The sequence below is a fragment of the Diprion similis genome, chromosome 4 (genome assembly GCF_021155765.1).
Source record: "Diprion similis isolate iyDipSimi1 chromosome 4, iyDipSimi1.1, whole genome shotgun sequence".
Taxonomy (NCBI): Eukaryota; Metazoa; Arthropoda; class Insecta; order Hymenoptera; family Diprionidae; genus Diprion; species Diprion similis.
Genome location: NC_060108.1, coordinates 6,844,653 through 7,065,428, shown reverse-complemented (window position 1 = coordinate 7,065,428; position 220,776 = coordinate 6,844,653). Strand labels below are relative to the sequence as shown.

Below are 220,776 nucleotides of genomic sequence, written 5' to 3'. Positions count from 1 at the left end.
GTCAGCGAATTAATCATAATCCTTCAAATTTACAATGTCAAGGTTTCATGGAATAATTTCATTCACAAATGATAATTCTTTGAGCACTTTGACTGGTGTTTCTTTTGCGATATTTGATTTTCTTTCAAATATCCTTCCTGACTGAAAAATCGTAAAAGTAAACAAAAAAACAAAGTTGTTGTTTACTTTAATGAAACCAAACGCAGGTCTCACATATACAGCACTATCTATATTGTTCCATACCCATAGCTTTGCTGCACAGTGCATTTTCATAAATGATTTGTATCAGTTAAATATCTTGTTCAAAAATTTGATTTACTGGCCGTCTAGACTCTAGAGCTACTGTTGAAGCAACTTTACCAGAAGCATTTAAACAAAATTAGTCTAACAATAAGACACGGGTTACAATTGATTGTTCTGAAGTTGACACTGAAGCACCATCGGAGGTGAAGGAAAGCGTCTTAATGTATTCTGATTATAAACATCATCATACAGTTAGATCGATGGTGGTGTGTTCTCTAAATGGATTCATCAGCTTTGTGTATAAATGTCTAAAGGTCGTGCGAATGATTGCTTCATAACAAACGACTGTGGTGTAGTGGATTTAATAGAACCTGGAGATGTTGTTTGAGCTGATAAAGGTTTGCCACAGATAAAAATTGATGAAATCAGGCAGAAAATCTTCGGTGTACCGCCTCAAAAATTCCTCGCGCATACGCTTTCATCGCAGAGATTGGAATTTTTCTACACATTTTCATAACTGTATGGAATTTTAATTAAAACGTGAACAAGTTTCATTTATTGTTGCTTTCATTAAAATCCTATGACTAGACACAGAATTCAATTTAATCTTCTTCTTTTGAGCATTGCACGGCGGTTTTGATTAGCAGGTTCATCCTGGGTCGATGTGTTGGGTAGTGTCGATAGCTGAAGAAAATATCTTCTTCCTTAGTCCTATCATGGCCATCAATTGAGGCTGATCCATCATTAGGAGAAGCAGTACTAGAGGTAGTGACGCACTGGATTCCACTTATCGTGTGGATAGTATTCAAACCGTCGATGGTATTAATATGCATGTCTCCATTATGGGATAAGAGTTTTCAAAATGAGTTTTCCATGACAGTTTTCTGAGGGTAGGATAAAGCTGACGTCTCGAATTTATCCGATTCTTTGTACGAAGCACAGATTTCCAAAGCTAAAAGGACTTGCAAAATTTGGAGAGGCGACAAGACATACGTTGGTCGACTTACGGCTATTATTACTTGTAACATAGCGATAATCTTTATGTTCCATCTATTCTAGTCTCTGTTTTTGTTCTTCATGATGATTGTGTTATAAAGAGCTTTTACAGTGTCAGAGACGCCATGTATTCTCGGCATTTGCCCAAAATTCGTCTGATGCAGGGTAATGCGCCATTTCATACACTCGCGATCTAATATGCTGATGCTCAGCAGCCGCCTACACGATTCTTGAACGCTCCTTTTCTCCATCCGCCACTCTTCTTCCATCAAGATTTTATGCCCGATATCACGGAAGAGATAACGGCCCCTTGTTTCGTTTTGGTGTGATAATGATGTCGTCTCTCTATTTTTTTTCCAGCTTACTCATCATTGTTTTTGCGTCGGAGTATTAGCTTCATAGCCTGCTAATGTTTCTTTCGCCTAAAACTCGAATTCCTGTCAACATTCATCTATGTACAATGAAATGTGAATGATTACAGCGACGACACGACGCCCTCGTCTTCAGGTCGGCCCTTCTTACGCTACGAAGGAAACCGTGCAAAAAATGTTTTCGTACACGAGGCATGGTGTTTAGCTGTAAATTGAGAATTGATGCAATTATTTATAGAATCACGTGTGCAATTAATCGACAGTGTACAATAAATATATGTCACGTAATAAGTCTACTCGAGATAATCATGAAGAATCAATACATTCGACAAAATATATTGTCGCACACTACCAGAATAATGAGTAATCATACACCATGCCAGCAGCTGTAACCACATCAGTATTCTTTGATGCGTGAAACCACTTTTTCACTGAATGAGTCCTGCCTTTCCCTTACAATCTTGATAATCTTGACACTAATAATAAGACTTTGGATGAGCCAAATGGAATCCCGTGCGCATAAAATCTTTTCTTCTTTGTTTTAATAGAAATTTCTCGAAAGCATCCTGCGCGCAAAATAGACACGAATTTTTCCAACGAAAGTTTAGTACAAGTACATTTTACCCTTGAACCGATTCCACTTGATTTCACTGTACCAAAAATTAAAATCTTCCATTACGTCCAAGATAACATCATAACATTTTTTCATTTCTAACGTCAATTATTTTTGTAAGATAGACTGAAAATCCCTTTCAATCTACAAAAGTAAATAATGTTTTGATGAATTAATGAATGATTCCTAGCAGCCACGAAGGGTTCTCCCTCCACCTCTTCAGCAGATATGGGAGTCCTTTCTTCCCGCAGGCAAACAGGAAATTTATACCTAGCAATGATTATGATTTACTAAATGTAGTTGAATGAATATAAAAGAGTACGGGAGACGCGAGTGCTGTCAACAATGAAATGTGATTGAATGTAAAGAATCATGAAAAATTTTCAAAACACCTTTACCATATTGTGCTTCCACCCAAGTATTGATTTACATTTTCTAAAGTAAGTCAAAAGTGGAATTTGGTAAATATAATCGATATTTTCTGCGCTTGTTGAAAACTGGTCCACTTTACGTGGCTATTACTCCAAAAGTAAAGGTCCTACCCGGATTGTGTATCAAAGCTTATTTGTAGAGCATTTTGTCACCTTTAATTCAGCATTTGACTATTTTACCCGATAATGTTCAGGAAAGGAAATATCGTTGTAAAACTAATTTTTTGTACCTGTTCGTTGTCACAAATTCAGCGCAGGTCTAGGAGGAGGGGGGGGGAGGCTCGAAATCTTGCTAATTATACCAAAATGAAGCATTTAAAGCAACAAAACCTCCACCAACATTTTTTTGTAACACCTACATGGAAAGTGTCATTTTCGAGGGTCGTGTAGCGTGCGTGAAGTGCTTTATTCCTGAATAATAGTGTTGGCGCATGCGCGCATTCGATATGCTCTATTTCCCGGTGCGGAAGATTCGTAGCGCATGCGCACATTCGATATGCTCTATTTCCCGGTGCAGCGTATTCTTGTCACCGACAACACGGTCGACAGCAACGCCATTTGGCTTGAGCGGCGTATGTACGGTCTCGACTATTGCCTAACTTCAGGTTAGGACCCCGCCGCGCGCGCGGCACTCTATACAATTCGACGTTGGTTTGCCTCTCAAATAACACTTTCCTATGCATGTATTACAAAAAATAGCATGTGCAGCACGTGCGTGAAGGCGATATCTGAAGAGTGTGATTGCAGCACTCACCTCGGCGCATATGGAATTCGCGCGAGTCCGAGTGTGGTTTGCGGCACGCGCCGTTGGCTCGTGCAGCAAACTTCACACTCTTCAGATATCGCCTGCTTCACGCACTAGCTACACAATATACTATTTCGAACTTTTGGTCTATTTTATCGCCCTGACGCCTAGCCTAATAATACTTAGCTCAGTTCAAGTTGTCTAGTCGAGTTTTTAGTCATGTCGCAGTTTGCCGATGCTTCGAGTCAGGTTGATTATTGAGATTGCTGCCTGTTCGGTCGCGTGGTCGGCATGCCGATGAGAATTTATTATAGTTTCGAATTCGTAGCGATCGTCGATTACTAACGATTGAGTTTAGATTTTAGAATGTAGTTGAGAATTGAGAATTTAAGAATTTTTAGTTGAGTCTAGTTTTAGTTAGCGAGCTGAAAAGCTCGATAAATTATGTTTGAGTTTAGTTTAGTAAGCGAGTTAAAAAGCTCGATAGATTACGAAATAGTGTGGTTACTTCTGTTATTCATTTGTGAGTCGCGAAAAGCGAATTTTGGGGTTATTTTGTCTCTTTTTTTGTATCGCTTTCGGTATTTGGCGGCTTTGGCGATGGGGGGTCGAGCCTTGTACGGGAGAATAAAGAGATAGTACGAACTTCTAAACTTAACTTTATTGACATCTAAGTTCAACCGGAGACGATCGGCTCGGTACGGGGAGATCTGACTGACTGTTTCTTTTCCGAAATATTCCGACTGTATATCATAGTAGGAGTGGGAATTTTTGGTCCGAGGGTAGGAGACGGAAGTGTGTAAAAATTCATGGTTTGCGCTTTTCTGATTGGTGGGAAATGTAACGAATTTTGGGATTGGAGGACAAATGAAACGGTAAAGTAATGAGAGTGGGAAAGGATCAGGTAATCATTAACTATAGGCGAACCAATCGCGGCCGCGCTGTCCAGGCTGGTTACCATCCAAATCTGTTGACCAACTGAATATCATAAAGCATAGGAAAAACCCACGTTGGGGAAATCCTCGTGTCTGAATTTGCTATTGTAAGAAGGCATTTATAGGTTGATTAGAAGGTCCCGAGTGAAGGTATTGTCTTGCCAGATGTGTGCCGGCTTCAGCTGCCGGACAGCGCGGTGCGGACTGACCTGGCTAGAGTCATAAATTAGCTCGGCGTGTCCGTACTTGGAACGTTATTACTTTACTTATTTTAATATAAATGTAACACTATGACTAATTAATGCTATCGCGAAAATGGACTAAAACAGAGGAGAGTGGGAGACGCAGTCCCCACATCACCCCCCTGCCAGTGCAGAACATCACGGGAATCTGGCCTGGAAATGGTCTGGAAACCGTACCCGCCGACCTGCTCTAGTTTGCCGTGGAACTACGAGCGCGGGTGGTGGATTCGCTGCCGCTGGTCCCTCCGGGGCATGGATTGGTGGTGCGTTTGGCACCGCTGGTACTCAGGCGGTTCGTGAGGCGCTGGTACTGCTGGAAACGCCACTACCACCTGGTCGTTATCTTCTGGTTCGTACCCTGGATCGCGGATGTCGCTGGCCAATGCGTACGCTGGTTTCAGCCGGTCTATCGTGATATTCCTATCTTTGCCCTTAACGTTGGCGGTGAAGAATTTCTCCAACCGACGGACCACCGGATACGGCCCGCTGTACGGCTGCTGCAAAGGCCTCTTTGGACCATCGTAGCGGACAAAAACCTGCTCTGCTGTCGCGAGGTCCTTGAAAACGAAAATTTTCTTCACACTGTGCCGGGCAACTGAGGCTGGTCTTAGCTCTTGGAACCGCTGCCTCAGGTCTTAAATGAATTCTGCTGCACTAACGTCGTCGTCCTCCGGAGTGCGAGACGTCAGGAACTCTCCTGGCAGCCGCAGCGATTGCCCATACAGCATCTCCGCCGCGGTAGCGCTTAGGTCTTCCTTCCATCCTGCGCGGATACCCAACTTGACCGCGGGTAGCGCCTCGGTCCACCAGCTCTGGTGACATCTAATAGCTGCTTTGAGTTGCGGGTGAAAACGCTCGACCATGCCGTTGGCTGCTGGGTGATATGCCGTTGTGCGCATGTGGGTCGTGCCAGTCAGACTATTGAGATGCCTGAACAAGCTCGACTCGAATTGCCTGCCCTGGTCCGTGGTAACTCGCAATGGCACGCCGTACCGGGAGATCCAGGTGTTGAAAAATGCTCTCGCGACCGTGGCTGCTTCTTGATCCGGAAGTGGCACAACTTCCGGCCATCGGGAGAATCTGTCTACCATCGTTAGACAATAGCGGTGACCCTCGCAATACGGCATAATCACCAGGTCAATATGCACGTGGTCGAACCTTGCAGAAGGCGGTGCAAAAGATCCAACTGGAGCTGAAACGTGCCGCGATACCTTAGATCGCTGACACTCGATGCAGCTGCGAGCCCACTCCCGGCAGTCTGACTTAATGGATGGCCAGACATAACGCTGCGTTGCCAGTTTACAGGTGGCGTTCGCGCCAGGATGAGACAGTTGATGCACTGAGTTGAATGCTGCCTTCCTGAACGGCTTGGTGACAAACGGAAGCGGTGTTCCCGTCGACAGGTCGCATGTTACGAACAGGGTCGTACCTGGGATAGGAACCTTCTCCAACCTCAGCGACGATGACTCTCCGTTGACCTGTCCCAATTCCTCGTCTGCTTCCTGCGATGCTATCAGCTTCTCTTAATCGATGCCGGTTTCGATTTCTTCGATACGTGACAATGCGTCTGCTACCACATTGTCTGCACCTGCAACGTGCCGAATATCCGTGGTAAACTGACCGATAAAATCGAAGTATCTGAACTGCCGCGGGGAACACTGGGTGTTTCGTAGTTTGAACGCGTACGTAATCGGTTTGTGGTCTGTGAAAACGATGAACTGCCTAGCCTCCACCATGTGACGGAAATGTTTCACCGCCAAGTATATCGCCAGCAGCTCCCTATCGAAAGCGCCGTATTTCTTTTCGGCACTTCCAAGCTTCTTCGAGAAGAAATTAAGGGGTTGCCAGGTACCGTCGACCCATTGCTGGAGCGCGGCACCAACTGCACAATCAGACGCGTCTGTGAAAATGGCTAATGGCGCATCGCTCTTCGGATGTGCGAGCAATGCCGCCTGGGCAAGGTCCTCTTTGCACTTCTGGAACGCTTCCTCTGCTGCTGGAGTCCACTGCACCGGTGCGTTGCCTTTAATCTTTCCCTGTAGAAGATCATTCAACGGTGCTTGTGTTTCCGCCGCTCTGGGTATTAATCTTCTATAGAAATTCAACATACCCAGAAACCGACGCAGGCTCTTGACGTCTGCGGGCCTGGTGAACGCCCGGATGACCTCCACCTTGTCTGGAAGCGGTTTGGTTCCGGCCTCTGAGATGTGGTAGCCCAAGAACTCCACCTCCGGTTGTCCGAACACGCACTTGGCCGGGTTGATGACGACGCCGTACTCGGACAGGCGCTGGAAAAGGATTCTGAGGTGCTTCAAGCGCTCTTCCGGAGAGGATGAAAATACCAGGATGTCGTCGATGTGGGCGAAACAGAAGTCCAGACCGCGTAAAACCTCGTCGATGAATCGTGAGCTGCATTTCGAAGTCCGAACGTCATGACCGGGAATTCGGACAGCCCGAACGGTGTTGTGATCGCAGTCTTCGGGATGTCTTCTTCCGCAACCGGGATCTGCATGTAAGCCCGGGCAGCGTCGACCTTGGAGTAGAATCTCATCCCGTGAAGATTCTGCGCGCAGTCCTGAATGTGACGCACCGCGTACCGATCGTCGTACGACCGCGCGTTGAGGTCCCTGTAGTCGCCGCATGCTCTCCACCCGTCCCCGTTTTTGGGCACCATGTGGAGCGGCGCGGCCCATGCACTCTTCGATGGTCGTGCCAATCCAAGACGTACTAACGCCTCGAACTCCTTCTTCGCTGCCTTCAACTTCTCTGGCGACAATCGTCGTGGTCGTCGCGCCGCCAGCGGTCCTGGCGTTTTTAAAATGTGATGCACAGTAGAATGTTTCACCTGGACCGGGGCTCCTTCTGGGCGCGTGATCGTTGGGAACTCCTTTAACAGCTCGTGATAGGGTGATGAACCTGAGATGGTTTTAATACTTGGCCCTCCCCACTCGGTCACCTCTCCCTTGAGGGTGAGCGAAGTACGGGAGTCTAGGAGCCGTCCATGTTCGAGATCAGGTAACAATCCGAAATGCGCCAGAAAATCTGCTCCGATGATTGGCCTTGCGACGTCGGCTACAACGAAACGCCACGTGAAATCCCGACGTACTCCCAGATTGAGGCTGAGTGACGTCATGCCGTACGTTGCTATGGGTGTTCCGTTGGCTGCGGACAAGGTGTAGTCCGATTTCTTGTGTAACCCATGTGATAGGCGCCGAGGAAACACGCAGAGGTCTGCCCCGGTGTCTACCAAGAAACGGGTACCTGAGGTCCGGTCCCAGACGTACAGACGGCTTGACGGTGTCGGGCTGGGGTCACTTGCCGCCATTAACGACTGCCCGCTGCGTTTCCCGACGTCCAATTGCAGGGCTGGGTACACTTCTCTGCCTTATCGCTGAACATCCAGTGATACCAGCATATACCCGGGGTGCGTGGCCCTCTCGACCGCGATCGCGACCTGGATTGCTCCCGCGATCGCCCCCGGTACGGTGTACGCATCCTGCCTCGATCCGAGTCCGCGACCTCGCTGATCTGTCCCACCATGGCGCTGATTTGGGCCTTCAACGCCGACATCTCCAACTGCAGCCGTTGCAACTGAATCGCCAGCTGCATTTCTAGGGCTGCTGCCGCTGCTGCGGATGCTTCGGCGACCGCCAGCCGTGGTGGTAGCAGTCTGTACACAGCGTCGGCGAACTCCACTATGTCGGTCACTCCCTTATCCTTCTGTGTCGCCATCGTCGCTTGAAGCTTCTCGGGCAACCCGCGAAGCCACAACGTCTTCAGTAACTGCTCCGGAACCGTGTTACCCGCCAGCGATTGCAACCGGCGTAAATATTGCGATGGTTTCTCGTCACCCATCTTCACGTTCATGAGCAGCTCGCGGGTCTCCTCCTCTTGGCTCGTGCTTAGCCGTTTGATTAGCTGGGTCGTCAGATTGACGTACGCCTCGTCGCTCAGAGGCTGCATAATTACATCGCGTATCTTTTTCGTGACATGTGCCGGCAACGCCGACAGCACCTCGAGGTATTGTTGCTGCCTGTCGGTGATTCTCGCCTTCGCAAAATACGACTCGATCACCGCGAACCACATTTCTGAGTCGGACGCGTTAAATTCCGGGAGACGGAGTGCTCGTGCGACTGCAACCGGGACCGCTCCGCTCGCGAGTAGGTTGTCGTTGGTTGCCATTATGATTTCGCGTAATCTACAGAAGGTAAGGAAAACGCCAAAAAAACGAAAAAAGAACGCGTGTTTAAAGTATTGTGCCGATAAACTGAAACGATCGGATCACGTCGGGGTCACCACTTTGGCGGCTTTGGCGATGGGGGGTCGGGCATTGTACGGGAGAATAAAGAGATAGTACGAACTTCTAAACTTAACTTTATTGAGATCTAAGTTTAACCGGGGACGATCGGCTCGGTACGGGGAGATCTGACGGACTGTTTCTTGTCCAAAATATTCCGGCTGTATATCATAGTAGGAGTCGGAATTTTTGATTCGAGGGTAGGAGACGGAAGTGTGTAAAAATTCATGGTTTGCGCTTTTCTGATTGGTGGGAAATGTTACGAATTTTGGGATTGGAGGACAAATGAAACGGTAAAGTAATGAGAGTTGGAAAGGATCAGGTAATCATTAACTATAGGCGAACCAATCGCGGCCGCGCTGTCCAGGCTGGTTACCATCCACATCTGTTGACCAACTGAATATCATAAAGCATAGGAAAAACCCGCGTTGGGGAAATCCTCGTGTCTGAATTTGCTATTGTAAAAAGGCATTTATTGGTTGATTAGAAGGTCCCGAGTGAAGGTATTGTCTTGCCAGATGTGTGCCGGCTTCAGCTGCCGGACAGCGCGGTACGGACTGACCTGGCTAGAGTCATAAAATAGCTCGGCATGTCCGTACTTGGAACGTTATTACTTTACTTATTTTAATATAAATGTAACACTATGACTGATTAATGGTATCGCGAAAATGGACTAAAACAAAGGAGAGTGGGAGATGCAGTCCCCACAGGTTTATAAAATATATGGTTTTTGTTTTGTCTTATAGAATTCTGTTTCAGCTTTGATCGGGTGGTGCCAATTTGCTATGCTCAAAGTGAGTTCTAGGTCACTTCTACGAGGCCAAGGGCTATAAAAATTCGACGTAACAGCCTGTAATACATTATTATTGTATTCATGGCAAACAATAACATTCCAGCAACAGACCATTATACATACATACATTTGAAACTACGTTTTGCAGTCGTATTTCAATACGTTTTACATATCTCCACGACTTGTTAGTACATATATATGAATATTGAAATTATGATATACTACACTGAAGAATCAAAATACACACTTTTGAATCGCCTGTTATGTAGACACACTCGATCGAGTGTTTTATCAACACTCATGTTGCAGTATCATTTATTGCATGCGGTTCTACGTAGGTAAGTTTAAAAGTTTTTGACTCCTCGAGTTGCCGATATGGATATGATTTGTGTTCATCAGCTACTGTTAACACGTCTATCCAGTAATGCACATACAAGTATATTGTTTCTTCTATGTGATAACATATTTGAACGTGTATAGAATATTTGTATGACATAGATTTTCATAAATGTATTGTTACGATCAACTTCAAGCTCGAGAAAATGTTTGCCGCAAGAGAACTAGCACTGCAGGCGAATTAACCGCTATGCACTTGGAACAAGTGAGCTAGAGGAAAACATCAAACGCGCAGCTGTGTCGGTAACGTCGATAGCCAGTCGGTGACGTCACTGGTCACAATCTTGCCTACTGATAGCAGAGACATAGATGTTACTCAAACGTTTCACATCTTGGCGTAAATTTACATATGTAATTCGTTTGTTCTAGGATATTGCACATTTCTAAAAGTGGTCTTCTATAGTAAGATGGCTCTTCATCTAAGATAGCAGTTTGCTCGTAATTCAAAGAGTGGTCTAATTCGACCATACCTTTGATGAACGGTATTTCTCTCTGCAATATCAAGTATATTGCGTTTATGTTTGATAATACGCTTATGCAGTTGCCTACATGTTTTACCTATATATATACCTTGTTGCAATTGTTACATGGAATTTTGAAAATTACATTGGAATGTTTTTCCATAGATATTCCATTTTTGCCCGAATCAAGTAAGAACCCGAGATCATGACAATTTTTCCCTATAAAATGTATATTGCAGTTTTCGATAATCCTGTTTAAGGGCTTAAGTAAGCTTACAGAATGGTGACCTAATTTTTTTGAAAGTTTCTGGATAAAAAACAAAAATTCTAAATTTGGATCAACAACAGATAGTCATTAGGTCATTTAAACAAATGAAACTAAATTTAACCTAGGTAACACAACTTTTATTTTCGGTTATTCCAACAGCGAACATGGTTTATAGGAATAACAATAATAAATATTTATAAAATATAAAAATGTCGAGAGAGAACTAACTGATCAATTTTCGGCCGCAGGGTCCACTTTGTTGCGTCTTCGCTACTTCGTGGATTAAAATTATTATGAAATGTAGCACTTATACGCTGCGAGTTGTTTATCGTACCTGAGGTGAAACCATCATTTTTCGTCTGGGTCTCGTCTGATTGTAAATAATCGTTGTTACTGTCTTCAGAATTACTGGCCGCCGAATTTTCAAGTGAGATTTGAATAATCTTTATACTTGCTTGAGCAACCCTTCAAATTATAGCATGATTTGGATAAATGCAAAAAAAGTGAAGTATATTTACTGTGGAATTTTTCAGATTCATCATCATAATTTAGTATGAATATATTTTATGCTATTAATTTTTAACATTGTTCGAGCGAAAGAAATCATAAATGGAATTTGTATTATATCTACTAACCTTGATGTGCCGTTGTTGCGAATTTGGAACAATCCTTCTTTTACTGAATTAACACTTTAAAGGTCGGATTCTTGCGAGGTTGACGATTTTTTCCTACATAGAGGGATCACCGATCATATTATATACACGCATGAATTATATGATAATCATAAGATTGGAATCAAAGAAGTATTTAACCCTTTCACGCACACATTTTTTCTTATAGGTATATGTGATTCATTTGAAATTTTGCATACGTGAGCCTTTGGGGTTGCTGATACGAATCTCAACTCAATATTCGAAAATTTAAAATGGCGCATCCAACATGGTGGACAATCAAAATTAACAAAAAACTTTTTGTTAAAGTTGGCATTCGGATTTTCATGGTGGATTAGCAGAAAATGCTTTTTTTCGTGGAAAAGCACTGATTTCAACCATTTGTTCACACGTCATATTTTGGTAATAAATAAATACCTGAATCTTGTATTTTTATATTTTTTAATAAATAAAAAGCTGCAAAATAAAGATGGGACGCTGCGCGTTGCAGCGTAAATTAAAGGGTTTAACAATTTCCAGAAAGCTAACCCATCGCTTTTCGCGAAATCGTACTAAGTACCAATCGAACACAGTAGTAAATGGCATTCACAAAGGCACCACACTTTTACCTTACCATATGAACCCCAAAGAATAGGAAATGCCGGCATACAAGGTTTCTACTAGATATATTCGCGCGATGGAATATCTTCAAAGTCTTGATTCAAATATGGAACGATGGCAGCACAGAGATTGAGTCGTTGCTGCTTCCCAAAATACGAACGCGTATTTTAACGTCGCTGCCGTGCTCCACCGCAGACTAGAGTTTTCTGAGCCGTGGCTGCTGTGCCTAGGCTGAGGGTTCTCACGCCGCGGTGCCCACCAATCTCAAAATTCCCAGATCAATGTTTCAGACAAAGCATCCGATTCAGCATTACTGTATTCGATTCCGTGTTTTTGATAAATTTGTTTAACCTCGTTAATTGATTGAATCAATAATAATTACGAAATAACAGTTTCAATTAGAGGAAGTGTACGAATGGTGTATGATCACACCTTAAAAATATGAGTTAGCAAATCTTAGAACGAGAATGAATTTAACTAAATTATGCACAATACCTTGGTTACGCTCCTATTTATAAGAATCAATTTTTTATACTATTTATCTCACAATTAGCTAAAAGAGAATTTTAACGTGTCCTTTTACTAATTCGGAAAATGAAATTCTGAAGGGTTTTACGAGAGGCGCTTTACCATAACGATAAGACTATCGTAAAGTGATTGAACCACGCTCTTTGCTATGAATAAAATTTACATCAGTCTGTCGGGCGCTCTGCCTCGAGTTTACTGTCGAACACCTTCGAGGACCCTCTATTTATACCCAAACTCCATCGGCGCCTTCACGATCCGAATGACAAAAAGGATTAGTCATCCTCTGTCCGTACGCGACCGTCAACGTATAGTCAAGACATCCGAAGGGTTCTGGTGAGAGATGTAAGTGGTAAACATGACCCGTAAATTTCTTGTATTTTTACCGTCACAAACTGTTAAAGTGACTGCAAGTGAAATGACCACATTGGTCACATAAAAAAAGTTTCATAAAATATACAATTAATCTAAGAAGAATATTCTATGAAAAAATTCTAAGAAAAACCAAGAAGAAATCTAAGAGTTGTCTTTTGAGTCATATGTTTTGCAATGAAACTATAATAAATTTATCAGTATATTCGTAATCGACTTCGAATATCATATTGCTTTCTAGCGAAAAAAAAACGAGAATTATGATAAGGGAAGGTGAAAAAATTGATGCGCTACTTTTATCTAGTTGTAATTTTGTAAATGACCGGTCATATTTTTTTGTGATCTTCAATTTGCCAAAAAAAAAAACCAAACAAAATTGTGACCATAATTTCAGCACACATAATTACATGAAAAAAATGACCGCAATTTACGATGTTACGGTACAATTACGGTATTTTTTGGTAATTTTACTGAAAATCGTGATACCAGTATTTTTACAATTCTAGTTCTGGCAGATTTGTCACCGGAAAATAATCTCGTTGTGTTTGGTCGAATGCCTACCCCACCAGTCAGACAATGATTTTGATCGGTGCGGTGTCGTATGCTGGCTTGTAAACGCCTAGATCAACGTTGTGAGCAATAACTGTGAGTGTCAGTTTATTCTGCTATTAGTATCTCTCCTGAACGTAATAAAGTGAGGACGGATTTTGTAACAATTATGAATTCTGATAACAATGTTTTGCAATCTGCGGGTAATAACAATCAAAAACATGAAGCCTATCCAATCGGTGAATAAATCCGAGTAGATAATATGCGACAGTTCTAACTCAAGATGCCTACTACCGACACTTACCACAGTCGGTAACTTACCCGTAAGTGCAACGAATCCCTGCCTTACCGACAGTCGGTGCTAGTTCTGAGAGCTAAGCTTTACTGGTGGAAGTGCGTTACCATAGGTGGCGCGACTTGTATCACTGATCGATTTTACCAACAGAAAGTCGATAATAAGATTTTGTACTTTTGGATGAGCGGGCAAAATATTTTTTTGCTATTGGATGAGGGGTGGGCATTTGACCGACGAAAGTGTCGACACGGGTGGCATCCTCTTTATTAATTAGTGACTGTTTTATCGATCAGGCATATTTTGTTCCCAATGTCCACCGCAAGATGGCGTTACTTCCAGCTTCACCGACAGTTGGTGTTACCCGCGCCAGAGTTACTATAAGTTTTCACAGGTGGTATCCCCCTTATCAATTAACCACTGTCTTACCAGTCAAGACTGTTATGTTCTCAATGTCCACCCCAAGATGGACCTACCTCTGGCCTGACTGACAGTTAGTGTCACCTTCGAGGGGTAAGAAATTGCCCGTATTGTCGATCGATCTTACCGACAGCGAGTTTGATAATTAAATCTTTTGCTGTTAAGTGGCGGATATTTTACCGAAAGAAGTGTTACCACAGGTGATGTCCCCTTTATCGATCAATCGTTGTTTAATCGATCGACTCTACTTCATTTCCAATGTTTGCCGCAAGATGGCCACTATTACGGAGTTGTGGGGGAAATATAATGTTTGAAAATAACGGTTGGATGCTTTTACCCATCGTGACTATTTTTGTCAATCTTCCACACGAAACTCCTATCGAGTCTTCGTTGGTGGAAAATCATGGAGGCGGGAACTGGTATTGTCAATACATCAGTTGACGTGAAACGTTGGGATTTGTGAAGAGGGAAGAGTTCCGGGAAATGAGAGCTTTATGGTTGCACCGAAAATGCGTGATATGATAAATGAATACGTCTGAAATGTTGGGTCACCAAGTTCGTAAAAAAATTTTTCCCACGAAATGCATGTCAAGTCTTGTTAGATGGAAAATTATGGTGGGAACGGATGGTATATAAAACGCTAGCTTATTTCAATAGTCACTCTGTTCTCATCGTCTTTTTGTCGTGAACTGTTCACACTTCGGAAAAAAGTAACTCTAACCGGAAACGCAATGCATCTGGGAAAAATTAACAACGTCAGCCGCCTGAATAATCTGCCAACCAAGAAAATTTCAAAACTCTGTATACAAGAGCAAACCGAAGTATAAAAAAAAAATCATACAGCATCAATTATAATTTCAGTTTTCAAAGTACTTTCAAAGTAAACAGCAGATTGAAGTCTTCGAGTTTTCGAATGAATACTTTTACCAGTCACTTTGACAAACAGTTTTCCTAGATGAGAGATTTTTTCGAATGTGAGAGAGAAATTTTAGACTGCTACTCAAATTTATACAAAACGAGACATAACACCATGCCCATGCCCTTGTGCAAAGATACAGAGAAAATTTTCTCAAGAAGCTTTTCTCAGCGGGCTTTTCTACCAATCATCACAAAACGAAGATATGTCTGCTAACGGTCGCAGAACCAGGTTTCCCTACCAGAACCGGTTCACCTTTTCCGTGAAGTGCCATAAATAAACATGGACCCGCACTACCCGTTTTTCATTAGCCAATTTTTCCCATCGAATGTGGACACCACGTTACATTTTTCACTGATTAGGAAAGGTGTATGCAGACTCAGCCAGGTTTGCTGTAAATTTTTCATTCTCTGTTAGAAGATGGTGCAGAGTGTAGGATACCCTACCACTCTCAAATTGTCACGATCTATACGTATGTAAGAGCAACGCAGCCATTGCAGACGCATCAATATCACATAATACGTTAAAGAGTTTTAAAATTCCAAACATATCATCATCATCATCAGCGTCGAAGTCATGGCCACTGCAGCATGCTTGAACCTCGTCACGCAGATGGAGATCGCGCACAATATACTGAACGTGCTGCCTCCCGAATAGGAGAATCACGATATCTTCAATCATTGGATCAGCATTGGAATGGGAAATATCCAACTTTTGCGACATTTTTCCCAGCGAAGTTAAAAGCTTCAATACATCCAACGCGACGATTCTGCCCTCGAGTGATATAGATAGATGATTGGTTCGCGGACGCAAAGAGCAAACTACTCGTAAAGATTGAAGATTTCGAACGCGATTCCGTTTAGAGTATGATTGAGATTCTCAATATTGCTTTACCCGGGGACATTCAGCGCAAGAAGGTCAACGTCAAAAACGAGGATGAAAGATGTCATCTGTGGGCCGTCATCGCAGCTCCACCCGGTCGATAACAACGCCAGCCAGACGCATAGTTATCGCCGGTATATTCCAGATTTGAAATGTACAGTATGACGCGGATTCTTATTGCCTTCGACCACTCGGAGACGTGGCCGAGAACTTACCGTTTTCATAAAGCAGTTGGCACCCGCGATGATCTGAAACAAACTCAACTTTCGAAAAACATCGACAAATTGTGTTGAGCGCCTAGTGTGGTTAACACCCCTCGAAATCTATATCTTCGCTAACCTCGGTTAAGATACTCGGTAGCTCAGTACCGCGGAGGGGGGAGGGGTAATTTTTGGAGAGAGAGAGATATAGAATGGATAACGACACGCGAATTAACAAATAAGATGAAACAATATATTTTGCGTAATGGCAATAACAAGCTCAACCGAAATCTCAAAACGAAACTACATCTTAAATTCTACACCTAATTTCGAGAATCTTCCGGATTTCTAAATTCGAAATGTCAACCAGATTCCACATTCTCGTGGTGACACCATTTCGCAATTTATTCCTGCTGCTTCGAAACTCCAAAAACGAAAAACCTTATCTTTGCAACTATCGTAATGAACCGCCAGAAACAGAGTGATTCGAAAATCGAACGACCTGCCACAACACCAACCTTGGTACGCTACGCGCTACGTGACGTCATACATACAAGAATACGCAAAAATTGATTCGTCATCGATTTCGTAGATTGCGCAACTTGACGCGCATCTGCTGGAGCAGCACGGCGCAGTGCTTAACGCTAGATCGCAATTTCGTTCTCCGCGCAGCTCTATGATGGTCTTTTTGGTGTGTGGTGTGGTGTTTCCTCGTTGCTAGTCGATCCTTCGCAAAGCTTGGTAGTCAGCTGTTGGCGGGGAAGTGGGGAGAGGCTGCGGCATGCCGGCCACCAGCGGAAATCGCATCCGCCTTGGATTCCCGCGATGCAGGGATCTTCGTTGGCTTCCCCTCCGCAGCCTCGACATCCTTCTTTCAAAATTCGTCGCTATTCTGCCAGTCCTCTATTTCCTCGAAATCGTCACCGACTCCCTGCTTGATGCCATCGAAAGTCGAAAAATAAAATAAACAAAAAGCCTGTAATATCAAAGTCCCTATTCGCTACAGTGTCCTCTCTCGGAATGCGTGACTTTAGTTCTGGCGCACTTTTTTAAATTTTCTCGATACTCGATACCGCAAATTCTCTACTTTCATCCCCATCCAGGATTCAGGGAGCTTCTTGTAACGGGCATTCAAAATGCCACGTTACAACAGGTAACAAATTTCCCGCTACTCTGCGTAATGTGGAAAAGTTCGAGAAATTAAATAATTTGTGCATCAATGTATATGAAATAGAATCTAAAGACTTAGCGTGTTTAAATTTCCAAAACAAAGGCACTGGTAAATGAATTCCAAAAGCACACCCCGCACCGTAAAACACATGAATTTCAAAAGCATATACCACGCAGTGTGGCATACTACATACATTGCATGTACGATGAGACGTCGTCGGAGTTCCATAGGAAACACAGTGCCGATTGCTTAAATTAGTTCATGCAACAGAAATTTATCGGCTAAAGTAGAGTCACGAATCAAAAATATAATTTCAACGGAGTTTCTAACCCAAGTGCAAAGCCATCGTCATATGCACAGGTAGATATAGTGGTCCTACGCACAATAGATGTAATTTGAATTTCAGAGAATCGCATATAATGCCGATAGTTTTCCACAATTTCTCCGGTTACGTTTCACATTTTCTGACTGAATTCCTAGCTTCAATTTTTCCCGGCGCAGTTAAACTGCTGCCCATAAATGAGAAAAATTATACATCCTTCACGAAGCAGGTCGATGGAACGATCATGCACTTGAAATTTATCGAATCGAATGGGTTGAAATTTCGATGGTACCTAGCTCTTTTGTAGCGGAATCGAGGAAGATTACTCATATTTCGAAAATCATCAAAATAAAATGTGCACTTATTGCCCCTGCAGGGCGGGAAATTTGGAAATAACTACACGTATCAAACGACCACTCATTTTGTGACGATTTTCGGGATATGAGCAACCCTCCTCAATTCCACTACAAAAGCTCTATACACCGTCAAAATTCCAAACCAATCCGTTCGGTTGTTTATTTAATATAAGAAGAAAACGGATGAGTTCGCTAGGTCGGTAAAGGTAGGACTGCTACATCGCGTTAAGCATACAAAGGTGCATTTAAACTTTTAGATAACCCCGAAATGGTGTTTTTTATTCAAAGAAGCATTCGAGGTGATATGGCACTTGCTCTAATCGTCACGCTCGTGCCAATAATGGATTTATGGGTGAAGATTTTGATCCAAGTAACGTAGAATCATATCATATGTATTACGACGTAAACAATCTATACAGTGTGGCCATGAGCGCGCATTTACCGATCGGCTCGGTCAAGTAGGAGCATAATCCTTTCGATATAATAGTTCACCCGGACGATTCCCCGATCGGCTACACCCTGAAGGTGGATTTGGATTATCCTGTAGGGATCCATGAAGATCATAAAGATTTGCCTCTTTGTCCGGAGCATTTCAGACCTTCAGGTAGCAAAAGTACTAAACTTATCACCACCCTCTACCCCAAACAAAATATATATTACATTATAGAAATTTGAAACAGTGTTTGAGTTTAGGTGTGAGATTAATGAAATTGCATTGAGTTTTAAAATTTACACAATTTCCATGGCTCGAACCTTACATCAGTCTCAACACCGACATGCGCAAGCAGTCTAGAATTGAGTTTGAGAAAAACTTTTATAAACTCATGAATAATGCGGTGTTTGGCAAGACTATGAAGAATGTGCGAAATCACAAAGATATTAAATTGGTTACAAAATAGGAGGTAAGAGATGGTGAGAGAACATTTATCGCTCGGGCAAACGTTCATAGTTACACCGTGTTTGACACAAATATCTTTATTATAGAAATGAATCGTGTCAAAGTTCACTTCAATAAACCAATATACATTGATGCAGTGATTTTAGATTTCACCAAAATTATTCTGTACGATTTTCATTTTAATTACGTCGCAGAAAACTTTTCCAACAAAGAGGTCAAATTGATGTACACCGACACTGACAGCCTTATTTACCACTTCAACGTATCTAATATCTACGATATCATGAAACGTGATGTTAATACAATGTTTGACACTTCTGATTACCCTCCCAACACTGTGTACGGTAGTCCAGTTGGATCAGCTTGAAAAGTATTTGAAAATGGAAAACGGAGATATAAGCTACTTTTTGTGAAATCGCTTCTTCGTAACGTAGAGTTAAAGGAACGACCTATTCACAGTGTGAAAAAGTAGTGCAACATTTGTTAATAATTGAATTACAGAAAATCGAGGCGTTTTGCGATACATTTTCTTAAATATTTTCGTTTCAACGTGAGTTTCGAAAAAAACGATACGCATATTTTTCGTTCGGGGTAAAATTTCCTACAAAAAATTAAAAATTCACAAGTTCATAAATTCATGATTCTTCATCTCTATGTCAATAAGTATTTTTTTTTTTTTGCCATTGTTCTGCAAGGTGTTTATTTTATATTATTGACTCATCCGAATATTAGAGCGAAACAGCGTAAAAATCAAAACAAATGCCGTCCGACTTATTTGTAATAAAAATTGTAACGCGTAATCGCGTGTATTAGGACGTCCTAGAAGAGGAACGCCGTATCAAATAACCATCACGTGGAATAAGCCCGTGTTAAATCATGTAGGAAATGGTTCTCGACCTTCTTAATATAAAGTGATGTTTTTTCGGTGTCGTAGGTCAATCGAGGAATAGAGTCTCATTTTTACGTTTTGGCCCTTTGAGGGATGCCCTCCTCCACTACTATAATAGTTTATTTACGTAATACAAATCGGAATAATAACTAATATAGACACTAAAAGAAAGAAAAAGAAGGAAAGCAACCAACGTTTTATACTTGCATCACACATACGTGAAGTAACGAATGAAATAACCGAATCTTAATACAACCATTCACAAATCAGTCATGTTCGGCAGAATAAAACCAGGTCGTCAACCACAATGATGAAAGAGTCAGGGTAGGTTAACCTTTACTGTCACTATACATCCGACAACCGAAGAAGTACTTCAATTTACTTCGGAAGGTTCTTACCGGGGTGAAAAGCTTCCGGGCCGTAGAGAAAGAGAAGAAGCAAGGACAAACGGTATGGATACGAATTGAAAAGCACGGTAACCCAAATGTAGACCAAAACTAACAACTGAGAACACGGCGTCTGTTGAACAATATTATCATGGCGTCCATTGTCTAACTATGGCCAACTACCTTCATATTAGTTAGATCCTCTATCGTGACAAGGGTTATCTGTTGAGCTTATTCACAATCAAACTGAGGTATACATCACTCAGTTTATCAGTGTCAGATCTTAGATTGACTGAATTGCACATTTTCAGAATAAGCCTTTTCTATGATCCTTCTGACACACCTTCTCTATGATCAAAATCCATTTTGCGTTTTGTCAAGGCTGTTTGTTTGCCCTGGTTCGCACAAACGTTACGCTTGTGTTCATTAATCCTTGTTTTTCGAATTCCACTAGTTTGGCCAATGTAGCATTAACCACACGAAATTCTATACACTAGATTTGAATTGAAATTTGTGAAAATTGAAAAAAAATTGTGTCCGTCTTAAATAATAGCTGAGACAAGTAACATATTGTCGAACATTGCTGTGTAGAATAAGGTCGTGTGCATATGTCTTTGTACTAAGTGGTTCGAGGCGAATCGAAATCAATCGGACCATTCTCGTAATTACTTTCGAGAATTCGTCAGCAAAAAACCTGAAAAATATGTTTTTTACGTGCCATTTATTTCTCCAATCTTGAAGAATCTAAGACCAGTACGCGCAGCTAGGATCGTGCCTTAGCAGCGCTCACGTTTTCCTTATAACCGTACCCCACCTACATCTCTACAGCTCTGTTCCGGGATATTATTGATCAATGAGAATGCCTGCGCTGGCTAACCCGAAACTAGGTCAAACGTGTAACCTGGCACTTGTGTAGTTGTGACAGAGCACCAATACCGACTCACCTGTGTCACACGTGTGTTTGAAACCCAGGCAGGCTCAGCTTTCCGAAACTTGCGCACGGCAGGTCATGTATTGTGAGGCGCGCAATTAGGATCAGGGTTACCATATTCAGATGACCAATGGAAGGGAGATGAATCTACAGTTCAACATGTTACGTGTATGGAAAATGGTGATTTGTTGAATAAGTCGTTCGGAGTCCAAGTAAAATTAAAATGTAACGTAACGTGTTGTGCGCATTACCAAATTAGTCGGTATAATTGCGCCCAGTTCCAAATTCGATGTTTATTGCAATTCTGTGCTGAATCTAGTATTGATTGAATCAAAGTTGAGTCCATGCGGTCTAATGAAATAAAATTATAGGCATCCATCGGTACAAAATAAAATTGGCTTGCTGTCAAAATTTTGTTAGTTTCACGATATTTTGACGAATTTGTACCGTCAAGAAACTACAGTCTTAGATACTCGAAGGTTACAACTATGAGTGATGTTCGGATAAAAATTTTTTCAACGTATTTCAAAAGCTGGATGTGAAAACGATTGGAACATTGAAAAAAAATATCTACGCAGTCAGGTGTAACGGCTAATACCTTCGGCAATAATTTGTGTTGATGTTAAATTTTTCGTATCTATGTTAATATATCGTGTTTGAAAATTAACACAGTTTCAAAGCTATTTATGAATTTTCTATACCGTCAATGTCAATTTAGGTCTGTAATGTGTTGAACGGTATATTTAACAGAAATCGGCAAATTTTAACACAATCACTAATTTGTCAACAAATTTTCAGAGCCCAAATGATGGATACTTCTTTTTATCACGCCCAAACAACACAAAATGAGGATGCACTAGTGATTTAAACGGTTAACAGGTGTTGCAGCAATTTCTGCCGGAAGAAAAAAACATGACTGATAAAATGATCAGTCAGTCAAGAAATATAACAAATGGAGTTGTACTGTACAGCGAATATAAAGGATACAGAAGAGGATTCCTTTTGTACAGAATGCATGCATGTTATAAAGATGAAGTAAAGGATGGGGTAAGTATAACTATATCATAAGTGATTCCTTGAATTTGTGTTCCAAAAAACATTGAGAATGTTGAATGTAGACATCCTGCCTTTTTTCGACGTGTAAACAAATATATGACAGGACCCTGTGCCCTGGCACTGCATACCTATACCAGACCTGCTGAAATTAGAGGCGAGACGAGGCGAAGCAGCAGGAGCTTTCATTTTATTTGTTTTTAAAGTGAATATAGCTGCTATAGAAGATACCCGCGTATACTTGGGTTATAAAAAACCCCGTGATGATTCACAAAAAATATGACCTACACGTTGGCTAAATTAATAGAAATTGGTCTAATCGTTAGAGCTACGTAGAAGCTCTTTTGAATAAAGACAAACTGTTTTTTTTCGCGTCAGATCTTCAGACACGGCAAAACTATCTAATGGAAAAATAGAAAAATGTCAGCAACGATTTGAAATAATATTGAATCAACAGTAAAAACATCCAGTAAGATCTAGAATCTAGATAAAAATCATCGCAACTGACTTGATCAAAGAGGTCAACGACGATAAACGCATTTTCTGTAAAACGTTTTACAACTACGAAAAGTAGTTTGCGTGATTACAACGACAGCAATCGTTTATTTGCAATATGCGAACATACAGCGAAATAGCAGAGGTTGAACGAAATCAAGTCAAGAACCGTGATTCACTGATTCCGAAAAACCAGTTGTTTTTGAAATATTGGCAAGCTCACTAATACTCATAGTTGAAATAATTATCTTCCGAGACTAACTATACATTGACGCTTGATTCTCTAAGTACTTAGTAGTTCTGGTAGTAAGTAAGAGTCGTGGAGTCGGTTTTTCACCAGTGCTAATTATTTTTTAATCGAGAGTCCATACTCGTAATGACAGGTGGAGTAAGAGCACCAGTAGTTGAGCCTCGATTAATCGAATGCATTTATCGCATCATTTTTATAGTCATTCGCTGTTTTTTTCGTCTGGTTCAGCCCATGCTTTTACCCTATACTGTTTCCTCTCAAATTCATCGGCCTCTCGGTCTATTTTACATTTTCAATGTACCTATATAGTATTACGGATCGATATTGTTTCTACACTTGCTAATATTGGAAAATGTCCTCATGACGTCAGAGTCTGTTTGTCGGCGCCATTTTATCACCGCATAGAAAGGACAAATCGTAATTCTTGGGGTTTCGAATTACTCGCGTCCCATAAATTAATTAAACATAATCAATAATGTACCTGATCTACCGTCCACACGCGAAAAAACACGGTCAACGGTCGGCTGTCAGCCTGGTTGCATTAGTTTGATTTTTTTTCACCAGATGACGCATTGCAAAGTGATAATTCCAATATCTGTTAAATATCAGTGTAATCATTCACAGAACTTAGGTGGAACAGTGTAGGTTATTCGGTAACGGTCACCATGGGAACAGCTGAATGTATATAACTACACAGGCAGAGGCAACGAGGAGGGATGATCGACCGGGGGTTGGTTTCGCAACTGAGGTCTGTCCCTCAGTGCACAACCAGCAGCCCCTGCGGCCGAGTGCTTTCGAGTCCATTTCCCCTTCCGATGGCCTGCAGGTTCAGGTAAAGGTAAGTCAACAGTGCATTGTCCATCTTTTCTTCAACGATTGTCACGCACAGGCAATACTTCCTGGTCATACACATTCACCTCATTCAACGTCAGTCAGTCGATTATCCTTAGGTTATAATTTTCAAAACAGTTTTACGCTTCTGAATTCGTTTACATGGAAGTGAATTGTTTACTTAGTACTGATTATGTGATGGTCAAAAATTGTTTACAGAATATCTCAAGTACTGTTTACCAAGCACCAATGTTATTTCATTTCGAATACGTGCGTGAGGTAATATAATTGAAACGGATTATATCATGAAACCTGTCACTTTCAGTTACCATATTGAGGAGAAAACAAATGTAATAGTCATGGAAAATTTCCTGAGTAGGTTCAAGTTCATATGAATTGTTTCACCTTACCATGCTGTACGTCCGACTGTCAGAAACAATTCAATCTAATTACCACACAGTACATCAGTGAATAATATACGAGAAGGGTACTTGAAAGCGTCTATAAGTGTTGATGGGGAGTCACGAGGGTTCGATTGTTCTTCGAAAGGCAATGGATCATATACTTTGAAATCCGCGGCGGTTTGATAGCCATCTTATGGAGTTATTGAATGTATTGACGCTGTGAAAAGTCAATGCACTTTATATTTTATGCCCTAGGAATCGTTCAATATAATCATACAATCATCATTTGTGATTCAGCCATTAGCAAAGGCAAGTCACTAACCCCGCCAACCGCACTTATACCACATCTTACTTATGTGTAATGATAATAAACCGATGCTGACTCAAGTTGTTCACCCGGGATAAGAGATGAAGTGCGAGAGCAAGAAAATAGGAAAAGTGGATGAACATTTGGAAGAGGAGCTCACAGAATATTACCGGCAGTATAAAATCGGACGGAAATACGAGAAGATGTGAAACGACAAATGCTTGAAGAATTTCGAAAATAATCTTTTCGATGTACGGAATGTCACCCAAGGAATGCAATCTGCGAATCTTATCAGTACACAAAGTGTCTGGGCAAATAGAAAGCAATTGTTCTCTGCAGATTTTCGCGTGTCGTTCACGATACAGTTATTCAATTTTACGAAAATAGACGATAAAACGTGTAGTGTGTTACAAATTTTGACCATCTCATCGACATCGAAACCAGGCTGTAAGCGAGATTTTAAAACACCTCAACAAGTACTCCGCGAAAAGCATTGAATTCGACTTATTTGAAAATCAGTTTGTTGTAAGAAATTTGGGGATGACAGTCTCGAACTATCATCAAAACTGGACTTGAATACTTTGTAGAAATATCGGCATCATCTTGATCCACAGAGATAAACATCTCTGAGACACTACCTTAAACATTGTGCTTTTTAGATCGATAAATTCTCAACTTGAGTACTTGTCACACTGTGTGATTTTGGGATTTTTTTTTTTGGACACAATAAATTTCATTCACTGCAATTTTAAGAATATTCCATGCCATTGAAAAGCATGTTTAATACCTTCCTTATTTTGAAGATATATTCTATACGTTTAAGAAAAACTAGCACGAATAATTGGTTTAGTAGCTTGACAATGTAAGGAATCGTTTTCCCAGCCCAGAATACTAGAATGTACCTTGTCATAACTTCAATCCAATAATAGTATCTTGTCTGGCGATTGAGTTCCCATATCGTCGAGGTTTAATCATGAATTGGCTGAAGGAACAGGGCACGAAAGAATTGAATAAATAAAAACCTGTCACACGACACCGAGGGCAATACATATTAGATAAGCCGTTTGCGAAACTTCGGTGATTCACTTTTAGGTGCGTCAACACGCGGTGTAACGTACCGAGCACATTGCGCGTGATTACGATTTTATCGAACCTCCAATCTCCTCCTGTTTACTCTGGTGGACATGCCAGTGTCTGCAATCTAGTCACAGAGATATATATATTATAAAGAAGAAGAAAAAAGTTTACGGAATACAAACAGGGATTTGGCGTCCTCCGAGAAAAAAATTATTCACGTCAAAGTGAATTTATACGTAAGATTTGTGAAAGTAAATCAATTTTGTTCAAGAATGACTGAAAAATTTTGGGATAGTAAAAAAAAAAAAATTGTTTATAATGTAGAATAATAGAATAGAAGAAGTCAAATTCCCATTTCTGAGTGAAATACATTTTTTGCATTGCAGCGTCAACCATTCCATTAATTATAATAATCGGATAAGAATAAGTTTGTATTAACTCTAGAACACGTATACGGGGTCGTATTAGACCTCAGCTGACTTTCAAACTGCGCTCCTAATTTAGAAATTGACATCATCGCGTTAATACTTACTCTAGTACAGCAGCTACACTTCAATAAAATTAAATTTGTTCTTGATCATTCCTATCCTTATTAAAAACGGAAAGAATTATGTACTTTACCATTTCATGCATAAATTTTTCCTTCCATGCTTAAATGCACAAACAAAAACAATAAGAAGAAAAATTTTGAAAAACTTTTGTAAAATTTTTCTGGTGTGTATTAAGTTTCTGTAGTAATTGAGATTCGGATTTTCATGATAGATTAGCAGAAAATATTTTTTTTACGGTAAAATACGAAATTCAACCATTCGTTTACACGTGCTGTATTCGAAATAAATAAATTAATAAACTTTGTATTTTTTTTAGACCTGGGAATATTTCAGGGGCCATGTAGAACCAAAAAACTCAACAGTTGTTACAAAAAAATATACATGTGTTCTGAGGTTGAATAAATCATTTCTTCGGGTTCGTCATACTTGAAATATGACATGAAATTGTATACCTAGTTCTTCGAAAAAATTTGATCTTTGTAAAGTGTTGAAATTCCGGTGTAATATTTCGATGAAAATATGTTCCGGCCTCTTTTTTTCTTCTCCTCTTCTCCTCTTCACCGTCTTCTCGTTCGAGCTTGGCGTATTTTCGTGCTTACGTTAGTGAACTGGAATTTGCGTGACGGTCCGTTCGCGGTCCGACGTTAAGGGCTCGGACGCCAGGCGTCTGCGCCGGCGTCCCGACGTCGGCTATGTATAGCCGATATTCCGGGCAACGCTTCCTATAGTGCGAATTAAATTCATTGCAGGTTCGGTCATCGAGCAATGCAGTAGACACGGTCATGTACACTTCATAGTTTCCGACATTTTTTAATAATTTTTATTGAATTTTCTCTGCTCAAACGATAAGTTACGCAATTTCAATAAACACATCCGAGACAAAAAAATGATGCATCGAAAAAATAACTAAATTCTAAACCTTCGACTAAAAGAAGCTGCCGCAGCGGTTCGAATTATTTCTTATTTACCAGCATTCGGCATACATTTGCAGCTCGATAGATGATCGTATGTTAATATAATATCATAGATTGTTAGTGATTAAAAATATTAATTTGAGATTGATTTTCGTCGATCGATCAGTGTGTAGGAAAGAGATTAATTAGAGTGCTGGAAAGAAAAAGCTGCGTGAAGGCTTGGATCGTTGTTACGCGAAGTGCGAGTTGTAAGGTGTTTGAATAAGTAATACGTGAAACGAATTTAAATTCTGAAGTGTCAAATATTGTCCGCCCTTGTCGTCACGCTTTCTTTCTCCTTTCCATTCCTTGCACAGTGAACGATAAGAAATTCAAGGTCTTCTCTAACAAACATATCGGTGATCAAACACGACTTGAAATTCTTATCGTAACGAGATTAAAGAGAGAATACCCATTTTTAAAAATTATAAAATTTGATCGTGTTAACCCTGATCGATCGCACGCTATGACGGATGAAGTTCGGTCTTCGGAATGAAGGACAATAAGGTAATATCGCCAATAATACATAGATACTAACATATCGATTATAATCCTGTCACGTGGGCAATTAACATCTATACGTACGTGTAGAACTTGTGCGTATATTGCTTGAAAATTAGATCAATTGACGATGGTCGATAGATGATTCCCGAAAATTATATCTCGCCAAAGCCGTTTGGCTTAAAAATCAATTAGGTATTAGAAAACATCGTATAAGTATATAGCTGAACAACGCACTGAAATTCAACGCGGGTGATACGATATATGTATGTGCAAAAATAGTTTTGTAACGTATTGGGTAGGAAAAGGTGTGAGAATTTTATTTTTGTTTTGAAAAAATTCGCATCCATTTTAATTGGTTGAAAAAATCCATGTTTTTCTTACACAACTGTTTTGGAAGCGGGCTTTTTTTATAATTCAATTATTTAGATCGTTCAAAATATATCAAATTCATTATGAATTTTTAAGGCATCAACTTTTACCCAATAACATGCTCACCTAGAATCGTGCTCATAATTTTACCCAATATCATGCCATAATGTGAACAGCAATCAGTCATTATAATCAGGAAATTTCCGTGCGACTGGATTTCTTATTTTCCGCGGCACAGCGTGTCATGTGTCGTACACCTTTATTGCAGTGCGATTTTTGCGATATCGTTGTCATTTTTTTTGCATAATTTGACTTCTAAGATGTCAATGTTGATGTTTTAACAAAAAATATGATGATCCCGCGGATATAGTGAGTGCGATAAATAAAGAAAATGTTGAAAATTCCTGTTTTTGTAGAATAAATGTAATTAGGTATTTGTATTAAAAATTCCATTAGTATCGTCAATTAGAATGTCGAAAAATAATTGACACGTGTTTTTTCTTTTTTCGATTTAACGTTCCGTAACAAAGATATAGCAGTTTGAAATTGACGCGTGACGTCACAATGTTACTAAATATATATACACTACAATGTAATACATGTATAACATTATGACGTCACGCGAAATTCGACTCGCTATATCTTTGTTGATAAACATTGAATTGAAAAAAGAAAAAATACATGTCAATTATTTTTCGACATTCTATCTGACGATACTAATGGAATTTTGCATTCAAATACCTAATTGTGGGAAGGTTATGGTTATATATCCTTGGTTTTGGTTTTTGCATTCAGTGTTTCAAAATTCAAAATAGTGAGACCAATATGGCCATCAAAAATATAAAAATTGATCCAATTTGCTTGAAATTTGCAATACGGTACGGTGGTTTTCGGGGTCGTTGAAAACGAATCCGACGTCAGAATTTCAAACTTAAAAATAGCGTGCCAATATGGCGAACTGAAAATATAAGAATTGATCTTATGCGTTCATATTAGATGCGCCATTTTGAATTTTGAAAATTTCTCAGATCTGACCTCGTTTTTTTAAATCGACAACCTCGAGAACTCTTATATATCAAGATTCAAGGGATTTGACTGCAAGGGAAAATGTATGCTTCAAATAGCTGAGCTTTATCGGTCTCGAAAATTCGTTCTCATATCGAAAATTTCACATTTATACCTGTGGCACTCCATTGACCATTCGTTCCGTAAATGCGATCGGTCATTCCCGTGATCTGTTTCCGACAATAATTCATCATCTTGTTGCTAAAGTGTTCCTTTACAACAATAAATCATCTAAAACCAGCGCCGTTGTTATCTCTTAGCAATTCGTCAATGTTTCGCGTTATTGATGGTATTTTTACAGTTCAGCTGTGAAAACTGTATGTAATCGCATACCTTGTACGCAGATTATAAGTACGTCACGTTATTATTCGTTTCTCGCTGATTTATTTTTCCTTTTTTCAAACGTTGGATTGGACTTCTCCGTATGAATGCATGCCACTTCCCCCTCTTCTCCAACTCTTCACCATGATTCTTGATTCAATTATTCAAATATAAGAGCTAAGGATATACTGTAACAGTATCTTCCATGAAGCATATTGTAAGCGCAGTGTGTTCGCGTGCGAAACGCGATGCCTGAAGATTGGAAGACAATGGAATTAATCGAAATGTAGAAACAGTTGTAAAGTGTTGTTAAATTCTAAGAAATATACTGTGTCGATCGATCCACACTTTCCCATGAACAAGCAATGATACAATTTCGGTAAAAAGAAGGAATGAGAAACTGACGAAGAACAAAGGAAGTCAATATTATTATTCTGTTTACAGAATTTGTCATATTGAGTAACGTAATTATTCCGATATATATTTTTCCTAATTCAGCTGTGAATTCCTTGAATCTTTGGCATTTATATTTTTGTCTTGCGTCAAGATATTTTGAGGTATTCCGAGTTTTTTTCTGCACTTCCAGTCTTGTTTTTTCCTATCAAATTCTCGCGTCTCGTGAATATTAAAGACTTTCGATGCGACGTAAACGCTGAATTGGAATTGTATTTATTCAACCGAATCATTTCTTGTCACGTGACTCACTAAATATTGCATTCATACGTATGTGTAGTTAGTTTATGCTGTTGCTGTTTTTCTGTTAGCTTTCGTTTTTCGCTAATGAAATTTTAACTTAGGTTAAGTAAAACATCTTCCTTAACTCAGGAGGAATGTGAACAACTGTAAAATTTTTAACAAATATATACGTCAAGAAAACTGTAATAATTTTCAGAAATGCTGAATTTGATACAACTGGCAAACTGCTAAGTATTTTAGGCAGGTGCAGAGCTCTTTAGGAATGCAGATCTCTTTAGGAATGCTGAGGAATGCACAAAAAAAAAAAATTAACATCATTTTCGTACAGACTTTTGCAGATAAATTAACAAAAAAAATTTTCATAGGACCTATTCGTCAGACAGGTATATCAGTTTGTCTTTCTCTACTGTTTCCATTGAAGATGAATATTAGAGTCAGAATGACTATAAGCAATGTTATTGGAATCGTCTATTTCGACAATTTACAGCTAGATTTATAGAAAAGTCTCAAAATCGTGTGACCACGATTTAGTGCCGTGTAGTTTGATAATCTTGTAATTTGATTCCCAACTATTTATCCAATGTATGTACATTATGGTGGTCCCTTGAAAGCTCTTTTTTTAATTTTGACCAGCTCACCCCTGAAATCAGTTCTGAATAATTTCAAAATAATTTCCTATTTTATCAGATTTATATCTCAACTTTTTCTCTATTTAACCCTTTCAAGGGCACATTAAATCCATCCAACGGATTTCGATTAAATTTAGTATAGGGAGCTTTTTTGGGCAGCTGATTACAACTATGAACTGGAAATTTGAAAACCTAAATTGGCAGATCCAATATGGTGGACTAAAATCCAAAAAGTTGTTCGATTTCGATAAAATCGGTGCTCTGAGATTTTCGAGGCCACTGATTACGAATCTGGACTTGAAATGAAAAAATTCAAAATGGTCGATGCAATATGGCAACATCAAGCGACTTTTGGGATTTTGAATTTTCAAATCTTGAATTCAGATGCATAGTCAGCGACCCAAGAAACCCCCGTATACTAAATTCTATCGAAGTCCGTTCGGTAGATTTAATGTGCCCCTGAAGGGGTTAATGAAGAAATCCACCCTCTGCTGACACGGGTTAGAGTTGAGATAAAAATCTGAGGAAGCAAGAGAATCATTTTTGAATTATTTGGAGCCGACTTAGGGGGCGATCCGGTCGAAATTCCAAAATGATCTTTTTAAGGATCACCCTAATGTAGGTACATGCGTGCGAAAATACGTTTAGAATTGCCCTTATTTACGGTTTCTACGCAAACGCATAAATTACAGGTATGTCATTGCCCGAAAGCTTCGTCCGAGGCTGGAGGTTGAGCTCTGAGGAATTTTGCTTGTATAGAACATCGTCGTTGTATAAATTTCACCGAGTAACAAACCATAAACCATTACAGACGTACAGGAAGCGCCGTGGTTAATACAACGATGCAAACACTGCATTGATCAAGGAATGCTGCTTCAAGAATAAAGAAAAAAGTATCAATATTTTTAGCAGCAAATATGTGGGAATCATAATCTTCATTTGACTCTGGTAGTAGAGTGGGAGGAAACCTAAGGGAGAAACTGTACTCTCGATCTGACGCTCAGTTCCAATCCATCTTGTTGCTACAATAAATTTAATAAAAGTTTATTTACCTTTATACATACGTCGAAATTTATTTGATTATTTAGGCTAGTTTCCCAATAATTATCATTTTGCGAGTCTGATCTCTAAAATTACTTTTGTCTTCCGTAGAAAATTTTCTTTTCCTTATCATCCGATAGCAATTTTCGCTTTCTAGAAAATTTCCTCCTCTAACTGAAAATTTATTTTTGCCAACTATTTATTAGTTTCCGAGAATTATTAGACCCCTCTAGTGTATATAGGATATTCTCTACCAACTCGATCAACGCCTGATCCTCGCTATTACGAGTCGGACCCATATTTTTTTATATCATTAGACACTCAGCTTCTGAAATGCTGTCTCATTTATTATGAATATTTGTTATTCACTCTCCTTATATTTTATTCCGAAAACAGTTACTTACTTACACGACGATCTCAAGTCTTCGGAAAAATGCTTATTTTATACATTCTAAATTTATCTAATCTATTTTTAAATCTAAGTAATCTTAATTCGATTTCGAGAGATCTCATTGAGTAAACGTAATATTCATGGCTTGTGGTTTAATATGTATGAGGTGTGTGGCGAATCACATGGCGGTCACTGAAATTAAAAACTGTTCACGTTCTACATTTCCTTGTATCAGTTAACTTTGCTGTCATTGTTACTTGTTGTCATCCTGTTGGGTAGCTATTTCACTTCACCTGGGATGATTTTCATATCTTCCTATGACCTCATTGTTCGAGCTTCGTCGTTTGGTCGCCAAAAGTAATTTTGTCTTACATGTTATCTTATTATCATTTCTTTTATCGATTTTCATCACATTTGTTTAGCTATACGTAGGACCGTTTTCTTAATTTTTCAAATATCCACTCCAACAATCCATACACGAATTGTCATTGGTCTATGCTCAATGTTCATATAGTACCTGTTATGAGGTCGATCGATTGCGGGTACAAGATGCAGTTAGTTGGTGAATCTCCAATCTTTTGTTGCAATAGTGTAAATAAAATTCGAATTTACAACTTGCGGACGTAAAATGAAAAATTCAGTTTCTTGCGTTTCTATACCACGATGTACTGTAAAATTGCGTTAATAATATATTCTTAGGATATTTACGACACATAATAGAAGACATAGTTTCGTCCGTTTCATTTTGACGCGAGCAAAAACTGTGATGATTTTCATATCATTGTGCGAATAAATGTTTGTTTCAATGAATAAGTTTCATTCGCTGCTTTACCCGTCCACCCGATATTAAACATGACGTGAGCTATGTTCGATTTTGCTTCATGTTCATTTTTTTTCTCTAATGATTGTATGTTGTTGTATGATTTAAAGATGTATAGACATTCTCAACCACAAGTGAGTCTCGTCGACAATATTGAATACTTTGTAATGAAATAAAAATCTAAAAAAATCAACCACAATAAAGACGATAAGAAAATGAAATTTGAATAATAGTCATGCCCAAAAGATATCAATAAATTCTTTAAGCAAAACATTGTTTAACAAATTTTCAGGGAAAGTTTTTTTTGACATGTAAAATAAATTCGTCGATTGTTTTGAATACACATAAATTTTTAAATAATTTTCTGATATTTGTGAAATTTTCGTTTTTAAAAATTTGTTATTTAAAAAAATTGAGGAAAAATCGTGAATTTTGGATAAGTTTCCATAGACACGTTGTGCATTACAGTTAAAAATTTTCCAGGGTGCTGAACGAGCAGTTTCGTAAATATAATCTTTATAAATTTTCGAAAACGGAAATGTAAAAACTATGAGAAAATTCTTTAAAAATTTATGTGTATTCAGAAAAATCAGCGAATTCATTTCACATGACAACAAAAAACGTTCCTCGAAAATTCGTTGAACAATGTTTTGTTTAAAAAATTTATTGATAACTTTTGCACATTATTATTATTAAAATTTAATTTACGCATCATCTGCATTGTGGTTGATTTTTTTCAGATTTTTATTTTATCATAACGTATTCAATATTGTCGACGAGACTTAATTTTGGTTGAGAATGTATAGCCAGCCAATTATACATCCTTAATGTCAAATCAAATGATGTGACAATCTCCCAATTTGTTTACAAACTAATATTTGTTTATTCAACAGAACATTGGTAACAATTATTCCATTCAACTATACGTTCGTTATTTTGTAATTTTTCACATTTACGTTTAGTATTCATACATTTTTTTTCATATATATGTCAGTACTTTTATCATTGTCGGAGGGGGGGGGGGGGGGGGGGGGGGTTAATTAAAAACTGCGAATAAATCAATTCATCTTACTAATCAGGTGAATTTATTATACGTATTGATTAATTGAATAGAATCAGTTCTTTCTCTTTTTTTTGTCCGAACTGTTGTGTCTATCAAATTCATCGTATCTAACAGCGAGCGGTGTGAAAATCAGTTTTTCGGATTGAACAGAGACGATCAATTATCGTTCATCATGTAATAGATACACATACAGGTCATACGTCAATACTCATATGTACTATAGTGTACGATAAATCACGGCTAAATAATAGGTTAGTCACTCAGTATGTAGCAACACGAGCGCTTCCATTCCCATTGCATGCTTAAAACAATCGCTCCGATTACAAAATAGGTGTATGTGAGATATGATCTCTCGTAATGTAGTACCTATAGTCAGAGTCATAATTTTCATAACCCCCAATAATGGACATAATTTAAACGTATTCAGTCTCCCCTTGAAGAAATTTGGTTTAAATGATATTTAATTATAAACGATACATATTTAAGTAAGAATAAACACAAATTAAAATATTTTCTATAAAATTTGCATCAGTGGTGAATTAAAACCATGATAATCAGTAAAAGCTATATTCAACCGACAAATATTTCAATTGAAATTTATGGCGTTTACATTCCGCCGTGTCCGATAATATTGTAAATACTACTTGAGGGCAATGGGATGGGGTCTTCCGTACCGTACTAATCAAGGAGCCTGGATACCATAATGAGATAACTGTAGTATGTATTATTGTTTTCGTTTGGTGAATGAATCACGTGGCAGTGGGAAACTATGAGGATGACGGCACTGGCACGCAGCTCCGGACGTCTTGGGTTACAAGCTTACTTATCAAAAGTGCATGCTTACGCTTCGCAGGGCAGAGATACAGCGCTGCCGTGCGGAGAAAGTGCAAACCTCGGGATAAAAGAATCGCTACATGCCGCCCTATGACGGATGGGACGATGTGCAAGCTGTACGAGTCCAGGGCTAGTCGTATTTCGCGGGGGCGAGATTGAAATCCCGAATTTGAAAAGTTTCGAAAGCGCCCAATTCCGAATTTTTTGGTGACGAAACTTATTGTTAGAGATCAAACTTTTACGAGACAAGAAACTTTCGATGGCTCGGAAACCCGACGGCACAAAGTTTCGAAATGTAAGACTTCGAATTGGAGATAGAACAAAGTTCTGAGAAGTGAAGTTCCGCTACAGAAAAATTCCGAAAAATGGAGTTTCGATAAAATAAAATTCCGAAATTTAAAATTTATACTGAGATAGCGTAGTTTACTCAAACAGTGCGTGTAAAAAATCAGGCAACTGAGAATCAGGATGACCAAAATTCCGAACGTAAAAATAACGAAAATCCAAAACAAACAAATATCATAGTGGTGAAATTTCACCGAGCCAGAAATTCGCAGAACTGAAAATCTTCGATGAACCGGAGTTTAGATGTTTCAGATTTTCAAATTTTCACATTTTTACACTTTCGGAATTTTGACTTGCCGGAGTCATGTCATTTCGGCATTTTGCCTTTTCGGAACTTTGAGCGCCAGGTGTTGGACCATTCGAAATTTTGATGTTTGGACAAAGTTTGATTTCTTTACTTTAAGTTTCGTTAGCAAAAAATCTGGAATTTGGCGCTTTCAGAACTTTTCAAATTCGGAATTTTTACCCCACCCCGCACAAAGAACGTGGAGACGATATAAACGCGAAAGCACGTATAGGAAGGGAATGCACTTGAGTGAGAAATTGAGCATCGATGTCAGATGTCAATGCTGTTGTTATTGTTGTCACTGCCGAGTCCCATACGGTACATTGCGATGCTGGCCATCAATAATAATCTAAACATAATAGATGCATCGATTAAGCAAGGCCAAAAAAATAATCGAATATGACTCGATTGAAATGGTAAAAGTTAATCGATTATTCGATTACTTCGTATTTTTTTGAAACGGTGCATATAAAACGAAAATTTCGTTAATTCTAGTACGTAATCGTAATAACGGAAAAGTTTTTGATAATTTATAGTTTAATTCAAAAAGTTTTGCAATTTCAGGTGATAATATTCATTTATCTAGGCTTCCGCTTGTTATATCATATAGGTACTTAGAAAGTAAGACCGTGGCAATAATTGATACTCTAATCACATAGACTGATATTGTATTTCGCCGTGCAAGGGAATAAGAAACAAAAACCGATTGTGAAAAAAATAATCGAGTCGGTCGATTAATGGAATTTGCAAAATAATCGGTTATATTCGATTAATCGGGAAAAAATAATTGATTTAATCGAAAATCGATTATTTTTGGTAATTCTTAGTAAGTGCATGTTTCAGCAAACAATAATTTCGAGATAAATTAGAAATTCTGCAGTTACGAGATTTTGAATTTGGCAATAAAAATTCTCTTCCACGACAATAGGTCTTAGCGAATCAACTTCTTTTCTTCTAATATAAGCCTTGAGTCATGAAAATAACCCAGATTTAGCGGTTTTTTAAGAAAATATATTTGAGGACAGAAATATTGTTACATTTTGTCCGAAATTCTAAGTTTCATTTTAAGTCAAATGACTGGAAATGCGGGAGTTATTTCAATTTTTATTATACACAAATATTCCAGGTGATATTTACGATACGTGCGGAAATAATGAACTCCAGAAAATACTTACATATTTATTACCTCATTTACTTCTTGCATGCATTGTTTACTTACTTTTGTCCACACTACGCGATAGTTGCAACGGTACAATTACATAATATAATTACCGATTTCCGATTACATATGCGTTATATTTTAACTTGTGAAATATATTTTCTTATCCGCGGCGGGCACTTAATACAGCTGTAGATAACGATTAAGGTGCGAAAAAGACTGGCATTCGTAAGCCATAAAAAATTGTAATGACCATTCGTAAAAGTATGCGTGGTGTATATATCCGAAAGACTAGTTATAATTGTGTACTTTCCATAGGAAAATGATGCATCACATGTTATAGGTAACTACAGTTTAAGCGGCAAGTCCTCTGGTGCAGCGACACACTTCGTAGAGTACCAAATTCGAAATTTCAACTGTGCAGCATGAGTGAATAGTTAGACATCCATTTGTTATCAGAAGCGGAAAAGTTCTTTATTCGGATGCATATTCATGCTAACCAAGCTTCTCTCGAGAATTGGTGCACTCGTATCTCTTCCTCCAATCCAGAATCGGAGGCTGTTGCAGCCCTCAATGAACAGCTTCTTCTGTTTCATCGAAATATTTATAGCCTCTAGGCTGCATCTTCCACATGCTGTAGGTGCCACGGGCGTTACGTATGCAGTATTATTTATATTTTCGGCTCTATACTTGTGAACACGTAAATGTAGATCATCGAGAAGTACATAGATTGTTTTGGATTCCCGTAAATGGAGTCAGAAAAAGTGAAATAGTACTTATATTGTGTTACCAGTGTCGAAAGTGGGCGATTTCCGATAAGTATGAAGTTAGCAACGTCAGCCGCAAACTGCGAAGGCGAGTGCAGCGCTCACACGAATGCGAGTGCTAAGTTGGTGACACAAGCCAACGGTGAGTGATGAAATCGCACGAGACTAGTGTGAACGCAGCATAATCCAAGCCGAGGGCTGAATCATACAAATCAGATATCGCCCATCCGTACGTCTGACACACGATTTTTTTCCACTGTTTTGTAAAGGAAAGTTTAATTCAAAGAGTAACGAAGGTGCCACTGCAGCGCGTACAATTGCGATTGGGTAACTTACGTTCAATGACATAGTGTGTAAGATTCAGTTATTTGAAAGTGTACTCGCGCCAAAGGAAGCTTTAGTATGTTAGATTGAGCATTTCAGTTGTGCGCATGCGTTAACGTACCACACTGCTCGGAAATAGGCCCCTTTACGCACGCGCCTCAGGCTTCAGAAATCAAACTTTCCAAGCAGGTATTGGAATAATACTATCGCAATACTTGTTTAACTTGACGTTTCTCTATTTTCAGAAAAGTTGAGTTTTCACTGGATATCGACGTTTCGACATCTAGAGAACAACCTCCGACCATTTTCGGATAGACGTCAATATGTGTTCGTGCGTGCGCGCGCGCGTGCGTGTGTGTGAGTGTACACGCATGCATGCATGCATTCGCGTATGTATGTAGGTGATCAATGTTTTATCCGACGAATTGCCGAGAACGAGTCATCAGATTTCAATGATTTTGGTCTCAATCGACGCAGCTTTTTCAAACTTAAGATTGATTAGATTTTGGCTTTGATCGGTTCAGTACTATTCCAATTATTTGAACAGCAAAATTTCAAAAAATCAAATCAAAATAATGATATTTTGAGAATGGATGAAACGATTTGAAGAAAATTAGTACCAAGAAGTTTCTTGGGTAGCTAATCACGAATCTAAGGTCGGATTTGCGAAATTTAAATTTAGCGTATTCAATACGCTGAATAAAAAACTTAAAATCATTTGGGATTTTGATGAAAATTGGTACTCGTCGGTCTGTTGAGTGGCTGATCACGATTCTGAAGTCAGATTGCGAAATCCCAAATCATGAATCCAATATGGTGGAAAAAAAATCCAAAAATAAACGATTTTGGTAGAAATTGGTAGTCAGAGGTTTTTCGGTCACCGATAACGAATCCAAGGTCAGACTTCCAAAATTTGTAAAGGTGGATCCGCAATAGTAATTCAAAATAAAAAAAATTATATTTTCTTGTTATATGGTATCCCAGTGATTCAAAACCAGTAACCACGAATCTGAATTTGTGGGTCGAGATTCGAATTGGATTTTTTTTTTTTTTTTTTTACTCTATAAACTTGAAACCTGAAGTGTGAGACGCGAAGTTCGAATGCTGGCTGACGGCCAGTGTAAGGTCCCTTGTTTTTGTTTACTCTTGTTGGGAAGATTTACATGATTCGGGTTAACTACATCCTTGCATAGATACCAAATTTGTAATCCTAGAAAATAATACCATTAGTTAACTTCTTTTAACTACAGAGCGTGGTGTGGATAATATATCATCATACCCAGCTCTCAATGAATTTATCAAAATTCAAAAGTTTTCTGGTAACCTTGATCGTGTAATGAGAGATTACATCGTGTCTCGCCGAACACATTATACATATTTGCAACCAAACTAACAAAAATAATGACGGAAAATATAATTAACTGAACCTGACTTTCACGTACACAATATTAGCTATGTAAGAACCACGCATCGACAATTCCAAAAGGAAATGGATTTTACCCTTTAGACATGGGGGAAAATTTTTTCCCTAGCCACATACTTGGAACCTGAAAAAATCCTTGGTACCTGCGTTGCATTCACACATGACGGTGTGTACGGTGATGACGGAACTCATAGACGCATGTCCGTTCAGTTCAGTCGGTGGCCCAATTAGCTCATTATTCGATGTACAATTAATCATAGTGTAAGATACACTCACACACACACACAGGTGCAGTCTTGTATGATAATCAAAGTGATGCTTCATGAGTCCTCTGCCAAACCAGGGAAAAACCGGGATGTCGTGTTCAAATGCTGAACGAAGTGGAAAAAACCGAGAAAAAATCCGGAGCAAGTGTAGATTAGAGTTTCATTCGTTGGAATATATTCTATTAGTACTACAGAATCCCGTGACCACGAGGTACATATCTGACCTTAAAACGCTGCAGACAAGGTTGAGTCATAAACCGCATAACTCTACTGGTGGCTTGTAATCGATGTTACCTATATACACTGGATTTACCGATACACATTATGCCTCCCTACATCTATACGTATAGTACTGTAGGCGTGTGTGTGTTTCCTTCTGCTGTTTTCTGTGATGATGTGTCGTTTCCTTCCACTAACTACAGGGTACAAGTACACATGAACTTTTTTCGCTTCGTCTTGTCATACTAGTATTTCATCATGGAACTACGGAAACTTCCGCGGACCAGATGAAACAGTTTCTCTCTCAGTCAGTAACTGAGACTTTCTTTTTCCAGGTATTCAACGGTTTACAATGGTTTATCGGCAACTGCGCAATTTGAAGTTATGACGTGAATCTACGGGTTGACAAAAAGTCACGATTCCCAGTTGAATACAGATGATTCTTTCTGTGCTACCTGTGTAACAACTTGACTACTTTGTAGTTTTTGATCGGACCTAGCACAGAAAATAGAATTTGACACTCAATGCTGTAGTATAGGACTCTTAATTCTAGATAAACTATTGCAAAACATTACTACCTGAATCGATCTCGGTGATGAAGTAACTAAAGATTAGTAGAACTCTTAGAGTTTTTCCGTACGTTTGTCGGTAACACAGTTTTCTGGCAGCGCACTCTCGAGATGGAAAAGTGAACAAATTTTCCAAATGCTACCACTCTTCCTAGTCAATTTTCTTTTCAACATTTATTTTCGTTGCTGTGGTAACAGAATGTCATAGGTTCTCAAATCAGAAAGTGAAAAAGGAAATTTGTGTCACCCTGCTGTATGTGCGCAAATAGGGAATTCTTGACTCGCCTTCGGCTCATGCGGCACTTTAAACTCGACAAAAATCCCTATTTTATGCGCACTTACCACGAAAATAACTATTATGTGAGGTCAGATGACTGGGAACTGAGATATAACATCTGAAATATTTGATGTTGGTATATTCGGTTTCGGAGATTGAATTCGGAAGAATTTAGTACAACTTTGCTTTTTTCGTTTTATCGGTGTGAAGATAGTCGCCAAGTGAAACAGGTGAGCAAACTATCCAACTATCCGGTAAAATGTATGTATAAAGCAAGCAGACCGTCTCACTAAACGATTCTCATTTACGATCCTATTCATTATGGAGCGATGAGATTTAGTATTGCGACTATTTTTTTTCATCTTCCCGTGTTTGAAAATGATATGACAACAAATAATATTTCCAGTTCCATTCACAAAGCGATGAACGAATACGATTTTGAAGCGCAAGTATCCGTCTTTCATAAAACATATATAAGTTACTGAAAGAATGAAAAATTCAAATTATTGTAGACAATACAAGTTTTTTGATTACTTAAAAACTAAGTGCAATACTATCCGTTGAGATAAAATACTGAAAAGTATAGGTTTCTCACAAATTTTAGTGATGATTTCTTTAAATTTTCAAAATATGATTGAAAAAGTGCCGATATCTGTGGAGAGGCATTAAAACCGTTCATAACAATTTAAATTATTTACTTTTTCAGTGGATTATATTTTTATGTGTAAAAGTACACATTTGCTAATCGATCAAAGATAAAAGGAACCGGAGATATCAAATGTCCAGCTAGAGAGCGTGCTCACTTTTCCGCAACATTGAGTGTTTTGTAATCTTCTGAGGTAGTTTATTGTGTTACAAGTGCGGAAAGTAGGTATTTCCGACGGGTGTGAAGTTTACAGCGTGAGCTGCGAAGGCGAGTGCTATAATGACAGAAGTGGGATTCTACTACAGTGAACCAAGGAAAAATATTTAGAAAATTAAATATCCCTCCAAATTTTGCCAAGTAAAATCTCACTCCTGTTAGAGTGGCTTGGTTTTCACTTTGAAAGAGTGACATTTCACTTCACAAAATTTACGGAGAAGCATCCAGGGCCCTTGTTCGGAAAATAGCTAACACAAGTCCAACCTAGACATAAAACTATACATGAGACCATGTTTTTGTTTGCACACGTTATTTAAACGACCAGCGTATCATTTTTTCAACTGAATCGCTGTATTGGTCGATGAAGGATCTTAAACTTGCATTCCGAAACTGACGTTGAAAGAAGCTTGAATCATCGATATAGGGCATAAAAAAATTGACGATATTACGATATTGAGACAACTTATCAATACAACAGTCATTAAGTTTCGGTAAGAGTTATTGAAAGATAGAAAGAAAGAAAGATTTATAGTGGCAGTCATTACCGGGAAAATAGTGGCAAAATGTACTTAGAATTTCTCAACCTGTCATTCAATTAAATGTAAAATATCAACTTTGGAGTAGAACAATGCCACGATCTTGCAAGTATTCCTAAAAATCATCAGAATTTTTTTTCACATTGCAGGTTCTTAATAATACTGACTGAAACACATTCCTTCTATCTCGAGTATTGCCTTTGTATTTATAATATTCATGATTATCCACAAACATTTAATCAATAACAACAACGTTGATGTCCATTGGCAGTTGAATACTGTATAATTTATTATAATATCACTGGTCACGCTAGCCGAGTAGTTTATTAACCCATTAATGCATAAATTTTTCCTTACATGCGATTCACTTGAAATTATTTACATATTCAGAGCCTGTTCGGCGCGATGATTACGAATCTGAACTCGAAATTCTAAAATTCAAAATGGCGGACGTAAATCCAGAACGTTGTTTGATCTTGATAAAACTCTATGTTACATGATTTTTGGGGTCACGGATTACGAATCTGAATTCGAAATCCTAAAATGCAAAATGGCAGATCCGATATAGCGGACAAGCAGAAACAAAATGTTGAAGACATTCCGAAAACTTTCTGGTGTGTATTAAGTTCGTGTGAAAATGGACTTTGGGATTTTCTCTCATTACGTTTTAATACTTAAGACTGCTTCGGATTACTTCGCAAGTGTAAGTTTTCCATTGCAGGATACAACCGCACACGCACGTCTATAGATATGTGTGGTGTGCGCGTGCGCGTGTGCATTACGCATAGTTTATCCGGCCTGCAGCACGTACGTACTCGTTTGCGGTCACGTGATGTTAGTACACACAATTACGTAGCACGTGGTCGAATTGGAAGCGACTGAACTATATCAGTTTGCTTAGCCAGCTCCCGGCGACGCATTCGCAAACTAACCGAAGGGACGAGCGGACGATATTGCGATAGTTTCATCAAAGTTCCCTTCTATACTGCAATTGCTAAGAAAAAAACACTAGCTTGTTTATATTTTAAAAGTTAGCCTGCAATTGTCAGTCATAAGAAAAGTGCCAAATTTTCTTTGCGATATTTTTGTGCTCAAGTGATGCAGTGAGTGTGTTTAAGGAAACTGAAAAACGATAGTTGCAATTCGCTGATTTATTACCAGACATCGATTAATTGTGCGATACTTGTCGTTAGTGACATTTCACTGCCGATTGACATCTTGTCAAACGTTTCGTCCCGAAATCCTGCAGTCGATAAATGGTTGTAGAATTTTTCCCAAAAAAAATCATCATGATCGGTGAGTAGATAATTGTTCGACAACTTTATTGGATATAGATTGTGAAAACGAATTTTTCGGATTCATGAGAATTATAAAGTTACTGCGATGAACGTCAACAACCGAGTGATTCGTTTTCCCAGATTCATTTTCAATACTCTTCAACTTGTATTCAAATTGCTTTACTTCTATCTAGTGTTTAATTTGAACAAAATATTTGCATTTTATAATTTATTACTGCCACGTAGAAGAAGTATTTAATTATTCTTTTCGTATTTACGCGATGCTGCAACTGTGTCATAGACTGAAATTTCATAATCCACATAATAACTCCGTCGTTGTATAATAGTGGGCATTTCACGCATAATAGCTTCATGGTCTATAACGAAGGAGCGTAGTTATCATCGCAGGAAATAAGATCGCACCTAAGTACGTGCCGCAATTGTATAAGGCTATTCTCGATAAGCAGGAGTGTGAAGTGTTGTTGTACTAAGTGAACACAACCACGGCTTATGTTACACCCTGAAACCGCAAATTTCTGCCACACATGCAAACAAACATTTTCCATATGCACGGTACAGCAGCCTAGCCGGTCGTTTCGCAGAATTGACGACAGGCACATTTATTGTTAGCCTTACTTTCGAAATATGAACATCAAATGCCGCTTAAATTGACGAACCAGGATGTATGAAAAACAGCAATACATTTAGGTCTGCAAGTGTAAATTATCCAGCGATCTGTAGCTTCCGAACGGTTATTATATTATTATAATAAGAACGAATTATGAGCTGCGATAACTATTCTTACTCCGTTTTAAGTCTCTTGTACAAATAGATTTCTTCGAAATCAAATTAGCAGTTACTGAGTTCCAGTATCGGAATCGACAAAGCATCTCAGAGGTTTTTCTGTCATTAGATATTTCAGAAGCTTTAACCCCAACAGTCACGCATTTTTCAACTCAATATTTTGGCATCAATGTTGTTACTCGGCGGTTCTTAGGGTCGCTGATCACGAATCTAAGGTCAGAATTTGATAACTTTTAAATCCAAGATCGTGGACTCAATACGGTGGATGTAAAATCTGAAAAATGATAAAAATCTGATGATTCTACACAAAACTTGTTACTTGGGACTTTTGGGGTTATGTAAAGTAACAAAGATCATTCGAAGTTGTAGACAAACTGTGATAAGGCTAAGACATGGACATTTTTGAGGTGAGACGCTGGGCATCCCAACTTGACTGAAAGGGTCGATTTGTCAAATAGTTATTTCGAGAAATACTATGGGCATCAATGTCTTGGCCGCTATTTTGCCGATTTTCACTATATAAAACTTGAATACCCAATTTTTGGTTTTCGACCATTCTTCAAAAATAAATACCGTGTGCATTGCGATTGCAGTCGTGATAAGCTCAAAAGTATATCTTCGCTCTAGCATATAGCAGCATTTTTGATTAGTTATTTCAACAATGCTATTTCGTCGATTATTGTTATCTGGTGTATAATAGCGATGGTTAAAGGCGTTCAACCGGAAGTGAGCACTATCCGAGTTTGATGGGTTGAGAATTTACCATCTTCAAACTTTGAGGTGAAAAATATGTCCAGAATGTTACAACCCATGTTATTTCAGGACAATTTTGGCACACTTGAAAATTTTTTTTGTCACAATAGTTGAAAATGAATGTTTTTGTTACTGGCAGAAAATAATCTTACTCAAAACAATTACATGAACATTTTTTTTTATCCATTGAGAAAGATTTCATTTTTTATACACTGTAAATCTTCAGAACGAAAAATTATAACGAGAATTTAGAAATCGAAAATACTTCGCCCTTTTCTAACGAAATAATGTTTGTGAGAGTTGAAAGGAAATTCAAATATGTACGTATATTTCTTTTTGTTTTCTTCAGAGTGGAAAAGGTAACGAAGGTTCGTCCACAACTGATGTTACACTGATGTAACATTAAGGGATGATCCTAGTGTAACGGGTTTAAAAATAGCTGATTTTCACGATTTTTTTCCCATAGTTGAAATACATTAATCAATCTTGATTTTTCTATATCAAATCAAAGCAGTTATGAAGAACAGAAAATAAACTTTTAAGCACTTATTATTTTTTTCAATTTATTTATTTTACAAGATTAAAATGACTTCAAAAAAAGAAGTCCCCACGGTGAAAACGGTGGTGGCCGTAAATGGTGCCTGAAAAAAGATTTGTAATAGGATTATTAATCGGTATGAAAGCCGCTATCTTGCTATGGAAGTTTTTTTTAATCAAAATTGACAAGATGGCGACGGTTTGAAGAAAAAGTATCCTTGTAAAATGTAATAAAAATGAAAATAACCGTTTAAAAATTCATTTTTTGTTCTTTACGAGTCCTTTCATTTGCCATAAAAAAAAATCAGACTGGTTAGTGTAGTTTAACCATCGAAAAAAGCGGACAAATCAGCTATTCTTTGACCCGCTACACTAGGATGATCCCTTGAATATATGTCAATTTTTCACTTTAAGTCTGTGTCATTTATCAATATATTGTTCTATTCAATTTCAAAAAGCCCGCCCATGACACACGATGTTCGGCATCCTTATATTTCGTTTATATGCCAATGTATGAAATATATCCACATTTATTTTTATAATAAACAAAATTTTCCTCCAGACTTTTTATGTTAAAAAAGTGAAAATGGGAAATAAAAAAGGATTTGGTAACGTCACGTCGGAGGGAAGGGTAAAATGAAAAATGTGCAATTTATGGTGACATCATTTGTGGATGGGCTCCAATATATAAGACCACAAACAGGGAATAATTGACGAAGGAATTGTACCACTTTTCCAAGTGCAAGCGTTTAGTTTTTCAAATTCTGCATAGGATATTTTTTTGGCATGATTGCAGTAAGAATGAGTACGCATTACAACCGGCTTATGTTTGCATCATCGAGCTTCTACATGTTATCTGACATTTATCATTAATTGTAAGTGAGATGAGAGAAACTGGGATCCCCGATGCTAATTAAAGGCTGCATGTAGTAACATTCGGTTGTTTCTTGTTTCTTCTTGATGAATGTTTAGCGTAAAATAGAACACAAAGCCAGAAAGGTAGAAAAAATGGGGAGACTTGTTAAAAGCGTTAATAAGATACTCTTCCAACCCTGAAAGACGCTGTAACAAATGATGCCTATATCCGATCGCAATTCGAGAATGGTGGAAGAGAGAGAAAAGAATGCTTGAACGGTAAAGAGGAAATGAGTATTCCATTCGTTTGGCACCAATTAGCACAACGGTTTATAAATAATTCATACTTACAATTAGAACAATGCTCTGGCATGTGCTAAATAATACTTCAAGGTGACGAAGGTGTGCACATATTATTCTCAAAGATCCTTACCCATTTTTCTTGATAATAACGGATGTAGGTGATTGATTGTTATAAGAGAATGCTGAGGCGGGCAGATGACTGCGTCAAATTGAGTAAACTTATAAAGATCGAGTTCATCGAATTTGTAAAAAAGAACGTGTTAAAAGACAAAATAGGATAAATGAAAACTTGGATTCGTTTAGTAAAAATGAAAAGGAAAAATTCATTTATGGAAGCAAACGAGTCATGTAATTATTAAATGAAAATATCTACCCAATTTTGAAATTGAAAAGTTTATCTTAAACCATTCTACTCGATATCCATAAATTATAAATTTGTCTGGCAAATTCCTTTTCACATCGTTCTCTTGTGTTTACTTTTTTTTCCTCATACTCGGTGAAATTTTTCCAATGAATTTATTTCGAAATAAAATTAATCACACTAACTTACAGGTTCGAAGCGAAGCTTTGTATGAACTTAAAATTGCCGAATAAAATTGCAAGAGTTTCAAAGTTAATGCGTACGAATGTAAAATTATTTGGCAAACTACACAACGTTAAAATTTGTAGTAATTGTTTTTTATTTTTTTACTCATTTCATTGTATTGTAACAGTTCTTTGTTTTTGAAATTCCGACTCTTGATAACTCAAAGTAATAACCCCGAAGACCAGACCCGTTAAACGTATGAAATCAGTTCTTTCGTTGGACTAAATTCAACTTTTTTTTTTGTGTGAAATTTGAAGAAAAAATATTTATCGAAATGAAATATATCCTAGTTTTTATTGCCTACCTCATCGGAATTTCGAAGCGAAAATCTAGCTCATGTGTTGTAACATTGTTGCAGTAGCAGTATCAGCAATGCACTAGAGTAACCCGCATGTGATGTTAAATTAATCATTTAATCCTCATCTCAAGGTGCTTTATTGTGGTTCCCATGTATCCGCTTTTGTCTCACCCCCATTGTTGAGGAACTTGTCCCAATTTGTTGGCTGTCATCGTACAAATGCACGTTCAATATTTATAGAATTATAGCATAAATATATATATATATATATATATATATATATATATATATATATATATATATATATATATATATATATATATATATATATATATATATATATATATATATATATATATTAAAAACGTATTCATTATTACACGAACTCCAATCATACAATAACGTTTCATGCCTTGGTAAATCAAATCAACTTACGTGAGCACAATTACAATTGAGGTGAGGAGCTATAAAAAAGTCTATAATTAAAATGAAATTGTCAGTTTTCAAGTTTTACGTGAAATACGCAGAACAGTGTTTAAAATCTACTTTACGCACTTAAAATGTTTTGAATCCCGTATAAACCCCATTATTCAGCCAATATTTTTCTCGTTCTCGATCAGATATCTTTTTTCTCCCATTAATCGTCAACGCGATAAAAACCCGACTACGGAACGGATATTTGTATTACATTTTCGCATCGTTAAATCAATGCGATTTCTATACGAATCTGAGATTAACTTGGCGCGGCGTTGTATTATATGTATACATATATCTCTATAGAATGAACACGTATGTAGAAATTGGTAATTTTTTACGTCAAGGCTACACACATATTGCGATAAATAGACACAGTAATGCAGTCCGTTCGTTTTCATCGCCTCGAAATTTCGTCATCGACTCCACGCTCCTTGCGAACACAACACACAGCTTTTATACGGAGAGAAATATATATTTCTACGAATTTACTTAACGTTCTTTTTGGACAGGTCCCAGAAAATAATCACTTGACGCACAGGCATGAAAATAATTCCCTGCGTAACTCAGAATCGGTTTATTTAGTTAAGAATCTTCTTCTATTTACTTCTTCCATTACACATGTATCAACAAAAAACGGGCAGAGGAGGAATCGGCGAGGCGGAGAAAATATCCCGATGGTCACTATTTAGAAATTAACGCTCATCTATAGAGTGACAATGTGAAAAGACTCGCGTTACAAATGGCAAATACGCCTTGTAACCCTTTCGTGCATACATTTTTCCTTGCATGCGATTCGAGTAAAATTTTGCATCCACGGGCTTTTCGGGTCGCTGATTACGAATCTGAACTCGAAATGAAAAATTTCAACGAGAGTAAATTTTTTCCTAAAATTCTGTAAAATTTTTCGGTGTGTATCTCGTTTGTGTAAAAATTGGTATTCGGATTTGCATGGTAGATTAGCAGAACATACTTTTTTTCCTGGAAAAGGATGAATCGCGACCATTTGGTTACATGTGCTATTTTTGCAGTAAATAAATATGTAAATTTTATATTTTTTTAAACTTGAAAATATTTTAGGGACCGCGTGGTCCAAAAAAACTCAGTAGTTGTTACAAAGAAATTAGCTTGGCAAATAAGATGCTACAAAAAAATGTTGGGACGTGAATTGAAGAGTTAATATTGTCACTCTGGCGATGAACAGTTTTTAATAGTGGCCAGATTCTATCAGTACAGCTCATTTATAAAAAATAGTTAGAAATTCGAGTGAAGTATCGAAAGTGCAAGTAAAGTCCGCAATATATACCTTTCGTTCCTTCAAATCTAGAATATTACAAACAATAGAAGTCGTGAAAAAATAATAATGAACAAGGGTACAGAATTGATAAGTTGCGGGTTTTTTTTTTCTAGTGAGAAAAAGGGTGAACAGATTTTATACTTTTTTTCTAGTCCTCGACACGTAAGGAACAGAGTGATAGGTAGAATTGAATTGAATTGACTTGAAAGTCTACACAAAGTTGTGCGTGAGGTCGTACGCTTTTTGTGAAGTCAGGCTCTAATAGGCTCCAATAGTCTAATTGCCGTTCGGCGGGAGGTTGAGGTATTTCTCATTCAAATCGCATTCGCCTAGAGTGGCCTAGACCGCAGCAGAATTCATCAACGCCTACCTAGACTCCACATTACTCATAATTCTCAGGAACGTATGAGAAAACTTGATGAATGTCGATTATAGATAAGAAAGACAAAACTTACACATGTTGCTTTATCGCGACACATGACCTGCGATTAGTTTTGCACCTTTTATCCGCGGTACAGCCGCGAATAATAGGATATATTGAGGATCAAAGTAGCCCGATTCATTATTATAAGAGCATTCATGCGATTCTTTAATTTGTCTTGAATACTCTCAACTTGTTCACTTTCGGATGAAAATATTGACTCAAGATGCTTTTGTTTGAATAAGATTTTAAGAAGTTTTGGGCATGATTTAGAAATTTAGTTGTTTCTTCAAAGTTTACGGTTTTCTCGCAATGTGAGAATAATTTTACGAAATAAATAGCGGCAATCGATTTGTTAGAATATTCCATCTGTATTTCATAAACTTGACAATTATTCAATATGTAGTATATCTCGAGAAAATCGTAAAAAACGAAAGTCAAGATTGAGTCAACTCTTTGCGACACAGCCTCTCATACATGAGACACCTTTTTTGAATTGCTTATTCAAGATTGAAATTCAATTTTTGAGATATCGCTGTCATTTTTATCTTGCATAATTCGACGTACGCATTATAAGTTACATTTTATTGCATATTTCATTTTACTTCTAAGCTGGGATATAATTTTATATGATTTTAGTAAATTCTATTTTTGTAGATATGTAAATAATTTTATAGAATATCTCATTTTGCACTTCTAAGGTGTCACTATTGATGTTTTAAGAAAGAATATGATGATTCCAAGAATATAGTGAGTGCTATAAATATAAACAAAGTGTTGAAAATTCCTGTTTTTGTAGAATAAATGTAATTGTGGGAAGGTTATGGTTATATATGCATGGTTTTGGGGGTCGCTAAAACCGAACTAGATGTAAAGATTTCAAAATTCATAATAGCCGAACCAATATGGCGGACTGAAAATATGAAAATTCATCCTATTCGCTTGAAATTTGTTACTCAATCTTTTCAAAATTGAAAATGGCGGATCTAATATGGCAGACTGAAAATATAAAAGTAATCGGAATGGCTCGAAAATTAACACTCGGGGTTTTTTTCGGACACTAAATTCGACCTCGGTCGTAACCGGTTTTCGAGGTCACCATTTTCAATTTTGAAAATTTCTTAGATCTGACCTTTTTTTACATCAGCGAATTTGAGAACCTCTACACATCCAGTTTCAAGGAATTTGATTACAAGGAAAAATTTATGCGTTAAAGGGTTAACCCCTTTGGCACTGTGGTGAAAATGAGATTTTCGAACGTTTTTTCTGTCAGAAATCTTCTTTTTACAGAGTTATCCTTCAAAGTCAGTATTTCGGTTATTCAGATCACTGAATTTGAAATTGAAATCTTATTTTCAAATTGAAATTAACGGATGCAATATGGTCGATTCAAATTTGAATTTTGCTTTGTTTGAGTTAGTTTAAATGTTAGCACCTAAATGCGAGAAAATATGACATAAAACATGACGAAAATATTTTTTTTCACCTATAAAGTTTGGTAAAGTGAACTAAAGAAGTCATCTTTCACATTGGACACAAAAAAGTAGACATCTAGCGAGTCTTACAAATAGATTTAAATTCGACATGAAAAATATTATGAAAAAACGTTCCCTTCGTTTTCACTTTCAAAACAATTATCCATCTCGACTGGTGTATTATTCATGACTGCGATGTGATCAATGGAATGATTAATATTTTCAAATAAACAAGTACTCGTGCAATCGATCAATATATCATTCAATAAGTTGCTGTTTTGATCGATTGCTCAACCGATTATTGATACAGCTCGAACATCTAGCTTTTCTTGTTGTGAGTGAGAATTCTGCCCAACTTCTGGAAACATTCAACGGTAACTTTTCGCGTTGAATGCAAATTTTTCCTCAGTGAGCAGCCTTCGGTAAATCTGTAAATTGACATAAATTATATCCTGGGCAGATTTATATTATCGCGCGAACGTGCCGACTGTGGAGATGCTCGTTTCACAACTAACAATAAGGCACTGTTTGACGATTTGAATATTATCGGTGACATTTGAACGTATAACGTAACGTAATGTGTACATACATACCTATACCATATGTAATGAGTATACGGTATTCGCGGACTAGGCATACTGACTTTGACACTCAAGTATTTCTTCGTGAGGAGAGATAAGCAATCTATTTTCGTTATCGGAAGAGCCAGAAGGAACCGAGCTTGTGTTCTGAGGTCAAACATTGTCATGTTCACACCATTATTTTTCAAAAATCATGCATACAATTGGTGGTATGAAACTCAATCGTTGTCAGTCGTACAATGCCCCGTTTCATCCATTGTGCCTCATCCTCAATAAGCGAAGGCGATGCCGCGAGATATCTTCACGACAAAGTCAAATTCGGCCAAGTCTGAACGAGTATCTCTTTTGGTCAATTACGCGAGTTGGCCCCGCAATAACCTCACTTATTGAGTTCTGGAGCTCATCCGCAATTTAGCGTGACGTCAGAAGTACAGCGATCAATTAGAGCCACCTTACAACTTGCGCGGGAGATTTGAAAAGGAAATCGAAGCTCTGATCAAAGTGCGCGTGACAAATATAGAAATTGATTGGTGGAGCCTCGGATTAGTTGTATTTTCAATTGCTTCCAGGTTAGCTCCAGAATTAATCTTTTGCGACACAGTGTCTCATGGTATGAGACACATTTTCTGAATCGGTTATTCAAGATTTATGTTCAATTTTTTGAGATATCGCTGTAATATTTTGTTCCATTATTGAACTTTTAAGATGACAATGTTGATGTTTTAAGAGGGATTATGATGATTCCGCGAATGTATGAGCGCTATTAATAAGCAAAGTGTTGAAAATTCTTGTTTTTGTAGAGAAAATGTAATTGTGGGAAGGTTATGGGGACTGCAGAGTGGAACTTGGTAATCCTAGGTTTTGGAGTCGCTAAAAACGAATCCGATGGCAAAATTTCAAAATCAAAATAGCAGGTTCAATATGGCGGACTGAAAATATACAAATTAATCGATTCGCTTGAAATTTGTTACTCGGGGAATATCGGGGTCGCTGAAAACGAATCCGATGTTAGAATTCCAGAAACCAAGATGGCGGATCCAATATAGCGGACTGAATGTATAAAAATTTATCCTATTCACTCACATTAGATTCCCCATTTAAAATTTTCAAAATCCTCAGATCTAAACCCATTTTTGAAATCAACAACCTTGAAAATCCAGTTTCGAGAAATTTGACCGGATGGAAAAATGTATGTTTCGAATAGATGAAAGATAAAACTTTGGCTTCCGTCAAAATTTTCATGTAATTATAAATGGGTTCTTTTATTTAAGAATTCCGAAAGTAAATCAGAAAATAATTGACAGACGACACCGAGATTTATTGTTCCGCGTGACAGCTCAGACCCTATGAAAGGAAGCACAAGGATGTTTCTGAACAACTAAATTTAAGGGACTACCGAAGAACAGGTAGGATGCTCAATTTCAGGGTGACATGGAACATTTTGAAAAAACGTAAAAATTACATTTCTGTCCTTTGTTTATTCCTGAGTGTGCTGAATAAACGGCTTGTTTGAACACCGCGTGCCTGTCGACTATGTAAGAATAGAGTGGTTTACAATTAATTCTGTCTCTCGTTGTGAAACACGGCTATATAGGTGCAGCGTTGAACGAACCAGAAGCAACAGCAAGTATAAAGCGAAGCTACCGCGGGACTTCTGCAAAGCAACCGTTCGCCCGTTACGTAAATCCGATGAGTTTCGAGCCCGCTAACCAAAATCTCTTTACAATATCCGTAATCAGTTGATTGCACCACCATCGTAATCGTGTAAGCGGTGATGGTTCCATTCCTTGATCCAATAAAATTTTACGATCAACCGCGAGATAAGGCCGCGCTCCTTTGAGTCGAGCGTTAAGCGTTTTGTGTGTTCCCACTGCAAATGTAAACTCAGTACCTACTACGGTTTACGCTTTTGCACCCGATCCTCGTTCCCGCCGCTCTTTGTTTGATATTTTAGTCATACCTCGCTGCTTCAGTCTAATCTCGAAACGTTTGTTTTGTAATTCGCAAATTTATCTCCCCTCAATAATCTATGTGGATCAAGGGCTGAACTAGGATAAAGTGCGTTTCGTTTTTCCTTGCAAATATCTCAATTTTCGTTTTACCGTTGCACGCTGTCTTCTTTACAATGGACTCAATGATTTTGCCTCTTAATTTTTTCTCCCCGTCATTTTTCAGTTCGCTACTGCTGTGTTAACGGATACCTACTTAATCCTTTCATGCATACATTTTTTTTTACAAGCAATTCATTACGAATCTGCACTCGAAATTCAAAAATTCAAAATTACGGATCCAATATGGCGGACAAGTAAATCAACAAGAAGAAAAATATTGAAAAAATTCTGTAAATTTTTTTGGTGTACATTAAATTTGTGTCAAAATTGGCATTCGGATTTTCATGGTAGATGAGCAGAAAATGCTTTTTTTCGTGGGAAAGTACGAGTTTCGACCGTTGTTTACATGTCCTATTTTTTCAATAAAGAAATAAATAAATTTTATATTTTTTTAGACTTAGGAACATTTCAGAGAGCAGTTGCAACCAAAAAATTCGGCAATTGTTAACAAAAAAGTAGTTTGATAAATAAAAAGCTGAAAAAAGGTGGAACGCCGAGCGTCCCAGCGTGAATTAGAAGGTTTAAGTAAGTGCGGAGCTTCTCAGAATCGAATCCAAATTTATTGTTTTCATTTTCTAGAGATTTTTGAGTCAAGTGCACAACACGTTCGTTTACACTCAATCCTTCGGATTTTTCTGCGTAATCAATAATATTTAGCGTGAGTTCACCCAGTTGGTATAATATTTATAAAAAGAAAAATATACGCGTTCTATTGTTTGACAGATTTATCATCTCTAAACTCTTGATCTAAGCGTAATATCCTTTGATTCAATCGGATATAAATATTTCCGATCGTTTTGAATTTTTCAGCAGAAAACTTGCGAATACGATTACGACTTTGAATATCTCAAATCGTAGATCAGTTTCTTGAAACTACCGATAATTCTAATTATCGGATTATTTTTGTCTTATCTTTCTCGAATGGGACATAATTTTCAGTAAAAACATCGAAATCCTCAACGGGAAGAAAAACTCGGATGTTTTGACCAAACTATTGAAACACGTTTTACCATCAAAGAATAATTAATTTACGGATAACTCAAAAACCACGTGACCGGTGAAATGCAAAATTTAGCCAGTTCTAAGTTAAGACAAACCCCGTCGATTAAGATCAAAATCATGAAAATCTATTCATTCCCTCTTTAGATACCGTATCGTTGGGAAAAAATCGATCATGCACACACAAACTCAAAGTTCCATCAAAAAATGGTCGAAGATGATTATTTAGACCTTAAAACGTCTACGGGATCTAGTGAAAACTGAACTTTTCATTTTTGGATAGTTTGTAATAATTTCCTTCTTTTTATTCTTAAAGGAAAAAAGTGTTAATACGAATGCAGTGTTTTTGCGCTGTAAGGGTGCAGCCGTCTGAAACAAATACAGCTCCATAGTTCATAAGGCAAAGTTGTATACCTACATTATGATTGTAAGAGAACGAACTTTTACTCACGTCTATCCATCAGTTTCACATTAAAATCAATTTTCACGCCGACCGTTTCTTGCGTCTAATCCGCCTACAGCAGCAAACCTACACCGGCGGCGTTGCGTAATTATTCGGCACACTTATCCACAATCCACGTTAGTATCACACTCGCGCATTCTTTAAACGGCCCGCGATATGTCGCAGCACGTGCTTAGCGGGTCATGTAACAATTATTTTACCCACGGTACGCCAAAGTCTAGAGCGTTGAATGGAAATAGATAAGTCTACGTGCATACGGTATATATATATACTTATTCTATACGTATGTCATGCGGGAATTCCATCAAATAAAATACTTTGCAATATATAATATACAGAGAAAAGATCTGTTGAATTCACCAGATACGGCGATCAAATATAGCGGATAAAATGTTTTCGATACTAATCGTAAGTAATGTTATTTCATCCGTCAAAAAAGTAGCGACGGTCTTTGGTTAACAAATAAAACCAAATTTATTTTTTATTAATAAAACATTCCTGTTAACGTATTTGTTCGCCAAAATTGGTAAAATTGTGGGAAAACGATTTGTTGCGACTTTTCAACGACTCTCCTTACCCAATCCAAGAAATAATGATTTTGCGTTGAAGAACAGAACATTTATTGCAAGATTGCATTATATTCACCAATTTCTCATCATTATTGATAGTGTTGACAAACTTTAATTTAGAGATATTAGTTAAAGGTTCGAAGAGAAGGCAGAACAAAATGTCCATGTAGTGGTAAATTTACAAATTCCTTCGTGTAAATGTGAATGGGGCACGTAATAATAAAAAATACACAATACAAGTACTTATTATAGCACATCTGATACCTGAGTTCGATGCTTTTCGTAAGAAATTCTCAAAGTATTTCTTGCGTGAGGGACCCCGCGGAATCCTTATGGCAATTGGCTGAAGTTTTAGTATGTACATACTACAGGCTAGTACATACCCTTCTTCAAAAGTTGTTGCGGCCACAAGTATAAAAAATCAATAGTTTCCGAGATACAGGCCTCGGAAAGGGGGCGCGCGGGTTTTTTGGTATCTCTGGATTACGCGACTTTGACGAATTACGAAGCTTCAAGCAAGGTCGATTTTGCACGATAGGAAGATGCCATCAATGCATTGATTCCATCCACGAACTCGCTGGTTTACTGGAAGGAGCTATAAGGTCAGATTTCGCGTGAAGAACGAGACACTCCGACTTTTTCAATAACAATCGACTTGGCCTGCTTCTTACGCTTGCGCGGAGTCTCTGCGAATCGGCTATCTAGTTTTTTGGTGATTTATTTTACTTCAAGTCCCCATAAAGCTTTGTAATTCGTCAAAATCGATTAATCCGGAGATATCAGAAAATCCGCGTCACAAATTGAGTGTCAAAATTGTGTTCGTGAAAACTTTTGAACGACAGGGTATGTACTTAAACGTAATAAAATTTCAGCTAAATCGATCGATAACCATTTATAAGGATTTTGCAGGGTCCTTTGGCAAGAGTAAAAAACATTCACATGTTCTGTAATAAATTAGAGTGAAATTTGAACCTTGACTACAAGTTTTGTATGCGTAATCCGCTGCAATTTCCTGGCCTGCACCAAATTTATATTCCATGTAATACATTATAATTTGAACAGTTCAAATTACATCTGAATTCACTTTTCGCATGTACATTTTATAATTTATATGCGCGCTGCGCTGGTAATTGACGGAATTTATCATAGATACCGTTAATATATTGTAGCTGGACAGCGATATCAATTTTCTCAGGTAAAAAAAAAAAATTTATATTATAAAAATTGATTATCTTGAGTTAGCAGAACTATCATTTTTCGTAATGCATTAGGTATAGGAATATGCATAACGTATAGCTGGTCAATGAGTAACGTCTGAGTAACCCTTATTGTTATCGATATGCTCGATTTACCAAAAACAAACGAAATGTTTGAATTTTGTTGAATGTTCATTTGACGACAAGCCACAATAGACGTGCACGTACAAATTTTACTTACTTATTTTTTGTCATGTATCACTTCTACCTTGACTGATCGAGCAAACTCGCTATTTTTCTTCCTACATTAAATACAAACGAACGAAATAAGTACAAACAAACAAACCGAAAGGGTTCAAATTTCGACGGTGTATCGCTCTTTTTTCGAGGAATTTAGGAAAGTTACTCATGTTTCCAAAATCGTCAAAAAAATGTGTGAATTTTTCACACGTTTCACTATTCTCTTATTTCCAACATTTTAGGGGCCAAGGAGTGCATAGTTGAGATAACTTTCTGGAGTTGAATACCTCGATGAAGATCAGCCAAGTCCCTTCATTTCATTTGATATATGTATAGAGATATGTTTTTGATATTTGAATAGCGGGTCAGCAAGATATGCACATTTTTAAACAAAATCACGAGTTGAGACAAGTTGTCACATGGTACAATAATTTCGCGACAACTTGCGCCATTTCGATTTTTCCGTGGTTTTTTGAGTTTTTTGGCCGAAGTTTTTCGGGATTTTGGAGTCTGAGGCGAATTTTTCATGGTTTTCAGGGTTTTCGGAGTCTAGGTCGACTGTTTCGTGGTTTCCAGGAACAAACACAGTGAAAATAAGAATTATTACATAAAAAATATACATTGAAAACTCGAGTTTCTTACATCAAAACAAAAACGAGAAAACGAAGGTGCGACAAAAAAAAATTATTCATCATTTTTGACCCGTTTTCGTCATTTAAAACACTTGGGACAACTTAGCCTGTCGCAATCGGCAATTTTTTTTTCAATTCGAATCACCTTATTCAGGCTTGCTTCTGAACAATCACGTATTTTCTCTAGGTGCGCAAAAGATGCATTTACGGTGCCCCATATCTGAATTATATAAGATTTTAGTTGAAAAAATTCTAATAATCAGAGTAAAAATTAACTGTAGCTGTGATACATGGCTCATAGGTGCATATTACCGAAACAAAATAGTAATAAATCAATAACCAAAGAAGGTGTAACGAGTAAAAAAAAATTCTCCCCTGTAATAAATTTCGAATTTGTTGATAAAAATACAAATTTCGTTGGCTTTTGGCTATGTCAATTCAACACTGAGCTAATCGACAGAGTCTAACCCGAAATACCGTTCTATACCCATAAGTCAAGGTAGCTTTATGATAATAAATTCTTATACGTATGACCTTACCATTATTGAAATACATGATTTTCTAATAATTGGCCAATTTCGCACGTTGCCTACAGGAAAGTGAATCACCCTGAGGTATCTGTTTGTTGTTGCATGCGTATACTGCGACGGTGTGCACCACATCGTGTCTTAATTATTACGATATATTTCATTGACCCTAATTCTCGTTATGTTAACTAATCATACCTTGTATTATAACTTGAGGAAATTTTTCACTTCATACGTGAACTTCAACTGAGCATACATCCTGAACATCTATTAAGCGTTACGAAGTAAGGCCTTAGCAAATATACATCAAGTGTAGATACAGTTACTTATAATTGCTGAAATTAAATTCTGCTTCATATATTATTCTCACCTTTTTCGCGATCTTTCAAATATTACTACACCAGGCCCAGGCACAGAATATGCGGACAATACTTCTCAAATTTTTCTTCCAAATTTTTTTGATACCGTGATACTTGTATCATGTATATTTTTTCTTTAGTAAATACAGATTTTTTTTTTGTTTTATTCAACAAAGTATGGTGGAGGAAGAAGAAGGGGGAGATAAATCCAATTGAGAAACCAAAGAAATCATTTTCATTCAATTCAAATTCAAATCAAATTTTTATTGTTCAATCTATTCGGACTCTTCGGAGAAAAAACTACTCAACTGAGAAAACTTGAAATTCTTCCGTCTATTAAGAGCATGTAGCACTCCTACCTTTACCGACCGAGCAAACTCACCCTTTTTCTTCATATATAAATAAACAAACGAAAGAGACATTTTTTTGTGCATTTTGATCTCCTTATTGGTTTCGCAAGAACCACGTTACTTGCTTGACCAACTCAACTTCCACCGATAACTGCGGCTCTAAACGTGGCTCGGAGTTCGATTTCTGTATAGCTCACGCATCCAAGGAAACGTTTATGCAATCGTTTCGTATCGTAGCAGTGCATCTGTAGAAGAGTCTCAGACACGACTTGCTTTAAAAAATTTTGATTTGTGAGCCCTATATTTGTCAGCTATTTTAAAATACGCTTTTCAATCTGGTTTTTTTTTATGTCAAATCAAAGCACTTAAGAAAATACATTTTTAAACTTTGTTTCATCTTTTTTTTACATTTTTCGACGGTTGAAAATGTTTTTGAAAATCACGAGTGCTATGATTTGACATAAAAAAAAATCAGACTGATTAACATATTTTAAACGTTGAAAAGAAATCGCAAAAATGAGGTATTTTTCTACCAGTTACGCTGGGATGATCCCTTAATAAATCTCTCTGACTGTCCGTTCGACGGTCAGAATATAACTTACTATTAGCATTACAGGAAGTTTCTTACATATCGCACGCCACGATTGCTCATATTCGTACCTACACAGACGTCATTATGCGGCTGGCAACAATTATCACCTCCCGCGTTCGCCAAGTTGAACCAAGCCGCCATTGATTCCACTCGTTTAACAGTATTATTCGTTCGGCAGTTCGGCTATCGTAAATGTTCACTATTTTTAACTCAATTATATGCCTATTCTCCTTTGAGGAGGCGGCAAATTAGAAGAGGGACCTCGAGCTGGGTACTAGGTGGAAGACTCTTGTCAGCACAGAGGGGATCCCCCTATTTAATAATCGCTGCAGTCGCTGGAGCCTTCAATAGTCTTGAGTTGGCTCTGCCGGAGTCTCATTGTATCGCATTTTATTACATTATACTCGTCCTAAATCACACAAGCTTCCAGTGTATAATATTTGGCATGGGGACTTAAACGAGAAGGACCTCTTTCGGCACGATATAGTCCACCTTTGTTGCAACCATGGGAGTCTTACACCGCCTCTTCACTTTCAAGGGTACGATGCAAAGAATACCCAGTCGCCTAGCTACTCATCCATTATCCTTCGTTCCTATCCACCTATTGCCTGAATGATTTTAGGATCTGTGCCGACGTGAAAATCAAGTGAACAAATATCGAAGTATTCCATTTTCCGCTCGTGTTTAGTTTTCGAAAACATTTCCCGCCACGTCACGATTTTTTAGTGAATTTATATTTTTCTTCAGATTGGTGCTGTTGGTGTAAGATTTTGAAACATGCACATTTTTATTGGGAATTTTCAAACAGGATTTCCAGCTTTTAGATTTTTAATCTATTGATTTTTTTCTTTTCACATTTGTCGGTAAAACAGGAACGTCGTTGCAAATTATGTCAATTATGTGTATTTGGTATAAATATAATTTGATTTTCTGAACAAACACTGTGAAAACTAAGAATCTCAGTATTAGGCAGTTGGACAGTCTTCCACACAAATCAGAATAAACCATTGCAAACTTGCGAAAACTTCCAGCGCAATCAAGGTTTGCACCGTGACGAAAAATCGTAGAAAAGATATAAAAACGATCTCACAATTGATAATAACAGATTTGAAAAGAAAACGTCATAGATCAAACAATTACTTGGGCATTAAAACAGTACGGAACATTTTATCAAACATCAATCCACCAAACTGGGTGATACTGTCTCGAAAGTTATTATGGTAAAACTCATAAATCACACAAGTCGGTTTTAACGTAAAAGTTTATCGCTTTTTTACTTTTAATTTATCAAATCAAATCAAATCCATTATGGTATAATCTCAAATGGAAAGTGAGTACATAAGTTGTAACGACTGGTGCTTGAAATACGAAAACACGGTTAACCTCAAAACAAGCATCGCATTAAGTTATCTACGATTTGAAGTGAAATTATAAATTATAAACCATCTGCAGAAAAAATATCAAAAATGCCAAAAAATTTGAAAAATATAAGAACACCTCTATACGTAGTCAAAATTTCATCGCAGTTATTCTGTCGCATGACTTACAGGATATCTCAACACGCTCGTGACAAGAAAAAAAATGATGCAAAGATTTTGCAGTCATTATTGAAATCACTGACTTCATATACCAAAATTTCTGTTATAAACTTATTTTCAGGAGTAAAACAAAACACATATCATACACAGTTAAGAGATTTGTATAAAGTTCATTCATTTTATCAAAATCAACTCTATTGATTAGAGTTGATTTTAATCGAAGCTTGTGTATTTTTTATGGATTTTAACCAAAGCCTGTGGTAGTTGTCATGCTGTTCATTTCCAAATTATCCTCACGAATAAAATGTACGTAAAAGAATGAAATCTTGAAAACGCTACCAACTGACAATGAGTATGAGGAAAACGGAACAAGAATCTACCTTATCTAACCACATTACGAAATCTTAGCGGAATGTAAATATGCAGTAAACATTACTTTCCACAAAATGAAAGCACAAGCTATAGCATATTGTATATAATGGGTGTGAGGCGGACTTTTTCAAACCGAGTATAGAGATTGCAGTACAAGTCAAAGGCGAGTGCGTTTGCGAACCGAAGACAAGTGCTACAACCACACGAGGTCAAAAAGCCCGCTTAGCCCTTGGTGCACACCATATTTTTTTAACGCACGTATGGATTCTGTTTTCTGTCACAATTTCAAACACGTTGTAAGTGCATAGACATATTTTATCTCAATTATTAATGATTTTCTTGAAAATACTGAAAAACTGAAAACGCCGTCTGGTGTGGCCGGCGTTTTTTATTTTTTTATTTTTTTTTACTTTCCGGTCTGAAAACGATCACTATAGTCCCGCGTAATGAGTAAAAAAAAAACACGAAACTTGTGCCTGCGTTACAAAAAGAATTTATTTATTTTGTGCGTCATTTATTCCCTGGACATGACAAAGTGGCAGATAAAAGCTTATATACATATATCTGACCACATCCTTTTATGCTGCATAATAATTATATGTATTATGTATATGAAAGTCTGATTACTCAACTCAAATAACATCATACGTAACAATTCACGAACGAAACAAGCTCGTTGGCAGCCTTTACTTTTTAATTTTATTAACATTTCAGCTTCTAACTCGAGCTAAATCGCTTGCTGATTATAGTTTGCTAGCACATAATACGTATGTAATGTACATCAAATTATCACGAAGTGTTTATTTGTATTGCTGCGTTATGTTTCATCATACATTACGCTGTGAAAGAAAACAGTGGGAAAATCAACATTTTCATTTCAGTTAATAATGCGGCTCAATTTTCACAAACGCGTGACGTAATCAAAATTACGACTTGAGCAGCACTAGTAGGTGTAACACAGGGTGGGGCACGACGGCCCCCTTAAGCCGGTTATTACTTTTTGTGCCTTTTTACTATCAAATTAATTTATTTTTGTTCTACTTTGAACAAATTCACCGAAATTTTAACAAAACTCTAAAAAAAAATTTGTTTCTAGGGCACGACGATCCCTCTCTAAAAATGGAAAAAAACACACACAGACACACACACAGCTGAGATACTTCGGCTAGTTTCTGTTTTTTGTTTAACGTTGGGCGCCAATCGTGAAAAGCAATAGATATTTTAATCGGAAAGCGGAGAAGAATGTCGAGGGGTTGGAATTAGTTCCTCAGGCCTAATTCAAATTTCTTATTAATCAACATGGAAAGCAAGAAATACTTTCAGAGATACGACTGGGCTAGAGATAACAACCTTTGGTGTTTCTATATAATCTCCGTTTATTTAATCAAAGAAACGCAAATAAAATTACAGAATTAAAGGATATTTAATGTTATAGAATTCAAGGCTCTCATAAATTGAAACATGATATAATTAAATCCTCAATTTCCTTTTTTATTAAATATAATTCGATATTTATTATTTATCGGCCTGCGATTTATGAAATCTAAATCCTATTTCATTATAATCATTTTCTATTCATTTAGGAATCTAATCTATTTTGAAAATATCGATACATATACATTCGATTAAAGGGAAGTCTCGAAAGAGGCAGGCAGGAGGACCTATGTATACCCCGAACTGTTCGGAAATGAATACTTTTTACACAATAGGACAGACTTGAGAACTATCGTATTACAGGCGCTGCCTATCTACAAAAGGATATGAAAAAACAGTTCGAATAACCGAAGTACAAACAGATTTGCTGTTTGAATTTAAAGAAACAGTCGGAATAACCGAAGTACAAACTGATCTACTCTACCGAGTGATTTCAACAATATCACTTCGAGCTGCCGAGTATCGCTGCTTATTATTAAATATTTATCGATACTTTCATAATTTATTGTCATGCCCCATTTTGTAAGGGTATGTTCTGACTGAAGTGATTCTCTAGATCATGAAACGTCGAGATCTTGTGAAAAAGTTATTATTTTCGAGGTGATTTCAATAACTTATTTTTTTCTCTGAAAACAGAGAAACGGGAAGTTAAAAAGTAATTTGAATTTACTAAATTGTGTAGTGAATTTCTTGCAATTTTAAATTGAACGAACAGTGAATCCACTGCCCGTATACGAACTAAATATCCAATACAGCGTAGGAAGTTCCATACAGAAATTTTTAACAGTGTAGCTCGCAGCGGCCGCAAGCGTCTCTGCACAGCCGCATCCGTTTGAAACGTTGATAAAGACGTAATGAACGGATAAGCAGGAAATTTATCAGGGATTCCGTTCAATCGATTCTCAGTGATGCCTTCGTCCGTCAGTCGATCGATTCACTTTGCGACGTCTCGACGTTTTAGTTGGCTAACGAACTTCACCGAGTCAACATTAACACCAAGTGAAGTGGGGATTTGGTTCAACGCCACGCGTTGTTCCATGAAGTCAGCTTGGCTTGTTGGCTTAGGTTCTGAATTCATTCGCGATTGCGCACAACCGTTTTCAATCTTACTTCAACTCAGTTAATACGCGATGTAAAATTGACGTACCATTTCGCATAAATTATAGACAGTCTTTGCCACAGAGAAAAATCTTGCAATTTTTTTTTTTGATTCCTTCATCTCGTATATCGTATATGAATATATATATATATATATATATATATAACTACAGTGTGTACACATATAGTGACACGAAGCTATAAAATCGAAGATACATTCTCATCTTCATTATGACTTTCGCAATGATCGACGATGGTATGTGTATTTCTAAATTATCTTTGCTTTGATGACTAAACACTAACCTTTTATACAAGTATTTTGTCTAACTCGGACGAAAAAAAATTAATTGCAGAAAATGTCACGTACCTAAATTTATTTACAATCAGTTGGAGAATTTGATGAATTAACCTTTTGATTCACGCTGGGGCGCTCAGCATCCCACCTTTTTTTTGGAGCTTTTTATTTATTGAACTACTTTTTTCGTAACAACTGCCCAGTTTTTTGGTTTCACGTATTCCCTGATATACTGCTAAGCCTAAGAAAGATATATAATTTATTCATTCAGTTATTGCAAAAATAATACAAATAGTAAACAAATGAACGAAACTCGTACTTTTCAACGAAAAAAAACATTATTTGCTAATCTAACATGAAAATTCGAAAACCAATTTTTACACAAACTTAATACACTCCGGAAAAATTTTGCAAAATTATTTCAAAAATTTTTCTTGCTGTTTTTGTTTGTCCCCCATATTGGATCCGCCGTTTTGAATTTACGAATTTCGAGTTCAAAGACCAGTTTTATCAAAATCGTAACTTTTCAAATTTGCGTCCACCATATTGGGTTCGCCAATTTGAACTTTCGAATTTCGAGTTCAGATTCGTAATCAGCGACCCGAAAAGACCGTGCATGAAGAATTTCAAGTGAATCGTATGTAAGGAAAAATATACGTATGAAAGGATTAAGGACTTGAATCGATATAATTGCCAGCCCTTATTTCCAATACTCGCGTACAATGTAACTAATATGATGTGGATTAAAGAGGAAGTATTTTTTAAGGCTTCTACTAGATATTTATTAGTGAATAGAAGAGACAAAAATGAATAAATAAAAATTGCAGACTTTAGGAAATGCTTATATTTATTGTGCTTACAAATTATGTTTACATTTGAAAATTAGAAAATTTTCTTCATCAGCAACTTAATGATAGATTATATACTGAGTTTAATGAAATTTGAGTTTCGTTCTATACGGTAGAATAAAATCTGCGTATATGGATCATTCCATGCCAAATCACCGAAGCCTGTGATTCTTACCGTTAGGGATTTTACTTTTATTTTTTTGATCTGTATGATCGAACGCACCCTAAGAATTACGAGTTAAGATTAAAAAGAAACGAATCAACTTGCTAAATGGATTATTCATTTCACTTAAAGATATCTTCTGTTTGCAAAAAACTTACCACATATTTTACAATGAAATACTAACATTACAAGGTTTCATTTGAAGTGGGATTTCTATTTCCACAATGTTTTTTAGAGTTATTCAAGTGTTGGATCTTGATCAATTCAACATAAAGTTGTAAAATTCGATGTTTTTGGTTGATTTTCTCATGATATTCGAAAAAAAACAAATCAATTACAAGTGACCAATTTCACATTTGATTGATTTTTTAATTGAAAATTAACTATAAAACAACGGATTTCACAACTTTATGTTAAATTGATTGAGACTGAACGCTGTATCGCAGAATCGCTGTAAAATTATAGTAAAAATAGGAATCTCATTCCAAATTAACTCAAAATGTGGCAGAGTGAATACCGTCAATGAGTTGGCTTTACAATTAGATGGCCGCCGTATAAAAATATGAACATTACATTGCTCTTACTCCAATACCAGTTATTGCAACGATTGTATTCTGCAATTGCCATTTCTAAAGGAGACTGAGATTTTCGACTCAAATGCAGCGTATTTTTTTGATCGATCCAAACCACTCGCAGTAAATTGAAAAATAAATCGTATCCCACGTCATGAATGACACAAATTTCGAATATCAACCAGAATTTCGAAGTCGCAGATCCACAATATTCATCAATTGTTTACCCAATTTTTTGATAATCGTATAAATCCTGATCTGAGAGGAATTTTGTCCAATTGATTACGAGACAATTTTCATTTTTCTCCGGCGTCACCCAGAGCTGGTGAACATTCGATCATTGTCATCAATGGGAAACAAATCGCAGATTTTAAACGAAGCTCACATTTATTTACTCGGCATTAATCCTCCATGATCGATGCAGAGCTATCGGCGACAATGCCCCAAATGTATGTGGCGTGACGTCATCGACTCGGATAAGTTTGCGCACCTTGTAATCGCAAATTAATTTACCTGAGAAACTTGTGGAACACACAAGGTACATAATGCATGAGGAAAAACTATTGATTCATTGATAGCGATTTAATGATTGATAGCAACAATTTTTACAAGGTTACAATCATGCCTGTATGTAACGTTACACCTACCGCCAATTGCCAACGCAGCCGTAAAGCCTCGATGACAACTTCGGTTCAACTGTGCGAATGAGTTGACCGAAGTATCAGCCCACCAAGCTAAGCGACAATTGCCGCAATTCTGAAATCCATTCATATCTTTTATATAACGCGAGCATGTTTTACACGTTTTTTCGTGCGTGTTTTCCGTACCGATACCAAGTACTCGTTTTATGACGGTCAACTGAGCCTGCGAATGCACTTTCGCGGAGTACTGAAAAGACCACTTTTAAGTCCTAGGAGTCAAAAGTGGTCTTTTCTATACTGCGCGCATGCGCTGTCGCGAATAAATTTAACATTACGCGACCCTAACCTCAATTTCGTGCTTCGTGACAAAACGCCCAACATGCTCTTGTTATATAAAGAATCGTGTGCAACAGGAACGCAACGGTCTTTTCGCCTCGCGTATTTGCAATATTCATCCTCGGCTAATCTACGATATTCACACTCGGCCCGAAAATATCAAGGTTCCACCCTTGTTACACACTACACTACTTATCATCATATTTTTCGACCAATGGTATGTCGACCGAATGACAAAACTAATTTGGACGATGGAGGAAAGGAAAACTTTTGTTTCCCAAAGCACCATTACTATTCGGATTCTCTTTATTACAGGGGACAACGGACAATGTGCTCGAAGTAGGCCGGAACGACCGCGCGAAAAAATTCGGGAGGGCTTGCGGCAGCGAAGAACGAGTGGAAAGTCGCATCCCCTCTTGATTCAGCTCCCGAAGAATCTTGCCAACAAATCTGACAGCATGGCCGAAGTTCCGCTGATTTCTGATGTGGAAGTTATGGCTACAAATGATCAAGACAATATGGTGATGCTCGAGGTAAGAAACTGGAAAAATTCACATGGCAAACTCGTACTTACATCCATGGAGCATTTCGCGTCAATTCGACTACAGTCTAACCCTCACCCTCTTAGATTTGGACCACAATTTTTTATATTGTTGCTCCAACTCTACGCAGCATTCCAATTTTCTCCAGAGTTTTTCCTACCCTCCTCAACGCCCCCAGAGCACCTTAAATGATGACATTTTGACAATAATTGGAACACTTTTGAAAATTATACTTATAAAAAGTCTGAAAGAAGAGTTATTTAATCATTGATTTGTTGCTTCTTTGTTTATTGCCTCTTAAGGTCGGACCGCACAGAGACACTTGGCGTTACTGTGTAGAACGGCAACGACTCGCTGAACGATCAGAGTGGTTCCGGGCAATGCTTGTCGGCCCTTTAGCACCACCGCCAAGTACTCCACCTCCAACAGTGCGCCTGGAACACGTTGAAAAGCGAGCTTTCGATCACCTTCTCAGGTGAGACTTCGTAGCCTCATTTGCCAAAAACTATTTACTAGAAAGACAAATGGAAAAACAGATACTTCAATTACCCCAATTTCACTTTGTAGCCTAGCATCAAACACAAAATCCTTATTGACATAAGTTGCGAATAATACTGAAAAGAAGCTAACTTCGTTATTGATTTTGAAGGAAAGTCACACGCGTATACCGGAAATCGCATTTTCATAGACACTGCATTTTCAGTACCAGCAATGGCCAGACTTTTCATTGGATTGCTGGGCGTGATCGCCTATATATATATATATAGATTATCATCTCGATCACTGCACTGTCAGTGATATCATGTCATCAATAAATCGTAAACGATAAATAAACAGGTTATTTGCATCTTGGTTGCAGTGACAAGTCTTCGTCGACTAATTAAGACCTGAACATATAATGACGATACGGTCGTACGTAACATCTCATGAAATTATTTGTTCATCTCTAACCAAAAAAAGCTTTGAAAAATGAGAAGTTCAAAACAATTGAATTGTCATTCGATTTTCAAGACGCCATCTTAAGCTGTTATCTCACAGTTATGTCTAAAAGACGTTAAATAAAGAGATTAAAATGCAGAAGCGTTGATATATCGCTTTAAAATTACATATTCTAGACTTATTTGAAGTTTGAGTTTGTCAATTGACAAAAAACCAATTGAAAAGACAGAATATTATATTAAATCTGTTCTATCACGGGGTTAGTATGGAATTGAATACGGAACCACTTTTTACAACCCGAAATAAAGTGTGCCGCAAAATGAATGCGGACCAATAATATTTAATTGATTTTTCTTTTGGAAAACAGGCACCTCCACGATGAGCCAGTGAACTTCCAATCGGTGACGACAGCTCGTGCTACCCTTGATGTTGCCCACCAGTACCTCTGCCCTCAGTTAGCTCGACTGGCGGTTAAATATCTGGAAGCTAATCTCACCTCTTCCAACGTCCTCGAGGTTATCCAGGGTTTGAGCCTCTATGCCGGAAGCATGGCCTCGGCCATAAGCAAACCTGAAACTCCCTCGGCACCTCCAGCGCCCGGCGACGAGGCTGGAGAAATCGGTGAGTAAACTCCGTACTCAAACTATATCGAGGATAAAAGTAACGCGAAAAGCACCTTGCAAAGTACAGTATTTATTTGTTTACATAAACCTATCACTAGTAGTTCTCTGACTTTGGTTTTGACGGTTCAATTTTCAGGCATCTATTGTTATTCAACGCTTATAAAAAATCGAAATTTCCAAACTTTCTAGACCCTCAATAATTGATATAATATGGCCGAACGAAATTGCAATATTAACAGACAGATTAAATAAAAATTCATTCACCGAGTATTTTCTGGTTTGTGATTTCGAATGTTTTTTTGAAATTTTGGCAATTCGGAATGGCGGATCCGATCTGCTGGATCGCATCACAATAACAATGTAGTGTAATTCGAGTCTTGTAAGTAATTAATATGTACTTTGCCATAATTATTCCTTCAGAAAAACATCTTCTCAACGTAATAATACAAGAAAGAACAAAAATCACACATGTGATCAGCAAAATATACATCACTGGTGTTTCAAAGGGACATAGTTGTCATAACTTCTTTTTCTTCTTTTTTTCTAGCCATGGCCTGCAGTTCTCTCCTTAGTGCTTGCATGACGTTGATAGACTCGGACCCATTGACAATTTTTCGTCAGGAGCGTTTTGAAGAATTATCACGAGACGAAGTTGCGGACATAGCAGGACGTGACAGCTTGGAATTGAAACAGGAAGGGATGCTCTTCACTGCTTTAGACCGATGGGCAGCCTCGGAATGCCGAAGACGCGGCATCGAACCGACACCGTGCGGCAAAAGATCCATGCTAAATGACGAGATCTGGTTCAGCGTTAGATACACACTAATGACTGACAAGGAATTCATTGAGGGTCCGATGGCCAGCGGAATATTGACCAGCAAGGAATCTGCCTTTATTGTGTCGAAGATATTGGGCCACCACCATGATCGATTACAGCAACAAGTGAGTAACATCTTGACTTTATCCAGGGTGAAAATTCGATTTATTGGATAATGGAGAAAAAAATTATTAAGCAACGTGTAACGTCATGCTGAAAATATCCCCTAGCTGTTGGAGAAAGGACACAGTCTAATTTATTTCAACCTTCAGTAAAGGAAAAACGCAGCTCGAATCTATACAACGGATGGTTCGTTTATGCTCACGCATAGGTCACCGATCGAGTGATGATGAATGTCCTGAAATTTCATTCTGATCCGCGTTTTCTTTTTTGATTACAGCAGCAAGATGCCACCACAGGCCCGTTGTCGAGGCTATGCAATGTTCCAAGAGGGTCATCGACCTCTTCACACCGCAAATTACAAAAGCAGAAATATGGCAAGAGAGAGCGGGAAGAGAACAGAAAGAACCGCAAGAAAGAATGCGCAAGTCAGGGGCAGCGGGCATGCGCGAGCTTAGGCAATTGTCTCGTCCGAGTACTCGCCTGTGTCTTTGACTGAACCAGCTTCACCTCTACCAGGAGGAGGAGAATGAATTATGTATTCGAAATTGACGCCTTTCCTATGCACGCAAATTATTCTTAACCTCGTATACCTGTAACTGCCACGAAGACCTGGACACGGTATTCGTATTACGGTATACGTAGGTGAATGATGATTAATTTACTCATTGGCTCGAGGCGTTGCCGAGGTTCTTGATGTAAAAGAGACTCGAGCAAACGAGATCAGTGCTTGGGGGTCTGGCTGTAGTGCAGTATTATATGTACTGTGTGTCATAAAGAAGCAGCGTTCATTTGTACTTACGCATCTTCGAACGATAATGATCCGTGAAAAAAAAAATTATTCTGACGAGCAGTTGATGTAATTTATAAAAAAAAAATATTGGCTATATTTTTTCTACTTCATGAATAAACTAAAGTAGTAGACTTATTTTTCTTGATTAATTACATGAAAATCATACACAAGAGCACTCCATGAATAAACTATGAAGATTTTATTTTGTGCTCGACTTACGCAGTGAGATTCTTGTTTTTGAACTTGCCAGTCATTTTGCTCGCCAGGGATTAGAGTAACACGTATCATTGATGAAAGATATTCAGCTCTCGCGTTATTTGATGTCATGAACCGATTGTCATGGGATCGAACGACTCCGAAAGTGCGTAATACATAAATTGGTATTTATACAACTTTGTTATACATATATGTAATATATTTGTCAACAATTTTACGCGCATATGGAGATGTAATTATGTATATATTTATATTAATGTGGGTGTGTAAATATATTTAGTTTATTCTCTATATTAGAGATGTTGTTTTACGCAAAGTTATGTTCAAATTTTTATTATTGACAGTAGATTAATTGTCCGTAACTTAAAATATCATTATTCTCTAGTGTGTTCTGAGAAAAGATGTAAACATAGGAAAGAAATGTGAAATGAAAGATAATCGTGAAACCAAAATACTATATTGTGTTACATTGTGTTACAGGGAAGTGGGCGACTTCCGATTAGTGAAATTTAAAGACAATTTGATGGCACGAATTGAAGGCGAGTACTGCTATGACACGAATAAAATACATTCTTCGAGAAGGTTTGAATGCTTGGAGAATTTGTTAAGAACACGAGCATATACTGGAAAATATGCTCGACCCTTTTATGCTTTGAGCATTTACTGAGCATTTATGAGTATTCAAAACTCATTAACTCACGTTTTTAATCACTTCTCAACACTTTTTTTTCGGAGGAATTGGTTTGATTGCTAGATGCATTTTTTTTATAGTTTAATGTTGGTCTTAATAACAGCATGTTCGTAAATCGTAAAAACTACATTAATGCTTCATTTCTACCTTATTTTTCAAATTTGGCTGACAATTTCATAGATATTTCTTTGAATAAACCTTCATCATTATTTATAGAAATATGAATTTCATTCAAGTGATCCATGTATCTTGGAACCAATAATGAACGTTAGCGGCTTTGCATCCTAATAAGTGCTCTTCAAATGCTCTGTTTGAGGTTGAATTTTGAACATATTTTCGGTAGAATTTTCTTAGCTCAAGTTCTTCAGTATATAAGGACACTAGTCAGATATCGCCTTTTCAAGCATTTTTCCTAACACCTGCGAGGGGAAATTTGGTTTGAGAATGTCCATCACTGTACAACTAGTTTCCCTGCGTGTTTTGATTTTCATCTTTAATTTATATCTGATTTCCCTATGACTCTTGCAGAGTGATGATTTGTGGCAAACTACTTTTACCAAACGGTACTCAACAACTAAATTAAATTATGAGTTCCGCAAAACTGAATATTACACATATGCCCTGACTGTATTCGAAATTGAATTTCAATTTGGAAAATTACATATTATTACCATGGCTGGTCCGTGTGATGATAGATTCGAATAAAAAATTGCAAAAAAAATTTCGCAAGAAATCGAAAACAAAAATAAAAATGTTAAAGAAAGATATTGATGTATTGAATAGGAAGAGAAAAAAATGCCAGTGATAATTAGTTATAAATAAAATGTTATTATAATACACGTTGAAATATTAAAATTGTTTACGTCGACAAAAGATTTATGAGATTATATTATGATTATATGTATAACATCAGTCAGGCGCTGCGCGACAGCATGCAAGAGATAACAAAATGTAACGATAGTGATATTCCTAATCACTTACATTCTTATTATTTTTTAGAAAGGCCTACATAATTAAAGCTGTGTTCACTGACCATTTGAAGAAAAAAGATAAAGAATATAAGAAAAAATATTTCGTATTGTGATTATTATTATGAACAACATCATTATTATTATGTAACAATTACTAATATTATAGCAAGGTTTTAGAGTGTTGAAGCTGAATATAATATCGTTACCATTACTAATACCATTTAGTGTAGTTACATGTTACAAAAATTGTACTGAATTTTATGTTTATCTAAAAAACAAAAACAAACAAAACAATGGAAGAGAATTAAGCCACAAATTGAGAAGCAAGTAATAGAATTAACTTTTTTCTACGATTTTGAGTACGTAGACTTACTGTATGTAATAATACAAAATCTATTCCTGTGTTACTATTGATTGTTCTTTCAACACCCAGCACCATAGTTTACGGGAGTAGGCAGTGAGATTCTTAATTCGCAACTGAAAATTTTCATACTACAAGGCAGAGGAATCCGGGAATGAATGATCAATTTTTGAATGGACACACGGTGATTTCGCGGCCAAACTAAAGCCGAACAATAACTTGCTAAGACGTAAAAACACTCATGAGGTAAAGGAAAAAGACCGACAAGCTAGTAGATAATAGTGAATTTGTTGAACAGTTTCAGATAAAATCCAGATACATAAAAGTTGAATTAACGACCAGAAGTTAGAAAGTCAATTTCTAACTTAATCTATCGCAATTAGAATGATCAGTCGCCTGTCTAATTGTAAGAGAGCTCTCTTACATAATGTAGGGAACACACCTCGCATGTGTAGGGAACAGTCCTCGCGATGTCGGTACAATACAAAAGTGTGTTGTGAAGCCAGACCGCTCTCTCTCTCTCTCTCTCTCTTCTAGGTTAGGTCGCAGGCATGAAAACAGAAGTTTCCCGGATGGTAAAAGCCTGGCACGTCACAGAGCCCTAACGTCTCGGAAAGCGGCTCCGTACAGCTTGCACTGACAATGTGGTGTCACAACCGTCGCACCCAGAGCAATGATTCGTTCTTGACTCTTGAGACAACACTCTAGTGTCTCATCCACACAACAAATTACAGGCGTATAGCACAATAACCACGTACACACAACCGCCTCACCGGAAATCTCAATCAAGCAGTGATCAGGCCCTGACCTGTGGTTGCCCTGATGCCTGATCAGGCTCATACCAGGTGACAACCCTGTCAGACGCTAATAAAAAGAAAATCGATTTTTAAAATATTCTAATCGGTTATGCCCCCTTAATCTATACCTCAGACGATGTTGAAAAAGATAGTGTTTATGGAATGATTATTAAAAAACGAGTATTTTTGATGTAACAGATGAAATTTTTAAAAAATCACTAAAAATTGTGTAAATATGATGTTTTCCTTACAATATCATATCTTTGCGAAATTAATAGATAAAACATTTTCCTTAGCGGCATTTGGAAGGGAATCATACATACTCTTAGAGATGTATTGCGTTATTTGACTTCAATTAAAAAAACCTATTTATTTAGTTCGGTAACGTTGAGTGATTTTCAAATGATAATTCTTGGTTTAAGCTTTTGAGGTATACATTTTTCTAGACGACGAATTATCATGAGAATTAATATACACGGGTTTCGGGGTCGTTAAATTGAAATCTGCTATCCGAATATAAAAATTTAAAATGACGGATTCAATATGGCAGATGAAAATTCGAAGAACACCTCAGAATCCGCTAGAAATGCATACGCCAGGTATTTCGAGCTTGCTGATCACAAATTCGTCATCAGATTTCAAATTCGCAATTCATTAATGTAAAAATTATCGTAGTGATCGGTATTCTAGATAAAACAATAATTATATAGACTACTTTACTAGAAGTATACGGTGCTTCGGCAAATTCCAACGATTTCGAAAGTTTTACTGCCATGTTAGATTCGACTTTTGAATTTCGGAAATCTGATGGTAAAATCGTGATCAGCGACCTCGAAAACTGAAACAGAGAATTCTGAGTCTTTTCTCCGATTTTTGTCTACCGTATTGAATCGGTCATCTTGAATTTCAAAAGTCTGATCGTGAATTTGTGATCAGGAACCTCTCAAATCCCCGTATACCCATTTTCAAAAGAAGAAATCGTGAGCATAAGGAGGTGGTGAGTATACTTACCACTATGCCGCAAGGGGGTACAAAAATTAGTTTTAGGGTTCTGATAATATAAACACTCAATAACTACACTAAAACACTTGATTCGCACAAAGAATTTATTTAGATAAAATGTTAGACTAATGACGTTACAAGATCACTGGATGTCTATCCATAGAACGAATACACTAGCCTCTAGTTCAGTTAGTTTTCACATCTCATGATGGTCTGGTAGGGGATCTGTAGTGGGGTTAGTAGATTTTTTTCTCACGCCGACATTAATCCTCTTAACATTACTATTTATCAGGGACAAACCGATATGATTCGCCGCTGGGTATCACATACTCAGTGCCCCGCTTGAGGGTTAAGAATTACCAAAAATAATCGATTTTCGATTACATCGTTATTTTGTCCCTATATAGAGATTATTTTTCATCGCAATCGGTTTTTGAATTCTACTTCCATAAACAATGCATTACGATACTAATTTATGTGATTTAGCTATTAATTATTATCATTATCTTACTCACTATGTACCCATTCGATGTAATAAGAGGGAGATAAAAGAATATTTCTATCTGAAATTGAAGAATATTTTAAATGAAACTATAAATTATTGAAAAAAATTTCCGCCATTGAGACTACCTACTGAAATTTATGAAAATTTGGTTTCAGATGTAACGTTTCAAAAGAAAAAAATCGAAATAATCGATTAATTTTCACCGATTCAAACGAGACATCTTCGATTACTTTTCGAGTTTGACTCGTATAAAAAAGTCCTATTGAAACTATCTTTAACCCTAACGCACGAGGTTTACATTAGATTTCATCCAGAAATTTTAAGTCTTAGAAAGTGAATGAATAAGGCTATTAACAAAGGATACAATAAGTCTAACAAGTACGCTTTCTTTATGAATCTTTGGTAGTCCATAGGCTCTAGGAGTTACGCTATTGTACGTGGTTACAGATCTATTTGCTTCCTTGCTTATATATTTTTTATTCAGCCAGCCAGGTGAGTTTATTAACTTTTTGTTGTGAGGTGCTCGTTGAGTCATGTTTTACAATTTTATAGGGATTATTGTTGTGTGAAAGTTGATTACCGAAATGTGCAAAGGGAGTGTTAAGATTGAAATCCCAATGAAAAACAATAAACTTTACACAATACATTAGATTTTTATTTTTATACTTTAGAGTTAAAAAAGTATTTTCAGAAAAGGTCAAAACATGTTGCTCATGAATGCACTACAAGAACTTGTATATAAAATTGATATTATGTGAAAACAAAATTGATAATATTAATTCAAGATTCACTCACTTAGATAAACGTTGCTAAAAATAGTCGAAATTATAGACGGTTAGTGGTCAAAGTTGGTCGATTTAGCATGGTGTTTGCGATGTACACGTTGAGCATTTCAACGATGAGAAGAGCCCTCCCAGTGGTACCAATAACTTCGTGTAAAATTATTAAGATTTAAGACGTGTATATTCAATAAGACAACACTGATACAAATTAGTATTCATTGCGTTTCCTTGGCCACGAATTGGGTAAATCCTAAAATATCTGAAAGAGTAAAAAGGCTTCGATTAAAAATTAGCCATTCTCATCTGTAGTGCGCATACCAGCGTGCGAGACTACGGAACGGGAGGACTCTCACGAGAAATGTAAAGACGGGACGCGTTATTCAGGTGTCAAATCGTTAAACAAGGTTTTCTACAGTTTTAAAATGAATTACTCAGTCAGGCCCCAAAAAGCCCACCAAGTACCAGTCACTATAAATTTTTCACTTCATCTCTACATCATTATTTTTTACATTCATTTCGATTATTACGAACTTGAATAACACGTATAATCAATCTACCAAAACTTGAATAATGGGTTTGGTAATGAAGTTTGGTTTCAATACTGTTTGTACCTACATGAAGGAAGCAATTTTACCAGTTTTCAACTTCACTGTACTTGGTGCAACATTTTTGTAATTGAGGTGCTTCTAGAGGAATTTCACATCTTCTTGTAGATTCTCATAACTTTCATAACGTAAACAAGGTTTTCTAATAGGAACAATCGAATATTTTTCAACTTTCTCGGTAACCAGGAAAACGAAATACCAGGTGTCTAAAATACGAGTTTTGATAGTTCTTCGACATCACTATTGAAATACCATCAGTACGAATTATTGACTAAAAAGCACTTATTGTACAGAAAGGATCGTCACGGATCGCTATACTGCACTGGCGAGAATCATATTAAAATATTGACATTTCACTGCAGATCTCACGTTTTATATGTAAGTCTAATTATGACGGATGTCACCACGAAGGACAAAACTGAATACTAATTGTAAGGCATTCGGTGGTAATATTTATTCATGGTGCAATGACGGAAAGCGAAAATTGCAAGTTTTCAGTCCCGTAATCCAGTAGAATTCTTCAGACGTTCGAGGACAGCGAAATCTTAAGGCGTAAGGTGTTTGTTTTATTTCGTTTCGTGTAAAAATAGTCCTTGTTATCCTAGTTGTTACCATAAAAATAATCATGTCTCAATTTAACGGTGAAAGAAATTGAGCCGATTCACCCAAATAGCTAACAACTCCATCAAATTTTTCCACATTCCCACGAATAATGTATCTCAGTGAAACTTTATTGATTAGAGTATTTCATGACCCTGCAGTTTCCTGATTTTCTGAATTTCATCATTCACCATCATCTCAACGATGAACGATCATGATCCAAAACACGCTTTGTATAAGAAATGTATGGTTTCACTTTCTAGAATGAAAATTCCGACACTGAGGTATTATTTGAAATGTTTTTTACTTACGATCGATCTTGGCCTGCTTATTCTTGTGCTGCTCAAACGCCTTCATCAAATTCACTATCGTTTTCTCATTCTTGCAGTCCAAACTTCTTAACGAGGTACTTATCGAGCTATACCTAATTTTTCTGCATTTAGAAAAATATTTTCAGAGAAAATCGGACAAAGTTATAATTTTTTAATTACATTTGTATAGCAGGCATTCCACGATATCCCGAAACAGGTTGGAAGGTCATGTTACAGATCGACTGCAACATTTTTCACGTTAAAGCACTAGTCGAAAAATAAACCCCTAATTTTCGAACACTGTTTTCAACCAATCCCATTTGAAATACGATTGAACTTACTATGTCAGAAGTGCCTATTTTCTGAAATTTGGAAAAATTCAAAAAAATTTAGCAAAATATGATAAATTTTTGTGCTCTATTAGAAGAATGAGATTGTATAAGATCGGGTGTCATATTCAAAAATAATATACAAGTATATCGATATGTACGATAATTTCCGCCCCTCCGTACGATTACGGCTCATTTCAGGCAGATACGTAAAAAGCTGGCTTTCTGATTATATATTGTTGAAATAATTATCTAACCATTCGAGGTTATCCTATTTCGAACAAGAACAGTTAAAATTAGTCGTAGACAGATAATAGTGTGTAGTTATTTCGTGATGATTCGTAGTTTCTGTTTTCGTTTTGAGCTGCCGCATAGAAACGTCTAAGAAACGTAAACTCACCAAATTAAACGTTGAAATAAATAAATTAACCAGACCCGGCTAGAACCATTGCATTAGATAAGTATATTACCTTTCGGAAATATCGATTATGAAAATAATTGCTTTCATATGGTTTCTGCATCATTTTTAGCAAAATTGATGCTCTGTGATCATTTGCAGGTTTACAAATGCCACTGTTAAGAAAAACAGTATTAACTCTACAATATTGAATGTATAGTTGTTGGGTACATCGTGCAAGCGTCAATACGGACTTGCGTCAAATTAGAGATGAAAAGGAAAATTTGTGTGAAGAAGGTAACTAGGTGCATATCGTACAACCAATTGATGGTGTCAGGAAATGCGGGAAAAATAATTCAAGCCTGTTTGATACTTATAGAGGCTAGTGGCGCAATATTTGAAAGGAATCCAAATGGAATAGACGCGATGCATTTAAAATTCTCGTCGACTAGATTTCCCTCGTTCCTAAGTAGTGCCGTTAATTGATGAACTTGTCCACACACACAGGAACGTAATATAATGAATCCATTTTCTGTTAGTGTTTCAACTATTTATACAAAAATTTTTTTTTTTGTACCATGAGTTTTCAGTAAGGGATCCCGACGCGTAGAATGCATCTCTGAGAGGTAAGCAGCCTAGGTTACATCCTAGGTACTTACTGAATGTGAGATGTGACTGTATATGTCAGTTTTAAATATAAGCCTAACTGTTATAAAATCTCTCTTTCTGCTAGGGCTAACAAAAATTTCATATCATACTAGATTCTACTGAATTTTTTCGTATTTCAGAAACTGTATTTTTAAGATAAAGCAGAAACGCCAACCAACTAAAAGGATACCACTCGCTGTAGTAATTGATGCTATCGATTGCCCATTTCATCAGTAAGTCCAAGCCAGGTCTGTACGGAGAGCCGGAAACTAGTTCTTCCATAACATCAGCGCTTGTATTCACTTCACTTCTCGCCGCCTCCAAAAGTGTGAACTTATTTCGCAATTCCTGATGGTAAAAATGACAGAAGCTAATTCGTAGTCAGCATACAAGTAAAAATTGAAAAGCTTCTCAAAATATTGAATGTAAACTGATACTTACGAAGCTAAACACATAGACCGACTAGTACATTGATCTGCTGGGTCACCATATCTTCCTACTACTGATTTTATTAATTTTGAGATATATTGAAAAATTGATGTTGTAGTGAAAGAATTAGTCATGAAAGTTCATTGATTTTTTGTGTAAGATACAAACGTGTAAAAAAAGTATACGTTCCTATTTGTCAAAAAAATAACAATGTTGACCTCTTAGGAAGGAATCAAATTTATCGTAAAGCAAATAAATGCTCGACCGAGAAAAAGGTTTCGGTGTATAACGAGGTGTATAATTAACTAATTGTAAATATATTGAATCGAAGGTAAATAAGTTGAATTAACCGTCTGGCTTTTGAATCGATCGAAACTAGTTGAAATCAGTCAATTTCAATCAGCATGTTGCCTGAACATTATATTGATTGCTTACAACAATGTGAAATTCATTTCATTAAAAAATTCAATTTTGTTCTCTAATGCCGGCATATAGAAATATTGACAACAAACTTGGATGCCTCGATAAAACTCGTAATACTGTATATAATTCTGAGTATCAGTATGACTTGAAATAAATGAGTAAATCATCATCGATCTTCTAATTGATAATTTGGCGTAGTGGTTATAACTGTGCGGCTAGAGTAGGTAGGTAATGCAAGCATCCGCAGTTCGAATTACCCTTCAAAGTGCAACTTTTTTATAAAAAAAATTAGAAAGGCGTTTTCTTCGGCGTACAACTGGTTTGCTAATTTTTCTATTTTAAAGTTGCTTTACTCGAGTGTTAATATTCGTGATAGTAGTCCTGAATGTAATATAAAAGGATATTTGTATTTTATAAACCACCTCACATTCAGTAGATTCAGGTGGCCCAGTTTTCGAACGGAAAATAGTGCAAGCTACAGGTTGGATAAAATAAAACTATCTGAATCTAAAGTTTTAATTATTAAATCGAAATTAAAAAAAAAAACACACAATGTATTCCGAATCAGCAGACCAAAGTTTATACGTCTCATGTGAAAGTATATAACAACTAGCATATCTACAATGCAAACTTCATTCTGTTTTTAACCACTAATATTATATTTCGCAATATTGTGTCTCCCTTGACTAATTAGGTGTGCAAACGAAAAATTTCATCAGTATCGTCAAATAGAATGTCGAAAAATAATTTATACGTATTTCTTCTTTTTTCAATTCAATGTTTATTATCAAAGATATGGCAAGTCGAATTCCGCGTGAATCTGTATTTAAGCACATTGTGACGTCACTCGTCAATTTCAAACTGCTGTATCTTTGTTAGGGAACGTTGAATTGAAAAAAGAAAAAATACGTGTCAATTATTTTTCGACATTCTATCTGACGATACTAACGAAATTTTTAATTTGCACATCTAATTATTTGGTTACTCAAAATATTTTTTTGTAGATTCCTTTGTGCCTATCAAGTCAATTAAATACGAAGTTTAAGATACTCTCTCTTGTTTGACTCAAATGTAATACAGATTTATTGATACGTATCTGTGTAACTAAAATTTGACCGCCAGATTTAGTTGAGTTAATCGAAATTACTTTTCACGGCCCACGATCGCCATTTGCGTTTGATTCAATCAAAATTTTTTAGGTTCAACCAATTTTTTTTCTCGGTGTAGAAACGTGGTTAGGCCCTTGGTACGTTGAAACGCTATTTTTTATTTGAGTTTCCCATTAGATTGGTTTTAATTATCACTATTATTGTTTTAATTCCTTGCTCTCAGTACCTGATTAAGATTGTTCAACTGCGAGTAGATTTCGGATATTAACGCAATTTCATCTTCTATGCAGACATTGATCTTGAAAATGAGTTTCCCACGCAAGTTGCTATCGATACTGAAGATTTCTGCATTGACCAGGGAACAGCTGTAACAGAGTAATCACCACATGTGGGGATTCGATAAGCTGCCAACCGACACGGCGACGGTCTAATTTACCGACGAAGCTACATACCGAGAGCATCTCTTGAAACTTCAAAATCAACTGCGCATGGGCGAGATTTGTCAGCTGTTTATGCAGGCTAGCCACCTCGAGTTTCAATTGTCATACTCTGTTTTTGGCGGCAATGTAGAATCTCAAATAATTGATGAAGTGACTCGGAAAGGCTTGAGAAGTATTTGTTTCGAGTCTGGAATTGATTGATGAAAAAATTTTTCAAGGGACCGTTGGAAAATCCGAACGACTTGTTGAAAATTAGTTTCATTTAATTACAGATATATATGTTTAAATGATGGGTGCTTGGAAGAAACGGAGCAGGTGGGTGAGAACAGTTTATTTAATGAGTTTTTTTTTCTATCAACAAGAAATACAGTCAGCATCTCTCTATTCATCTCTGATATTCACCGATACCTTTTCCTTTTAATTAATTTCATCAGACGTGCAAAGATCATCGCTACTTTTGCTGGACATATTTTCTAAATAACTTTCTTGCTCTCTCGTAATTACAGGGGGTAATATTAAATTTTATGAGTATTGAAAATGAAAGATAGCGAATCGATCTTTCTTGAAACAGTAAATCTCTTTTTTCGCGAATTTAGTTCAATGAAACTTGCAAATGGTTTCTAGTCAATATATTCATTCCGATCAATGAATTGTTGTTATTACTGCTGAAAATATTCCTCTAATTACCACAGTTCATCCTAAAAATTTTCGTCGATGTGACGACATGATTTATTAAAATGCTTTCTGAATGACATGTTAGTGCTGTTTGAGATAAAAAAATATGACATCCGAAGCATGAAAAATAACTTGAAAATAAAATATTTAAATTAAAAAGATTAAAATTCGAGAAATAATGATGGCCAATAATACTACCTGGATTATAATAGTGCCCGGAGTGATTCCTTGATAGAACGAACTGGCAGCAATGATTAAATAATAAATTTATTGCTATCGGCTCGATCAAAGTGAAATGATCGAATATTCAGACGCGAGTTCAGACACCGTTAACTGTAAAGTGTTAAGCTCTTTAACTTTGTCTTAATTGATGTAAAGATGGTGACGATGGCGTGATGAAATTCACTCGGATACATGTTACAAGACTGAAGTTAACAGCCAGAATTAGCATCCAAACGTTCTAATGTTCATTAGAATAAGGTAGTGAAGTCCAAACATCTAAATTTTCTGAAATGTCTTGAACTCCCAATACTCTTCTAGAATTGTGAGGATAAAACTGAACTGCAGTTTTCTATTTCCAGAAAGTTGAACACATTTGGCCGCTAACTCCAGCTGCCAGCTTCAGCTTCATATACAAGTTGTCTGATGGAACGACCACTTTCGATGGTTGGAATGGTGGCAATGATCAAGAAACCAGGTTCCTTGTGGCCAATATGTTTTCACTATCGAAGTAAGGTATGATTTTCCTTCTATTCACCAAAATTGGATCCTTAAGCCTACTCAAAGAACGAATTCTATCATTGAATACATGCGGAAATGTCGTAATGCTCGAGGATCACAAATTTGAAAATTTACATACATGCTTTGATGCCTAAATACTACAGTCCCGCTCCAACCATGAATTGTCCCCTACATGAAAACATTAGAGGGTATTATCAGCAGAGAGAAGCTTCTGATGTTTGTTGATACAAGTAATTTCCAACAAATTTCATAAAAAATTACTTGTTAATGAAATACATCGCCACAGGATATCAACAGAGAGTATCGCATCAGGTAATTCTGCTGTAAATTTTTACTTTATGTACTCCAAAGCCTCATGTTTAAGATGAATAATTTTTATTTATTTCTAGTTACCAATTTTATTAATTTATTTATGTCCATCAGCACTGATTATTGGCTTGCGGCGCATTGTACTGTAACAAATGTACTCAGGAGCTACCTTCTATTGGGTTTCAACAATCCATTAGTTTTTAATTTTATGTAAATGAAGAATCCTTGTGCAATAGACTATTTTAATTACTTACCTGCCTCAATTTTTCTAGACTCCCACTCATCATGAAGTTCCACTTTTAATTTCAGATTTCTTCTTTCAATAAATAACTAACCCAATTTCGGTAACATTTGATTTTTGTTTTTACATTAAATCCTTTATTGCGTCGATTGAATATCTTCTGATATGGACCATGACATCGCTGAACGGTACTAGTTTTCTTATTCAGTTCACGCTAAATAAAAATAAATAACAGTATAACCTCAGTTCGCTATTTTACACGCAAGAGTTTCACAGCTCTTGTCACATTTAGTTTAAGCGTGCCCCTCGCTTCGCAGAAAATTGATTTTTAAGGTTCAAGAGATGCTCCCGATATTTGTACCGTGGTCCATATACTCACTCGGAAACCATCCTGAGTTGTTCTTCCTGATTTTTTAAATTGTTTAACGGCTGTTCGGCGCTTTTCATTAAAACGTTCCATTTTTCATTGGCTTTTGACAGGTGCAAAAAGTACCCAACTACGCATTTGTGTAGTTGTTTTTCCATGTTTTCTTTACAGGTTATGTATTCACTCACGCGCAACAAGCATTCAATACTTTGAAGAGGATACTGTGTTTACTAATAATTCAGAACTATTCAAGCAATCAGGTTCGAATCATTCACGAGTGGATTCGAAGTCGTATCCCACGGGCAAGCCTACATTTGAGTGGCAAAAAAGGCACTGAATTTCGAAATATGAGTGTGTTTTGTTTTATTACAGTTTACTAAATTTCAAACTGTTCCAAACTTGCGATATAACGGTTTTTTCTCAGCGTGATCGTTATGACAACATTACCAACCTCAACATGACACGATTTGGCCTTGCACACAATCAACAATGGCTTAGGCTTCTATCAGTGTTGCCAGATGTGCAGTGCATGAAAATCTCGTACCAACCCAAAAAAAAATTACCGTACAAGTGATACAAGCTTTACTTTATTGAAAAATATCATACAATGTCATCTTATTTTTGTAAAAAATTTAATAAATAATTGTGGACGGAGAAATTGAAGATTTTCAGCGTATTTTGAAGATAATTCTGTTACGCTGCTTTCTTACCAATTGACAGTAACGTGAACTTATAATCAGTAATCTTATTTTTTAAATTGTTTTTTATCGTAGACTTGATTCAAATTTTAGTTTATTCACGGCAAAAAAAAAAAAAGAAACAGAAATCCACATCTGGTTTAACCAATAAAACGAAGTTAATCGTCCTTATCGAACCCCAAAATCCATTGCAATGAAAATTCACGGTGTATCACACTCAATACTCAGCGAGCCAATGAATATCAACGACGCATAAAATTTAAAACAGTAAGCGTCAGTATACAAATCAAACTCAAAACGACCGGAATCGAGACTGATGAACGTCGGTCATAACTCATGAATATAATGTAATGTCTGTGCCTATTAGATAGGAACTTCTTTTATTTGCACTAGTTTCAATCACCCACTTGAACTTCTTGTTATTTGATATCTAACGTTCTTAAGGTGCCGCTGAAGTGACTTGAAAATATCAAATCGTGACGTCATAAATACGTGCAGCGCCTCTGAACGTTGAACGGTGAACTAAGGCCGCTGATTTCATTGGCTTGTTCTGTTAGATCCAACCAATGATGTCAGTTACAGATCGAAACATACTTCTTGTGGACCATAAACGGGCTGCTGTCACATGAAAAACGCGTATACGAATCGAGCCATGTTTACAAAAAAATAACTGATAGTATAAGTTTTCCCGGATAACGTGTGTCCTTTTGTACGTGTGAATCTCCCTGGCGAGGGTGAAAGAAATTGTGGCACAGTGCAATCAGTGAATATTCAACATGCGGTAGCTCCGATCGGCCATGTTTGTGTCGCGTGATTTTATTCACTTCATCATTCTTTATTATAAACATTATCAGCGATTTGCCTGAGCAGTGACTGAGATTCACACGTACACTATTATTCAAGCTACGATTTAAAATACTTCCGAGTAAGATTCATACTCTCGTTATCGCAGGATTCGTATAGGCGTTTTCACCCAATTTCCCCGCTTCTGACATCACGAAATATATATATGACATGCCAGGTCCGCGGGGCCTTAAACAGTAGATGTATATGTATTCATTTTTATTTTTGATTACGTACGTTAGAACTATAATTATATTTTTTTGTTCTTGAATAAGATATATTCGTTGTATCAATCTCTCATTTATATCCAGTTTTTTCTTAATATTTGGTTTAAAAACTAGGTTCATTAACACCGCTAATAATGAAAGAATAATTATCATCTTTAGTGGTTACACTAGTTGTTCTAGTTTTGCGAGAGTTGTGTAAGTATAGATTTGCTGTCATTCGACTCTCCGTTGCTTTTGTTGGTATGAAATTCTTACGGCAGTGCTCCTGCAGCCGAACCCTCACGTACTCGCTACTTAACAAAATCCCAGTTGTCGTTGTCGTAACCAAACGATTACATGTCTTTGTTTTGATCAGATTGACCTTGCTAAAGATTCGTTTGCATTGAGCATTTGAATACGAGATGGATACCGCCTCAAGCAAAAGTGATGGAAGACCCTTGAGATATGGCTCGCCCATTTAATCTTTGTACTTGCTAACCTGGAAAAATATTAGACAAATGGTCTAATGACAATCCACTCTAGAATTTACTATTACAGGATTATTTATTTTCCATATTTTTTATAGGTTATTCATTGCTATATAATTTATAACTTTTCCGTTTTTACCAAAATTCAAAATCATGAAATACTCACTTTGTCCCAAAAGATATCAGCTTCGGTCTTTACCGCTATGTTGTCTCGAAATTTTATGAGAGGCATCTGTCACCACTCGTCATCCAGCCTCTGGAGCTGTGCATCTCCGACAGGGCAGACTCTCGACATCTTCGTCGTTAAAGGAATTACATGCCTTTCTGTCAACGACAAAGCTGTTTCAGGAGTGAGAACAGTAATTGAAGTAAATACGGGATCATTAAAGTCATATGTTTTTTTTATTTGGATGCATCTGGTGCTAAGAAAATTTATGCATCTCGTTTCGATTGTTGTTGATGAGATCAGGATAACATCGAATTTCTTCGACTCCCATTTGTTTCATTACGCCGACATCCATGTAGAGACTTGCGATCGGGATGGATTCTTCGGTGGCAGCTGGGTTAACATCCTGCAATGGCATTTTGGCTAGATAACTTCTCTTCATGTAACAGCCTAGCAAATCTTTTTATGCCAATACCATGCTCACATGCATTTTCGTAACAACTCATTCCGATTGAAAATATTTATTCAGATTTGCGAATAGCGGCAATGCCCACTGAAGAAACAGACAATGTAATTTCATGAACAGATTATGCATCTGAATCTTTCATTGAGGTACTCGTAATTGAAGAAAAGTATGCTTGAGTTTTTCAATTAGTTCTTCCTTTTGTGTTTTGCCGATCACATTTTCAGTGACTGCAGCTTTGACCCTCTCGAGTTTTAGTAACTGTGCTATTTTTGAATCCGTAAAACATATCTTCAAGATATCACTCAAATGGTCCATGACTAAAAATGAAAGATTATGGGTGGTCAAAAAATTATACAATTCAATCTCAGCTTTCTGTACTTTATTGTCTACTGACGCGATGAATTTTATGATTGTTTTCTGTACCTCGGTACGGACATGAGCACAAAATCTGATATGGTTTGCAGTTTTCCTATGTCTTTGTATCACAGAAAGCTCGGATTTGATCTTAATATCACACAATTTGCATTTTACCTTAAAGTGACTTGAAATAGCTGGGTAAAGCCACAATCGGTTATCTTTCCCACTGATGCCGATACTTCTGCATAGATTGCTTTGTTTTGGTTAAAGTCTTCCGGCTCCAGGACTTTTTGCCATCCTCGTTACTGGATACATCCGATTCTGATGTTTTACTACCCATAGCTAAGAGCGTAAAAATGATGCCTGTAAAATAATAGAGCTTCTCAAGTTGGTTAAATTATTAATCTCGTCGGAATTTCGAAAAGGTATTGGCTACACCGACACGTTTAATATATCACCGTCTCTTTTATTCTTCTATGAAAGCAAAAGACACAGACGAGAGAGCGAATCGAATGGGCGTAACAGCGTCGATTTTATACTGACAGGAAATTATAAATTCCAATCCAAGTGCGGTTGCAGTAAGAAGTCAGAACTAAATACAAACATGCGGAACAGTAACTATGACTATAAAATCAGCACGGTTGGCAATCACAGACGGCAGTCATGACTGGTAGTGAAATTATTACCTTGTGTGTGTCTGGGTTCGGGTAGCAATATTTATCAACGCTGTAGCAAAAGAATAATAAAGGACAAACTTGTTCAAAAGAAAAAAAAAACACACAATCAAAATTCTATCACCCGTGTTGTCAAACCCAAACTTGCCAGTTCACTGCTCATCTACACGGGTTGTGACTTGTTTTTGTTTGATGTTTGAGCAGATACCTAAGATACGGACACGAGCCAGATCTCGATCATCTCGATTGCATACAAAGACAAACAGTGGACACGAGGCACGCACCCGAGTCCCGGGACTCGTCGGTGATGGTTATATAACCATCGACGTTACCGACGATCGACAACTCATCGGCGACAGTCACGAGGTCAGAAGAGAAAAAGATCAGCATTAAGAGAACGGTTATCCGCACGCCACATTTGTCTCTGTAGCGAGTTCTGTTACCTTCACCGTTAGCTAACGTCTTAGAGCATATAGTAGATGGAGGGAGCCTGTCCTATCCTGGCCCATAAGTGGCGATGTTACCAAGGATAGATATAGTAGCATGAGAACCTATCTCTCTCTTACAAAACGTGATTGGCCAGTTCAAATCAGCCACGTGACTACGTCAGAGCTGTACCAAGCAGTACGGTAAGGGTGTAGTGCCCGATGTGCCCATGTAGTGAGGCCTTAGAGCTAAGAATGAAGCAGGAAGCATTCCAAAGCGTGCACTATTAATGAAACATTAACAATCGCGTTAGTAACCAAATTTCAGAATGGTTCTGAAATGCATAGTTTGTAAAATTCTCAATTATCAATGATATTAAGTTTTGTATGAACACAAGTACTGGAAATATATTTATTCTGAGTGCTTAGTGTCAAGTTAAAGTAAAGTGAGGTACTAAGTTAAGTGTACAGTTTAAAAAGCTATTGTCAAAGTGTCATTATATGAATAAAACTATTATTCTTTTGTCACAGTTAGTGCATTAGGACATCAATGATTTCTTTAAACCCAAAAATTCAATCCAAATCCTAAATTCGGAAAGCAAGTTTTCTTTCGAAAGAAAATTATCCTTTTTTGTTACAATTGTGATCAATTCTTCAGTGTAAATATATTATGTATATTACATTGAAATGTACATAACATATTATATAAGATATACAATAATAATAAATTTCATAAAAAAAATTTAGGTAGGTGCCTATCACTAAACTAAATTTACCACGCTACGCTCCTGGTTTAGAAAAAGACAGGTTCTCAAGCTACTCATTCCCTCTCTGCCGTCACACTTTTCGGCCAGAAGGCTCCCTCCATCTACTATATGCTCTAAGGCTAACGTAAAAAAGAGTAGCACGTGCTTATAATTACCGTATGATTATCGTAATTTATTGTACGATAATCGTGAGTCATACGACCCTTAAAATTATCGGGGCGGGGTTGAAATTCCGAATTTGAAAAGTTCTGAAAGCGCCGAGTTTCGAATTTTTTAGTGGCGAAACTTAAAGTGAAGAAATCAAATTTTGACGAAACATCAGATCAAAGTATCGAATGGACGGAAACTCGACGCTCCAAATTCCGAAAGGGCGTAATTCCGAAAAGTCAAAGTTTCAAAAGTGCGAAAATGGGAAAATTTAAAAATCTGAAACATCGAAATTCCGAATGATCGAAGATTTTCACGTCTGTGAATTTCTGGTTCATTGAAATTTCGTCACTTTGATCTTGCTCTGCTTTGGAGTTTCGATATTTGTATGTTTGGAATCCTGGTAAATCAAATTTTCGTTTTTTTCTATTGTTTTTTTGCTTCCACTCGTCAAGTAAACTACGCTGTGTGAGTATATTTTAACTTTCGGAACTTTACTCTGTTGAAACTTAATTTTTCGGAATTTTGCTGTATCGGAACTTGAGTTCGGACTCTTGCATTTCGAAACTTTGAGCTGCCGGATTTCCGACCATTCGAAACTTTGTTGTTTGCGAAAAGTTTCGATTTCTTTACGCCAAGTTTCGCTATAAAATAGTTCGGAATTAAGCGCTTTCGAAACTCTTCAAATTCGGCATTTTAACCCCGCCTAGAATTATCGTAGCACATTTACGGTATTTACCGTACGTATGGCAAATTGGCAACACTGGCTTCTATAGGCATGTCGGCCCACTGAAATAGAGTTATACCCTGTACGGTGGCGCCGTCTATATTCAGCGCAGAAGAAAACTCGAAGGCTGCACCACTCGGTCAATGCTGCCGCGTCGCTCAGCTGTAACATAGTTACACTATACATCAGTAAGTGGAAAGAGGCGATACAAATCGGCCGCGAGTGCGCGCCGGACGCAAAATTTCACCATACATTGCATTCTGCGTAATTTTACCTGTCCGATTTGACAGTTGTAGTTCAGGTGCTTGAACCATAATTCGGACCTAAACGATGTTTAAAAATTGTTTTTAAGCCGAGGTGCTCGGACTCTTTACTTTCTTTTTATACTTCCGTTCGAATTTAGGACACATTGATTTAGTGCGAGTTTTTTCTCAATTTTACTTATTACCATCTCGATATATATTTCCTGTTTCTTAATATACACTTAGAATCGGACGAAACAGTGTTTGATAAACCCGTGTCGTTGGAGAGAAACGCACCAGGATGGAGACGACGGAGAGGATGAACGGGAAGGTTCATCAAACCTCGGATTCACCATCTGTGTCAGCCGACATTCTGAACCCCTTCGTACATCGCCTTGAACTTGACACAACCTACGACAAGCTCAAGGTTAGACCATTTATAGATGATAGATAAGAACTAGTGGAAACACAGAAATTTCCTCAAAGGAGAGAAGAAGGTGGAAAAGAAGAAAAGGAGAAACGGGAAAGGAAACAATTGCATGTCGAAGAACCGATTCGGGTTGCTGGTAACGGTCGTTATAGATGTGCAGCGTGCGCAAATTGCAGCCCGCGCGGTCGTTGTACCCAAAAACCGCCAAGAATGCATCTGAGCGTGCTACATACACGTGTGTATAGAATGTCTCATTCAATCGACTCAACCCATCTAATCACTCTGGAGGAAGTTGAAGTATTCGATTTATTAGCTATACACCCGAATTCAGTACAATTAATCGTTAATTATCCGAAATAAGAAATTTAGTTACGCATTATCTGTATGCGTACAGAAATTTTTGCTTCCTAGATTCGAGTTGTGAGAGCGCGGCCGACACAAGGAACGCAGAAACGACACGCGTGCTTTCTACTCTCCCTAATTCCTACGTGCAGATCATGCGGGTTCTCTTTTAAGTATTAGAAACTCTACCGCGGCACTAGGCACTGTGTCACGCCGAGCCCCAGTTTAATGATAAATCATGCAAATTTTGAAAGAACTTGATTTATCATCATTCGTATACTCTTCCTCGTTTGTTAACATGTTACAGGCGATTTTCGGGAAAGACTTTTACAACCGTTTTGAGTGTTGTCACTCCGTCATTAGGGTCGCAGGTTTCTCCGAAAAGACGTGTTGGCGGTCCAAACGGAATCTAAGAACACATTTACAAAGATTCCAGTGCCGGGAATACGTACTGCATGATTGCATGTGGAGTTGCAGGAATCTCTCTATAGGATGCCAATACCACTATTATCGAAGTCTCCGGGCACAATATTTCACACATCTATCGGTTGAAAAATTAACACCACTCGACGTTGATGTCAATGACTGACACCTTACTTACCTATATTACACCGATAGTTCTGTACTTGTGTAATACCCCACAGTCACATAAATTCAACACTGTACACCTCCAACATTGTAGGTATACGAGTTTTCACGACAGTATTGTCTGAGGCTTCAAAAAAGGAAATTGTTGATTAATTCTTATGATATAAAGTGATAGGGTAAGAACTACGACAATTTATTAACAAGCTTCCTTGCAAGCGAATCAAAATCGAAACTCAGTTGTAACGTGGTTCAAAAAGTTGATTTCAAATTTTGTAAAAATACTGCAAGTACTCGTTGCGGCTCTTACAACTTTTGAATATATTAATTTATATTTTCTAACTGACTCTGACAAATATAGTTTAAATTTCGTCAACTTTCAGTGATGGTAAAAAACACTTGTTCTGTAAATGGAATTCGGAATAAATATGTGATGCTTGCGAAAAAAAACCTCTTCAAAATTAGAAATAGAATGATGCCATCGATAATTCGGTTTTGCCAAAAATTTTGGGACACATCTTCAATTGACTACTCATTATCAGTTTTAAAACAAACAAAAAAAAATGTACAGAATTATTATAGCACATGTGTAGCCAACACATGTACTGTCAACTTAAAAGTCCGTAGCGTTGCTGTTTTACATGCCGTTCTCTTACAGTCATTATTCAACAGACCTGAACAAGAGTTAATCGCGAGACGAAAATGTGCACACGAAATCTTTTTTTTATAAAAATCTCCCAGGTCTCATAACACCTCACAACATCGCACCACATTCCACCATATTTCATTACATCTCCGTACATATCCTGATCACCTTCAAATATCTCACCGGATTAGTTTACATTTCGCCACATTTTCTGACATGTCTTTGACACCCCGATACATGTCACCATATTTCACCAAATTTAAGGAAAAGATTCTTCAGAATTAGTTTTAAAATTCGCCCGTAAAGCATATTCATATAGACGACGATATTTATGACGAGAAAAATTTAAAAAAAAATCAGTTTTTAAACATTTAGGAAATTTAAAAAAAATCATGCGCAACCCCTTGAAATTTCTTAATCAATCTGATTCTTGTGTGCATTTTTAAAACATGTTAAATTAACATATTTTTATGCGAGACCGAAAAAAAATATAGTTTCTTTTGAGCCATCCTAAGCTCCATTTTAGACAAAGCAGGATTTAGTTGATTTGTCGGTCAAAAAACTGTAGCGTGCAAATTAAACCATATGCAATAAACGATAAAACATTCATCGCCTGAAATTCTCGGTAAGACATAATTCCGTGTTTTGCACTTTAAAAAAATTTTATCCTTGAAACTCTTGAAAATACCATAAATCCCCTTGTCTATAATGCATCACACGGGAATATTAACGATCTCTGTGTGTACTGAATTAATGCTACTTCTGTAAATTTGAAATTATTCCTGTTAGTGGTGCGGCAATATAAACATTGAACCGATCTAGCGCTTCATAAGGGAGAAATATTATTGATATCATCGTCTTCATGATGTTATTGTCATTATCGTTTTCAAGTTACCATGGTTTTTATTTTTTTTTAATTTCTAGACGTAGGGAGACAATTACAAAAAATGATTAAATGGAATTACGTCTTGAGCTTTCTACTGCAAAAGCCGTTGCGACGGGGAAAATTTGCCCTAAAAACTAGACGGAGGGAAAGGAATTCTCGAACCAAAAAAAATCTATATGGCTAGCGTCCATTGACTTTAATTTAGTATCCCTTATTTTCTCCAAATACAATGACTCAAATTTAACAATTTCGATCTAGTTAGTTTGACAAAGCGATTCACTCAAGCGAATTCCTTGATTCAACAAAAGTCTTTCTTGTCGCGATCGAGTGAAGAATTGATTCAAGTCAACCTTTTGATGTGTTTCCAGAATTGAGTCAGCTAAATATCATTTCATTTCAAGTTTAGGTATATATTGTTCCTCCATGTCGCATGTTTCTTGTCAGAAACAATTTTTTTTCTGTTGATCTGACCGGAGCTTGTTTGGTGTAACTCGTCAAATCAGTTGCATTAACTTGCTTACGTGGTAAAAGAAACAGCGCATGCTTCGAACCATGTAGAGATTATATTCATTGTAAACCTCGGTATACTAGTTCTATAAACGGCCACTAGGCGGTGAACTTTCGCGCTACGGAAGTAGCTTCAGAGGTAGGTCTAAAACAGGGTGGCCAACTAAAAAGACGAATACGCGCGACGTAAGGTAAAGTCGTCAGGCTTGTTACGACCGAAGAAAGCACAACACCAAGTTTTGAATCATCGATATTGATATTGACCACAAATAAACAAAAAGTATTGATACATGTTCAATTTATACTTCCTACATATACGTCAATAGGTTTACGGGGTTTACCCATTACATATCGGGGAAATCCTACAAAATTTAAAATCAACAGCACTATAAAACATGTCATTCGAAAAATAAGTTTCGTGAGCTCGAATAACAAGAACGATCCGTTAATGCAAATGATTTTTGTAACAGCAAATGTCGTTACCCGTTTCAGACATTGAACTCTTGAACCAACAAAAAATGGATTAAATGAAACTTAATTGGTTTCGATAGAACAATTTCATATTTTCAAAATAAAACGATTGAGGTATCTTCAATGAAATTCTTAGTCATTTTAATCGTACATTCTCTTGATACAAAATTCACAATACTACAAGCAAACACTATGTTAGCTTGAATAAATTGGCAGTCAGCACTATCATTCGAAGGTTCGATTCAATTCTATATTAAGTTGTCACAAGTATTTTGCCCGACAAAAGTATTTTTTGTTGAATTAAATAAGTATTGTGTTCGCCGCATGAGACTATAGCATTTAGTTGAATCAAACGAATATCACTTGACTCAAATAATCCTTTCCCGCCGTGTATGCAGTAGAAATATGGTAGCTTGCGGACGAAATACGTAAATAACTAGATCTACTTATATTCATCTATTATAATTAATCAACAAAAATATAGGGACTAAAATGAAAAATCAGGACGAGTTCACTTGAAATCACAACAAAAACAACATTTTTAGTTGGCACAATAATGCAGGTATGGCAGGTCTGGCCGTATTTCAACTCTGACCCCAAATGCCATATTTCTTCTGTAGCTTTCGCAGAAAATTTTCTCACGAGTGACAGCTCGTAGGCGTAAGCATATGGTATCTTTTAATTGGTAAGTACTCGCTTGCTTTGCCCTCGTATGTACTTTTGCATGATTAGATATTTATGAACCTAGCCCCAATATGTCACGTAAACCGAGAGACATTTTTAGTTGTACTTACTCTACACTGCTGTAACCTTCCTCTCAATTTTCACAGTCATTAAATACTTTCGTATTTTAGCGTCACTGAAAAACATAGTTCCGGGTATAAAATAAAAATGAGTTTTGTACAGCTGCAACCCGGAAATTTAGTGTAAATGCGATATTGTTTTCATTCTTTTTGAATAATATTATGCATATTGTGTTCATGAGTATTGCGATAATTTCATGTTAGTCAAATATTTACTGGTTGTTAGGACCTCGTTGAACTGAAAACCTGTACCGAACTGATCAAACTGATTCAATGTTCTAAATTGAAAAATACTTCTTTTTTTTACATATGTAACTTTTGTACATATGTACATTAGGGTGGTCGTTGAATGGAAGATCATGTTGGATGATCATAAATCGGTTCCACATGTACACTGAGAGAGAAAAGTCGTTGAATCAAAAAAGGATTGTTTCGATCAACCGAATGCGACGTTCACGGGCGACGAAACGAATATTTGGTTATTAAAACAATTTATAAGTTGCACTAACTAACCGAAAAATACTTCTGTTGATTAAATTATTACTTCACACAAATATGAGGATGTACAGCTGACAAAATATCAAGTTCTTCCACCTATACCAGATAGTTGATATGAAAATCATTATGTCAATTTGAATATCCTACTTTTTGATCCAACAAATGTTTGATCGATGCGATATCATGATCTGTTGGTTTGAAAAAATCTCAGTCAACGGAACTGAATATTTAGTAAAAAAAATCACAGTCAAGTACAAGCAACTGGACATTCGGTTCATTGTAGTGTTTCAATCAATGGAGTGTTTTGATCAAAAATGAAATTGAAATTTTCAGCCCAACTACGGCAGTTGGTAGATTTTTCAGTAGGTAACTCAAATAACTTATAATTGTTCGCAGGTCGGATAAAACGCAACTTTACTGTCCGATTAGACGCCGCATGATTTTGTTGGGGATTCGAACCGGGGGGACTGCTCGCAAATACAAATCATCCTACCTAGTCGCACATCTGTATCCACTCCGCCAAACTATCGCATAGACTCCGGGTTAACTTTTGTTCACTTATTTTTAGATGACCAGATGTACTTGTCACAGTGATACGAGGCTATTGGCAAGTGACATGAAGAGATTTAGTACAAGAATGCAAGGACTTTATCAGTATTTTAACAATTTCAAAGCAGTGCAGAAGCTGATGAAATGGTTCAGTTAACGAATGAAATGTTCGCAATTAACAAAATATTTATTTGACATAAATGTTTCGTTTATGTCACTGAAAACTTGGATTTCATTACCTTCATGTTTTCTCAGCTGCTTTATATGTTGGACATTTCTGGTTTTTTTCGACCAACAAAATATTCAAAAGTAGCTAAATTTATTAGCCTATTCGTGACTGTAGAAGGATTCATTGGACTATTCGTATGGAAATAGCTTTGTTTTTGTTTCGACTGATACATACATTTGATTCAACAGAAGTATTTGTGGTTGGTCGAATTATATTCGCTGACTGGGATCAATGAAACAAATGGCATCTACAAGATGTGGATTTGTTTATGCTAAGAAACTTAATTTGTTTAACAATCCATCCTCCATATTCCTGCTCCTGCAGCAGGTACTACGCAGAAGATAAGAAATCGAGAATTTTTTTTTCAAGTATACAATAACATCTTGACTATAAAAGTTGGACAAATGCTCACTTTGCATCTGAGGCTTATGAAAATGTTCAACATCACGTACTGCAAAAGTAACGTAAGAAAAATGAATCCATCTTCGCAGGACAATGATTGCCTCAAGTAGGTGGATACAATTAGGGTAGAGTGAGATACCAGTTACTTCCCCTTTACACTTCGGTAATATATACAAACGTAAGTAGGCTTTTACGCGTGTAGCAGGTAACTCATACCTACTCATTTCTCTCATTTATCAATTGGAATTGGTGAATTCTTGGTCAGACTCACGGTGCCTCGCGTCGTGGTGAGAATTATTTACTGTTATAGTAGTGCGACAAGATATTCGTCTGTTAATCGTGTTTAGGAATTACCGGTTGGTGAGCATCCGACCACTCTTTCACTCGTCGTATCAATGCCCGGGGCATTCGATTCTAGTAGGCTTAATAAGTAGGTTAGTGAAAGAGAAGTGAAGGTAGGTAATTTCAATACGCAAACTTCAATTCTTTAAGGCGATGCTATCGTCAGTCTTTACCGACCAAGTCAAAAGGAACTTATTTTGACTGTTATCAAAGCCTGCACAGAACCGATGTAAAACTATCACTGCAGTCGGCGCAATTCTACGTGTAATCCTAAACAAAGATACCGAGAAGCTTTTTTGTTTTATAATTTATACATATTTATATAATTTATTCTTGTAATTTCGGAAATGGATTTCTTCGCATATTTGTTGCGAAAATAAAATTTTATCGGGTAATTGTACTTGGCATTATACGTAGAATTGTGCTGACTTTGGCATTCTTACATTAACAATGTGTGGGTTCTGATAATGGTTGTATTATTTTTTATTTAGGTAACTCAAAACCATATTATCAATAGAATCAAAAATTCAGTTAGTTCTAAGCTAAGAAAAACCAAAATCATCAAAATCCGTTACATCCACTTTCGACATACTTTTAACATGCCAATTCTCCATTTTCAAAAAACACAGGCGGCTTTAGGCTTGCTTTGAGCCAGCCCTCGAACTTTCCGTTTTGACACGGCAGGTTCCAAGTTCAGTGGATAAAAAAATCTTAATATCCAATTCGAATTTTGAGCTACAAATTCAGATTCATAACTAAAGATTTCAAAGCCCTCAGATACGGTATTACATTAAAATATGACGGTTGTTTTACTTTGTATCGCTATAATGGATCCACCATTACAAAATTTTGGAAGTCTGGCTTTGGATTCGTTATCGGTAACGGAGAAGACCTCCGTCTATTAATTTTCTTCAAAATCCGAAATTTAAACATTTTTTCTCACCATCTTGGACTCGCCATTTTGGATTTCCCAAATCTATTCTAAAACCCGTAATCAGTTACCCACCAAACCTTCCAGTACTAATTTTCATCAAAATCCAACTACTTTTATTTTTATTTCAACCTATTGAATAGGTACACCAAATATAAATTCTGCAAATCTGATTTTTGATTCGTGATTAGCGACCCAAAAACTTAACGGTACCAATTTTCATTCAAATCCATCTATCAATTCTCAAGATATCATGATTTTCATTTTATTTTTGGAATTATGTTTTTCATAGGATTCAAACAAATTCGAAAACGAGAAGTTCAGAGACTGGCTCATCGTCATGACCACTCGATCAAGGTTAGGTGGTCGAAACATTATATGAGATTGATTTTGAATTTAAGTTATTCTGGATCGACATTTTTTTGTTACCTGCATTTACATATTATCTCTGAAGGATTTAAAACAAATATTCTAATTGTATCAAACGTTTGAGTATCGGACATCATCGACTAAGTGTGAAAAGATTAGCATAAAGATTAATGCTATATGCAGGAATGTCGAGGAGATCGATGTTTCACTATGATGTGAAGACTTCAATACTGTTTACAATTGCGAATTGTATGTGTTTCTAAATTAGTCGCCATGTAATATTTTCTGCGCGAAAATGAAGAGACTGTGCAGGGGGTTGGTCAACGATATATTCTTCATGTAGAAATCAAGTTGACTATGTTAAGAATAAACAAATGTCTTCAGGTGACGAACTTTCGACTTGTCAATGATTGATTTACTCTTGCTTTCTTAGCACAACGCCGTAGACGTCGCGTAACAACTTTTAATATTAGATATCAGATGTTTCTTTTGTGTATAGAAAATATGTACTCGACCTTAAAATTTAATATGTTCGTACGATTTCACTTAGCGATGAGTCTTTTTATTCAAAAGATAATTCTACAAAATCCGCTGTGGCAATTTTTTTATCACATAAGTATTGATAAATATTTAATTTTATTTATTTTAACTATTGGGAGCAAAAAAATTCTGTTCCGTTAGATATGTGAAAAACAGTTCGTCAAACAAAATAAACCCTTGTGGAGTTAAATTGAATCAGTTTTAAAGCGGTATTAAATGAAGAATCGATATCAAGGCTCTGGTTCATAATTTTAGTCATTATTCCTGATTAATAAGGGATACACTGAAGCTTAAAAATGTACTCATTTGAAACCATTGGACGTTTGACTATTTTGCAATGAATTACTAGAAACCATGAGGTTTCAAGTGGACACATGCCCGCATGTGGATGAGGACTCTTAAAGAGACTAGGAAGGCTTTAATGGCTGAAAATCGGGTAAATATTCAAGTAGCGTTGATGATCTTTCCTATTTTCAAGATACTTGTCACGTTTCAGTCGATGAAAATCAGTGCTATGCGTGAAAAATATTAACGATCAAGGGAAATATCAAGCGGTGAACACGGCCACTCGTATCGCGAGTTGCATGTGAACCTTGAAAGTTCTCAAATAGCATTCCATTGGGCGAATTCACCTCTGTAGATTAAACCTAACTTTAGTTAGGAACCTAAGGAAATGTAAGAAATACAAAAATTCCGGTCAATAATCTGAGAAACAAAAATTCAACTAACCTGTTATGTTCTGGACCGAGGCTATGGCTTCGACCCGCATGTGTTTTGGTTGCGACTGCAGTGTGGTCAAGTTAGCTTCTCACTGCACCTGTCATAAAGCCTTATATCATTCTGGCTGCGTGAAAAGGAAGTCTCACTGCTGGAACTCTGCATTCAAGAAAGTAGTCTTGAAGTCGTGTGCCTCATCGCAGTCAACTTCTCAACCTGCAGAGGAGTCTTCAGGGCTCTCCATTCCATTCTTTTCGCAGTTGTTAGACGAGTTGCTGTTTCGTGCTGCTTCGTTGGTTCAGGTGGCTTCGATCCTGGTCCTAGAGCAACTCCTGCCGGCCCTACGACATTGGGTAAAGTGTACCGTCCGTTTAACGCCTCATTTGGCGACCTTAATGCCCGACTCAGTGATCTCACCTTACTCCGGGACCAGGTTCATGAGAATTCCAGAAGAATCGGTAAGCTGAAGCAGGAAAATCAGGCTCTTTGTGGGCAAGTCAAGGCCCTTCGCCATGCACAATTTTCGGAGCGGGTTGCCCTCGGAGAAGTTGCGATGGCCATTCATGAGGTCAAAGTTATCATTTCTGGAGCTCCGTTTCCCTCTGTGGAATCCACAGCTGCGTTTTTCCAGCAGATCGCTGCGGCTGTAGGTTGTCCTATCTTGGACTCGTCGACTTGGACGTTTGTCCGAGTTTTCTCCTTCTCAAGAGCTCTCCATTTGGTACCGTATTCCGCAAGCCATCACACTCAGGCTTCGCACTCGCCTCTAGATCCATGCATTTTCAGTGATGAGGATGCCTTCTGCGCCTTCAGCGAGTCTCTTACTCACCATTCATTGCAGGGCACGATCTTATCTCGGTGAACATTCGCCTTTCAGTGCCACCCTCTTCAAGTTAGACTTTTCGGGCCCGTACGTACACATGTGCATATTAATTCAGAGGCGGCTACTGTTTCAGCCGAGTCGATCACGTCGGTAACGCAGATTCAGTTCGTAACAGGCGGCCGACAGTGGCACTGTAGACTGAATCTGCTTTACCAACGTAATGGACTCGGCCGAAAAACTAGCCGCCTCTGAATTACTGTCCACATGCATTTTTCCTCGAATGAGTTCATCGTTGAACTGGAAAGCTTCGACTGGCACCCTTACTTCTCTTCCGCCACCGTTAATCAATTGCTCAACTGTGTCTGAAAGAACTTGGTTTCTTTAAACCAGCTTGCTCCGTGCGTGCCCTTCTCTCCCAGGCGCATGGGCTCATTCACACTAGGGACACTAAGGTGTCCCTTATTTAGGGTATTGACGAATTTTTGCCGCCCCACACCCCTAATTAACTTTGATAAGTAATTCGAAAACAATTGCCTCATTTTTTCAGATTTCTACCTCAACTCTGGGATAGTCCGCTTTCTGATCGAAGTTTCTTATGGAAATAACATGAGAAAAATTTGTTTCCTCAGTATATACTTTGTTGCAAGAGAAATAATATTTAAGAAAATTTGTAACTGCGAGATTTTAGTAAGCATTAATGCTACTATCTGCAAAATAATTTACATCACCATACCAGCAAATATAGACGAATTGCACTTCCTCTAAATAAAAAAATGGTAAGATCGTGAGGGTGCGCAATTCGTCGAAATTGCGTGGTAAGATTATGTCATTTTTTTCTCAGACAATGGCACTAATGTTGACTAAAACCTCATAGTTGAAAATTTTTTTTTTTAACATCATTACTCTTACAATGAAATATATTCGGAGAAAAACAATTTTTCCCATGTTATTTCCATAAGAAACTTTGACCACAAAGCGGACTATTTTAGAATTGAGGTGAAAATCTGAAAAAATCAGTCAATTGTTTCTAATTGTTTGAAATCGATTTGGAGGGTGGGGCGGCAAAAATTCGTTAACACCCTAAATAAGGGACACCCTAGAGGCACGCTGTATAGAGCCTACCGTAAGTTCAGAAGTCTTGCCTCACTTAAACGCTATCGAGGTGCTCGTGATTTTGCATGCAAACGCATGTCTGAGGTTCAGTTGGAATTTTATGCGGGCAGGCTGTCTGGGGCATCTCGATCTACTGGCTTCAGGTTCTAATAAACAGAAATTTTTCTCTCCAGACGAACGAAAATTTTACTTTGCCAGTGTAGCCTAACCGCCTAATCCAAACGGCTACTCAGGAAATAAAAGAATTCTTCAAAAGCATGCGTTGCCCTCCGGCCTATAGAGTGAATCTTGTTTCTACTTCAGCGATATCTCACTAGAAGTGCTCTGAAAGCGATCTCTCATTTCACATCGCAATCACAAGGTGTAAATGATCCATCACAGTGGGATGTCAAAAATCCTCATTCTCTGTTTTTTTCCATTCATTTTGACACTTTTCAATTCGTTTCTATCCTCAGCAGTTTATCCTTCCCAATGGAAGCAAGTGGGTGTCCTGCCACTCGCTAAGATCGAATCTCCTTCCTCTCTCAACTATTTCCGGCTAACCTCTAATCTCTGCATTCTTTTTGTGGTGTTTGAGCGCGATGTTTTGGATCAGATCATGGTTTTTTTCGATAGTCATTGCTTTCTTGACTCTCGTCAGTTGGGTTTCCGCCATGGAATTAATACACGGTCGTCGCTGCTGAGGCTCACCGAGGACATTGCAGAGGCATTGACATTGACAACGGTAAAGTTACTCTTCTCATTCCTTTTTATTTTCGGAAAGCTGTTAATTCCATCAGCTCTCATTCTATCCTGCTCAGGAAACTCTATAATATGGGCTATTCTCTGAGTACTTTGAAATGGATAGCCAGCTATTTGCAGGGCAATTTGCAAGCGGTATGTGTTGGCAATAGGAACTGTCCTCTTGGCAAATCCTCGATCAGAGTGTACAAGGCTCGGTACTGGGTTCCCTTTCATTTCTAGTTTTTATCAATGACTTGTAGAGTGTCAACAAATTTGTTTACAGACTCCTGTTTGCTGCCTGGCGGATGCTATCCACAACCTCAATAAAGCTGGCCCTCCCACTTCGCCGATTTACCACCCCTGCTCCGATTTATTTTCGATCATCGAAGAACTACCCTTAAAATTGATCGCAGCGAATTATTTTTTATGGAAAAATAGTAGTATATCAGGCGAGATATCAGGAGCCTTTAATTCACGAGTGATTTTCAGTGCAAATGCGTGAAAGAGTGCAAATTAAAAAAGAAAAAGTCATAAATGAAATTGAGCATAGTAGAGCAGTGGCGTGAACCAAATGTAACCTCATTCTGGTGGGCCGAAAAGCAAAAGAAATAAACATACATAACATATTATGTATGAGACATCAAATGTATGTATACTAGTCAAATTGAATCATCTATTCAATGACCCTTCTTTTAGTAATAATTTCACAATAAGTGAACAAGTATTCTCTATTCTAAATTCGAATTTCCTGGTACCAATTCCTTATTAGCCTCTTTAATACCGATTGCAATCCAAGCAAGGTAAATGGCGCTGACTGCAGGAAAACTTGTCCCTACCTTGAAGCACTATCTTTTAAGATGGACAACCGTATTTAACACTGGTGTTATAGATAATATAGAAAGGACGACTGAAGGTGATGAAAATTTCTGATAGAACTGACGATTTCGACGATGTATAAAATAATAGAATTGGTATATTTCGGCTCTCCGTGCATTGATCGTATTGATATAGGGCTTAATTGAAAGATGTAAAAATCTAAAAACGTATGAAACTTGACGAATGTCAAAAGGCTTCTATTCCCGGTATAAGATAGTGCGTTCGGGTTGTGCGTGTTCATTTTAATTTTTAATGAGCCTGGCACGATCGGCGATCATCGATCTTAATTTAAAATACCACAACTTTCATTGCCAGTTAATAGTACTAAGCATTCTAAAGAAAGAAAGTAATCTGCTGTGATGAAAATGTAAATGCAGAGTACTTTATGCCAAGACTATTTTCCAAACAATTCCTGCGCCTACATGTTTATTGCTAAGATTTCAATTTCTTTTTTTCGAATACTCAATCTCGTCTAGACTAAAATTCATTTTGGTATGACATTTGTAATTCATCATTTTTACTATACTTTAGTGAACTCTTCTCTAAAATCGTCTGAGATTTTTTTTATCACTTCTCCAGATTTTTCAACGATCCCACTAGACCAAGTGATCATAGCCATGGTGGAGATTCAGTTCTCTTATATCAAGTTTATCTCGCAAAATCTTGGAAATGGCTTAATTCACATGTGAACTCTCCTTTGCATTATACTTATTTCTTCTTAAAGCTCTGTGACGTCTGTGAAGGTTGTCTATTCATGAGCGGTAAGGAATAGACTGGATCGCCTTCGCTTTCACGTTCTAGGACAACCAGAGGTTGGGATGTAGGTTGAATAACTTAAAGTGTGTTTAGAACATCGACTATATGTTTATTGCGAGGTGGTTAATGGAAGAGTAAAATCGAAGTGGGTTATGCAGGAGGTAGGTAAGAAGTGATACATGTGAGGTTGTGGAGAGTTGGAATAAGAGTGAGTTTTGAGACAAGGCGTATAAGTGCAGAAAAGATGTGAGAATACGGAGGCAGAGAATAGCTATTTATGTGGCATGCCCGTAAACCGCCTGTTTTTTTGGCAAGGATAAAGATTTCAGGACGAGCTGAAGGTGAGCCGGAAGCGAGTACTGAAATTATCGGATCCAAAAAACGGTTTACGGGCATGCCACATACAACATTTTTTACGGTATGGGCATTGAAAAGCAAAACGAAGAGTGAGGTTATGTCGCGATCTGTTCGACGAAGCTACTTTATTCGGCAGTTTGGGATGCGCGCTTCGAACTGCGCATCAAAACTGCGGAATAAAGACTTTATTCTGCAACTTTGTTCGCTGCTGTATAAAGCGTCACTTTATGGAACGAAAACTGCCACAAAAAGTGGACTTTTCAATGCCCATACCGTAAAAATGGAATTAGCTGACTATGGGCGATAGCGAGCAGCGTGAGGCTGGATGTCGATAGGATGACAGAGCTATGGCGTTAATATATGTATATATATATATATATATATATATATAAAAAATGTAAGAGAGTTAACAAGTAGGGGCAATCCACGGGTGGCTTTATGATGGACGCAACAACCCGTTAAATTTTGTCCAAAACTTTTTTTTATATCGTTTCAATTTTTATTTTATATCATAGTTAACCATCCTGTATAGCTTTAGCAGTAGGCTTATTTTCTATAACTACATTTAGGTACTTGACTTGTCTTCCAAGTACACGGAGCATAACGATGGTGGTTATGTGAACCAACATTCTTTCCAAAAACGCTTCAAAATCCTGTACACAGTCCAATAAGTAGGTCACCTCCTCACTGACGGCGGCCAAATATTTTTCCCGACCCTGGCCATGTCCACTAGAATCGCATTTATTGCGAAGGCCAAAGCTCACGACAAGAAGCCAACGGCTTCTGCGGGAATCCGTACGACTTCTTCGTACTCGTTTCACGTAACTCCTGCCTCATTTATTCCCATGTGTTGAAAGCGAACGAAGATAGTGACTAATTCAACCTTTTGTAAAATTCGATATGCTGAGGGTGTATATAGTCCCGTAAAAAGTCATTTAAGTAATGATATTTCATGAAACAAGGGTTTCAGGATGTGCAACGTCTAAGGCTGGTGATTTCGATTGAGAGAATACCGATGCCTTTGATTTGGGTAAAACTCGACAATCTGCGAATCTGAACAAAGAAAGACTGCGAGTTTTAGCAACTTTATGAATTGGCGATGGTATTTTTTCATAAAAAATCCTCACACGTTGCTAAATATTGTTTTATCCAAATTCAGTTGGCCGCTTCCCGTGTTCTCACAGGCTGTGCGCTTGATGCATCCGCATCTAAACCTAGTAGATTAACCTTGAAACATCATTTTGGGTTACGATAAACTAGTCAGTTCCGCAAATGATCATCGCCTGAACGGTATGGAGTAGAGAATCATTAGTATGATGTTTAGTATCATGAAAGTTGATAAATTTCTTATCTACATACTCGTTTTACTCAATATCTGCTGTATAGATTTAAAAAAACAACTTTCAAAATTGGTCCATTAGATCCCAAGATACATGTAAAACGAAAATGTCGGTTGTGTGGTATTTAAGAATTACTTCTGTTTGCAAATTATAATCAGAAAGAAATACATTGTATTGCTCGGAAACTGTAAAATATTGCCTGTGTACTAATGGATACATTTAAAACAGTTGATTAATGCAGAGGTACGCGTACCGAGGAATTAAAATCAATTATAACCTGTACTTTGCATATGTTTATGTATAGTCCGTTCCTCTGCAACGGTATGCGTAGTGTGCAATATATAAAATAAGAAATAAAAGTTAACGGAGTTAATTAATCTGGCTTCAAATACATGTAATAGAAATATAGGTATAGTTTAACGCAATTACTAGTCGATCCGAAAGAAGTTTCACTCGCACCTGCACTGGGGATCAGTGACGATGGCGATACCTCGTAGTATTTTGTTTCTTTTTAGCATACATATACATATACGTGCTGTACATACCATGAATGTATGGAAAGATTTGGGTCGTGTATTGTGCCAGGACACTAGACAGGTATCCCTCTACCTAAGGGAATATCTTGAGCATATTGAAGAGGAACAGTACCCGCAAGTTTTCGAGGACAATGTGGCATGTCCGTTCGGAAAACTACAAGTTGTTTTCTAGATCTAGCAATATTGATTAGTCTTCATACCTTTCATCCTTTTTTTCTGACACGTGTTCGGTAGCTTGGTCATTCGAATAACCAAATCCTCCCGACTGAGTCAGAATTTTTATTTGGATTTTGAAACCCTATGCAGAGTTTCAAATTCATGAAGGTTACGAAATGCTTTGAATTTTCTTTCATGTATTTACAGTGTACATATTCTCATTTGGTGATTCTCCGATTTTCAATAGTGTGTATACCTATTTGTAAAGAAGTTTTGTTGAATCGTTACGATTTAAAAAACGAAATACATTCAAGGCATTTGACAAAAAACTTTTGTTCGGTGAATCAAAAAGCATTCCCAAAATTGGAAGAATTAATCGAACAATTGCAGTTGGGATACTTGGGTAATATCTGAAATGGTTTCATTTCAAACCCATATATTTGATCGTCAGTATAAACTATATTTGTTTGTTTATCTTTGGAACATGAAGGTGTTTTAAATTATCGCAACCATAATTCATTATCCGCGACGAAATAATAATAATATTGCTTCATCTATCAATCGACGGACGCAACTATAGGATTTGATCACATCGGGCTTTCAATGACATTTGATTGCCACGTCCCTGAATTATTTCTCACGTCATCGGGGCCTTTTTGTAATGATGATTGCATCACTTTCTCATTTCTTCATCGTCACTTGGAACGCTTTTTTTTGTGAAACAGCGTTTCAAATTTGGAATAGAAAATCTATACCTAGATATCTATCACCGTGGACAACACATTCGTTGTTATAGCTTAACAACTAAAGTATCAACTCCGTGTTTCGTTTACGTCAAAGGTGTATTATAATAAGAACACAGAATCGAAATAGTCAAGAGATGAAAATATCAGCTCAAGTGTTATGTGTTGACATTAATCTTTTGAGATCGAGGCCAACCTTACCAGTAAACCGCATCACTCACTACACTCCGATCTTTTTTTGAAGTATTCCACTCCTTTCCACTACTATAATGGGAGAAAACTGAAGGATTTGTAAATCAAATTGAAATCTCTACATCAATTAAATTTTGTTTGTAATAAAAAAAAAATACGTCAATTGTTTATATTCAAGGTAATCAAATTCTATATTGCTAAATTCAGTTGGTGTAGTTTGGTTATACAGATTAGTCATTCGCCGGTTATCATTACTAATGTAATAGAATTATAAATTTGAGTGAAAGAAATTTGGACGTCGGTGTGCATGATTGTACTTTTTTTGATATGCTTTGTTTCACATATTCTTAATAATTTAAAATTTTTCAACTTCAAATGTGTCCCTAAAGACGGTTGGCCGACTTAAGTACTTTTACGAATGCTTACACTTGAACTCATTGAATTGCTGGTAGTTTTTCATAGAGGAATTTCGGTATTGACAATACTATTCAATAATTGTCAACATTGGAATTAAATTATGGAATGTGATACAGACGTTGGTTTATGATTATAGATTGATCAGATCCGTTGTATGCATAAAAAACGATGCCAGAATCTAGTGAAGTACGTAGGATTTCTCAGAAATATTAATTTTTAGAAAAATTATGTCATTATAAAACTTTTTAACGTAGGTGTCAGAAGGACGTAGAAAAATTTAGAAGGAAATTGGCGTCTCGCGTTTGGTGGGTTCACTTGTTGGTGCTGGATACTGCTTCGAGTATAATCCTGCCTTGACATAATTACGGTACAGGAAACTCTAAGGCTGCGCATTATGCTTCCAGTACAGCTTCGTCGTTATTCTTCTTACGTCCGTCGAGAATAAAAAGGATGGTAATTCTTCTAGGTTGCCATTGCAACAAGCACTCACCCGTACGTGTACACTGTACATGTATATCTTCTTTTGCACAAGCAATTAGAGCCCAGAGTGCTGCTCGAGGATTTGTTATAAGAAAAATAAAAGATAAACATATATTGCAGGAAGGGGAGAAAGGACGATGGTCGAGTCAAACCGTGGATGAGAGAGCGACAAATGCAAGATATGCAATTTCGAACTCAACGTATATGTATATTTTGAGATTATGGATTGTAAATGTGTATACGATATGCCTCCACGTTTTTCACATTATTGGAGCAATACCGACACCACCTAGCTCAGAAAATTCAGTCCAACCTTGAATTTTGTATTGTCTGCTCAAAATGTTTACGTAAATCGAATATCAATAACCTCATCAGGGATGTAACCATAAAAATGATGTAACGGTGGTTTGCATGTTCAACTGAAATTAATTGATTGTGAGTTGGGTTTAGTTGATACAATATTCCCCTGACATACGTACAATTAAAAAACCATTCCCCCATAATGGCACAGTTATTCATAACTTTGAAGAGATTCTATTGTCGAATCATTGCTACATTGAAAAAATTGTCTCTAATCTTTCGACTAATTTTAATGAATTAGAGCTCATTGTGTTCGTAAATGAATTCTCTATTGTCCATCCAAATTAGCCATTAAAATTGGGTCTATAAACTAATTTTTTTTTAGTGTGTCGATCGGTTCTTTGCATGAAAGTTTAATTGTAAAATATTTGTACTTTTACTAACTTTTTAAAAGTCACCGACTTATCGAATTTTGAAATTATACTTATTCGAATGTAACTGGGCATAGCGGACTACTCACCGTAAGCACCTGGCTGAATCGAGAGTGAAGTCACGATCAGCGGGGTAACACAAGTTTTCACTTTCTTATTTAAGAACTCTGATATCATTCTATCACCACAGCAAGAAAAACAAATGTCGCCAAGAAAATCGACCAGTAGGAGTGGTAGCACTGATATAATAATAATAAACAATGTAAATTTCTTTGCTTTTCTATCTCGAGAGTGCGCTGCAGCAAAATTGTGTTACCAACAAAGAGAAGTCGAGAAAAATTTAAAAGTTCTATTAAGCTTTGGTTATTTCATTGCCCAACTCGATTCAGGTGGTTTGCAATCCGATGTTGAATAAGAGTTCTATCCTAAGGCATTGAGTGTCACCTCGCTGCAGCGCTGGTCACGACGTTGTACGAGTTGCACCAATATAGCCTTAATACATATGCGTTAGAGCAGAATCAAAAGCGAATTTACGAAGTTTTCGTTAAAATGAGAAAAATGGGAAATTTGGGTAGGAGGAAAAGTTCTGCATTTTGAATGTTTGTCTGCAACAGATTTTGAACTTGATTCAACACATCCTTTTTCTAGTTCCTTTCCACGCAATATCGCATTTATTTCATGTACCTTGGATTCCCAATTAATTTGATTTACTAGTGATCCATTATCTGTTTTGCAGTGACCTACTTCGTGTAGTTTGGACGCTATGATTCTTCCGTACCTCAAATCGTACCACAATGGGCAATTACTTTGCTGTTTTGCAATTACTTAAGCTTCATCGCACAAGTTTTTCGTTATTTCATTGGTACAAAAAGTTAGAAACCCGTCTACCGATTGACATTGCGATCCATGTACATAAAATTTGAGAGCTAATCTGTGCAATGATAAGTTACTGATTTTTTCACCAATTAATTGCAAGGATAATCGTGAAATCTAGCCATTAATTTGTTACGCCTTGGCTACATCGAGTACTTTTTGCAAGAATATTTCGATTTGTAGAAGACGACTTGATACTGGTTTTGTGTCTTAATGTCCTAGAGTCTTTGCTTCGATATATTTAATAGCAGTTACTACACCCGATAACCGTGATTTTTTCCAATAACATTCCACTTCTGTAGGAGCGAGGTCTTCGCTTCGTCGATGTAACCACATGAGAAATGCAAGGGAATACTTACATCCATCTGTGTAACAGAAATTAATGATATAATAAGAATTGAATATAGTAAAATTTGATATCGCGGGCAGAACTATAAATACTTTGAGATCTAATTAATATTTTTGATTCAAAAAATCATATGTTCAACATAAGTTATAAACAAAATTTCAAAAAATTCGTATTACACTTTGGTTTATTATACATTTGAAAAGCAACCAAGAAAATTTTAGGTTGCTTCGATGAGAGGTTCGTTGTGAGAAGATTCTACTATCAATGCTTAAAAAAAGAATACTTGAACGGTCAATAATTAAAAATTTTCTAAAATTTATTGGATTTTAGAGTCAACGTTTTGTTTCAGCATAAGAAAGTTGATAACAATTTTTTACGGACACCCAATTGAGAGGGTACCACGACATTATCAGTGCAGTGTTTAGATGTGCCATGATGTACATGGCACTGAAATTGAAGTGACGTAAAATAGTTGGAAAAAGAAATTAACCCAATTGTTTTGAAACTGAACGACAGTCTTTATTATTGTTCAATCCTCGAATCGGATCTAATTTTACCGCCTTATGATGGACTTTATGCCGAGAATAAATGGGTAATCTAAAATAAATCTCAACTCGTTCGTGCTCAATAAATTCTATATGTCACGAAACGGCAAAATAATAATACAGCCTGGTCAAGGAAAAATATTCTCAATGTAACGGCCTGCATAACTTCGAGATGGAAGCGTTAATGCAGATGAATAGAGTGACTATAATAGTAAAAAGACAAAACTGATGCTGTATCTTCACGGTAGCCTAAATAAGTACATAGGGTTTCGTAAATGGGCCCGGTCGAAGACACTCTGTCATCACCCGCGCCAGCACATGCAAAATTATTACCTAACAATAAGCCAAACGTAGCAGACAAATGCTGCCAACGAAATTTGTGCATGTATTGGCGCTGGCCGTGACCGCGTGGCTTAGAACGAGTTCTTTTACGAGATCACCTCTGTAGGTGTTTCCCCTCACCAGGCAACCACCGAAGCATAGAGAGTCAGTGATCGGTGTACGATTATACTGAGATCCGTACTGCCGTTTATTCTCCTCAACTCCTAACCCTTTTTTCTCATCGCACGTAGTTCTAGTGAATTTCCATGTCGAAAGATACCTCCGTAAATCTCAAACTCACAGATGATATTCTGATAACTTTTTCGCCTTCTTTCACACCATTCTAGTCACTAAAAGTTTTTATAGCGTGAAGATTAAACTCACAAAATAAACTATCCGAAATTTGATGTTTAAAACGAGGCGGTATCGGTTCTACACGAATCATTTCTGCAAGTGAAAAGATCTCCAGATTCGATCCTGCATGCGGTGGTTTTACATCACATGTATTCTTCAACCGAGAGTTCTACAAGTTCGTTTAAACAGGTTCGTTTTTGCATGCAGTGGTTCTACATCAGTAGGGTTAGTTCATTTCTACAAGTTCTTCTCTGTACGAAGCATCTCTACATGTCCGTTTATCCACATTTGTTTTTACATGCTGCGATCCGAGATCAGCAGGTTGGGTTCGTTTTTACAGGCTTATTTTCACAAAATAAAGATCGTGGCCTCTCACAAAATCACGACGAACGTACATGTACCTCTGTTGAATATCTTATGTGGGTAAATCTCGTTCTACAGAAATGAATCCGTACAGGAACAAATCTAACTTGCCTATATCGGACCGTCACGTATTGAAACGGGCCCAACCTGCTCATGTAAGACCACCGCTTCCAGAAACGATACTGGATATACAAACGTATAGAACCGCCTCATCTATAAATGAACTTGTAGAAACGAACCTAACCTGCTCATGCAGTAGTGAACTTGTAAAAACGATGCGAACCTGCTCATGTAGAACCGCTCCGTACAGGAACAAACCGGTAAAACAACCGCATGTAGCATCGAACTTGTGGACACAACTCGCGTGAAACCGATTCTCCCTCTTTGTAGCCACTGTCTAGTCCTTGTGGGTTACAATACGAGAAAATACGAATTTATTGGTAAATAAAACAGTAAGAAGAAGAAACCTTCCAGTCCCCCAGCATCTTGATGAGAGTGCAAGTTCAATGTTAACGGCATAGGGATAGCTAGAAGAATAATGGGTTCCATGAAGGCTGGTCCAAAGATCGGTTGATAGACATCCTCCTACGTCCTTGGCGCCCAAGGGCTATTTTTTTTTTATTCAACTTATTTCTATTTCTTTTTATTGATTCAGGATTGATATCCCATTAATTCTAAACTTCATTTTAAGTTAATATCACATTCATACTATTTCCCGTATACACAAATCCACAGTTAGATAATAAGTAAAATAGCGTACGTATATTCTAGAAGTGATCACACGCGTGTCTTTCATAACCAGCACACGCTAGCAGGCTAAGGGCCTTGGATTCCTACAGATAGAATATATTTCATTTTCGAGTAAGGTTTAACGGGTTATTTCAGACCTGTATCGGTACAGAATATACCTACTCTTCCAACTTATTGATAGCGAATGTCAGTCAGACTAAACAGACTGATGCCGCTTTCTATAGATTTCAGGCTAATGATCAGAGTATATTTACACCCTTCTTCAATTTCTATTATTTTTATCCGCTTACGGACTAAACCTATTCAAAGTCAAACAAAAGCGTATGATAACCTTTTATGATATACTCGAACGTTTTTCTTTTATTTTATTTCATGATATATCATCATGTGCACAGTTTAAGCAATAAAACCTTCAATCAAAATCAGAAAGCTGAGTACATAGTAATAATCGAAAAGTTGAGTAAATTTTAATAATCAGAAAATCAACGTGTTCATAATTAAAAATCAAAATTTTCGAGTGAATAATACAAACCAAAAAAAGAAACTGAACAGAGTAAAGCGGAGGTTCAAAAGTGACAATCTTGCTTGTCCTTTCTTTTGCATTTGAATTTTTGTAACGGAATCATATTCTAACTTTAGTTGCCGTACTTTATCACTGCAATCAATCAAACATCTCAATGAACATTCAACTTTTGTGCTTGGTAAATAAACAGGATTTGTGTTAACCTTTATAATTGCGAGTCGGACATTTTAACCCTCCTATCAACGATCATCCCTTGATAGACATTATCATAATTCGCGCCGCATCTTCATCCATATAACATACATGTCTAATATATGTAAGACATTGACCTATGTGTATAGATTATGAGGAACATGTACGAGCAGATCAGTTTCCATTACAACACAATGAAAAATATTAAATGTTAACTAATAACCCAGTTTGTTACAATCCGCTTGCCGTATAAACGCACGCATCTAAAATCGTTATATTCCAAGGTAAACAAGAAAGGTTATGAGAAATAAACAAGAGATGAAGTTCACTCCAGTCTGAAAGTCATCATTGCCTGTCTGAAGGTTACATTGAAGGTCACGATCGCCTGGCCATTGGCCGATCAGCTATTGCATAATATGAACTGTCCATGAGCAGATAATTAGCATAAATTTTCGATTATGTAGATTAGCAATATTAATAGCAATTTTGTGTAATTGTTTTTTAGCCTGAAGAGGTTGAGCTGCAGCCTTACCAAAACGTCGTTACCATTAAATAATTTTTTCTACAAAATGACCTGCGTCGACGAATTCTTTATTGTTACCTATAACACGATGGTCACGAATTCAACATATAAATTTTCGATTGACGTGTATCGGGGTTTCTGTAATGCTCGGAACTTACATGCTGCCACAATCGAGACAGGACGGGCTTCCTTGGCCCACTGCCATTTACACGACACCCATCGTACTACCAACCTAATTTATTGAAAAATTAACTAGAATTAGCTCCAGGCTTTCGGTGATTTAAATCCTGTCCCTGTTGAACATCACCACTTGTCAATTGTGATACTAAGAAACCTGACCGCCTCGAGATTGCTGAAGAACCGATTTCGTTTTTTACGCAGTTCGATAGTTCTGATTCATCTTGGAAATATTTTGAATTTAATTCTGAAAGTCAGTGATCTAGAAATTGGTAAAGCTAAAGCGTGATTTAAGGGCGGGGGTACAGCTTGGACGGTCTAAAATCATACGTATTTTTAGGAGTTTTTTTTTCTTTTTAAATTGAAACACTCAGAACAATTTGAGTTTGAGGTCTTTACTATTTATAATTTCAAAAACACTTTATAATCTTTTTATTGATATTTATAACAAAATGGCGGCATGGCGCAACTTCATACTTTGAACCACCGGGGTCACATTACATTAGGGCGCGCACTATTCAAGTTAGCTTTCATAGTCACAGAACTTAGAATTAATTTAATTCTCGAATTGGAAGTCACAGAAACCTCTCCTCTTTTAAACTTACTTATTTTTCTACGAGTTGCTTTAATTTCAAATTTTTCACCAAACGGCATTGCCTGACAACTCTATAGCCCAAGGAACTAAGGATTTATCATTAAAATAAACCCATCTTCATCGATTTTAGTACATAGCTTCATTTCCCTGTCAAAAACCGAACCCGACAATTCCTCACGCCTTCACTTTCATCTCGATCACATGTGGCAAAATGGTAAGAAGAAAATTATTTTTGCAACAGCTGCTTGGAAAGTTCAGTTTTGGATGCTTGCGCAGCGTAAGTATTGCGCCCTATTCCCAAAATGAGTAAAAAAACAACGTCAGTAAATGCGTACAACTGAAATTCTTGACTTTCCACACTAGGGTTTTCTGGAGCGCATGTACACTTTTGAATAACTCAATTATAAGTATTGTGTCGTTCAGCGTAACTGACTTAATCCCAATTGTACGGGCTGTGAGTGGCACCTCCAGTGATTCTCAAATTGAATTTTCTTTCCCAAGTATATTGCAAGAAATAGCGTGTGTTACACGTGTGAATGCGTGACATCTGACTCGTATGATTACAGGCCCACAGCCTGATTCCGTGATTTAGTGATAGAGGAATAACGGCACGGTACATCAGAATCTGTATTAGCGTAGCAACGGCTTTACCACTCGCGTCATAAAGGACTAACCAAAACGCACATATGCGTTTTGTGACAACGAAATAAGCGATTCTGCGTTGATTAGACAGATTGGCATAGGTAGGGACTTGACGAAAAAAAGGATACTAACCATGCTTCCTTTCCTCACAAGAAACATCAGTTTGGTACCCCCCTCTGATTCCGTTGAGACTCATGTAAGTTGTAGAACATTGAAAACTACGAGACATGAATTTTTTTCATCTGCAGAAAAATGATCTAGAGGGGTGAAAACGACCCCCAAAGATAGGCACACAACGATGGGTTTAATGGATTTGAACGAAACTAACGCTGAAGTTTTCCTGTTCATCAGATAAACATTTCAGTGTTGGTTTCATTGAAATACATGAAGCGCTTCAAGAAGTCACCCCGTTGAGTATCCATCTTTGGGTGTCGTTTCAACCCTTTTAAACTATTTTTCCGCGGATAAAAAAAGTTCCTGTCTCTTAGTTTTCAATGTTCTACAGCATACATGCGCCTCAACGAAATCAGAGTGGGACACCAAACTGATGTTCCTCGTCGGTACGGAGTTCCTGTTTTTCCAAACAAAAAAAAAAATATTTTTCATAATTTATCCGGGCAAAGATATGCATCGGTACGGTGTTTCAAGAGCAAGGTGCTCATAAAAACCCGTGAACCTTACAATATATATGGCTGATTCCGCCAATTATGAGTACACTGCCAGGTCCAAAAAAATTTGATTTGGCTGCAATTTCGGTATGTCAGTATATGTACTAAGATATGAAAATCCTTTAAATTTTAGACTTCTAGGCCTAACCGTTTACGAGAAACACGTTGTTGAATTTTTTACTTTTTTCGATCGTACGTTTTATTCCGAATTTTTAGCACCTCTTGTCGTAAGAAAAAAAATATAAACCACTTTGTTTTTTGTGTAAAAAGTCTGATCTTTCCAAATTTTGATTCCATTTTTAGACAAACCGTCAGCAACAGCCAAAATACTTTGTTTCCAAGGTTCCGCAAACAAAAATTTGTTTTTTATAATTCCATAAAAAAGCTGCGAATTTTTCCGTAAGAACCCAAAATTTTCAGAGTGAGGTGACTACGGAATGGAAGTGTTACCCTAATATTTGGAAAAATTTTATTTGTTTCATTACTAATTACAACAAATTGTTATGATTCGGGTTGGTTGTCCCGAATTCTAACTACAATTTATTTCAGGGGTTCGTTAAATGAATTAAGTGTTGAAACTCCGTCGTCAGAACAAGTATAAAAATATAATTTATTGAATATAATAGAGGTGCAAAATGAAATACGATACTGATTAACAAAAGGTCTAACGATGCTTCTTCAAATAGGTCTGATGTTCTGACTGGCGTTGCGTCTGTGTCATGCCTATTTAATACATTAAGTATGTCACCAATAAGCTGAATTGGTGCATTCCTAAGTATTGCTGGTCTTTGCCATCATTGCGACACCTCTAGGAATTCGCATTACAACAAAATTAATTATTGATTCTCATAGATTTTTACTCATCATATCGAAAGTAAACATTTAGTTTGTGGTTTTCACGCGAATTCTAAGCTGCTCTGCATGTAAATATTTTCATTGAATTGCAACGTAAATTCTCAGTTCGAATTCCGAACGACGCTCGTTTTTTCTTCAATTACAATAAACCGCTATTGTTTTTTACTTTTTCGTAAGTTTTAAATTACGCGAAAAAATCTCAGCTTTTTAATGGAATTATCAAAGTATTATTTTTGTTTGCGGAATCTTGAAAATACGGTGTTCAAAAATTTGAAGTAAAACATGCAATTGAAAAAAATTCATCAACGTGTTTCTCGCAAACAGTAGGGCCTGGAGGTCTACGATTTGAAGAATTTCCATATCTCACAGTCAGTACACATGATGACAAAAATGACCTAACATTGTTGGTTAGGCAGTTAATTGCAATTGAAATTTTTTTTTTTCATTTTGGTTTTTGCATCCGTTATCGATCATTTATCAACGTACCTTATCAAAATTCATCCATCTTGTGGAGGAAACCCTCTCCAAGAGATACGTGCAAGTTTTATTGATCTACGTTATATAGTTAAGCAACAAGCAGCGGTCTACGAAAATCCGGTGTTTTCAAATTCACATCTCCGAGGAAGGCTCACAGAGTCGAAAAAAATCAAGGAGCTTCGTTTCGTTTTGTCATGTACATACATTCTGGATAAAAAAAATCCATTTTCGTTGAAAAAAGAATAACACCGTTTTTCGACTAATTAAAATTTTTGGCGAAAAATGTAAAATCATTTGAATCGGCTAACGAGTAGCTATGTTTCATGGTTGTTTCCAGACCTGTATATAAGACCGTGGGCAAGATTTGTTTTGTAGGGACTCGAGTATGGGGTATTACGCTCTAACTTGCGCCTCGAAAAATCTTGCAATGTCGAAATCGACGAAAAAATGTTTCAGGCAGGCGTACTCAAAATTTGGGGATGATTGAGCAATTCTGACTCCGGATTTGGATTCAGTATGTCCAAAAACGCATAAGTATGGTGGTCTAGTCTACCCAACGTAACACTTTTTGTGTGCTTGTGATATAAGTGCAAACATGCAAATACCTGGCCATTATCAAACCGTGTAAAAAAAGTACATATTTTTTCTTTTGTTACAGACAGCATTCTTGACGGTAGCAGTTTTACCCTTTCGACTAGTAGCCATTGCGGCACTCGTTATAGTGGCCTGGCTTCTCGCTTGCTTGGGACTCCATGGGCTTACCGAGGATGATCTACGTCGAGCACCATTAACCGGATGGCGGCGGTGAGAATAATTGTGACAACATATCCCCTTATAAATATATAATAAAAAATATCCCCTTCATACTCAGGCATATAACATATACCATGAAAATATTTATTATACCTCGACAGGCCTTCAAAGAAATTATACGTGCATGACCGTACACTCACTATGACTATCCATTACCTTCATGCAGATGTAGTAACACGTGTTGCTTGTTCACGGAGGCCAACTTCTACGAAGATTGCATTGTGCATCTGCGAATTGCCGATTCAATATCAACCCTAGAATCAAGGGAAGGCCTTCAATTATACTGTTTGCCAATGTTCTGAGATTGCAATAGACGTATAGTTCGGTAAAAAGAAATGGTTAGAACTGAAAAATAAAGCTTTCCAAGGATGAAATCAAAATCCGCTGATTATGAGTTGAATTTCATCGATCCAGAAATTTTTTCCGAGATCATCCGAGTAAGTGAATCGTATTTTACACTTTTTTCACCAACCCAGTGATGAAATCGTTTCAAACTTTGAGAGACGATGAAGTTTGGAACTCTTCTTGCTCGGTCATTATAGAACGTTTGGAAAATGATAGGAAACACTATGAATTTACTCCCAGACAGTTTTTACTTTCATTGAATTTTTGGCATTCTATTGTATTGCCGAACCTGGTAGATGTTTACATATTTCATGGATTTTCCGGTGGGGACCTAAATTACGAAGGACCAGATACCCGAAATATGATCTTCTAAAAAAACGAAACTTCGAAATCTGGAAACCCTAAAAAAACAGGAAATGAAATCGGCTGATTCTCAATTCGCAAATCATACACAAGATTATCATCAATTTTCAATAACGTTAACACGTTTTTCTTCAAATAAACATAACTTTTTCAACGGCACCCTATAATTATTTCGCACTACGTGTGCGTGATTAACCGACGAGTCAAGAAAAACGTAAACTGCGATGTTTGGAAAATTTACAGAATCTTGCTATTTGAATATCCGAATATCTTTATCACAGAAAAAATACTTTCGATCTTGCATATCTTTTCGATAAAATCGATGACCTGACAATTTTTTTTGATATCCTGGATCGTCACAAGACATTTTGCCAACATAAGCTTTCAAGGGTGGATCTCCAAATGAGATCGTATGTTGAGAATTTCATTTGTACATTTTTCTTCTCTTTATGAAGTCGACAATGTGGTCTGTAATTTTGTAGACATGAGAATATAGCCTTCAAATTTTATATGCTGAACTTAAAATTTCTGTCCTGTCGTAATTGATTTCGTAACCGAGCTATCCGAGGACCAGGCGTTCTGCAATCACGATATGATACCAATTTGCAATCAAGTTTTGTCGCGATTTGGGTCACGCTTATCTCTGGAGAAAATCAGAGACTTGACGTTTCCATGAACTATTTGTAAGAATACAAAATAGAATTTTGTCTTTGATGTACCTAATCGCAAGTGTATAAATTTTAAAATAGCACAGTAATTTTTTACAAATGTAATTATAATTTTTCAACAAATCACTCTTTTATGGTATTCAAGTATTTTGATCGAATGCAAAAACGTGCGCTGATGACTTTTACTGGTCAATGCTCGTAACGATGTTTATTAATCGAATGACGTTGATGACATGCATCTTCGTAGAAGTCCGGCAATAAAAACGAAAGTGGTTCTACTTCATCTATGCTTATACGAGTGTTTGATACGTGATCAACGCGTGATTTTCTCGTTCTTTCGAATCTCGTCTTAAGGCATTAACAACGGCATTTCTTCATCTATGGACTTGGGAAATTTCCAAACTATGCTTTCCTCTATGTAAATATTTATTTATTTGTTGCTTGCATTTACAGCCGCTTTCCTATTGAATTTCGCTCTTCTGCCTGTATATTAATGTATATATGTATAAGTAGACGTAGGAGATAAGGTTTTCTAATATCGATAGATCGACGGACAACAAAAATACCCATCTTAAATTATACTATTGTAAGAAATAAAATTAAAGCATTGCTATTTCACTTCTCGTGCACAAATTAATTGATATCAATTATGTTTCATTTGATTTTATATTTCATATAAGAGTAAAAATTTTATACAATTCGGATAGTTATTCATGTGATACGTAAGCTGTGATTTTCAAACCCGTTTCGTGAGGAGTAAAATCTTTTTTTTTCCGAATCGAATCGTAATAGCTATCTGGAGTTGGCTCTTAATATTTGAAAAAAAAATTTCATAAACTCCCTAAACCAGAAAAGGCCCTAAACCCTAATTTTCAGTCTCCCTAAGTGACAATATGGCTTTAAAAAGTAGACTTTCGTGATTCGAATCACATTACTCTGTTATGGCTATTCATTACTGTCAGCGTTTCGTCAATTATCAAATAATTTTCATACACTTCGTATGGAACTTCATACAAAATTCGCTGTCAAGATTCTTTCTAAATTGAACGTAACATTTTATTAAAAGAAATTCTTTATTATACCCGTGCAAAGAATTTCACCTGTTAAAATGAATCCAAAAACTAATTTGAACGTCACACGTGAATTAGAAATGTCTGCAAGAATTAAGGGCATTCGAATATTACGCATGACGTACATGATACAAAAGTAGACCGTCAGTGCAGCTCGAATAATATAACGTTATTTTCGAACATGCTAATGATCAGGATATTGCACAAGACTTCTTATCACAACTAATAAGTGTCAGTTTGTGCCAGCCGCATCCTCACTTTATTCCATACAAAGAAATACAGAGTTGGATAATAACAAAGCGGATACGTGAGAGTCACGAGTAGGTACAATTCTATTCGAGCAAGGCCTTTTTATTATTTTTTTTTTTTTTCAATATATATCGCGCAGACCTAATCGCTTCGAGTTCCAAATTAGCTACATACGTAACTGTATAATTGGTGTACTTACACATCGGTGGACATTTTCTCAAAAGTTAAAAGAACCAATTTTCGTAACACGCTTTTTCCACTAAGTGCCGCATATCCTATAATTCCGCATGGAGTCTATATGATAAACAATCGTAATTTCCAATATTGTAATTGTATGTATTCGATATTTGCAGGCGTAAGAATTGTCTGAACAACCACTCGGTATCTCGTGAGAGATACACTTACGATACATTCATTTTATCGGGCATTCAGGTAACGACAATCAATTATGCAGTGAACTTCAAGGTCATGTTGTACTCCTAATTTTACCGAACGAGCAAACTCACCCTTTTTCCTCTTATATGAAATAAATAAAAGAGCGGAAAGGATTTAAATACCAACGGTGCATCGCTTATTTGTAGCAGAATCCAGGGTAGTTACTCATATGAAATCCGCCTGAAAATTGGCGGAAAATGTGTGGTTTTTTGACACGTGATACCTACATTTTCCGCATGGCATGGGCCAAAAAGTGCACAGCTGAGATACTTTGCGCATCTCCGCAAAGAATTAGGAGTAAGACGAGCCATCGTGAGACTGTTTTCATGTTACATTGAGATCTAGGAATTACAATAATTTCGTAAATAAATGATACTCTCAGGATCAGCTGGGTGCACGACCAACCAACAAACGCTTGTCTATTTGATATAGGAAGAAAAAGGATGGGTTTACTCGGTCGGTAAAGATAGGAATACTAGATGACCTTAATCACGGCTATGTGGAAACGGATATAATGCAGATATGGCTAATTCGCGTGGCGGCCGAATCGAACATGTCCTCGCAGACATGTCGTAGCAATACTTGCGAAACAATCGTAGAGATTTAGCTGCCGCGATATTTGCAGTAATATACAAATATTTACATCAGTGATATACAAAGTCGCTTGGTACCGTACTGAACGAACTAGGACAGCACAGGTTATCAATTATTAAGCCTGAAATCGATACATTTTATACTTTAACCTTGCACAGTATCACACAATCAGGCTCACGCAAGGCTTCTCAACGGCGATGTTCTTGCCCACGCACTTTAATGAACAAAATACTTCTCCCAAGGACTATTTTTGTTTAGAAGAACCGAATGGCTAGTTTTAGTAGAATTATTTAATAGATAGTCGAGGAATCCCTATCCTCCTTCCCCCCGCACACTCAGCTGTGGTAAAAGATTCTAGATTATTTATGTGGGATGTTTTGGGAAGATATACCCATCCGCAGCGTGGAAATCGATGGCCCCTAATAAAATTGACTTAACTTTGGAGAGACTGATTATAAAAGACTTAACTCTGGCGCGACGATTAAAATTCAAGATACTCTACGGATTCTGTACATAAAACAGTTAACTCCTGTATATAAATGTAAAAGTTAATTGTTTTATCATCGGAGTTCGTAGAGTTTAATTCGTTGAGTCGAATTCTAAACTATAATTATATTATCAGTTCAGCAGGGATAAACTATATGCATTATTAATTTAAAAAAACTTGCAACTGCAACAAATACTATTGCGATCTCTCTGCACAGTTGTTAATTATTAGGATTCTTAGCAGTATATTGATTTAGTACAATTTCACTTAATTGACCTAAGTTATACGGCTTTCAAACCTTTAGTTCGTAATTTCTATGTTCCGATACCTTTTTTTTTTAACTAGAATAGATTTCGACACATTCGTACAATCATTTCACTCTCAGATAAATTGAATGCCCCGTAAAAATACGAAAAACAAATACAAATATATTTTTATCCCAACGACGACTTATTTTTCAGGCTTCTTTGCTATTTCAATAATACCGATACCGATTTAAAGATGATAAATCTAGAAGTGATTAGAACAAGTCAAATTAAGTGTCAATCTGATTAAGGTAACCCATCAAAGATTGTATAGTGCGAGAGTGGTCAATCATACACTGAAATACAAAGTATTTGTACTATAATATACATTATTCTATTATAATATACATACGTACACTTAGAATAGAGTAATGCATATTAAAATACAGAATTTTTTTATTTCGTATCATGTAGATGTATATTTATACGTATAATGGAGGCTAGAACACACTGGTATAAAAAATAGAGACCTACGCGTGACGGTGTGCTGGGTGTTGAGGGCGTCGTTCGTCTGCGGAGGGTTTCATCATCTGAAGGTCAAAGGTCACAGAGCTCCTGCCAAGGACGCACCCGTCCTAGCACTCGCTCCTCACTCAAGCTTCTTCGACGCTTTGACTGTCGTCCATCTAGGAGGTCCCAGCGTCGTCGCCAAAGCAGAAACTAGCCGCCTTCCATTTTTCGGAAGTACGTTTCACCTTCATTTCTCACCTCAATTTCCTGTGTGTTATATTTATGTACCTATACAGGGTAAGTTGCTTCTAGTATCGAGAATGTGAGGGGTTTAGTAGACGAAAAAGCATATGAAGTTGATTATCAATCGCATATCCGGTACCTCTTGCCACACTTTCATCCCGTTGATTGGCTGGAGAGATGTGCCTTCGCGTCTACCAAGTCCCTCCCTTTGTTGATACTTTAAGCGAATCACCCTGCATTTATGTGTATGTATATTATGGTGGTCGTTAAATGGAAGATCAGCCCTCAGCCCTTATTTTTCCTGTAGATGGTATCTTCTACAAGAGTCGTGATGTGGGTATTTTAATTTAGTATATTACTTGATACTTTTGGTAATCTTCGTGGAATTTCGAATCGTCATTATTTTCGGTTTTATAGGAAGATGATGTCTGGGGATTGCATCGTAGCTGCTCAAGAATTAAGTATAAAAAAGACCAGCAGGGAAAATCTGAACAAAAGAGAGATTAGTTTTTTTAAATATTTAAACCGATCTCCGACCACCCAACATTGAAATTCCAAAAAAAACGACCACCCCAATATATACATATAGTACACATAGAATAGGTATAATTTATCCTGACTGGGTATATGGGACAGTCTCAAAAATGTAGTCACTGATCCGAACGGTGCATTTTCAATTATATATCTCTACCCAAACGTAACCCGCAGACACATTTTTTGAAATTTTTTTTTCTGAACTCGATTCTTGTTTTTTTTTTTTTAATTTTCTAAATTGAAACGGTGATTTTCTCTTGATTTTTGGCAGTAGTTTTTATTCCAATATTTTTATGCTAGGTAGCGATAATTGTGAGCAATTCATAAGAAGGGATTTTATTTACCTTACATTCATTGTCTGTATAATCGTGTTACTTGTGTGATATTTACAAATTCCCAGTTAATAGTATTTCATAACATAATGGGTCAGAAAATTCAGTTTTGAAGTGAAAAAAACAATTAGGTTGAGTATGAGTTTTCAAATTTTTAATAACTGTTATGATGTATTTTAAACGAACTGTTTGATACCAAATTCATCGGTGTTGAAATAGTATATTATGCAACAAGGGCGTAAAGCGCTACGCCCGAGTTCCATACCATATTTTTTGTAACGAGTGCGTAAAGTACGTAACCACTCATTTACTCGAGGATCGTAAAGTTAGGAAACATTCTGCAAAAATTGAAGAAAAGATAGGGGAGAAGAAATAAGAAGAAAATTTATTTTCAAAATTGCATACGATTAGTACGTAGGCAGGGGTCGGTGGAATTTTCGCCGAGGAAGCGGGTCCAGGGCTGCAAGCCCTGGTAGGGGTGTAGGGGGCGAAGCCCCCACTGGGGGGTTGGGGGGGGGGGGGGGGGGGGATATTCCATGTTTGAAAATAAAATCAAAATGAAATTGAAAAAAAAACTCGAAAATACAATAAAAAATGTTTAAGTTTGATTTTAAATTTATTTAACAGTTCGCTAAAATAATACAAAAATACTTAAAGCCGTCAGAAAAACTAAATAAATCATATTTTGATTCATATCTGCATATAATTTTAATGCAATCTTCGAATTTAGTCAAAAAATAACGGTGGAACGGGACAGGAAGGAGCGGGGAGCAAGGGTAGCGCGACGCGTAGATCAAAACCGTGCGTAAAGTTTTCACTCCAGATACGTCTTTTTACTTTACGTACGCGCACCACATTTGCAAAAGCGCGTTTCTGAAAGTGAACTTTACGCACGGTTTTCAGCACTTTACGCACAGAATTACAAAAAATATATTATTACGGGCTATTAATAACTACTATGTAGGCTCAATGAAATTCATCAACACCAGTCGATTGAACAGAACAGAATTACGTTATTCTCTTTGAAATAGCTGAAAATCATCATATTAGCTGCAAAGCAGAATTTTTAATTGTTATAAAAAAAAATACGTCCAAAGGATGTAACGAGGCATCGGAAAACATCGAGTATATTTTAGAGCTAAAACAGTGATATAAAAATTGAATTTAGCCAATTCTTGACATTACGCAGTCGAACTCCTATTATTACAAGAGAACCGCCCCTTTTCAAAGACTGCCAGCTTACAGGCTGTCGAGGGCGTTATAGAGAGGTGATTGTCATGAATGTGACCGAACTTTACTGACGATGAGAATACTGAGAACTCATATCAAGAAAGAGGGGAGCAACTGACAAATTTTTCAGAATTCCACTTTGGTCGCAACATAATGTGATATATCGAATTGAGGTACCACAAAATGAAAACTTCTACTGTGTTTGGGTTTGTTATAAAGGAAGGGCTTCGAGCCAGTAGAACTATGTGAAATGACAAGGCTTGTTGTTCGATATCTTATTACAGTAGTGGTGTTCATGAACATGGTATGGTCAGTTAAGCCATTATTAAGACAGATGTCATAGGTGCGCTTTCAAGCGCGTCGTTAATACTGGGGTAGGAAAATAAGTTTGCAGAGCCGGAAATTATTATTATAAATTATTAATATAATTAATTAATCAAGACTCTTTGGCTGCATTTGAGCTGTAACCTAGAAATATTGTGATTAATTCGACAAGTCATGAGTTATGATTTGGAAATATAACATTTTGCCATCGATTCGACGATAATATCAAAATTGGCATGCCTAATTTAGAAACCGCTTTAATACATTCATTAACGAATTTTACTTGGGGGTATACTAAGGATTATTGGAGTACCAGTAGCAGTTAGTAAACTTGATAATGAATCTTGGATGTTTGATTCTCATTCTAAAAATAATTTTGTGATGCTGTGTTATGAGGGAGAAGTTTGAGTTGCATTCGTTGACTTATACAACTATTTCAGGGGTAACCTGGCACAATGGGCGCACTTTTCAAATTTTCATTTTTAATTTTTTTTACTTTCGACCATTAACGGTTTTAAGTCTATGTATTCTATCTACCTATCTGTTCGCCTACCTATTTATATATTTATCTCTTGCCTGTTGTGCTATGTGAATAAATGGGCTAGTCGCAGCGGGTCCTAGGGGTGGGGGGGGGGGCGCCCCCCCACCCCTTTCCCGCACAACAACAGTATTATTTTAGCTAAGATAATTTGTAGCTCAATGTATTTTAACTTCATGTACCTGCGCGTTCCTTTTATATCTTTTTTATATATATACTTTTACTCCGTTGACGCAAGTGCAAGAATTGTCTTTATATTTAAGCTTAGCGAAAAGAAATGCCAATATTCTATAAACGAAAATATGATAATCTATTCAAGAATTAGACACCGCCAGAGGCGAAGACTGTACATCTACCCCCGGGCAAACCTGTAAGCCCGGGGGAACATGTATTGAAAATAAACGCCTTTATCTGTTCTTATCAGCCTAATATCTGATACGCTCCCCATTGGGGAGCCAGAATATTAAACTGATTTTTGAAAGGTGGCGGAATGTCTGGGGCTTGCTCCGGCTCTGCCGCGGGTCGGCCTTACATTGCAGGGCCGTAAGGAACGGCCCACTTAATTCAATTAAACATAATAACCTTTCCTTAAGATAAACTCATAAGAAATTCGAATGTGAACTATCAGATTAGCGAGAAAAACAAGATGAATTGTAATAATAACACAGGTAGACAAAAAAATGGTCTGGACCAGAGACTAGATCTATGAAATCTCATTTATTTGGACGTGCTGAATCCGAATCTAAGGTTGGAAATGCTCGAACACCCTCAATTTTTTTTTTTTTTTTTGTATTTCAAAGTTACCCTTATAAACGAAAAATTCACTATAAAGGGAATCCGCATTCGGATATCGAGTGAAAGTTACTGCAAGATCCAATCTATATATCGTGACGAGCATTTCTGGCGGGTCCAGAAAAAATATTTCACGGCTTGGATCGGACCTAGATTCGAACCCGGGCCCTTTCGCTTTCCGGTGACGCTCTGACCACTAATTGTAAGTTACCCAGGCCGATGCCGAAACACTTTCCAGACCGTTACCCGATAAACTCGAAAAATGCCACGTTATACAATCTATTTTGATGCGCTGCCGCCGGATCCGAAGTAAGAATTGCTCCATCGTCCCTGTTTTTGAATTGTCAAAAAACACCTTTAAATACCAAAAATTGCACTGTAAGCAGGATCAGCATGAGGTATAAGTGTGGAAACATCAACTTGAAGTTTCGAAATCATATGAATTGGTATATCGTAATGGGTTAAGCGCTTCCAGCTAGCTTAACCCGGAAGGGCAAAAATCTCAATTATTCTACCATTTAACTCAGCATTACAGCGAAAGTATTAGAGGTAGAGAAAAAATGTATAGAAGTTTTTGTATAGTAAATTTAATAAACTACCCTTTTTGTCCTAACTATTTCTCCTATATCAGTAATAGTTCCCAAGATACAAGTAAAAAAGTGTATCTTTTTTCTAAGACGGCGGTTCGGGCGCAACGGGTATCTATTAGGAAATTTAGTATGTTCATCCGGAAGCCTTAATAAGCTTGTATACCAGAATTCAGATTATTACCGGTTAATGTTTCTATTTTGTCTAATTTGACTGGACTAGACGTCAAATAGCCAATAGATGAAGCCATCGGGAGAATAACGATGGTCCGTCGGTGATCAAGAACGTCGTCGTCGTCGTCGTACCGAGTGCCTTGTTTTCTCATGCCGAAGCGTGGATTACAGAGTTTACAAAGAAGGAATTAGTAACTCGCAGTTTATCGTGTAATATGTATCGAGTTCACTTGAAGTACCCTGCCAGGAACGCGTTTTCCTAGAGATTCAGTCAGTTGTTTGCCCTTGTGGCGGACCATTCGCTTTGAAATTATATGCTCTTGTCTGAGAAACTTATAGATTGAATTGCAATAAAAATGCGACAAATGAGAAACTTGCCCCCGTGCTGACGAGAAAACTTTCCTAGCCATTAATCGCATGCATATTTTGCATGATGTATTTGTGCAAATTTACATGTATTCGCTATTTTCATCAAATCTAATGTGCTCGCGTATCCGCGCATCAATTATTCATATTGTAGCAATGGGGCAATCGCAAGTTGCACCTGAACAGATAAACGGGTTCGTGAATATAAAATTAGTGATCAAGTAGACACGAAATAACGATACTGGAAAAATGCATTTACCAGTAACACGTGTTTCTTGATCCAAGTCAGAAACAAGATTTTTTTTACAACAATCTAAGTTGACGCAGCAACCTTATTCTTTTCATAGTATTTGATGGTTTGTGTGTCTTTTATCTAGACCGACAACTATATCAGAGAAAAGAGAACACAATGCGTGATTTCACCCTTAATAAGAATATTATAACAAGTAACAAGTCCCATTAACTCACGACATCTTGCGACAAAGGCGAATTCAATAAAAGGAACATATTCAGTGATAGAAATGTTTTCAGATGTTTCAATGTTTTCTTTCTTAGACATTGCAACGAGTCATACAACATCGAAGTTATAAGTGGTAAACCGCACTTGCAGAATCAAATTGTTTACGTGACACCATTGAGCATAATCGGTTATTGCGTTTACTTTTTTTTGAATATGAACGCTTCACTTTGCGGTACAGTTATAACACTGGAATCATGAAATAGGAAGTTTCACGGCGAAACAATAACGGTCCCCTTCATTCATATTACGTCGTAAATATAAGCTGCATTCAATGCGTTCTAGAATCTCTTGTATACTTCTCTTGAATGTTTTAGGTCAATAACGATCTCGGCGAAAGAAGGTCGCTGCAAAACTCTCAAATGTTCTGCGGAAATCTCTTCGAAACTCTGAAAATTGCTCTGCACGCTGGAAACTCTGCTTTATCCATTGTATGGAAAATCGGTTCAAAGAAGAAGCAAGAAGTTTTAAGCTTGAAATTTCTGCACGTTTCCAAAAATATCGTGAAATTTCATGTTCTGCAGGGAAAATTCAAAGGTTTTCTTTGAAAATCGGTACAATCTCTTCGAAGTTTCGAAAAAAATTTCTGCAAAGTTGCGAAACTTTTTGGGATTCTCAGACGAATTAAACATACGTGTACATCTTTCACAAAAATATAAATACTTTTCGAAAACTTCTACACATACTAAGTTTGAAATCTTACACGGCCTGCGAGAAAGGATATCATGGTCAAGGCTCGTTAACAAACAATTTATTCGTAAAACTAAATTCGGAAGATGGACTTGATTTTTGAAAATCAACATTATAGAGAATTAGTCAATTTCATTCAGTTAAATTGTTTATATTCTTCTTTAATTGGAATATGAAAAATTGAAAAATTTTCATTTAAGAAATGCTTTCTGAAAACTCTGTTGAAAGAAATTCCGTTGCCGCACCCGCAAGTGGACATATTTCAGAACATCTCCGCGGGTCGTTTCCAACTGAGAATCACATGCTTCTTCAAAGAAACGTAGAGTATTACCTGGAAAATTCTGTCACAAGCGATTTCTCTGCACTATTCGAAAACCACGTAATTCCCAAAATTTTCACCAGCGGGTGTGTTCATCTTTTTCCAGTTTGTTCCAGATTTTTACAAAATTTTACAGGTTTTTCGGTTTTTCTCTCAAAATTCAGAAATCCTTCAAATTCCCTAGTTTTATAGTTTTAAGTGTATTATATTGCGTGATATTGTTGTGTAAGGTATACATCTGTATTCCATAAGTATTCGAATTGCAAAGAAATTCCGCAGTATGTCAGAGAAATTTTTGCCAAGCTTCTCAGAGAGATACTTCTGCCAAGGGTACTAAACATATTTGTGAAGAAAAACTTGGCATTTTTCCGCAGAACACGAAATTTTACAATATTTTCAGAAGAATGCAGAAAATTCAACCTGAAAACTTCTTGCGCTGAACAGATCTTCAGAGAAAAATTAGAATTTTTCTCTGAAAAGTGTTCCAAACAACAAATAAAAGTAGAGTTTTCGGCAAAGTTTCTCAGAGGTTCGTAGATTTTTTTACCAGGGAGATCAAGAAAAATTCATTTTATATTGATTCAAGGGTAAAATTTTTTGTTCCGTTTGTTTGTTTTCTGTACATCATGAAACAGCAACGTATTTTGAAATATCTAAAAGTGCATTATTCGAAATATTACAACCGGTAGGTGAGAACAAAAAAAAACCGTTGATTGACTTTCGTATTAGCGGTACTTTATGTTTCACCAGGAAGTCACTCTGTGACATTGAATACTGTGGAAATTATCAGTGCGCTGAAAGGAAAATGAAATACTTTCTTCTGTAACATTTCAGAGACTGTGTAATGTAATTGGTGAATGGAAATTACACGCTGGCATACGCTGTCACTAACAAATCAGCCTTGAAGATTTGAATGGTGTAAGCGACTATCGGGTGTACTATGCTTCGGGGGAAACATACCTGTACGTAGGTATATTTGGTATGGATGGACACTTTCTTCTCATACCGAACACACTGTGAAATTAACTTTAATTGGGTGTATGGTTTCAATTTACGACAACTTGTCTGTCTTTCACTTGTTACACTGTGTGAATTACACATATCTATGTCACATAAATATTATATGTAGGTATATCATGGTCCATATCTCGTCAACGCAATATAAAATCTTTTCGACATAAATATGTACGTATATCATGGTTCATGTCCTGTCAGTGCAACAGAGAATCTTCCTTCACCTCTCCGATTTTGTTCCAATTTCGTTTAGGAGCAGAGAAAGCACTGTTTTGCCAAAAAAACAGCTTACAACTGATTTGCAGATTATACAAGACTTTCAGCATCCTGATGAAAATTTGCTTATGTTTAATCTCCTTTATGTTTAGCAACTATATTTCTGGCATATCATAGCACCCTGATTAACTCACAACAGCATCAAAGTCGACGTCTGGTGGTAAGCGAAGCTTCCTGATAGCGTAGTTTTTGCTTCCTTTGTTTAAATTTTGCAATTTTCCGAAAACATCTGCAGAGAACTTCCTGAAGTTGACGAAAAATCGGTCCTTGACTGGCTACACTGTGAAATCTTTTTATAGTTTCGCGATTGACTATTTATTACAATAAATTACAAAACTTACTGATTGTGAGCATCAGTTCGTCTCAACTCTGAACTATTCGCTACGTGCAAGAGCATGGATGGGGTAGGAAGAACGATATAGGCGCCCATGGTGTCATCTTTACGAACCTTAACTCGGAATTTTGTGAATCGTATCCTGCTGATACCATAAGTCTGTAACGTTAATGCAGTGTCTTGAGGTTAGAATATCAAAAGAATGGGCGCATTTAAACATTTAGATTGTACAACTATAATGTACTTGCATATGAGAAGTATTACATGGTCAAGTTGATATATTTTTTTTTTTTCTTACAGAATTCACATAGTAGCATTAATTAATACAGTAATTTATTTTATCAACTCATCGACACATGCGTTTGTTGCGCTCGGGCACGCGCTGGGGACGACGCGGGGACGTTTGCCGCTTAGTTGTTTGTAAACAGGAGACGAAGCTTCTCTTTTAGATAGATGTATCAAATCGGAACGCTGCTTTCGAAAAGCAATAGATCCGAAGTTCGTTTCCTTATTTTTATATATGTTAATTACAAGTATTATCCCGTCTTTCAGCCCTATTACAATGAAATATGAAGCAAATAACTACGCGCTCTTACACTAGAACTCGGCGGGGAAAGTTCGTAAAATGGCCACGACGGCACCACTATGTGACTTGCATATAGCGAATAATCATACTTTGTTTCACTTTGGTTCGTCGTATTGAAACAAATTGAACGAAGTAAAAACCACCGTACATGATTTTCTAAATACTGAATTCTTCAGGCTAATGAAAAAATTTTATTTTGTAAATGATCCAGTTTTAGGCTGCCCTCTGACAAACAGTTTAAAAGAAGACAAAAAGACAGTTTCCAAACTGCATTCGTATAGTTTTCGTTCGGCAAAATTTGCTCACAAGAGAAATTCATTTGAAACCCAACTTTTGATATGAAGAGTTATTGGTTCCTCTATAATCAAATTTTGTCAGGATCACGTAACTCGTCGAACACTTCGATACTGATTTCTCGTATGCGATGAAAAGTACTTTCTCGAAAGTTCGACGAGATTAAAATATACTTGTGAAGAACACTTGAAACACGCAAGCCATTTTTAAGTTTGATGCTTTGAGTAACAGCATTCTCAGTTACTTTCACTTAAGTATTTTTCAGAAACCCATCGTATCATTTGCACAAGTACGGAAAGTGAGCAAATTTCTATAAGCCTGAAGTTTATAGCGTGAGCCGCAAAGGCGAGTATGAAGTATAGGTCAAGGCTAGCGCTATAATCACAACAATTACATTACTGACAATTATATATATCCATTCGCTTAACTGTTACTTTTTTCAACACCTGTGAAGATGTGCTTAGGGCGCCAGTTGACAGCGCGTAAAATTGAGGGTAGGCAACTTACGCTCAATAACACAGTGCAAAAAATTGAGTCATTCCAGACTGCACATGCATTGTCATATTTATCACATAAAATCTAATGTTTCAATTGTACGCATGCGCCAACATTGTTTTACCGCGCTGTTCGATACTGCTGGGGCACTTGTCACACGCTTCACAGGTTTCGAAAATCAAACTTTTCAAGGAGGTATTGCCAAGTATACTATTCCGCTTTCCATAACCGTTGATTTTGTTTCCCTTTGAATCTCAAGTCAATTTATACGGAAAATTGAAAGTTAACATTTTTTTTTTGCACCTCCAAAACTCGGGGCAAAATCGTAGACGTGAAGGTAAAATTTGGTGAACTCAAATTTATCGAGTCAACCAAAAATAAATTATATTTACACCGATGTGCGGTGTATTAATGTGTGTATTGCACATTGACTGCAATTTTTAACCACAAATAAATGTAAAATAAAACAACCAATAACAGGAAATCATCAGTAATAAAACTGACCGTTATAAATTTTCAAACCACATATCCAAATACATCCAAATTCAGATGCAAAAAATCACTTGTACGGTCCCTTTTTTCTGCACATCGATTTTGGAATCGGAGTGAAATCGTTGTTCGTGGATGTCGGGAGAGTATATATCGAAAATTAAACATGTTAAAGATTTCCGAAAAAGTTCTAAAAGTCTAACGGGACTTATGTCTATACCTTCGACTGTTGAATTTGAGGTCATTCGCACAGAAAAATGGTTAGCAGAAAGATGAATTTCATTCATATCTGTTTGACCTTATAGTTTGGGGTCATTTGTGGAAATTATTCTCTAATCCCAACAATCATCCTGAATTAATTCCGAAGAACGTTACAGCTGTTCAGGTATTCTCTCTACAGTGCATGGACTTGAAAACTTAGATGGATCATTAATTGTCAGTGGAAACAGCTGAAGCTGACAGACAGAGACAGTAATATTTTCTTCTCTCTTACTCCGGCAGCATAGCGTGGACGCGGACGTAATCGGCGCAGCCAGAATGATTGCATCGCTACATTTCTGAACTCACGGGCGCGTCCACACCTAACTATTCGAACATGAGGCAGAGATAGTATGTACGATGTAAAAAGAAGGCATAAACACTTTAAGAGTCAATCATAATAGCAGGCATTTTTTTAGTCAACGGCAGCGTTGACTGGTGGCTAAAATAAGAACTTCCTCCGTCAGGAGCGTACATATGTGAACAGTTATGTATGATGCGTATAGGACCCTGAACTTGTCCTCAAAGTTTCATGCAAACGGTCGTGTCGATAAACAAAATTCCGAACAAAAAATTAAAAATGACTGAAGAAGCACCCATTTTTCTCAAACTGAAGAAATTCAAAAAAATGTTGTGGAATATCAGCAAATTAGATCATGACTCTACAAATCTCCTAATATTGTTCACAAGTGTTGTTGCGATTCATGAGAACACTATTACAAAATATATTATTTGGAGGGTGATGACGGGGAGTTATCGCGGCATGCTAGTTATGTCTTCAGTGCTGGATATGACAGGTTCCGTAGTGGCAGCCTCCTGCTGACGTTATAGGCCGTGTCCTGGTAACTGTTTCGATCGCCTCCTGGTGACCGCATTACTTCGGGTAACCGAATCATGGAAAGGAAAAGGTGTTTGAGACATTGGAACAGATGTTGACAAACAGGAATGAGGAAATATTCTAGGAATTTCAAATTTTGCCCATATCGTGTGCTAGGATTTGTGGTCACTATAGTTCATTATGAAAAATGGGGTGGGGCTGGTGGTCCTTAACTTGCGTTATAAACGCAATGTTACAATATATTATTTCGAATTTTAAATGCCATGTAAGTTTCAACTTCTGTCATGGGGTCAGCAAATCCGCTGTTTTGTTTATGTTACTCTCCCTTACGCGTTTTGTGCTACAATCACTCCCCTCCAATTTTGGGCTTTGTGTTATTGATAAGGAAACAAAAATTCCGCTGGTGGAGGAGAGAGGAAGATGCGGAGAAGGCCAGGGGAGGGCAGACTGTCGGAAGAAGGGTTTAGGGGTAGGATTTTAGCGGTTTTTCCCAGAATCCTATGGGTTTCTCCCGGAGTTCGAGTGGTTTCCGAAGAATTTTATGGGCATGATTATCATGTGTAAATTAACCATATCAGATTAGAATATATATACCATATGAATATAATGCAGTGCAGTCTGAATACAGGATCCAGCTTGTGTCAGTTTCTAATGGAGTTTCAAGCAGGGCATGGTCCCCAGGATCCGCGTACCACCTTTCGTCCATCTCGTGACACCGTAAAAAGTAAACGACTGATTGTCTTTTGTTGTTTTGTATAAATAAAAGCGTACAGTACAGTTATGCATTCCTTCGTATTTCGCTAATTCGCGAAGATAGATTTGGGCACGTGGCATTGGTGGCCTGCAGTGATGGCTATGTCGTAGATACATTCATCTCTTGGAGACGGCGTGGGTGTCAGGCCCTGAGTCGAAACGCCCGTAGTACCTTTCGGAATTGTTCTGGTTGCGGTATTTTGACGTCTTTGCTGCGCAGACTTAACTAATACAGTACTACCTCGTTATAAGAGAGTGTCAGGGCGGTTAGGAGAATAGAATCCCAATAAATTCGTCACCCGAGCGTTCTCCCACTACTGTATGGAAAGCTCGTGAGTCGCACGTGTGTGAGTGTGTCAATGATCATCACCACGCCTCATTGTAAGAAAACCAGATTTATGTCAACGAATCCGGCATCTATACACGCATGGTTTAATGCAATCGCTTATTATTCGCTTATAACGAGGTGTCGCCGTGTCGGCGACTGAGTCCGGAAACTTCGGGTATACAAGTAGGGGAAATTCTCTCATAACGTGGCAGTACCGTATTTATTTTACTTTGCGACATTTTACTTTGTAGGTAGACTTGACTGCAGCATCCTTTTAGTGCTTGTTATAGTCTTATTGTGCAGAAAAGTTGAAAACTCAGCTGGTACTCTAGGTTCCATCGTGGACAGAAATAATGTTTCCGTATTTCCGAAGCAATTTAGCCATTGCTATACTTCTTTTCCAGACGAAGCTGAAGTTGGTGATATGAAACAAAGAGAACTCAATGAAAGATTGCTGATGAGAATCAACAAATTCGTGTTGCAATATTTGAAATGCATTGATGGAATAATCAAACTTGCTGCAAAGGAAGAAGATGTAGCACAAAGTTTCTTCAAAGATTGGAAAAAATTATTCTCTATCAACAGTAGCGTTGCGCATAACATTGTCAGCAACGATAAGTCTGTTAATATCCAAGGAATCGGCGGGAGTGCAGAAGAGAACCTGGAATTCACCAATCGTCATTCATACACCAAACCTATCACAACGACCTCGTAGCATCGATTGATGCTATTATTAAACTAGCGCAATCAGTTTTTCGTGGCAATAAAATTACTTCCGAGCATTATGTAGAGAGAGTAATTATTTTCAAGAGTCAATAGACTCTTCATTTTCAAAAACCATATTATCTCTCGCACGAGGCATCAAAAAAATTGAATGCGAAATGTAAATTGTGATACTTGTCAGATCATGTCCTTGCTACTGAACGTAGCTGCACCAAAAATGCAGTATGTTCATGTGGTTGAAAAAGTGAAGTGAAATTTCATTTAAGCAGCGGGCAATTTATAATCCGACGATATGATCTGGAGATTATCTCAAATGTGAAGTACACATTGACGAACATATTACATATCGGCCCGCACATTGTAATTGACTTGTCCGTATTTAGGAACGAAGGAAAGGGAAATCGAGATACAACTGTTATTCTCACATTGGATGCAATCGCACAAAGTATCAAGCTTGGCAACAAGCGGTATATCCTGGATGGGATTACAGAATGCTTGCCATCGAGCGAACATTACGTAAGTTTTGCATGCGAAACATACATTGGTATCGGTTTGATGATACAACCAAAACAAGCCCGAAAAACAGTTCTTTTCACAATACTTTTCATTACCATGAAAAGGGAAGAGTCTGTCGGTCTGTCCGACAAACTTCCGCGATGATCTCGAAAACGGCGAAATGAAAAATCTCAAATTGACGGTACTTGACAACCAAACGAAAAGGTGTTCAAAGAAAAATTAAAACAAAAAAAGTTACGAATAAGAAAATATTTAGAAAAACGTATTTAAAGAAATAAATAAATGTAGAAAAACATAATCGTTTGTTTAGAATAAATATCAGAAAGTAAATATTACAGAATTGTTGGTGAAACGTTGAAAATCGATTCATTTCCGGTAGAACCCGAAGTTCAATTTGTGGATCCTACGTCAATAATCCAACATCTGTCGTTACCTCTCTAAACAAAGCCATTTCCGAGATACGGTTTACAAGATATACACTATTCTTTGGTGTATCTTGCAAATGCCTGCCGAAGCTCACTAAAATCGTTTGAAATACACGAACCTTAGGAAATTAAATCAGGTCGAAGCGGAGCTGAGAGAAAAATAGTTCGAGTAGTGCGGCGAAATGGAGCAGTAATTAACAAAAACTTGAAGTCTAAGAAATCGGACAAACAAAATACCACTGAAGCTAAGGAAGCACATTTTATTGTCTCAAGAAATGAAATAACAATAAGGATTGGTGATAATTTTGATTAATTCATGAATACATGAAATACAGAAAGCATAAGAAACATGAAAAAATGCAGGGAGTACAAGAAACATTCAAAAAATTAAAAATCTACTCAAAAAGCTTGACAAAGAAATTAAAATTCTCCCCAACACGTCTCTGCCGTGATTTTGGTTGACAGATAGATTATGGTGCAGAGTATTGTTCGAAAAATTGTATCTTGTTTCAGAGGATCGACAACACGCTATAATAGCGATCAACAATTGTTCAAATGGGTTATATCGTTAAAATCACATGGAAGTGACCAGAACTCTACTGAAAACTAGTCGAAGCATTCGATCAAAAAATTTTAAATGCTACCATATCATGGACACGCTGTAAGATGTGATATTTTACAATAAAGGTTGAGAAGGCACAATTTATAGGAAGATATTGGATTTATTACAGCAAAGACATCTCAGAAATGGGGTCATCGAAGGGAAGCGGGATTATGTATAAGATTTCTAATTTTGTGATTTATGTATAAAGATACTGGTCATATACATATAATTTACAAAGAACCAATTTACGGTGTGGAATGGTTCTGTGAATGAAACCAGATATCATAATTTCAGAATTGCAAAAGCACAGAAAATTGTTGGATCACAGGAATATTGCATAAACGCAGAAAATCGTATAAACATAAACACAGTAAATTTTTTAAATGAAAAAGGTCGCACAAAAAATTGTACACGACAACACGAAACGACAAGAAACGACTTCCAAAGAAATAGGCGATATAACTCCGGTTGACAGCCTTGTTAAGCACTAAATATGTTGAAATATGATATGAATAAAAAAAAAGTGGCGTATAGCCTATTATGGAATTATTGTACAATGGCGAATTGATATTTTTTTAAATTCCGATTCACGTAAAATAGTGGTTTACTTAAATCGTGCTGAAACTTTTACTAAAATATACGAGGAACTATAGAACTTGTCGAGAATTATTAGATACCACGGGGAAAACTATTAATTGTCAAATTCGATGTGCTGTCGGAAGTGGGCAGATTAATTTTTTCAAATTCAATTTCTCGATCCTCATTGCCTGAACAATTGTTACTATCTATGAGGAATCGTACAGCCATACCGAATGCTGCCGGAACCCAATTCAAAAATTTATTTTGATTTCTTGACTGTTATATTCCAAGTTCACAACTTCGGAGCATCTGTAAACCACATAACTGCGGATTACGATTGGCGGAAATTCGACGGTTATAACAATCGAAACATTCACGCAGAGCCTAAATTTATCCAGATGAAAGATGGTTCCGCTACCTGGCGTAAGGCGACGTGCGACGTGGTAGTTCTTCGTGATTTACTTAGGATGATGCTTAAGATTGGAAAATAATCTCCAGAGATGATCGTTATAGAAATAGGTGAAATAAATGCAAGTAAATGTTATTTCTCTGTCACCCGTTTCTTCGTGAAAGTTACCTCATTACATTCATTTCATACAGTGGAAATTCACTGATTTAGGCTTCGTACGCTTTTTGGAATCCCGAATTCTCTGACTTTTTCAGGAATTCCAGCCTAAGAATAAGATTTTTCCAGTATCCTTTCAAGAAATATGAAGCTGATTGATGAAATTTTTTTTACACATTAGTACCAATGCCTTAAATATTAGCTAATAACAATCTTACTATGTCACTATCAATTTACAAACAATAGCCGGCGATTTTCCGTAAGAAAAAAACGAAACAAGGCTTGGTGTTAAGTAATATATATAGAATGTATGAAGTGGTCCGACGAAATTAAATTTTGAGTACAATATTCTTTTCTTAAGATCGATAGTACTTTGTATAAGAACGAGTTCATTTCTTCGGCAGATTCAAAATTCCAGTCTTATTTCTGAAATTCCCTGACTTTTCCCTCGCTTTTCCCTGCTGTAAGAAATTTCCTGAGTTTTCCTGGTTTCCCAGGTTTTCCCTGTGCATACTAACCCTGCAGAACCAAACATGGTCAGGACCAATCGCATGTGAAATTGGCATGAAAAATGTTTTCTTACTAATTGCCTTCGGTTTGACAGCATTTTTGGTGGTGTGGCAAAAATAATGAATAATTTTTTACGGTGAATTCTAAAGAACCTCTGATATGTATTTTATTCTGATCAGGAAGATTGAAAAAATTTTAACACCTGATAGATTTTTCATCAAAAAACCTGCGAGCGAACCCTAGTTTTATTACTGATGATTGGAAAAAGTTGTTTTCCTTGACCTAACGTGAACCATTGATCTTGAAAGGAATTTATAATCATAGATAAAAATGTAAAAGAAACTGACGGAGGTGAATTTCCTTGCAACCAGCAGCAAGATTATCCCTTGGCTCTGCTTCCTCGGTCGGCTGACCTACCAGGCTGGAGGGATGCGGATTATCGTACGCGGGAAACAAGCCACCAGGGGGGAGGCACCAATCCTAGTCGTAGCTCCTCACTCCACCTTCATTGACGGAGGGATTGTGTACGTCACCGGTTTCCCGTCCATTATCGTCCGCAGAGAGTCCGGACTAAATCCCTTCATCGGAAGTACGTCCTTCATTCCTTCCTATAACTTACTCGGCTTCTAGCAAGGAACACCCTACAAAATGTCATACTTTGATTTGACTGAAATCCGGAGAAAAATGCAATCTCCCTACCACAAAGTAACATACTAAACCGTAGTAAACACCTTCGAGACCATTAATTGTGATGAATTTTGTCTTGCATTCCTTAAGTAAATTCTATTTAAAAATGCAATTTAAAAATTGCTTGGACTGGTACGACAAATCAAAAGTAATATAAATATGAATACACAGTACAAAATAAATTCGACTTTTTTAGGGAATTATGAACCTACGTAATTAAACAAATTGTAAAATCATTGCCACTCAACTTGACTTAAAAACTCTACAGAGTGAGGAAAAAGTATGGAAACCCCTACAAATATCGCAGGGTTCGGTGAAAAAAAAAAAATTACCACAGTTAAATCTCAGGTAATTTTTAACAAGGGATTCAATGGTGACCTTTGATTTGAGCTGAAACCTCATCTTTAAGGTCATTTTCAGATTGACTTCGATTTTTTAAACGGGAACCTCCCATTTTTGAGGCCAAAATCGAAAAGAGCGGACAATTTTACGTTTGAATATGTGTTAAGGTCTAGGGTCAACTTGACCTCAACGGGTCAAATAAAGGTAAAATGCTTGATGAACAATTACTTAATACGAAGTGGACAAATGAACAGTGTTGTAAAGTATCTAGGTACGTCTTTCAGTACCTTTCAGTACCTGCACCTAGATACTTTCCTTAGCAAGTACCTAGTACCTAGGTACATTTAAGGACTACCTGTATCTATCTATGGGTGGAATGTAAGGTACTTTATTTATGTCAGAATTTCGGCGTGTGCAAGAAGTGTGAATTTCCGATGCGCCTGCAATAGTTTATGTTAAACGCCATTTGTGGGGAGTCAGTGTGAATATTTTCACGAGTTTGCCGGCATAACTCGCATGGCACCTAGTCGCGTATCTCTCATCGTTTTGTTTCGGGTCATTCAGACGAGCGATTTCCTGAGTTTTCCGTGTTATTAACGTCGTGACTTAAATCTTTTTGAATCATACGAGCACTAATTCCAATAACCTATGAAACTTGGGTAAATAAAAAGTAAATCTGAATATCGAAAATCCGGACGACCCTGCATCGGTAGGTCGACTATTTAATCCTAGAACGCCAGAAAAATTAAACCTCGATGAACGTGATTTCGCAATGAGCAATTCTCTTGGTAATCAAAAAACGAGAAAATTCATCTACTTACGAGTCTCATTATTATTGCTCTGGGAATGATTTTAAGAACAAGAAACGCGTGAGGTAAATATTTACCCCAGTTTGTAGTATGGAGGTCAAGAAATAAGTTTTGTCGTTCTAAGGTTAAGAGAGTTTTTTAAAGTTTGTGAAGTAACTGACACGAAAATTGAGACCTACAAGCACTTGAAGGTATGTATGTATGCAAATAATTATATCCTTTGAAGATTTGACGAGACTTAAAATATTCGGTGAGCAATTTCAACTAGTTGAGAATAACTGACAGCTGAGGCACTAAAGCCAATGACAATTATGCTGGCAATGAAAACTATGATTCAACATTTGGATATTATTAATGGCAACACGATAAGTATAGATTACCACGAACTTCAGCATTTCACGATGCATCGTAATTATAATATATTTCGACAATTTCGAAGTCTGTCGGTTTTCAGAATTCTTCTCATTTATTCTAAGATTTTTATATCTTGAACGGACTCGTCCATCAATTCTGAACAACGAAGAAACATAAGCAGAGCAATTCACAGTGAGACTTCTGGCCCGGAAGAGAAAAAAAACAAATTATTAGAAGAAAATCTATGGAGTAAAAGCTTCGGGGGCAGCAGTATGCAAAAATTTAAGAACGAACAGGTGGGTAAACTTATCGAGTAATTATTGTAGTACAAACTCCGAAAGCCTTGCATGATAAACCTGTATACACATTTACGATTAAAGTTTAAGTAATCGTTTTGTCATTTGTGAATTACATCGATGTCTTGCTATATAGGTGGATACGTTAATTTCTACAGAAATTCATTATTCACAAAGTGCCGTCCATATCCTCAGTTGAAGATAAGGACTTCGTTAACCCTTAGCGGCACACATTTTTCCTTACGTACTATAGACTTGAAGTTTCGTACTCGAAAGTTTTTGGGGTCGCTGATTACGAATCTGCACTCAAAATTTAAAAATTCAAGATGGCGGTTTCAATATGGCGGACCAAACGTGCAAAAACTCGTTTGACGAAAGCGAAAGTTGGTACTCGGGGGTTTTCAGGGTCGCTGATTACGAATCCGCACTCAAAAGTTAGAAATTCAAAATTGCGGATCCAATATGGCGGACCAAAACGCAAAAAGTCGTTTGACCTTCGCAAATCATAAAACCCGAGCTATTTTCCATACTTTCAAATCAATTGCAATCGTTTTGCGGTCATAAAATCCGTCATTTGAAGTGCACAGCCGCCATATGGTGTCCACCATTTCGAATTTTGCAAATCTGACAACGGATTCGTAATCAGCGACCCTAAAAACCCCCGCCTACCAAAAATCGTAAGAATACTCTTGAAACTATCTTCAATAATACATTTTTTCTAAAAAAAGTGCTATTTTTCAGAGTTTGTTGATTTATATGAACAAATTAACGAAACATAAAAACAATTTGAACATAAACTTTGATCCTCTAACATATCAAGATCATAAAATTACAAAAAAACCCGGTTAACCCGAATAAAACTACTCTAAAATTGTAAAAACGTGTTTTAAAACAGGTGGCATTCAGGAATGCCACTGTGCCGCTAAGGGTTAATTTGATATAAGGTGTGTGTGTCATGAGACCTATGTCAAGGCCTACTCTCCGAAAAGATTTATAAGAAAATGGAAAATGGCAAGAACAATCTGAAGACTACATTGGAGCAGCAACCATATCCTTGCACTACAGCTGATATTGGGAGAAGTGATAACAAATCATACATGGGTATGACTTGTCGCCAGATCGACTTAACATTTCAAAGACATTCATTCGTTCTGTTATGCGTTAGAATGAACTATTCATATACCCATCTTGAAATTGCTAAAGTAATTACTCAGATTCAAAAAGAATATAATCTCTAATATCTATAATCTAGAGTCGTTGGCACAGTGACTGATAATGTTTCTAATTTCGGTAAAGTATTCCGATTGTTTCAAAGGAACGGACCGTTTCTACAGAGTTCATTCCTACAGAGTTCGTTCCGACAGAGTTCGTTTCTACAGAATTCGTTTGTACAGATATCATTTCTACAGAGTTCTTTTCTACACATATCGTTTCTACAGAATTCAGATTTGCAAGTCCTTTCGTTTCTACAAGTGGCGGTCAAATAATTTAAATTAAATTAAATTAGATTGAACTAAATTAAATCGAAATGTACGAAATTTACAATTAAATGTGTGAGAAACGAACATCTACGACCGAATTCTGTAGAATCGAACTTCAAAATCTTAATTCTGTAGAAACGAACTGCATGTCGCAATTCTGTAGAAAAGTTTTCTGTAGAAACGAGCTTTTCTCCTTTATTCTGTTGAATCGAACTTTCTAGATAATATCTTATGTAGAAACAAACTCTGTAGAAACGGTGTTGACTCACATATTCGTCTGAAGAATCCAGAGAGATCCAGAGTCTAGGACGATATCCCGTTGTAAAACAAATATTCGTTAAATACAATAGTTTTCTGCCAACTTCCGCCCCCATGGAGCGTGCATTCAGTGCTGGAGGACAAATATTAACTCCACGGAGAAATAAGTTATCTGATGATATTTTCGAACGCCTCCTTTTACTTCAATATAATAAACTTGATAAGTAATAACTTGCATGAGGAAGATAAATAAGTGTATAACTTGATAATTGATAAACGAAGAAAATAAAACTGATATTACTGCCTATAAGCGTGTAAATCACTAACTTGGTTTTTGCATACTTTTCCCACCCTTATTCATATCACTCTTAGGTTCAAGGTAAATAAGGTACCCAAGTACTTATATATTCCGAATGAATGATAATCGAGATGTTTCAGTTAAAACTCGTGGTTTTCGATTTTCTTTTTTTTTTTTTGCCGCCCTCGCTTGAAAGTTCGATTTTCGAAGCCCTTGGGGCATGTGTAATGTGATAATTTTCTGAACAGCGCGTTATAGTAACCTTTAAGATAACTTTCCGCATTGCCAGTAATGTCACTAACTAGAAACGTCACTTTGGTGTCCTCCTCCGATTTAGTTGCAACTGACGTATGCTGAGAACATTGAAAGCTGAAAGATATGTCTTTTTTTAACCCCAGAAAAACGGTTCGAAGGGTTGAAACGACCACCAGAAGTAAAGCATGTCAAGGGGTGATTTGACAGATTCAGCCATAAACAGTGGACCGATTTCAATGAATCAAAAATGGAAATGTTTCTCATATAAATCAGAACCACTCCTCAACTTTTCTTTTTTGCACCTTTGATTCAAAAGTTGTGAATCGAAGTGAATAAAACCAGTGCCATTTTAAAGGGGACACAAAATGAAAGCTTGCGTGTATGGCAGTTTCACAAAAACGCAATTTTGAGGAAGTAAACTAACTCTTACACGAATTTCCTCATCATAGTTGTCTCCCGCGTTTTTAAAATGTATTTGCTGATTCAAAATGTAGTTGTCAGTTCGTAGTTCACGTTTCATCACGTTGCAAAATTATTAGGCATGTCTGTGAGGGTGAATCACCCTCTTTATTTTTCTTCTCACTCACAGCATCAAACATGGCAGCATTTGCCAATCCATTTTGACATGACTGGTGCTCTCATATTGAAAATACGAATGTTGTAAACTGTAACGGCCGAAATGCAGCGCGCATCATGATATCTGTACACTTCCGGAATTCCCTTCAAATTATTCACTAGCCATACGACAACTGGAACGATACCGGCGAATTCTTTCCAGTCGTCTCTCTGTTCTTTTAATTAAAACAACTCTCTAGTCAAAACTAGCCTCTGACCTAGCCATCTGCAGTCCTGAAACATTGGATATTCACTGCATTAAGACTCGTACAAACCGTTTAAACAAGCAGATGTTATACGCTGACAATATTAAATCAGATTCACCCTAGACGGGGCAACCTATTTTTTTCACCTTCTACGGGGTAACTGGGGCACCGGAGTACCCCAAGCGTTTCCAAATGATGCAAGCCTTTCTAGTTGCAATAAGATAAATTTGTTATGCATCATTTTCTTCGTTTTTAAATCAGGAACGCCATGGTTTATATTGAAAGCCCTTTTCTTTAAGATAAAGTCGAAAAAACTTGTTTAAAGCAAAAAAAGGTGGTGAAGAACCAAAAATGACTTTTTCAATCAAAATAGTCTCATTCTTTTTCTAATTGACCGATTTTCAAAATTTCAACGGGATTTGAGAGGGAATACATTGAGTCTTTAGGTGATATAGTGTATTGATTAATTTTTTCTAAAAACAATGATTATTTGTCTATCCGAAAACTGTGAACAATAAAAAGCCGTAAGTGGACAAAGTCATTGAAAAACTACATATTGCACCTTTTTTTCAACTTCAAATGGATTTTTTCTTAACAAATATGTAAATTTTACTTGACGGACGAATCAATTACGTACACGGATATTACTCAATATAAGATGTTTACTTACTTTTCAGTCATTGTTTACTCAAAAAATGCTGAAAAAATGTAAACATTGCCATACCTGACCTTATATGTGATTAATAATGAAAATAATTAATTATACTAGTGAAAGTAAAATTGACTTACCGCTACAAAATATATGCGTAAAGAGGAAACTGGGGTACCGGAGGACCCCACGCGCGACTACGGCCTTCACTGACTCACAGACAACAAAGAATTGACACCATCGCCGATCTCACCCGATTCTGAGAACGTTGAAGTGAATTATAGATAACTTCCCGAACCGGAACTGTCGTCTGCTGGGTTATGAGTAGAGTTCCAAGTTGGTTTGGGGTACCCGGCGACCACGGTTACTCCGTATAGGGTTAAAATAAGGCAGCGTGAGAAAGCCAGGAATACAAAAGGAGCTTCGACAATAGTTATAGCAAAAACAGCGTAAACAAGTCAGGAAAAATGATAGCTATAGCACACACTGAGCTAAATTCGGCATGCCGACAAAGAAGGGGAAGCCGACAAAATCGTATTTCAATAGGCGGACACGGCAGCAACACTCTCATTCCGCACTCTCCTTTGGAAGCGCTAATCTGCCGAGTCAAACAATAAACTGACGAGCAACATCCACGAATTACCCGCCTCTTATTTTCATGAAACTTTATAGGAATATCAAGTACGCTAAAACAAGAGATACGTATTTTTTATAGGGGTTGAAATTAATTTCAAGGGGGTGAACTACCCCCCTGAAAGCTATTTTAGATAATTCCTAATATATAGCGTAATAGGATCTAATTTACAGATTGCAGGGAAACTTGATTTCTAGGGGTTTCTGAGGTTGCTCTTTTCAAATCTAAAGGCCAAATTTAAAAGTTCAAAATGGCGGATCCAAGGTGGCCGACGTCAATAACGAAAAATCGTACCAAGCTAATTCAACATTTGATGCTCTGTAACCTTTTATAGAGTCCCCAAATAAAAAACCATAAAGATAAAAGTTGTCATTTGCCTGAAATATATTAGAAAAATATTCTCTACATTTTCCAAAAATATTTATCTATTCAATAAAGCTACAACATTTTTATTTCTCTTAATACAATCTTATATACATACTACGGTATTATTTTATACATTTTCTTACGATTCATAAAGAATTTAACATTGATGAATGCTGGTCCTTTGTGGATTCGTAACATATTTGTGATCGAGGTGATTAGTGTTGATCAAAATAACTAAAAATTAAAAATTTCAGATATATCAGAGAAACTTGTAATATTTCATTAACTCGGAACGACGTATGCCGTTTGCTCTTCGCTTTGTCGACGGGAAAACTTAATGAACACGGCGTCTAATTCAACGGCTTTGGCTTACGATAATTTTTACCTTAGCATAGCAGGTACTGTAGTCTTTGACGGCCCTTTTCAAGACGTTCTTTTGTATAAGTGGAGGCTAGTTAGGACCGCGTTTCGTGCGAATATATCGACGCCTCTTACGAAAAGTAGCAAGTTTCAGGTTTCTCACGGAAAATAGCACGATTCGACATTCACCGCGAAAACTAAGATCTTTTAATGCAAATTAGTAAGAGTGTAGTATTCCTGAGTAGAAAAATCCAAAAAGACTGATTTAGTCATCTCCGATAAGATACAATAGTTTTCACTTTCTTGTAGAAATATTACGCATAGTTTAGGTAAGGACTGCTTGATATAAATAAAGTAAGACCAATCGATATTTGTATTGATAAAAAATCGAAGAAATTTAAAACATCTGTAAAGAACCTGTACAAAAAGCATTCATTCTGCTAAGATCTGCATCGACAATACAGTTAAGAGGATATTTATAAGTTTATATTAACGCGAAAAACGCACTTCTGCATCCGCAAATTGACTTCCATTTCGACTACCGCACACCATATAAAACTTCAAGAAATCCTTATTGCACTAATCGAAACATAGCAGTTTTCGCGGGAATAACCGAAACGTGCAAGTTTTCGTGGTGAACGCCGAACATGATAGTTTCCGTAAAAACCCGAAGCGTGCTAGTCTATGTAAGAAAGTGGATAGATTCTTGACCTTAGATGCGAATGTGATGAGGGATCTTGGATATGTAGGTCATCATTAAACATCAAATTTCTGTCGACGTTTCGACCCGAGTTTTGCGTCATCTTCAGGACGAAAATAATTTTTATTGCCTGGTAAGCGAGGATATAAACTGTTAGATGTTTTTGACAACGGTGGAACAATATTGTCTTAAATCTAGGAGTGCTACTAACCTAGTAACTAATCCAACGAAGGAACAGCGATTGCAAGGAAGAATTCTTAGCGTTGGAGACTGCTTTGATGCTACGAACATAATTCAACCATTATGAATAATATTTGAAATTTTTACGCCACAAGAATGAAGAAAAAATAAAGAAAAGTAAATTGTGGGAGACTGCTTCAATGCTCACGCACATAAATTTCAACTCGTTGATTGAATTTCACATTTTACAATACACAAAGTAGAGGCCCCTGGACGATCACAAATATGTATACCTTCAAAAGAAACGAGGAAACCAAATTTTAAATTTACAAAGAACCTTGATGGAGGTAAATTAAACCAGTGAGCACGTGTTAACGAAACCTATTTCACAATAGCACGTACTAACCTATTTACAGTAGAAAATCCATGAATAGCCAAAGTGATAAACCAATTAAGGCAACCGGAAGCTTTGGGCCTTTTTCTTGCCACTTCTTCATCTCCCACTTCTCCATCCGTATTTTCCAAAATTTAACTTGAAATTATCGGAGAGCGATTTAATGGACGACCTGTTGCTTCGAGCTCATGGTCGAAAAGAAGGAAGTAACTGGAGAAAGTCAAGAGAAAGAGCCGAAACCCGCAATTAAATTTAGAACTAATTTGAACGTTGTCGGTAACTTATCCTCGGGGGTTCCTGGCGGTAATAAGTTTTACATATGTATCACTGAGTTTCTCGACATCTTGTCTGAGATTGATTGAATCAGTATGACTAACAATGTTACACATTTCTAAAATAATTCTTTTGTAATACCGTGGTTCCTCATGTAAAATAGTTACATTATCATAATCAAATTGGTGGTCAAATTGTACCATGTGTTTAGCTAAAGCTGTGTGGTGGTCATCTGAATCTCTGATGTTAAGTTTATGTTCATTCAATCTAACTGCTAGATGTCTACTCGTCTGTCCGATGCATGCCTTATTACACAATAAATTTAAATTCTTTATTACAAAATAAAGAACAAGTTCTGGACACCATTAGTTTAGGACCAAAACATGGAGTGCCGTTCAGCAAAAAACGTATTCCTACTGCAAATCTCATAGCGGATTTTGAATTCAATTTACATGTGCTCCCGCATGAAATACAAAACCAGGCCAGAGTTGATTTTGCTAACAAAATTTGTAACTTCAAACATAACCATCAAGCGAATTCACATTTCTCATGTAAACTCATCAAGATCACTAAAGAATTCAAATCCTCAAATCCTAATTTAATGTTTTCAAAAGCCGACAAAGGCAATACTACAGTATGCATTTCTAGAGATGATTACTTGCAAAAAATGAGAACGCAATTAGAAGATATCAATACGTACAAAGTAATTAAACACGAGCTGACTCATACACTACAACAGAAAGTGAACATTTTGGCAAATTTGTGGGTAAAGAAACAATACATTGCTGACATTTCGAAACGTAACATTTACACGAACAATAGTGTCTCGGCACGAGCCTACGGGCTACCTAAAATTCACAAATCCGGCGTTCCAATGAGGGTTACTGTTTCTTTTATAAATTCGCCCACCTACAAGCTAGCCAAGTTATGAAATGCCTGGATCAAATAATCAGAAGTACTGCCAAGTCTAATGTCAAAGACAGCTTCTCGTTAGTCAAGAATATTAGAGGCTTCATTTTACCCCCTGATTACATGTTAATATCTTTAGACGTAATTTCACTTTTCACCAATGTACCGTTGGACTTTGTGATGGAAGCTATCAAGAAGCGGTGGGATAAACTGTCATCCCACATCCCTGTACCACAAGAACAATTTAATTCGGCGTTACAGATCTGTCTTGACGCTTCCATCTTCAAGTTCAACGATTTGGTTTATTCATAAGTTTTTGGATTACCGATGGGTTCTCCTTTCTCTCCGGTGTTATCAGATTTCGTCATGGACGATCTAGAGTCATTTTGCATTAACAAACTTCCATTTAGCGTTCCGTTTTACTTCAGATACGTTGACGATATACTAACAGCAGTCTCCAAGAACTCTGTGGATCTACTTTTAGGTATTTTAATAATTTTCACCCTAGACTTCAATTCACTGTCGAGACTGAGCATAACAACAGAATCAATTTCTTAGACGTAACAATCATTAACAACGAGTCGATTATAGAAACGGATTGGTTCCAAAAACCAACCTGGTCACAAAGATATTTGAATTATACTTCACACCATCCAAAATCGTGCAAGCTAGGTACGGTCATCAATCTAGTGGACAGAGGAATCAAGCTGGCTAATGATTTTTACCACGCTAAAAATTTGGGTATCAATAAAGAGGTTTTGATAAAGAATAGCTATCCCATAAAACTTTTGGAAAAAACAATAGACTCACGTTTTCGTTCCATATGTGAGGACAGTAACAACAATGATGATTCTCATACTGATGATAACAACAATGGGATAAGTTTCGTTTCGATTCCATATGTGGCTGGCCTTTTTGAATCTTTGAACCGAACCTTTAAGAAATACAACATCGAATTTGTAGAAAAGAACGCCACCGACCTACACTCAATTTTTGATCAAGAAAAAGATGTGTTAAACAAGATCAAACACTCAAATTTAGTTTACAAAATTCCTTGTAAAAACTGTAATAAACCATACATCGGACAGACGAGTAGACATCTAGAAGTTAGATTGAATGAACATAAACTTAACATCAGTGATTCAGATGACCACCACACAGCTTTAGCTGAACACATGGTACAATTTGACCACCAATTTGATTATGATAATGTAACTATTTTACATGAGGAACCACGGTATTACAAAAGAATTATTTTAGAAATGTGTAACATTGTTAGTCATACTGATTCAATCAATCTCAGACAAGATGTCGAGAAACTCAGTGATACATATGTAAAACTTATTACCGCCAGGAACCCCCGAGGATAAGTTACCGACAACGTTCAAATTAGTTCTAAATTTAATTGCGGGTTTCGGCTCTTTCTCTTGACTTTCTCCAGTTACTTCCTTCTTTTCGACCATGAGCTCGAAGCAACAGGTCGTCCATTAAATCGCTCTCCGATAATTTCAAGTTAAATTTTGGAAAATACGGATGGAGAAGTGGGAGATGAAGAAGTGGCAAGAAAAAGGCCCAAAGCTTCCGGTTGCCTTAATTGGTTTATCACTTTGGCTATTCATGGATTTTCTACTGTAAATAGGTTAGTACGTGCTATTGTGAAATAGGTTTCGTTAACACGTGCTCACTGGTTTAATTTACCTCCATCAAGGTTCTTTGTAAATTTAAAATTTGGTTTCCTCGTTTCTTTTGAAGGTATACATATTTGTGATCGTCCAGGGGCCTCTACTTTGTGTATTGTAAAATGTGAAATTCAATCAACGAGTTGAAATTTATGTGCGTGAGCATTGAAGCAGTCTCCCACAATTTACTTTTCTTTATTTTTTCTTCATTCTTGTGGCGTAAAAATTTCAAATATTATTCATAATGGTTGAATTATGTTCGTAGCATCAAAGCAGTCTCCAACGCTAAGAATTCTTCCTTGCAATCGCTGTTCCTTCGTTGGATTAGTTACTAGGTTAGTAGCACTCCTAGATTTAAGACAATATTGTTCCACCGTTGTCAAAAACATCTAACAGTTTATATCCTCGCTTACCAGGCAATAAAAATTATTTTCGTCCTGAAGATGACGCAAAACTCGGGTCGAAACGTCGACAGAAATTTGATGTTTAATGATGACCTACATATCCAAGATCCCTCATCTATGTAAGAAATATGAAACATGCTAGTTTTTGTAAGAGGCTTCGATGTATAATAACACAGTGTAATGGTAGCGATCTCCCTCCACTCGCGCCTGGCCTGGCCCAATAGTTCCAATCCCACAAATCTCCCATGGATAGAGGAGCTTATTTAAGAATGCATGGCATATCTTCCGATCAAATATCTTAACAACTGAAGTACATATATTCAAGAATCTGTATGCCAAATTTCAAGTTGAAATATTTCTTACTTCTGTTGTTATTAGCCAGAATGCGTTATGCTCCTTATCTCTGAAACTACTGATCCGATCCTAATATTTCTTTTCAATGCGTTCAACTAATTCTATCCCGCTTGTGCTTGCAGAGTTTTTTTCACCCACTTTTGCTCTAAGTGCGTTACTTCTTACTCTGGTCTTTTAATTAATTTTCAAAGAGCTACACAGTCTTTTTGAGAATTATACAAAATTCAGGCGTATAAATACTGATTAGTATGCAAAAGACTTAAATCATGCCCAGCCACGCTCAATTTCGATTCAATTATCCACACAGCGACTACAATATGATTCTAGGATGTATTCTGTTATTTTTTGTTGAAATCAGTGAGGGTTCAACAAAAAAAAAAAATATTGTGGATCATTATTGTGCGTCTAAAGTGAATTTGTGACATTTGTTCAATCGAATCAGTAATGAGTCCTGATGGCATCATAACAACGCTTTCACTTTGCTTTCAGAAGAAGCATTACTGCTTAATGAATACCTGCAGGTATATTTGTCGTACGGAATTGTCATTGGGAGAATAAATGGCTGAAAAGAGTGGGAATCTCTTATACGTTACATTCGAAATTCCACTAACTGTCAAGACGTCTTCTGGCTCTAAAGACGAAGCTTGCTGCATTTTTGACGTATCGCTGTGTATATCGAGTTATGTAATCCCCTCGAAGTTGTAGATATCTTTAACTCATGATTTCCTAGATCTGATATCTCTGATCGTATTTTTTGCAAAGTTGTCGGTGAGCAAAAATGTGAATGATATTCATGGTTATGATAAGAACGCTACTGTTTTGATAAAAATTTGATTTATTTCATGTTTCAATGTTTTCCGCAAAAAATTTGATCCAGGAAGTCGGATCGAGGAGAGAACAAAGTTTTACAGATAAATATCTGCTAAGTCAGCCAGACATCTGTACACCTAGGCTGTATATGTCTACAATTTGAAGGGCATTCATAACTAAACGTACACGCCGAACTGCCAAAACATGGAAAATCCATTCTTTGGTGCTTATGGAAATTTGACTGATAGTTGTCGATGGAATTCATTCTATATTTTACATCAAGTTTTTTACTACTAAATTACATCTGTACTAGACACCAAACGACATTATTAAATATTGTAGTAATGCAATAATAAGTATTGTACTAATGTCATCTGAAGGCCCGAGTGAAAAATTAATAACGTCACTTATTACCACTAACAAGGAAGGTATTCTAGGTAGATCTCTCCGATTCGACTTCTTTTGTAAAATTTTATAGTAAACTTATAAATAAACGACACGTAAATTTATTTATGCTGATTTGATGACAGGTCTGCAACTGTTATCGGTTGTTTCCGATCAGCCCGACATTGCTATTGGCTCCCTATGCAGGCCTGCTCAGATTGTTTTAGTAAACGAATCCACTCACATGTACAAAACTCCCGATGCCATGCAATCCCAATTGCATTTTGCGACTTATTTTGCTATAGTTGTTATTTTCATATTTTTTTACGTATCTCTACATATAGAGATATAGAGTCTACTGTGTCTGGTTTATAATGTACAAATAATTGATATCAATTCTTTTTTTTTTCAAATAAATTTATTGTCTTGTACATTTATCATTTTAAATTTATTTCGAAGTTGACCAGGGAGCGAAAAATCGTTCACTTTGTGATGTTTTTGCTGTGGAATGATAAATTTTTTATCTTTTTCTTTACATTTCCTTGTATAATTTTCATTTACCATACGTAGACGGACCACTCTACGTCGTCCGTCTCCAGCAGCAGCTCCTCCTCTGCTGCTTTTGCTGCTGCGCACAGCAGATCATCTAATCCGTTATCTTGTTTTATTGTGAAAAAGGCGTTAAATTATTTGCTTAGGGATTCATACGTGTTTGACTGTATTTTCAAATGTCGATTCTTTTTTTTCTTTTTTTTTACGAATGAATGTATATAAGTAATTATTTTTCCATTTTTTATGGTTACATATAGAATTCACTGGTAATGATTCTCAAAACGAGTCCGGCTGTTTGGTTTACCGAGTTGAATTTGGATTTGCTATTATATTATATAAATATGCTTTACCTGGTATTTTCTCGCACGACCGCTGCGAGACCGCATCGCTGTTCTGTTTCGATAATGTTCATTAATTTTATTTTATTGCTTACTTTGTTATTTATTCATTGATATTTCCAATGGTATACTTACTTTGTTCGGCATGTTTGCTGTATATTTAATTTATCTGTTTACAAAACAAAATATCACCAAACTTGGCTGTTCAAGACATCAAAGTGTCCACTGTCTCCGTCGCCGGTGAAGAATAGCGAGAATTGTCTTTCATATTGGGATCCGATTTGGTGTGGATGAATTTGTTCTCCGCGATACACAATTAAACATATCTTAAAAATTCCGCAGCAGCAGCTAATTCTGCTTCTCCCCCGTAAATTCAATTTTTATTCATGCGTGATTTGTAATCTCCAGGTGACCTGATCACGGCACCGTTTGACTGATTACAATTTTTTTTGTTTTTTCTTTTTAGTTGAGAAAATTATATTTCTCATTTCTCGTTATGAGAAAACTGTTACAATTGAATTGGTTAAAAAATATCATATTCTTGTGGGTGAAACTGCCAAATCACCCCTTGACATGCCTTACTTTGGAGAATTGTTTCACCCCCTCAAGTGTTTAATAGCTGATAAAAAAAAATGTGTTTCGCTTAGTTTTCATTTTACTATCACCTATTACAAAAGGAATCAAATCAGACAAATCGACCTGGGGGAATGTGAGAATGCCTTGTGATATTGCAAAAGTTATACGTTATACACACGTAGGTGATTAACGAACAACTGAATGAATAGTATTTTTTTTGTTTTTCATTCTTATCTTTAATAGCCATAATTCAATATACCTTCTGAGCAATTAATTCTGTAACTACGTGATTCAACTAGTTCATAAAAACAGATAAAATAGCTATTAACCTTGTAGCTCTTGACTAATAATGGGAAAGTTACACGCCTTTCTCTCACGGACTGTTCAATGCATTACGTACGCATACACCTTGTTCGAAATGTTACTAATTTTAGCTTATAATTTTCAAAATTTTCAAGACTATTTACCGAAAAATTTTTCAGATTAATATAAGCATGTGGATTAACGACGAACTATGACAATCAACCAACAATCCTCATTTCTAATAATAGAAAAATATTCGTAAAGTTGTGAGAAAGTTTTATTTTGCGTTTTTCCGATAATTCCTTCACTATTAGTTACAATACCTCATAAATGATCAATCATGATATTGAGTATACTACTACCTGACGCAGTATAGTCATTTCGCAACAATTTTCCTAAGATTTCTGGTATTTGGCGTTCAAATGTCCTTAATTGTTGTTTCGTTAGTTTTTTTGTGGTATACTAGCAAAACAACATACGTTGTTACAAGTGGCATACATAAGCACCCGAAGTTATAAGATGTGCATTGTAGGTGAGCCCAGAGTAATTACTGGTACTCCAATAAAATGATAAGAGTTGAGCTCGGTATAAAGGTTAACCCTCTCATGTACACATTTTTGCTTACATGCAATTAACTAAAAATTTTTCATACATGGGCAGCATTTTAAGGTTGCTGATTACGATTCTGAACCCTAAATTTGAAAATTCAAAATGGAGGATGTAAGATGGTGGACAAACAAAAATAACGATAAGAAAAATTTTGAAATTCTGTAAAAAATTTTGGTGTGTGTTAGGCTTGTAGAAAAATTGGCATTCGGATTTTCATGGTAGATAAGCAGGAAATGCTTTTTTCGTAAAAAATTACGAATTTCGACCATTTGTTTACATGTTCTATTTTTGAAATAAATAAATAAGTAAATTTTACATTTATTGTAGACTTAGAAATATTTCAGAGACCATTTGATAATATTTCAGAACCAAGAAACTCGGCAGTTGTCACCAAAAAAGTAGTTCAATAAATAAAAAGTTGCAAAAGAAAGGTGGGACACTGAGCGTCCCAGCGTGAATTCAAGGGTTAGGACCTATCATTCAAACGTATACAGTACATATACTTAATGTAGTATATATACTGTATATAGTATATTGTATGCAGTATGTATGTATATAGTATATCATGTAACCTTGCTATTATGTAAGAGAATTTACCGAAAAAACTGTGTTACAGTATGCGTGTATAGGCGTGCGTTGTTTCTGTGGTTTGTCTACAGATGTCGGTGTGTGTTCAAATTGCCAAGTATTGTTGTATTTAACAGATCTGGATACGGCAAATACATTATACAATAAATATACTGCATTACTACGGGACAAAAATAGATAAACAGTGATTTACTGTACGATTTTTTGGACTATAGTCCATTTGCGTAGAAAATCATAACTAATACTTCAATACTCAATACTAGAGGTCATCAATTACACCCAGCCCGTCTACGTCTGGAGAGAAGATCCAAATTCACGACAGAATACCATTAAGGAGATTATCGAACGCGCTACCTCCAAGGAAGATTGGCCTCAGGTAATTAAAATGTGAATTATTATAAGCTAAATCGAAAAATTGTATTCTATTATTATAGCGCTGACGCTGTGAACATTCAGTAAAATATATGTATAATTACGCAAAAAGAGCGAAATTGTCAATGGGTAAATATCTATTTTTGCTTAGCAATCGATTCCATTTGAAATGAAAAAAATCCATTCTTTCACTATTTACACCCTCAACGTTTGGGTAATTATATTTTTCTTGACATTGTGTGAGATTTTCTAAATTCTGCCCGTTTAAACCATTTCAAGGCTTCAACGATGTTAGTGTAATAAAAACTTTTGGTATATCGCTTGAGGTTCCGCGTAACCTTTTAAAACTACGCAGTTTTACCTTGACAAATTTTGCCAAGGCTTATAAAATCTTATTAAATTATTTCAAACACTATCATAAAACTGGTGAGCAACCTTTTTAAAATTCTATGAATTTTTTCGAACTGTCCTGAAAAAACCTCTTCGATTAACATGTGCGATTGTAATTATACGGATAGTAGTTTTTTAAATAAAAGTGACAGGAATTTTAGCCAGAATCACTTATTAGTATGTTCAAATTGCATCGGTGAATGTCCTTTTCTGAATTCATTTTGACTCTAAAAAAAGTGCTATCCATATAATTACTGTTGCGCAGGTAAAGCAAACAGGTTTTTCTTCCATGCGTGTACACGTAGGGGCAGTGATTCTGAGGCCAGTAGACTTTGGACAAGTTGGTCACGTTGGCAATGCAGATTCAGCCCGTAGTGGCCGGCCGACGGTGGCACTACCATAGACATATAAGAATGTCTATGGGCACTGCAGGCTGAATACGTATTGCCAACGTAACTGACTAGTCAAAAAAATTAGCCATCTCAGAATCACTGCCTCTGTATGTTATAACGACAGAATTTTGTTCTTTTGGAAGCGACCCGTGTCAAAAAACCACACATTTATAACGATCTTCTGAATATAAGTAACTTTCCTCAATTCCGCTACAAAAGAGCTCTGCACCATCGATATTTCAATCCATTCCGTTCGTTTGTTCATTTAATGTAGGAAGAAATCGGATGAGTTCGCTCGGTCGGTAAAGGTAGGATTGCTACATCGCGTTAAGAAAAGCAAATATAGACAATTATATTACAAAGTATAGACACAGTATATTACAAACTAGAGAGACTATAGACAAATTAGTTAACAGCGGTATAAGAGAAGAGAAATGGTTAGAAAAATGTTATTCGGTACCCCGCAATATTCCAAACTTGTCAGATCCCGGTCGATTTTCGGCATGCTGCTATCACTTGATTCGCTCGTCATCCTAGCGATACGCTAATTGGGCCAGTAGGTCACACGAGACGGGTCAACAGGTAAGACGGGCGGTCGTCCATCTTCGCTCGTCTTCTCCTCATTCGTAATCATATATTGAATTATCGGTCAGTTGAGCGATATGCAGAGGGCTGCGGTCAGCTACTTCGCGCTACGTATGAGAGGGTAAGGTGTAACCCTCACGATATTGCGGTATCGATGTTCGAAAAGATCTTGCATATAAAGCAATGATAACTGAGGATAATGATCTTACTCACGATGCTGCTGTATTAATAGCAAAACAGTACAAATCCTGTTCTGACTCCTCGCTACGTAGTCCAGTTGATTTAGATTAAGTTCTATTCTGGAATAACTTATGTTGACCGATTTTTTTCAGGTAGATTAGACCCCCACAAACATGCCCTAAAAAGTTCCGACCAAGTTTGGTTCAGGTTTAGCCGCGAAAGATGTTTGAACAATACAAAATTCACCTTTCGAGTATCAAAGCCATACAAAAAACACAATTTTCATGGTTGTTTTAATTTTGTGGCTAAACAAGTAATGATAATACTGATTGCGCAAGAGCTTATTTTTTAGAGAATGATGAGACGAATAACATTTGTATTTACAGTTTACATGTATAACTCATAGGAAAATAGTTTATCTACGAAAGGTGAATTTCGTATTGTTTAAACATTTTTCGTGGCCAAACCCAGTTCTAACTTTGTCGGAACTTTTTAAGGTATTTTTGTAGGAGTCTAATCTGCCTACAAAAAATCGGCTAACATGAGTTATTTCGGAATAGAAGTCACTCGATTTTATGTCCACTTCGACTGAACGAATGCTAGTACTCTCCATGCAGACTATTTCTCCGGCGCGACAGCTTGGTACTGGCTGAAGACAACCATTGTACCAAGACATCCTGGTGGTGATGGTCCTCGTCTCGATACACCATCCTGGTGGCGACAGTTCCCTTTTTGGTTCCCCATGCAATCGGCAATGGTCCTCATTTTGGTTCTCCATGCCGAGTTCACCAGTTAAACATGGTCCACCTTTTTACTACCTTTTCACAAACACGCTTCTATTCGATAGTTGACGAAAAGTAGGCGGTATGGTTGATTCAGCTCCAGGCGGATAAGTGTCGTCGGCGGGTCGCGTATCTGTCGGCGACTTATCCAAGCGGCTGTAGCGGTATTTCGATGGTTCGGCTTCTGGCCGATAAGTCTGGTCATTGGAGGTCTGGCGTTGGCACTTTGCGCTGGGCAACAAGCATGACCTTGTTCGGAACTCTTGCAGGCATCCACCTGGAGTCAGGTTGGCAATATTCTGTCCTCTGGCTGACGGTATGTTGCTGTTGACTCGGTTCGCAATCTCTGCGCTGCGATATCCAGTCCCCTCGAGAGATGTTTTTGAAGATAGCTCGGGTAGTGCGATACAAAATTATAAAATAGACAGGTATTAGCTTAATGAATTAACCTCACTTAGCATTAGCTAGTCGTTTCTTCAGAGTATTGGCCTCGGACGTGCTTTGGTCGTGTCTATCGCTATTCTGTGGAGTAAGGGAGCATTGTATTTGAACCCATGCGAGAGAGTATAAAATACCACGTCACAGTGTACATCAAGCTATTTAAGAAGATATCGTACATCTATTCTAATTTCTATGGCAACGCCTACTGAGAATATGATTTGAAAGCAATAATAAAAGTAATTCCAAAAATTATCCAAAATTTTTAAATATCAGATATTTTGTGTGGCATGATTTAATTTAAACGATTTTTTCGGACACTTTACAGGTGATGATATTTCCGGAAGGAACGTGCACAAACCGATCTTGCCTCATCACCTTCAAATCAGGAGCCTTTTACCCGGGCGTACCGATTCAACCGGTCTGCATCCGGTACCCAAATAAATTAGACACTGTTACATGGACGTGGGAAGGACCTGGAGCGTAAGTTATACTTATCACATCGTCTGTCCGTTGTCCATATTGATCAGAGAAATCTAACGAATTCACAGTCGCAGGAGCACGACCGATCTGTCTCACTACCCAGCCAACTCACTGCTCTCTTACATCAGCTTGCCTCAATCATTACCCTTCTTGTTTATCAACTCTCGACCTTTAACGCCGTGACTGAGTATGTTTGGTGTTCATCACATAATACCCAATTCCGCGTATAACCCAGCTCAAAATGTGTCAACTCTGAAATGACTTGAACCCGTTGCTTCAGCAATTACAGAATACAGCGTAACCCCAAAGAAATACATCTTTATTCCAACATACTTATGTCGTACCGAGAGTTCTTGAAAGGATCTACTTGTAGCGCAAGCGATTTAACTTGCTTAAGTTTTATTAGCTGACATTCGTTCTCACAGCCTGAAGCAAACCTTCGCTGACAAGAGCAAATTCTCCAGAATTTATTGGTTCACAAGTGACAGTCAGTTATAACCTCTTACCTATTAAGAATCGCATGCTGGTAATGTTTTTACGAAGTAAAAACTACCCTTACAAACTAGAAAAGTTGCAATTGCCGAGTAGGTCCTTTTAAAAAGAACTCTCGGTGTCATGGAAGATGGATGTGACTGGCGATAGAATATGACTGATGATGCTGAAAAAAGGTTTATTCGTTAAATTAAAATAGATCGTTGTGAGAGATCTACTTAAAAATTTATTTGTTTGACCCAGTGTTCAACTTTGGCTAAAAAATTATTGTTTTTATATTGCAAATCTTACTCTCAAAAAGCATACAGTTCAATGGCAATTAACATTTTCCGGGTTCTAAAATTATTTGAAAGATCTCTAGTGAAAAAAAGAATAGAGTTCTAAAATATCGTGACAATCAGATTGTGGTCCGTACGAAAATTCAAAGGGATTGAAATGTTTACACTAAATTGCTCGACATAAAACTGTAGGTTCTCCTTCGATTTGATTATGTTTCTACAGTGATTGTTAACTTTTATGAATTGATAAGCCTCTTGTAAACAGGTTCCAGAATCGGTACTAAAATGTTTTCAACACAGGTAAATGTTTACTTTGGTCGGAAAGTGATTAATTATATTTCTGGGTCGTTTCAGATTGAAGCTACTGTGGCTGACACTAACGCAACTAAACAGTAGTTGTGAAATCGAATTCCTTCCAGTTTACAAGCCAAGTGCGGCTGAGAAATCTGACCCGAAACTATACGCGAACAACGTCAGGCGTTTAATGGCCAGGTAACTAACTATTTCGTTACAGTAGTGAAGCTCCTTGCCAAAGTCGCTAAGAAGACGCTAAAACAGAAAAAAAGTGATGAAAAGTTATTATTATTGATGTCAATTTTCTTCCCTTAGGGCGTTACAAATCCCAGTTTCAGACTACACGTACGACGATTGTCGGATTATCAGCAAGGCACATCAATTGAACTTAAAGCACGTGTCCACCATTATTGAGGCACACAAGCTTCGTTATAAACTTGGGTGAGTTGAAATGATCTATATAACATGTTCTATACGAAATTTAAAAATCTCAGAGCATGAATGATTTTTTCTGTTTCTGCTTATAGTCAATTTGAATTAACAGCCAAATTTTTAGTTTAATTTCCTATTCAACTCGGCGATTTTGTTTTTCATGCGTAGTCGAAGATCTATGTGAACCTGGCAACACGACATGTTCAAAAATAAATTTTCAAAATTTCGATCTATTCTCAACCGTTCATAGTTGTTTGTAGTAAAGAAATTTGCGTTTGTAGTAAAAAACTAAAAAAGATGCAGCGTTTCCAAAAATGGGGCTCACCCCACTTTAAATTTTTCGAAAATCGTAAAAAGCCGTAGGTGCAGAAATGTTTGTAGTTGACCGTAGTGAAACAATTTTTGTTTGTACTAACTGGGAAAAAAGTCAAAGTGATTTTTAAATTTTCGAAAAATCAAAATTGGCAATTTTTGAGGTACATCGGGTATTAACATTCCTATGAACGCAGAATCGTTTGTAGTTGATTGTACTGAGAGAATTTTCGTTTGTAGTAGTCCGAGAAAAAAGTTACAGCCCTTTTTCAATTTTCCAATAAAATAAAATTTGATAAGTTGACAAACTTGTGAATACCCTGTGCGTTTCGAAGGAAAAAGTTTCGCCTTCTCATTGTAGTAGGCTGCCGCCACTCTTGCGTGTTCTGAGCGAGTCTTCGGCCCGCTTCGTCCACCCTCGAAGCGCGCGCAGCCCACTACAAATTCAACGCGTGTACCTGTCTCATAATATGAGCCCGAGCGGAAAATAAACAAACGTTGGACGACACGTGGTATCTCCGCAGCGTCTACATGCATTTTAGCTGCCTGATCGTTGGCTTAAGATATATTATATTACTTGTTTTCGATTACTTGAGACTTATGTAATCAAAATTTTTTATTTGTTTTCCTCCACGCTAATTTTTAGCATCGTCATAAGTCACTCTCTTGTGACTATTCATACTATTACACTCGATATTCGTGTTTTTGGTTATTCTATCGGTAGTCTTCACTGCTTAAAAAACCAGAAACAAAAAAAAAAGAATCAAACGCGCACATCTTAATTGGTCGATGCCTAATGATAACAATCCTTTACCGACCTTACGCGAAAAAGTACATCTGCTCACGAGTACCAGCTTCTGCGCGTGAGTGATTCCCATTTTTTAAGTCAATGGGAGATGTGGTCAGAGTTGAGTCGGAAACAAAGTCCCATATATAGTTATATAGGAATAAAAGTCAATTATTCCCTTGGGTTATTATGAGCAGTAAACCCATCCGCCAGAATACTCGTCGACTTTATTATCTTGTCACGTAATGTACTTCTATGATGTTTTTCTATTCCACATGATATCAGCTGATATTGAGAAAAAAAAATTATTTTGCTTTACATAAGATATTATTTGATCATACACTATCATTACATTTCTTTGATTTTTTCTGTCTCCATTACCGAGGGCAGATTAATACTGCTCATAACTTGAAAAATGATTATTCCCAACCTATTTATGGCTTTGTTAATTATTCTTCTTTTTTCTTTCCTTTTCATCGTGCAGAGAATCGAAAGATACAAACGTACTTTCATTAATTGATTATTGTATCTTTAATACCTATGATTGTGACGGGAGAAATGAGAAGAACGTGTAAAACTGACATGAGTTTAGTATCACGAATGTTACTACTTGAATATGAGTAGAACATCATTTAGATTTCTCATTGTGCTCGACATTCCATTGACCAAATTCGATATCAGCTACGCATGAGCCCGTCTTACGTTCCGTGTCCCGTTTACGTTAAGTCTAGAATGGGTTTAATCGGTAAACGTACAAATCGTGACGTACGAAAGTTTCTAAAAATGTATAAGAAACGTGAAGAAACGTTACGTTCTAGGAAGAACATCGTAAAAATATTTGATTTGCAGCGTGATTTTTGGCTAAAGCTGAAATCACCAACTTTGTGATGTCCAGGTTCACGAACTTCTTGTTAAGCTTGCTTTAAAGTGGAATTATGTTATGGATCGTTCCAACTATCACTATGTGCGATTGAAATAATTATTTATACACAACACTTTAATTTAAATACACATTTATTAACAATATGATGTTCTTATAATCGATTTGGAGATTTGGTTTCACAATGATGTTGCTAACTTATTTAGTCACACTGAGTTTGGAGGTTCTGGATAAAAGCGTTCAGTGATTTGGAATGATCTGTTCTTGATTTCGAAGAGTTCTGAATTGTCTGAAGTTTGAACTGGTTCTGTATTCTTTGACGTTCAATTTAGTTCTATGCTTTTTGATGTCTAAAGGATGATTCTTGGCTACATCAGTTTGGTTTGAAGTGGGAGTCTTGGAAAGACATCTGATTGGTTTTCAGATGCCTCAGCACAAGACGGTTGGTCTTGGAAAGGCCAATCGGTGCAGTGCAGACAAGATACTTAGTTGCAAGAAAGATTTTTGAGTTCTGAAAATGACACTTTGTGAATTCTGCTTACCCTTTCCTTTTTCACGTTCCTTACGTTTGGTCAGTGAAGTTTATGAACCTGAATTCTGTGAATTTTGATTGTAGGCTTGATTGTAGATTTTGATTGAAGTTAAGTATGCAAAGTTAAAATTATACGGGCGACTCGCAGTAATCCGACAAATGTCTTGCAAGGCGGTGTCGGATTATCAAATTTGTCGGACGATAGAGTGGTGCCACTGACCCCTTGTAGTCTGGAACTTTTTAAAAAGGAGTACCTTGCATTCCGACGAATTATGAAAATGGTGAGATAAAATCGATACTGCACATACATAATTGGCATGTCGGATTACACAGGGTGCCAAATTACCGAGGATCTACTGTATACTGCATAGCACTATACGAGTGTAAGCTAGGTTGCGAAATAACGGATGGTATGTTGTACACAGATTGTTGGTACAAGACCGTCATATACAAAGACGGTAACTAAATCTAAATCGATATGAGTCTTGAATCTATCGTATGAGCATGTAATTATTGAAAAAAAATAATTGAAAAAAAATCGAATAAAAAAACAGGAGTTCACCACGTCCTCGCCATTGGTTCTGCGTCGCGTAGAGAGCGCACACACCAAGCAAGAATAAATAAGTAGAGGAAATTACTATGTGCGTTCATGATTTGTTGAATGAGTAAGGGCGACAACAGTACTACATATTATTTGGAACGAGTTATTTTGTGGGAGTTCACGGGACGTGTAACCGGTAAAGACGTTTGTCATGATTGTTAATATTTCGATTGAAGAAAGAATGAGAAAATGCTCCGTTTTGCGAAACACTGTATTTTTTTAGGTTTTTCACTACGAACAAAAATTCTTTACTACCAACAACTACAAACGATTTAGAATAGAAAGAATTTTGAAGGTTGATTTTTTAACATGTTGGGTGCCAGGTTCACACAGCTGAGTCGAAGAATTGTAATAAATTTTTGTTGAAAGTTTCTTTTCAATACTGTAATAATTCTTATCTCATTGAATCTAGTCTACGGGGTTATTGATTCGTTGCTGAACACCAGCGATATACCAATGTAGAAATGGATAGAGATTCGTGATGTTTAGATCGTAAGCTTGTCTCAGGATTGGCTGGCATAGCTGTTACGTAGTTTGAGCCAAAGCCACACTTTGATCGTTAGGTTTCCGAGCCACGTGGTCATTATCGTAGCATTGTCGCAGCAACAATGATCACACGGTAAGGGAACTCTACAGTCGACGTGTAGCTCTGACTTGAATCATGTGAGAGCCGCACCACCCAATCCTTGGACGTGCTTACGATCTAAACTACCGTGAATCTCTATCCATTTCTACATTATCACATCATTGGTCTTCAGCAACGGTTGAATGGCAATGTTGAAGATATGACACTATACGTATGTAAAATCGACATGCCCTAGTGTTCGAAATCTGTGCACATGTATGAAAATGAGAAATCTCTTTGGCATCCGAATTCAGTCGACATCTAAAGCTCTGGCAAGTCATGTAGTTTTCATTTTTGAAGTGAAAAAACGTTAAATTCTTCATACCAGTATGTGACTTCATCTTCAGTATGTGACTATCACACATTTATCAATGCAAGTCCATTGAATGACGCATACATTCACATATACACGAGTATATACAGATGTGCAGTAGTTTAGATACAATGAAAATTAATGTTCGTATTTATAACCCGTCAGATTATTGCAAGGAAATACAGAAGAGACGTTGGTGAAAAGTAAAACTGAATGCCTGGACGAAATCGTCGACCTTCACAAATTTGCTAAGATCCTAAGACTGGATGAAAAGGACCCAGCGACTCGACAACTGTTTCACATACACGATTGGGTCAGTACAGAAAATTAATATACAAAGCAGTAACCAATCTATCCACAAAGCTGTAACTTGTTAGCCATTTAAAAATATAATCATACCTATTTGTTTATTTCTACAAATTTCAGGATCACTGCGAGAAGGTCAACCTAGAGGAATACGTATTCACAGTCTTAGTTATAGCGAAGGCGGATACTGTTGAGGAAATGATAAAACTAGCTTTCGAAGTAAGAGAGATGGTGAACACGCTTGCCCTGTACCTTACATCATTTAGCTGCCGAAAATTATTATCCATGACATGTACATTCGGATCAGACCAAAGTTACGAGGGTTCCGTCGTTGATAGTCACCACGTATAGCGTCAAATTTGCGAATTTCTAACTAGAACCATTTCGAAAATAATCAATTCCATTCGGTGAACAATACGACAAATCGACGGGTCAACAAACCGATATTTCTCCAAAACTTTGTTTTTTTGTTTATAGAAACTACGAAACATAAAGACCTATTGAAACTAGACAAAGTCATTCTATTTCGCAATACCGATACTTTTCTTTTCACTAAAGTGGTTGAAAATAAAATATGTATTCACAGAAAGAAACTGAAATTAATTATACGTTAACGAATCCTTCTTCAGATTTGTAACCCAAGTGAGACCACTTCCGTTGACGCTAATACGTTGAGGAGAATTCTGAAGCTCTGTTTGCACCTAACGCCAGAAGAGTCTGATAAAATATTCCGAGATGCTCTGACGATAGACACAATGAGAGTGAAGTTGGGTAAGTCACTTTTGGTTAATTATTAATCTCCTTTTCAGTTCACCAATCCATTTGGTACGATCAAACATTTTTATCGCATATTTTGGTAGATTACGATCTCATTTGAACGTAAACTTTTTCATATACTTCTACGGAGGGTTTGTTGTTGAGGGAAAGGTTTGTGTTAATTCAAATCTTGCATGCACTGTCGATTTCATTCGTGCGCTGCTTAGTTGGGTGTGCTTTTTAAGACTGCCTGTGGGTTCGCTGATATATTATTCGCGAACCGATTGGTGGCTGATTGAAAGATCCCGATATTCACGTTTTCGGCCGACTTTATTTTGTGAAAGAGATATATCAATTTCAAGAGTGATAATGTAACGAATCGTCAAGCCATGTACAGTAATATTCATTAATACCTTGGGCTTCCAGCTAACTTGTTTTCGGTCCGAAACAAAATGCGAGCTCCATTCTATACGAATTATGCGATAATGATTGGCCATGCAGCCGACGTAGGAGATTGGGAGTCATTGTGACGTAACTCGTGAGTCGAACTCGCATTTTGTTTCGAACCGAACACAAATTAGCCGGATGCCCAAGGCATTAATAAACATTACTGTACAATTTATCTATTCGGTTTAGCCCACTGGTTTTGCCATAAGTGAAATGAAGCATCATGGGTCATTTCACATTATCAACATCATGCCGAAAACATTAAGGGTCTATTGGCTATACAGTCTTAACCAAAAGTGAGTCTCGTCGACAATATTGAATACTTTATGATAAGATAAGAAACTGAAAAATTCAATCAAAATAAAGACGATAAAAAAATTGAATTTGAATAATTATAATGCCCAAAAATTGATAGTAAATTGTTTAAACAAAACATTATTTAATAAATTCTCAGGCAATATTTTTTTGTCACGTGAAATGAATTCGTTGATTTTTTCTGAACACACTGTGACGGCCGCACTACTCACCTTATGGGAAAAGTAAAGGGAATATCAGCGCTTGCAAACGTCCGTAACGTGCAACACAATAAACTCCCAAGCAAATAACGGAACGAATATGAAGTCAAATAAACTCATATAATATTTAAAAAAAAAAGTTATAATAGGAAGTAGTGATGTTGTTGGGCGCTAGGCTGTAATGGCCAAGGGATGATATTTACGAATCAAGACAACTTTAAATGCTCAGCTATCAATTTGGGCAGAAGGGAACGTGAGAGCAATGAGTGAAGCAAGGCAGGTTAATAAAACACGAGAATTTAGTAGGTAAGATAGATTTATTGGAGGCGGGTAAACCAGGTGTCCAATACGCTACCTTTCACATGCAATTACTAATATGAGTAATTTTTCTGAATTTCGCTACGAAAAAGTGATGCACCGTCGAAATTCGAACTGTTTCCGTTATTTTGTTTATTTAACGCAAGAAGAAAGAGGGTGAGTTAACTCAGTCAGTAAATGTAGGAGTGCTACGTGCTCTTAATCACGAACTACGCAGTAAACGCACATATGCGCACGTAGAATATTATTATTGCATTAAAATATATTTCATAAATCTCACACGTTTTTTTTTTACGTAGAGTACAGTTTGGCCTGCTTTTTCTTTAGCCGACTAATCTTTATCGTGTCACAACTTTTGATTTTGGTTAATTGGTGCATTTGCATAACTGTGTAGTAATGTAGGCGGTATGCGGCAACTTCCTCCTTATGCAAGTCACGCGAAAACGAAAACTTACAATTTATTAGAGTGACATCTCCGTGGCTCCAACATTCGGGCAAACAACAACGATCGACCTTTTTTTTCGTTCAAGTGAATGGCAGAGATCAGAAGATTTCAATCCGGTTTTACCCGTCAAATTTTCGTAAATACGACTCCATTATTGTTTAAATCAGCCTTGTAGGAGCGTGAGGCCCCTGGCGGAATGCCGCTGTACTAGAACGATAAGATTACAGAGCTCTACACAGGGAATATAGGGCAGTTGGATCACCTCTTGTTCTTACACCGCGATGGATTTGCAATGCGGAATTGCGGGTGTCCGCAATTTGATGCGTTGAGGATAGATTTCACCAGGAGTAGCGGAATCAGTTTGGATCTGATAGGATTCCCCGGCGTCTTGATCCAGTTTGGGCTCGTCTCATCAGCTGGTTGACATAGTCACGGTGATTGACAGTAAATGTTAAAATATTCCGGAGCTGATGTAGCAGAGACCCAGGTACTCCAGCTTAGGCGCTGACTCTTCTGTCCGGAGTGATGACGGAAAGGTATTTCAGTGTACTCATGCCCACAGTTGAATATGGCAGGTTAGGTATTGACAGTGTTCTCCTGGCATGGCAGTATCGGGCCATGTATTGACGACTGCATTGCCTCGGGTCGCTCGTTCAAAGGAAGGTATGGGATGTTTGGGACATAGGGACAGATATTTACAAACAAAGGGATGAGGAAATATTTTAGGTAATTATAATTTCGTCCTCATCGTGTGCCAGAACTTCTCGTTGCTACCGTTTATTACGATAAATTAGAGTGAAGGTGACAGTCCATAGCTTGCGATGTAAGCGCAATGTTACAACATATCAATTTTTAAAGAAACTTCTCATATTTTTTAAACTTCCGTTTTAGAAAATTTGTAAAGGATGTATTTACGAAACTATTTGTTTATTGCCTCGAAAAATTTTTAATTGCAATATACAACGTTTCTACAAAAGCGTATTCAAAATTCACGATTTTTCCTGCAGTTTTCAAAATTTAAAATTTTCGTAAACGGAAATGGTCAAATATGAGAAAATTCTTTAAAAATTCGTGTGTATTATTTCACGTGCCAAAAAACATTCGCTGAAAATTCATCAAACAAGGTTTTGTTTACACAATTTATCAATAAGTTTTGGGCATTTTCATTATTCAAATTTGATTTTCTTATCGTCTTTGTTGTCATTGATTTTTTCCAGATTTATATCTTGTCAAAAAGTGTTCAATATTGTCGACGAATTTCACGTTTGGTAGAGAATGTCTAGTCAATACATCCTCAATAATCTCGCTTCTCTTCGTATTAAACCGCGATTTAGCACGTTAAATTCTGGTGGTAGTTGAAATTTTTTAAGGTAAACAAACTTATCAATGGTACGAAAGTGTTTAAAGAATGAAATAAATGTAGGCATTTGTTGAGAATTTCGTTACTTTCTTCTACTTTTCTAAAAATCAAATATCAGCACGCGTGGCTGCTTCTAGAACAGCTCGTCTATTCGGTCCAATCGTAGCCTACGTTGAATGTATTTTTGAACCGATGTTACAATCAAAATTGATTTCATACTTTCCTGTGACCTTTAGGTCTGCTATTTTTGTAATATGGCATTGTTCACTCGTGAATCTAATTTTCTGAACAATTTCAATTATGGGAAGAAATTAATGAACCAAATGGCGGTCCAAGAACAAGGAAATCAAGACTAAGGTTTTCCATATTACATAGATAATTCCAAGTAACCCATGATACTTGATTTCACCAATGACTAGACCGAAAGACAAACTGTATATCAAAAAGTCCTGCCCCACGTAGGACGAATAAAAAACGAAGATTATCATAATATGAATACGTGAAGATCAAAATAAAATTGCCGCCAAATGGCACGTGCAGTGCGCAGAAAAGACAGCAATGAAGTTGCTTTTTGAAAAATATGCCAGGTTGGTTGATTTCGGCACAAGTAATGTAAGGTTAATAGTATATTGTGTGACAAGGGACAAAAGTTGGCGATTGCAGTGAGCGAGGGTGGCAATCATACGAGTTGCGATCATCAACATTCGATCCTTGTCACACACGATTATTTTGATAACAAGTGCATGAAAAGTGGTCAGGTTTTGCGTGGTAGTTTTAAGGAACGCGAGTGGTCAATTTCTTCCCCCTAGGGACGAAAGTGATCTCCGAAGGGATGAAAGTGAAGCAATTGTGAACTGCGCATGCGTGAACCTAATCTTACAACACTGAGATGAAAATGGCGGTTTTCGTCCCGCTAAACTGCGACGCAAAGCCCTGCTATTCATGTACGTGTGATAAAAATATCATTTACCCGTAAAAGAACCAACTCGCCAGATAATTGAACTTTCAATCTCAGATGAATCTCTCACGCAAGTTAACTCAGACCAACGAAAAAAAACAGAAAATTGTATATTGTGTAACAAGAAGGCAAACTCGGCCCGCAAAGACCGAGTTTGCTTTTGTTATAACTCAACATTCTTTATTAAACGAATTTTGCAACTTCGCATGATAAATAATTCGAAGGTGTGAAAATGTTTTACGATATAGCGTCAGCCCGACCTCTTTTGTTTACATTAGTCACGAGTATGGAGGTAGAGGTATATAAGGAGGACTATCTCCGTGTATAGAAGGTGTTCGTAAAATCGATTACATATGAAATAGAGTTGCTGCAGCACAAATTCCGCAAAGCGCGAATCACATCGGACCTGATTGAACCCTGATTACTAAGCGTCAATCAGATTGTGATCCTTATTGCTTATGAGCGCCAATCTGGTGACTTTTTGAACCACTGTTTGCTGCTTTTTGGCCGATACTTTTTCAGATGAAAACCCATATGGGACACTGCTCTTTACATCTACCCTCCATAGTCCAATTATTAATCATTTTATTCTTCCAACGATTTAACAAAAACGTCTTGCGAATGACTTGATTCATGATAAATTGATTGCAAGTCAAACCAGACATTAATTAATAAATTTTGTCGATCGGTTGACTTGAATCATCTGTTATACCTGGTCCAATTTTCCCGCAACTTCACTTATTCGCAAGATTAACTTATTTTTTTCAAATAAAGCACCTAATACAAAAATTATATTGATTGTCTTTTCATAAATATTCGCATGATAATTTCTGCACACGAGCAAAGTAATTCATTGTACTCTTCTTTTCGTTCAATAAAATGCTTCCAGCCATCAAATTCTGCGCGAACTATTCTCGAGTTCCAATTCTACACGCGCTCTTCTCGAATTCGAACAGAATAAAGCTAACATAAACAGGGTATGGCTGAACGCAATCTCATCAGATCGCGCGAGTTTTGGGTTGGTATCCTCAGCGTTTACAATCCTCGAAAAGTCACGGTATAACACTCGTTTCGTGTATTTTTTGATGATGATACTGTAACGCCGATTCTGGAAGAACATGTGAGTTCGGCAAGTCCTTGTTCTTGCTGTTCAATTGGACCTAGTTTGTTCCCTTCGTAGTTATCTGGCACTGCTCCTGCTTCAGCTTCATATAGAGCTTCTGGTCTTACTTGCTCATCGAACGTTTCGATGTTACGGTTTACTTCTGACCCAGAGTTTACTAGCAACTCTGATTGTTGCGTTAGTTGATTTCTACCGCTGCTGAATCTTCTGTTATGGAACTATATCCATTCATCTTTTTTTATTGTACGATCCGGTGCTCTGATTAAGACGTTTGTACTCCGCAAACTTCCCCAATGCGGCCTGGAAGATATTCGGGTCCGTTTCCATAATTTCGATAAAGCACTTCGTCGTCTTCTTGTAGCAGTTCTCTTTGTGCGATGTCTTCTTCTGGATCATTTTTGTTTATCGGGCCATTAGAATGCATCTGTATGTAGTTCATCCAAGAGAGAGTACTAATTTCTCTCCCCATTCACAATTCTGCTGGAGAACGTCCTGTTGGAGCAGATGGTGTAGATCGCAAAGCCAACAAGATGTTTTGTAGTTTTGCTTGCCACTTGTTTGACGGAAATTTTTTCATATTTCGTTCGAGAGCCGATACCATTCGTTCGGCGAGACCGTTAGTTGCCTGGTGAAACGGTGCCGACAGGATCAATTTCACTCCGTTTTTACGTAGATATTCTCCGTCGTCTTCAGCTATAAACTCTGTCCCGTTATTGGAAACCACCACGTCCGGTATCCCATGCATGGTAAACGCGTCTCGGAGCTGTTTGATCACGGTAGCTACGATGAACGAACCATTTGTCTCCTTTATCTCTGGCCATTTGGAGTAGACATCGACAATAGTCAAGAATGAGTGCCCTTGTATTGGCCCTGCGAAGTCTATTTAAACACCAAGGCTTATTTGGTGTTGGCCACGCCACGCCCAAACTCTCGATTTGTTCGGTTCGTCCTGACTTCGATGCAGCTTTCACAATTCGCGATCATTTCTTCTATCTCTGCATCCAGTCTTGGCCACTGTTACGTCCTGAGAGGGACGTTGCGTTGTGACTAGATTCTGATTCGCTGCATGATTTAGGTTATTCTCTCGACTTACGTAGTTGATGTAATAATCTCGGAAATCTGATGATGTTTGTTTGTATTTGGCCCGTACCAACCATCACTATGCGTGATTGGAATAATTATTGATGACAGCATTTGGGTTTGAATACACATTTATTAAAACAATCTAAAGTTCTCAATTATGGGTTTTACAATGGTGGTATAAACTGACGATTATCACTTATCACAATCACAAATTGCTATCGAGTTACGGAGGTTCTGCGGCGAAGCGTCATATGCCGATATTAGCGGTAGCAATGGGTTGCAGTGAGTTAAAATCTGATCTGATAACAACAGTGTTTTAGCTTCTCCGAATGCTTCGTGTAGCCCTTTTCCCCATTTCCGTGTCTCTTGTTTTTTCAACAGAGTATACAATGGACTGTGTACAATGGAGTGTACTGACGCTTTGTTTGATATGAATCTCTTGTAAAAGTTGAGTAACCCAAGAAGTCTTTCAGGCTCCGAGTTGTTGTTCAGTATTTAGGCGTTCTTTATTGCTTGCACTTGTTTGTTTATCAGGTGTACTCCTTGCGCATCGATCTGAAAACTCGAGTATTCTACCGACTGCATTGCGAATTTCCACTTTTCTTCCTCAATCCGATCTACGCCTTGGAGGCATTGCAAAGGCATTTTTACTTATAGCAGTGTTCCTTCTCAGTGCGACCTATGATCAGAATATCATCGAAATACAACACAGAGCCAGGGTGATTCCAGCCAGCAGTGATTTCATTAATCTCTGGAAACATCCAGGTACCGACGATACTCTGAATGGTGGCCTTTCGACCTGAAACAACCCTATTCTTGTATTTAGTGTTAAGATTTTTTTAGTTTTGCTCCTGTGTCGAGAGTAATGTGTACCCCTTCGGCCTTATATTAGCCCAGCTCTTCTCGAAATACTTGTGTGCAGTCTAGCAGCTGTGTTTGAACTGCCATGGCTCGAGTTTAATTTGTGTTTTCAAGACTGATGTCAAACGCTTCGAACCAATTTTTTTCTAGTAGCACCGGGCCGTTACCCGCTAATTGCAAGACAATAAGCGGTAATCTAACTGACTTTCTTGGCCCCTTCACTTGAATCCAACACTCACCCTTCATGTTGAGTCTCTCTTTTGATCAAGATTGAAGGAATGAGTTCACTTTGTGAAGCTGATTTTCCTCTGGCCACAGTTCGTCCAACTTTTTGTTACTAATCAACGAATGCTCTTCCCTCAAAGTCAATTTCCATTTTGAATGAACGTCCATCTTCTAATTGTACGATTTGGTTCCAGCCCGTTGTTCGTTGATCCTTACTACTGATATTGACCAAGTAGCTTGTCTACGATTGTTAATCCTAGCTCACACTTTGATTCTTCTGTCAAGTGACATTTTTTGTATTCGCCGTCTCTTTATTTTCTTCCCTAATTTAGATTCTGTCTGTTGTTCTTCTTCCTCGCGTTTCTGTGTGAAACAAGACTTTTTTTAGATGTCCCGTTTTTGTGCAAAAATTTCACGTAGTGGTAACGTGCTTACATGAACTCATGAATCCACGTAGCTCCGCAAGATTTTTCGCCGCGGAATAAACTTTATTATCAGAATCTTTACTCAGTCTACCTAACCAAGATGTATTCTGTCAGCGGCTCGTTTGTCTGTTGGTTCCGTATGTTGAACTTGAAGCGCTGTACGTACCTACTTGGCTTTGGATTGTAATGACCTAATAGAAACTTTGTCGCCTCCGTGTATGTAAGCTCTTGGGGTGGAATTCCTAAAGTGTACCAGCCCCAAAAAAAGTTATCTGATCGGGCTGAAATTGGGCTAATTTTTGTGCTACTGGATGATACTACTCATATCAAAAATTAATTTCTTTCGATAAGTATAGACTAAAGGGGAGGAGGTCCAATGTTTGGTCTTTCGTTGCAAAGCCTCATCTTCAAACGCTTATAACTTTTTCCTGATTCAAAAAAGAAAATTACACTTCAAATTTTTTAATAGAGTTCTCATCCAATTTCTAGTAAATCACAACTATGTTGAAAGAAAGTTTTTTAGACGTCTATTTTTGAGATTCAAAAATTGACTTGATTTTTTTTTTCAAAGTTATATACTTTTTTCAAAATAGTTGTATTTTACTAAAAATTGGACAAGAACTATATTGAAAATGAAATTTTGTTTGTTGCACCAGGAAAAAAGTTAAAAGCGTTTGAAGATAATGCTTTGCAACGAAAGTCTAAAAATTGGACCCCCTCCACCATGGTCTATGTTTGTAAAAATGAATTAATTTTTTATATGAGTATTACCATCCAATAGGACAACGATTAGTTCAGTTTTCGACCCGATCAGCCTTTTTCTTGGGGGCTGGTACATTTGATGAATTTTGTTTCTCTTTCAGATTCTTCGGTGTTGCGAGTAAACGTAGCGTGTTATACGTGGATTTCCGCCCGCCGAGAAAAGGATCGCTTTTGTCCTAACTTCGTCCGTGATGCCACTAGTGTCGAAGTGAAACTCGAATTGTTCGAGGTAGCGAGTATAACCATCGTATTCTACGTTAAATTTTCTATCAAAAACGCATTTGCATTTGATGGAAAAATTATTATTATTATTGGAAAAAATTTATTCATTCAGCATGGCACGTCACATCGGCGCGCGGTTCCATTGCACACCTCATTTTCTTGCCTCGTGTCGTTTTTCTCTGTAATATGAATGATTATTTTATATTTTCAATTAAATATTATTATTTATTAGCAAATGAGACCGCTGTCGTTGAAAAAGTTGAAAAGTTGAACGCAAAAATAAATAAATACCAAATATTATTATAGCAAATAAACAATTAATTAATTAAGATTTCAATACATTATTATTAGTTAATAAGTACCCTGCTCTGTATTACATCGTAAAATATTTACATACACTATTAATACATATAGTATTTCTCATTCCAAAATTTTTTCAATAGTTTTTTTTGTTTTAAGCGCAAAAAAATCCTCAAATACGTATCTCTTTTTTTCGATACAGAATCCATAAAAAAAATTCAGACAAATCAAAAATGTGTCGGTGAATTTTTATCCAAATTGTTCCAGAGAAAAGAATTCAACAACTCCAAATAGAGTTTCAGTGAATATACTGAATTATAAAAGAAATTCACTAATGCCAAATAGGCCTCCGGTGATTATGCTAAAACAAGGATTCGGTCATAGTTTCGTAGATTTTGGGATTGAAATGTCAATTTAAAAGTTACCTATGTCCGTTAACAGGCTATTAAGTCGAGTAATTTGACTTAAGTTCAATTTAAACATGACATAAAATTTATTCATTCAGACGGAAAGTGATGTATTATAATTGAATAGAAAAACAAATCACAATAAAAATTCTGTGTGGTTTTGATCCAACTAAATACACCTAATATTTTCCACTAATTAAAATTTGTTTATGCGGGAAATATAAGGTCATATTTCTCGTAAATGGGGAAGAAAAGTGATCTCTTTTTCCCACAGACGAGGGAAAATATAAAGAGGGAATAATATGCGACTTTCGTCCCATTTTCAAGTTAAAATGTGAATATTACGGTCGAGGCGGAATAAGGAATGTATTGCAAGTGCCGAAAGTGAGCGACTTCCGATGGAATACTGAATTTAACCCCTCGCTCATCTTTCTCTACTTCCTCAGAATTTCTGCATGATTATTAAACAGAAATTGTCGGGGATTCCAAGAATTTTCCGGATAAACCTAGAATTTAGAACTCGACAAAATTATAAATTTTACTACATTTCGATTTACAGATTTTTTCAGAGAAATTATCGGACATTTTTTTTTCACCAGGGCTGTGTTAGAAAAAATGTATGGAAAAGGTTTTTGTGCCCAATAATAGAAAACTACACCTTCTAAGAAGGTTTCTTCTACGTAACATTATACAAAAAAATAGTTGATTTAAATGGCTAGAGCGACTCGCTAAATTGTGATCGATCGATTTTTAGACTTGGTGAAAAGCTGGCAAACATGCATATTTAAGATAATTTAATGGTTTCATGTCTATGGCTCTGTTCTCATTTTTCCAGAGAATGCATCGAAGTTGTAGGCGAGACCTCTACTAATATTTTGTTATTACATTGTTAACCTCATCATCACCGTCAATAGCATTGTTGTTATCGTTATTGTGAATTTTTGTATTCCAGACGACCTGATAGAACTTCTGAGTAAGAAAACTGAGTTCATGCATCTGTTCGCCACGCATTCGGAAGAGAGGCAGAAAAAGGCCATTTGAGAATGCCTCACTTCGACTTCGCAAAGTCGCAACAACCAGCCAACTGAATCTGAATCCACCCAGCATCTTTTCGTTGAAATTGACCGAACGCCTGCGTAGTAGTACAGTACACTTGAATTTTTACTCTATATTAGCTTACAATGTGGAACAATAATCTGAGAAGTCGAGAGGGATTTTGAAGTTGAAAGGACTTCGGATGAATGTCCCATTGCCAGACGTCAATAGGTTTATAAATTAAGATGAAAATAGTTGGGTATATGTACATACAATAATACAAATGAATTAAAGAGCTAAGCACTGGCTTTAATTTACTATTTCACTTCATGTTGTTTTGTCGTATATTTATGTCCTACGGCTGTAAATAGGGTGGAAATTGTAGAAATGGTATTAAATAAACGTTCATTCGTATCTTTTTTTTTGTCCATTCAAATTACAGGTGCTGTCTAATTATTTTTTTTCGGGGTTTGTTAATTTATTTTATTACAAGATTAGGATAAATAGAGCTTTCATCTGATTGGGAATCAATTACACGTTGTAAAAAATACTGTTCACCCAAATGATAGAAATTTATTTATCGATAACTATATTATCTTCTAGGCATTGCAGTATTAACACGTCGAAATATTTGGTAAAAACTTGAATAAGAACAATAGAAACAATCGCTGATTAGCAGTGTCTGGTTGCATTTGCATAGCAGAAGTAACCTTTAAACAATACTAGTTAATACTTATGTTTATTTATATGTATATCTATTTCGACGTAAATCTAAGCACTAGACTATACTTAATTATGAAAATACCGGGCGATGACACAAGTAAGCTTTGTAATAATGAATTATCTATACATGTTCAAGTCCGTGCAGATATATTTTATTTCATTTTGATTCGATTCCTCTCGTTTCATTTCGTCTTCGCGCCCATAATCGTATTAGTCATGTATATACATATTGTGTAATTCTAAGATTCTCTAATACTACATCATCACATACGATTAGTCACGTAGATAAAAAGAAAATGAATATATTTTTTAAAATTTAATGAATGTGTAAAGATAAAATTAAAAGCAACACTTTCATATTTTCATAGCCAGAAATCCATGTGCAAACGCTGATATTTTCGTAATGATGTTAATAATATTGATAATTAAGTAACAATAGTAATATATAAGTGTAATGTTGGTTATTTATTGTAGTTTTCGAAACAAAATATCTTGCTAATAAAATTTACATTATAAATTGGATTTGTATAAAACAACTTCATTGTAATAAATTTGGCCTAAAACTCACAGCATGATAGGTATTCTCTCGATAGATTTAACGTTTTTTAATACAAATATATACACTTGCACAGACATTTAGGTATCTTCGAAAATACTTTCAGCTGCTTCTCTTCTCAAAATTATTTTCAAATTCAACAGAATTATTCAGATCTACGTATTCCATTTACTTGAAATTTTATAAATTGATTAGTTATTTAACATTCAGACTGTAATTAGAAAATATGTTCAGATCATTAAATTATAGGTAGAGCCGATGCAGCACCAACTTGCCCAGAAAAAATGAGAATTCGTTCGACTTTACTTCCGTAAAAAAACCTTTCACATTGTGCTTTGACTTGATTACCGTTACCTCTATTCTCTTCATGATGAAAAACAACCTTATTACCTATTTTGACGATTATCCCATCACATTCCCCAATACGTTACATTTTCTGTTTATAATAATATATATACGTAACCAATAATAATCACAACCATCCTCGTAAATCTTTACAATATATATTTGATATTCTAAATTCCGATAACGCAAATATTACTTTCTACGTCAGATTCAACAGACCATAGACAAAAGACTGATGCATAAGGTTTTCCCTACCGTATTTCCTCTCTTTTTGATTAAATGTATAATTTTCAAAACCTAGAAACTCAAGAAGGCACGCTGCATACGTATGTAATTCCTAACAGCATGGACGTTGCAAATAAATCGGAGACGCGATTCTGGAACCTAAAAAGGTGTCAGTTACGTTGCATAATAATTCTGTCATTATATGCATTTGGAAAGGAAAATTAATCAAGAAGTCTAAGTTTTATATATTGGGTATGATGGACTAGGAAAAGCTTGACCTTAAATGTACAACCTAGATTTCCCTCGGGAACCATGCATCGTGTGACAAAAACAGAAATGATCTTTCTTGTAGATAGTAAAATTCTTTACAATTTTTGTACGGAACTTATTCCTGTATAATGCATAGTTTTTGATTTATAGCACGGCAAACTTCTCCAAACATGGTTATTGCTAAATATGTAGTAAACGGTTGAATAAACTGTAAAAATGGAGAAAGCACATTTGAGGAGTAGGTATAACATTTTCAATAAACTTTATTCCCAACTTTTTACCGTAAGAGTGATACTGTAAGGGAGGTTTCTGCCTTGTTGGGTCAACGAAAAATATTTTTTTCCATGTACCGGAAAGAGCCAACGTTCAAGAATAGGTTCAACAAATTTCAAGTCGATATAAATAAAATTCACAAAGTTATAGGCCGACGGAGAAGGGCGGGGGCATGAAACTCGGAGCGCTTGGATTGGCGCGAAGCTATAAGCCGCAATCGGTGCGGGCTAGTGTCACGTCCTTTGTAAGAGAATGTTATAAATTTGCAATGTCTGTGTCTCTCACAATCAGTACGTTTGTAAGAATCATTCTTAGTGCGAGACGATTATCAAAGTTGAAACCGAGGTGCGAAATGTTCAAAACAAAAAAAAAATACGCGCGAAAAATGAACCACGAAATGAACTCGGTCATAAAGCAAAAAACCGACGATTTAGTGGAGTGAAAATGAAACGCTACACGCAAGTACGTCGGCACAAGAAGTAAAGAATTCGCGTGATACTGAAATCACCGGGGATATGGAAACTTAAAAATCACTTCTAGAAATGCAACCGTATGGGAATGAATTGATCATGAAGAAAGAGTGCGTTGAACACGTCAAAAAGCGAATGGGGTCAAGATTGAGGCTCGGGAAGAAGAAGACGAAAGGGGTTGGTGGCAAAGGTAGTGGCAAATTGACGGTGAATTGATTGCTGACTAGACCAATTACTACACTGTTCAAAATATTCGTATATTTACTTCGCATTGACTACACAAAAGTGTAGCTGAATGAAAATTTCGTGTTGTAGAGTGAATTACTAAGTAATCTCATTAAATTCACAATAAAATTTTGTAATTTTACTCAACTTTGTTGGAGAAACGCAAAAGCGTATTTTGAATTTACTAAACTATGTATAGTAAATGTATTATATTTATGAATGTAATATGAATTTGGTATTTGGCATTTAGTAAACATACTGAATTTACGTGACAAATGTACGAAGAAATTTGACTACAGTCTGTTGAAGGGTTAGGGGTAGTTAGAATTAAAAAAAAAAGATTTTTAGCATTTTTTTAGCGTAAGATATCTCGAAAATATTACCTGTAAATTTGAAGTCAATCCGACAAATAGTTTCTGAGATCCTACATTTAGTTTTTTCCAAAACCCGAGCATTCAATTGTTTAAAGGCAATTGCTTGAGCAATTTTTTTTTTTTTTTTTGTATCAATTGAAAATGATCGAACCGTTACGAGTGAACAACGGGGTTCGCGCCCCGGCTAGGACGTCACTTTTTATAAAACGAAAAACTGTTCAGTCTGGTTTTCATTTCAATTAATTAATTCGCATCCATTGAAGTCTGTTATTCCCGTCCCCGTCTTTACCTTCTCATTATTATTGATATTATTATCGCTGTCCTTGTTGTCATTGTCGTCGTCGTCATTGTCGTCGGCGGTGTTGTGATCATCATTATTTTGACGATCACGATACCATGTACAAATAATTGCATCATGCTACATTAACAATTTTTGATGATGTATAAGACTTCTACCCATGCACATAAAAAAAATCTATAAGTTATTACTAGTTCTTCACACTATTAACAATTTTAATAGATTCTCTACACAGTGTTGTCATCCTTTTGAAAACTTGTAGCCGTTTTATGAAATTCTCCTCGTTTGTTATAATCAATATTTCTACCGATCATTCACGCGACGCAATGTTTACCGGGCTATAGCTCTTAGAGTATCAACGTTACGGGAAAAAAAGTTCGGAATAAAGACTATTGGAAATTTGATATTCTAAAAATTTGTTTTTGGCCATTTTACGGTTTCATCAACCGTCAACTACATATTTAGCAATAACTGTGTTTGGAAAAGTTTGCCACGCTGTAAATAAAAAATTGTGCATTATATAAGAAAAAGTTTCCTACAAAAGTTGTGGAGAACTTTATTTTCCACCAGAAACGTCCTCACTGTCTTTGGCGTCCGATGCATGCATCGCGAAATATTTGGTAAGACGTGTTTTTAAAAATGGCGGCCGAGCCCCCCCCCCCCCCCCCCCCCCCCCCCCCCCGGGACTTGAATTTAAACTCAGAAGACGCCTACGGACATTTTCCGACAAAAATATCGATTCTGTAGTGGATTGCAGTAAAAATGGAAGAAACGAATTTCTTATTGTCTGTTTCATTCGATATCTCAACAACTGCGAATGATAAGTGAAAAGTTTATGAAACTTAAATTGTGGAGCGCAATAAATTAGCCTTTTTCAAGAAGGTGAAGAAGGCTCCCTTCTTGGTCGATAATTTGAGGTCAAGTTTTTCTAAGTCTCCACCCCTACACAATATTTAGAAAATCTAACTTTTCCGTTTATTTTCCCCTCTTTCCCTTTTTTTGGACAGAATGACTGGACTAAAATGTTTTAAAACGTTTCTTCAATACTTTGTGCTGTTAGAAATCTGTCATACCTGTATATTATATGTATACTGAATGTTAACAATATGTCATACAAATATGTATAATATTTATTGGGATGGTTCAAAAAAAAAAAAAGAAGAATTTTCCGCTCCTACCCCCTGAATTGTTAGTGTTTGATAGAAACGAGATCATCCGAAAAGATAAAGTCTCAAGTTGAAGTCTACACGGTGGCTCATTTGATTCGTATTTTCCATACATTTAACACAGAAAGATTTGACTTTTCGTTACAAGTTAAAATACTCGTAAACCATTCAACATTTTTTGACTTCATGCATAGATCCTTGAAGCTGATTCTTCAAGCTTTTCAAACCTATGTAATAAAGCACGGTTATGATCATTAGAACACTACCAATTTTTGCGTTTTCGTTATAAATTGGTATTATTCAGGTGACTGTAACGTGTGTTCTAATCATGATAACTATAATACTAACTAAGTTGCTCTACCGCCGTTGTATGGTGAAATTTTACCGTGTTAAACGGTGACGTTTCATCTTTTGGGAGAATCTTTTTTTCTATTAAACACTTTCAGGGAGAGCAAAAACAAATTTTTTTCTTCCTGAACCTACCTAATGCACATGTAATATAATGCTATGTGTGAACAAACTTTTATTTACAATTCCTGTTCTCCATTTATATTTAATAAAATACAAAATGAGCTCATAATATACAAAATAATAATGAATTCAAAATTCATTCAATCCTCTCTCAGACTCGATTTCTTTTTTTTTTTTATTGTTTTAATCTGTCTTTGTTCTTGAATTCAATTCCGATTTTTATTAATTTTATACAATAAAATATAAGTGACGCAAGAAAGAATGACGTTATGGCTGTACATCAGTCTGACAGGGTTTTAGCAGAAAGCATTTTACCCCCAAAAAATGAGCTTTGTCGTACTGTCCTTGCACAGACACAGATAGATTTAGTTTGCATCATATAAAGTAAAAAAACATATTCTAACTGAAAAATAGTGAAAATTGGACGACCAATAACGTATTCAGCTTGTAGGCAAAGTCGGACAACGAACGTACTAACAATGAGTGGTAGAGTACGGTCCAGCAAATACAATAAAAGGCATTAGCGCACTGATCAGTAGGTCTGCTACCTCTGTTGGTTCATAAACTAAACATGTTTTTCATCATTCTGACACCATAGCGCACGTTTTTGATATGATACGAATCTCTTTTCATAAGAACAATTCGATCTGGTGTCTATTTTGGGCATAAAATTCAATCGTTTAAAACGATGTTGAACAGATGTACCACCTAAGTGACCTAACATTTTTTTAAAAATGAAAAAACAGTTCACCGATTACCCGTTTACTTTTTACGAAATATATTTGCCATACCAGGCGTATTTGACTTCTGTTGAAATATCTTACTCATTCTCTGACACATGTCCTCCACTCCCTGACCAACGTTCACGTTCGCTATCGCAAGAGACAGCCCGGAACTTGATGATGCAGATCTGTGAAAATGACAATAACTAACTGTCTGCGAAAAAAAATCCATAAAATTGGTTTATCCATGAATTTGGATTGCATTTTAAGTGATTTCACTGCAAAATCACGCATATTACCTATTTCTGTTAATGATCATCGTTGATGCATATAAATATGTATATTCAAAGTAAACATTTTTATTAACTGCACCCGCGTTCTGTTCAAAAAGATGGTATAGTCAATTTTTACCGACCGGATTAAATCTTAGATATTTTGACTATTATCAAAGCCTACACACGACTGATGTGACAATACGGCAGTCAGCGCAATTCGACATGCAATGCCAACTACAAATACGAAAAAATACGTTTGGTAAAGACAACAAACGTGTTCCCGTAGTTGAATTACCGCTTATCGCAGAACACATTTCCGTGCGATATTCTTGGATATGACAAGGAAGTTTTTGGACAGTTTCATTCTAAATTGCATGTAAAGTTGCACCGACTGCGGCATTTTCACATCAGTACTGTATAGGCTTCGTTACTAGGTAAAATTGAGGAACTTCACTCGGTCGGTAAACATTGATTATAGTATCCTCTTGATAAAACAATTTGACTTTCAAAAAAATTCTATGATTCGTGTGACTCACATAAATAGTGGGAAGATAAAGTACAAAATTTGAATTGGTAATCTCAAGAAAATGTAAAAAAATTCAATGTGATTTGAATGACATTTACAAAAACTTTGGCGCATTAGAAATTCTCAAGTCATTTTTCATTTTAAATTGAGAATACTGAGGATTTTTCTTGAAATGAGTAAATAAAAGTAAGGTAACTAGGCAGACGTAAGCTTTGAATTCAGTGAACCAGTTCCATTGTAAGCAATTTACCGTTCCAATGGCTTCTGGGAATCTTGCCTGGATTCAACCTCCTTGAGTAACGAATTTACTAATTCCCTGTGCTGAGGTTGGGTTTGGTTGACGAGGACTTCGAGGTACCTAAGCCCAGGCAAAAGGACACCAGTGACGCATTGATTACTGAGCGGACAGTAGACAAGGACTGAGTAGGCTTCCACGAGAGCATTTGTGAGTTCGATTTTTCGCCCCTGCTGAAGAGCGGATGCCGTTATGCCCGCTAACTGGGTGGCTATCACTGAAAGTTACAGAGACGGTGGAAAAAATTGTATATAATACAGAATTGAAGATTAGTATATTATGTAACATATGTGAAGAATAGATGATATATGAATGATTATTGCTTGTGGCACGAACGAACGGGGGATCTTGTAATCGCACAACTCAGATATCATATATATAAAGATTAAACATTTGATTACTGATGTGAACATTATGACGGCATTAAACGTACCAGGGTGTATAATGGGCGCGTACACAACTTCCTTACAGTATTATTATTAATGTCTCATACTTTTCCATCCCTTGTCTTACAGAAAGATAAAAACCCCAATGTTAGCGACGAAACGTCTAATAACGTGTTATTTTACTGTATAATACTCATGAATTGCTAATGTTACTGACTAGCACTTCGTCCACTTCGTCTCCTGAATCTAACGGAAAAATTGGCCAGGGCTCTTTGGTAGGGTATAGTTATTCAATGCATTATCAAACTTTCTGAGCAGGTGTTACTAAAACAGTTAGTCATATTTTCGTTTGATAAGCGACTTACCATCTTCTGTGTAATTTTGGGGACAGTTTGGTGCGATACTTGAGAGTGCTGTGACCAAAGAAACTGCCAATGATGACGGAATGCCCTGTGGGTCTCGAGCTATTGTTTCCAGTGTCAACCGTGCTTTATCCCTTGCCTCTTTGGCTCCACACTCAGTGACAAGACGAGCTAGTGCTGGGATAGCGGCAGCTTTGACTGTTCTGCAATAAGGTATTTCTGAACTAGTTGAAAACGTTATGTTACAGGAGACTTGGATTTCGTGAATAATTCCTAGATATCAAAATCGTGCTTACAGATCGGTGTCACTGGCCAGTGTCACTATAGCTGGAGCTACTCTTGTGTTGGCTAAATGGTCTGTAATATGAGATATTACAGAGCTGAATAAAACTGCAGTCGCACAACGGACCGTCGATCTTTGATGAACCACTCCTGTATTTAAGAGGTAGACATTAGGTTCAATTTTACTTGTTGAAATGGTTAAGAATACAATCCCAGACAAAATTCATTTGCTATTTTTATTTTGAAGCTCGATATATCTCAATCAGATTCTTCAGCCAAATATATCTGTTCAAATTAACTGGTTTAAGAACTTTTCCTAGTAAGTAGTAGGATATTGACTTCAAATTAACCTTGTTACAGAAAACAAGAGAATCATATCCTTAATTATGTTATAGTGCTTCAAGGGGATGTAAAGTTGTCTGTGAACAAAAGCAGGAATAAAATTGAGAATCGCCTGATATCGACTACAAAAAGGCTTCATTGTGACGATCGCAAAGTTATTTCTGAATCGTTAAAGTAGTCTAAATTCCAGGCACTCATATATACCATCCCAGAGAGCGTTAAGAACGTGTTCCTGCAGTCGAGTTTCATTACAGAGTTTGATAACAGCCATTTGCAGACTTGCACTGCTGACGCCGCTAATAGCCAAGGCAACAATGAATTGATTCAATGCTTTTGTTAATTCAGTCACATCCAGGGTCGACAGAATGGTCAAATACACTGGGATCAACATTAAGCTCAGAGTTCCGCTGTCGGGTGTCAACATTATGAGCTGTTGCTCAAGTTTCGATAATATGGCAGCAAAGATGGGTTGAATCTGTAAAAATGATTACAATAATTGAAATGGAACTAATCGATTCTTACTTTGTTGTTTTTATTCTGTCAGTCTATCTTCTGATAAATCTTTTTAGAATTCATTTCAAAGGTTGAGTTTGTAAATTCATTAAATTTACGTCATAACGAAGTTTGATGAAAAAAAAACCTGCTTTTCATGTGTTCATCAAGTAGAATACTAGAAAATGATTGGGTCATATTTTTTATTGCCATTAGAAATTTTAATTGCAAAAGTTATATGCAATTCAATTTCACTGTTTTCGATATACTGGGTAACACCCAAGGCTATCATCCCATAGGTTACCATTGTTTTCAGTGTGAGAATCTAAAACCGAAACATTCTTTATTTCTGGTAGAAAATTTGTCACTTGCAAAATACAGCCATTCAAAATTGGCTAATCTGGTAGCATTTCATGGCTCCAAACAGGGCTGGCGAATCCTCGTTTGATTGTCATGGGCTCGGCAGGTATCCTGAGCTATCAGTTTTCACCCGATTTGCCAATTTTGATCAGCTATCATTCGCAAACCACAAATTTCCTATAAAAGAACAAGAACATTACAGCCGCAGATTTTTACAAGGAACACATTAGTAGCCTACGGATCAACAGTCCTGGGTCACCAAGTACATAGATATGGATGACACAGTAACTGTTTTCAACCCATCATATCAGCTTCAACTTTGTTTCAAATGGAAAAAGAAAAAATATGTCCAAATTACTTTTCTCCGTTTACGTGAATATATTATACTGGCGTTTTTCTTGTTTCCTGCAATCTTTTTCTGCTATTTGATATTGCTATAGATTTCGTTAAATCCGTAACGATAGATTCTTAGTGATCTCGTAATACTTTTCCTTCTAAAAGAGCTAACTGTAACAATACTGGTCAATCTATAAGCAAGAATAAGCCTTAATTCATTGGTAGAGAAACATAGATGAGTTAACCAAGCCATTGTTTTGAATTGTTATTTTGGGATCGCAAAATGCATTGAGCTTGACTGAAAATTTCTGTTGCTTTTTATTATATTCCTCACTCTACTGGAATTATCAATATTGCTGATAAGTATTGATTGTGAAACAAGGGTGACATAAATCACTTCTGGGATTACTCGATGGCTCTGCAATAGCTCACAATAAATTATGAGTAAAATTTTTTTTAACTAGTTTTTTTTGAAAACGTGGTTATCAAAGTCAGTGACCACAATATCTTGGAAAAAGCTCAACTGATTTAATTGAAATTCGAAGACAATTTCAAACATACACGATTTCATGAATAAATAACTGATGAATATTAACAGCTTTATCTGTTATATTTGAGGAATCCGTTCGAATGGTATGTTTTAGGTCAACTAGACAATGAGGAATCGTGAAACCATGTCGGCGCACGAGGCGATTAATGTTGAGTCGAGCAAGAATGCATTGTACCGATAAAATTGAGAATAAAACTGTTTGGATAAAAATTTTCCAAATTCACCCATAATCTGTAACGTAGATTATTATTCGAAGTATAACTTATTTTGGAGGCTGAGAAAATAATGTTTCACTTACATGATTTTTCTTGGTATGCAAGATCAATAATAAAAATCATCCACGGATATTTTCATTTCAGCCCTTTGGTGGGAGCCCTCCTAAAAACTATAACGTTTGTTAAACATATTTTAATTATATACATAAAATTGACAAAGAAAAAAAACGAGGAAACGAGGGGGAGAAAATCGGCCATCCAAAATCAACGGTCATCAAAGCAACCGACAGCTGTTACAGAAAAGAAAAAAAGACTAAATGATATACTTATTTAATTTAACATAACAATCCCGCTTAAAGTCGGTTGCTGAACCTAATCAGGAATTTCGAATAACAATGTCATCATGTGTCAGAAAGTTAGAACCATTAATCTCACCTTCATAAAGATCTATCCTCTAAACCATCATGAAAAAGCCTTACCATAAGCAAGCAGGAGACAATTCACTTATCTGGCTCATGGAGACATTATTTTTGTAATGAATTAATGGAAAACTCTTATGAAGGTGTAAACAGAATTGTACGAGATGCTCTGGTAAGCATGCAGAGAGAGCACACAATCACTGTCAATATATAGAGAGACGGGTGAACCCAAACAAATACAAACGACCACATGGCGTCAAGTGTCGTGGCACCAACAGGTCTAACTATATAAATTTCCAAGTTAGATCATTGACCGAGAAAAGGATAACTGGTTGTAATGCCACCTACTTCACTTTCAGATCTTAAATTCACAGCACTATTTTCACCTACTATGTTACTCATTTCTAAAATCAACCTTTTCCTGTAGTCCTTTTTCCAGCAGAAGATACTAACATCAGAGTCATCAGAAGTTGAAATTATGGTTGCAATCTATCCTATGTTTTGTCAAGGCTGTTTTTTTTCCGGATCAGAAGAAATATTACGTTTAATTTTGTTGATTCTCATCTTAAGCGATCTATTATTCTGGCCGATATAACATTTGCTGCAATCATTACACGGTACTTTGCTAACCAGATTCGAACATTTTTCTATCAGAACACGATCTGTAGGCAAATCAAAGAGCCTTGACAAAACAATTGCATTTCTAAAAACACATCACATGTCACATGTACTTGTGATAAACCGTTCACTTATGGGAACTGCATTACTGATTTAAAAGTGGACCTGATGTCAACGGCCTCAGATTCCTTATCACACCTGTTCTTAAGAATTGCCAATCTGGTTTCGATACACTGATATATAAATTTATAGGGTAATTCTTGTAAAGCAAAACTCGATCAAAATAATATTTTTAGAATGAAATGCAACTCTTTTCTCTAATTATTGACGGTGATTGTTTGCTTTCTCTTGGCGCGCTTACCAGAGCACCTGGTACAATTCTGTTAACACCATTATCAGAGTTTTTCGTTGATTGGTTACGAAAATAATGTCTTCACAAGAGCCGGATAAGTGAATTGTTTCCTGGTTACTTATGGTAAGGTAGCTTATTCATGATAGTTCAGAAGATGGATGTTGATGACGGTGAGATTGATTATTTACAATTCTTGATTAAGTTCAACGACTGAGTTTAAGCAGTCTTTTTATGTTAAATTAAGTAAGTATCCCATCTGATTTTTTTCATTCTCTTTTTTCAACATCTGTCAGTTGATTTGTTATCCGTTATTCTTCGAAGGCCTATTTTCTCTCTCCGTCTATCCTAGTTTTTTGATTTTGTGTTCTTTGTCAATTGAATTATGTATAACGTAAGTCATGCTTAATAAATGTTATAGTTCTGAGGAGGGCCCCCATCAAAGAACTGAAATGTAAACATCTATGGATGTTTTTAATTGTAGACCTTGCATACCACGAAAAATCATGTATATGAGTCAATAAGGTCGATTAATTCGTCTACATGTTTCACTTCGTACTCTTGAGCTTTTAGCAAAATGTTGCAACCAGCTGCAGATCAAAGCACAAGTTGAATTTGCCAAGCCATGGTGATCAAGGTAAATGAATTTTTTTCCAACACGTAGTTTGGAAAGTAAGATTTCGAAGCTTGTGAAGCAAGCCTAAGATGCCCCATTTCTGAACAGTGCCATAAAAAGATGCTGACGCATGCACTGAGCTGAAATTTCAATTTTATACATTAGGACTTTCTCGGCACATGCGCACTTTTTGATGACTCAATTGTATGCAAAGACTTTACGCACCACCAGTGGCATCATTGGGTTGAGTTCAACCAGAAGTTTGCACCTTTCAGTTAGGTTTCATGGAACTGTGTCGGTGGTTCTGGACTTCTTGATTGCCTTTGATCTACATGATTTAAATTATTATGACATTCGTTTGCTTTTCAAATCAAACTTTCCTTCACAGATGTTGGAAAAAATAGTGTCTGTTACACGCATGGGTGGGCGATCTCTGACTCGTGTGTTTACAGAGCTCACTTTGGCTTATACTGCAAACTTCACACTCGATGAAAATTGCCCACTTTCCGCACTAGTAACACAATATACTATTCCGCATGACATGGAATGTTTCTAGAAAATGATGTTTTATTTTCAATATTCCATAAATTATTTTGGTTCGCAACTTTTATCAGGTATTAGATGGCTATTTCATACCGACCTTTAATACAGTTATGTGTCTGCCAAAGGCACAGCAGAGGGAATGGATATATGTGATGAAAGCATTCGAAACAGCTTCTTGAGTAACGTTGATCGATTTCACTATGTCAATTACGTCTGGTAATCTGTAAAAACAAAGTATGATTAAACAGTGAAATTAAAGATAGTATTAAAATAAAATAAGTAATAGGCGGAACAACAAACAATTTATTAGATAGCCACTCTAACTCTGGCCAAGTGTCATTTTCCCATGTATTTGCAAAGAATGCGTGGAGCACAGCCGTAATGTCCATATCGCCTTCATAAAATACTCTCGGACTTAACAGGGAAAAGCAGCAAAGGGCAGAAAACTCGTCCGCTGCTTAAAGAAATTATTTTATTACTAATTTAAGATCAGAAAATGAGTCAACTTATTATTGTTTAGGTTTTCTTACGTCAATTGTCCTACAATTTTAATTACCACATTTCACATTGTTCGATAACTCGAGACACTGTGTAAAACAATCTTTCCTTAGCATTGACTAAAATACCGGCTTAATCGTTTGAATAGGGAAAACAAGATGACTGGATCACAATGGAAAGCCATATATACTGACGTAAGTCCGAAGGTTTTGATTCTTGAACAAATGCTTTGACATTCTCAGTGTTAGCAACGCATACAACAGTATGCGGAAGGAGGTACTGCAGCACGATGATAGATGCAACAGCTCTATCTCTGTCAGAATGAATCTTGTTGTGGATATTTTGGTGGTGCGAGGGCTTAAGCTGGCTCCTTAATTTGCTAAATATTCGTGGCAGCAGATGGGACTGAAATCTCCTAAGTTTAAGTGCCCATTGCGCTATCACTGGTACAAGCATTTTAGACGCAGCTTCAATCACTGTAGATGAGGAATCATCCAGAGCAGTAAGAGTCAGTTCTTCACACTGAAATATTATTGATTGTTACAAAGACGAGTAGTAACACAAAATACACGGTTGTTAGCTGTCACCTTTACTCAACGAATTGAAGAAACTGAGTGTTCAATTGAAAAATTGACTAGTGAGTGCCTCATACAACCAGAAGATAGACCACACATTCCATGCGATGAAAAAAAGGTTCAACCACTTTATATAGTGTTACTATTAGTGAACTGTAATACTAATTTAACCAGGTGTTGTCAAAAACTGCTATCATAAGTAAATATCAAATTGAAAGAATTAATTCTACACCTCTTACATCTTGGTGCCGTTGCACCAATTCTTGCAAACGAGTTTACAAAATATAATACTACAAATAATACAGTTATATTACCTGGAAGTACTTGTCCGGATCATCCATTAACGCCACTAGTAGCGCCAGAGTCCTTACAACGGTAGCTCTGACCACCGGCTCTGTGTCTTCTAGAAGCATTTGCTGCAGCATAGAAAGCATTAAAGAATTTCTTGTTGTGCCCGAAATATATGGAGCTAAGGCTGAGCAGCATTCCACAGCCAGCAGTCTTCGTTCCAGATACTTGTGCTGACTTTGCTCCCAACACTGGCCCAAAACTTCACCAGTTTCTACGGAACTCTTCGAACATCTCGCCATTGCCACTAAGCCTGTTGGTATTGACAAATTAGTAGATGAAAATAAGTTTATAGTTGTTTTATAGCAAAATTTTATACACCAAAACAAGTTCATGAAACGGACCCTTCCAATCTGCCCAAGGTGATTCCATGCCTTACATTAAACATTGCTGCTGGCCCTGCTTTAGTGCGACAGGTCTACTTTGCAAGATCCTTTACATATAAATTTGATTTTAGAGGGCTTACCGGCTAATATCTTCAGCCTCTCCTCCTCCTGTGGCCTCTTTTTCAGGTTAAAAAGTAGCTGCAGTAACTTTTCCCTCTCGTGACTGTTCTTGTGCAGTTGTACCGCACTAATAATCAGGGGTATTGTCTCCTCTCGTTTATTAAGTATAACGTTTGGTATTACTCGGGGTAAAGAGTATGTCAATATGTGAATAACACTTTCCTGAGTCACGCTATTCTTTAGTGGATCTATTATGAATGCGGTTGCAGGATTGGATGTGTTCACCATGCAATGAGTCACTACTTCTCTCTCAAAATTAGTAGGTAAAATTCTGAAAGATTAAAGATAATTTTGTCAAATATTGCTTTGAGATTTGTCTTATATAGTATCACACCTGAAAGATGAGTCACAAGAATCCAGTGGTGGTTGCTTCGTTACATCAGGCCTAGGCAATTGTAGCGTCGTCCATTCTCGATCTCCCGGATCTGTTTCATTCAGACTAGTCACAATCGAAGTTGTATCATCTCCACAAGATTCCTGAGTCGTGTTGGAAATATCCTGGAGCATCGAATCGAGAATCTCAAACTTTTCAGGGGTTGATGAGTTGGAGTTTATCGTTTGCATGGTCCATGTGCTACCCTGGATATAAAAAATTATTTGACTTTTGCTTACTTCGTTAAATCTCTAGTTTCAATATTTTCAATTAAGCAGGTTTCAAGATATTCTTCGAGAGCATTTATTAGCTCGCACCTTTGCCTCTCCAAGTATTAAATCAGACTCATTAGAAGCTAAAAGTCCTTCTAGTTCTGATTTTTCGCGTTCTAAAACAGCTCTCTGTTCTTTCAATTGCTGTATTTCCGAAGTCTGTAAAGGAAAACATGAGAGAACCAGTTGCATTACTAATCCGTGTCAACAAAGCTTTTTTTTTCTAATGTTGGAACGCAATAACTAAGTGATTTTACATAAAAATATTTCAAAATGATATTAACTGATTATTTCCATATAGCAAACTAGCTCCACAAAATTGGGTTTCACGAAAATGAATGACTACAAAATACTAAGGATTTTCGTTCATACCTCGTTTTTTTCAGTTTAATAATTGACTACTTACCATTTCTTTCAACTCTTCATCTTTGTCAACTGTTTCCGAATTCAAGTCTTGAACAAATTCTGTTTGTACACTGACATTTGCTGCGTGCGGTTTGTTGTGACCACTAGCCCTCATGAATTCCCTGTATATTTGCAAGAGCTGTGTAGGTTTTGGAATATTCAAACCAACATCATCCCAGTCTTCGAAATCTTGGTTTTCATTCTCATCACTAAACGTGATAGAAGTCAGCTTGTAGGAGTGAGCTAGGAGGTACTCGTTGACGAGATAATTAAGTGCTCGCTGTTCGTGTGGTTTGATTGGGAAATCAGTCACTATTTGTTTGTCAGGCCCGGTATCTGGCTGCATTGTTTCAGACTCTTCAAAATAAGAGAAATAAATTTAACATAAAATATCATATTATCAGGAGTGGAACGATATGATGCCTAACGAGCAGTTTCACCTGTGGCGACGGTGAGATTGGCCCTCAGTGCTGAAATATTTTCCTTCGCTTTTCTCAGCTCAAATTCCAGTATAGCGACACGTTCATCTATTCCGCAACCGTCCTCCGAATATCTTGTCATATCAAGCGAGTCTAAGGTGGCTTGACTAAGTGACCTAGCTAGTGAAGCAGGATGATTGATTAATGCATCATGTCAATGATTAGAGTTAATAAATACGAGGTGCTAACTGAAACAGTTAGTCGAAAGAAAAAAAAAATGGAATCAACTTATGATAAGAATGAGCGAAGAAGTAATGCTGATAATCAAAAAGAGATGGCCAAACAGCTGGCAATAAATGATCAGTCAAGAAACAATGGACATGGAATGATTACGCGACAGTCAAGGTTTTGAAAGGCAGTACAGCGACTATGATATCGACATAGAAAAGCTCCCAACTGTCAAAAGTTGACTGACAAACTTGTAAGATGTAAAACATATGCGAGCGAGAATTATGGAAAGAAAATGTACTCACGCAAAGCAATGTAAGGCTCCGGCTTGATATTTTGAGTCTCAAAGTTCCCAGGATTTGAAAAATAATCCCTGAGGATAGGCAGTTCTCTTCCCGATTCGCATAATTCGGCGTGCAACTCCAATGCGGTAAGTAAAAGTCGTTCGTTAAGTAACTTTGTTGCGATATCGATATACGATACTGTAGGATTTGCTGGCTGTGATGCATCTTCTGTAGCGTTGGCATGTCGCATAGAAAGTTCAATCAGACTGTTTGATGAATTTCATTCTGTTTCTCATTCTCTCATAATTTTTCTTTGAATATGATTGATAGCAAAATTTTAAGGATAGAAATAACATTCATACTCATGTTGCAGAATTTACACAAAAAGTGGTGGGGCAGGAAATACAGACAATAGCAATAAGCAATGAGTAGAATAGGTACAACAATTCTTTCTTACTATGTATTCAATTTCATATAATCGGAAGTTTTCGGAAAAATGTAATTATGGTTATAACACTGTTACCTTTCACTGGTTCGTTAGTATGACTTGTACTGAATAAATCATCAACCTCTTCAATGGACTTGGCCATTATTCATCTGCGTAGTTTACAACAGTGCCGGAGGGTGAAATTGCTGCATAAATTTAATATGTCGTGTGAGCATTTGCTTGCTGAGAAACAAAAACATAATCCGACCACGGACGTTCAATTAATTACTGTGCGACACCTAACCCAATTGTCCAGCTAGCACCCGTGGCACCCGTGTAACATCCGACTGCATCCGACCACCACACCACAATTTTTTCCCTTTCTATTCCATAATCTAACTAACCACGTCTAACTTCAGTACAAGAATCATGCGACTAACCTAAAAGTTAGTAGACATTACCTAGTTACACACACCTTTTTTTATTTATTTCTTTTATTCGTTTATTAATCGAAGGGATATACCAAAGGTCGCGAGATCCTTTTACAGAACCTCAGTAATACTACGGCTATTGTTGACACCGTTGAAAGTGTTATTTAGCATTAATCAAGTTGTGACGTCGGAGCGGCACTCCACGAAAATTCCCCAAAACTGCCACTAGAGATTATCGCGGATGTTTAGCTAGACTTCACATAGTAGTTGTGGGTCGGCAATATCGATTAATCACTGAAGTGAAATGGACAACTTGATCGAATTCGCGTAATTGGATATTAACGGAGAGTTGGAAATTGTTATAAATTATTAGAATAAAATTTACCTTACCTTTTATGAGATGGCTTCTTCCGGAATTGTTGAATAGGTGTGATGAAGGAACTTGTTTTAAATGAACACAGAATTTAGATTTGGAATTGGTTTAAAGTAGAATATATTTTGATTAAACACACAGAATAAGAATGAACAAATTTTAATAGTATAAAATTGGATAATGAATCGGGCAGAGATTCGTCGTTGGAATGCAAATGCTAGAGGATTTTACCGCGAGGATCTACTGAGTAATTGTAGCTACTGGAGATAAAAACCAAGAGAGCGAATGATCGCTGGGTGCTCGTATTTATTCAGAGCGGTAACGATAGGGGTGTGAAATCCACTCCTCGAGCATTGCCCCACAACAACGCATTTCTTCCCCTTATTCTAAGAATTAAAACTAGGCTGGTATGCTATGCTATGGGATTTATTGGTGTTGGGTGCAAAGTTGGACTTTGGATTGTGCCCCCAACTCTTTGCTCCATACCCCCTCTCTAAGATTGAAAACTAGAGTGGTATTCGTTTTTTAGAATTTGAATTAGTGTATGTTATGGGTGTGAGTTTCATGTATATGTGTGTTGGTGCAACGCGCTAGTGTATTCGTCGATAGGCGCGCGGTCCCTTGGTAGTTGTACTGAAGGAGTAGGGGATCTAACGCAACTTTATGAGGTGGCCTTCGGCCGCGTAACGCGCGTATGCTCGAGATCGCCACATATCGCCACTTCCTAGGGTTGAATCCGTGTGAGCTTTACCTACATCATTATATTGGTTTTGATTTTATACAATGTCAGCGTTCTCGAGCGTACGGGGCGTTATATTACAAGCGTACTTTTATTTCTAGAATGTTCTAGTATGCTAGGGAATATAATGAAGGGTTATATAGAAGATAATTGAATAATTTGCTTGCTTAATGTTTAGCTGCGATACAAGAGCGTTCTCTAATATAATATTTGATTTATTTTATAGAAGATAATTAATCCTGGAACACTATTATACTTCGTCTCCAAAAATAATGTGGATGTTTTGATTTTGATGATTTAATAATAGTCTATTCATTATTATTTTCCTGAGTTACCTTTTGATTGCCTCGCCCTACAGAATCATCCCGTGAGTTAGTTTACCTTCGGTGATTTTGTTATTATGTTACTGATACACTCTCCAGGTGGCGTTCTGTACGGTTCTGCAATAGAAGGTCTACGTTACCTCCAAAGTTTGGGCACGTTGCCTACAATACGGCGTTTTGGAAGGGAATGTTGAATAATTTGTATTTACGTATTTGGAGGTATCGCAGTCCCTGGCCTTTACAGGTTATTTCTCTAATGTTATTAATTTTATATTATATTGATTATATATCTTCATGTTATAGTCTTATCTATCTCGTGGGCTGTAGGCTGTAGCGTAGGTTGCCTATAATGTGGCTCTAAACTCCGTGTTTGCAACTAGGTATTATATAATATTTCGATATAATGGTGTTAGTAAATTGTGATAATAAAATAATAATATCATAGTCTCCTGTAATGTGAGGATCCTGTAATATGGTTGCTGGACTCTTGATTAATGATAATGGTTGTTATGCCTCATCTAGGGGCTTTCAGATGGTTAAGCAGTCTCCTTGAATGACTTTCTTACAGAGTTCTCACATTTAGAGTTTTGGTTAGTTGGTAACTAATGTTAGGGAGTAATCATAAACAATAAAACATACGGACGTTCCGGTCGGATGTTACAAAGTCTACAAAAACCCCTAGAGTAAAACTACCAGGAGAGCAAAGACAAAAGGTGCCAGTGTCACCTCCCTGGCAAAGGCAGCCCCCTGACACAGGCGGAGAAAAGTAGTCCGTTATCTGTAACCGTCGCAGCGTGGCGCTGGCAGTCTCCTGGCCTTCTGTCTTCTGTTTACGGACGGACCTGACGGCCTCGCTTTATATGCTTATGTATAAATATATACATGTCGGCGCACGATATTCTGGACGCGCTTTCTCTCGCTATGTTTATGACATTGAAAGACATTCGGTTAATATTTAGTCTAAGCATATTTGTTAGTATTTAGATTAGTCATAGACCCTTAGTCTATAAGTGGCGTAAGGGGAGGTGCGAGGCGAAAGCGAAAGACTCTGAGATGCAGAGCCTTTTGTCGAACGTAGCCACAGCCCTAGAAGATGCTGTCTTGAGTGACAGTTGCATTGGAACCGAGCTAGAGATCGGTGCAGAATCGTGAAATATATTGAGAGGAATCTAGAGGCAGGGTGGATTCGTTGTCGCATCGCCCTGTACGCGATAGTTAATTGTTAGTGAAATAGAAACGGACTATATTAGAGGTAGAGACATTTGTGAGTGAATTAAGACTATTATTTGTGGTCTTATTATTAGTGATTAGATTAAGTGTAAACGTAGCTCCTGCAAGAGCAACTATGGACGCCCCTGGACCGCGCTCCCCGACATACATATATACCTATTTCTTTAATATTATCAGAATATCAAATTTTATCAATTTATATCTCAATATCTCAAAATATCTAGACCATAACATTCTTCTTAAATGATCAAATTATCACCTTACTTGCGTTATTACTAATATTATCATATTTAAATTGTTACTATTTATCCACTAATCCTACAACACCTAAGTATCTGGGAAATTATGACGCTTATTCCCGTATCAAAGAGATACCATAAGCCAAACCTAAGTTAATAAAACAATTTTGATTCCAAACAATATTAGAAGCTTGTACCGCGGGCAAATCTAGTCCATACCACGTCGAACCACCGCCACAGTGGTTCCAAATCCCGAATCATTGGCCAAATATAGAAGGTATTATCGATTCGCTACCAGATTTATTACTCGGGGGTTTTTGAGGTCGCTAAACACGAATCTGAAGTCAAATTTCCGAAAAACAAAATGGCGGCCCAAAAATGGCGGATGATTTTATTTAAACTTGAATAAATCTCTATGGAATTAGGTATCAAGGGGTTTTGAATAGAAATAATTTAGTACATGTGTAGGATATAGTAGATTGGGAAATTATGTAAATCTAAATACGAATTTGAATACAAATACTTATTTATTAAGAAATTACATTAAATATTACATTCATATAATAAAATGACGTGAAGGTACTTAAACTTAAGGCCCCGCTGACCTGGCATGTCATATATATATTTCGTGATGTCAGAAGCGGGGAAATTGGGTGAAAACGCCTATACGAATCCTGCGATAACGAGAGTATGAATCTTACTCGGAAATATTTTAAATCGTAGCTTGAATAATAGTGTACTTGTGAATCTCAGTCACTGCTCAGGCAAATGGCTGATAATGTTTATAATAAAGAATGATGAAGTGAATAAAATCACGCGACAACAAACATGGCCGATCGGAGCTACCGCATGTTGAATATTCACTGATTGCACTGTTCCACAATTTCTTTCACCCTCGCCAGGGAGATTCACACGTACAAAAGCACACACGTTATCCGGGAAAACTTATACTATCAGTTATTTTTTTGTAAACATGGCTCGATTCGTATACGTGTTTTTCATGTGGCAGCAGCCCGTTTATGGTCCACAAGAAGTATGTTCCGATCTGTAACTGACATCATTGGTTGGATCTAACAGAACAAGCCAATGAAATCAGCGGCCTTAGTTCACCGTTCAACGTTCAGAGGCGCTGCACGTATTTATGACGTCACGATTTGATATTTTCAAGTCACTTCAGCGGCACCTTAAAGGCTCCAATTGCTTTCCGAATCGCTATCGTTATTGTCGCTAGAGTCGCTGCAGTCAGACATTGCAACTACTCTTGGTTTGTTTGCAGTTGGCGATTCCAACATAGCCATGGCTTCACACGATATTGATTTACTTGACATAGCTGGTAGTTTAAGCAAACTTGAGATAACAGGGCAGTAGTAATGCAATGCCGGTTCTGCGTACAGATTCCTGTTACCAAAACTTACCGACATTTTCCCCGGACTCAAATCTTTCTCCGCGATGACGTCACAGTTCGCTGTACCGACCGAAGATCAAAATGGCGCGACCTATTTATCGACCGAAGGTTCGACCTTATCGACAGTGTTATCAGCCGAGGGTCAAAATCTTGCTGCTTTACCGACCGTTCCATCGACCGAAGGTCAAAATCACGCGGCTTTACCATCGGTCTTGCTGTCATCCCCCTTACTGACGGTCGAGGTGTAGCGGAGACGCAAACCCTTCTGTTCCCAACGTACCCATCTCAGGAATGTTCCGGTTAAGTTTGAGCGGCTTGCGGTGTGATATTTGACACCCTACATTCCGCAATTAACAGTTCCGAGAATTGTTTCGTTAACCTGATATCAACCACGTAACATTCTTTTCTGCTTGTGTGGTCGAAAGACCAGTATGATATCAACCACGTGACATTCGACAATTAACAGTTCCGAAAAATGGCTGGGGTGAACCACATGACATTCCGTTCCCACGATATCGAACCACGTGACGTTTTGTTCGAGTCGAAGGTCTGGTGCGTTATCAACCGCGTGACATTCTTATTCAAAGTCCGAAGTGATATCAACCACGTGACGTTCTTTCTCCCCACCAAATACCTCTCCAGGACTCTTATGTAACGAACCCTTGTGTTGATGTTTTGCAAACGGAGAAATGTGATATCGTATGGCGGCCCCCATGTTCTTTGAAAAAACTTGCGGACCTGGAAGCCTACTTTGATTACCTTGTCAGTGGAATCCGCCAAGTTAAGTCGAAATTTTGGGACAAAGTCGTCATGGACTTGGAGGATTCATTCACGGTCTTCCTACCCAATCGATTGACGAAAACTATTGAAGAAGACGAAAAGCTGCTGCAGCAGATGGTGACAGCCGCCAACGATTCTCGATTACACCTGCGATATCTGGGCGACTTGAATTCGTGTACACGTAATTTAAATGTGACAGTCAAAATTTTGTTAAAAAGGATCAAAATTATTCGTATTTTTTCACGTAACATTAAATCATCCTGTTCACCCTTATCCCGACATGTATCTGTAAATTGATAATTAACTCAGGTTCTGTTTTTTTAAATGACCTTCAAATTGCGTTTTTAAATCTAAGAAATTACTGCTCTGAACATCACTGAGAAAAAAAGATGAAGATTATCAAACTGTATTTCAATCTTGTTACGGTAATGTGAGGTGAGCGGACTTCATCAAGGATAGAATGCAAGGCTGACCACCAGCTGAAGTAGTTGTATACAGTCAGAGGCTCGTATCTACGGTTACTATCGTTCAAGTACTGCTCGGTCAAGGATGGGAACCAAGGTCGAAGGATATATAGGTTTGGTATTAAGATTTCGACTCTAGCCATCATCTACTATTCTATCTGGGAAAATGAGTAAAAGACTTGGTAACAAAATATATTTAATATATATGTATATATATATATATATATATATATATATGTAATTTTTCTTATTTATTCATCAAAAATAAAACGGATTATACCAAAACTTAATTAAAACTTACTATAGTTATTGTACTTACTTAATATACCACCAAAGATTCGTATGTCATGTGTATAAGTGTGTCCCTAAAAGCGAAGAACGCTTGTACTCCTTGGAAGACACCGTCCAACCTCGCCACCAGATCCACCAATTCGTCTATCTCTGCGGAGGACAATCGGTTTCAGATCACATCCTGTATCCGCAGCCTCCGCAGATTCGGCAGATCTAGATCTGGCATATGGGCAGCATTTGACTGTCTCTGTGCGTCTGGCACCATAGTCTGAAAAATGAATTCAGAGTTAGTTTCATTTGGTGAAATATGAGTACGCTCAAGCAAGAGAAAGCGACATCGAAAACAGAATGGAAAAAGCATTCATGTTTCACAAGTATTTGAAAATATTTTTTTTCACCGAAAATATTTCAGAAAAGTCGAATGTTTTTTTTCTTTCTACTACAGTGACTTGAGTAAGTGTCTAACAGAGACCATAAAAAGAACGGATTCAGAAATGTTGAAGGTAACAATAGTAGAATTCAATTACTTACAGTTTCTGTTGCGTTTGGGGTGGTGTTAGTGGCGGTGACGGTGGTGATGATGGTGACGGTGATGGTGAAAGTCTGAAAGAAATCTAGATGTTGTTGATCTGATTCGCAATTCTCACAGATTCGATGCAGAGGTGAAACACTCAGAAAACGGATTTGATAATTTCAATAGATTGAATGTAAAAGTTGAACATTCTGACAGTTCAGATACGACGGATATCGTAACAGAGACGAAATTTTTTCCAGAATTCATTCCTGATATGTATACACAAATCTCTCTCGGAGTTTTAAGATTACTTGAAAATAGTTTCAACTTTTCACTACAGCGACTTGGATAAGTGTCTAACAAACACGATAAATAAACAGATTCAGAAATATTAAAAGTAACAGTAGTGAAATTCAATTACTTACCCCTTCTGTTCTGTTTACTGACGCACAATACTCCGCTTAGCACTTGAACCACTTGAACCACTGTCAGGTTTGACTGTTAACGAGCTGACCCTGGACCCGCAGTCTTATATAATGAACCATCGTGTTTATGTTTTGCAAACGAAAAAATGCGGTATCATAAGGTGGTCCTCATGTTCATCAAATGCCGCTATCTCGCTTTAGGTAATAGATCTAGCACATACAGCTCTATGCGTACAGACACACGTACAGCTCACCTTATAAAAAGGACTACCATCACAGCAAACGATCACTCAAGTTTCAACTCGTCAAGCGCAAGTGAGAAACAAGAGAGATGGAATCCGCAAAATGTTTGAAGTTGATTAACGTCATGGAATCTGCTCACAAAATCTTGGAGAAATCATCGCCAACAACAGAAATTCAGAAATGGATGAAATTTGGGTCGCAAAATATCCAGCTTCTCAACAAAATCCTACAAAATGCTTCAACCATTGGTGAAAAAATGAGAATTATTACAACGATAGAACTTTTGAAATCACTAGCGGAAAAATTCAAACGTCTTCAGAGAACGGGTGACAGTACGAGCAAGCAAAGAACAAGCGATAGAGTACACTGGGAAGATTTGGAATCTGCTTTTGAGGGAAGAATTCGAACCGGTTCCATTGTCAATTTGAAACATAAAGACGTGTAGAGATTTCTTGAAGACGCAAAGGAACTTGCTGCGAGGAAACTAAAAAACGCTTTGCAGAAAGCCAGGAGCCTGAAACTTAACGCAATCCTGACTTGTAAATTTGAAATAAGAAAAGAGGATCAAATGATGGAAGAGATCAAATTTTTTAATACAATAAACGAAATCATCCTCCCTGTGCTGTATTAAGCTCGCGTAATTGTGCCACCGTACGGTGCTGCCCTCCGAACAATCTGTAACCGTTTTTCGCTCTCTACTCCAGGGTAAGCGTGTGCCTCGCCAGTCCAAACCGAAACTTCGACTTATACACATCGCCATATTGCTACGTGTCCGCATCTGTGTTTTATGACTATATAATAAAAGTTGTTATATTAACGTGTGCAATTATTATTGAAATCAAACCCATCACGAACATCACACTCCCGACCATGAATATTAACAAATGGTTAATCGAAAACGTGATATACCGTGTATTAACGAAAGTTGAAGATTTCCAGGAAAAGGATTCCGGCTGGTCGTTAATCGAAATTATAAATTTCACTCTTTACAACTGTTTACGCGAGGCGATAAGTGCCAAGGATAAAAGGGCCTGTGTGGGCCCAGGGATCGACGTTTCGACCAGCGAAGCGATGATCACTTCACGATAGAATCTCGAGCGAGCAACGTCTTCTTTCAAATCACCTAAGATTATACGCTACGTTATACGCCTGTATCAACCATATAAATATAAATTCATTCCGCTAATTGTTTTTCGGCATTTCTTACAGTTCAGAAGTGGGATAAAGAACTTGTTTTATCTCTTGTGGTGTGCGTGTAAATTTAACAAGTGTTGCGTGCATGTTTGGTGAACTTGGTGAAAAGTTGTAAGAGTTACGGTGAACGTGATCAACTATCTACGATGGGTCGCTCGGGTGGCAGATCTCGTAGATCTCGATCGAGACACAATTTTCGCAGGTCGAACTCGCGGTATACGCCGCCTCCGCGATCAAGTGGTAGACGATGCGAGGGAGAGGAGAGATTATCGGAGGGACGCCGCGAACGTTCTCGTGAGCGATCTCGCAGCAGGCATGATCGACGGCGTTCACCGATCGATTTATGCACGCCTAGTAACGATCGCTCTGCGGATTGGCAGGGAGCCTTTCAGAAGTTGATCGAGCCGGTGACTTTCGTCGCAGAAAAGCACGGACCGCAAAAGACAATGGAGGGCAAGCGGTCAATACCACTATTTGACCCAAGCCAAAAGAGCCAGACGATCGAGGTCTGGATTCAAAAGGTAGAGGAATTAAAGAAGATCGTCGATTGGGATGACATCGCTGTCAACAGTTTCGCGCTGGAAAATCTACGAGGCGTGGCAAAAATGTGGCACGACGAATTGACAACCGTCGACTTCAATTGGTCGGAGTGGAAGGAGAAGCTGCTCGAAGCGTTCACCGATCACACATTATTACCGGATAAGCTTGCTATAATGTTAGCACGGATGAAAACAAAGAACGAGAGTATGATGCGATACTTTTTCGAGAATGCAGCGCTCGTAAGAGCATGTAATTTCGAGGGAAAAGACGCGGCAGATTGCATCGCGCAGGGAATTACCGATCAGTCCTTGAAAAATACCATCAAGCAATACGATTTTCGAACACCCGAGGCACTGCGTATCTTCCTGAGCAAAACAGATACCTCGACAGAGAAGTGTGTCGACATATACGCGGGTCGAAAGGATAACGACCGTGGACGGCAAGACTCGGCGGGTCATAACAAGTGGAGGCCCAAGGGGGTCCCACGATACGACCAAAGGGAAAAACGGGGACCAAGTGGATCGTCAGGGGGTCCCTCGAACAAACTGGCAAGTATGCGGTGTTTTCGCTGTAATGAGGTGGGGCATATGTCACGGCGGTGTCCGAAAATGAAAGACGAGGAAACAGTGAAAAATGTACGGAGTATCGGCGTTGGACAGAAGAGTGGGGATATACGGATGCACGACGCGATCCTCAACGATACCCTTTTACGAGCGTACATCGATGGTGGGAGTGAATGCGTCACTCTGAAAAAGAGCGAAGCCGACAAGATGCAACTACACCTGCAACCGACGGATGTGATCCTCCGAGGGTATGGTGGCGGGGAGGTTCGCCCGTATGGTATTACCAAGGCGAATATGATGATTGACCTGGCGGAAGGGCGAGTTGACGTACTCGTCGTCCCAGATAAGATTTAGGGGGTACCGCTCATCGTGGGCCAGCCCTTTTTGGGTTTACCTGGTGTCACTACGGTCCAGAGAGACGGTAACCTGCGGCTGTTCGACGCGTCACTGGCCACACTGCCGGAAATAGAACGGTTATCACCACGGAAGTTGATTCTGAGGGCAGCAGAGGAGACTATCATCCCACCGCGTCATGGAGCAGATATTAAGGTAGCGGTGCAAAATGATTATTCTGGTGATTTGTACGTAGAGCTGAGCGTACGAGGCGAAGAGGGTAGAGAATATTGAATTCCGAGGTGCATTATTAGTACTACACCGGGAACATCACCAGTTATTAACTTGTCGGATCAATCGTTAACAATTCACAAAGAAATAGTTATTGCCAGAGCGGAGAAAGCAAGACCAGAGTCCCTTGCTGAAAGTAAATTTCGAGTAGTTTGTAGAATTAGCAGTGCAGAGAGAATCAGCCTCCCAAAAGATCAAATCAAAGTCGATCCTAGTGTATTGGGGAATACGGAGAGAAGTTCGTTCAAATTACTTGACTCATATCGCGACTGTTTTGCATTGAATATTTTGGAGCTAGGAGCGACTCAAGCCGCGGAAATAAAAATAGAATTAAAGAGCGATCCAGTCGTGACTTATCGACCTTATTGACTCTCTTACTCAGAGCGGGAGAAGGTTGGTAAGATCGTAGACGAGTTAAAGGAGAATAATATCGTGCGAGATTCGAATTCTCCGTTCTCAAGTCCCATTTTACTAGTGCGCAAAAAGAACGGGGATATTAGGATGTGTGTCGATTATCGCGCATTAAATGCAATTACAAAAAAAGATAGATACCCACTATTGTTGATCGAAGAGCAATTGAACAGTCTGCAGGGGAGCGCTTGTTTCACGAGTTTAGATTTGGCTTCGGGATATTATCAGATACCAGTGGCAGAGGAGTCAATAAAGAAAACATCCTTTGTAACACCGGACGGGCAGTACGAATTTCTAAGAATGCCTTCTGGTTTGGCAAATGCACCCGCAGTCTTTCAACGCTTAATAAACAGAGTAGTACACCCACTCAAGGGTCAGGTTTCTGTCCTAGCGTATATGGACGATATTCTTATTCCATCTAAGGATGTCACATCGGGTTTGCATGCGCTGGAGTTAGTGTTGCGGGCATTGCGGGAGGCACAACTAAAACTAAATATAAGTAAATGCACATTTCTCGAAACAAAGGTTGACTACCTCGGGTATGAAGTGACCCAGCAAAGAATACGGCCGGGTAGTCACAAAATCGACGCTGTAAAAAATTTTCAAGTGCCCTCTGACGTGCATGGTGTGAGGCAGTTCATCGGTCTTGCAAGCTATTTCCGAAAATTTATTCGAGACTTCGCTGTCATTGCCCGACCTCTTACTACATTAACAAAGAAGACTGTAGCTTGGTGTTGGGGAAACGACCAGCAGCGTGCCTTCGATATATTAAAGCAAAAGCTGATTTCTAGGCCTATCCTAGCAATATATAAACAGGGTGTGGAGATCGAATTACACACGGACGCGAGTCAGTTAGGGTTGAGCGGTATTTTGTTACAACAACAAGACGACAATGATTTAAAACCAATTGCTTACTTTAGCCGACAGACCACTAAAGAGGAACAGAAATATCATTCGTATGAGCTCGAAACGCTCGCGGTCGTAAACAGTCTGCAGAGATTTCGGGTTTATTTACTAGGAGTCCGGTTCAAAATCGTAAGCGACTGTAGTGCGTTGCGCGCGACCTTTATTAAACGGGATCTACTACCACGCGTAGCGCGGTGGTGGATTCAGTCGCAAGAATTCGATTGTTCTATCAAATACAGGGCTGAAAAGAGGATGCCACATGTCGACGCACTCAGCCGCAATCTAGACGCGACCGACAATAAATCGAAAGAGATAGATGATGTAGGGTTGTTACATATCGAACTCGGAGATTGGTTGCTGATCGCTCAAATGCAAGAACCGCGATTAAAATACGTGCACGAAGTGTTGAATAGAGAAGCGAAAGACGCTGAGGAAAAACAGATCAAATCTGATTACGCGCTCAAGGAGAACCGGGTATTTAGAAAAACGCCAGACGGCCTCAAGTGGGCTGTGCCGAAGGCAGCGAGACAAAGAATTGTGAGACTATGCCACGACGAAACGGGTCATTTCGGGGTGATAAAGACGCTCGAGAAATTGCAGGCGGACTATTGGTTTGGTTCGATGCGACGTTATGTGAGACGTTACGTCGCCACGTGTTTAGAGTGTCTTTATAATGAGGAACCGGCTGGAAAGCGGCCAGGCTATTTAAACCCGATAGAAAAAATTTCGATGCCTATGCACACGGTACCCATAGACTACTTGGGACTGTTTGTAAAAAGTACGACCAATAATTCGTATTTGCTCGTAGTGGTAGAAGCGTTCACGAAATTTGTATTTGCAAAGGCAGTAAAGAACACAAAGACCATATTTGTTGAACGATTGTTAACTAGCATTGGTCAGATATTCGGGTTTCCGCAACGTATTATTAGTGATCGGGGAAGTGCGTTTACGAGTAAGAAATTTAAAGACTTTTGTAAGGAAAAAGGTATAAAGCACATAGCAACCGCAGTAGCCACTCCAAGAACAAATGGCCAGGTCGAGCGATACAATAGGACAATCCTTAGCACGTTATCGGCTAGTTCGAGTGAGAAAAGGAGATGGGATCAGGAGTTGCCACGAGTAGTGTGGGGGTTGAATAACACAGTCAACAAGGCAACGGGGAAGTGCCCCTCGGAATTATTGCTGGGTTTTAGACCTCGCAATGCGGTCGAGTCACAAATACTTAACGGTATAGGAGAACCACGGTATGATAATAACCGAGAAAAAACTCGGGAGGCAGCCGGTGAAATTATGCGGCGAAATCAAAGCGAGCAAAAGGCAAGGTTCAATAAGAGAAGAGCTCCTCCTAGGAAATTTAGTTGCGGAGATATCGTTGTGGTCAAACGCGTTACCTGTACGAACGATGGTGCGAGTAAGAATTTGTTGCCCAAGTACGCTGGGCCATACCAAATCACTAGGGTATTAGACCGTGATAGGTACGTCATCGAGGACGTCAAGGGTGCTTAGCGCACGCAGAAGCCGTACTGTGGCGTGGTCCCGGGCGACAAACTGAAGCCTTGGACCACGGGAATCAGCGACACCGAATCGGACGACAGCGAGGACGGCCTCGGGCCCTTCTGAGAAGTGCGACGTGGAAGGTGAGCCCTTGCAGTCCGTTCAGGCTGTGTCATCAGGGGATGATAGGTTCGGTCACGGATCCGGAATGACGGGGTGACCGGACGAAGAACGGCATTGCATGAGCTAATGTGCGATTGTTGGAAATAGTTGAACGGTCACGGATCCGGAATGACGGGGTGACCGAGCGACGATTGGCATTATGGGTGTTAATGCGCGATCGTCGGAGATGATCGATGGTCACGGATCCGGAATGACGGGGTGACCTGGGGATCATTGGCACTATCCGCGATAAGATATGTGATTATTGGGGATGATCAAGCGGTCACGGATCCGGAATGACGGGGTAACCGAACGATGAAATAGTTGGATCAATACGATCGTTGCATGAATCGCTTAATGAGCATTAAGCTATTGATTGGGCCCAGCTTGGAGTATGTTAACACTAGCGGAAAATAGAGCATGGCATGAAACTAGTACATATCTGGGCGATGATACATAACAATCCACATTAACAGCCCCAACCGGGTAACATGCTGAGTGGTGCAAAAGGGGATTGTGTTGCAAACCTTTCAATGTTGTCTTATGTTCTTAGACGAGCGCAGAGTAACCAGAAGCATGGCAAGACGGGGAACATCGACACCTACATGCCCCCCCCACGGATGCGGCTCAACCGAGTTTACCATTGTGAGACCCGGGGTGCTAGACCCTCGCGAGGACGCGAGTACGTTAGGATGGACGACTGAAAGCGACGACTTCTTTCGGCGCTACGAGAGGGGTGCACTTGAGACCAGCATCTCTGGTTTTGGTGACTTGGCGCCGGCAACCCCAAACTGTTTACGCGAGGCGATAAGTGCCTAGGACAAAAGGGCCTGTGTGGGCCCAGGGATCGACGTTTCGACCAGCGAAGCGACGATCACTTTACGATAGAATCTCGAGCGAGCAACGTCTTCTTTTAAATCACCTAAGATTATACGCTACATTATACGCCGGTATCAAGCATATAAACATAAATTCATTCCGCTAATTGTTTTTCGGCATTTCTTACACGCAAGCCTTTCGTGAACCTTTTTGGAACTTTTGTAGACTTCTGAAAACTTGTCATTCCTTTTGTTAATCCTTTTGGAATTTTTATCAGCCTTTTGGAAACCTATTACACCTTTAGTAAACCTTTCGTAAACCTTTTTGGAACTTTTGTAGCCTTCTGAAAACTTTTTATAGCTTTTGCAAATCCTTCGACAACCTTTTTGGAACTTTTGTAAGCTTCTGAAGACGTTTTAAACTTTTTTTAAGCCGTTTTTGAAGCTTTTTTAACCTTTTGAAAACAATTTAAAACTTGAAACCATTTTTTAAAACTTTTGTAAGCCATTCATGAACCTTTTTGGAACTTTTGTAAACTTCTGAAATCTTGTTATACCTTTTGGTAACCCTCTTGAAACTTTTGTCAGCGTTTTGGAAACCTATTAAACCTTTTGTAAGCCTTTGGTAATCATTTTTGAAACTTTCGTGAACTTTTGAAAACTTTTTATAGCTTTTACCAACCTTTCGGCAACCTTTTCAGAGCTTTTGTAGGCTTCTGATGACTTTTTAAAACTTTATTAAGCCTTTTTGAAGCTTTTTTAACCTCCTGAGAACAGTACAAAACTCTTTAAACTTTTTTTTGTAACTTTTGTCAGCCTGTTGCGAACCTTTTGGGAACTTTTGTAAACTTTTGAAAACTTTTCATACCTTTTTATACCCGACGAAACTGCGATATTCTCATTCGTAACACTAGAGACATGTATACAAAGATCGTGTGAGCACCAATGTGTCTTATTCGCACACAGTTTGAAGATGTGTGCTGTGCATGTTTAAATGTAAGTACCGGTTTTCTGTGATCGGTAAAAACAATGAGCTCAACCAAAGACGATAAAGGAAAGGATTCGATGTTTTCATTAGCCTGGAAAAGTAATAAAATCTTGCTTTTACAAAAGGCGAGACGCAGTAGCGTTGCAGACTCAATTGCGTCAACATGCAGAGCTCCGAAATTTCCAAGCAAAAAGAACTCCTACATTAGATCGCTCAAGCGAGTACAGCGATCCGTCGAAAACACAGATTGCTCAAGTCAGGCAAGGAATTTACGGCGCAGAGATTGAGCGATGTTTTCCAACCAGTAGTGACTCCGATGCGAGAACTGGTGAATGTTACAAAAGAGACGAAACCTGTGAAACAAGAACTGAAAGAAATTAAGCAGATGAAAATTGAAACGAAAACTGAAACGGTCTCGGTAATGGACGATTTGTTTGCTTCGGCAGGAAATGAAACAATCGTGGAAACACCTGTTGATGAAACGGAGAATGAGTATTTTCAAATGATGAGAGATGAGATGGGGCAAAGTGAATTGGACAACGTGTACGGTGTACGCCATCTTTCAAACGGACTAATGGTTGGTGATTCGTTGATGAGTTTTGAGAGTGATCACATTCGTATTGGTGATACACTCTACCCAAAAACTAAGGGTTTGCTGAAACTTTTGTTCAAAAAGAAACCGGACAGGTCGTATGTGAGCGACGGAGACCGGGAAAATTATGGAAACATAATCCTCAAAACGAACGCACATAAAAAGTATTACTCATCTGATGGAGCTATTCGAAGCGATAACAGTTATAAATTTATTAATGTCCTTGCCGAATTGCTGGATAATTTCTCACCACCCCAGCGAAAGGATGAAGATTTATTTCCGCAAGCTGTGATCACTCGACAAGGTGTTCAAACGGAATACGTTTTCTGGGACGACCCAAACGAGTTAGTGGAGCGTCTTCGTCTACTCCTAGCATCTCAGGCGGCGGGAAATCCGAGTCACAACAACGAAATAATGTCCATTATCGAAGAACTGCGCAAAGTAGGAATTATTCATTAAGCAGCTTCCGTCGCTTCTGGATTCATCTCCGACGATTTCCAAAAGTTGTAAAAAGAATGTTTTCAAAAGTTTTATGAAGTTTTCAAACAGTTTCCAAAAGGGTTTACGAAATATATAAAAGGTTTTCAGAAGTTCACAAAAGTATCAAAAGGGCTTACGAAAGGTTTACAAAACATATAATAGGTTTCTAAAAGGCTAACTAAAATTCCAAGCGAGTTAACAACAGGTAAAAAAAGTTTTCGGAACCTTACGAAAGTTTACGAGACGTCTAAAATCAAATATCAAAAACCTAACATTACGTGAAAACGCATTTGGTCTATACGTTACGGTAGAAGGAAATTGTACTGATTGTGAGCTTGTGACCAGCCTATTGTATTCCCAGATAGTACTGGCAAGCTTTTATGAGTCTACTGGTCCAAGCTGTGCGCCTAAACTGTAGAATCAATATCGTGCAAAAAAAAAACGATGGAAATTCTATTCTTCAATTTTAATGAATTATATGATTTACGACCATCAAGAACAATTATAAATGAAAGATTCACCTCTCTAATTGTATTTCATGATTATAACAACAACAACAACGACAACGACAACGACAACGACAACGACAACAACAACTATTTAACGTAGGTGGTGGGCGGGCCTCAAAACCCTCTCACTCGGGGAGTGACGACCCTGCGTACACCGAGTAAGCCGAAGGGGACTGAAGTCGGCACAGGACCGACGGATGGCCCCGGAGGCGACCTCAGGGGCCGTGTGACGTTCCGGCACGGTACGGGGACTCGCACCCCCGAGAGACCCGAGCATTACGGAACATTTATGGATATGCACAAGGGTAATAACGTTATACCTCAGGTGGTAGCCCCTGCACAGGGGAAATCCACCCTGGGTTCCGATCGGGTGAAAGCCCCGGTGGCCCATGGCAGCGGCATGGATTCTGGGGGCCGCAAACTGTGCAAAGACCAGGCGACAAACACTGCGACGAAGACGACTGACACGAAAACTAGCAAAGCGGACAGAACGACACTGGGACAACCACGACGAGACAGGACGGACAGCGTGTCGAGCACAGGCAGTGGAGCGAGTTGCGCTTCCGCTGCATCTATGGTCGGCACGGAAACTCAAATCACGGAGAGCATGGACCTGACGGACATACTGCCTTTGATACACAGGACAGCGACAGGGATGGCCGAAGCAGCGGCCATCCAAAAAAACATGAATATGACCGTGAAACGAGGCATAAAGACGATCCTCGAGGCTGCCGACGCTGCGCTGAATAGGCGCAACAGAGCAGTCTCGACGGAAAACAAAACGGACAACGAGACGACGGAAACGGACGCTCAGACGAGACAGCGTACGCAAAACACTCCACGGACGAAACGAAAACGGGAAGCGACCGGAACCACTCCGGAGACCTCCCAAAAGAGGCCAACGGCGGTGGAACCGGCCGCCGACTGGCAAACTGTGACGAAAAAAACGACCAAAACGAAACGGAAGACGCGGACGAACGGAACAAACCCGACGACGGACGCGACGACCGGGGCGGAGGGGCGCAGAGCGGCTCCCCAGCAATGGGGGACGGCTGTGCTCGTCAGACCCGGGAAAGACAGGACGTACTCCGACATCGTTAGGAGGATACGGGCCACGGTCGATCCTGCGAGGAGTCACGTAAAAGTGACAACTCTCAGGAAGACGAAGAATGGTCTGTGTCTTCTGAAGATAAAGACAGACGCCAACGGACGAGACGATTTCCGACGCGTTCTACAGGACGCGGTCGGCGACGCAGGCAACGTCAGGGCCGGGGTCTCCAGAGTACAACTGGAGATCATGGACCTTGACTGTGTCACGACCAGAGACGACGTGATACAGACACTGCGACGAGAGACGGGACGAGACGCGGACTTCGGGGTCCACATCTTTGGTCCGAACCGAGCCGAGCAGTACATGGCTGTCTGCGACCTTGAGTCGCACGAAGCCAAGGCGCTGCTTGGCAAGGGACGGATCGGGATTGGATGGGTGGGTTGCCGCGTTCGACAAAGACTGAACGTGACGAAATGCCACAAGTGCCTTGGCTACGGCCACACGAGGGCAAAATGCACGGACGAGGACAGGACCAAGTGCTGCAGAAAGTGCGGCCAGACGGGACACTTCGCGAAGGACTGCAAGAACAAACCATACTGCCCACTGTGCTTCAAGGCGGGACACGGGGATGCGGCGCACTTTTCGGGCTCCGGAAGGTGTGCTGTGTACCGGGTTGCGCTGGAGGAGTGCAGGAAGCAGGCCGGACGACGGACGGGATAGTTCAGGGCAACCTGAACCGCAGTAGGACAGCAGACATGCTACTACCACAGAAAGCGGACGAACATGACGCCGACATTCTGATCCTGTGCGAGCCGTACAGGGTACGACGAACACAGGATTGGATTACGAACGAGACTGAGACAGCAGCTATCTGGGTGAGGGGCGCCGCCCGAGCCCGGACGGCCGCTCGTGGAGTAGGAGACGACTACGTCTGGGCTAGGGTGGGCGCTGTCACTTACGTCAGCGTCTACCTGACCCCAAACTGCGCTGCGGCGGAGTTCGTGGCAAAGGTTGCGCTCCTCGAAGACGGACTCAGGGACCTGCCCGGGGACCTCGTGGTAGCAGGGGACTTTAACGCGAGGGCGATCGAGTGGGGCATGACTGAGACGAACAGACGCGGACGGCTGCTGCTGGAGATGGCCGCAAGGCTGGACCTGGTAGTGGCAAACACGGGAAACGTACCGACGTAGAGACGACCGGGATTTGGAGACTCCATCCCAGACGTTACGATGACGACGGACAGGATCCTGCCACGGGTAGGGCGGTGGCGGGTGTTCGAGGGCTACACGGCCAGCGATCATCAGTACATCGTCTTCGAAGTGGCAGGAGAGACGAAGACGACACGGACGAGGATCCAGCACCCCCCGCGGTGGAACGTAGACAGACTCGACGCGCACAAGATTTCGGTGGAACTGGCGAATGCGCCGGCCCCGATAACCGACGTTCCCCCAGAGCTGACTGGTCGGCAAAGGGCGGAAAGACTGGCAGACGAGACGGCCAAACTGACGACACGGCTGTGCAATAGTACAATGCCGAAACGACGGTACGGACGTAACAGACAGCCACAGTACTGGTGGACCGACGAAATAGCCGAGCTGCGGAAGAGCTGCTTGGCGAAACGAAGACGGGTGACTAGGGCTGGCGGGAGACCCGAAAGGGGAAACCGCCAGACCGAGGACAAGACGGCACGGAAACAACTGACGGACGCCATCAGGGACAGTAAGACGCGATGCTGGAAGAAGCTCTGCGAGGAGGTGGACCGCGACCCCTGGGGTGCCGGTTACAAGATTGTGACTGGTAGGCTGGGGGCCCGGATCCCGCCAGAACTCAAGGACGCTGAAACCGCACGACGGATCGTAGACGGACTGTTCCCGACGCACCCGACGCGGACAGACGCGACGAACGACGACGAGACGGCGCCGTCCCCCGTCTTTACTGCTGAGGAGCTCGTCGGAGCGGCCAAGGCAATGAAGATGGGTAAGGCGCCAGGACCGGACGGGGTACCGGCGGAGGTCCTTTGGCTGATGGCAAGCCTGAGGCCGGAGATACTTCTCGACCTTTACAACACGTGCCTCACGACAGGGACTTTCAGCGACCGGTGGAAGACGGCAAAGCTGGTCCTCATCCCTAAGGGTAAGGGTGACCCCAGCGCACCGTCGGCCTACCGGCCGCTGAGCTTACTAGACACGACGGGAAAACTTTTCGAACAGTTACTGCGACCACGACTGACGGACGCAATACAAAAAGGAGGAGGACTATCAGACCGACAGTTTGGCTTTCGGAGGGGTCGATCGACGATCGGAGCGATCCAGGAGGTAGTCGACTCCTTCCGGGAGACGGACAAACACTGCCACGCAGCACGACCTATCGTGCTGCTGGCGACACTGGACGTCAGGAACGCCTTCAACTCGGCCAGGTGGGTGGACATCTTGGAGTCGCTGAGAGGCGACTTCGGGGTCCCGCCTTACCTGCTCCGGGTTGTGGAAGACTACCTTCGGAACAGACGACTGACGTACGGAACGACCGAAGGTCAAGTGACGCGACAGATCACCGCGGGGGTCGCCCAAGGATCCATACTGGGACCTGACTTTTGGAACGGGATCTATGACAGCCTGCTGAGACTGGAGCTCCCGCTCGGCGTTCGCCTAGTCGCTTACGCTGACGACGTGGCGGCGGTGATAGTCGAGCGCACTCCAGACTTGGCACAATACGTATTAAACCAGACGATGAGACGAGTCGGGCGGTGGATGACCGACCACGGACTACAACTCGCGACGGAAAAGACAGAACTGGTGCTTCTCACCAGAAGACGCATACCGACCACACTACGTATGACGGTCGGGACGGACAAGATCGAGACCAGAGGGGAAGTCAAGTACCTGGGGGTGACCCTGGATACGAAGATGACCTTCTGGCCTCACATACAACGGACAGCCCAGAGGGCGGCCGAAAGGATAGCATCCCTAAGCCGCCTGATGGCAAACACGAACGGACCGAGACCGGGGAAACGGAGACTTTTAATGTCCACCACACACTCGATCCTGCTTTACGGGGCGGAGATCTGGGCAGATTCCCCAAAGACTAAGAAATACTGTCACGCGATGACGACGGTACAGAGACGGAGCGCGTTGAGGATCGCTTGCTCCTATCGGACGGTCTCAGCAGAGGCTGTTCTGGTGGTGGCGGGCGTGATTCCCATAGACCTTCTAGCGTTCGAGCGTAGGAGGGTCTACGGAAAAGACGCGGACGTGACCCGACGGGACGCGGCAACGACGGAAAGAGACGCGACGATACAGACGTGGCAAGAACGTTGGACGGAAGAAACGGCGGGAAACTAGACGAGACGACTTATTAAGGACCTCAGACCGTGGATCCAGAGGGGGTTCGGGGATGTGAATTTTTACGTCACCCAGCTTCTGACGGGCCACGGTTACTTCAGACGGTACTTACATAACATGAACCGAGTACGGACGCCCAACTGTACGTACTGCGGACACGGACGAGACGACGCGGAACACACGTTCTTTGAATGTGACCGCTGGACAGAACAGCGACAGAGACTTGAGACGGTCGTGGGAGGCATCACTCCCGACAACATTGTCGGGACGATGCTCCACAGTACGGAAAGGTAGCAACTCGTTGCCACCTATACAGAGACAATCTTACGACGTAAGAACGCGGACGGCTGCCTGACGTAACATGACTGACGGACGGCCCGCACTGAACGGACGGACAGACTGACAAGACATACACGGACAGAGCCCCCAGCTAAAAGTAATATCACCATAGTTCCTGGCTGGGGGCATTGCACAGGAGGTGGCGGTTTAGTGGGTAGGTCACCCTGGAGTCCCACATCCGCGCTAGCCCGTATGACTGGCGTGAATCCGTAACTTGGATTCCGCAACTCCTCGGAAGAAAAAAAAAAAAAAAAAAAAAAATTATTATTATTATTGTGGTTGTTGTTGTTGCTGTTGCTGTTGCTGTTGTTGTTGTTGTTTTTGTTGTGATTATTATTTTTTTTTTTTTTCACCCGAGGAGTTGCGGAATCCAAGTTACGGTTTCACGCCAGTCATACGGGCTAGCGCGGATGTGGGACTCCAGGGTGACCTACCCACTAAACCGCCACCTCCTGTGCAATGCCCCCAGCCAGGAACTATGGTGATATTACTTTTAGCTGGGGGCTCTGTCCGTGTATGTCTTGTCAGTCTGTCCGTCCGTTCAGTGCGGGCCGTCCGTCAGTCATGTTACGTCAGGCAGCCGTCCGCGTTCTTACGTCGTAAGATTGTCTCTGTATAGGTGGCAACGAGTTGCTACCTTTCCGTACTGTGGAGCATCGTCCCGACAATGTTGTCGGGAGTGATGCCTCCCACGACCGTCTCAAGTCTCTGTCGCTGTTCTGTCCAGCGGTCACATTCAAAGAACGTGTGTTCCGCGTCGTCTCGTCCGTGTCCGCAGTACGTACAGTTGGGCGTCCGTACTCGGTTCATGTTATGTAAGTACCGTCTGAAGTAACCGTGGCCCGTCAGAAGCTGGGTGACGTAAAAATTCACATCCCCGAACCCCCTCTGGATCCACGGTCTGAGGTCCTTAATAAGTCGTCTCGTCTAGTTTCCCGCCGTTTCTTCCGTCCAACGTTCTTGCCACGTCTGTATCGTCGCGTCTCTTTCCGTCGTTGCCGCGTCCCGTCGGGTCACGTCCGCGTCTTTTCCGTAGACCCTCCTACGCTCGAACGCTAGAAGGTCTATGGGAATCACGCCCGCCACCACCAGAACAGCCTCTGCTGAGACCGTCCGATAGGAGCAAGCGATCCTCAACGCGCTCCGTCTCTGTACCGTCGTCATCGCGTGACAGTATTTCTTAGTCTTTGGGGAATCTGCCCAGATCTCCGCCCCGTAAAGCAGGATCGAGTGTGTGGTGGACATTAAAAGTCTCCGTTTCCCCGGTCTCGGTCCGTTCGTGTTTGCCATCAGGCGGCTTAGGGATGCTATCCTTTCGGCCGCCCTCTGGGCTGTCCGTTGTATGTGAGGCCAGAAGGTCATCTTCGTATCCAGGGTCACCCCCAGGTACTTGACTTCCCCTCTGGTCTCGATCTTGTCCGTCCCGACCGTCATACGTAGTGTGGTCGGTATGCGTCTTCTGGTGAGAAGCACCAGTTCTGTCTTTTCCGTCGCGAGTTGTAGTCCGTGGTCGGTCATCCACCGCCCGACTCGTCTCATCGTCTGGTTTAATACGTATTGTGCCAAGTCTGGAGTGCGCTCGACTATCACCGCCGCCACGTCGTCAGCGTAAGCGACTAGGCGAACGCCGAGCGGGAGCTCCAGTCTCAGCAGGCTGTCATAGATCCCGTTCCAAAAGTCAGGTCCCAGTATGGATCCTTGGGCGACCCCCGCGGTGATCTGTCGCGTCACTTGACCTTCGGTCGTTCCGTACGTCAGTCGTCTGTTCCGAAGGTAGTCTTCCACAACCCGGAGCAGGTAAGGCGGGACCCCGAAGTCGCCTCTCAGCGACTCCAAGATGTCCACCCACCTGGCCGAGTTGAAGGCGTTCCTGACGTCCAGTGTCGCCAGCAGCACGATAGGTCGTGCTGCGTGGCAGTGTTTGTCCGTCTCCCGGAAGGAGTCGACTACCTCCTGGATCGCTCCGATCGTCGATCGACCCCTCCGAAAGCCAAACTGTCGGTCTGATAGTCCTCCTCCTTTTTGTATTGCGTCCGTCAGTCGTGGTCGCAGTAACTGTTCGAAAAGTTTTCCCGTCGTGTCTAGTAAGCTCAGCGGCCGGTAGGCCGACGGTGCGCTGGGGTCACCCTTACCCTTAGGGATGAGGACCAGCTTTGCCGTCTTCCACCGGTCGCTGAAAGTCCCTGTCGTGAGGCACGTGTTGTAAAGGTCGAGAAGTATCTCCGGCCTCAGGCTTGCCATCAGCCAAAGGACCTCCGCCGGTACCCCGTCCGGTCCTGGCGCCTTACCCATCTTCATTGCCTTGGCCGCTCCGACGAGCTCCTCAGCAGTAAAGACGGGGGACGGCGCCGTCTCGTCGTCGTTCGTCGCGTCTGTCCGCGTCGGGTGCGTCGGGAACAGTCCGTCTACGATCCGTCGTGCGGTTTCAGCGTCCTTGAGTTCTGGCGGGATCCGGGCCCCCAGCCTACCAGTCACAATCTTGTAACCGGCACCCCAGGGGTCGCGGTCCACCTCCTCGCAGAGCTTCTTCCAGCATCGCGTCTTACTGTCCCTGATGGCGTCCGTCAGTTGTTTCCGTGCCGTCTTGTCCTCGGTCTGGCGGTTTCCCCTTTCGGGTCTCCCGCCAGCCCTAGTCACCCGTCTTCGTTTCGCCAAGCAGCTCTTCCGCAGCTCGGCTATTTCGTCGGTCCACCAGTACTGTGGCTGTCTGTTACGTCCGTACCGTCGTTTCGGCATTGTACTATTGCACAGCCGTGTCGTCAGTTTGGCCGTCTCGTCTGCCAGTCTTTCCGCCCTTTGCCGACCAGTCAGCTCTGGGGGAACGTCGGTTATCGGGGCCGGCGCATTCGCCAGTTCCACCGAAATCTTGTGCGCGTCGAGTCTGTCTACGTTCCACCGCGGGGGGTGCTGGATCCTCGTCCGTGTCGTCTTCGTCTCTCCTGCCACTTCGAAGACGATGTACTGATGATCGCTGGCCGTGTAGCCCTCGAACACCCGCCACCGCCCTACCCGTGGCAGGATCCTGTCCGTCGTCATCGTAACGTCTGGGATGGAGTCTCCAAATCCCGGTCGTCTCTACGTCGGTACGTTTCCCGTGTTTGCCACTACCAGGTCCAGCCTTGCGGCCATCTCCAGCAGCAGCCGTCCGCGTCTGTTCGTCTCAGTCATGCCCCACTCGATCGCCCTCGCGTTAAAGTCCCCTGCTACCACGAGGTCCCCGAGTCCGTCTTCGAGGAGCGCAACCTTTGCCACGAACTCCGCCGCAGCGCAGTTTGGGGTCAGGTAGACGCTGACGTAAGTGACAGCGCCCACCCTAGCCCAGACGTAGTCGTCTCCTACTCCACGAGCGGCCGTCCGGGCTCGGGCGGCGCCCCTCACCCAGATAGCTGCTGTCTCAGTCTCGTTCGTAATCCAATCCTGTGTTCGTCGTACCCTGTACGGCTCGCACAGGATCAGAATGTCGGCGTCATGTTCGTCCGCTATCTGTGGTAGTAGCATGTCTGCTGTCCTACTGCGGTTCAGGTTGCCCTGAACCATCCTGTCCGTCGTCCGGCCTGCTTTCTGCACTCCTCCAGCGCAACCCGGTACACAGCACACCTTCCGGAGCCCGAAAAGTGCGCCGCATCCCCGTGTCCCGCCTTGGAGCACAGTGGGCAGTTTGGTCTGTTCTTACAGTCCGTCGCGAAGTGTCCCGTCTGGTCGCACTTTCTGCAGCACTTAGTCCTGTCCTCATCCGTGCAGTTTGCCCTCGTGTGGCCGTAGCCAAGGCACTTGTGGCATTTCGTCACGTTCAGTCTTTGTCGAACGCGGCAACCCACCCATCCAATCCCGATCCGTCCCTTGCTAAGCAGCGCCTTGGCTTCGTGCGATTCAAGGTCGCAGACAGACATGTACTGCTCGGCTCGGTTCGGACCAAAGATGTGGACCTCGAAGCCCGCGTCTCGTCCCGTCTCTCGTCGCAGTGTCTGTATCACGTCGTCTCTGGTCGTGACACAGTCAAGGTCCATGATCTCCAGTTGTACTCTGGAGACCCCGGCCCTGACGTTGCCTGCGTCGCCGACCGCGTCCTGTAGGACGCGTCGGACATCGTCTCGTCCGTTGGCGTCTGTCTTCATCTTCAGAGGACACAGACCATTCTTCGTCTTCCTGAGGGTTGTCACTTTTACGTGACTCCTCGCAGGATCGACCGTGGCCCGTATCCTCCTAACGATGTCGGAGTACGTCTTGTCTTTCCCGGGTCTGACGAGCACAGCCGTCCCCCATTGCTGGGGAGCCGCTCTGCGCCCTTCAGCCCCGGTCGTCGCGTCCGTCGTCGGGTTCGTTCCGTTCGTCCGCGTCTTCCGTTTCGTTTTGGTCGTTTTTTTCGTCACAGTTTGCCAGTCCGCGGCCGGTTTCACTGTTGTTGGCCTCTTTTGGGAGGTCTCCGGAGTGGTTCCGGTCGCTTCCCGTTTTCGTTTCGTCCGTGGAGTGTTTTGCGTCCGCTGTCCCGTCTGAGCGTCCGTTTCCGTCGTCTCGTTGTCCGTTTTGTTTTCCGTCGAGACTGCTCTGTTGCGCCTATTCAGCGCAACGTCGGCAGCCTCGAGGATCGTCTTTATGCCGCGTTTCACGGTCATATTCATTTTTTTTTTGGATGGCTGCTGCTTCGGCCATCCCTGTCGCTGTCCTGTGTATTAAAGACAGTATGTCCATCAGATCCATATTGTCCGTGATTCGCGTTTCCGTGCCGACCATGGATGCAGCGGAAGCGCAACTCGCTCCACTGCCTGTGCTCGACACGCTGTCCGTCCTGTCTCGTCGTGGTTGTCCCAGTGTCGTTCTGTCCGCTTTGCCAGTTTTCGTGTTAGTCGTCTTCGTCGCAGTGTTTGTCGCCTGGTCATTGCACAGTTTGCGGCCCCCAGCATCCATGCCGCTGCCATGGGCCACCGGGGCTTTCACCCGATCGGAACCCAGGGTGGATTTCTCCTGTGCAGGGGCTACCACCTAAGGTATAACGTTGTTACCCTTGTGCATATCCATAAATGTTCCGTAATGCTCGGGTCTCTCGGGGGTGCGAGTCCCCGTACCGTGCCGGAACGTCACACGGCCCCTGAGGTCGCCTCCGGGGCCATCCGTCGGTCCTGTGCCGACTTCAGTCCCCTTCGGCTTACTCGGTGTACGCAGGGTCGTCACTCCCTGAGTGAGAGGGTTTTGAGGCCCGCCCACCACCTACGTATACTATTATTATTATTATTATTATTATTTGAAACTATTTGTACCTTGGCAAAATGAAAAATTAGCTCATATATTGGAATAGTTTATATAATTCTATGACACCAAGTTCAACCACGCTTTAGCATTTCATCCCATCTTTGATAGAGCTGTACTCTGATATACTCATGTTTTGCGTTCCAAGAGCGATAGTTTCCCGACACCGCAGATCTCGAGGCTCTTACTGTACACTGCCTCAGCTGCTGGTTGACTTCAGACGCTATCCTTGACCGGGTCCGCTCCAACCTCATCACAGACCTGAAACGCGACTTGGCAAATTTCATCTTTGCTTGTTGGTGTTCGAAATAGCACTTTCTTAGGTTTCAAAAACTCAATTCAAAGTTAAATTGTCGTTTTCACGAAATCGAACCTGAATGACTTCAGACTTTTGATAAGAATGGCACGCGGTTGATAACGCACCGGACCTTGGACTCGAACAGAATGACACGTCGTTCGATATCGTGGGAACGGAATGTCACGTGGTTCACCCCAGTCATTCTCGGAACTATTAATTTTCGAATGTTACGTGGTTGATATCATACTGGTCTTTGGACCACACAAGCAGTTTTCGAGAAAAGAATTTCACGTCATTGATATCGGGTTAACGAAAACAATCCTCGGAACTGTTAATGGCGGAATGTAGGGTGTCAAATATCACACCGCAAGCTGCCCAAAGTTAACCGGAACATTCCTGAGATAGGTACGTTGGGAAC

The 220,776-nt window shown here is 38.3% G+C and overlaps 4 protein-coding genes, 2 long non-coding RNA genes and 1 other non-coding gene across 10 annotated transcripts; 3 read left to right on the top strand and 4 right to left on the bottom strand.

Moving 5' to 3' along the window:
• Positions 1-59,886: 59,886 nt before the first annotated feature.
• LOC124405322 lies at positions 59,887-70,420 on the top strand. Of its 2 annotated transcripts, none has more exons than XM_046880136.1 (6): positions 59,887-60,096; positions 67,170-67,387; positions 67,699-67,871; positions 68,703-68,956; positions 69,506-69,900; positions 70,176-70,420. In XM_046880136.1, exons 1-6 carry the CDS (start codon positions 60,063-60,065, stop codon positions 70,392-70,394), a joined length of 1,293 nt encoding a protein of 430 aa, XP_046736092.1. In that variant the 5' UTR covers positions 59,887-60,062; the 3' UTR covers positions 70,395-70,420. The 2 variants fall into 2 exon arrangements, with proteins under 2 accessions (XP_046736092.1, XP_046736093.1); XM_046880137.1 differs by lacking the exon at positions 59,887-60,096 and adding an exon at positions 64,160-64,255.
• Positions 70,421-76,212: 5,792 nt separating this feature from the next.
• On the bottom strand, positions 76,213-83,960 carry LOC124405324. Its single transcript, XM_046880140.1, has 5 exons — positions 83,650-83,960; positions 81,091-81,229; positions 79,094-79,251; positions 77,530-77,642; positions 76,213-76,272 (listed from the first exon to the last, which is right to left on the bottom strand). The coding sequence occupies exons 1-5, from the start codon at positions 83,793-83,795 to the stop codon at positions 76,229-76,231; spliced, it is 600 nt and encodes a 199-aa protein (XP_046736096.1). The 5' UTR covers positions 83,796-83,960; the 3' UTR covers positions 76,213-76,228.
• Positions 83,961-85,478: 1,518 nt separating this feature from the next.
• Positions 85,479-87,765, bottom strand: LOC124405326. Its single transcript, XR_006929093.1, has 4 exons — positions 87,405-87,765; positions 87,036-87,224; positions 86,039-86,821; positions 85,479-85,883 (listed from the first exon to the last, which is right to left on the bottom strand). It is a non-coding gene; the product is annotated as an uncharacterized LOC124405326 (long non-coding RNA).
• A 1,983-nt stretch (positions 87,766-89,748) lies between these two features.
• Positions 89,749-177,176, top strand: LOC124405320 (lysophosphatidylcholine acyltransferase). Of its 3 annotated transcripts, none has more exons than XM_046880133.1 (11): positions 89,749-90,270; positions 117,199-117,344; positions 122,336-122,553; positions 155,479-155,591; positions 158,683-158,837; positions 159,962-160,099; positions 160,217-160,342; positions 164,549-164,696; positions 164,810-164,908; positions 165,319-165,460; positions 175,849-177,176. In XM_046880133.1, the coding sequence occupies exons 1-11, from the start codon at positions 90,145-90,147 to the stop codon at positions 175,935-175,937; spliced, it is 1,500 nt and encodes a 499-aa protein (XP_046736089.1). In that variant the 5' UTR covers positions 89,749-90,144; the 3' UTR covers positions 175,938-177,176. The 3 variants fall into 3 exon arrangements, with proteins under 3 accessions (XP_046736089.1, XP_046736091.1, XP_046736090.1); XM_046880135.1 differs by lacking the exon at positions 122,336-122,553 and adding an exon at positions 138,927-139,141 and having other exon boundaries at positions 89,750-90,270; XM_046880134.1 differs by lacking the exon at positions 122,336-122,553 and adding an exon at positions 138,924-139,141 and having other exon boundaries at positions 89,750-90,270.
• Positions 125,907-126,084, top strand: LOC124406143. The gene has a single exon (XR_006929176.1). It is a non-coding gene; the product is annotated as a U2 spliceosomal RNA (small nuclear RNA).
• LOC124405327 lies at positions 168,738-181,189 on the bottom strand. Its single transcript, XR_006929094.1, has 3 exons — positions 180,970-181,189; positions 177,752-177,754; positions 168,738-168,748 (listed from the first exon to the last, which is right to left on the bottom strand). It is a non-coding gene; the product is annotated as an uncharacterized LOC124405327 (long non-coding RNA).
• Positions 181,190-181,974: 785 nt separating this feature from the next.
• LOC124405314 (RAB11-binding protein RELCH homolog) lies at positions 181,975-193,674 on the bottom strand. Its single transcript, XM_046880126.1, has 16 exons — positions 193,447-193,674; positions 192,945-193,151; positions 192,433-192,591; positions 191,994-192,349; positions 191,633-191,746; positions 191,277-191,521; positions 190,903-191,213; positions 190,403-190,689; positions 189,708-190,035; positions 189,316-189,469; positions 189,113-189,236; positions 184,722-184,992; positions 184,190-184,325; positions 183,897-184,096; positions 183,101-183,362; positions 181,975-182,237 (listed from the first exon to the last, which is right to left on the bottom strand). Exons 1-16 carry the CDS (start codon positions 193,511-193,513, stop codon positions 182,090-182,092), a joined length of 3,369 nt encoding a protein of 1,122 aa, XP_046736082.1. The 5' UTR covers positions 193,514-193,674; the 3' UTR covers positions 181,975-182,089.
• Positions 193,675-220,776: the final 27,102 nt, after the last annotated feature.

Bases quoted from the DNA above. Each gene is read 5' to 3' on its own strand.
- LOC124405322 (XM_046880136.1), top strand. From the start codon at position 60,063: ATGGGAGTCTTACACCGCCTCTTCACTTTCAAGG. The intron at 60,097-67,169 runs GTACGATGCAAA...TCTTTATTACAG, and splicing joins CCGCCTCTTCACTTTCAAGG to GGGACAACGGACAATGTGCT. The intron at 67,872-68,702 runs GTGAGACTTCGT...TTTGGAAAACAG, and splicing joins GCTTTCGATCACCTTCTCAG to GCACCTCCACGATGAGCCAG.
- LOC124405324 (XM_046880140.1), bottom strand. From the start codon at position 83,795: ATGGAAAAACAACTACACAAATGCGTAGTTGGGTACTTTTTGCACCTG. The intron at 81,230-83,649 runs GTGAGTATATGG...ACTCTGTTACAG, and splicing joins CAACTCAGGATGGTTTCCGA to CTGTTCCCTGGTCAATGCAG. The intron at 77,643-79,093 runs GTATCCTTTTAG...CAGAAAAATTAG, and splicing joins ATCAATTACTACAGCGAGTG to GTATAGCTCGATAAGTACCT.
- LOC124405320 (XM_046880133.1), top strand. From the start codon at position 90,145: ATGGAGACGACGGAGAGGATGAACGGGAAGGTTCATCAAACCTCGGAT. The intron at 117,345-122,335 runs GTGAGAATAATT...TATAAAAAATAG, and splicing joins CCATTAACCGGATGGCGGCG to AGACCTACGCGTGACGGTGT. The intron at 160,343-164,548 runs GTGAGTTGAAAT...ATAACCCGTCAG, and splicing joins AAGCTTCGTTATAAACTTGG to ATTATTGCAAGGAAATACAG.
- LOC124405314 (XM_046880126.1), bottom strand. From the start codon at position 193,513: ATGGCCAAGTCCATTGAAGAGGTTGATGATTTATTCAGTACAAGTCAT. The intron at 192,592-192,944 runs GTGAGTACATTT...CTGCTTCACTAG, and splicing joins GGAGCCTTACATTGCTTTGC to CTAGGTCACTTAGTCAAGCC. The intron at 184,097-184,189 runs GTAAGCACGATT...ACCTTATTGCAG, and splicing joins CTGGCCAGTGACACCGATCT to AACAGTCAAAGCTGCCGCTA.